Below are 288358 nucleotides of genomic sequence, written 5' to 3'. Positions count from 1 at the left end.
ATTAATACAATTAAGAGCAAGATAAAATACAATGACTTCGGTTCTAGCAAGTACAAGTATGACAAAATACGATTCAATAATGGAGCCGATAACAGTGTCAGTGATAGTTACATCAGGATATAATTAAATACAAAATACTACAGATTAAATAACACTTGTGACAGATTACAGTACAGGATTAAATGCAGTAAAATAGGGAGCAGATAAGAGCAAGTAAAGCGCTTTAAGGAAGAGTGGTAAAGTGTTCAGAGGGAAAAGAGGAGTTCTACAGGTGCTGTCTGAAGAGGTGAGTCTTGAGGAGGCACCGGAATGTGGTCAGGGACTGGGCAGTCTTGACATCTGTAGGAAGGTCATTCCACCACTGCAGGGCGAGGTGTGTCGTGTTCTGTTTTGTTTGAGCCCTTGTGCCCTTTTGTTTTGAAAGTGTTGTTTTTGTTTAAACCTTTTATTTTTGTTAATAAAACGCTGAGCGCTGTTGCATCTCAGTTTCTCCTGTCAGTACTTGTGTGTGTTTGGATTTCTGGTCTGACGTCACCACCCTGCAGCCATCCAGTTCACACGGCCCATCACTTCTAGGTCATACACCTAGTGGACCATGATGATGGATGTCTCTTGTGTTATCTGCAGAGAGTTGTATGTTGTTCGTTTTAACTGATGATGCCTGTCTGTGGTTGCTTGTGTTGCCTTGCCCCTTCCACAGCTTGTAAGGGAGAGGGAATGCATAGTTATGGTTAAAAACCCTAACATTGCATTTCCCTACCTTTGTCGTTTTAATATCAACCCTAACTAATGCTTAATTAAGTTTATTGCGAATAATTTGCAAAGTAAAACTGGCTATATTTGTAAACTTGATTGTCACAGGTGTATATATGTTAAACACTGACACAGGTTTATGTATAACACACATGATTAGTTTTTCTTCACATATTCACACAAAGTGTTTAGCAATCTCAGCCCCACCCCCCACCTAGTGCTGGCGCAACATTTTTCTGGGCCCTGGTGCAAGACAATGAAGTATTATTATTATTATTATTATTATTATTATTATTATTATTATTATTATTATTATTATTATTATTATTATTATTATTATTTATTTCTTAGCAGACACCCTTATCCAGGACAACTTACAATTACAACTGTATTTTTACATACAATTACCCATATATACAGTTGGGTTTTTTACTGGAGCAATCTAGGTAAAGTACCTTGCTCAAGGGTAAAGCAGCAGTGTCCCCCACCTGGGATTGAACCCACGACCCTCCACTCAAGAGTCCAGAGCCCTAACTACTACTGCCCAGACCCCTCACAAACAGACCTGTAAAGGATGGATGAAAAGTATAAACCGTGAGTGTTTTCTATTTGTGTCTTTTTATAATTATTATTTATTTATAATTACTGTTTATTTATAATTATTAGATAGCTAACAAACCGGGAGCTGTTGCTGTTATTGCCTTTGTTTATCATTGTTTCAGGACTGAAACCCTGTTTGTTGTTATCGGAGCACTGCATCACCACTTGTTCACTGTCATACTTTCAACATTGAAATGTTAACATCCTTATTAAATACTGTTTTAAAACCATATGGGGAACTTTAAACTTTAGCAGGTTTTAAATTCCCAGGTAATTCCCAGTGTGTGAAGATGGCAAGGTACCATAAAGCCTGTCACTGTAGGTGTCTTGTAACTAATTGAGGCTGATCTTGTGGATCAAAAGAAGAATCTTAGTATTGATCTGAAAGCACACACAGAGTCACATAGCCTTGTGTTGAGTAAATGAGGGCTGTGGAAGAATTAACGTTTTCATTCTAGTCCACATCCACATGAGTTGTGAGGCGAATCTGTTTTTTCATTTGTGTCTATTTCACCAAAACCATCCATTTGTGTTTTGTATTTCCTTTTATATGGCATGTGCAACAGTAGGCTACCTCCACTTTTCTCAACACCAGAACTGGGGACAAACTCTTTCACACTCACACTTCTGGGACTCTGTGTTGCTTATATTTTGATATTAAGTGAAGAATGTTTTGTTTCATTACCTAAACTATTTTGTCAGCTATAATTGCTGACAATATTGTTGTATTTGAGAAAGCTAAGCTGCCATGGACAGTTTTCTAATAACCTTGTCAATATTGTTTTTGCCTCAAAAACACCTGGTGTGGAGATTTGATAGTTAAGTATTGTGATATGCTTATACTGTATTTTAGCTCTTCAATTTTTTTTTACTGCTTTACTGTCTTGCTTTTGTCAGTTTAGGATTGATGGTGACATTTGAGATTTTATTTAGGTGGTGTCTAGAAATCTTAATTTGTAGACTGTTTGAGACAGTATTGCCTCAGGTTTTTAAAGTGTTGTGTTATTATGATGCTTTCACAGCTATAGCACAGAGGTGTTGTGAGAATGGACTTATTGAATGTAAACATATTTAAACATTAAATAGGTGAAGATTAATCCCCTATTTCATGTTTTTCAGAGGTTACTCCATTGAAGTGCATTAATCTTGTCACATCACCATTAGCTTTTTTTTTTTTTTTTTTTTTTTTTTTTTTAAATTTAGTCGTTGCCAGTTATTTTTATTATTTTCTCCCAATTTGGAATGGCCAATTATTTTATTATGCTCAGCTCACTGCTACCACCCCTGCGCTGACTCGGGAGGGCGAAGACGAACACACACTGTCCTCCGAAGCGTGTGCCGTCAGCCGACCGCTTTTTTTCACACTGCAGACTCGCCATGCAGCCACCCAAGAGCTACAGCGTCGGAGGACAACGCAGCTCTCGGGCAACTTACAGGCAACTTACAGGCAAGCCCGCAGATGCCTGGCCAGACTACAGAGGTCGCTGGTGCGCAGTGAGCCGAGGGCCCCCTGGCCGACCTAACCCTCCCTCCCCCCGGGTGACGTCCTCGGTCGGCAAAGGAATAGCCTGGACTCGAACTTGCGACGTCCAGACTATACGGCGCATCCGGCACTCTATGCAAGTGCTTTTACTGGATGCGCCACTCGGGAGCCCCCACATCACCATTAGCTTTGATGGATGCACCAGCACTTTGTTTCATATTCCCATTCACTGCCCGTGTTACAGAAATAGGAACCCATTTAGGATTCAGATGAGGTCCAATGACCAGTAACACAAGTTATAATATGGCAGGACGCATTGCCTTCAACTGAGTCATGGTTAAAATAAATATAGAAATAATAAAAACAGCAAAGCAAGAATAGAATTATTAATGTGTTGAATTAGAGGTTTTGAGAATTACTTGTACTTCAGTTCATGTGATTTGCATTTTTTAGTTACCATCTGTGAGTACTATAGTAGCACATAACAATATCCTTCAAGCTGTTTTTGGTCAGCCTCTATTCAATTTTTGATGTCCATCTTTGGTTATGTTGCTTTGGTTATGAACCATTTTGGTTATGTCACCTTCCTTCTTCCATTCTATAAAACATGACCATATTATACGTCCGTATAGTTCTGCCACGCAGATGTTCATTCATATTTTCTGTGGAATGTGGAGACTCGTGGGCTTTAGCTGTTTTTCCAGCAGTCTGTACGTAGCTTCCAAACAAGTCTCAGATTTAGACAGGCATGTTTTGCATTCCCCAGTTCTTTTATGTCTTTTGTTCCTCTGTATTACACATTATTATTCCATGTATTTTTTTATGTATTCCAGGCCATTGTGAGATCTACAGAGCATCATATCATGGTGTCTGAAAGATTTCTATGTCGACCTTTAATCCTGGGTTTCCAGAAAATGCTATGGGAATGGATGACAAGGGCTTTAAACATACCAAGCAGGTTAAATAACATCATTATCTTCTCTAATGAATATTAATATCTGTCCTACAGTAAGGAGATATGCAATTAATGGTTTAGAAATAGAACATTAATATTAATACATAGCTGAAAAGGTACAGTACTGTGCATAAATGAAGTGATTTGTTTGCTGTTCTAAAGGGGACTATGTTGAACACTCTGTTGCTATAGTTCTTAATATAGAAACAAATATTTGGATACATCACTGTTTTCAATATGTCAGCTATATATGTCAGGTATCAGTTGGTATGCATTCTTGTCCTAGCCATATAAAACACCACCAGCTACCAATTGTGTCTGCCAATATGTTGGACTATATTAGTCTGCTTGTGTTTTTTCCTTCCTCTCTCCTCTGGGCTTGTCCCATCCTTCCCATCTTAGACAGGCTTGACCGCTTACCATAGCTTTTCATTCACATCTTCCTCATGCATTCAGCCACGTCTGGTAAATAGGGAGTGTAGAAAGAGGAAAAAAAATAGGAAGTTAGGAAGTTAACATGAGGAAAAGTAATACAAATGAAACAGAGAAAAGATCTACAAGGGAAGGTTTGTTGAGCCTTATGTTCTAATGTTTTCAAAACGTTTTATTGGGGTTCTCATCAAAATTATCTATCTATCTATATCTATATCTATATCTATATCTATATATATATATATTGTAAGATAGCAGGGGGAGGGTCGGATTCCTCCCTGCATAAAACATGTGCATGGGCACATTTTGTTTAATTGTTTTATTGTTTAATTATCACCTGCACCGGGCAATTATTGTAAATTAGAGCCTGGTGCAGGGTATAAAAGGGAGACAGCCAGTCTGCTCAGGGCTGCTGTGTGAAGAGCCCGCTTGCGAGGGTGTGCAGGCGTACAAAGAAAGAAAGGTAGTGTGATACCTGTTAGTGTTTTTGTGTTAAAACTGTGTTTATTTTGTTTTGGTTTGTGTTACAGGGAAACAGCTTAGCTGTTCTGTTTTATAGTTAGGTTCCTGTCATGTGTGTTAGTTATTGCTCAAAAAAGAGCTAGGTGTTTGTTTAGTTTAGTTTGTTTTTGTTCATTTGGTTTATTAAAAATAGCGCGTACGCGCTTAAAAACCTCAATTTCCTGTGTCCTGGGTCTGTTTCAAAGGGGCAACGAACCTTGAGTGGTAGCAATTCTTTTACTATATATATATATATATAAATCTTTTGTAGCACAAGTTTTGCTTTTGTGGTCGAGGAAAAAAAGAAATAGATGTCTACGATTATTTATTTCACCAACTTTGATGCAAAACTCAAAAAATGCTAATTCAAAAGTATTCATACCCTGACAAGGAAAATGAAATTAATAGCTAGTTGAGACTCCTTTATTAACAATAACATATTTTAAACATTTTAGGATATTTGTCAATGAGATTTTGGCATGATTCTTTAGTTATTTTTATTACCAATATTCACTGCAAAATTTTTCCAGTTCATTCAAATTCCGAGGACTTTTCTTGTGCACAGCCTTTTTCAATATACCAAAGATTTTCAATCGGCTTTAGATCAGGACTTTGACTAGGCCATTCCAGAACCTTGATTTTTATTCTTCTGTAATCATTCTGAAGTAGATTTTGATGTGTGCTTTGGATTGTTGTTATGTTGGAATGTCCAGTTGCGCTTTAAACCAAGTTTTGTAGAGGAGGGTTTCAGATGATTTTACCATTTATTAGAAGTAAATTTCCTGTGCCATTACAGGAAAACAGCCCCATAGAAGGATATTACCACCTCCATGCTTGACAGCAGGTGTGGTGTTCTTTTCTTTTTACGCCTCACCAGACTTTCTACAAACGTAACGACTATCAGCGTGACCAAATAGCTTCGTTTTTGTTTCATCACTCCACAAAACCTTTGACCAGAATGCACATCCATCATTCAAATGCCATTTTGCAAACTTTAAGTGATTGTCCTTGTGACATTTTCCTAAGAGTGGCTTTTTCCATGGCCTGTAACAATTGAGCCCTTCACTATGCAATACTCGACCTATGGTTGAAATGGAACCCCCATTCCCACTTGTAGCCAATTCACTTTGAATATCTTTGGCAGTCAATCTTGGATTGTTATTAACCTTCCTCACAATTCTTCTACTTGTTATTGGTGAAAGAAACTCCTTTCTTCGAGACCAAGGGAGCGTTGTGACAGTATGTGGCAGGGCAGCAGGAGAGAGCCCTGCACATGATTAAAGGGGGCAGGGCAAAGCCCTGCTGATTTAAAATGTATTTGTTTTGTTTTATTATTATTATTATTATTATTTTATATGACGGCGAAAAGCCGTGTGTTTTGTTATTGTTTGGCAGCATAGATGGGAAGCCCCATCCACACAAAACCCTGTGTAGAAGGTGACCATCTCCCGATTTAATTAATTGATTAATTTGTTGCTAATCGGGAGATGGTCACCAATATAAAAGCCTGCAGTTTTCTGTGCTCTGAAAAGGGTGTTCTAGAGGACAGAACGGGAGCGAGAGGGGAAAATGAAACTAAAAGTAAAAGTAAGGATCAGTGAAGACAACTGCCCAGCCTGACCTTAGCTCTGGTTTATTTGTGCTTGAGATCTGTTTTGTTAAAATATTTGATTTATTGTTTTGTAAATAATAAAACAGTTCCTGTTTCTGGCCTGATGTCATCACTCAGCCACCCCTGTCACACAGTGCCATGAGTCTTGTACTTGATAATAGAAACAATAGTTGAAATTGAGATACAGCAATCTACCTAACACTTTTATACTCTCTAAGAATGTTCACCTACAACCCAGCATTTTCTAGACTTTTCTAGAATTAGGTTCTGCATTATCATATTGAAATTTCTAGCACAGTGTAGAGAATACTATCATAGCATCAAAGGGTATGCATACTTTTGAATTAGAGCTCTGCAAAAAAAATTGCTGAAATAAATAATTGTAGACATCTATTTCTTGTAACATTTTTTCCTCATCCACAAAAGCAAAACTTTTGCTACAAAAGATTTTTCCTAAAATAATTTATAGAAATTATAAATTTCCATTGGGGTATGTAAACTTTTGACTACAACTCTGTGTGTGTATATGTATGTATATATATATATATATATATATATATATATATATATAGTGAACCGGTAGGGCCCACGTACCTGCGGGATTGCTGTCTGGGGTAGTGCAGAATGAGGTGCCGGAGACCAGGAGTGAAAAATTAAATTTATTTTAATTTTCCAAATAAAAACAATAATAAAACATACACAAGTTATATTTATAATGCTAACAAATGCTAATACAGTCCAGAGCTTATGTTCCAGGCTTGTGTCCACAGTGGCCGTGGACCCTCTGCCATAGAGTTACCAGGTAAGTGTTGTTGAAAGCAAACCAACTCGTTCTCCTCTGAACAGTAAATAAGGTTTTCTTTTTAAATCCCAGCTGACTTTTGAGTTCTTTAGTAAACCTGAACACAGGTGTCAGTTTGAAACACAGTCCGTATTACTGGTCTGAATCTTCCCTACATTGTGCACAATAACATACACAGTCCCCTTCTTAAATACCTCTGTGAGTACAAATAAACACAGACACCACGTACTCACTGTGGTGTAGCTCTGTGTCCACGTGCGTTGCTCCAGTATTATCCTCCTTGCAGCGCGGCGTCAGACCTTTGCCTGGAGTAAAAGTCCTGATTGCGTATGACAGCACCTGTGCAGTTTCTTAAAGCAATGTTGTGTTCGCTCCGTAATCCCATTGGTCTTTAGTTACAGCCCTGCTGTACTACTACGTCACCAAGGTCTTATATTTATTCCTTGTTGCTTTCAACAGAAAATGTGACAGACTCGACTGTATGCACCTTTCCACTCTCGTCTTGGACTGTAATGATGTTTTCTTTCTCCGCCTCACTCACTGACAGCTTCTCCCTCTCACTCTCCCCCTTCTCTAACTCGGGCAGCTTTTTAAAGCTGCCGCCAGTCCCCACCAGGTAGTGATTGGCTTCGCTAGGTCTACTGGGAAGTGTAGTGTCTAACTACACTATTTAAACACCCAGACTCTTCCGGACTACACACTTGAGTCAAGTCACATTTTTCGTGAAGATTCGGGCTCCGTGACTCAGCGATATTAACGACGAGTCCTTTTTTATTTTCTATTACACAAGTAATATTACAGTTACTAGGATAAAAACCCACCTAACAAAACATTATCCAATCACTGGTTAACCCTGTTGTCTTTGCAGCCAATCATTGTAATAATAAAACATTTTGAAGCGGGTTGTAGCGTAAACACAACCCCACACAAATCCAACTGCAACCATCGTAGACCAAGTTTTATAAGGAATAAATAATGTCAGCACGGTAAACAAGTAAGTAATTATTTGGCTTTAACAAGCCTTTCTCTTTACAACTTTAAACCATGTCCAAAGTTTTTTTTAAGCACTGTAGAAATAAAAACTGCATTCTTGAAAAATACGTCATTTGATTTTGCTGAGCTCCCTGAATCTCTGGAATATAATGTATTTGTTTGCACTAAAAACATTAGAACATTGTTCACCTTAATAATTTTGAGTTTACTAAAAACAACTATGAATGAAAAAAGAATAATCATATAAGTTATAATTATACTTTTAGAGCTTCTTAATTATTATTATTATGTATTCCTTAGCAGACGCCCTTATCCAGGGCGACTTACAATTGTATACAAAAAAATACATATCAAGAATTACAGTACAATTAAGAGCAAGATACAAAATACAGTGACTTCAGTCCTAATAAGAGCAAATACAAAACACAGTACGATTTGATATCGGGGCAGTTCAAGAGCAGATAACAGTGTTTATAGTTACATCAGGGTTAGATACGAGTGCACGTGAAATACAGAATACTACAGATTGGGTTAAGTGCAGGGTTAAATACAGTAAAATAGGGAGCAGATAAGTGCAAGTTAAAGTGCATTAAAGGCAGTGTGCTATATAGTCCAGAAGGGAAGAGTTGAGTTTTACAGGTGTTGTCTGAAGAGGTGTGTCTTGAGGAGGCTCCGGAAGGTGGTCAGGGACTGGGCGGTACTAACATCCATAGGAAGGTCGTTCCACCACTGTGGGGTGAGGGTGGAGAAGGTGTAGGAGAGATGAGGGTCTGGAGGTAGCTGGGTGCAGTCTGGTCAAGGCATTGGTAGGTGAGTACAAGAGTCTTGAACTGGATGCGAGCGGTGATCAGGAGCCAGTGGAGTGAGCGGAGCAGTGGAGTAGCGTGGGAGAAGCGAGCCAGAGAGAACACTAGGCGAGCAGCGGAGTTCTGGATGAGCTGGAGCGGATGGGTGGCGGACGCAGGGAGGCTGGCCAGGAGGGAGTTGCAGTAGTCTAGGCAGGAGAGTACCAGGGTCTGGACGAGGAGTTGCGTGGAGTAGTTGGTGAGGAAGGGTCGGATTCTTCGTATATTGCTCAGGAAGAAACGGCAGGTGCGTGCTAGAGTGGAGATGTGCTGGGAGTAGGAGAGGCAGGGGTCCAGGTTTACTCCGAGGTTCTTGGCTGAGGAGGAGGGAGAGATCGTGGTAGATTCCAGAGGAATGGAGATAGAGAGATCAGAGCAGGGGGAAGATGAGGAGAGGAAGAAAAGGAGGTCCGATTTAGAGAGCTTGTTTGAGGTGATGCGAGTGCATCCAGGAGATAACAGACAGACAGCTAGAGATACGGGAGAGAATTATGGAGTCAGAGGTGGGGAAGGAGAGGAAGATCTGAGCATCATCAGCATAGAAATGGTATGAGAAACTATAGGATGTGATGAGGGGGCCCAGGGAGCGGGTGTGGACCCAAGACTGATCCTTGGGGGGGCTTCTGTTGAGAGAGGGTGAGGTGTGGCGGTTGAGCTGCGCCAGGTTACCTGTGGTAGGAGGAGAACCAGGGCAGAGATTCCCAGGTCAGCAAGAGAGGATAGGAGAATGATCAACAGTGTCAAAGGCAGCAGAGAGATCAAGAAGAATTAGGACAGAATAGAGAGAGGCAGCACAGGCAGAGTTTAGCGAGTTAGTGACAGACAGGAGAGCAGTTTCAGTGGAGTGAGCAGAGCGGAAACCAGATTGGAGAGGGTCGAGCAGAGAGTGGTTAGACAGGAAAGCAGAGGGCTGGCAGTGTACTGCCCGCTCGAGGGTTTTAGAGCGCAAGGGTAAGAGGGAGACAGGACGGTAGTTCTGGAGGGAGGTGGGGTCGAGGTTTTTTGAGGAGGGGGGTGATATAGGCTTGTTTGAAGGCAGAGGGAAAGAGGCCAGAGAGGAGATAGGTGTTGAGAAGGGAAGATATCAGGGCTTTTGAAAGAAAGTTAGAGGTGGACAGCTCAAATACTTCCCAAACCTGAAAACACATTTGCAGATATCTGCACACTTTGCAGACAGTCCAGTAATCTGCAGGAAGTTTACCACCAGTTTTCCAAAATCGTGGGGGCTTCAAGGGAAGCATTTGCAGCCAGGTTTATTCAGTTCCGCAACATGGAGGCAACACTGTCTTTCATGAGCAGGCCTGACACAGCCATGTTTGACCAGCTGAATATTTCCCAGTTGGAATGGCTGGGACTTGAAAGTTTGGAAATGGAATTGTTGGAATTTCAAGAAAGTGCAGTGTGGAAAAGAAAATTCACTGATCTGCATTAACATTACAGCAGATTGAGTGTGACAGAGTAGATGGGGAAAAAGCAGAAAGTGCAGAAAATGAGATATTGAAAGTCTGGAATTCTTTGCCAAATTCTTTCAAAGCAATGGAAACTCTTGGAATTTCACTTCTAACTTTTTTTGGCACATCATATTTTTGTGAGCAGCTTTTTTCTGGCATGAATTTGATCAAATCAGACATGCGCAACAGACTGGCAGATGACATGAGTGCTGCATGTGTTGCTCTAAAAATGACTATAAACCACGGGTTGACAAAATGTCAGCGGATATTCAGCAGCAGAAGTCCCAGTAGTCATAGGAATGTAAATGTTGTTCCCCCACACCTGCTCTCCAGACAACAGAGGGGGGAGGGGGGTTCAGGGTTTGGGGAGGTTGCGAGGGGATGAGGGCGGATGGAGGGGTTCTGTCCTAGTTCATGTAATGTTCTTGATTATTCTGTATTGTGGATTGCTGTTTTTTTTGGTTCATAAAAACTTAATTACAAATAAAAGGAAAGTAAATATTGTTTTAAAAAGTTACCTTTTAGCCGCCGTATAACCTTTTAACCCCTAATTAATCATTGGCACCCTTGGCACTTAGTGACAAAATAAATCCAACTTTGGGCACTCCAGCTAAAAAAGGTTTGCCATCTGTGGCAATGTGCCCCGTCCCTGTGTGCATTTGTGTGTTGCGTGCGTGTGTAAATGTTGGTGTATAGTCATTGGTACACGGGATATAAACGGGTCTGTGTTTCACGTGTATTTAAAAAGTGTAGATTTGTATTTAGGCACGAGGAGAGCACAAATCACTTCACGTGCTGGTTAAATGTAATATGTGAGCACGGGGTTGCACAGAATTAATTCACGTGCTGGGATTCAAGTGAATAATTAATTAGTAATTGAATCCCAGCACAACAGTATATATAGATGCACATTTCTTTCACTCGGGGTTGGGTGTTCGGTGAGTGGAGAACGGGTGTGGAGCGGAGGTAAATGTTAATGAAAAGAGTAAGAAGAAGAAGTAGTAGTTGTTTTCACTCACCGTGTTGGTTCGTCTGTCTGTTTTTAAGTGTAGTACGTTTTGTTTGTCTTTTTGTTTTGGCTTGAGTGCCATGTCCTGTTGTGTGTTAAAACCTTTTATTTTCTGTTCTGTTTATTAAATGCTGAGCAAAAGCATTCGCTCAGCTTCACCAAACCACAAGTCTCTGTCTGTTTATTTCCTGCTTCTGGTCTGACGCCACCCACTCCGGCCGTCTTTGTGACACGTGGTGTTCTTCGTGGGATCTACAGCGCCGCCAGGACTCAGGCCAGAGCAGGAACCGCATTTTTGGATTTAAAAAAAAAAAAAAAAAAGAGAAAAAAAAAAAAAATGGCAGAAGACGCCATCAAAGTGCGGGACTGGATCCTGGAGAATGCTGGGCTGGAGGCCCAGTCTATACCAGTAGCTGTCCGGTTCCTGCGGTTGATGGACAGCGAGCGATGGGAGGCCTATGCGAGGGAACAGACCGTAAGCACCTGGGAGGAAGGTGTGGAGTTGGTCCTCAGCTACCTGGAGGCGGTCATAACTACAACAGCCCAGGTAGCAGGTCCACCAGCAGAGGAAGAATGCCTGCTGTCCCCGTCTCCACCAGAAGAGGAAGAATGCCTGCTGGTTTTGCCTCCACAGCCCAAGCGGGAGGAGCCTGAGTGTCCACAGCCCGAGCGGGAGGAGCCTGAGCGTCCACAGCCCGAGCGGGAGGAGCCTGAGCGTCCACAGCCCGAGCGGGAGGAGCCTGAGTGTCCACAGCCTGAGCGGGAGGAGCCTGAGCGTCCACAGCCCAAGCGGGAGGAGCCTGAGAGTCCACAGCCCAAGCGGGAGGAGCCTGAGCATCCACAGCCCAAGCGGGAGGAGCCTGAGCATCCACAGCCCAAGCGGGAGGAGCCCGAGCGTCCTACGCCTGAGTGGGAGGAGCCCGAACGTCCTACGTCTGAGTGGGAGGAGCCCGAACGTCCTACGCCTGAGTGGGAGGAGCCCGAACGTCCTACGCCTGAGTGGGAGGAGCCCGAACGTCCTACGCCTGAGTGGGGGGAGCCCGAACGTCCACAGCCCAAGAGGGGGGAGTCGGTGCGTCCACAGCCCAAAAGGGAGGAGTCGGTGCGTCCACAGCCCAAAAGGGAGGAGTCGGTGCGTCCACAGCCCAAAAGGGAGGAGTCGGTGCGTCCACAGCTCGAAGAGAGGGAAGTCGGGGCTTCCACAGCCCTAGGACCCAAGCTGCCAGCAGAGGGAGAATACCTGCTGGTTCCACCTCCACCAGCAGAAGAACAATGCCTGCTGTCCCCATCTACACCAGCAGAGGAAGCATGCCTGTTGGTTCACCTGCTGCTGCCATCCCGAGAGCTGAAGGGGGAGGAACTATCGCTGCCGTCCCAAGAGCCAGAAGGGGAGGAATTACAGGCTCAACCCCCTGAATTTTTCTGGGGGGGAGAAGGGCAGGATGCTGGTGTCCCCCAGCAGCCTCTATTTATGCTGCTGAAGGGAGCACGGCGCACACCAACCCAGCCGCCACAGCAGAGGGAGCCAGCACCGCCACAGCCTCCCTCTGAGTGGCCAGCATCAGCCCCATGGCCTCTGCCTCCACCGCAAGGAGCATAGCAGCAGGAGCTGCCTCTGCCTCCGCCACCTCCACCGCTTCCTCCACTAGGAGCAGAGGAGCAGGAGCTGCCTCTGCCTCCGCCACCACCACCGCCAGGAGCAGAGGAGCAGGAGCTGCCTCTGCCTCCGCCACTGCCAGAAGCAGAACAGCAGGAGCTGTCTCTGCTTCCCGTACCTCTACCACAGGGAGTACGGTGGCCGGAGCCCCAGAAAGGGGAGCTGTCGGCCACGAAGAAGGGGGAGGAGGTCTGGAGACCACCAACCCCAGCAGCAGTCTCGCTGCCGGAGATCGTGGGGGAGGTCAGGAGACCTGCTCCCACTGCAGCAGTTTCGCTGCCGGAGATCGTGGGGGAGGTCCGGAGACCTGCTCCCACTGCAGCAGTTTCGCTGCCGGAGATTGTGGGGGAGGTCCGGAGACCTGCTCCCACTGCAGCTTCTTTGCTGCCGGAAGTACTGTGGCCGGAGCCCCGGAAGAGGGAGCTGCCAGCTACGAAGAGAGGGGAGGTCAGGAGACCATTCCCCAAGCAGCCTTTCCGCTGCCAGGACTGCCCCGGCTGAAGGAGTCAGTCTGGGAGCTGTCAGCACGTCTGCTGACAGCATGGCCAGCCATGGGCCCACTGAAGCCTCCCTTCCCAGCCCGAGACTTTGTCCTGGACTGCTGGATTTTTAAGGGGGGAGGTGGCCGTTGAGGCCATGTGTGCTGCGCACAAGGGGGGGTATATGTGGCAATGTGCCCCGTCCCTGTGTGCATTTGTGTGTTGCGTGCGTGTGTAAATGTTGGTGTATAGTCATTGGTACACGGGATATAAACGGGTCTGTGTTTCACGTGTATTTAAAAAGTGTAGATTTGTATTTAGGCACGAGGAGAGCACAAATCACTTCACGTGCTGGTTAAAAGTAATATGTGAGCACGGGGTTGCACAGAATTAATTCACGTGCTGGGATTCAAGTGAATAATTAATTAGTAATTGAATCCCAGCACAACAGTATATATAGATGCACATTTCTTTCACTCGGGGTTGGGTGTTCGTTCGGTGAGTGGAGAACGGGTGTGGAGCGGAGGTAAATGTTAATGAAAAGAGTAAGAAGAAGAAGTAGTAGTTGTTTTCACTCACCGTGTTGGTTCGTCTGTCTGTTTTTAAGTGTAGTACGTTTTGTTTGTCTTTTTGTTTTGGCTCGAGTGCCGTGTCCTGTTGTGTGTTAAAACCTTTTATTTTCTGTTCTGTTTATTAAATCCTGACCTATAAGTATATTATAATCAAATCAGTGTTGCTACATATGCAACTATAAATTTATGTATGAATTGCTGTTTTTTTCTCAAATGTCAGGTTTTCCGCACATAATGCAAACAATGTAAAACAATGTTGTTTCTGCTTATTACCTTAAATATTATAGAACTATCTGAATTAGGAAAATAACATTTTACGCAATTAATGATTTTTTTTTTCAAATTTACTGTTTACTCATTTGGCAAATGTCTGTACAATGTATTTAATATTTAATATTGACATTTTATTTCTTCAGTATTAACTACTTCAGTGTAGGAATAAACATTTTTATAAAAAAACGTTAATGATTAGCGTTTAGATATTATTCTTCTTATTCTTCTTCTTCTTATTATTAATTTATGTGGCTGACGTTTCAGTGTAAACTTGTCACTGTTTGTAGATTAACTTTGTGTGGTAAAGTTCAAAGCAAGGGGCTGGGCATAGCGTTGGTTGTCAGAGCAGACTTTACAGTCAAGTTTTGATTTTTCCCAGGAAATGTCTCCTTAACAGTCAAGCTGGCATTCCTAGCATTTCCATTACTGGGGCTGGTACTGTATTTCTTGCTGTAACCCTGTTCAGGAGCCTCTGCACAATCTTCTCTCTGAACTCAACAGCCGTTTGTGCTTTTCTTAAAAATGATAAACGCATTCACTAACGCTATCTCCTTTGCATGGTGAGATACACAGTGGTACCATTTGACAGAGCAGTGCTGAAAGCTGTAATAAGAGCAGAGTTGGTCAGCTCTGTCTACACCTGCTATGTATCGATTATAATCCTCAACGCTCTTTGGTTTTCAGATTACTCTAAACCCTTCTGGCCCCTTGCTGTGGATTCTCTTTGAAATCACAGATGTGTTGTGCACGGTAGAAAGCAAAGTAACTCTTCCCACATCTTTTAAACTTGTAGTTAAAAGAGGCCCTTTCTCCAAAAAACAAGTGCAAAAGTCTTAGACATGGTGCATTTCTCTACTCTGATGCATTATGAGCATCAACAATTTACTCAAAGCCTCCACTAGTGTTTTCTACTATTATAACAACCTATTATAACAAAGATCACTTTGAGGGGCGTGGGTGGTGACGTCAGCGTCCAGGAAGCAATACACGACAGACCGAGGTATGGGGCTAAACCGGCCACAGCTGTATATTTATTAAATAATAAACAAAAACACTTTTACAAAACACACATAAACACAATATAACAATTATACTACAAATGGAAATAATATTCTAGTACGTTTTCATCCTTTTGGATCTCAAAAGATGTTTTTGTTAGTTGTTGGACACCCTCACGTCCAAGTCGTGCCAGATTCAGTTGACGATCGAACCAAACTCGCCGTCAGCAGAGATGTTAAAACTTCTACTGTTAAAATATTTATTTAGTCCAGCTCAGCGTTACATAACTGGAGACTGAATACTGGTCCCCAGTTGATTTTCTTGCACTGGCATAACATTCTCTTAATGTTGTTGAGAGTTTTTGGACTCCTGTCCATAAAATTAATGTCCCTTTTTCTTTTTTCTTTAATGTCTGCGCCCGTCTGTGGCAAATGCACTGGTACAATTGAAAAGCGTGTTTTCTGCATAGCGTGTTTTTTGTACTTAGAAAGCTGTAATAGAACTCTGAACAGACAGCCTTTGAACTCTGTTTCACTCAAAGCGCTTTCACGTTGCATAAGTTATATTTTTATTTTATGCTATTTTTATAACTAGTTATTTATGTTTTATAATTTTATATGTGCATACAGCTTTCTACACCTGTTTACACGGAAGTTTATTGCGTAAAGTCTATTTATTACAGTTTTTCATGTTTATGTATATGTGAAAAAAATAAGAAAAAAAGTTTAATTTTCAATTTAAATATGGTGTTTCTGCTCTGAAAATGTTATGTATGATGTTCATAAATAAAAATATTAAGTATCCGATTGTTTGTTTTTCATTTTCATATCGAAGCCGTTTTAAAATGGAGCTGCACATTTTGCGGGTGCGGCGGTTGTATGTAATTAAATTTGGGACTATATTACACTGCGGATGTATACACAATAACATTTTCTTAATTTTAAATGTTTTTTAATTATTTTAATTATTTTTTATCTCACAAATGACAGTTAGCCGTGTTATAAGCGGTATAAACCACTTTGGGCCATGCGGTTCTGTTTATATATACCACTTATATACCATATATATCATGAGAAGCGCATGGCCCGTCATGGTGTATATCTCACATATGTTACGGTAAAAGTCAGAATCTGGCTGTGACAGGTGGCTGGGCGGTGACGTCAAAACAGACGCAGGAACTAAACAAACTGACACCAATTGTACTGCAGTTTCAAAATAATAAAGACGAGGCGGCGCGTTCATTCAAATACAAAAATAAATAAAATATTTAAACAAAAACACTGTGCTCACAGAGCAAAATAAAAGGTTTAAACAAAACAAATCTCGAACACAAAGTATAAATAAACCATACAGGTCAGGCTGGGCAGTCGCTGTCACTGTTCCTGTATATTTTAATTTAGTTTTGTTTTCTCTCTCCTCGCTCTCTCCGCTCCTCTCATACACCCACCGCGAGGGTAGAGAGCTGTAGACTTTTATGCAGGTGACCATCTCCCGATTAGCAACAAAATTAATCAATTAATTCATTCGGGAGATGGCCGCCTTCTGCACGGGTTTATTAATTATTCCTGGCAGAGGCCGAGCACCAATCTCGCCTCTGCCAGAACACGTTTTAAAATAAACAAAACCGCATGGCTACGCCGTCATTTATAAATACAATAATAAATACAAAAACAATAACAAAACATACGGCGCTTCGCCGTCATATAAATACATAAATAAATCATAATAAGCAAATAAAAAATAACACAGTGCACAGGGGCGGAGGGGGCAACCCCGTTCTAAAAATAAATAAATAAATAATACGTACAGGGCTGCTCGCCCTGTTACACTGATTTTCAGACATTTACCGGTAAATCTTATAATTTAGCGAAACTTATTGGTAAATGCAGGTATATCATTGAAAAATGTATTTATTCATACTGTAACACAGCAGGGATGGGGTTAAAATCCTCCCTGCAGTTTTGTTTTATTGTTAATTATCTCCTGCACCTGGTACTAATTGTAAATTTGGACCAGGTGCAGGGTATTTAAGAGGTGCAGTCAGTCTGCACAGGGCTGCTGTGTGAAGAGCCCGCTTGCGAGTGCGTGCAGGTGTACAAAGAGAAAGGTAGAGTGAAACCTTTGGTGGAGTGTGCTGTATAACTTGTGTTTGTTTTGTTTTCTTTGGCAACAGGTAAACAGCTTAGCTGTCCTGTGTATAGTTTAGGTTCCTGTTCGGTGTTTTAGTTTAGTGCTCAAACAAAGAGCTAGGTGTTTGTTTTGTTTATTTTGTTTCTGAGTTTGTGTTTATTAAAAAAATATATATAGAGCATCAGCGCTTTGAAACCTCCAAATCTGTGTCCTGGGTCTATTTTTGAAGGGGCAACGAACCAAAAGTGGTGAAGTTCTGTTACAATACATATAAATTGTCAAACAAAATAATCATTAATGTTGAACAATATATTTATTTCTGCATACACATTGTCCATTTACAAAACACATTGATGTGAAACAATATATTTATTTCTACATACACGTTTTTCATTTACAAAATAATCATTAATAAGCTTCATGCACAATTGAGCAATTTAAACTAGTTCAACATGGTGCTGCACAATATTGTGATCCACTTATGTAGAACAACCAACATTCTAGTAAATTTGCGTATAAAACAATTCACAGTGGTGTTGAAGGATATTCACACTTTGGTTATGACACAAAATGCCACAAAGACAGTCAGTGAATAGATATATTTACAGTACTTATTGCAGCATGGTAGTCTCTTGTGGCAATTGAGTTACACAGGACTCTTGAAGACTTACAATAGCACTGTTTGTTGGAACACTTTTATTGCACATCCATTGTTTGAACCTTGCCCACCAGAAAGAGACTGCTCAGAAACAATTTCCCTGTCATGTTGGCAACTACATAAATGCACAAAAGCAATTAGAAAGACATTCAGTCATTAGCCAAAGGCACTTGGTTATTCTTGAGATTTACTGGTAAATGTCCTACGTAAATCGTTATCATGTTTATTTTAGACATTTACTGCTTTTCCTGTGTGCATAGGTTGCAAGGCAAGCTCTCTATCAATTGACTGCAGTCTAGACATTCAGTCAGTTTTCAATGCCTTTAATAATGTTAGTGCTATACTGAATTCCAGTGCTGTATATGAGACTCAATTCCACTTAAAATCTAACTAAATGAATGGTCAATATAGTCGCACAGTATTATATTTTATCTGTGTTATTAATTCTTATCTAGACCAACATATGATTGGTTTTGTTTCACGCTACTGTAAACCATTGTTAATCGCTCGATTTGGTAGTTATTGGTTACATTTTCCTCTTAGGCCCCAGCTGGCCAGGAGAACTTATCAGTGCATAAGAATATCAGTAATCTGACCTTGCCCTGCAGAAATAAAGCTGGGTCCTTTATACTATATTCTCTTCAGTTACAATGTGCCTCTGCAGCCAACGTCTAATTATATTATATCACGGGCTTTGTCGTCTCTAAAGTACACTAGACAAACAATCGTATTGGAAATCCATTACCAAACAAAGGAAATCTCCTGGGTTCTGTCCAATAGGTTTTCCAAATGATTTTGGAAGATTTGTATATTTAAATAAATAACTAAATTATTATATTAATATCAACAACAACATGTCTATGTACTATATTTAATTAAATCATCTTTAAACACAAACTGCCCTGTATCCAAATGTAAAATAATTGCATACAAACGTATGGAGAAGGTGGTTTACAACAATCATGTATTCCTGGTTGGAATAGTTCATGTGATGGACAATCTGTAATTATCCTGTATCATATGTGGATTGTTTCACGGTTATCAGAATATCAAGGTTTCAACATGTGTTGACTGTGCATTCTTTACTATGTGTGGATACCCTACTGGAAATGTACATGTTTTAATTGCAATGTATAGTATATTAAAATACATCCTTAGACCATATCATTATCATATTATTATTATATTTCAAAATATATTATATATCAAATGTAAACAAAATGGCATCACACTTGCATTGCAATTTTATTAGCATGTCAATGCATTTTAATTTCAGTAATCACATTATTTAACACCCATTATATACATATATATATATATATATATATATATATATATATATATATATATATATATATATATATATATATACACTACCGGTCAAAAGTTTTAGAACACCTCCATTTTTCCAGTTTTTATTGAAATTTACGCAGTTTAATGTCTCAATGTACTCTGAAATTAAAGCATAGAAAATATAAACAATTGGAGACAAGAAATCATGGAATCGTTTTGTTTAACAAAATTTAATCTAAATTTTTGACTCAAAGTAGCCACCTTTTGCAGATATAACAGCCAAACACACTCATGGCATTCTTTCTACAATGGAAATCAAATATTGTTCGGAAAGTTCTTCCCAACACTGTTGCAGAAGTTCCCACAAATGTGTTGCACTTGTAGGTTCCTTTGCTTTCACCCTTCTGTCCAGTTCATCCCAAATCAGCTTGATGGGGTTTAAGTCTGGAGATTGTGCTGGCCATTCCATGATTTGAAGCCTACCGTCTTGTTCTTTTCTTTTAAGGTAGTTCTGACATAGCCTGGAGGTATGTTTTGGGTCTTGGGTCATTATCTTGCTGTAGGATGAACCCCTGACCAACTAGGCGTATACCAGAGGGTATTGCATGGCGCTTCAAAATGCTGTGGTAGCAGTTTTGGTTCAGGGTGCCACTCTATCTGTGCAAGTCGCTGACTCTGGGTCCAGCAAAAGAGCCCCAGACCATCACGCTTCCTCCTCCATGTTTGACAGTTGGTGTCACACACCAAGGAACCATCCTTTCTCCTACTCGACGGTGTACAAAAACCCTGCGTGATGAACCGAAGATTTCAAATTTTGATTCATCGGTCCATAAGACCTTCTTCCAGTCTTCAGTAGTCCACTGGCGGTGCTTCATGGCCCAGGCAAACCTCTTTTTCTTATTTTGCCATCTTAGCAATGGCTTTCTTACTGCCACTCGACCTGTCAAACCTGCAGCTCGAAGTTTTCTCTTCACAGTTGAAACTGAGACTTGCTTACTTCGACCAGTGTTAAGCTGTGCTTGAAGCTGTTGTCCTGTGAGCCTCCTATCACGCAAGCTGTTGACTCTCAGAAACTTGTCTTCTGATTCTGTTGTGGCTTTGGGTCTGCCAGACCTCTTCCTGTCAGAGTTACCTCCAGTTTCCAAGTGCCTTTTGATGGTGTAGGAAACTGTACTCACTGACACCTTGGCTTTCTTTGCAATTTCTCTAAAGGGTTATAATGGTCTGTCTGTCTTCCTTTGTTAATTGCCTTTTTCTCGCCATTATGAGAGCAATATACTACTTCCTGCAGTACAATACTGTCCAAATAATGCTTAAGAGGGTGTAGTAACACAGTCTGTTCCAACACTGCTTTTATACAGACAGAGGGTTTGTAAGTAATCAACAAAAGTTGGGACACCTGTAGGAATTGTTAGCATCAACTTTCAAGGCTTAATTTACTTCCATTGCTGCAGAACAGCTGTAAGTTGATAACCCATTACTTGTTCCCTGAAAAAGGCCTTTTTGTATAACTCTGAAATGTACATTATTTTTCAGTTTTTGGTAACCTAAACTTTTTTTTTTTAAACCTCTGGCAGTTTACCGCTTACCTTTGTACCATTTCAAGTTATTCACTGGACTTGAACTGCTTAAATTTCAATAAACACTGGAAAAATGGGGGTGTTCTAAAACTTTTGACCGGTAGCGTATATATATATATATATATATATATATATATATATATATATATATATATATATATATATATATATATATATGTATGGCATTTGTATTACAATATCAAATTGCAAATTTGTTTTCATATTATCAGGAATTTATGCTGTATGTACACACATATTTCAAATCATATGTATTTTGATCACTATTACAGGTTTATAGTATCTGGATTTGAACCCACAACTCACACTAATTCAGTCAAAAACAACTTACCATTAACCCAAGCAGGAAGTGGTGAACAACACCCAAAACATTATTATATGGATATAAAGGCACATCCCTCCCCTTTGTATGCATGGCACATCAACTTATATATCAACAAGAGTCATCATTACAGACATACTTATTTTGAATTAGCAAAAATGCTTCCAGACCGAGACAAAACTGCCAGTACAGGTGTAGTACGCCAAAACTCTAACACAAAAAAACAAACAAGCAATACAGAGTGTTTTTAGTGTACGTTCAAAACACTCTACTAGTCACTTAGGTCACGTTCATAACACTCTACTTCTACGTTCAAACTATGTAATTTCAAAACGCTCTCAAGCTCAGAACACTCTACAGTACATTAAGTTCAAAGCATTTACGTTGTTTTTTTACAGTTATGGTATTACATTTGTATTTTCCTGAAATGTTTTTCAGCTAAAACTAACTGAATTAACCAACATAACAATTTACTAATATAAACTGTAACTGTACAAACGTACTGTATATCAAAATACGGACAGTTGAAATATAAAGCAAATAAAAAATAAACATTACCCAAATTAACTATATACACATTAAAGGAAAAAAAAACAGTCTACATCCAGAAACACATGCGCACACACACACACACACACACACACACACACACACACAAATACAGCAAATTGGAATCTGTGGCTAACAGATGACCCTTTCAAGCATACTGGTTTAAAGTTATTTTGTTCTAAAAACAACAATCATTCTCGAGGAATTACACGTTATCTTTTTTTAATAAAACTTTTGTTAATGAACACAAAAATAAATGTTTAATATTATAACAAATACTACAGTACTTGTTATTAACATACTATAATGTAATTCCTTGTACATGATAGAATGTGTCTATTTTGTGGCTCACCTTTGTCATTTTTTCTGTGTACTTTGTGTTTTTACATCAGTTTGCCATTGTAATGAAAAAATGCTGCCATTGTTTCTGAAAATCAACCTTTCCTCCACTGTTCCCTTTAAGTGTATCTAGGTATTTCTCATTTGATAAATAACTATGATAGATATAAATAAAATACTAGATATTTCTTGAAATTTGGGCTCTCTTTTTCTAAGAGGTCTACCCATTGTGTTAAAACTCTCTGCATGTGGTTGGATTGTGATGTTGCACATAATATCAACAATAAACCTGAGGCAGAATTGCATTCTTTTATGTATAGTTTAGTTAGCTAAACAGTATTTGCTCTAACACTTTTAGTCAAATACAGAATGTTTTATGCATGCAAATAAAATATATATAGGCTTGTGACTGGATGAGTGGTGCGGTGCAGTAGATATATAATGTCCAGACTGTTTCTCCCAAAGAAATGTTCTTTTATTTTTACAAACAAAAATACCAAAAATAATCCAAATGAAAAACAATAATCCACCCCGCTATCAACAATGATATCGGGGTAAAACAGAAATAAACTCAGTCTCCAAAAGTAAACAATAAGACACTCCACAACCACAATCCTCCGTGCACGAAAATGTGCTCTTCTTCTCTGGGAATCGTGGTGCGTGTGCTGTGCTGTGTTGTGCTGTGCGATGAGGGGCGTGCTCTGGGGTTAGTGCTGGCTCAATGGCTACAGCCTCACGTCCTCCTGCTCCTCGGTGAAAACACAAACAAACACGTAACAAAACAAAGACATATATCAGCTCCAGCCGGTCGCTTTAGTTTCTCAGCACAAGGGGAGGTTTTGACGTAGCTGCTTCTCCTTTGTACCCAGCAAACCCCTCCCTGCAGTCAGCGCATCGCCATGGTTTCTCCAATAGAGGGCTGCCCCGAGTACTTGCAGCTACGCGCCCCTCCAAATATGGTCACCTTCCGGTTTCCACCTACCACCGAGGCGGCAGATCTAGGAGGCAGCATACCTTCCCCCTTACACAGTGCCCTTTCTAATCGGGAGGGAGATTTACAGCATCGATCCTTTCTCTCTTTATTACATATCTCACCCCTCAGAGTGATGCCGAAGGAACACTGCATTTTGATGTTCCTTACCCGCACGATGTTTCACTGTATAGTGGAAGGGTTGCAGTGCCAGATACCACCGAGTTATCCGAGCGTTATTGTCCTTCATCGTATGTAACCACCTTAAAGGAGCATGATCAGTGATAAGAGAGAAAGAACGCCCCAACAAGTAATAGCGAAGAGCGTGAGTAGCCCATTTGATGGCTAAACACTCCTTCTCAATGACGGAGTAGTTAATCTCCCTAGGAGCCATTTTTTTGCTTAGGTAAATAATAGGGTGTTCTACCCCCGTCAACTTGTTGGGACAGGACAGCACTCATTACACTCAGAGTGTTATCAAGTTATATTCAAAACACTTTACAGTGTTTTATACTGTGGAGTGTTTTGGGCGTCCTACATTAAAAGGGGTGTGATTTTCATAAAACCTACATTGAATGATTTCTCCCCCATACTGATTGGTTTATTTTTCTAAAGCTGTATAGTATGTGTCCATATAGTGTTAGTTTAGCACTCAATTTAATCTGTGTTGACTATTAGATGGGCTTTTGGCATCATATATACATTCCTATATATAGCTGTATGTTCTTTTTTCACAATGTAAAAGGGAATAGCAGGACTAGAATGATGTTTTCACTGAATTCATTGGTTTATAGAAAAATGTCCAACTGCCTACATTAATGTCTACCCTATTTATTCTGTTTACTAATTTGCACCATTTTGTGAAAAGAAAATATAAAATAATGTTAACATGCGTTCAGAATCCTTACTTAAGCTTGTGGTTTATTTCACATTGCTAGTTGTATTATCCTTTGGTAAATTGTACACAAGTAGAAAAAGGGTAAACAGGAGTCTGTGAAATGCCATACACAGACCATTATTGACAGTAGCAAGCTAAAATAAACAAGGCAACTTATTTTTCTCTGTCAGTCAATTAGCACCCCATTATCAGGCAGTGATGCTGAGAACAGCCGATCCTGCCACAAGGCCATAGTCTCTTCCAATTCCACTAACCATGGTATATTGAGGAATGCAGAATTTAATATATATATATATATATATATATATATATATATATATATATAGATATAGATATAGATAGATAGATATAGATAGATAGATAGATAGATAGATAGATAGATATATAAATTACAAAATGTGTTTCAATTAGAAAGCATGCACATCTTGTTGACATTCACAAAACATATTTTACATATAAAACAATTTTAATATAAAGGAACATGAGTATGTAATCGTTGAAGGATGTATTAATAATCTTGCTGTTTCCCTTTTTGTCGAGGATTTTACTAATGATTTGGAGGATTCACATTTGAAGTTTACCGCTCATAATGCCACAGTGTTTTTGAATGCTTTGTCTAACACAGAAGTAATTGTGTCAGATTTGGACACAAACATTGACCTTAGTGGTGAAAGTGATTTGTATTATTCTACCCTTTCAAGTGATTCTAATTCTGGCTGGTCCAGGTCCAGATATTCTACTTTTGCCACTACTGTTACAAAGGCTCAATCGGTTATGTTGATAAATACACTCATAACTAAGGACTTAACTAAGGAGGCTACAGCTGATCTTTTAAAAATAATTGAGCTCATATTCCCTTGTGTATTTCCACCTCATGTTTTCCAATTATCTAAGCATTTTACATATTATAAACAGATTTGCGATATGCACTTTTATTGCAAAGTATGTCTTGTGTACTCTGGAACAGATCCATCTTCTACCAGCTGTCCAGATTGTAATTCAGACTTGCAGCTTCATGATCATATGGAAACTGGTGATTTCTCTACCTATAGAAAGACAGCTTCAGGATTTTTTACAATTCACTGATGCAGCCAAACTCATCATAAATGAGCAACAATCTCCTCGTACTGATGCAGTAATGATGTTTACAATGGATTATGTTTTGAAAATCTGGTACAAAATTTGTAGTTTGACAAGAATGACTTCTCACTGACTCGGTTTATTCTGTTTGGCCAACTCAATTTCACCTTTTTACCTTCCTTGTGATTTGGTAGTTCTAAGCCACGCATAGATATGTTCTTAAGACCATTTGTTGATGAAACTGTCAAATTAGGCAATGAAGGGTGTATGTGGAAAAACTCTTTTACTCAGAATAATTTGGTGAGCAGAGTGTTTCCAGTGATCTGTACATGTGACTGTTGCATGGCCTGTCTTGCAGAATGCTATTCAATTTAACAGTGAATATGTATGCAGCTGGTGTGAGCAAACTGGTGAAATGATTTCCAAGGGGCACAGTTTTTGTTGTGTCTGTCCTGCTGGATTTCCTAGTGTACTTCAAACTCATGATTCTGTCATTCAAAATGCGCTGCATGCTTTGCATTTTGGTCAGCCAGTTAAGGGAATTAAATCTCTGACACATTTAATGGTTATTCCTTGTTTTGATATGGTTGATGGCTTTGTTCCAGATTACATGCATGCTGTGTTATCATGGGAAATCATGGTATATTGGTAGGTAGTAAGACAGCAGATGTGGATGATTTGCTACAAAGTTTTACACCTATCCAGTTACACAAGGACTATAAAAGTTAGGAGATACTGGAAGGCAAAAGAGTGGAGAAATTTTTTACTTTTGTATTCTCAAAAGAATGGAAGTTTTATTTTCATTGGTCGATGTTTGTTTATTCTATTTTAAATCCTCCTTCAAATGGAAATTCCATTTTCAGAATTAGATGCGGCCCAGGAAAATCTCCAGTCTTTTGTCAAATTATTTCAGATGTCGTATGGAAAGGAACACATGTCCTTTTAATGTGCACCTTTTTGTTGCACATTTGTTGAAGTGTCCGTAATTGGGAACCTCTGGGCTTGGTCTACTTTTTCTTTTAAATTTTACAATCATCACCTACTATTGTTCACCTGCTACTGTCATATACTTGTACTTGCTAGAACCAAAGTCATTGTATTTTTATCTTGCTCTTAATTGTATTATTTATTACTTGTACTGTGTATTTTTGTTTACAACTGTAAGTTGCCCTGGATAAGGGCGTCTGCTAAGAAATAAATAATAATAATAATAATAATATTGTTCTGTCATCGTGCCAAAGGAGTATCTATGCAAATATTAAAAAATGTTTACCTGTTGAAAGATGTGCAATATAATAGTCACTTTTATTTTTGAAATGCCAACCAACAGTGCCAGGTTTTAATACTTAAATTAATGAAGTATTTTATTCCTAAGCATAATTTGGCAAATTTTACACAAATTTTACACTGTTCCCATTTCTCATCGGATAGCGGCTGAATCATTCTTTAGCTGTATTTATCTAGATAGAAATACTTTAGAAGCGTATGACAGATTGATTCTATGTAATGTAGACTGTTCATCAATAAGCTATGCAAGGCAGACAAGAAAGGCAAATTATGCAGTATGTTTCCATGGAATATTTGCTTTCATTACTGGTATCTTACAAGTCCACTTTCTAGATAGAACAGATGTTGTTGTTATCCTAAAGCTTTTACAGGCTGGCAGAATTATTCCATAATATGTCCATTTTTATGTGCAGTGGAATATACTGATGAGGAGATTGCAGTTTCACCTTTGGACTTAGGTAAAACATGTCTCTTAATGAAGATGAATGAAACTATGGATATTTGTCCAATGCCAAATTCTTCAGAGAGGGGCGAGGGGGGGCGGGGGGGGGGGATTAGCTTCATTCGGTGACACATATTTTATACATAAGCACGCAGTTTATGCAAATGAGCAACTTGATCTGTGAAAAAAAATGTGAATTTCACAATGTAGCCAGCTAGTGTCACTTAAAATATACTACTCAACTTTTGCTAAGGATCAAACTTTTTGGTCAAATTAAAAACATTACTGGTTCATTAAATTCCTGTTTGACTGATATTGATGGTCAGTTATTCTTTTCACCTGTCAGCACACAATTCATGTGTTTTTGTTGAGCTTGGGGTATAAATGGCATGACACTGCATTTTTAATTTTGAAAGCAGATTGGTGTACCCACAAAATGTGGTCCATGCGAGAATGCTTGGTTAAAACTGTCATAACTTTAAGTGTAATGGCTCAGAGACATCGGTAAAGTAATGAGGACAATATGGACAGGGGCAACGTCATGCTGCTCAATTATTGAATGTGTCCCAAAGTGTATTTTGTATTTGTTTTGTATTATTATTATAATTATTATTATTATTATTATTATTATTATTATGATTTATTTATAAAGGACGGTGAATTGCCAAGTGTGTTGTGGTTTTGATTGCGTGTTGTGTTATTTAAAAATACAATGTTTTCTTTGTTACTGTTTGGATGTGGTCTGGCAGATGCGATGGTAGCAGCTTGTATCTGCCAGACATCTCGTGAGAATGTGACTGGTGCCGTTTATTGAATTATTGTTTAAGTGTTTTGTAATTATTTTTTAAAAGTCACCTGCATATAAACCTGCAGCGCTCTCGGTTCTGGGTGGGTGTTCAAGAGGAGGAACGAGAGCAAGCGAGGAGCGAGAGAGAAAAAGTAAAATTATATACAGGAACAGTGACAGCAATTGCCCAGCCTGACCTGTATTGTTTTGTTTTGTGTTTGTGATTGTTTTTGTTTAAATCTTTTATTTTCGCTCTGTGAGCAAGTGTTTTCTTTTTGAATATTTATTTTATTTTTGTTATTTAAAAATTATTATTTGTTTATTTAGCAGACACCTTTATCCAAGGCGACTTACAGAGACTACGGTGTGTAAACTACGTATCAGCTGCAGAGTCACTTAAAACTACGTTTCACCCAAAAGACGGAGCACAAGGAGGTTAAGTGACTTGCTCAGGGTCACACAATGAGTCAGAGGCTGACGTGGGATTTGAACCGGGGACCTCCTGGTTACAAGCCCTTTTCTTTAACCACTGGACCACACAGCTTCATACAGGTCATCAGCCCTCTCTCCATTTACCCGGTCCTCCTACAGGTTGGTCATTCTCCATTCTGCACCGAGAACCGAATATCCCCTACCCCATTCAATGAAAATTGGATTGTAGCATTCATTGTCCATGCTCGAGACATTCTTCATCTTTCACCAGCATCAATAAAATCCTACATCTCAGGTAACCAATTTCATTATCGCAGCTTATCCATCCCCTCACCGACAATGCTGTCTACCCCAGGAGTGCGCCTCATACTCAGAGGAATTTCCAAGAGCCTTCCCCTGTGTAAGGAATAATTGATAAACAACTGAAAAACAATATTAGTGAAGTCAAAAATATGTTTATTGCTGTAATACAAGAATATAATTATTTGAAGAAAGCAGAGACAAATGCTCTGGGTCACAGCAGATGAAATCTGCAACAGAAAATGGCTGCAATCACTTTTGAATAACATAGAACAGCCCCTATAATGACATAGTTTAAGACCCCTCCCCATTATACCTGTGTACGTGGCAAGTTTCCAAGCCTCACAAACATTCCTTTGCATCTGTTGTCTCTGAGATTCCCCCCCCCCCCCCATGCAATCAAACAGAGCAGAGCGCAAGCGCCTTTGCACCGTAACTGCAGTACTACCTGGTGTCAGTTTTTCCTTCCTGCTTCTGGCCTGAAGTCACCACACGACCACCCTGCCACAGTGCCTTTCATGAATGCTACCCACTTGAGAAATGACCTTCAAAATGTAACAGAGGTCATCATTTCTACACTGATGGTTCATAGACAGCTTCATGGGGCTTTGCTGAGGTCCAGAAGAGCCTTAATCCATTTACCTCTGACACTGACAAATCCAGGAACATTTGAGATGGGCTAGGGATCACATCAGATTCACTGACAAGTCCACATTCTGTCTTGATTATACTGACAGATAGCATGGTGAATGTTTGTTGCCACATCATGTTGCAGAATACAATAGACAATGGAGGAGGATCTGTCATGGCTTGAACAGGAAGCCCTTGAGAGACCAGTGAGATATTCTGATCTGAACCCTGTTGAGCATGCTTGGGACATGCTAAAGAGAGCGAGAGCAGCCCTTCCAGTGCAACCAATAGCTCTGCAGGAGCTCCGTGACAATCTTATCCAAGAATAGGCCCAGCACCAACAACGGTGTGTACAGTATCTGATTAATGGGATGTGCAGGCATTGTTAAAGTGGTGTATTGTCTCGTGGCAGACATACAGGGTGATGATTGTGTTAAAAAACACAGGCAGTGACTCTTTATTAACTTTATTATTATTATGCATCATTTTTCACAGCTTAAACTACATATTAACACAATCAGCCTTTTGTTAAATGTCGCAGTTATGAAATTCCTTTTTGTTAAAAATCCTTATCTCTAGCAAATGTATGAGTAGTATATAATATTTTTATGCTTACTTAACTGGTTTACACAACGTAAGTTACCAACCTTCAAAAATAACCCTATCTGGGTCTAAAACTGTTCACCTCCGCATGTAACTCAAACACTGTTTAAATTAAAGATGTGACGTGTTGTTAGGCCTTTATTATTTTGTATTGTACTGTTTAACCCAATTTACTGATAAAGTTCTGTAGATTGTTGAATTGCCCCAGTGTGTGGAGTAAAGTGGGACATGTTTCATGGGTTGTCAAAATTAAAAATGTAAAATTAAAAATGCTTACTGCAAGACAGTCTAGAAGTACACATTTTCTTTTTTTGGGGGAGGGGGGTTGGGGGAGGGGTGGCTGTGTAAATCTGTTATGCCCTTAGTGGACTTTATTTACAATTCCATTTAATGTGCCCATTTGTTCTGGTAACATCTGTATCCATTGTGTTTCCAGAAATCATAGGAAGAACAGGTCTATATAGATTTCAGTGTGTTCGCAAACATCATTCTGAGATGTCCTACTTTGCAAAGCACACTGTCCCATTATAACTGAATCACCAGATAAGGTGGGCAGGGGATCTTCATCCAACACATTACAAATTGTTACTTTTAAACAGCAAACTGTCTTTTAGTTCTTCACAAACAAAACATAACACTTGAATTAAATAAAATCAAATGTTTTTCCATAAAGGTTTGACTTTACTGTGGTAAATCTCTAGGAAACTAAGTAGACACATATTCTGGTAGAAGTCTTTATCAATGTCTTTATTGTTACAACCAGTAAAGGCATTGATAAAGCCTACTATATATGAAATATTTGTCTGCTTGACTTATTTTGTTCCTCTTTTACTTCTGATTTACTATTTAAAGCTATGGATAAACAGTTTATATTAAATGTCCCAGTTTAGCTGAGTTCACTCTATTCATGTACCAGTGCTGTATCATCTTCTAATGCTCAGTAACATCTGGGTGAATGTTAAAGTATATTATTCATGAAACAGTGTTTAAAACATCTCATAAGTATAAGTACATGAGTACATTCTACACTTTAATTGTATATTGTCCTTTTAAAGAAAGCTGCAGTTTACAAGTAAAAGGATGAGTGTTGATACGTGGTTTTATAATCAGTTAATTATTTAATTATTAAATAATTAAGTGTGATTCATTTCTAAAGATAAAAGAATGGAAAGCATTTTTTTTAAATAGCCCCCTAAGGTACTGTAATTAAGTTTTCAAATATTTTAAAAAAAGAACCAGAATCTTCTTTCCATTCAATTGGAAGCTTGTGGCAAACTCTCTTTTATCTGATCACCCACAGGCAGCCCTTACATATGTTGCATCTCACATCTTGAATGTATATCTGTGTGACCCATGTGGGTGGCTTTAAAAATAGATTCAAGAGCATATGGGGCTGTGGATATCCTTCTGAGCAAGATCTATAGGGAAGAACTGATGTCTGTAACTTTCAAGCAAGAAGACCTCACTGCTGGTAAGTAAATGATGAGAATAAAGAGAAAACCTATTCTGAAACTTGAAGTCTGCAGTTAAACTCACTTATGCAAAGTGGGAGATTGTGATTATTTCTTCATGAAGATGTTAAGATCTGTTGAAATGCTTGCAAAACGTGAATTCTGTATATCCACATACACATTTTTACACCTTGTGGGTGACTGTTTTTAATGTTATAATCAGAGGTGAATTTCTCAACAAAAAAGTGCAGGTACTCATATGCACAGCATTCGCTCTCGAGTTCCTGGGTGAAAAAGGAAGCTGGTTTGGTCGTGGGATTGGAGGATGCCCACTGAATTGGGCATTCCAAATTGGGAAAAAAAAAATCATTGAACATGATTAACCCTTAGCGGTCCATTTATTAGCGCGTCAGGTCCAGTTTAAAAGTATTTTTTTTCACAGTAACACAGGTTTAAAAGGCACTGCATATCAACAGGACACTCACTACTACATCTCCAGCCCTGTCCCACCCCTTGTTCACTGTATTTTTCACGTACCAAATCATCTCCTGATCACTCGTTTTATCACCAAACTCCTCAATAATGCGATCCAAGTCATTATTTTATTACTATAACATCTAAAAAAAGCTCTGCAAATGTCAGTGATATTCTTTGAGTGCTGGATGTGGAAGCAGCTATCTTGTTTGTTTATGTCCGTGTTATCTATGTGGTGCCGGGGCTATCTGTATTCATGAGATACGTCCCCTTTTTTTCGGCTTCTCTCGGCTGCTATCGGTCTCACTCGGCCATTGAATGGTTTTCTCAGCTTTTTCTGGAGAAAAAACGACTAGAGACCTGTTTTATACGTCTTTTTGATGACATTGGACAGGGAAGGGAAAATTGCAATGTCGGACCAGGTCCGACATAGGACCGCAAAGGGTTAAAGTTCACAGATAGAAAATGCAACTGGGAACCCATCCTTTAATTTCAGAAATCTGTGCATGCACAGCCAAGGCCATATCTACTTTTTTCATGGACTACCAATTTCCTGTGACACCGGCATCAATATAAGTCCCACTACTGAGTACTAGTGAGTACTGGCAGAATTTCACCCATGGTTATAATAATAAAATAATTTACTTTTTAAGCTAATATAGTATCTGCATGTTTTTTGGTTCTTGATACAAATGTATATTTACAGCTTCCAAGTTGTTTAATTAAACAGAGGAAGAAGAATGCCAATGTTAAAGTCAGATGTACATGCTAATTTGTATTATACATTATGCAATGCTAAGATAAAGTTGCTTGGCATGGCGTACCTAGCCAGTACAGAGTGTTGAATTCTGGTACTGGCACTGAAACGCCATTGGGAAGCCCATATGTACAGTATGTGCATATAACATAGTAATTATAACTACAGTAAGAGCTGCTATGAAGCTGCATATTTGAGGTATTGCTTTGCACTAATATATTTTTAGTAATCCCTTAAAATATGACAATAGCAATACAACTTTTTAAATAAACATTACAACCAGATATAACATGCTATAAATGTAACAGAAAATCTTTCCAATGACCCTTAGGAGCAAAGCACCAAATTCAATTATTGGCATTGTTAGCATAAACCAGCTATATAAAGGTGTGATATAGGTGTTTGAGCTGTCCAGAGAAATTATTTGAAAGGCACTGAAACAACTGGCATAGCTATGGCAATACCCAAGATTTTCCATAAAGTTCAATCTCAAAAACCACAGGAGCCGTCCGTGCTGTCACCCCAGAGCAAGCTACTCCCGCAGTCAGGACATCAGGCCAGCAGGAAGCCAATCCAATCAGCGAAACTCAGCAGGAACATTCTCGGATTTGTTATGAAATAAAAGCATTGATGCAACCATTCATGGATACCGTATCCTCAGTCAGTACCAAACTCAGCAATCTGGATAAACAGGTATCCAATATAGGGCAAGAGAAGCAAGGTTCTGCAGTTAGTATCTTCCTCCATTCCTACCAACCCCAGTCCCTACAGTAGAGCCTCCAGTCTACAACCTTGCATCTGCAACAGCATATGGTTCTGCCGCCTCAACCACTGCCCCACCGTCACTCAGTATCCCTGCAGATTCGACACAGCATAACTGAAGGTAAGGACGTTAATCTGGTTTCTCTATTGATGGCTACACAGGACCATAGAGAGCTGGATTGCGGAGATTTATCAGTCACGCTGAAATTTGTCCTTGCCTTCGCTATATACAGAGATGTGCTATGCTCAGTATACCCAAACTGCAGAAAAGAACTGGATTCTTACGAATTCTACATAGTGGAGCTATCTGTCAGATATGGCAGGACCATGTTTTTCGATTAACCCAAATCATTTTCAGCAAAAGCAGCAGCTATTTTGGCAACAGATAACCACGTCATCGACTGGGCACAACCTGATTTAGACCTATTCAACAGGATTTTCAGCCAATGCTTGCGGGGTCTGCTGTTCTACCAGCCACTCAACCTCTCTTTGCCCAAAAGCTGCCATAGCCTCAACCTCCTCTAGATCAGCAATCTGCATCACTCCTCCTCATTTTTCTAACAGAACCTCGATACCTAACTCCATCCATTCTTTGGCCCCACCTGAGCAATCCACATGAGAAGACAGATTCGGGCGAAGAATCAGATATGCAGGAGGAAAACAAATATGCAACAATTTCAACTTCAGTATCTGCTCAATGAAGCAGTGCAAAAACATCCATATGTTTCTACAAGGACGCTTATTCAAAAGACATCTGCCCAGTAGCTCCAAAGTGATTTTCTCCAACACTAATAGTCTCCACTCATATTCAAATATTCCCAATTTAAAACAAAAACTTCTGAATCATCCAGGCAAAATCTTCCTCAACTATTTCATTGACAGACTAAAAAACAGGTTTTCAACCGGACTAAGTCAAATCCCTCCTTTCAAAGTAAAAACCTCAATTCAGCTATTCAAGAGTCTAAGACAGTTCAGTCTCTTACTCAAAAAGAGGTTAAAAAAAGGATTTATGGTCGGCCCATTTGCGGCTCCCATGTTTCCAATATTCAGGATTAACCCCATCGGCATCATCACTCAGAAAATGTCAGGAAAAAAGCGTCGTATCATCGACCTGTCAGTACCACAGGGATCAAGCACCAGTAGCATCAACACACTCATTCCTCACTATCAAATACATTACCATATCGGACATAATTCATTCAATTAACTTGGCAGGTCGTGGCTCCTGGTTAGCAAAAGCAGATATATCAGGCACATTTAAAGTAATGCCAATCCACCCTTCTCTTCGCCACCTGTTCGGGATTTGCTGGGAAGAGAAATTCTATTTTTCTACTCAGTTAACTTTTGGCTGCCGCAGCAGCCTGAAAATATTTGATACTCTCTCAGGGGCTTTATGCTGGATAATTCTCAGTTCATATCATGTTCCATTTCTGCTCCCACCTACTTGATGATTTTCTTTTGATCTCTCCTCCCCCAGATCTGCCAGCAGAAGCAATCACCAATCTTAAGTTGGCGTCCCGCTTTCAGAAGAGAAAACGATCGGCCCTGTTCATTCATTGGCATTTCTAGGAATCATACTGGACACAGAAAAGTTCGAAGCCAGCCTCCCTGTATCTAAACTCGATCATATTCATTCCCTTATCTGGACATTACAGATCAGTAAAGCGATCAGGAAACGTGTACTCTTCTCGTTGCTGGGTCATTTTAATTTTGCAATTCTCATTATCTCCCATGGTCAGACATTTAAATGTAAAAAAAAAAACTGGACTCCTACATCAATATTTCACCAGAAGCTAGGAAAGATATTAAAATGTGGTCTGCTTGCTGCTCCCGAGTGGCGCATCCAGTAAAAGCACTCGCTAGAGTGCAGGATGCACTCTATAGCCTGGACGTCGCCAGTTCGAGTCCAGGCTATTCCACAGCCGACCGGGGGGCGGTGCTCAATTGGCCGAGCGTCGTCCGGGGGGAGGGAGGGTTTAGGTTGGCCAGGGTGTCCTCGGCTCACCGCGCACCAGCGACCCCTGTAGTCTAGCCGGGCGCCATCGTAAGCTGTCCAGAGCTGCGTTGTTCTCCGACGCTGTAGCTCTGAGGCGGCTGCACGGTGAGTCTGCAGAGTGTAAAGAAGCGGGCGACTGATGGCACACGCTTCGGAGGACAACGTGTGTTCATCTTCACCCCTCCCGAGTCAGCGCAGGGGTGGTAGCGGTGAGCTGAGCCTAAAAATAATTGGGCATTTCAAATTGGGGAGAAAATAATAAAAAAACTGATTGGCAACGACTAAATTTTAAAAAAGAAAAAAAAAATGTGGTCTGCTCTCATACAGCATTGGAACAGCCTATCTATGTTCTAGGATGATTTCATTTCAGCACCACATGATCTGGCTCTATTTACGGACAACTCATTTTCTGGATTTGTAGGTCTCTTAAACAATACATGATTTTCTAGTGCATGGCCACTAGAAATAGAAAATAGTCCCAATAGTCGCTGCAGCACATTTTTCTGCGATAACAAATCTACAGTTCATATTATCAATAAAGGCCATTCCAGTTCCCCTCTTATTATGCAATTACTACAGCGGTTAATATGGATTTCAGTATCAAATAATTTTGTAATCCAAGCCCGCCATCTACCGGGCATTTATAATAATGCAGCTGATGCTGTTTCTCGTTTACAACTCCAGCAGTGATTCTCCAGTTAACCCTATGCTGCCTATGGGGAATGACCATATTTCGTCATAAATATGAACACTTTCTGTTTAAACGCTTGTAGTTTTGGAACCTTAAATCAGAAATTAAAACCCAATACACCGACAGAAAGGCATTAAGTAGATCTTTCCATTGATGTAATTTATTTTGTTGTGGGGTGATTTTTTTTTTCATATGAGCTACACCTCCCAAAAAAATAATAAATAATATTTTTTAAAAATTGTCAATTTCAACCTCTTTCAAATTGTTTTATAAAAAAAAACAGAGTAAACTGTGGCTGCTCAGAATTGAAATATCTTGAACAGTTGCAGAGCTAGATAAGCTTTTACAATGCATAGTATTTTACAAAAAGTCAACTTCCGAAACGGTAAATGTAAAATATTAATAAATCATTAAAAAATTGGCAATTTCAACCTCTTTCCAAGTTTTATAGAAAAAAAAACTTAGAGTATATTGTAGCTTCACAATTTGTCAAGGATTTCAAATCCAAAATCAGAACTGAAATATCTTTTACAGTTGCAGAGCTAGATAAGGTTTTGCAATGCATAGTATTTTACAAAAATCAACCTCCGAAATGGCAAAGGCAGTCTAGGGTTAAAACATGGCAAAAAGTGAGACTGGAAAAACTATTGCCCTGCTTGAGATACAATTATATGTCAGTATAAAAATAAAGAAACAACACACAAGTTATCAAGTAAAATGTTTAATTTTTTATTTGAAAAAAAGTATATTACAAATAAAACTTTGAAATTAAGAATTTTATTTGGGAGGGAGACAAAAAAAATAAAACCTTCCATATTGTGCTGTATTTATTTATTTTCAAAACTACCCTGCAGTTGAAGTGCTGGGCTGGGGCTCCTCCAGATCACTCTCCTCCTCATCCTCCTGCAGCAGCTCTTCATCAAGGAGGTCAGCCTCCATGGTGTACATGCCCTCGATCTCCTCTTCAGTCAGGGCCGTCCTCCTCTTCAGTGACTGAACCAGATGCTAGAGCTGATTGTCTCCATCCATTTTCTGGCTTACACACACCCACATAAAACATTAAAATAAATACCAATTATTAATAATAATAATAATAATAATAATAATAATAATAATAATAATCTCCTCCATCCTTTTTTACACACATAAAAAAGTAAACTAATAATAATGACTCTTCATACACACACAAAGTAAAAGTAAACTAATAATAAAATACATGGCTAAATAATAATAGTGACTACAGCTAAATAATGTTTTCTGTTCTTTACACACAGTAAACTAGTAATAAAATACATGGCTAAATAATAATAACTACAGCTAAATGTCTTTATTCTTTACATAGGCTACATACACAACGTAAAAATAAAAACTAAACCAATAATAAAAAACAACGAGATGTATTCCTCATTCTTTTACACATCGAATAAAAAAATAATTTAAAAAATAATAGATGCATAGCTAAATAATAACAACAACTACAGATAAATAATAAATCGACTAGAAAAAGTAATAGGTAACACAGATGTACACAAACACCTAACTTTGCATCACATGCGATAGACCTATTAGTTTTGCCTTCTCTCCTGAGGAGAAACAAGTTCAAACAATGGAATAACAAGTCTAAAATAAAAACGTATGTGAAGCTAACTATAAGAAAGTTAACCCTGCCCAGCAAGCAAGCGCGCACACAAGACACAGCGAAAAAAAAAAAAAAACAACACTGCAGATGTACTCAGCACAAAAAACACAAATATAAAGTTGAAAAAAAAACAAAAATATGGCTAATTAGCCCAAGTACTTACCGTTTAGATGATCTGTAGATTAGCACTCTTGGGCTTGTAAAACTGGAGATACAGAACTTTGAATCTGCTGTGCACTCAGTCACAATGGCGCCGGCAGAGACTCGTCCTTGTAATCAAAATGTTATATGTCCCGCCCACCCTAGCCCTAAACCAATGGTATCATGACAAGCCCCGCAGTCATGGCTATGACCCACACTTTAAAAAAACAAAATTGCTGGTTGGACGGCTGAGATATGACGTGTTTTGTCATCGTAACAAAAGTTACGAAATTACAGCACGTCGGCAGCTAAGGGTTAAACCAGCTAATTTTCAACTGAATCTAACTATCAGTGGACTACTCAATACAGCGCAAGAGTACATGGATGCAGCACTTGCTCCTTCCACCAGATTCTCTTATTCCATCGGCTGGACCACCTACTTGACTTTCTGCTCCCAAAGCAGGATGAATCCAACCCCATTCAACCAAGACTGGATTATGGCTTTTATAGTACACGCAAAGGACTCAGGAATACAATACCAATTTTGCTTGATGTCTATTACCTCCCCAACTCTCCTATCAATTCCAGCTGTCCGTCTCCTCTTGCGCTGAATCTCTAAGAGCTCTCCGGCCCCTTCTCCTTCTCTTCTGCCTATCTCTATAGACATTCTTGGCAATTTGATTTCAATCCTCTGTCAAGGCTTCTTCTGTATATTTGATGACCTAACAATAGAAACTATGTGTCTAACTGCATTTTTTGTTTTTTTAAGATGCTCAGAATATACAATTCCTTCTATTGGCAGCTTTCCTATGCTGGGTATTCGCAGCAGTGATCGCACACTCATCTTAGATTCCCACTTTATCCTCTTCCTGTGCATTTCCAAAATGGATCAGCTTCGGAAAGGTCAATTTATTCAGCTATCAAAAATTGACTCTACTCTATGCCCATATGCTTCCATGCAGAAATATATCGTAGAACGCAAACCTATTTCAAATTCTGACCCCCTGTTCATCGATTCAAGTTGGACTTATAGCCAGACATTGGTTCACATCCCATCTTCCCCCGCAATTCTATACTCCTCATTCATTCAGAATCGGGGCAGCCACATCAGCAGTAAGAGCAAAGATTAACCAGAATCTAATTAAAAATATGGGGTGCTGGACCTCATCAGCAGTTGAATCATACATACATTCTTCCCCATCTGAGATATCTTCTGCACAACAGTCTATTACTAGTATGTCCGGAGTGGGGACGACCCTTTCGTCTGGGCCACCAAAGGTTTCCCCCTAAAAAGAAAGGGGTTTTTCTTTTCCAGTGAATGGAGGGTCTTCACATAGTTAGTAGGGAGCCAGTTACTAACCTTCTTTGTTTTGTACAATGTTTTCTTTCTTTCTTTCTTTGTATATGCATTGGCAGTTCTTTTGCTTGTCTGCACTCGTAGGAATCTTGAGCGGGGAGCTGGGGGTCCATTCTTTGGGGGGTTAGTGAGCTCATTTTCTCCAACCCTTGGTTAAGCTCCGCTTCCTTTACCTCCGCGAGGAGGGTTCTCCACCCTGTCCTTTCATCTCCTACCATCAATCAAATCTACTTCCTATTTAAATCATTAATCACACCCTGTGCAGTTATCTTGTGTTTTTTGTTTTCCTCCTCCTCTATAACTCAACAGCCTTTGCATCGGTCTCCTCAGGGGGGTTAGTGATCTCACTTTCTCCAACCCTTGGTTAAGCTCTGCTTCCTTTACTTCTGCGAGGAGGGTTCTGCATGAGTCAAAGGTGGCTCCTGGCCAAACCCAACCTTTTCGCATTTCATGATCTATCACTACCCTCGTAACCTGAGGAGCTTATTCTTGCTAAACTTCGCTGTAGGCGCTCTTTCTTCATAACTTCTTGTTTCAGGTTCTCTTGGGGTGCGTCTCCGTCCCAGCTTTGGAAGTCTATAATTCATCTCATCGAGGGCAGCTCCAAGCCAGAATCCCCTTTTCTTCCTTCCTTCCTTCCTTCCTTTCAGGTTCTTGAGCCTCTATTTATGGACGGGGATACCTCTTTCGAAAGTTGAGGACCCCTTGTGTATGTCGGTCCCCCATTTTCTGTATATTTTCAATCTCTACTAACTCCATGTCCCTGAGGGTGCCGTGCGCCCAGCCTTGGAAGTTGCCTCACCATGACGCAGTCTCACCTAACTGTGGCAGTGACTTCACCACGACGCAGACCTCATCCTGCTGAGGGCTTGGTTCTAACTGTGGACATCTCTCCGAAAATCCATGTGACATCACTATGAATGAATCTTGGAGTTTCTATGGAAACACTCTCCTGGCAAGTAAAAGGCATGAAATGTTTAAGTGATTGGCTGGTTTTGCTAGACTGGTTTTACATTCAGCAAATAAGTTTTGGATCTTCATTATGATTATTATTTTTTTTTAATTAAGTGGCAGTCTTTAAATAGAAAGAATGTACCCTTTATGATTCAAATAAAAAATGAAACAGAAGGCATTCTTCTCCCAATAATGCAGGCTTTTAGCTGCGGCTTGGTGGAAATTAAAAGATAAGAGCTTGGCAATTATGGGAAGTGTCTGAATCAGCAGTTTCCCTGTAGACGACTGATCATCTTATCTGAAATGTAATGTAACTCTGACTCCTACCCTAAATCGCATTTTACCAGTGCAACTGCAGACATGTCAAGTCTCACGCACTCATGTTAACTTGCATGTTATCCAACTCTCTCACACATAGCCTTGGTTATACCAAGCATTTAAAAAAACAGTAAAAAAAAACATATATTAAGTTGCAAGGAAAATGTGTGATAGAAATATCACTATAGAATATGAAGATAACATAGTGATCCTAGAGGTTACCAAAAAAGGGAAGTACCTGTATATTGGTGTTTTATACTAAATCAAATTTTGGCACCCGTGAATATTTAAAAAAAAAAGCCTCATAAGTGTTGTTCCTTCCAAAAAACCACTTGTGGAGCTTATTATTAGTTTACCAGAGCTTCCAGGAATAAATTATAGTTTAACCCAACGTGGACCCTGCTTATTAATTCTGACTGCTGGGGAGCGGTCTATGTGCAGCCATTAAGGAAAAAATATGTGATACATTGCCTGTCCCTTACAAAAAAAAGCAAAAAAAAAACCACAGTATTACCATGGGAAATGTACCATGGTACACTAATTGCAAATTGGACAGTACCATGGTACATAATCCCATGGGACTCAGAAATTACCATGGGACTACCACGGTACGAAATACAATGGGACTAGCATGGTACATATTACCATGGTAAAACATCCAATTGAAATGCAATGGGACTACCATGGTACATGGTCAGACCCTCATGTATGGGGACCCTGTTGGGGGTAAGGGTTAAAGCTACAGAGATTTTAAGTGTGCAAATGGGACTTATTAGGAACACGAAAGAGTCTTCCTAAGAACTGCACTCACATAATTTGATAATATTATTAGACGCAAAGCAGAGTCTTGGATTCAACTACAGTAATAAGTATCAGTATAAAAGGAGGGAATCGTGAAGAACAGACTAATTTAATGGAGTTGCATTCGTCTCTTTCCTCGGCCAGTGTATACATATAACTAATCAATTTATAATTTCACTAAAATTACTAACCACGCACTAAAAAAGTCATGTTTCTTTATATTTTTTAATTGATTATTTATTAAGTCAAATAAAACAATGATAACAAAAACACAGAGCAACACTGGATATTAAAAGTATTCAGGAAGATTTGTAGGTGAAAGTAGAGACAGGTTGCCAGCACGGAAACTCAATTAACTGAACACAACAGTTTTGAGGAAGGTATATGCAGCTGAAGTGATAAACCAACTGGACACCTGTTGGTAAATTTATTTTTATAATTTTACCACATGTTATAGTATTTCCCCATAGTGTGTGTGTGTTCAACTCACTTTGCAGCTGAGCATGCTAACATTTTTCAAAGAAAATACACCCTTGCATGCAAACAGTAGTCTATAATCAGAGGCTACTGTATGGCCAAAAATACTGAATTTCTAAATGACTTTACAAAACCTAGAATTATTTTCAAGTTAGGAAATGTTAAATACATGGTGTGTAAATGCTGCCTTTCAAACATGTTGTATCAGCAGAAATCTGAATTATTACTAAACTGCTAAAATCAAGAAAAAGCTGTCCAAAATAAGTAAGTATGGTAATGAATAAAATATTAAAAAGTGATCACAGCCAATGTGTACCAGTATGACTGATAATATATTAAAACATTCAATTACAGTAATTGCAGAAACATCATATTTTGATGCATAAGTTACTCTACAGTTCAAACGAGGATAGTGATTTTTCTCAAGATAATAAGAATGAAATGTACAATTCTATAATCAAAATAACGAAACAGTGGATTGGAATATGGAGATTAATCAAACGATAATAGTTAAGTCTTATATTTTAACTACTTTCCCCAGTTTCAGATCAAAACCAACTGAAGCAGGGCGGTAGAGAGCCCTGCTGTGTAAATGTATTTATTTATTTTTAGAACGGGGTTTCCCCCTCTGCCCCTGTGTTATTTTGTGTTTGTTTTGTATTATTATTATTATCATTATGATTTATTTATTATGTATAGATGACGGTGAAGCACCGTGGGTATTGGTTTTGTATTTATTGTTTTGTAAAATTGACGGCGTAGCCGTGTGTTTTGTTTGTTTTGGTTAGTAGTGTGGATGGGTAGCCCCATCCACAGTAATTTAAAAAACTCGTGCAGATTGTGGCCGAAGGGTAATAGAATAATTGCCAGCTAGTTAAACCACTCGGCCACGGTATAAAAAGCCTGCAGCTCTCCATGTTCGAGGGGGGTGTATGAGAGGAGCGGAGAGAGAGAAAGAAAACGAAACTAAATAATAATAATAATAATAATAATAATAATAATAATACAGGAACAGTGAAGGCTACTGCCCAGCCTGACCTGTGTTGTTTTGTGTTCGTGATTATTTTTGTTCAACCTTTTATTTTCTGTGCTCTGTAAGTGTGTTTTTTTGGTTAAATATTTTATTTATTTTTGTATATAAATAAATGGCGCCCAGCCGCGTCTTTATTGTTCAACTGCAGTAGCTTGGTGTCAGTATTTTTCCCTTCCTGCATCTGACCTGACGTCACCGCCCAGCCACCCTGTCACACCAGCAAACAGATCTTTTCTCAGGTCTCTCATCTGCTGGCTGCTGGGGCTAGTGCCCACCCACTAACGAGACATCTCCCATAATTTTCATTTTCACTTGAATATTACCCTCCTCTTCCAATCTCTGCTCCCTTTCCTCCATTCGATCTTCCTCGAAAACTATGGTTTAGCATTTAATATATACTTGCTATTTATACAATTTTATTCTGGCTTACTGTGTGTCTCACACATGTGCTTCTTTAGTGTACAGTTCACTCGGGTTCACTGTCAAGTCATGCCAAATAATGTCAAAACAGATTAAATTAAAAGCAGCAAATGTGGATTTGCAACATTATATAACTGAAGCTATTGTACTTGAAATATCTTTTTACATCCAATTATGTTAAAACAAAATATTCAGATGGGGCTGCATGAAATGCAGTTTCTTGTCTTGACCTTCCTATATGCATAATAATATAATAATCAAATAATAATAAGTATTATTACACTAAGAATAGGGCTAAAAGGTTGCAAACAATAATCTGGATTAATTCTGGCTGCAATTGAATTTGCAGTTGCAAAAATATTAATTACAGAGGTGTTAATGCAAATATTTTCATGTTCCTTGAATTTGTTACATTGTTAAATGTTGCTGTCTGCTTGGACTATGCAATCTGATAGGTTAAAAATAAACAAAAAAAAAAACATCAGCTTTATAAGTCTATTTCAGATTGTCCCTATAGTATAAATGTCTGATTTTATTAATTATATTTACTGATACAAAATGTTTTTATTTTTATGTTCTACTCTCATCTGTTTGATTGAACAATATTTTGTATTTAGTTTTGATTAACCTCTATTTTTTATTAAAGCTAATACAATATACAGTATGTAAAGTGACTGGTACCTGGTTTATCTCTAGTTATATATGTTTGTTTGAAATTCTTACCAATATATAAATAAATATTTTTGAAAAAAAAATATGTTGGTGTCTGATGTCCAATAACTAAGTACACAGTACAAAGTACTTTATGTCTGTGTACATATGAATGTGTGGATCACATATAACCTCAAAGTTATTGTATTTAACAAAAATGATCATACATAGCATATTTACATTATTATTATTATTATTATTATTATTATTTATTTCTTAGCAGACGCCCTTATCCAGGGCGACTTACAATCGTAAGCAAATACATTTCAAGTGTTACAATACAAGTAATACCTACTTTATGTTAAGAGGAATGCAAAAACAATTATAAATAGTAATACATTTCCCTAAATAGCACATATTGATCATTTTACTCACCATAACCTCTTAGAACACATGTGCAAACATCCCTCCAACAAATTCCTTAGAATGACGAACATGGAAGTTTTGGATATTCATTCAAGATGTAGATATTTGTTCAGATATTTGTTTTAAAAAACGTTATCAATGCCATTATATGTAACACTGTATTAAAATATCCCATAAGTAAGAAGGGCCTTACTTTACCCTTGTGAATTAACTACAAAACAAAGAAAGCAATACAGTATTTAAATCTTGTAAATATTTCAAGTAAAAACAAAGTAGACAACCCTTTTTTTAAATACTCACTGCCCTTGTTGTGTCTTCACAGTAAACAAAGTGGTCATAGACATGTTTTCATAAAGTAATAACATTGTTTTTTAACCTGAATAAACACTTCAAATAAAATAAACGTTAAAAAGAGGGTGTTGTACAATGGAAAAAAAATATTTACTCACTGTTTTATAATTGTTTTTGCATTCCTCTTAACAAAAAGTAGGATTGCATCATGAAAGAAAATTAAAACGTTGATTAATATACGAGTTTTGCAAGTATGACCTGTATCCTAACATTGCAGACAGAAACGGACCCCGATTGTAGCGGCGGTAAGAATCCAAGCGTACAACTTTTATCTTCCAAAATATAAAGTTATTTTATTTAGCAAATAGAGTGAACAGCAACACTCGGGCTGATCTTAGCCGACAGTTAGAGTGCACCAGGAGAACACCCCCCACTACTCCGTTGCCTGCCAATGGGGCTGGGCGGTGCGGGGCGGGGCGGTGCGGGGCGGGGCGGGGCAGGGCGGGGCTCCCCTCCCCTCCCCTCCCCTCCCCTCCCCTCCCCTCCTTTTTTATTGCCATACGCTATTCTACTGTAGGAATGATAATTACAATTTTTGATTGTGTGTGTGTGAAAAGTGAAACAGCCATTGCACTTCAAAAATGTTATGCTGTTATAGTTTAACTTTCATGTTATTTTTCAAGCAAGCACACAATATAATTACAATAACTAGAGGAAAGTCATAGATAAGGGAGGAGGCATTACAAGATCCATCAATAGATCATTTTCGATGACGTCATAAATCACTTAGCAACCGTTCTTAACAGGGCGGCCATATGTTGGTGGGCTCATGTGTGAATTCTACCGATACACATCATTGAACAACGTCAGAAACAGCAGCACTTTCTCACTATTTTAGGAAATTAGATGGATCATCTAAGAAAAGATACAGTGAAAAGATGTATATAATCAGTAATCCACATCCGTGTGCTATTTCTGAGCAAAGAAGGAGCCAGGACGTGCAATTATTGCCAAGCGTTTGTTTTCCGGACATAATAAATTATATGATTAGTACCCTCGAAGATTTGAGATGCTGCAAAGGACTGGAATTCCACAACCATTTTATCTGTGGATGGGTTAAAGAGGTGAAGACGTGCATCATAAACAACCTTTGTGTCATTAAAACTCGGGTGAGTAACTTTTACCGGTGTTTTTTTTTGTTTTTGTTTTTTTTTTTGATTATCTTATTTGTGATACCATGTTACATTTACACAAAAATTAAAAAAGACCCAAAAACTATAATAAAACATGAAACCAAATTTATATATATATATATATATATATATATATATATATATATATATATATATATATATATATATATATATTAAATACAGGAATTATCTATTTTCTAATTCTCTTTGCGATAACAAAAAATCAAACATAATTATTACGGAAACGGATACGAGTATGGAGAGTACTTCACAAAAGACTAGTTCAAGATCTGCAGTTAGCAAAGACATGGAACTCCAGGTTTGTGTCTGCGGCTGGAGAAAGGCGACAACGGTCAGGGGTTTGAAGATTCATCAAGGGAGAATGAAATGCTTGAGGGAGAAGGGACAAGGGCCTTGCACTGATCAGTACTTCTTACGAAGTCAGTCAAGTCAGTCGAATGAAATCCAGCGACAGGAAGCAAACCACAGTTTCCAGGATATCAGCACCCCTGTCATAGAAGTGACACTATTCTTTCGCAGCTCATGCGCTATATATCTTGCCTCAAGAAAGAAGGCTATGTCTTCCTTCCTCCTTTACCCTCCTGGGACGTGGCCCTCTTACTCTTAGTGCTCGAGTCCCATAACTAACAATTATTTGTGTTCTTTCAAGGCTTCATATGAGCCGTTCTGTTCTCTGAGGGTCAAACCCGGTCACTAACTGGGACCCAGTCGCGAGGCTGAGCCTATAACGTCTCTCCGAGAAGTCAGATGACCTTGTCTTTTCAGGGGCTCGGAGGCCATTAGGGCTAGCCTTGACTCCATAGAGAAGGCTATCTTGGTTGGAGTCCGGCCCATCCTTTTCTCTCTCCCTTGTCTAGAGGCCGAGCCTCCAATCCTCAGTTGCAAAAAATACTCCCTCTCGCAGCCCTGGCTCCCACCCTGTTAAATAATATATAATGTGATTAAAGCTGTTTCTTGTGTTGCTTAGTAATACATATTATAGTAGCACATGTGATTGTGTAGAAATGCGTTTTTGCAGAACTGCGTAACCAAATTTTGTGGACCAGCTGGTTGGGAACCACTGATCTAAACTACAGGTCTTAACCACTTCAACACCATGACGTACGCACATACGTCAAATGAAAACCCACTTACAGTACCATGCAGTACGTGTGTACATCAAGTTCCCCATTCTATTCTATGAGCGGTTTCTCAGTCTAGCGTTTCAGGTTTCATTCCCTAAGGCAGTGCTAGTGCTGTGGAATGTGTGTCATGTAGCGATTCCTATCTACCTGTGGGCATTTAGAAAACCGAGATATATTGCGGTAAGCCATTCAACTTTTACAAGTATATATATATATATATATATATATATATATTGTAACAAACGCCCAGCCGCGGGCGTAATTTTTCGTTCAATAACTGGACAGACTCAAAGTGTACACAGGTGAATTACTTTAATTTAAACCATAAGCAAACGTATATCACCCCCACCCAAAGTATCATGCCCTGTACGGGCTACTAACTATCTCACTTATAGTCCCTATCTAAACCTACCCCAGGAGTTCACTTATTCAAGTGGGTACAGTCTATAAGGCCTCTTGGCTGCAGACCCTGAGTTCTTCAGTGTACAACCGGCTGAAGTGCCAAGTACAGGTTGGTGTGTTCCGGTGTTGGCTCCCTCTGCTGTAGCACGGTGAGCTGGAACTGGCTATCCCTGCTGGAGCACGTTGACCACACGGGTAAGTAGACCAGAACTGGCTCTCTCTGCTGGAACACGTTGAACAATACGACAGTTCCTGCTATTGTGGAAAACTGTAATCCAAGTAGTGAACTGGAGTGCGTAGAAACCATGTGATAGCCCCTGCTATCTTGGTGAACAGTACCTCCAGGAAACACACTGCAACGCGTTGAAACAGAACGACAGCTCCTGCTATCGTGGTGAACTGTATTTTCCAGGAAACACACTGCAACGCATTGAAACAGAACGAAAGCTCCGTCTATCCTGGAACAGCGGATACACTGAAATGTTATTAAATAATAAAACCAAATGTCCAGAATACTTTGTCCCGATGTCTGTGAATTATTTTGTCCAGAATCACACAGTACCCAATCCCAATTAAATGTTATGATCTCTGTTCACTTTGCAGAGAGTATAATTTGCTAAACTCCAAACAGTACATTTTTTATTTTTATTATTCTATTAAAGAAATAAAAATGGTCCCGTCTCTAAACTATGTCACCGGCACTGGCCCCGCCCGGAGCCGAGACGAGCTCTGTGCACTTTTAACGTGCAGAGGTTATACTCTCTGCTCTGCTACTTCTAACCCAAAAGTCCCAAAGTTAAACAATAATACAGCTGGGCACCAAAACAGCAATAAAGTAAACTGGTGTCTAATACCAGCCAACCTACTTTGTAATCCAAACGACTTTGCAAGAAAAACTTCCACACACAAAAAAACAGTACCTTCCAACAACAAGAATCCTGTAGAACTCCGTCAGTGTATACTCCACCCCCCTTAAGTGATCTGCTGGCTTCCTTATATATCAGCAGACTCCTCCCAATTCATTAACCCCCAGGGCTTCTGGGGAATGTGGTTTTCAACCAGACAGCCATTTCTTAAAGGGCCTCCGCCCTATCCTCACAATATATATATATATATATATATATATATATATATATATATATATATATATATATATATATAGTGTTTTAAATTATTATTTGTTTTATTATTCGTTTTACTTGTTTAGTTTTAGTTTATATAGTTTTTAGCGAAAGCTAAACATGGCAACGCATGTGGACAGCGACAACGGGCGTGATGAAGATTTCGAAGTTGGTTCCAAGGATTTCGATACCAGCGACAGTGATCCTGACAAGGCTGCGGAGCCAAGAACAGCAGGGGACTGGGAGCTTATTACTGATCCCTACGATGATGCCAGTCCTCCATCATTTGTTTTTGCACCTGTTTACACAGATGTGCACCCCACAGTGGAACTTGAGAGTTTGCGTTCTCCATTGGAGTGCTTTTTGGCTTTGTTCCCGAAATGTTCCTACTTTGGAGATTTGCAATTTAGTTTTTCAACTTCAGAATTCAGCACTACATGGCAATGCCTAGAAGTTGGAATAATGGCAGGATGCACCATTTCTCCACTGGCTTTTACCATGGCAATGGAAGTAATCATTAGGGTGTCAAAATGGGTAGTGGGAGGAGAGCGTTTAGCTTCTGGAATGCGACTACAACCAATTCGAGCATACATGGATGACATGACAACCATGACTACAACAGTAGCCTGCACTAATCGGTTATTGGGTAAATTAACCAATAACATTGAATGGGCACAAATGCAATTCAAGCCCACTAAATCAAGAAACATCTCTATAATTAAAGGCAAAGTAGTAGATAAAATGTTCCACATTAATGGTGAGGCAATACCAACAGTGTCTGAGAAGACAGTGAAAAGACTTGGAAGATGGTACTATGGGGAGCTAAAGGACACGGTTCGTGTGGGAGAAGTTAGACAACAAGCAGTGGAAGGGTTGAAGAGCATAGACAGCTGCACTTTATCAGGCAAACTAAAACTCTGGTGCTTTCAGTTTGGTCTACTGCCGAGGCTGCTGTGGCCAATGACTGTGTACGACGTTTCTTTGACAACAGTAGAGAAGCTGGAAGCTTTAATCAGTTAATACATCAGGAAATGGTTGGGAGTTACACGCTGCCTCAGCAGAGTGGGACTTTATAGTAAAGGAGTACTGCAGCTACCAGTCTCCGCTCTAACCGAGGAGTTTAAGTGTGGCAAGGTCCGACTGGAAATGACATTAGTAGTCACGCGACAAATGGGTAAGGGAGGCAGCACCTGTGTTAAAAACTGGAAGAAAATGGGCGGCAAAGAAAGCTGTGGAAGATGCAAAGGCTGCCCTTCGAATCAGTGATATCATGGGGCAAGTTCAGCATGGAAGAGGTGGTCCTGGTCTCAGTTCAGCTCCTTCTACATGGCACAAGGCAGCCCCAGCTCAACGGAGATAGCTGGTAGTTAACGAGGTGCATAAAGGCCATTTCCCAGGCCAAACAGGGAGAATGGATGAGATGGGTGAGTGTGGAACAACACAAGGTCGGCTGGCAAGACCTATGGACAATGGAACAGAGCAGGATCAGTTTCCCCATCAGGTCAACATATGATGTTCTCCCATCACCACAGAACCTAAACCTCTGGGTAGGAGAGGATCCCTCATGTCCTTTGTGTTCATCACCTGCAACATTAAGGCACATTTTGACAGGATGTAAGGTGGCTCTTAGCCAAGGACGGTTTACTTGGCGCCATGACCAGGTGCTGTGATGTTTGGCCTTAGCATTGTCAGACAAGCGTAACATGACTAATAAGTTGCCACCAGTTCCATCAAAACATTACACACAAAAGACAACATTCCTCCACCCAGGAGAGCAACCGCCAAGAAAAGGTGTTAAAACAACCGGAAGCTGCTAGAGACTGGAAAATGCTGGCAGATTTTGGTCAACGGCTTATTTTTCCACCTGAGATTGCCACAAGATATTGTCTTGTGGTCTGGACCAGCAAGCCTTGTTCACCTGGTAGAGTTAACAATGTCATGGAAGGATGCGCAGATGAGGCGTATGAGAGGAAGAAACTGCTGTATGCTCAACTAGCCGCTGAAGTGGAACAGCGAGGATGGAGAATCTGGGTTTACCCTGTGGAAGTGGGTTGTCGAGGATTTGTGGCACACTCTACAACCTGGTTTCTCAGAGACGTCGGATTCACTGGCAAAGATTTGCGTCGCACAGTGAAGAACTTATCTGAAACAGCAGCGAGGAGCAGGAACTGGTTGTGGTTGAGACAGAAAAATTCTGGTTGGGGTAAGTAAGCTGGGCTGAGTTAAGTGGGGGACAGAGGGGGGTGGCACTAGGGAGGCAAAATAAGTGGATCCCTGGAGCCAGCATTACACTTCAGTCATGAATACCCGGCAGAAAGATATTTACATTATCATATGGAAGGAAACGCAAATGGATGGAGACACAGATGGATCACATTAGTTTGCTGTAAAGCTATGTCTTAGGTGCTTATCTTGGCGAGAGCTGAGTTCAATCAGCATGAAGTTTTAACATCTACTCTTATGTAATGGAAATCATTATTATTATTATTATTATTATTATTATTATTATTATTATTATTATTATTACCTTGCTTCATTTTACCAGATCCATAGATATGTTGTCATTTGCTAGTAATTGTCTATTTATGTAAGTCTCACAAGTGTATTTATATGCAGTACTGTATTAATTATATTGTAGTGTATTTAATGTAACTGTACATAACATAATTTTCAATTTGTATAAGTCATTTTGATTGAATGTGACATGTGGTTAAAGCATGTTTTCCCATGGCACCCTATCTTGTTGTGATGTGCAAGTTCCTAAAGAAAATAATAAAATTATGAATACACAATATATCACTTTGACTTCAAAACCAAAGTCAGTAATGACTTAAAAAACCATGCACACACACCAGCAAAAAAATACCAAATTGCTAATATTGACATACACATGCTAAATGCTCTTTAAACATTTAATGTATGCTACCTCTTTCTTTCCTTGACCTGTTTCCAACTTGTGTTATAGTTCCAAGTAATTGCTCAAGGTGCCAGTAGAGGAGAAATTTTAAACAGATGTCTCCATGAATTAATTATCCAAACATTAATTATTAAAAGACTTCCTCAGGAGACAAAGCCATGAGGTAATGTTCATTTAAATATTACTTTGATGTTATTTTTTTCATGATTTAAGCGTTGTGCATTTGACAGCATCTGCCAGTGGTATGTAATTCACAATTAATCTTAGAATGGATCGTACTTGCCGAGTTCATTTGTTTTTGGCAGGATGTTTCTCAGAACACTTATCTAGATTCTATGCATATGTCAGAAGCCAAAACTTCCATGAAATTACTTGAGCCCTTATAAAAGTTTCCCATAGGAATAGCACAGCAAAGTATAAAAGTACATATAAAGCATGTATGTCAGGGGTTATCGTTAACACTGGTATTTATTAATGCTTTTTTTGTTCTCCCCTACAGGTAATTTTGTACTTAAAGGTGACCATCTGGATCTTCCCCAATGTCTACAGGAAACACCACAACAGGTAAGTTTCAACAATTTTTTATTAACACACAGGTAAATATAACTAGACAAATTTCATAAATAGACAAGGAAACATTAAAAGTCCTAAAACCCTAAAAAACAAATCCTCATCTCTATCTGTCCCATGGTAGCAGACTCAGTCTCTCCTCTTCTTAACAGGTATATATGAAAACAATGGTATAACAATATCACGCTCTGCCATTTATATCGCTGGTATGGAGGTGGTAATTAACATAATGGCGATGTCCTGCTTGACCTCCTCCAGGCCCTGGTGGAAACAGTCACCAACACAACAATATCTTCTGCTGCCTTTGCACCCTCATTGACACAGTGTAGTTCCTGGAGAAAAGAGGACATGGACAGCACTTACTCCCACTCCAAGCAGCACTCTATCAGGTTTCAAGCACACCCCGCTTTTGGCCCCCCTGCTCTACGAATTGACTTCCGACACGGCTACGTAGTGTAGGGCCTCACAGTTTGGGTGTGTGTTGTGCTGCTGATATTCAATCTCCTGGGTCATGCAGCGATGTCAACGGTGCGGGTGCCTTTGAAACAGAGCCAAAACACATAGGTGGCAGTGCGTGAGTACCTGAGTCTTTTAGACCAACTGTGTACTCATCTGATACTTGGAGGTCATGGGTGGTTAGGGCTCTGGACTCTTGACCAGAGGGTCATGGGTTCAATCCCAGGTGGTGGACACTGCTGCTGTACCCTTGAGCAAGGTACTTTACCTAGATTGCTCCAGTAAAAACCCAACTGTATAAATGGGTAATTGTATGTAAAAATAATTATATATATATATATATATATATATATATATATATAGAAAGTCTACACCCCCTTTAAACTGTTAACTTTTTGTTGCCTTATAGTCTGGAATTAAAATGCTTTTTTTTTATCATTTATCTACACATCCTACCTCACAACTTCCATGTGAAAAAAATATTCTAGAAATTTGTAGAAAATTAATTTTTAAAAAAAAGCTGAAATAGCTTGGTTGGATAAGTGTCCACCCCCCTTGTAATAGCAATCCTAAATTAGCTCAGGTGTAACCAATCGCCTTCAAAATCACACACCAAGTTAAGTGGCCTCCACCTGTGTTAAATTGTAGTGATTCACATGATTTCAGGATACATTCAGCAGTTCCTGTAGGTTCCTCTGCTGAGTAGTGCATTTCAAAGCAAAGACTCAACCATGAGCACCAAGGCGCTTTCAAAAGAACTCTGGGACAAAATTATTGAAACTCACAGATCAGGGGATGAGTATAAAAAAATATCAAAGGCCTTGAATATCCCTTGGACACAGTCAAGACGATTAGTAAGAAGTGGAAGGTGTATGGCACCACCAGGACCCTGCCTCGATCAGGCCGTCCCTCCAAACTGGATGACCGAGCAGGAAGGAGACTGATCAGAGAGGCAACCAAGAGGCCAATGGCAACTTTGCAAGAGCTACAGGCTTTTCTGGCCAAGACTGGTCAAAGTATGCATGTGACAACAATATCCCAAGCACTCCATAAATCTGGCCTGTATGGCAGGGTGGCAAGAAGGAAACCATTACTCAAGAAAGCCCACCTTGAATCCTGTTTGAAGTTTGCAAAAAAAAAAACACTCAGGAGATTCTGTAGCCATGTGGCAAAAAGTTTTGTGGTCTGACGAAACTAAAACTGAACTTTTTGGCCTAAATGCAAAGCAAACCCAACACAGTGCATCACCCAAAGAACACCATCCCTACTGTGAAGTATGGTGGTGGTGGCAGCATCATGTTATGGGGATCTTTCTCATCGGCAGGGACTGGGGCACTTGTCAGGATAGACGGGAAAATGAATGGAGCAAAGTACAGAGAAGTCCTTGAGGAAAACCTGCTGCCCTCTGCAAGAAAGCTGAAATTGGGACAGAAGGTCATCTATCAGTATCACAACGACCCAAAGCACACAGCCAAAGCTATACTGGAGTGGCTGAGGAACAAAAAGGTAAATGTCCTTGAGTGGCCCAGTTAGAGCCCCGACCTAAATCCAATCGAAAATTTGTGGCATGACTTGAAGATTGCTGTCCATCAACGTTCCCCAAGGAACTTGACAGAGCTTGAACAGTTTTGTAAAGAATGGTCAAATATTGCCAAATCTAGGTGAGCAAAGTTGGTAGAGACCTATCCCAACAGACTCACAGCTGTTATTGCTGCCAAAGGTGCCTCCACCAAGTATTAACTCAGGGGGGTGGAGACTTATCCAATTATGATCTTTCAGTTTTGTATATTTAATATAGAATTTTTTTCTAAATAAAAAGTTTTTTCCCCTTAACAGTGTGGAGTATGGCGTGTAGATAAGTGGAAAAAAAATCTTCATTTAAATGCATGAAACTCTGAGGCACTGACACAACAAAATGTGAAAAAAGTTCAAGGTGGTGTAGACTTTCTATAGGCACTGTGTATATACACATTCTAAAGCCCAGAGAGATATGGTAAAGCATGAATAAAAAATAAGTATATTTAATATCAATATATAAATAATACTTGGCATTAATCCAGTATTTACAAAAAATGTCCGCTAAAACATAAAATAATACAGCAATTTCTTCCATTTTACATGTTACACTATAAAGTAAAATTGTTCTGATCTCTGAAGGCACTATTTGAAAGCTAATGTCGTAAAAATGTCTGTGAGAGAACCCTCCAATACAGACTCCACTCCGCTTTATCAGGATGCCTCAGGAGATGTAAAAATATCCTGAATAAGCAGCTGTCACAATTAAACAAGAGGCATTTAAGGAGGACCTTTGTCATGCTTATATTCACAATTTACAACATGCACAAGAGAGAAGTATTTGAATGTTTTTTTTTTCTAAATGAAAATAATGAAATCACATCACATTATGAATAAATGTATAATTTAAAATACAAGTCTATTGTTTTTTATTCCTAAATGAAATGAAAAAGAATGAAATCACATCTTATCACAAGGCAAGACAGCTGCAATGTTACATTCTTTGACACAGCAGCCTGAGCAACCTGACATGCCAATTAAATAACATAAATAGCATCACGATTAGGCGTCGCCGACTGTACTACTTGATTTAGGATTATGTATGGGTATTATGTGATACCCAATTGGGGTAGGACATTTGTATAATAATTTATATAGCCATACATTGAAATTATATACAGGTATATATATATATATATATATATATATATATATATATATATATATATATATATATATATATATATTTGTATTTCTAGAAGATAACTATATGAACCTTCAGTAGCCAATCAGAACTGCCCAGACACTGACAGCATAGACATAGAGAGGGAGGTAAACATACATAATGTAGAAATTAGATACTAGTATTTGTTTTTTGTTGCACATTTATTTTTTTTATCAGTGGAGAAAATAATGTAATTAGAAATGATTAGAAACGGGAAGAATGATTAGTTCAAGGAATGTAGATCCCCCAAAGTATAGCAAGGTGTATAAATGGGACCACCACTTCTTTGCAAAGTAGCGCTCATTGTATTCCCAGCAACTTGTGTTTCATAGCGTTTTTGGTACAGTGGTTTATTTTGTCTTGTCACTGATAAAGTGGAGTGGAGTCTGTCTTGGAGAGTTCTCTCCCAGACATTTTTACGACATTAGCTTTCAAATAGTGCCTTCAGAGATCAGAACAATATTCCATAAATATGGTATTTAATGAGAGGTTGTATTGGTAGTTCAGACTCCATTGTACATGCAGCAGTGTGGAGTAGTGGTTAGGGCTCTGGACACTTGACTGGAGGGTTGTGAGTTCAATCCCAGGTGGGGGACACTGCTGCTGTACCCTTGAGCAAGGTATTTTACCTAGATTGCTCCAGTAAAAACACAACTGTATAAATGGGTAATTGTATATAAAAATAAAGTGTAAAAAATAATGTAATTGTAAGTAAAAATAATGTGATATCTTGTAACAATTATAAGTCGCCCTGGATAAGGGCGTCTGCTAAGAAATACATATAATAATAATTTTAATGTATGTCATCTGTGAGCTACCATCACTGGTAGCGTCACGTGAGTTGAGTCTGTCTTTGTGGAGCATGGCAACTGCAACTTCCTGCCTGTCAATCAGAGAATACCCACATCCAAGCATTCGAAATGGAACCGGAACTGGAACAAAAAAATGAAACAAAATTAATTTATTATATTGTGGAACAAAAATGATATTCAAGATTTTGTTTCTCAGTTAATAACGTTTTTTTTTCATTCCCTTTCAGCCTGTTCTCTCTGTCTCTTTCCATTGTTTTCAAACAGTCATTTGAAAAAAAGCACTCTTCCCATGGTCTTGGACACCTCAGTGGTCAATGACAAAGCATTACAATACAGCCAGCTAATGAAATTCAACATTACATTTAGCTTGCAGCCAGCGAATCAAATAGCACTATATTTGCCTTCAGTTCAGGCTTCCACCTTGCGGTCGGCTACATGCTAGATCCACGTTACGTGATCAGTCTTGTATTCACTCAAAATAAACAGGTACTGCTATTAACTTATTATTAAGTTATGTACAGAGAAAACAAGCTGTAAAAGTATGTGTGGCAAGTGAAGCGCTTTGTTAACAGTCAGAGGTTTGCTAGTTATATTCCTGGATATTAAGAGTTAAGACATTTTACCGTCGACTTGAGAAAACAGCATGTTTATTGTATAACAAATTTATTTTGTTGTATTCTCAATCATTTAACGATTCATGATTTAATTGTTCAGTGTTTCCATTAACATATCGAAGCGAATAACGTCTTATGAGCATTTGAAATACGGCAAAAGTAATGCGCATAATCAACCTAAAATTGGGTTTCCATTCAAATCAATTTCTAGCGGACAAACTGGCCGACGTGATGACGTTGTGGGCGAAGCTAAAATTATTCGCATCGAATACTGAAATACACTAGAAAAATAGTGTGACAGACCATTTCCACTCTTTTCCCTGATTTTACTTTACAAATGTATGCGATTTTACTTATACGATGACGTATCACATCTAGCGAATAACCCCAGTTTACTAAATAGCAGTCTTCTGTCCATCACTTCCCACCAGTTTATTATTCACAAAAAATAATTATTCTGAAAGTATTCTCAGGTGAAAATCTAACCATAACATTGGACCGGTGTACTTGAATACTATACGTTGTGTATTGTAAAATTCAGTACGTTAGGCTACCTACAACTTGATTTGTTTTATCCCATAAGAATCTTAATTAACTGATTGTGATAGAGTCCTGGTATACTTGCCTCAGGTAGCCGAGGAGAACACAGACGAGACTGAGATAGAGATTGACGTTGATACGCCGACACAGGCGCACGGGATTTAATCAATAAACATAAACAAAAAGTAAACAATAATGTCATGTGACGCTACCAGCGATGGTAGCGCACAGAGGACGATACACGACTGTACAAACACTCAAAATAAAACACAATACAACAAACTATAAATCAAAGGTGCCGTGAAAACGGCAGGCCTTGCAGCAGCCCCGATCACAGTGATCTCTATGTTTTTATACTAACGCTCTGCCGAGACACGCCCACCTGCCTGCTGGAACAGCTCATTGCTTTCAGCTGCTGCTCCACGCAGACAGGTAATCGTCCACGGCGGAGCGCAACATCAGTTAAACAATTAATGAAATCAATTTACAACAAATAATGCAAAAATATACAATAAAACTACATATTTCCCCATGTGTAGGGCTTCCGCCCTGCCACACTGATATTTTGGATATAGCCTACTATAAGGGTAGCCTACTATTTTCTCATAAATTACAGGAGCATTTTCACCTTTTCTTGTAATTTATGAGAAATGTTAAACGTTTAATAAGCACACACTTTTCATATTATGTTTTTCTTTCTTTCCCCCCTTCTTATTTTTTCTCTACTAAAAAACAGGGAATAAACACAAAGTTAAGCATCTGACAGATTTTTATATACAGTTGTATATAGAGCAATTGTTTCAGTTTGTGTAAAATCAAGAGAGAACATTACGAAGGGGGTTTCAAACTTTGTTTTATGTAGGCTAATGTTTGATGTCACTATACTTCTAAATTGCGTGGATTGCAAAAGAAAAAGGGGGAAAGGCAGAATGCTATACATGGTAAATGTACTGAATTTTCTTTGTAATTAATTACATTTATTAATGAATTTTATTTATATATTTACAATAAAATATTCATTAAAATGTATGAGTTTATCAGAGTCATTTTTATATTAATAGAATTCATGCCATAAAAGCAAGGAATTTATTTGTACAGGAAAGACTGGTGTTCACGACGTGTGACGTATAGATATTAAAATAGGCTACATTATTCTGTTCAAACTGGAGAATTACAGCCATTGCGCACTCTCTAGAGCGGTTAACTTTTCAGCAGGAAAATGGTTTTAGGTGAAAAAACTCAATTTCAGGATGTTCTTGAACAAGGTCAAATAATACTGATGCTGTTACTCCAGCTTGCTTCAGCAGGTATCAGTATTGTTAGGAGACTGAGAAGATCTAGAAGGCAGCTCTATCACCTGGAGCGGTTACTACTCACAACCACAAAACGGAATCCACCTCGAAAGTGGGTGTACAAGCGTTGCAATATATTTTGGGAAAATATTGTGCAAGATCATTTTAATGATCAATGCTGGCGTACCCATTTCAGCCCAAGATCACCTATACTAACAGAAAAGAGAATCACTATCGCTCTGTATAAGCTGGCTAGCTGTGCAGAATATCGAGTTGTTGGGGAGATGTTTGGTGTGAGCAAGGCCAGTGTTCATCGTTGCATTTACACCGTCTGCAGAGCTATCCGAGATCACATGCTGACAGATTACATATTTCTTCCAGGTAATACTGAGACTCAAGAAATAGCATACAGGAATGCTTTGTCTTGCCACATTCCCCAAATTTATGCTGCTGTGGATGGAAGCCATATTCCTGTTTTAGCTCCATCAGCTGGCTACCGTGATTTTGTTAATCGAAAGGGATGGCCATCCATCATTCTGCAGGGACTTGTGGATGACAAAGGCATGTTTCACGACGTTTGTCTTGGGACACCGGGAAGTGCACACGACGCAGCCGTGTTCCGTTCCTCGCACCTGTACCTGCACCCTGAGTGCCACCCACAAAACACCTTGCTTGTGGCAGGAGTGGAGATGCCAATGATGATTGTCGGCGATCTAGCTTACCCTCTCCTATCATGGCTTGTGAAGGATTATCCGGGAAAAACAACCTGCCACCAGAAGATGTTTAACACACTACTTAATAGAATCAGGGTAAAAGTGGAACAAGTCCACTGCTGTAACAGCTTGTTGTGTGTTACACAATTACTGCGAGGAAAACACCAGGGCTACTGCTGACAATGGAAACTGCAGGCGCTACAAGATGTTCGCCAGTACCAGCAGCCAGATGTGCGTCCACCAGCATGGCGACCTGACCAAGAAGCTGTCAACACTCGCAACGCACTGCTTAGTTGTGTTCAAGACATGATGGCCAATACTTTAACCTCAAGGTATTTGAGTGTATTTTTTAAAAATATTATTTTCCTTTCACTAACCAAGAGGAGAACAAAGCCTAATATTTTACCAACAAAAAAGCGACACTTTTGCCAACGGTGATTTCTTTTTTTTTTTTTTTTACAATTCAATTTGAACATTTTTTGTTCAGTCTTTTTGTTTAAAATGTATCTAAACACTGTAACACAGAGGTTTGAACCTGGACATAGCATTTTACCAACAATTTCAACGTTTTTCAATAAAAAAAGAGAAAACGTTGCCAACATCTGTTTCTAAATTATTGATAATCCAATCTGAACAGCGTGTTGTACAATAATAACAATAATAAAACAAAACTGTATATTTATCTCACCTTGTGAAATAACAGAAAAGTGAACTGAGATCTATAATCTTATTTTTTTAGTCACCTTTCTTAAATAATAAAAACTTTTGCATTTTAAGTTTACCTTACAGGCCGTTTTAGTTACCATTAGTAAAAAAAAAAAAAAGCACAGCATCTTCTTACATTTTAGTAAGCTTTTTAAAGATAACTAGCCTAACTTATCTTATTTTTTTAATCACCAGCAATAACATAACATAAGCTCAGTAGCATGTAGATCTTACGTATCAGTAGCCAATTTTTAAATAACAAAGAAGTTCAGTAGGCCTACCAATAGTTTTCTGTTATTTCATAAATAAACAAAAAACTCAAGTCTTTAGTCGTTTAGTCACATTTACTCAAATAACATACAATTCACTCTGTTTTGTTAACTTTTGTAAACCTTTAATAAAGTTATTCAAAGTCTAATTTAAATTTACACAATTTGGAAAGCATCATGTTGTTTTATTATTTGTTTAAAATAACAAACTAAATTAATTTATAACAAGAGTCCCCAATCATGGTCCCGTAGGGCCGCAGTGTCTGCAGGTTTTGTGTGCTTAACTACCTAATTTGACCACTTTAACTAGTTATGAAGGTTTTGTCATTTGGGGAGATCTAGAAAATCTGATGGACTGCGGCTCATCGGGTGCAGTTTTGGGGTAAAGAAAAAAAATCTCTGAATATTTGTTTTAAAAAAAAATGTTTTCAATCATCAGCTTCCAGCATTGTCACGTATGACTCCTGATGAATGGTTGTAAAACCGTATACACCAGGAAGCTTGGGCTCCACTTGAGATGGAGCAGGCGATGGGTAAGTGGGCCGTGCAGGGATTAGGCCTAGTTGCAGTATAGGAGCAGGATGGTTGTAACCATGGTGTGCCGGTCTGTAGATGTACTCTGTAGCCTGTGGCCTTTGAAGATTGTAACAATCACCCGCATGAGCTTCAATTGCAGCCGCCTGGCGCTCGGCAGCGTTGGCACAACGCTCAAAACAACCAACTGCAAGTTCAATGGACAAGGCAATAGATTGCAGAGTTGCAGCCTCCTGTCGGTCCTGCTCTTCTTGTTTTTGCAGCATCTCTCCATGCATGGTTTGGATTTCCGACAGAGCAGAGTTAGATTGCTGTTTTTTTGCCAGAAACTCACCATAACTTGGTGGGGTTTTTCCCCCTACATTGCTTCCACTAGAGTCAGACTCTTGTGGACAAGGACCACTTGAAACCCCCACCGCATCCAAACTATCTCCAGGTGAGCTGGCACTGGCATCTAGGTCTGGCATTGACATTTCCATCTCCTCGTTCTCCATTTCCACAAACGGTGACCCTGAAGGCAGAATACAATATTTGAAGACATGCTACATTATGCCAGGTCTATTGGGCAGAAAGATTGCATCAAATCATAATAAGAACTTTACACATAGAGCTATCCAAAATCGTAATTTTATACATCAATTTAAACAAATAGTCTACCAGTAAGAACTTAAGGGTGTCGAATCACATATGGTAAAGAACAGGTCTTTCAAAATAGGCCTAAAGCTACCAATTGGGCTACCCATTTATAAAACACTTTTTGAGTTCTGTTTTATCGTGACAAATCAAAGTGTATAACAGGCCATTTGTATAATGCTTTTTAATATTACAGTTTTTATTATTATTATATAGATTCATAGAGATTTATTTATTTACCTATGGTGTTATCATCGTCAGGCAGAGGGATGTTTTGACCAGTTTCTTCATCTCCTCGATCGGGTTCATCTGGATATAAATTAAAACAATATATTTAAAATGTAGAATAAGTAACAAAAAGTACGAAATTTACAAAGAAAATAAATCTGTAATGTGTGCTTACCTCTGGAGGTGTCGATGTTGCTGTGAGTGGACACAACTATTGGACGATGACCCAATATTTTATCAATTTCCTCAAAGAACCTAAATTTAATGGCACCACTGTGACCACTTATTGAGAGATTCCTTTTTTCTTTAAGGTAGGAAACTTTAAGGGATTTCCACTTAACCCTTATTGCTGCCCATGGTTTATAAAATCCCTGTATCGCTATCTCCTTTTCTAGATTTTAAAAAATGTGGGCATTGTGCTGCCATTTCCCGTCAAGGGCACTAGTGACATGCAATTCGTGAATAAGCTCTAAAAACACACACAGTTTCTGCAGTCTCCCAGTTGCACCTGTTACTGTTAGTCGCCATTTTTTCCTCCCAGTAAGGGACTTCCTTAGGAGCTGCAGTGCACTTTGGGGGATTCGCTTATGCAAATAAAATTGTTTCCATTTAAAGTTATGTGCATTAAGGTACCTTAATTTGCATTTTCTGAAAATATTGACTTTCCTAAAACCCTAAGGTCTAGGGTTTTTAAAAGTTTGAATAAATGTACACGTTTTTGCAAATTATACCCATTTCCATTGAGCTTGTCGCATATTTTATTTTTAATCCGTAAACTTTTAGCGAATAAATCCACTACAATGGAAACATAGCCACTCTTATATCCAAAAGAATTATGTAGAAAAGTTGCACGTGTGGTGTGTACATGTTACATTTGTTCTATATCTTACTGTGAAATCTGCATACCGATGATAACAATGTTCCCCTTAGTGCTTATTAATAATAATAATAATAATAATAATAATAATAATAAAATTGATTGGAGAGGATTTTTTCTGGGTATCTTCTGTTTAAAACAGAGTAGCTATGTAATAAGAAATATGTAGGTTATGATAAATATATAAAATGTTTTTTTTGGTATTACCTTTCAAATATACGGCAAATGTGTAGAGCCCTGAAAAAAAAAAAAAATTAAAATCAGTGTTAGACTGGGGGGTGGACACAGATGGACGGAGTCCACTCACTTTTTTGGAAGGGTGGATACCATTTTTAACACTCCGTCTTCATTGTTATTTATTATCCTATTTTATTTCTCCCCAATACTTCATCCTTTAATGTTCCCTATGCAGCTTTTGTTTTTATTGCGTCTGCGTGAGCACTTTAGCGAAACAGAAACTCGAGTTGTACTGACGTGACGGCACCAGCCACTGAAATTGACGTGACAACTGTTAGAGTGTGATTTCAATTATTTTTTTTTAAAGAATGTTCTCGCATAATAATAACACGTGTTGATTCACTTCAACATTTCTAAAATAAACTAAGTGAAAATTAGTAGAACAGCTGATCTTGTTTTTTCCCTTCCAAAAATGACAAACACTGTCCAAACAGATTTGATGAAAAATAGCATTTGCTCCAAACAGGCACTGCGTCCCTGCGTTCCTAGCAAGATCTCTCGATATGCTAAAAATAACTGTGAAAGCGCTTATTACAAATCAAATGTGTTTAAAAGCATATCAGTTTTTACCAAGACACTGCACATCTGTTTTTACTAGGCTATAATATAAAGCCTTCCGTTCTTTATTTTATTGCATACAAATTGTTGTGTTGTTTTTTGTCCGATTTTTATTTTATTTTATTTTTTAAATGTTATGCATACAACTTAATACGATGGTTTTGTGATTTATTGTATATAGGTATAATTTGCAATATATTTTGGTAGGCTCCAGGTTTTTTTGTTTTGGTGCTTTGATTTATTTTTTGTGTACTTCTAGGTTTTTTTTAAAATTGTTATTATGATTTGCTAAAAGCGTTTCTTTTCATTAATTAAAAAGAAACAGCACTCAAATACAGTAGGCTACAGTAACTTTTGTTTTTTATGTAACTTAATAGTAGATGTCTTCGGCTTTAATGTAATTTAATAGTAGATGTCTTGTGCACCTTTAAGATTCAGGTCATGCAGAAGTGCAGTCCGGTCCCGTTATAGACGGAGCTCTTCAGCGCGGCAGCAGATGGTGATTGAGGAGCTGAATCAGTGTTGAATCTCGCTATCGAGAAGCAAGATGTGAGAAAGCTGGTTGCCCTTCACGCCCTTAGTGATGTGGATTTATTTCATTTGTGGTCTTTTATTCTGTTTAGAAAGGCATTCGTTATTGTTGTATTGAGTGCTGTTGAGACAGGTGATTTTGTTTGTTTTTAACCTTTGTATACATTTTGCTCTTTTTACGTTTTCAGCCAGTGTTATTTAAATTGAATGATTAAAACATTGAATTTTAAATTCATAAACCCCCTCATTTTTTTATCAGTTAAAAATCAATTAGTTTACATGAAGACATTCTGATAGTATTAACATGTTTCCAACCGTCCTGCTCTGATCCTCTTTAATCATGTTTTGTGTTTTAAATATTTTGTTATTAGATATTAAATTATTGAACATTTTGGAGAAGATTCTATCTGGCTTGGCATGCAGCAATACTATTTCTTCAATTAGATGTATGCTATTAGTGTGTAGGATACATTGTGGTCATTTTGAGGACTTGAAAGAACTGAGTGCCTTTGCTGTTGTATTGTGCTTGACTGTGCATGTCATGATAACAGTGTGCCATCCTGAGATGTCCTGCAGTGTGTTGATGCCGTACTTTCTATTTTATGGACGAAATATCTTTGTTCTCCAGTTTTAAATAATTATTGTCTAATCCTAAAAAAATGTAAACATTATACCAGACATTTAGTGTATGCAAAATACAATTTATTTTAAATGTTTAAACATTTTTTTGTGAATAGTCAGATTATTTTCCCAAATGGTTTCATGTGGTGGGTACATCCCACATTAACATTTTTTAAAATGCAGTATTGCACCAATAGCCTTGCAGCCAAATAATATTTCTCAAGAACAGGCAAGGATAGCCCTCCTAGTTTAGAGAGTGAGAGTCTCTTTTTCTTTATTCTGGGCTGGAAACATTCCATAGAAAATCTACCCAACATTGACAGCATATGCTCCACTATTAATTCTAATTATTATATTGATTTATTGATAGCCTAAAACTTCGTTCCAATCTCCACATAATATCATTATTTAAATGAAAATACAGATTTTCTCATACAACTAACAATATGATTTTTCATGGACCTGGCTCCCCAAATAATATCTATAGATCAATGTCTTCATCTTTTTAGGTTTAAAATCCACTGGCACTGTAAATGCTTTGCCCTTGGACCCCAAAGGGGCCTGGGGTCACAAAACCCCTTGCGGGTACGAAAATGTGCACCATTGCTCAACATTGGTTAAACCTATAGTCCACTCGCTATTTTCTGTAGGAGTTAAAAACACCACAAATTTGAAAGGTGGAACAGAACGGCAAAAAAAGCAAGTGGCATATTTTATGGAGCCATGATCTCGATTAGCTGCAGAGTTTATTTCAGAAGAACATTTACGTTGAATGTAAGGACGTTAACCCACCAAGATTGTTGGGAAATGGCGATGTTTTGAATTGTTTAAAAAAAAATAAAACAATTTGTAAACTCAAACTGAGGCAAAAGAAAGTTGCAATGGAGAAAAGAAAAAATATATGTTTTAAGGCAGCAACATTTGTTGTTTCTATAGACAGGAAATAAGTGCATTTATTGATACAAACAAATAACTTGTCAAACAGTTTTCCCTTTGAGTGCCCATTACAATCATAATCACATAAACACTATATGCTACATAGAGTATCAATGCATTACAGTATCCACAGTAGAAAAGGCCACAGTAGCTAGGTAACTAATTAATGCTGTTTAAGAATGTTTTGTAAAAGCAAACTTTCTTCTGCCTACCACAAATTAGAAGCGGCATTAAATCATCTCTTATCATTATGCAACCTGTTTCAATATATTTGGTGCTGTCCAATGTAAACTTGTGTCGGTAACCTCTCCTTCCAATTTATATGCTAATGCTTTAAGTTTCTACTTTAGCAGGGCTGCTTCCAGCACCAGCCTCCATGGAAGGGAGATTGTGTCAGGACAGGCAAAGCTGAATTGAAAAGGGAGATGTTTCAGAAAACTTTAAATAATGAGATCTGTGATTGAGTTCAGCACCTCCATGCTGAAGGTGTCGCATTTTGCTAAGTCAGCTGAATATAGTTTTGCAACACTTTCATCCTCCTTGAGGGACAATTACAAAACATTTCAGAAATGCTTTTTTCGACTTCAAAATCAGCAGCCTGGCCCTTTAGAAATGGATAGAGACGTGGGAGTTCTGGAAAATTATCTGTGACGATGCTCCATACAAAAACATTTACCGCCCAAGGAATTGGTTCTAACCGATACCTGTTCCTAGCAGTTTCAGCTTTTATTAGAGCCGCTTGACTTAATGGTTTAGAGAATAAAAAAGTGAGCAAAAGAAATTGTGGAGGGCTTTAAAAATCAGCTCGGACTCTCCCTTGTTAGATACTGCAGAGAATTACAATGTGTCAGTTAGGAGTTTATTCTTTTTATTCTGGCTTTACGTTTATGTTATTCATTCTCTCTGAGCAATGGAGATAGCATTAACTTAAAGCATCGGCTCAGATGAATGTGTAATATAGTACCACAAGATTCAAGGGAGATGTACTGGACACCCCTTTGCCATGTTAGTCCCAATAAAGCTAGTCAAGTGTTAAACATCTATCTGACAGCTAGCACTCAACATGTAATCAACATTGGTCTGTATATCTGTTCTTAATGTATATAACACTGACATCTCATAAATAACACTATGTAACACAATTTTTGTTCCTGGGTAGTAAGTGTTATTTCCTAATTGCTTATGCCTCAAAAGTATAGAAAATGGCTATTATTCCCCACAAACTTTGCTTTTGTGACCAGGACAGTGATATTTTGAAATTTACCTATTTCCAATGAGAAAACGGGCAAATTTGTGTCTTTTCGTTCACATAAAGTCAGAAAAAAACAACATATGAATCCAAATTAACATGCATTTATACTAAAGTAATACAAAAATGACTACAAAAGATTTAGAAGTGATTAGTTTTTCGAGATTTACGATTATACTGTAAATCACTTTCACGAATCAGCCCCCAAATGTAGTCTCCCATCATGTTCTCGTTATACTGTCCTTGGTAGCGGTGTTCAAAGTCCAGTATATCCTGGTGGAAGTCCTCGCCTTGCTCCTCCGAGTACGCTCCCATGTTCTCCTTGAATTTATCAAGATGAGCATCAAGGATATGGACTTTGAGGGACATCCTACAGTCCATTGTGCCAGAGTCTCAACCAGCTCCACATAGTTTTTGGCCTTGTGATTGCCCAGGAAGCCCCGAACCACTGCGACAAAGCTGTTTCAAGCCGCTTTCTCCTTACTAGTGAGCTTCTTGGGGAATTCATTGCACTCCAGGATCTTCTTTATCTGTGGTCTGACGAAGACACCGGCTTTGACCTTTGCCTCAGACAGCTTAGGGAAGAAGTCTTGAAGGTACTTGAAGGCTGCTGACTCCTTATCTAGAGCTCTGACAAATTGTTTCATAAGGCCCAATTTGATGTGCAGTGGTGGCATCAGCACCTTCCGGGGGTCCACCAGTGGCTCCCACTTGACGTTGTTCCTCCCCACAGAGAACTCGGTCCGCTGTGGCCAGTCCCGCCTGTGGTAGTGCGCCTTGGTGTCCCTGCTGTCCAAAAGGCAATGATAGCAGGGAAACTTGGTAAAACCACCTTAGAGACCCATCAGGAATGCCACCATTTTGAAGTATCCTATGACCTCCCAGCCGTACTCATCATACTTCAAGGCGTCCAGCAAGGTCTTGATGCTGTTGTAATCCTTTTTGAGGTGCACCAAGTGAGCCAGGGGAAGAGACGGGTACTTGTTACCATTATGGAGCAGCACGGCTTTGAGGCTCCTGGATGAGCTGTCAGTGAAGAGGCGCCACTCATTCTGGTTACAGGCGATTCCGATTGCCTCGAACAGACTGGTCACATTGATGCCATCTCAGAAAAATGCAGATATGTATCCACTTAGGCAGCTGGAACTAAACTGAACTGGTGGGCTTAAGGCCCCTGTATTTATACTACTATTTATATTACTGGAAAGTTCTAGAAAGTTCTAGAAGTTACTCCAAGTTTACTCAGCACTGAATCTATCTGGAATGTTCTGGAAAACAGGTAAATTTCAAAATATCACTGTCCTGGTCACAAAAGCAAAGTTTGTGGGGAATAATAGCCATTTTCTATACTTTTGAGGCATAAGCAATTAGGAAATAACACTTACTACCCAGGAACCAAAAAAAAAAAAAAAAATTGTTACACGGTGTAATTAGATGCTGCATTTAAAATGGCAATGCACAAAATAATGAATTTTGCTGGTAACAAACAAGGTGAGGCATTATAAAACATGGGTGCAAAGCATTCCCTTGTTGTGGCTTCCTGTGAAAAATATTAGCATGCATTTTTGAGAGATTTTAAGAGATATTTTAGTGACTGTGGAGAATAACAATGTTTCAGCTGAGAGCTTATTCTAGTGGTCCTCATGGCTTTACTTTTTTCTGTGCTTTATTCTGTCCCTTATCTGCTTTCATTTTGTATTATGAGTCTTCTGTGAAACAAAAGCCATGTATTTGACTTTATAAAAATTCCTTTCACAGCACTTCCTCCAGTAACATAAAGAAATATGCTTCATCTCTTCATCACACAGGAGGAGCAATAGATCATGTGTTTTGGACTCAAACTGCAAAGATTAATGCCAAAATAAATGCCATGTATACTCAAGCACAGTAATCATGCATGAAAGTTTGGATTAGAGAATGAAGAGGAAATCAATATTAGTGGAGCATTGAACTTAGAAGTTACCAATAAATTAACCATTTTCACTTTGAGGATGGATCTTAGTGTTTTACCTCATCTATAAAGATCACCATTATTAAAGTCAGCCTTAATTTCATCTTGTGCGTATTACCATTTGCGTGGTTGTCTTAAAAATGGCATGTCATGTTAAAAAACTTATTTCAGAATAGTTGCTATTTTCCCCTATACTTACATGTTTAAATATTATATGCTAATTTCCCCCGACATTTAAAATGAGGGGTGTTCTAAATACAAAACAGCTCTTAACACAGTATAGAAGTAGATACATTAAACTGTAGATTTTCCTTCTCAGCCCATATACTGGATTTAAACATGCTTGTATTTCATGCATTTTTCCACCATTTTTTCAAAGCTAAACTATATACAAAAACCTACTTTACCATACACAACAGAAATTAATAACCAGTAACAGTCTCCCTTTGTTGTAGTCTGCATCATGAGGGTTCCATTTCCATTTCAGAATGTTGAGTGAAAAGGATTGCCTCGTAACATAGAACACATGTTTCCTGCATGTAGTTTTAGCTAATACTAATTTGACCGCAGCGCTGTTAAGAACATCACCATCGTCAATTGCAGTCTCAACTTCAGAAGCATTCTAGGCTTTGGAGATCATCTTCCAGAATTAATACTGAGGGGTGGCTTGTCGACAGCAGGATTTTATTCTGTGCCTCTCTCTCTCTCTTCTCACTGCGAGTGACTGAGATGAGGAAATTGCAATGTATCATTACCATACTCCTGGTTGAAAATGAGTTGGTCATTCTTCCCTCGTTACACTGTATAAATGCATATGTCATTATAATATCAAAATAACTAGTGCAGACAACAACTCATGATTTTGTATCTTCTTAAAGTAGTGCTAACTTTAACATCAAATGTCTTACCTCTTATTTCCTTTATTAACATAATTGCCACTTTTATTGTGCTGATCTTTTGGTTCTCATTATTTTTATGTGTTAATTATAAATATGCAAGAATTTGATATAGATCCACAGATAAACTGTTGCATCCTGGTACCTTTGTGTAGGTCACTGCAGCTGGATCATTGATGAGTTAAGTACCAGGAAGCCGATGCAATTTTTCCTCTATAACATTGTCTTAATATTGCAAATTGAAGTATAAAGACCTACAACAGCAGAAAAGGTGGATTAGTAAGAATATTTCCAGTACTAAAGAGGTTAAAGGGTTTTTTTAAAAACTTGGTTAATGCTCCTTAAAGCCATACAATGCGTTGTCATAATGCCATAAGTTGATTGGCATTTTAAAAGCTAATGCCTCACAAAGCTTAACCCTTTGCGGTCCTATGTTGGACCTAGTCCGACATTGCAATTATTCCTATCCGGTCCAATGTCGGACCCTGTCCGACATCATCAAAAAGACGCAAAAAACAGGTTTCTAGTCGTTTTTTCTCAGGAAAAAGCAGAGAAAACCATTCAATGGCCAAGTGGGAGCGACAGGAGCTGAGACAAGCCGAATTTTATTATTTTTTTTAAAAAGGGCGTATCTCATGAATAATCATACTTGCCCCTGGCATCGGATAACGGCGGCCATAAGGAAACAAGCTGGCTGCTAATGCATCAGCGCTCAGAGAATATCACTGACATTTGCAGAGCTTTTTTCAGATGTTATAGTAATAAAATAATGACCTGGATTGCATTATTGAGGCGTTTGGTGATAAGACGAGTGATCAGGAGATGATTGATCGGTATGTACGACTATTATTATTATTATTTATTTCTTGGCATATGTGAAAGCTATAGCGAACGAAAGGGTGGGGCGGGGCTGGAGATGCCTAGTGAGTGCTTTGTTGATATGCAGGGCCTTTTAAACCTGTTTGACTGTGGAAAAAAATACTTTTAAACAGCGTGTCTAAAATTAACTGCGCGTGTAAAAATAAATTGGACCTGAAGCGCCTGACACGCACTTAATAAATGGACTGCAAAGGGTTAAGAACGTTTTATTATCATAACTCTGGTTCCCTGTATTAAGTAATGTAACCATTACTTAATAGGTATTTAACCTAAAGACCGTGATAACCTGAATACAATATATCAAAGCTGCATGTAGTGCCTGTGACGCAGTCGTGCCCGCCCCCAAGGGCATAATAGGACTGCCGACACAAACATCGTCATTTTTCCTTCAAGACTGCTGCAATCATGGATGCAGTGACTTTGAAGATTAATGGTTACATTTCTATTTCAGGGAACCAGGGTTATGATAATAACCTACCATTCCCTTTCAAGTACAAAATGTAACCATTACTTAACAGGTATGGATACCAAAGCTGTGGGGCGGGGCTGGAGATGCAGTACTGAGTGTCCTGTTGATATGCAGTGTCTTTTAAACCTGTTTTACTGTGAAAATACATGAGCTCCCTTTAAAAATTGCCCCACCAGGAAATTAGCTCCTGGGGACACTGAATCAATTTTAATATGACAAGCTGCCAAATAGATCTTTAATGTAAAGGGGAATTTCCCCTCATCAAATAGGTCCTGTAAAAAAGGCAGTATAACTGCCAAGGGATAGGTCATGGGGTCAAATCCCTTATATAAGCCACCAAAGTAGTGTTGTCCGAACTGACAAGCACGTGTCTCCCTTGAACCGCCTGTAAAAACATTCTGCAAGGCTAGAAAGACTGCCTACAGCTCCAAAATATTTATATGGAGACCCTGCCACAGGGGGTTCCATACCCCTTGTGCTCCCCTGCCGTACCACACAGCATGCCAGCCAAGACTGGACGCATCCATGGTGATAATGTCCCTTCTGGTGACGCTGCCCAGTGTTAAGCCTAAGCGCAGGTGAGCAGGCTGTGTCCACCAGGATAGCGCCTTCAGACAGTGCCGAGACACTGTCAACAGGCGATCTGGGCTCAATGTGGGCTGAAAAACCCTGTGTTGAGCCAGGCTTGGAGAGAGCACATGTGCAGAAGACTTAAAGGAAGGGTCTGGGAAGCTGCTACCATCAAGCCCATAAGCCTCTGAACAGTCACTACTGTGAGCTTTTTGTTGAGCTGAAAAAGCTTCAGACATGCGGCTAGTCTCTGCACTCTGTCGTCAGACAGAGTGGACAGCATGGACCTGGAATCCAGGCGCACTCCCAAATAGGAGGCTATCTGCGTGGGTGTGAGCTGCCTCTGCATGATTCACCGACAGGCCCAACCGATGAAGGTGGTCGGTGACAAGTTCTGTGTGAGCCTCTGCCTGCACTGGAGGCTGAGCACAAATGAGCCAGTCGTCCAGGTAATTGAGTACGCTGATGGCTCTGAGTCTCAATGGGGCCAGAATAGCCTCTATGCACTTCGAAAAGGCACGGGTAGCTAGAAAGGCCGAATGGTAGTACTCTTGGAAAGTGAACTGCAGATACCTCCTCGTCTTTCAAGTTGCCCGGCCTTATTGACTGAAACAGCTGTTGCATGGTCAACATCATGAACCTCCATCGAGGATTGGTTTGAGATCACCATCCTGCTTGGGCACGAGGAAGTACATGGAGTAGAAACCTTCTTCCAAATGAAGAGGATGTACCGTGCAAATAGCCCGCTTTTGTAGCAGGGCTGTCAACTCCTGAGACAACACCAGAGCATCTCAAGGGTCCGTGACTAACGGGGACCATGTTTGAATAGATGGTAAGGCTGGGGCGATGCCTAATTTTTCACTATCGTTCTCCAAAAAAGCAATGCATCGATTCATCGACGTTATGAAAGGTTAAAAAACGCAGTAATACATGTGGAGCTTAGGATTACTGTGTAATATTGCTCATAACGCTTTAAAAACTATTATGCATATTAAAGTGATTACATCAGTTTATGCATATACAGTAGTAATTAAATATATTAAATTATTTCATTTTTACTTTATTCATGTTGATTTGTACCATTTGGGGGTCAAAGCAAAATCTAAAAACGTGTTAAATCCATAACAAGTCAGAGTAACAACCAATGAAGAGGTTGCATTTATGCATAATTCTGCATTATATACACAGGACATTTTTAATAAAACGATAAACAATAACAGCAGTGCGTTTCTGAAATGCAGATGTAAAAGACATTTCCCCTTTTCATCCCTATCCAATAATTTTGTTTATATTACAAAGTAGTTTTATAATGCAACGTGTAAAAATGGTTCCGCTGCTCCCTGCATCCTCTTTAAAAAAAAAAAAAAGCCGTAGAGGTCTCAGTATCCCATATAGCACTGTGCACGTCCCTGGTATTATAGCGACTCATTAATATGTATCAGAGCATCTTACCTGTTGACTCTCAGCCAAGAATTTGGACCAGTAAAACACATGCTCAAAAATCATGGTTTTAAGATCATGGATTAGGCCTGCAGGTTTTTTATTTAGAACTATTTCGACAACTTTCCTGCTTTCGCAAAACTTGCAGCAATTGCAATTACGATACCTGTATCTTGTGTATCAGCAGAACAGGGTTTTAGCTGTCAGAACAGAGTGCAGAACAGCAAACGCTCTCATTTATGTGAGGATCATCTAAAGACATTTATGACAATTTCAATGGAAGCTCCTGAGAATTATTAAGACTTTGATTTGGAAAGAGCACCAGTCATTTTGGACTTGGGCGCTAAAAGGAACATTGAAAGAACTTTTAAACAGCAAAACTGTAAATAGTTCTGATGTTGACAGCTACCCGCAGAGACATTGGTACATGTTCTACAACACTGAATTTTACGTTGTGAAAGGGGGATTTTCAAAATAAAATATTTCATGGTAGGCTTGTCTTTGTCTATTTCTACTACCATGATTTATACTGTGTAATGTTTTGCCTGTTAACTTCATTAATCTGAAATAGTAATGTAACTATGTGAATGCAATATGTAAAAACATAGATGTTCTAGTAATGGCTTTCTGCATAAGGTATTAATCATGTAATAGATTACTGATTAATAAGTTTTTCATTATGTTCAGATTGTGTTTCAATTTGCTTTTGTAGTTAAGTTGTTTAATGTGTTTAATAATTCAGTTGCTTTAATATGCTTTTATATTAAGTTTCTATACAGTATTGTGTAAGTTTCAAGTTCTTTCATTTCCCATCGGCAAAACCAGCTACGTGCAGTTTTTAATAGTCTAACACGACTCAAAGTCACAGTTGGGTGTCTGAGCTAAACACCAAAAGGCAGGAAACTAGCAGAGGTAGGGGAGGGGAACTGAAAGATAAGATGGATGCGCCCTGCTATGAACAACGTAGTGGTGGCGTGCAATGATAGAGTGGAAACCCCTATCATTGGACACAAGTAAGACAAATGGGAGTGGAATCACCAGTTGCTTACGAAGGTATAAATATCAAATCTTGTAAAAGTTTGTTAGTCTTCATCTCTTTCGAATTGACTCCATGGATATCCATGCTTTCTGATACAAACATATCATCACTGAACTGTACTGAGGCCTGGAACGAAGTCAGTTTGTAACTCGTGCTTATATGATTGTATTGGAGGTATAACTTTCTTGTATATAAAGTGTTTTTGAATCAAAAACATTTGTCAGCTTATTTTTCAACGACAATGATCTGGTTGAAAATGCAGATTTTGAGAGGGTATAGTTTTTACAAATGCACATTTTTAAAGGCTAGCACTACCTCTGCATCTCATTAAATGGTCACACAAATGAGTTGTGTTACCAGCGTACCCCAAACATTACTTTCTTTACTTTTCTTTCGGTCTTACTTTAGAAAATAATTGACAAATATCGGAAGGCATTGTAACTCGGTCGATACAGTATTTGTAATTCTAGGACTACGCTCTTAACTTGCTATGTTACTTTGAAGACTCCTGCACAGATCCAATCCCATCAGTAAACACTCACAGGGGGCAGGGCAGGAGGGAGAAGGTCAGCTCATTCGCATGATTCAGTGAGTCAGACCTGAGGGGAGCAGAGAAGCTCTGCACTTAATGCAAAAAATAATTGATAATTCCTAATTTAATAAAAAATAAAAGCTTTCCTTTGCTTAAACCTTTTACACAAAAACAATGCATAGGCTTGACTATCGATAGTTGTCAAATTATACCTCAGCCTTAATAGATGGTCTGTACAGTATTGAGCACCCAGGTTTCTGTGGTGCATTGACGACAGTACTCCAGGTGACTCCCTGAAAAAGGGTCCTGAGCTTGTGGCAGCAAATTGCTAGGGCTGCTGCAGCGCTTGTGGCTTAGCCTGAGGCTTTTGCCTTTCTTTGCACTTGGCGGCGAACTTAAAGTTTCCTCTTTGCGCAGCCAAGTGTCAGTTGTGAAAACTCCCTCTGGCCTGCGTACTGGAGGAGACTGCTTAAGAAGCAGGCGCACCAGCTCTTTTGTAGACTCGCGCACGGTGAGAGATCTGCAGCATGTCCTCCACTGCAGGACCAAAAGTGTGTCCCAGAGTAAAGGGAGCATCCAGCAATGGATGAGGCAGCAAGGTTCCTGCCCACCGCCTGCCCGTTCAACTTAGAGCAGGTTCTTATTAACCAACCGCTGCTCCTCAAGCTGTTGTGGTGTGGGTCTGTGGCACCAGCTGAGCAAGCCCTCTTGAGAATGGTCTCCAAAATCCTGCACTGTTTATTTGGGCAAGTACCATCTTTATTCAAAAGCCCTTGTTTTGGTGCTTGCACCAATGAGGCAATAGTGGCATCTACTGGAGGAAAGTTAGCCAAGCCAAGCTTCCCCACCTCATGCAAACTGTATAGCGTCCCCATGGAATGTGAAACAGCAGGCGCTGTAGCCAGATGACCCCAGGATGAATGGACCTCATAAAGAAAGTCTGGATGCACTGGGGGAAACACCTGCGAGGGAGCGGGATCATCCTCAAAGATTGACTGTTTTGACGTCTCATCTAAAGGCCATGGAACCTGTAAGGCGTCAGTGGCCCTCTTGATCAGCAGCATAAGCCCTGCTGACAAGAAAAGATGTGTTACTAGTATTGCGCTATCTGAGACTCCCTTCTCAGAGGCGGTGATAGACAGCAGATTTTCTTGCTGCCATTCTGCGTCTGTTACTCCCTGCTGCTCTAAAGGCACAGAGGAAATAGGTGGAGCAGTCCACTCACACAGTAGCTCGGCTAACACAGTACCCTTCTGGGAGACCGCCGCCCAGAGCTTATCCAGCTGCTCAGAGCTCGCCAATCTATGAGACTGGTGACTCTTTCTCCTCCTCTTCTTAGGAGGGGAAGCAGGAGGACGAGAACAACTAGAAGATGAGGAAGACCATAAAGGTGGTCTCTGTGTGAAGCTCTCCTGCTCTCCCTTGGCACAGAGCTATCAGGGGAGGATACAGCCCTCTCTTTCTGAGCTGAGGATGTAGGTGAGCCGTGTCCAGGTGGAATGGACGACGATCACTCCACAGAGCTGTGAGACACTCGCTTCTCCAGCTTGCGCTTCGAAAAACTCACAGGAGTTTCAGTTGAGCGCCTCTTTAGCATGCTCTGGAACCAAACAGGCAGTGCATCTGCCATACCTGTCCTCCATGGGGAGACCTGTCTTGCACACATCGCAAGAATGAAACCCTGGCATAGTTAAACAGCAGTGGTGAACAATTCAAACAACCGCTCAGCTATAGCTACTATAATAGTACAGTATATGTAGTACTCATAACCAAAAATCTGCTGTTTGGATAGCACATGCAACAATGCCGCTTCTATAACAGGCAATAGCACTGTAATAAGTTAAACAAGGCAAGTCACCCTGACCAAATCCGCTGGTACTGGACCAGAAATGGTACTGTTTAATGTTGGTACAATGCAATGCAATGCACCTAGTACTGTAGACACGGTGCACACGGTACAGTATGGTACCCACGGTACAGTGCATATGGCATGGTAACCACAGTACGGTACTGTCACAAAGACTGCCGGAGTGGGTGGCGTCAGACCAGAGCCAGGAAGTAAATAAACAAAACGAGAGGTAGAGTTTGGTGGAGCTGAGCGAATGCTTTCGCTCAGCATTTAATAAATAAACAGAACAGAAAATAAAAGTTTTTAAACACAAAAACAGGACACGGCACTATACGCCAAAATAAAAAAGACAAACAAAACGTACTAACACACAAACGGTGCACGGAGACAAACAAACACGGTGAGTACAAAACATCTACTACTTCTTATTCTTTTCGTTAACATTTACCTCCGCTCCACACCCGTTCTCCACTCACTGAACACCCAACCCCGAGTGAATGAAAATGTGTCTATATATACTGTTGTGCTGGGATTCAATTACTAATTAATTATTCACTTGAATCCCAGCACGTGAATGAATTACGTGCAACCCCGTGCTCACATATTACATTTAACCAGCATGTGAAGTGATTTGTGCCCTCCTCGTGCCTAAATACAAATCTACATTTTTAAATACACGTGAAACACAGACCCGTTTATATCCCGTGTACCAATGACTATACACCAACATTAACACACGCAACATACAACACACAAAATACACACAGGGGCGGGCACTTCGTCACAGGTACCCACAGCACGGTGCACACGGTAGTCGACTTAAGGTTGTTCGATCCCAGGAATGGGCACAAGGCCACTGTGGGACTAACGAAAACCACGGCTGAGTGCACAATACATGTAAGTAGTAATTACTATAAGCATGTAAAGTAATTTCATTAATTACTGTAATTACACAAGCGAATAAGCAGATATAAGTAATGATACTTATGTGTTCATAGATATCTCCCGCTTTCAGGTCGGTGAAGGGAAAAATTATGATGATGTTTGTGTCGGCAGTCCTTTTATGCCCTTGGCAGTGGGCACGACTGCGTCACAGACACGATGTGCAACTTTGATATATCTTTTTCAGGTTATCATGGTCTTTATGTTAAATACCCATTAGATAATGGTTACATTTCGTACTTGATAGGGAACAGGGCTAACATAAAATAATTGCAAACCTTTTTATTAATGAAGAGGGACTAAGAAATATTCAGGCTTTACAAGAGTTTTGCACTTAGTGGTTTATGAGGAGACCAAAATAGAAAACAGAGACATCAATTGTGTGTGTCAGCGTGATAGTAGGGATGTGCTTGTGTACTACTAGACCTGTGGATGATTTCAATTATACAAGAATGGTAAAAATATAAAATCTGTGTTTTTCAGAGTTGCTCAGTTATGAAGTTAGTAAATAGTAAAGATTTTTGTTTGAAAGTTCAACCATATCTGGATGGTAAAAAAGAAACCTGACACCATATCTGTAGCTATCACTGTAGGTAGCATGACTTTTTGTACATGCGGGACCTTTACTACCAGGAGACCCACTTCTTTTACTGACTCACATTGTGCCTCAGTGTATCCCTGAGCGTTTGATGCTGATGTTTTCTGACAGCACTCATGGTAGAACCAGGATGTCTCCCTGTGAATGTTTCATTCTGACTTGATTACTTCAGTAACCACTTTGCAAAATATCAAAGAGAAAGGTGGTATTGGATGCCCTGTTAAGACAGCACACAATATCCTTTTTTTTCACTGCTGACAGCTTCTCCCATTTTACCTGTTTTGCACACCATTTGAAATGCAGTGACACTGAAGATAGACAGATTTTTCCAGTCTGACAGAATGATCAGTGGGCTACTGTATCGAACAGGAGACTGTATCATTTACTAATCGAGATCTCTAAATACCTAAAGGGACTGTCCCCATATCACATCAATCTTCAGTGCTGTCACCCCAGTCAACAAAAAACTTCACATTATCAGCAGGTTCTTAAAGTTCCCCTGTAAATCAAATCTGACCAGTCAGTGCTGCGTTTCTTGTGATTCACAGGACAGTTGAAATGGTTGATGTGGGTAAAATAAACCAGCATGTCAGTAACAGTCTTCCCTGCCAGGGTGGCAAATACGAAATTAGAGCTATCAGTGACATGTAAATGTGGATCACCTTGGCCTTCTGTATACCTCCTGTATGCTCATGTAAAAAATAAGTAACATACAGACAGATGCCTGTAGAGTCTAGTACTCAATAACTTTTGCTGCAGACTATCCAAGATCTGCTGCAAATATAAGTAAAAAAGTAAGTGATATATGGACAGGTGGAGGGGAAGACAGATGGACAGATTATGATATACTCACTGAATGAGTGGTTGTCTAAATGTAAAATATAAGTGGAACATTCAGACAGGGAGAATCAATTTATCCACAGATTATGATACAATAAACACACAAAACTACTAAAGAAGATCCTTAGCAAGCTTCATCACAATTAGTTCTTTAGATATATGTGTAACAGGGAGCCGGCGTGAGCGGAACACGCTTTGCTAACAAAAGAAAAAAAAACACATTGTATTAATTGACTTAAATTTCATCATTACTATTAAAGTTAATGGCAGATAATAATTGTAGTCACGACTACGCCACTCTCTTTAGTTTTTATATAGAGATTCCCTGGAATGTCTAATTAATTACCCCAAACTATAAAGGCAAACCAGAATAAAGTAGTTCCATACACAAAGGTTCTTTTATTTGGAAGAACAGATGGACACTCACAACACATGCAGAAAGGAGTTTAACACACTGTGACAGGCTGGCTCGGTGTGGTGAGGTGTGATGACGTCACGGACCAGGAAGTACAGAAACCAAACAATGGATGGGCGGGTGAAGCTGAATGCAACTGCACTCAGCGTGTTTAATAAATCAAAACAAAAATAAAAGATTTAAACAAAACAACAAAACAAAGGGCACGAGGGCCAAACGAATCAGACTGACAAACAAGTAAGTGTCGTGCTGGCTAATTCAGCACGTTTTAGCAATTGTTTCTAAATATCGTTGTTTCTCCTCGCTCTCTCTCGCTCTTTCTGCTCCCCGTACTCTCCTCTGTACACTCCACCACCAACACGGACAGCTGCCGGTTCTTATACTCTGGCCGAGGGGTTAACTAGTTGTTAATTATCTTATTACAGCCACAGTCTGCATGCGTTTGGTAAGGATGCATGACTGTCAGCTAGTTAAATAATCAGTAGCTGATCAGTCATGCATCCTCACAGGGTTTTTAAAAATAAATAATAAAAGGCTCGGCGCTTTTAACTGCGCCGCAAACAAAAATACAAATAATAATAAATAGGGGCGGGACACTCCGCCACACATGCACCCCCTTGTGCGCAGCACACATGGCCTTTTCGGCCACCTCCCCCCTTATTCCCTAAAGTTCCGGCTAGCAGTCCCAGCGCAGGAACAGGGGCAGCAACGGGCCAAAGGTGGCGGCCACAGTGGGATGTCCTCCTCCCACCCAAACAGCCGTAGCGTTCCAATGGCCCACGCACAGGCCGGTTCCTCTGGCCAAAAAAATTTTGGGGGTGGACCAGACCTGCCCCTCCTTCTTCATGGCGTTTCAGTGGAGTGAGCAGAGTTTTGCTATTATATCTTTTTCTACAAAACTATCAGTGTGCTCTACAAGTTAATATCTGAGTAATGTATTAGGTTGTGTTAGCACCATTCATAAATAAAATAAACAGTTCTATGGATTATTTATTTAATGATTCTGATTATGTGTATACCATGTGTTAAAATGGCAATAGCTGATCTATTTTTTAAATCTGGCGTTTTGTATATTTAACATGTGTTGACTAGATGACAATAAAGAAAATAATTTGTTGTTATGATCTGCAATAAATTCACCTGATGTTTCATTTTTAAACTATTATTGTATTATTATATACTGTTATTTTAACAGCGTCAGAGTTGCTAGGACGTCAGTGAATTGAGAGAGGAAAAAAAAAACATCACAGTTTTTCACTGTGGAAATCTGGACAGTATGAGAAACTGAAAGTCTGACAGAAAATTGGTCAGACACCGAAAACCAAGCCGGACTGGACAAAACTCACAAAAAATAATAAAATATTCTTTGTTTAATGCCGACAGTAGGACTGTGTAGAATTGGGTAAACTACATTATTCTTCTACTGTAGGCATTCAATATATGTATTAAGTAAATTGACAAAGTGCTTCCCCAGTGCTTTCTTCCACCAATATGTAAGAATCTAAAACATGCTATATTTAAAACCAGAGCAATACATCAATGGCTGACATCTTTCAATATGCCTTGCAGGATGTTGTAAACATCCGGTTCACACAACATATACTGTACATGAACTGAGTTCACTTGAAAACCGCATTGTGAACACAAACAGACCTGGAAACGGACCAATAAAACAAAGTTTAGTTTGCATCCAAACAATCTCAGCCCCTTTGTTCGCAGATAAGTGTGAACAGCAAGCACATCGATACAGACTGAACCAGACCGAGTCCGTTTGAAACGGACCCAGTGTGAATGCAGCCTAAGACTGGTCATAAGTTGTCAATTTGGACTTCAGTCTTATTCACAAACAAGTCTAAATGGAATTTTGGTCTTACGTATGGTTAAGACTACCCTAGAGGAGGCTTAAGTCCTAATTTGCTATTGACCACAGCTATTTTTTTTAACTAACATGGCTTGACAGATGATACTGTATGATTTATTTGAAGATCACCCAGATGTGGAACATTGCCCTACACGTGTTTTTGTAGACAGGAAAAACCCTTTGGAAGTTTTTACCGAGACTGAACTGAACTGACGTTTTGGGAGACAGTCAATTGAAATGCTAATACATATTTTAAATACAGACCTTTCTCTCTCAACCAACAGAAGCAATGCACCACCTTTGTTGCCGGTAAAAAAAAAAAAAACAGTGCATTACTATTTTTACAATCACTCAAACTTATTTCAATAAAAGAAATGGTCAATTTTACAGCACAAAACCATTTTTTTTAATCTGCAGGGATAAACATAAATAAGTACTGCAAAGGGAATCAGTTTGATGTAAAAAATACTAAAATATACGTGTTCACGATCATTAATATCAATCCATTGATTTATCATTTTTGTTTTTGTTAAAACTGCTTAGATTAATTTTTAAAATATATTTTTTCACACTATACAGGTATTTTTTTTTCTATAATTTGTAAAATAGCCTAATCACTGTGAAATAATTCAACATATCACTTTGTTAATATTGAAATATAATTATAACAATGTGTTATTAACAAAAAATATTAAATCCTGTTTTACAATATATTATTGTATTTACAGTACATTTTCTGATATGATTATATTTTCTTACCTTATAATACCAGTGAAGGAGCAAAACTGACCATTTTTCCTCAGGCATCGAGCAACTTTCTCATGAGCGGGAGATAGTGAAGATACATCACTTGAGGACAGAAAGACGGTCTAACTTAAGACCCCCAGAAAATCTCTTTGTGAATCGGACTTAAGACTTGGTCATAACATAGTCTGCAAAATGGACGTACGCCCTTTTTTTGGTTAAGTCAGTTTTGTGAATTCGGCCCCGGGAGTTTGAAGCCATTTTGCCGTATCAAGCAACTTGATTTTTAATGATGTCACCAGAAGACCTCCTAAGTTTAGCTGAAATTAATCAAAAAGGCTGACATTAATCACATGACTATCGTTCTGTCCCTCAACTGAGAAAAAAAAAATTATATGGTGTCTGGAAAACCATTGTGGGATACCATTAGAGAAAATATACTTTTTTTACAGTCCATATATTATCCATAAATGGATTGTATCAGGGGTTTTCCCCAAATATTAGGGTTACCATGTGGCTCCAGATTAACCGGACGCTGTGAGACAGAACGGGATTTCAAACTTGTCCCTAAATTGAAATAAATGAAGGTGTAAATGAACCATCCTTAGCTACAATTAATAATGGTGCTTAAATGCCCGCATGCGGTTCAAATAATTGTATTATACTAAGAATGAATTGCAGCCAGTCGCTATTTTTTTCTGTTAGTTAAAATTCAATTGCCCATATTATTCTGCAAATACAATCGCATCATCATCTCGTTGCTCTATCGATAAATTAGCTATTCGTTCATTAAGATCTGATCAGAAGCAGCTGATCAGTGTGACTTGTTTGCTGCGCCCAAGCAATTCCACCACAGCTGGATTAATCTCAGCAAAGGTGGAGCTCATTTATACGTGAATTACTTTCAATTTAGGGGGAATTTTGAAATCCCGGTCTGTCTCAAAGCGTCCGGTTAATCTGGAGCCATATGGTAACCCTACAAATATAAACCAATCACATCTGTGTGACTGCCAAAAGTTTGCTGATTGGTCTGACAATCACACAAGCAAATCCTTACTGAATGTGTCACCATTGGCAAAGATATTAATTAAAAATAAATTACTCAGTAAACATCACCCAACTGCAATTATTTTGTATCATTTTGGATGTATGCAATATTATTTTGTTATCATGTTTGTTATTTTGTTATTACTGTGTACATCCGAAATGATGCAATAGTGAGTTTTTTTTTTTTTTTTTTACCAAGTGCACGCAGTCAGGTGATGTTTGGCAAATCCTTATTGAATGCGACACCTTTTGCGAAGGATATTAATTTAAAATAAATTATTCAGTAAACATCACCCGACTGCAATTGGTAAATGAAAGAACTGTCAGTATTATTTTTTATCATTTCGGAAGTTTGCAATAATAAAAACTGAGAAATAATGTCAGAATTTGTAAATCTTTTTATTCTTTATTCAGTAATCATGGAGGTTAAAAGAAAACGCGATCATGTTTCAATCTTAAGCAGCCATGATCAGCACACAGCTGATTTTCTTAAGGGCATTTTATTTCCTTAAATTTCTCCCCTGCTGTTCTATGGTCCTCTATATTGGTGTACATATCGAAGTAAAAAGTGGAAAAATAAATAATAACCAATTTAAACACTACAGTAAAGGTTATATGACATTAAGATTGAAGGAGGAACCGCTTAAAAACTAATTAGTCAAACATTTTGGCTAGTACCTCTAATGTGTGTTTCAGAAAACTGCTCATACAAATGTTTTTGAAACTTGATTTGGGAATTCATATCAAAAGTAAAAAATAAATAAATAAATAAACATGTTCATAAAAATAAATAATATAGCTTTAAGAGAAAAAAAAAGATTTTAAGCTAAAAATACTATGTTTTTTTTTTAACCAAAGAAACAGATATAAAGATAAAGTGGAAGAGCATTCAAACAATATTCAGAAGAGAGAATGTAAAGGTGAAGGAGGGGAAAAGGTCCGGTGATCTGGAGGTGGCTGGAGGTGATCTGTACAAACCTAAATGGTCATATTATGAACGCATGAAGATATTGGCCGATGTCTACAAACCTAGATTGAGCCAGGACTCGTGTATGGAACCACAATTGCCTGTGTCTCCTAGTTCTGCGCAGACACCAAGCAGACCCAAAAATTAAATTACAAAAGCCTGAAAACCTCATTGGTGCAGCAGTACCTGCACTAGACTGAGTAACATCAAACCGGTTATCATCATTGGCTACAAGTTCTCAGAGTGAGGCTTTTGGTAGATTTGTTTCATGTTCTCTGGCTGAAAAGCCAACACGAAAAAGAAAAATGAGACTGATAACAGAATTGTGCATAGCTTCATGGAGCGATGAAGAGTAGACCAATTAAATGGCAGTACTGTGTAAACATTACTCCTATTGTTCTGTTAACCTTTTGCCATATTTTCAAACAATTGCCTCCATTCTTTAACTAACTCCTATTTTTTAGAGACAAACATCTATTAACTTTAGAAAACCAATATAAAATTACAGTAAAGTAATGTGATCCATCTGTGTCTCCATCCATTTGCGTTTCCTTCCATATGATGATGTAGATATCCTTCTTTCTGGTGTTGATGGCTGAAATGTAATGCTGGCTCCAGGGATCAGCTTATTGCCTCCCTAGCGCATCAGCACACACAACGGCTGCGATGCTGGCTGCGGGGATCAACCACAGTGCGGTCTCCCCAGCGCATCAGCATGACAACCGTCTGGACTGAGCTAAGTAGGGTACATCTCTGTGGTCTTCAAGTGAGCACCTTCCATCCTCTGTGTTTTGTCGACTAGCCCACGACACCTCGAGGGCTCGACAGTGATTCTGGCATCCCAGCATCACCCCCCTCCATCCCCCACTCAACTCAGCCCAGCTTACTTACCTGTACATCAGTGTTTTTTTCTTTCTATTCTGCTTGAGATCCCCAGCCAGAATCTTTCCGTTTCAACCACAGCCAGTTGCTGCTCCTCTCTGTTGCATCAGATAAGTTCTTCACTGTGCGACGCAACTCTTGGCCACTGAATCCGACGTCTCTGAGAAACCGGGTTGTAGAGTGTGCCACAAATCCTCGACAACCCACCTCCACTGGGTAAACCCAGACTCTCCATCCTCGCTGTTCCGCTTCAGTGGCTAGTTGAGCATACCGCAGTTTCTTCCTCTCGTACACCTCATCTACAGCATCCTCCCATGGCACTGTTAACTACCAGGTGAACAAGGCGTGCTAATCCAGACCACAAGACAATATCTGGTCGAAAATCCCAGGTGGAAAAATAAGCCGTTGACCAACATCTGCCAGCATTTTCCAGTCTCTAGCAGCTTCTAGTTGTCCTGGGCGAGCATTGGTTTTAACACCTTTTCTTGGTGTTTGCTCTCCTGGGCAGAGGAGTGTTATCTTTTGTGTGTAATGTTTTGATAGAACTGGTGGCAACTTTGTAGCAATTCCCATGCTACATAATGTGGGTGTAAGTCTCACCCACCTGTCCCTTTAATTAGGGTCAGTAGCCTGGCCAGGTTAAAACTTCATTTCCCATAGTTCCTTGCAACCACCCTCTGTTCATCCTCTCTCCCCATTGGCTCATTCAGATTTCCACCCCTCCAATCTCAGAGCTCCTTAGTAGCCAGCACTTGTATTAAAGTTGGCTAATCAGGCCTTAGGGAGACTCCCTTTCTCAGAGGAATCCATTTAACTACAGCATTTTCTCTACTTTGTCTAAACTGCTTTGTCTAAACTGCTCTTTTTGTTTTCACTGTTACTTGTTTAAGTTTAGCTGTTTTTCTAGGTCTGTTTAGTGTTTGTTGTTTTATGTGTGACAGCCTCCATTTTTTCCTGATCCTCCTGATTTTTTCCAAACAACTGTTCACCATTCAACTCAACACTACAGGACAGTCTGAACAATTTCAACGTACTCAATGTTTTCAACCTTCTACAATCACCATCATTTCGGGACACTTTGCTGGACTGCCTTATTTGTGGGTGAGATCATTTCTTTTTTGTTTGGATTTTTTCTACTTTAATTTGATACTTTGTTTCCTGTATTTTTGTTATTTTGTTACTTTGGATTTCAATTACCCTGCTATTACTGGACTTGTTGGGCCTACCTGTCATTCTCCCACCATTGCCATAGAGACTGTTAAATGTAATTGTTTCCACAAGTCACTGTTTGTCATCTGTATCTATTTATTTATCTTTGGTCTTTATCTGTGTTGTGTTTGTGAGTGTGGGTTTATTGGAGACCCTCTGGACACCATTCATTTCTACTTTGTGAATCTGTTTAGCCTTCTGTTTGTCCCTACATACTTATCTGTACCAGCTTTATTCTTACCTGTTACCTGCAATTATTTGAATTCCTTTCTTATCATTATTCATTTCATTCATTTGTTCATTTTTTCATTTGTTGACATTATTGTTCACAATAATAAACCAATTGTTCTTGAAATTGACACCTCTGACGTCCCTGCTTTTGCTGTCTGTCACTCTTGCTGACTTATTTAGCTATAGGAATAGGGCCAGTAGTATCTCCTTAGGGAGGACAGTGCAACTGCTTCTCAGTTGTGCAGAGTGATCGTTACAACTTATTGGTCATGTGACGTTTGTCTTCCAATGCTAAGGCCAAACATCGCAGCACCAGGTCATGGCGCCAAGTAAACTGTCCTTGGCTAAGAGCCACCTTACATCCTGTCAAAATGTGCCTTAATGTTGCAGGTGATGAACACAAAGGACATGAGGGATCCTCTCCTATCCAGAGGTTTAGGTTCTGTGGTGATGGGAGAACATCATATGTTGACCTGATGAGGAAACTGATTCTGCTCTGTTCCATTGACCATAGATCTTGCCAGCCAATCTTGCGTTGTTTCACATTCTCCCATCTCATCCATTCTCCCTGCTTGGCCTGGGAAATGGCCTTTATACACCTCATCCTCTCCTCCTGCTTTTGCACCTCGTTGACTTCCAGCTTCCTCCTTTGAGCTGGGGCTGCCTTGTGCCATGTAGGAGGAGCTGAACTGAGACCAAGACCCCCTCTTCCATGCTGAACTTGCCCCATGATATCATCAATTCGATGGGCAGCCTTTGCATCTTCCACAGCTTTCTTTGCCACCCACTTTCTTCCAGTTTTCAACACAGGTGCTGCCTCCCTTACGCATTTGTCGCGTGACTCTACTAATGTCATTTCCAGTCTGACCTTGGCGCACTTAACCTCCTCAGTTAGAGCGGAGACTGGTAGCTGCAGTATTCCTTTACCATAAAGTCCCACTCTGTTGAGGCAGCGTGGAACTCCCAACCATTTCCTGATGTATGAACTGACTAAAGTTTCCAGCTTCTCTACTGTTGTCAAAGAAACCTCGTACACAGTCAGTGGCCACAGCAGCCTCGGCAGTAGACCAAACTGAAAGCACCAGAGTTTTTGTTTGCCTGGTGGAGCGCTGCTGTCTATGCTCTTCAACCCTTCCACTGCTTGTTGTCTAACTTCTCCCACACGAATTGTGTCCTTTAGATCCCCGTCATACCATCTCCCAAGACTCTTCACTGGCTTCTCAGACACTGTTGGTATTGCCTCACCATTAATATATAAAATGAATATATAAAATGAAGGTCTGCATCAACAACAGACATTAAAACCCAGAATGGCTGCCCTTGTAATTATAAAAAAAATGACCCAGAGTTGCACTGTGGAAAATGCCACAATTCAGCCAATTTTATGCAAATAGCCTTCCAGTCTTCTACATTATCAGCCACACTCAGGTATCTGACACAAAGAGAATTATATAGTGCCTGGCAAGTTTCTACCACAATTTGTGAAATTGTTTTGAGGAATGTAAATTCCAGAGACTGGAAAGTCTCCCAGTTGCCAGAAGCCTCAATGTAATGGCAAGTCGTTCACCAGGTGAGATGGCTTCATGCATTACAGTCTTTTTATAAGGCCTCCCACCATCTTTAACAAAGCTCTAAATGTACTTTGGTCCATTCAAAGCGAGTTTGTAGATGCACTATCATCTGCAATTGAAAGCTCCCTTAACAGATTCAAGTGAAAGCCCTTTTGTTTTCTGAGCAGCAACCACCCTCTTGCCCATTTTTTCTGTTTATATTTTTTCTTCTTACCCTGGAGCAGTGCACCAGCCATCAAAGCAATGAAAGAACTCACTATTGCTGTTTCAGGATACATCTTGACAATTGGCAGTTACAGCCTTCCAATTAAATAATCAAAATTATTTTCTCTCTTTTAAAAGTGGGCTTTGATTGGCCGATTTGGCACCACTACTCAAGTCTCCCCTGGTGTGCCATTCAGTGGCCTGAAACCAAGTTTCAAGTGGCTTCGTTCCATCAGATTTAGAGTTACATACAATATCTCTTTGTTCACGTAACAAGGGTCCAATAGCAGAATACTGAATGTGCTTTCTCTTTCTCACCGTCGACAGCACATGAAGTCTGCAACCTGTTAGATTTACAAAAACAAAACTAATTAAAAAAAGACAAAAGAGATCGAGATCTCACACAAAACTCACCACTACAACAGCAACAGACAGACAGACAACAAGCAACATGCACAAAGCACAGACGTGCTTTATTTTCTACCCTTAATTTTTTTTCTCTTTCTTTTGTTTCCAGCCTGGTTTGTTATTTTAAATAAGCCGCAAGCAGAAATTGTTTCAATCAATGCTTTCGGTGCCGTCTTGCTCCCGCTCTGAGAACCAATGACGTGCGGTGGATGAAATGTCTGGGTAGGCATTACTGTCAGGCCACATTATTGAAAACACATTATATGTTAACCTTTAGGTGAGGTTCCTTTCTCAGTTCGTGCCAATTCAATTGGCAATCATATATAAACCCTGAGCACTCACCATTCTATGTCTGTGTTTGTGTTTTTGTACCTGTACACTAACTCAGTAAGACTCCTATTACTGTTTGAATTTTGGTTCTTAATTAAAATCATGATGTTAAACGTACCGCATTATTTCTTCTCATCAGAGTCAGAAGGCTTGGAAGAAGAGTTTATTCCACAGGCTAGTACGTCTGTCACTTCTGTCCATATTTCTCTACTTCCAAAACGGATCAGTTCTGTCAAGGCCAATTCTCCTTCATGCCCCTATTTAGCAATATCTTGCTACCTGTCTAGTCGTCACCCAGATAATCCTTCAGATCCTTTATTAATTAACAGCAATCATTGTGTAGTTACAAGAAGCTGGTTTTTGTCCCACCTGTCCTATCTCATATCTAAAGCAAGTCTGCCCCCGCAGTTCTACACTCCCCTTCTTTTCGTATAGACACAGCTACCTCCACAGCCAAAGTTAACATCAATCAACATATCAATAAAAGAATGGGGTGCTGGACATCCTCTGCAGTAGAAACCTACATTCACTCCTCTCTCTGAGACATTTCCACAGCTCAACAGAATATTGCTAGTATGCCCGGAATGGGGGCTATCTCTCCGTCTGGGCCACCACCTGAGCGGTAGATCACACATCGTCTAAAAAAGAAAAAAAAAGTGTGTATATATATTATTCTGTTTATCAATTGTTTTTTTTCTTCGATTTTGCATTGGTGGCTGCGGGGAGCCAGCGGTCCTTCTTTTTGGGGGCAAGTGAAGCTTCACTTCCCAACTTTGGGTCGGCCGGGCCACCCCGTCCTCCGAGAAGGAAGGTTCTCTACACGAGTCAGAGGGAACCCCCGGCCAAAAACCCTTTCCTTTCTAACACCACCTCCTTTTGTATGCTTCTCTCCCTCAGATCACGTTCATTCGTTCGTTTGTTCGTTTGTTTATAGGTTACCCCGAGAAGGAGCCGAGCTATCCAGCTCGGAGACCGAATCGCTCGGTCCTGCACCCCCGGGACGGCGCCTCCTTCTTTGAGCAATGGAATCCTGATGTTTACTATACCACTTAGCCATAGCTCCTGTCCAGTGAAATGATTTAAAATGCATATAAACCAGTATTGTTCTATGGCACTTGTTATATTGTACAGTGTGTTTGTATTTTAATCACAGAGCTTGTTTATTCAGTTGCTTCAGCGTAAGTACTTAAGATGGTGTCTCTGTCATACATACACACACTTGCTTACCACATCACGTATCTTAGCAACACTCTACAACATCAGGCAACATGTAACCTAGCAACCACAACAACATTGATTGCATTGCAAACTTAACAATCAGAACGGTAAGCACAATACCAAACAAACAAACATAACAGTAGTATTCTTTCCCTCCCTATATTACTGTAGTTTAAATAATTAAGACATTCAATTGGTAATACAAACACAACATAGAATATAATAGACTAAAAGAAAAAGTAATAGTAAAACTTAGTAGCCACACAAAACTGCATACTGTATAAAGACAGTTATGCTTTCACGCTAACCACAGGTAGCCAAAACACAGTTTTATCATTAACACAAATCAATGAGGCACAGAAAGGGTAGTCTGGGTTGCAGCATTTGTATTTCAAAATCAGCTATTTACAGAAACTGTATTATAGTTAACAGTGATACATGCCCTTACAAAAACAAAACTGCAGTAGTCTGCAGTACAAATGCAATCTTTTGGACACAGCAGTACTGCAGTTCCTTAAGATTGCATTTGTACTACTGCAGTTTTTTTGTTTTTTTTTACTTCAAAACTGCAGTATTTTTTATATTGCAGTTAAGTTACTGAAGTACCTTACGACTGATTTAACTTCCTGCAGTACGAATGCAGTACCATTAAAATAATCAGGCATTCTAAATGAAAAAAAAAAAAGCAAAAACTGTTTTTAAATACTATATTTTAAAAATGTACATTTTTGAAGTTAATAAAATGTGGTGAATAAAACAAAGCAGCAACTTAAAACTTGAATGATCAAAATGCAAAACAATTACAAACCTGTTACATTTGGTGTCAGAAAGTGTGGGCGCCCCTAAGACCCAGAGAAGATGGATTTGTTACAAATGATCGAACAGATCACGAGGAATGCTGTTGCTCAGAGAGAGCAACTTGGGAGATGGGAGAGAGAGATGGGGTTGGAGAATTGGAGCTGCTACTCCAAGAATGGGAGCAGGCTAGCGGAGCTCCGCAGCCTCCCGAGCCAGTGGGGGAGGAGCCGCCGCTGCCAGAGCCCAGAGGGGAGGAGCCGCCGCTGCCAGAGCCCAGAGGGGAGGAGCCGCCGCTGCCAGAGCCCAGAGGGGAGGAGCCGCCGCTGCCAGAGCCCAGAGGGGAGGAGCCGCCGCTGCCAGAGCCCAGAGGGGAGGAGCCGCCGCTTCCAGAGCCCAGAGGAGAAGAGCCGCCGCTGCCAGAGCCCAGAGGGGAGGAGCCGCCGCTGCCAGAGCCCAGAGGGGAGGAGCCGCCGCTGCCAGAGCCCAGAGGGGAGGAGCCGCCGCTGCCAGAGCCCAGAGGGGAGGAGCCGCCGCTGCCAGAGCCCAGAGGGGAGGAGCCGCCGCTGCCAGAGCCCAGAGGGGAGGAGCCGCCGCTGCCAGAGCCCAGAGGGGAGGAGCCGCCGCTGCCAGAGCCCAGAGGGGAGGAGCCGCCGCTGCCAGAGCCCAGAGGGGAGGAGCCGCCGCTGCCAGAGCCCAGAGGGGAGGAGCTGCCAGAGCCCAGAGGGGAGGAGCTGCCCCTGCCAGAACCCAGAGGGGAGGAGCTGCCGCTTCCGGAGCCTAGGGAGGAGGTGACAAGCGTACCTCCACCACAGCCCCGACCACCACCCCTACGGTCCAGACCGGCATCGCTGCGTCCAGTCCCTCACCCCTTGCTCCTGGAAACCCTGTCGGTTAGCCTGGACCTCCCTCCACTTGACCTGGAGCCCAGGAGTCAGCAGGATCGGGCACAGTTCTCCACCTGGTCCCCTGCTCCGCTCCTCCCGGACACTAAGACGTCGCTACGCTGCTCCCAGACGTCGCGTACGCTCCCCCTGGTCACTACTTCGCTCCCCCTTGCTGACCGGACGTCGCTGCACTGGGTCCCAGCTGCAGACCTCTGCCCGCTACTGCAGCCTCCAGTGCCCCGGTTGTCGTGCCGGTCGCCCCTGACAATCCGGTGGGGTCCCTCGTCGCCGGTGCGCAGTCCCTACCTGGCTGACCCAGGACGTGGACCGATCCACCCTCGAGTTCGCCCGAGGAAGAGGGCGAAAATTGACATTTATGGACTCGAGGGTGGGTGGTTGTGTTTTAGGGGAGGAGGTGGCCATCTCGTGGCCTGTGTCTTGGAAAGACAAGGGGGGGGAAATGTAATATAGCGGGTTGTGAGAGACGGCAGGGAGGGGGTTAAAACCTCCCTGCAAGAGAAAACATGTGAAAATGCACCTTTTTGTTTGATTTGTGTTGCTTTATTGTTTCATTTATTTTGCTAATTGATTTATTAATTATCATCCTCACCTGGACTTATTGGGGGAATTAGATCCAGGTGGGGGGGTTTAAAAGGTGAGCAGGCAGTCTGCTCGAGGCTGCTGAGTGGAAGGAGGCAGAGAGGTGCGCTGTCTCCAAGTAGCCAGAGGAAGAGCGTTAAAGTAAGTGCGGTACCAAACTGGTGTTTTGTGAGGACGGGAAAACAGCTTAGCTGTCCCGTGTTAGGAAGGGTTTCCTGAAAGTTGAGTTAGTGCTCCAAGAGGAGCTAGGTGTTCATTTTGTGTGTTTTGTTTTACTTTTGTGTTTATTAAAAAAATAGCGCAAACGCGCTTGAAAAATCCACTTCTGTGTTCTGGGTCGTGTTTTTAAAGGGGCAACGAACCAGAGCGAGGGTCAACCTGTTACAATATATATATATATATATATATATATATATATATATATATATATATATATATATATATATATAAATGTGTGTGTGTACTGTTTATTGTTACATTGATGTACATTGTATATAAACATATATACACATATGTGTGGGGTCTGTGTACCTTTCTTAATCTGTTTGTATAGTATACCTTTGTCAATAATTCTGTTCCTTTTTTTCCCCAAAGTTTATCCTCATTATTTAAATTTGTTCTTATAGTTTATAGTGGCTCTAATTAGGCTGCTTTCCACATTAAATTTCAATCACATACCTTGATCCTTTCCTTCAGGACCACATTTTGAAAATGGGGAAAAATACTTTCCTTTTAATCTGATTTAAAACTTTCACTTTTTAAAAACCTTTGTCTTTGCAGGTACCATTGCATTCCTTTATCCTTTGTGGTAACGCTTTAAGAATCATAAATAGCAGTTTAATAGATATTCATAACTCATAAACCGATGTTCAGTAACATTTAAATCAAAATTCTATAGATAAGCAATAGGGGCACCCCTCAAAATGTAAATAATAAAATTGAATACCATCAGATTCATTTCACTAGACTTGGGATATTTATTGGGTATTACATACAGTATCTAATGACTTTAAATGTTCATATTATAGAACTTCTATTGCAATTTACAATGTTTCGTAGATATGTATTTAATGTATTATGTATTGTACTATGTAAAGCATTTTGTGATGGTTTTCCACTATGAAAGGCACTATATAAAATAAAGATTGATATTAATAACTAAAAACCTTTTAATCTTTATTTATAATATTAAAAATAAATCCTTACTGCCTTTGTAGTTATCATACAAAGTACAGTTCCCTACTACTATAGAACTGCATTTATTCAAGTAACAGATTCATAGGAATGGATTTTTCATATAGTGCTTACCAAAGATATAGCTCTCAATACCTTATGTACTGAGAGTACTGCTAAAAAAAAAAAAAAAAGGAACGTTAGTATGACCAAGTATATTTAAATAAGTAAATTAAAAAAATATTCTAAGTCCAGTTTAAAAGAATAAATAATTGCACACTAACCACATAGTGTTAATGACAAAGCTTACGTAATTATTGGAGTTGCAGAAATTGTATACATAGGGAAAAAAATGGAAATATGACTTTTGTATGTAGGACAAAGCACCGTTGGGCTCATTCAAGAGACCAGGTGGAAACTGCTGTACAAAAAATATGGACTTGTGTGATTTGCTTGTACTGTTATTAATGTAATGGAATAGACCACATCAGCTGCAGTATAGCATTGTATAAATAGCAGTGTAATTCAGAATACTGTGTGGTTCCACACAGTAACTGGAGTGAACTGTGAAATTTATAGTACAATACAGAATATTCTAGAATGACTACACATTTAAAACCAAAGCCAAATATTTATTTAACACCAAGCATGTTTGATTTGAGCTGCAAAGTTTTACCTGAAAGTGATGCTGGTTAGCCCAGGTGATTCATTTTCTTTTGTCTTCTGAATTGATGTTAGTAGCCTCTTAAGCTCTCCCGTTGTTTCCCTCATTTCATCTGAAAGGCTGTTCATTTTGTTACACAGCACATAACCAGTGTCTGGTTTGCAGCACACAATATTTGTTGGTGATGGTTAAAAATTACATATATAAGACCTGTGCAGGAGTATTCAATATGCCTAGTTTTGCACATAGGAATCAAGCCAATACTACTAATCTATATTTGAAAACATATATAGATTGTCAAGTGAACAATTACCTTTCCACTCCTTGAGGTCTCTTTCTGCTTGCAGTCTCAATCGGCGCTCATATTTGAGCTCTGACTGCAATTTTCTATGGCTGTTAACCTTTTTTCATTAAAGTGAAGTTTGCTGCTCTCTGTCTCATCCTCACTGTTTGTGGAATCGCTTTGCGAGTCAGACAGAGTTGTTATTATCTATAAAAAAAGAAAAAAAAAACATCACAGCAGTGACTGCATCCATGTAAGGAGGTGATTATAGCAAACATGTCAATACACTGCATGATATTAATCAAGTTATATTTTATAATAAGAAAACAATTGCCATATTATTATGCAATCTTAATTTATTTTAAGATTTGTTTTTGTTTGTTTTAATTCCACATTAACTAAACTAAGTGCAGTGAAATCCACAAGCTGATTGTCTTAACATTAGTGCTAATATAACATCACATATAATATATGTCATAGAGAACAAAACAAAATAATAATAATAATAAATTTGAACAAAGTAATTCACGGAGTATCGGTGTGGTTTATAGCAGCCTCGATGAGCACTATTTACTTGAAGGGGAAAAAGTGAATAGGAAAGCAAGTCTCAGTCTCGTGATCGGGAAGCTTGGTGACTGAAGGCTGGTTGGATGACCCCCGAGACCTGGAAAACGTAAAGTGTTAGTCCCCTACTCACAGGAGAGCCGCAACGAAGGCTTGAATGCGGATGCAAACCCACAGAGGGGAGGAGAATGGCCCTGACTCGACAGGGCCGAACGTACTTCTGATCAAGTCCTTGAAGAAAGAAAATAAGATAAAGAGAGGCCCATATGATTACGCAGCAACAGCACTTAGAGGGGGCTTTATAGAAACAGATGTTAGTATAATTACAAAGTTTGAGAGTAGAGGAACTAAAGGTCCAGTATAGATGGAAACGTAGCCGAATATTGCACATCATGCGAAAGGTAAGAATGATTGTGGCCAGGGGTGCCGCTGGCTAGTGCTTGAATGGCGGATGCTTGAGAGGCTAGGAGAAGTGATCAGTATCCCCTCCCCAGAGAATGGACCCCTGGCTCCCCGCTAGAAAGTCCCACACCTGTGAAGGGAAAGAAGACTGTGCCCTGCACAACACTATAGAATAGAAGACAAACAGGATATTGCAAGATTAGTAAGACAACCTAGAAGAAAGCCATCCACGTACTGGAGAGGAAAACCTCTGGTAGTCCCGGCAGAGAGGGCTCCCCTACTCCGGGCAAGCTAGCTAGGGATTGCTGGGCTGAGACAATATCTGATGCTGATGTTCAAATGTACGTCTCAACTGCTGATGAAGTCCATCGTCCTAGAGTTTTAATAATATGTCAATTTAGTCCTGCTCTGGCAGCTAAAGTTGCAGCTCTGATTCTAAAGGAGTGAGGAGTGAACAATTGCTGTGTCAGATCTGCTTTAGTTATGAGAGAGGACAGATGAGATGAAAGCCAGTTCCTTGAGCAGTCGGTAAATAGCAGATCTGAGTGACTGGGATTCTTGAGAGCGATGAGTTTTGCCAGACAATTGCAAGGGCAAAGGGGAGAGTTAATCTTTGATAACTGAATACAATGTCCACAACAAAGTTGATCGGTTTTTGATGTCCTCAAAAAACAGCAGGAAGTGCTGGTCTTTATTGCAGGAGAGGTCACTCGCTCTAATTCCTGAAGCAGGGAAGCTGGAAAAGGATGCGACCGTGAACTTTGCACATCTTAGAAACCCAAAGAAGGCAGTTACACAGATTGCTTCCATTACGATGTTGTCTGCTGGATTGAAGCAGACAACGGAGGTTGGAAATTATCTTAAGGAGGATGTCCATCGTGATCGACATCCTGATAAGAGAAGTAGGTTGGAGAGACTTCTTCATTCCGCGGGGTCATGCTGACTGCAGGCAGTGAAAGGAGGGTGGGTGCTGGGATGCACTAGAGTCTGTAATGGTGTTGAATCCCAGACAGCTATGATCTACTGGAGGATGTCCCGGAGGTGCACGATGAATGCCAGCATCCTGTGGTTGAACTGTGCGTGGTTGATTCGGTGCTGGGCGCAGAATCGGGAGTATGAATTTCCATGCTGTTCTGTATAATGAGTTGGTTGCTGGAGCCAGAGCTGCTGGGAGGAGGTTGCAGAGGGTGAGGCGATGCTGCTGGCATGATCTGGTGGAATTTGAAAATCTGCAAATGGGAGAGCATCGGCAACATTATTAGAGGAACCAGGCACATACCTGGCTTGAATTAAAGAAATTGTTTAACACAGATAACCATGTGAGCCTTCGAGTAATTTCATGATGAATGGTACTGAAGATCAGCATTTATTGATTATTTGGACTGTGGCTGAATTGTCGCTATAACAGAATTGATTTTTTCTAGACCATGATCTGCCCCAGATAAAAGCAGAAGCAACTACTAGGTACAATTCCAATAATGCCGTGGATTTCTGTTCTGGTGATAGAATTGCTATTTCTGGAGGCCATTGGCCTAAAAACCATTGATTGGCCACGATTGCCCCATAGCATACATGGGAAGCGTCTGTGGACACACCGAGATCTGCAGCTGCTATGCCATCCTCGTGGAAAATAGATAACCCATTCCAGTGCTGCAGTAGAGTTGTCCACATTTTTATGTCTGGTGACTGGAGATGTTGTGATGGAGGTTGGTGAGGTGACGTGAATGCTGGTGACGTGAATGCTGTTAAGTTACTGAAGTACCTTACGACTGACGTGCTTGAAGATTTTGGAAGCTACGGTCTGCATAGCTGCGCTGGTGGGGGCTGCTTTGAAGGCTGAGACAGAGCGCTTAGGTGAACATCGGCTGGATGCTGCTTGATGTGGCATGATTGTGCCAGCTGGGCTATGACTGGCCATGTGAGTTGATGGCAGAAGCTTGAAGCAGGTGCTGGCCGGGAGCAGCGGACAGGAAAGCAGGCGTGGCCATGCTGGAAGAGGTTGCAAGAGTGGAAGCTCTGAGAGTAGAGGCAGGTGTAAGATCCAGACAGTGTTCTGGTAGAGCCGGGCCTCCACTGCAGGTTCAGAGCCTCAAGATATTGTGCATGTTCATAGCTCCTTAATGGCAAACAGAAGAAATGTCATGCATTAGCTGCAGCAATAGTTTTTTTTTGTTTTTTTTTAGATCTCTGATGGTTTGTTTCGATGTTAGATTGGTCTTGCATGAAATGTTGCTCCGGATTTTCGTCCGCAGCATTTTTTAAATAGCGAAGAATGCAATTGAAATAATTTAGATAGCAGAGTAAATGACAGGTATTGCATGATTCAATTAAAGGATTACAGGATTTGTCATTGATATTGAGAGGGTAAGTGTGATTGCTGCTAATAAAATTCCAATGATATTTATCATGGATTAAACAGCGAAATATAGCAACAGATTGAAAGCACTTAGCTGGTCTGGCAGCGAGATGTAATATAATGACAAGGTACTGTATAGCAGTGAATTGAAAACACTTAGTTTTGATCAGCAGCTGGTTGACATGGAGCCGGCGCTGGAGCGCATGACATCACCGAGAGACAAGCAGGAGCGTAGGCTCTGATGAAGGTGCTTTTTTTTTTTTTTTTGAGCGTCAAGCCTGATATTGATGGTTGAGACGGCCTCGACCGGTGGCTGCAGTTAGCCCTTGATGTCAGCGAATATCTCTGCGTGTAGGCTGGCAGGCTGGGCAGAGGCGTCCACAGAGATGGGCATGTCTTCATACAGCGCTTAGAGGTGAAGGGCTGGGCTGGGGCCTGCGAGACAGACTCTGCAGCACTAGGGCGCTGAGACAAGCGGTCCTGGCAGCTGGAGTAACTCGGCCCGGCTGAGAGAGCTTCGCATAGAATGGCACTTCGCATAGCAACAGGAACATTGCGCTCCTGTCAGACACGGCTGGGGTTGCCATGTCCTTGTCGAACAGCTTGCTTAGAGCTTGCTTGTAGGCCAATCCTTGTAATACTTTTTGTGCACAAGCTTTTACTTAACTGCAATGATATTTCACGGGAATGCAAAGGGCTGTCTTCCAAGTCAGGTGGCAGGAAAGCCTCGATCGGCGACTCCATATCCAAGCAAACAAGCAAGAGGGGTAATCCAAAAGAATGGTCCGAAGTCCGAAAGCAAGGGAGAGCCGAAGAACGAGAGTCATCAGCCAGAACCAATAAAACGAAACGGTCAAACCAGGTACGTAGTAATAATAGTAAGGAATCGGCAGCTCAAAAGAGAGAGATTGTTAGAAATGTGAGTGTTTTATAAAGGCAGGATAGATTGGTTAACCAATCAGGAGACAACACATCACGAAATTGATTGATGCGCTGGTAGAGATCAAGTTACAGATAGAGAAAAGAAGGAGGAGATAAGTCTCACCTCTCCTTGAAATTCACCCTAAAGATTAACGCTTAAAAATTGAACTAAAATCAACTTTCCATAATTTATTTATTTATTTATTTTTTTTGGGGGGGGGGGGGGGGGGGGGGCGTGGACACAGTTAAAATAGCCTATTATTAATATTTTTTTCATCATTATCATTTATTTCTTAGCAGACGCCCTTATCCAGGGCGATTTACAATTGTTACAAGAATATCACATTATACATTATTTCACATTATACAGATATCACATTATTTTTACATACAATTACCCATTTATACAGTTGGGTTTTTACTGGAGCAATCTAGGTAAAGTACCTTGCTCAAGGGTAAAACAGCAGCGTCCCCCACTGGGGATTGAACCCACAACCCTCCGGTCAAGAGTCCAAAGCCCTAACCACTACTCCACACTGCTGGCCCTAGACTAAAGGCATTAAACATCAATATAGCAGCACTTGTATTACTTACCTCATTGTGCTTTCTTTTGTGACATGCTGGCTTAACAGAATTCATGGCCTCACGGTGTATTGCAGCTGCAATTTTTTTTTTTAAATCTTTTTTTGGAGCGTGTTGTCCTAGATAAAACAAAAATTACCACTTTATTTCAATATTAATTTCCAAATAAATGCATGTTATACAGGATTTCTCATTCTTGCTTAGTGCAATATTTTAGGAACCACATTTACACATTATATTTTATGCAGAGTCAACCAACATACTGTATATAATAACATAAGTTTATAAATAAGAGGTGTTTTGGCCCATCTAACTCATCCAAAGGATCCCAGTGAATCCACTTCTTCAACATGGTTTGGTAGTTTGTTTCAAACACCCATAACTCTGTAAAGAAGTGCCTCACATTTTTTGTCCTTACACTAATCTCTGTTGTATACTTAATTTTACTACAACCTATTGGTGTGGCTTAAAAGAAGGAGCACACGTGTCATATACTGATTACTGAAATAGTTGCTTCAAAAATCAATTCTTCTGATAAGTTTAGTAATTTGACAGATGCTAAAATACTCTTGCAGTTACATCCACACCAAAATACACATCCTTGCGGGTGACCGCATTGAGCAGGTGGTACTTCTTCTCGCTCAAGACGATTGGGGCAACCCGTGGGCTTTCCGAGTGCTCAGTTACCCTGTTGGCAGCCATCTCCCTGATGAGGGCCTCAGTTTCGTCTCGCTTGGCGAGGGGCAGACGTAGGGCTCTCTCACAGCTGGGCCTGGCGTCCCCTGTGTCTATGTGGTGTACAATCCTTTCCTTTGCTTTGTGGTATTCATGAACCAGCTCCTCCAATTGCTCTTGTTGTTCTGAGCTGAGTCCTTCTCTGTTGCACTCGCAGGGCCTCCTCCCGGAGTTGAACTTTCCCCCGTTCCACACCGGCGCCCTCCTGGGCCCGTGTTAGTTCCCCAACCTGGTGAGCTGTTGTCTGGCCCACTGCTGAACATGTTGCAGGGCTGGGTGGCAAGCTGGTTTGTGGGTGAGCCGGGCATCTGGCAGATGAATGTGGTGGCCACCAGGCAGCAGAGAGGCCCTGAAGAGGAACAGGTAGTCGGATACTACAGTCAGGCCCTCAGCAGGACAGAGCACAACTACTGCGTCACCCGCCGGGAATTACTGGCCGTCGTCATGGCCGTCCACCACTTCCGACTGTACCTATTTGGATGGCAGTTCAACATCCGGACGGACCATGCATCGCTGCAGTAGCTATTGCAGTTAAAGGAGCCGGAGGGATGGACCGCACTGTGGCGCCACCCCGGCATCAACTGTGGACTGTTGGCAGGTGGTGGTTCCTGCCGTCCTGAGGGAGCGGGTGTTGCAGGCCGTGCACAGGGCACCGGCAGCGGGCCACTTCGGGGCTGAGGGCTTTCTGCTATTGGGGCCACTGCCGGAGGGACGTAGAGACGTACGTCTGGAGGTGCGATGCCTGCACTGCCCGGAAGGGCCCACGCCTCCCTCCAATGCTATCAAGTGGGTGTGCCACTGGAGCGGGTGGCTAGGAACGCATAGGGCCTCTTTCCCAAGTCTACCGCGGGAAACAAGTTTGTCCCGGTCGCCATGGACTAGTTTTCCAAGTGGCCTGAGGCCTACACCTTGCCTGACCAGTGTGCAATCACTGTCGCTACTGCCTTGCTGGAGGGCATGTTCTGCCGATTCAGGATGCCTGAAGAGCTGCATAGCAACTTTGAGTCGTAGGTGTTCGGGGAGCTATGCAAGAGGCTGGGGATCTACAAGACCCGCACCACCCCTCTTCACCCACAGAGCGATGGCATGGTTGAGCGGTTCAACCGAATGCTAGCAGTCCAGCTCGTGCTGTGGACCAGTCGGGATCAGCGGGTCTGGGACCAGTACCTACCCTTGGCCCTCCTGGCCTACCGGTCGGCCGCACAGGAGTCCATGGGGTGCACCATGGCTTTGGTCATGCTGGGGAAGGGAGCTGCGGACCCCGGTGGACCTCGTATTTAGACGACCCCCAGGAGAGGAACTGTGCTCACCAGCAGGGCCGGAGTACAACTAGCAGCTCCAGGACTGGCTCAACGGGGTTCACCGGTTCGTAAGGGACCATCTTGAGGAGGCTGGCATGTGGTAGAAGTGGGGGAACGACATCCGGAGTCAGGGATGGGATTTTGAACCAGGGGAGCTCGTGTGGGTGCACTGCCTTAAGAAGAAGAAAGGGAAGAGCCCCATGTAAGGTGTTGGCACAGATCTCTGACGTGGTGTATCAGGTCCAGATGCGACACAGAGGGCGGCGGGTCGCACTTCACCCGGGACCGTCTTGCGACCTACCGACCAGACGTAAGCACCGGCCCAGAAGAGGAAGGAATGGGGCCAGGGGAGCCCCACGAAGGAGAGTCTGGTGGACGTATTGAGCCACCTAGGCAGATACAGACACAGGGTCCCACCCCATCAGCTCGGCCTCGCTGTAGGAGGACCCCGTGAAGGAAGGAGTACCAGAGGGATAAGAGGGCACGCCCACCCCCTCGGAGGTTCCGGGAGTAAGTGTGAGAGTGACCGGGACGGTTCACTGTTTAGAGGGGGCAGTGTAACGACCTCAAGAGGTGGCGGGAATCTTGTAGGACCCCGGTGATGGACAGGTAGCGAGGACGCTGATTGGGCGGTGGGGAAAGGCTGCCAAGAGGTCTCCTCCAACTGGATCTGAGAAGCAAGAGGGGGCGTGCCAGCATATAAGAGTGGTGAGAAAGACGCAAGGAGGGGGAGAGAGAGATGACAGCCGAACTGATAGAAGCGAGGAGATAATAAGAGAGCCAGAGAACCACCACCATTACTACTGTCAGCCGTGAGACGGGTCCCGACTACAGCTGTGCCATTATACATTATTGAGCAATACAGTATAACTTTAATAACGTTAATTAATGTTCTATGTGTCTGATACATTTTCTATTCATAAAAACCTAAATTATCTCAAATACTGTGTACATTGTACAGATAAATATAAATATTTAATTCTATATTAAAATATATAACCCTGTGTGACAGAAATATAGTGAATCTTGGTTGTAAATCTCCATCCCGACCAGTAAGGGAGCTAAGCAGCAAGGACCGAGTTCTTTGGACGGACTGGCCTGACAGTTCTTTCCCCGGGTCGGGAAAACAGTCAGTCTGGAAGAAGGCGAGACTCCATTGCAAGAAATTATTGACCCGGAAGGAAAACAATTTAGCAGCCGCAGATTTAAAGGCAACTGCATTCGTTTACCAAGGGGTCATGCGTGACAGCATATAAGGGGGACGGAAAATCGTAATCAGTTCCTTCTCTTGGTTTTGTGAGTAGAACCGAGAAGGATGGTAAAATAGTATGGGGACTGTAAACGTGAGTGTTGTGTTTTGTTTGTTTGTAATCGTCTTGTCTTGTCTTGTACATTGTTAGACAGCTAAAACACGTTCCCAGAGCTGTCGCCAAGGGCCAGCACTGAACCGAAACATCACTTCACCACTGTCACTAAATAAACTTGTATCACCCACCACGAGCACTACCGCACGCACCCAGGACTGGTGACCATGTTAGTATATTGTGGGATGGATATTTGTGTTTATTATTTAGGACTGTAACTGTAACCGGTCTGTGTGTGTGTCTCTTTGCTTGGCTAGTAAGAGCTGAAACCTGCATCTCTCTTTCCCTGCCTGCGCTCACGCTCCAGCTATCCTATATCTGCGTTGTGTTGATGTTACTGGATGGTTTGTTAAAAAGAATACCACTGGAGATCAAATGTTATTATTATTATTATTATTTATTTCTTAGCAGACGCCCTTATCCAGGGCGACTTACAATCGTAAGCAAAAACATTTCAAGCGTTACAATACAAGTAATACAATAAGAGCAAGAAATACAATAACTTTTGTTCAAGTAAAGTACAAGTTTGACAAACCACAATTCAATAATACAGCAGGTAATAGTGATAGTTACATCAGGATATGATTAAATAGTGATAGTTACATCAGGATGTGATTAAATACAAAGTACTACAGGTTAAAAACTTGGCAGATTACAGTAATCTGAAGTACAGGATTAAATGCAGTAAAATAGGGGCTGATAAGAGCAAAATAAAGCACATTTACATGAAGGGTGATAGTGTCCCAGGATACAAACAGAGGAGTTCTACAGGTGCTCTTTGAAGAGGTGAGTCTTAAGGAGGCGCCGGAATGTGGTCAGGGACTGGGCAGTCCTGACATCTGTAGGAAGGTGTGACAAAGAGAGAGTGAATTCTTGTTTTAGATCTCCCTTCCGACCGGTGACGGTGCTGGGGAGGAGGAGCAGACATCCCCAGGAGAGGTGGAAGCCGGCCATCTTGGAAGGGGGGCGGGTCCACGGTGCGCAACGTCACCAACCCAGACGGGGAGCGCTGTGGCAATCGCGCATTGGTCAACGGCGGTTGCCCGCGCTGCCCAATGGGAGCGGGACGGAGCGTACAAAAGGGGGCGTGGCCCGGAGTTCTGTTCCTTCTGGCAAGGTACTGCGTGAGAGACGACGAGAGAGAGAGAGAAAGGAAGTAAACGGACGGAGTACAAATAACGAGGGGAAGGGAAATAAGAAGGAAGGTTGTGTGGCACAGAGGTTCCCTGTTAACCCCTTGTTTTATTGCACCCATTAGAGCACTAACGGGACGCTCCGGAGCGAGACGGGAGGAGCGCAAACCCGGAAGTGCTGCACTGGTTCCCCCCTGTGTACCTGGGGGAAAGGAGGAAGGACGGACTGTTGTTTTGTTTTGATTTATTTACATTCTTCGTTGTTTTTGGTTTTTCCAATTTCCCCCTGTTTGTTTTGCTTTGTGGTTGCCGGGTTACACATCGTTGTGTATCCCGGTTCCATTATTTTTCTGTTGTGGCACAATAAAGCCGCGGATTATTATAACTAAAAGCCGGGACTGGTCTCTTTTATTCTTCCCACCACTCACTCAGCCATTCCTGTCACAGAAGGTCATTCCACCACTGCGGAGCAAGGGTGGAGAAGGAGCGGGCTTTGGAGGCAGGGGAGCGTAGCGGTGGTAGAGCTAGTCTTCTAGTGCAGGCGGAGCGGAGAGGTCGAGTGGGGGTGTAGGGAGAGATGAGGGTCTGGAGGTAGCTGGGTGCAGACTGGTCAAGGCATCTGTAGGCTAGTACAAGAGTCTTGAACTGGATGCGAGCGGTGATCGGGAGCTAGTGGAGCGAGCGGAGTAGTGGAGTAGCGTGGGCGAAGCGAGGCAGAGAGAACACCAGGCGGACAGCAGAGTTCTGGATGAGCTGGAGCGGACGGGTGGCGGACGCAGGGAGGCCAGCCAGGAGGGAGTTGCAGTAGTCTAGGCGGGAGAGTACCAGGGCCTGGACCAGGAGCTGGGTAGCATAGTTGGTGAGGAAGGGTCGGATTCTTCGGATGTTGCTCAGGAAGAATCGGCAAGTGCGTGCCAGAGTGGAGATGTGCTGGGAATAAGAGAGGCAGGGGTCCAGGGTGACTCCAAGGTTCTTAGCTGAGGAAGAGGGAGAGAGTGTGGTAGATTCCAGAGGAACAGAGATGGAGAGATCAGAGGAGGGGGAGGAGGAGGGAAAGAAAAGGAGGTCAGATTTAGAGAGGTTGAGTTTGAGGTGATGCGAGTGCATCCAGGAGGAAATAGCAGACAGACAGGTAGAGATACGGGAGGAGATGGTGGAGTCAGAGGTGGGGAAGGAGAGGAAAATCTGAGCATCATCAGCATAGAAATGGTATGAGAAACCATAGGATGCGATGAGGGGGCCCAGGGAGCGGGTGTAGAGAGAGAACAGGAGAGGACCCAAGACTGACCCTTGGGGGACTCCAGTTAAGAGAGGGTGAGGTGTGGAGGTTGCTCCACGCCAGGTTACCTGGTAAGTGCGGTTGGAGAGGTAGGAGGAGAACCAGGCCAGAGCAGTGCCAGAGATCCCCAGGTCAGCAAGAGATGATAGTAGAATAGAGTGATCAACAGTGTCAAAGGCAGCAGAGAGGTCGAGGAGAATTAGGACAGAGGAGAGAGAGGCAGCTCGGGCACATTTAAGTGAGTTGGTGACAGACAGGAGGGCGGTTTCAGTAGAGTGAGCAGAGCGGAAGCCAGATTGGAGAGGGTCAAGCAGAGAGTGGTTGGACAGGAAAGCAAATGTTGGAAGACAGCGACATTTATTTTTCTCTGTATAACAGAAAATGAAAAAAAAATAAGCAAAAAATGGCTCAGTTCACCATTCATCTCCTATGATGTAAAAAAAACTTCAGAAACATTTAGGAATTGCCATCTTTTTTTAAAAAATGAATATAATGAAAATACTTCATTTCACAAACTCAGTCGCAGTATTGTACCAATACACATTGAATTATATTCATGAGTATTATTTAACTACATTCCAGCAAAATAGTTCATATAAAATAATAAATAACAGACAAAGAAAATAATGCAGCCTACCCCTCTAGAGTCCAGTAATGCAATAACTCAGGGTTGGCGCGCATTCTAATATAAGACTACATATTAGTACACTCTAAACAGTAGTGGCTGCAGTGAAAACGTGGCACTGGATCAGGATCTTTGGTGTAGGATTAGTAGTGCACTATATACCGGTTACACAACCCTGCTGTTATGTGCAATACACATTGTTGTCTATTGCCAGGGATTATTATTTGGTCACCAGACCTGGATATAAATAAAAAACTATTTCCGAACCGGATTATAACTCTCTGTTTTCCATTACTGCACTGCATCTCCCCTGCACCTGCACGCACCACTTACCACTTTGCCACACCCTGGTAAAAAAAAAAAAAATCCTATAGGAAATTGTATAAGAATCTTTCAGAGATTCAAATAATTCATATAGGAACTTTAACATTATTCCTTTAAGACATTTTTATCTTATTAAATCCTATAAGAAACTTTAGACTCTAATAGGAAGTCCTATAATTATCAAGAGGATGTATGCGGTCTCGTAAGATTCGCTGCTGCTGCTGCCTTCCCCCGTGCACGCTAACACTCTCCCCTGCCAGCCTCAAGTCTGCCCCGGATTTGCTCACCAGGCTACAGTCCGACGAGTGCGTGCTGGGGTACCTGCGTCCACTTCTGATACCAATGTAGCCTGGTGAGCAAGTCCGGGGTGGACTTGAGGCTGGCAAGGGAGAGTGTTGTGTTCACGGGGGAAGGCAGCAGCAGGGCTGGTAGGTGACGTAATCACACACAAAGACAAAAGCCCGATATACGCTCCTTGCAAAGGAGCCGGCTCTTTTGTACAGCGGTAACGGCGCTATGCTTTAGTGCGAGAGTTCCCGGGTTCACGCCCGCCCTCCGCCTGTGTATGGATTTCCTCACTCTGTGTGATGCACCTGCCTGCGTTAACCGAGATCGCTACACTATTAACAAAATCATCTTCAAAGAGAAGCTCACGCAGCAAAAGTTACTGTATCGTTGTATTTTGATTCTACGAACTGCTTACACCTCCATAAAGGTATGCATACATTTTAAGCAACAACTAAGTCTTATGTTAGAACTAGCATAGCTGGTGCAAACCGTGAAAAGCTAGTAATGTGCAAAATCAAAGTTAGTAAGACTTACGCTTTAACTAAGCTAAGTAAGAACTTATGCACAGCTGGTGCAACCCAGCCCTGTACATTCCCGCCTTTGGGACAGATTCTGAGGTAAAATACAGGTAAGAGTACAAGCAGCATCATCATTATTATTATTATTATATACTAGTAAGTATTAATAGTATTGTTGATTTTACTATAAATTCTAATTTAGCCTACTAAAAAATAACTTTTTACAGGTTCAGATATGCCATTTCCAAGACGAAATAAATATAACATTTTTTAGAACATAAGAAAGAAACTACTTCAAGGAACAGTGCTACCCGAAGAGCTTTACTACAAAGAGACCATGCTCATGAAGTCCAATATGTCTTGGATGAGGTAAATATAAAAAAAATGCATTAATCATCAATATATCTTCACACACACTACCTGGACATACATCTAAAGCACCCCCTATGTATTACATTGGACATAAGTCTGAAGCAACCCCTTAATTTCTAAATACCAGGCAAATATTTTGTGTCGAAAAGCTAAACAGTATACACAATTGACACATTTTATATTTGTGTGTCCCAGTTAATTTTTAAAATATTTGTTTTTACTATGAATTGGTGCATATATGGAGAATTAATTAATTGAATGTCGGTGAACCAGATCAAAGTTTTCACTCCAGCATTAAAGCAATTAATGTAAACTGGACTAATACAACCTGTGGCAAACCGAAAATCTTTAATATGTAAAACTTCTTCACACCCCAGCAACAATTTGATACCCGGTGTTTATTACGTGAAAATGTCCCTGATGATACATCTCAAGAAATGCTTGCAAATAGAGATGACACTGCATTGCCATCATCAAGAGGAGTAAGTATATATATATATATATATATATATATATATATATATATATATATACAGACGTGCTCAAATTTGTTGGTACCCTTACAGCTCATTGAAATAATGCTTCATTCCTCCTGAAAAGTGATGAAATTAAAAGCTATTTTATCATGTATACTTGCCTGCCGTTGGTATGTCATAGAATAAAGCAAAGAAGCTGTGAAAAGAGATGAATTATTGCTTATTCTACAAAGATATTCTAAAATGGCCTGGACACATTTGTTGGTACCCCTTAGAAAAGATAATAAATAATTGGATTATAGTGATATTTCAAACTAATTAGTTTCTTTAATCAGTATCACACATGTCTCCAATCTTGTAATCAGTCATTCAGCCTATTTAAATGGAGAAAAGTAGTCACTGTGCTCTTTGGTATCATTGTGTGCACCACACTGAACATGGACCAGAGAAAGCAAAGGAGAGAGTTGTCTGAGGAGATCAGAAAGAAAATAATAGACAAGCATGGTAAAGGTAAAGGCTACAAGACCATCTCCAAGCAGCTTGATGTTCCTGTGACAACAGTTGCAAATATTATTAAGAAGTTTAAGGTCCATGGAACTGTAGCCAACCTCCCTGGGCACGGCCGCAAGGGGAAAATCGACCCCAGATTGAACAGAAGGATAGTGCAAATGGTAGAAAAAGAACCAAAGATAACTGCCAAAGAGATACAAGCTGAACTCCAAGGTGAAGGTACGTCAGTTTCTGATCGCACCATCCGTTGCTTTTTGAGCGAAAGTGGGCTCCATGGAAGAAGACCCAGGAGGACACCACTTTTGAAAGAAAAACATAAAAAAGCCAGACTGGAATTTGCTAAAATGCATACTGACAAGCCACAATCCTTCTGGGAGAATGTCCTTTGGACAGATGAGTCAAAACTGGAGCTTTTTGGCAAGTCACATCAGCTCTATGTTCACAGACGGAAAAATGAAGCTTTCAAAGAAAACAACACCATACCTACAGTGAAACATGGAGGAGGCTCGGTTATGTTTTGGGGCTGCTTTGCTGCGCCTGGCACAGGGTGCCTTGAATCTGTGCAGGGCACAATGAAATCTCAAGACTATCAAGGCATTCTGGAGCCAAACGTACTGCCCAGTGTCAGAAAGCTCTGTCTCAGTCGCAGGTCATGGGTCCTCCAACAGGATAATGACCCAAAACACACAGCTAAAAGCACCCAAGAATGGATAAGAACAAAACACTGGACTATTCTGAAGTGGCCTTCTATGAGTCCTGATCTGAATCCTATCGAACATCTATGGAAAGAGCTGAAACTTGCAGTCTGGAGAAGGCACCCATCAAACCTGAGACAGCTGGAGCAGTTTGCTCAGGAAGAGTGGGCCAAACTACCTGTTAACAGGTGCAGAAGTCTCATTGAGAGCTACAGAAAACGTTTGCTTGCAGTGATTGCCTCTAAAGGTTGTGCAACAAAATATTAGGGTAGCGGTCCCATCATTTTTGTCCATTGCATTTTCATTTGTTTTATTATTTACAATATTATGTTGAATAAAAAATCAAAAGCAAAGTCTGATTTCTATTAAATATGGAATAAACAATGGTGGATGCCAATTACTTTTGTCAGTTTCAAGTTATTTCAGAGAAAATTGTGCATTCTTCGTTTTTTGTGGACGGGTACCAACAAATTTGAGCACGTCTGTATATATATATATATATATATATATATATATATATATATATATATATATATATATATATATATATATTGTGATGGGAGTGAGGTTTTTAAGGGATTAAATACCTCCATAGAAGGACCAGAAACTACATTTCCCAACTACCACCAGGAAACCAAGCAGTGCATGACGGGGAACAGCGGTGATTTTAAAAGGCTTCTAGGTAGGAGAGAGGGGGAGGAGAGAACAGGTGCTAGTAATATTATGGAAGAAATTAAAATAGCAGACGAGAAGGGGACGCTGCACTTGGCTCAAGTCTGCTATATAACAGAGTGGTGAGCATTAAGGATTACAAACAGAATATCAAGCGAGAACGAGACGCTGCACTCGGTTCGAGTTTTCAACCTGACAAAGTGGTGAGCACCAAGGATTACAAACAAAATATCAAACAAAACCGGGATGTTCCACTCGGTTTGAAATTACAACTTGTCGAAGAGGTGAGCGTAAGGAGTGCACGTTTAATACCAGACAAGAGTAAGACGCTGCACTCGACTCACGTCTGCTACATAGAACAGAGGATCACTGAGGATTACAAATACCTCCCGACAGAGGACCAACACGGTAGAACAACGCGTACAACACGGACCCGTCACAGTGAGTACGGCGTGTTGTGTTTGTTCCTGGATGTGTTGTGGTACGGGACTGGTGCTTATTTTTAAGGAACCCTGGCTGAAGCCAACGGGGTAACGGGACGGTAACTCAAAACTCACAACATACAGGGTATTTTAAGTGGGGCTATCCACAACGGGATTGATTTCCATAAAGAGAGGAACCCTGTAAGGAAAGATATAATATAGAATTATGAACAGTACTCTGACTGTAGTTACAGTACAGTTAATAAATTATTCAACTTGAAAAGTAGTTTGTTTTTACCTTCACAAAATGTTGGCTGGGCTGTGCAGTTCTGCAAAGGACCACCGGGCAATAGTAAGTACAAACCTGGGTGTAGTGAAGCCAGATGGACCTGACTCCACAGCGCCATCTGCTGGAACTCCACAGCACTTGGAAAGAGAGGAAAGGGGACACAGCAACAAACCAACAACAGGAAAAGGGAATTGTAAGAGAACCACCAAGTACTTACCTGAGTTCTGGTGCAAAGGGTCGCCTCCAGAGACAGTCCATCCATGAAGAAAATACTGTACTGTGTTCACTGTAGTAGTTTTTCATTGTGAAGAACTTCTGTGTGTTTTTTTATTTAATTTTGGAACTATTAAAGGAACTTAATACTTGCAATTACGGTCTGGATCACATTTGTCTGCACTATAATACACACACCTTAGCCAGGTCCCAAACTACGTGAACACATTTGTGTCACAATATATATATTTATAAATCTATTGGGAAAATTGTTTACAAAAATTATCTATTTTTTTTTATTTTCTTTATACATTTAGGAATTGCAACCTCATTTAAATCAATAAAATGGCTGTAATTACATTCCGTTTGTTTTCTGCAATTTCCATTTCAAATTATATAACAATGACAATTATTTTTACATCTCTTAAATCTAAAACAGTTTCTATATTTGTTCACAGGAAATATAAATTCCAGATGGTGAAGGCACTCTGTACCCAGGAGCAAAAATAAAGGAGAGAGCCTGATCGCACTGATGGCATTTATGCTTCTCCATCATGTTACAAAAGTTGTGTTTCAAGATTTATTGTCTTTGCTTCAGATGCATCTTCCACAAAATAGTTTGCCTTGCACAAATTATTTGTTCAACACATTTTTTTCTTCAAATGAAGACTGGGAGAAGCATTACCATTGCTGAAACACAGCTTGTGGTGCCTACCTAGGTGTAGTCTATGATGATAAAGTTTGCTGTTCCATTTGTGGAAAATATTACCAGTAGTAATACAAAATCAGGTAATTTTTTTATGTATACGCACCTGCAAAAACAATTGAAAAATGTGTTTGAAAATCATGATATCAGTGAAAAACTGTGTGTTAAGAGCAATCTGATGGCTATATCAAAGATGTAACTGATGGGACATTGTACAAGGCAATGTTACAGAATCAACATAATATATCCCTTACCTGGTGCCATTCCAGTGTTTGAATCATCAAATTATTCAATATAGCCAATACAGTGCATGATCAATGAGATTTTGCCATCCGAAAGGCGTGATTTTATAATCGTTCCTGCACTGTGGTTTGGTACAGCAAAACCCAAAATTGAGGTTTTCTTGAAACCATTTTCAGGTGAATGTCTAACTCTAGAGACTAATGGTTACCTCTGGTACCACAACCAAAAAAAAATGGTAAACACGCACATTCTCAGGTCATCAACCTGATATGTTCTGTGGATTCTGTGGCAAGGGCATCTGTGCAGAATATGAAAAAATATAATGGAGGGTATGGGTGAAGTTTTTGCTTTCACTCTGGAGAAAGATTTGAGTAAGGGGGTGGGTACACTAGGGTTTACCCTCTACACTTCATCTTCCTCAAGAGAACACATAATAATATTCTACAAGATGCTGAATTAGCTTCCAAAGGTACAAAGGTGAATGGTGTCAAAGGGCCTTGCATGTTAATGACACTTTTGCACTTTGACATGGTAGAAAGCTTTGTTCCCTACTACTTACACTACTACTTACTTACATGTCTGGATTGACTAATCTGGGCCATTAGTTTACATAACAAATTCTAATGTGTCACAAAGACGGCCGGAGTGGGTGGCGTCAGACCAGAAACAGGAACACAAACGACAGAGACGGTGGTGATGATGAGCTGAGTGCAATGGCTGCACTCAGCGTTTAATAACAAAATAAAAGGTTTAAACAACGGAATACAAAACAGGACACGGCACTACACGCCAAAATAAACAGACGAACAAAACGGACTAGACAGTGCACAGACAGACGAACAAAACACGGTGAGCAGATAACACTAATATTTACGTTCTTTTATATTTACTTTACTCCTTCTCTCTCTCCCGTTCTCCACTCACCGAACACCTAACCCCGAGTGACAGAAACGTGCATCTATATATACTGTTGTGCTGGGATTCAATTACTAATTAATTACTCACTTGAATCCCAGCACGTGAATTCATTACGTGAAACCCTGTGTTCACATATTATATTTTAAATGCACGTGAAGTGATTTGTGCCCTCCTCGTGCCTACATACAAACCTACACTTTTTAAATACACGTGAAACACAGACCCGTTTATATCCCGTGTACCAATCTATACACCAACATTTACACACGCACGCAACATACAACACAACACACAACACACAAATGCACACAGGGGCGGGGCGCATTGCCACAAATGCTACACAAGAGATTGACCGTCGTTTGAAATCTGTTAAACCACCATGTGAAATAACTTGGTTACCTTGGTCAATCCATCAAAGGAAAATCTCTCCTTTCATTTTTAAAGACTTGCTTCCTACTGTTTATTTTAACCACTGGATAGTGCTTGTTCATGCAATATATTAATTGACAAAGAGCAGCATTAGCAATTTTTTTGTGAATTTGTGCTTCTGGCAGAGTCATTGTACAGTAAAGGGGACATTGCCTTTAATGTTCATCTTTTGACACATCGAGACAAGGTCCCTTGTTTCTCACTTTGACATTTCCATTTGAAAGTAATGCTGGCAGGCTGCTAAAACTTTCCTATTCAAATCACCCAGAACTTAACACAGCTAAAAATTCTCAGAAATGTGTCCAAAAATTACATAAAAGATGGAAGCATTGAATTAGTTCCTGGGAAAAGTTCTGAGAGGATACTCTTTATGAAAAAAAGCTTAGAGAGCCTCAAGGATGCAGTTTTTTTTGGTCATGGAGAAACATCAGAACTACCTGTATCACACCGAATAGTGGTTTAGCAGCATACTGGTGCAGAAGTCTTGTGCCCAAAAGGTATATATTACAAGCAATTTGTTTTTCCAGGAGCTTTGTATTACACAGATGAATACAGTTCAAAGCATTCAAGATGAAACTCATTAGTTACAATTTTGTCAAATCGTGTTCCAAACATCAGACACATTGCTGTCATAAAATCTCAGTGCAACTGTGAAATTGCAACTAGCTGCACCTGAACTGAAAATGTTGTGGTCCTTGCAAATGTTGCTAGAACACTACCTTTGTTTAAAAGAAAGACAGATTACGTGAATATTAGTTAAAGGCTGGCTTTTCCTCTGGTCTTGTTGCACTGTGAACTTAGAGACAAGTGCATTCAGGTGGGCAAACAGGAAGATGTTCCATTACCAAACATATATGAACATGATTAATATTAATATACAGGCAGTTTCAAAAGTAACTGTGAAGTGAATGTCACTGACTGTTTCATTGTTTTAGGTTGACGTACTGTAAAATGGTCCTGATGCCACCTGAGTTTTGGGTTGTTGCAGTTGGTTGCAATTCAGTAGCATCATCCTAACAGCTCAGTACAACTATACTTTGGCATACTGGAAATGCCATTATGTATGAAGAATCCTTATCAACAGATCTACAATAAAACAGAACAAATAAATATTTAAAGTACAAAATGACAAATTGTGTATATTCTGTAAAGATTGTATCTCTTTGTGACAGGATGCGAGTGATGCGGTGCAACAAATACAATGTCCAAACAAGATTCTCCCAGAAATATCCGTGTTTTATTGGCAAACAGTCCCAAATGATATTAATAATAATAATCTCAAAAACACAGCAGTTTGCCCTGTTTCTCAAGACACACAGTTTCATTAATTAATCCAGTTACATTTCCAATACACGTTCATGTATTTATGTCCCACAACCCGCAGCAGTACCAAGGACAGCGACTCCAGCTGCATCTCCAGCATGAACAGGCATTCAGGAGACTGGGAAGGATGGCACTACTTGGGAAATTATAAATCCCGGTGTTGACACTGTGGGAAGATGGGCTGCACAAAATGTTTCGACTGAAACCTCATGTCCCACGCCTTAAGCAAAACTCAACATTGATAACACTTTCAGTGATTTTTATTTATTGATCAATATGCAAAAGCTACACCACATTCAATGCTGTACTGTAGCAGAGGCACATAGGATACAAAATGATCTTTCCTGGACAATGTCGTTGGAGGAATTAGCAGTAGACTAGTCAGGCTTTCAGAAAAGACAACTTTAGGAGGCATTTCTTGATAAAAGTTGATTAGAATGTTTGTTCTTTACCCTTTGTACTCAATTCACAGCAAGTTTCTTCATAAAATCCAAATGCGTTGACTTAACAACAATAAACTATATCAACCTCACATCGGATGTCCGCACTCATCAAAGAAGCAAGTGCAAATAATTATTAGTTCATATTATTTTATTTTTGAGGTTAAAAACACATCAAACTAACATGTTTCGAACAAACAATGGCCAAACAATTTACCAATATACACAAATCAATCACACAATTAGTTCAATTTATTTATTTATTTATAATATCAAAATTAATCCAAAAAGACATAATACCAAATCACAATAGATGATAAAATACATCTGGATACATGTACAGCATATACACGAATAAGAACAAACACATCTACAAGCACACTCAGACATATATATATATATATATATATATACTGTATATACCTACATACATATATACATCCATCCATATACAATATATACACACATACACATTCACATTTACATGTATGTATATGAAGAAAAAACAATAGTAACCGGGAACCAATTATCTTTCAAGTAAGTATCCTAGAACTCTTGAAAGGTTATCTTACTACATCAAGAAAGGGATTAAGACCAATTCCTCATTCATACCGAATGGTGTAATTGTATTGAGAGTATAAGTCCAAAAGGCCTCACATCTCAATATTTTCTGATTAATATCACCACCCCTTCTTCCTATATAGACCTTCTCAATACCAATGCATTTCAATGCTTGTACATTGTGGTTAAATTCTTTGAAGTGTCTAGCTACCGGTGACATGAAATCATTTCTAATAGCACTTTTAGGTTCCCCCAATCAGATTTTTAACTGTCTTGTGGTCTTACCAACATAACCAATTCCACACGGGCATAATAAAAGATAAATAACATTAGTACTATTACATATCAACCTTGTATGGATCTTAAACCTTTTTCCCTGTACTTGAATGGACAAATGAATCAGTTTTCATCAAGTTGTTGCAGGAGGCACATTGATTGCAAGGATAGCAGCCTGGTGTAATTGGGAAGAAGGGACAGAAGTTTAAAAAAGTCAGCATGGACTAAATGGTCCTTAAAATTACATGCCCTGCGATAAGTAAAAAGAGGAGGATCCCGAAAGATAGGCAACAACCTTGAATCAGTAGAAAGTATATGCCAATGTTCACGTATAGCACTAATTTGTAAACCAAAGCCTGTGCATCCATCACAAGACAGCGAATGCCTGCAGGGGTCACTGATGGTGGACAGTGAACATCAGCAGTCAATGTATCTGCCAGTACTGCTTTCATACCTGTCTGTGCTAACGCCAAAGGCATGGGCATTAACTCGTGCTCCATGATATGTTGCAAATTAACAGTCCTGCCAGCTTCATATGCTGTAATAAGTCGTTGGAGAATGTTTCTGTCTGCCTTGATGATTGTGGACTTTCCTTTGACTTCATTCCCAACTTCATAAAGGTTGGAGAAAAAGCTTTAATTTTTGGCAGTGGATCATGAAAGTGCATGTGGCCAGGCTCCCCCTCTATTGTCACAAGCCGTTTCTCAACAAAGCTTTCCAGCTGCTTTTGGCCTAAGGTTTTTGCATTCAGCAGAGCATCTTGGATGGCTTCAGATCTTTAGTTGCAATACTTTGCAAAGAAAGAGGAGACTCCTCCCCAGAGAAAACCTTAAACCTTTGAAAGGTTCTTGTGAGTGAATTCTCACCATCATTATCATGTTGTCTCCTTGTCTTTCCTGACTCAGCGTGGACAAGTTGATCTTCCAAGCCAATATGAAACATTGCCCGGGTGTCTGCTGCAATATGGGCTCTTAGGTTGTAAGACAAAGCCCATCTGCTAAGAGCTGAGCAAGTCCTTGTGATGCCTACAAATTGGTTAAACTTTTGATTAGATCTCTTTACAACATTTATTTGCTGAAACTCTTCAAGCACTGCAGCTGGTAGTTGATGCATTTCAGGTATGTATATTGCAGCCCACCTTGCGTAGTTAGTGTGATCATATCTCATGAAGAATGGCAACATGCATTTGAAGCTGACAAGATGCAGCTCCCAATTTCCCTTCTCGCTGGGATCGTGTGAACATGAGCAGTAAGGCCACCATTTCCATATATTGCCACCAAAATTGAAAGTTCGCACTGCAGCTTTGCATGTCACAAATGCAGTGATCTGTGTTTGAAATCTCTGAAAAATAAAAAGAGCCACAATATCATCATAAGAATTTGACTGATCAGCTTGGACAATATTATCTTTCACATGTTTATCTATGTGCTCCATGAGATGTGGAAGAAGGATGTACCACAATGCTTGAAAAGACAACATGTGGGCTCGCATAGCTCTAACATATGACTTGCCATTCATAACTTCCTAATACTCCACTCTCAAATCCAGGCATCTGCCAGACCTAAAGCCTATGTGTTCTGACCAATTACTTTTTGAAAGTTCATTGAGATATGGAGGCCTCCTAGTCGTGGAATAAGCCATTGTCTGTACTCTTGAGTGGCCCATTTAAGGTCCATCAGCTTACAACAGAGAGCTTCATCAACAGTTAAAACAACATACGGTTGACCAAGAACTGATGACACATGTTTACATCTCTTTACAACAGTATTGAGGGTGTCTAGCTCATGAGCAGGGGTATGAATGATTGGCATGCATCCTATTGTTGTAATTTCTGGTTCTGTGGTCTTGTGTATTTGGTTGAAATGTGTCCATCCACCTTTTGGGTTGTCATTTACACGACTAACAATAAAGGCCATATCAACAGCTTTTGCATGCACTACAGTGTTGCATTTTACCTCATAGTTGGTGTACCATTCTTTGCAAACAGGATCTATAAATACTGGTTTGGTTTTAATGTCTCCTACATTGGCTGTTATAATGCTGTCCATTGCATCAGGAACATTTAGTGTTCTGTTTTTTGATGGCCGTAGATCATTCAAGGTAAGATCAAGTGCTGGTCCACGTTGCCAAGCAGCAACTTGGGTTGCATGGAATGTGTTTTTGCCATCCAGAGAAGCATCATTGATGTCAATATTGTCTGCTGTACAGTGAACAAACTTACCAGGGACCAGGTTTGGGGAGGGTTATCTCTGCTAAAGGTGTGGCCACAATGAGAATTCCCTCATAACTAATGCAGTGGCCAGCTTTATGGAACAGTTGAATAAGTTGTTTGGATCTTGTTGCTTGATGGTGTGTGCACCCAAGCCTAATATTATTTATTTCTTAGCAGACGCCCTTATCCAGAGCAATTGTTACAAGTTATCACATTATACAGATATCACATTATTTTTTTACATACAATTACCCATTTATACAGCTGGGTTTTTACTGGAGCAATCTAGGTAAAGTACCTTGCTCAAGGGTACAGCAACAGTGACCCCCACCTGGGATTGAACCCACGACCCTCCAGTCAAGAGTCCAGAGCCCTAACCACTGCTCCACACTGCTGTCCAATGCGTTGGTGTCTATTTCTTTCCGCCATTTACACCATATACAAGGTCTGCACCTTGCTCTTTAGTGATTCTTGCTTTTCAGGGTTTTCATCATCAGCATCAACCTCAAGAACTGATTAGCCTTTATACAGTAAGTGGAGGAACATGTACAGGCTGTCAGCAATGCAAGCAGCTGCACTATCTTCACTCACATTGAAACCTTTGTGACCAGGGGGTGCTAAAATATCTCTGCCCATTTTTTGTGCAACATGTACCAGTGAAAGAAAGATGTCCTCCTAAGGATGGTAAATAAGGATTGACATCTCATCATCCTGCAATGAATCTGTCAAATGCGAGATAGGTACATAGTTATTAGGGATGCACCGAATCCAGGATTTGGTTTCAGATTCGGCCCAAATACCTACTTTTTGAGCAGGGTTCAGATTCAGCCGAATACTTAGGATTCAGTGAACCGAATCTCAATCCTCTATTCGCCCAGATGCAAATCCATTTTAATACATCCCTCCAATGTGTGCAGTTTTCTTTAATAAAAGACATGAATCCGGTATTGAACATAACTGTTGTATTTAATAACAAGAACATGTTTGATGAACTCTGTCATAGCTCTCAACTCTCTAAATTACTGGTGGCACACGCACTAAACATGTCAAGCAGCTGCTGTATGCAAACATACCCCATGCAACAGCACATTCATATCACACTTTTCATGGAGTAAAGTTGTGCAGTAAACCTGTAATATATAGTAACGGCAAACTGTTGGAGACTTTTCTGCTTTGTTGCTTTGTCTGTCAAACATGTTCTAGATATACTGAGATAAAAAAAAATCGGTGCACAGAAATATATATTTTTTTGTAAGTTTACAACTGTCAGATGTGCAAGACGTTGTTGAACAATATGCTTTAGTAAATTAAATTACGTTATTGTAATGTGCAAATACAAGTCGAACCATTTGGGAACTGCTGTGTTTTATTAAAATAATTTGTAAACTATTTAGTAGCCTATTTGATATGTGTTACACACATGGTACATTTAAATCACCGTGGGTTTTATTTCGCAGGGAGATTCAGGTCACTCATCATGGTAATTTTTTCCTCATAGCTCTCAGACAGGGTTGTCAACAGGCTACAGAACCTCGGGACACTTTAAGGCAGGTCAGGTTTCTCAACTCACCTCTCTAAACTGCAATGTATTCGACATGTAAAGTGAGTGTGAATTGCTTGAGCAGTTTAGTAAATGTATTTAATTGTTTAATTGTGGTGGCGATTCTATCCGGAGAGCCTCGTAACAACGATTCATTGTATTGCTTGAATTTTTTTTATACATTAAACAATATCTATCAAAATAGCTCATCATCATTATTATAGATAACTTTGCACACACCTGCACTCTTTCATTTAACCTTGTGGCAGCAGGTAAAGTTTCTATTTGCGCTCATTATTTGTTCACTCATTTTGAGTGTACTCCCTGTTTGTGATGAACTTCTTGACAAAACATACAGCAGACCCAATCTATAGATTTAATTGAACTGGAATATCTTGTTTTGCAAGCGCTGCTATCCTTTCTGGGATCACTGCCCATGGCCAGATCTGACAAATCATTTGCAGATGCTCTTGTTGTCTGAAGCTTCTGGATTTTGCCTTTGTCAGTGTATTGTGCATAGCAATTTCTGTGCCACACAACTGAAATAGTATGCTCTGAACCAAAGATGGACTGCAGTCTGCCAATTCCCTCTCTGTATTTGACATCTTGCAATTTTTTCTCATCGCTGTTGCCTCCTCATTGTCTTTAGTTCTTGTTCACCTGCTTCATGCATATCTTGTTTACTTGATTCTTGGCAAATAATGCAGAGACTGTGAGAAACTGGTATAGGCATTTTGACACTAATTACAGGCTCCAGGGTTTACCTATAACTGCAAGCAATGTAAATAAATGTTAGATACCACCACCTCATCTAACTACTGTGACTAAATCTATTGGAGAAAAACACATTACACTCCTATGTTAATTCTACACAAACTACAAGTGCAAAATGCACTCAAATTACTTACAACTGGTACCTCTTAACAAAAAGCATTTGCTTAACTTTCCATTGTCACGGTTATGGAGGATAAACAGTGAATAAATAAATATATTAATAAAAGTTATTTACAAAATAAATAATTATTAAAATAAATACAAATAATAAATATTGAAATTAACAGTTCCATAAATAAATATTGAAATAAATTAATAAATACATATAATTTTATTTCCATATTTATTAATTTATTATTTTTAGATTTGATTGTTTATTTGTATTTAAATATCTGTTTGTTTTTTTTAGTCATTTATTTCAATATTTATTTATTCATTCATGTATTTTGATAATTGTTTATTTTTATTTTTATTTATTCATGTAATTCTCTATTTACTCATTTATTGTTTTGGCAGAAAATTGACCATATTAGACCAGTGGATAACACAAAAAAGTTCAATATATGATAAAAGCACCAAATGTGGTACAGATGTAGTATTATTTCATATGAGGATGGGTGCCATAAATATCATATAAAACCCTTACATCGTATCTGATGGCATAGCCATCATGTCGCAAAAGCATGAATAGAAACTTTCTCCCTCAGGATTAAACATTTTAGGCTGCCAAAATTGGGACCTTATCTGCTAGATAGACATAAATAATTTGTTTCTGTTATAATATTGTATATTTAAGTGTGTTATGCATATAATTACCATGTCTAGGTCTCAGCAGCTCCAAATTATGTTAAAAACAGTTGTTACCAAATTGCTATTGTAATACATTATTATTTGTTTATTTAGCAGATGCCTTTATCCGAGGCGACTTACAGAGACTAGGGTGTGTGAACTATGCATCAGCTGCAGAGTCACTTACAACTACGTCTCACCTGAAAGACGGAGCACAAGGAGGTTAAGTGACTTGCTCAGGGTCACACAATGAGTCAGTGGCTGAGGTGGGATTTGAACCGGGGACCTCCTGCTTACAAGCCCCTTTCTTTCTTCTTTGACAGTTCGGTGGTACTCTACCAGCAATAGTATTGTACCCCATTCTTCATAAACCACATGCGCAGGTATGTAAGCCAAAAGAATAAACAAAAGGTGAAAGGAAAAATGAAAACAAAACACTTTTAAGGAAAACTACAAAATAAAGTGTGCTTTTTTTTTAAATCACGGCTCGTTACTCCCTCTAGGGGTGGAAGCCCTCCTGGTTACAAGTCCGTTTCTTTAACCACTGGACCACACAGCCTCCTAATACATAATAATATGTGACATGGAAATGATGTTGGTCATTTTGATTTGCAATTTTGAGGGTCAAAGAGTTTGGTACAGCTTGGTAACAAGCAAATTTGGATTCAGAAGGTCCAAATGCTTATAGAGAATTGATTCCACTATGTAACATCATTTTTGTTCCTGGGTAGTAAGTGTTATTTCCTAATTGCTTATGCCTCAAAAGTATAGAAAATGGCTATTATCCCCCACAAACTTTGCTTTTGTGACCAGGACAGTGATATTTTGAAATTTACCTATTTCCAATGAAAAAACTGGCGAATTTGTGTCTTTTCGTTCACATAAAGTCAGAAAAAAACAACATATGAATCCAAATTAACATGTATTTATACTAAAGTAATACAAAAATGACTACAAAAGATTTAAAAGTGAGTAGTTTTTCGAAATTTACGATTATACTGTAAATCACTTTCACGAATCAGCCCCCAAGTGTAGTCTCCCATCATGTTCTCGTTATACTGTACTTGGTAGCGGCGAGCATCAAGGATATGGACTTTGAGGGACATCCTACAGCCCATTGTGCCGTAGTTCTTCACCAGAGTCTCAACCAGCTCCACATAGTTTTCGGCCTTGTGATTGCCCAGGAAGCCCCGAACCACTGCGACAAAGCTGTTCCAAGTCGCTTTCTCCTTACTAGTGAGCTTCTTGGGGAATTCATTGCACTCCAGGATCTTCTTTATCTGTGGTCTGACGAAGACACCGGCTTTGACCTTTGCCTCAGACAGCTTAGGGAAGAAGTCTTGAAGGTACTTGAAGGCTGCCGACTCCTTATCTAGAGCTCTGACAAATTGTTTCATAAGGCCCAATTTGATGTGCAGTGGTGGCATCAGCACCTTCCGGGGGTCCACCAGTGGCTCCCACTTGACGTTGTTCGCCCCACAGAGAACTCGGTCCGCTGTGGCCAGTCCCGCCTGTGGTAGTGCGCCTTGGTGTCCCTGCTGTCCCAAAGGCAAAGATAGCATGGAAACTTGGTAAAACCGCCTTGGAGACCCATCAGGAATGCCACCATTTTGAAGTCTCCTATGACCTCCCAGCCGTACTCATCATACTTCAAGGCGTCCAGCAAGGTCTTGATGCTGTTGTAATCCTCTTTGCTGTGCACCGAGTGAGCCAGGGGAAGAGACGGGTACTTGTTACCATTATGGAGCAGCACGGCTTTGAGGCTCCTGGATGAGCTGTCAATGAAGAGGCGCCACTCATTCTGGTTACAGGCGATTCCGATTGCCTTGAACAGACTGGTCACATTGTGGCAGAAGCAGAGCCCATCTTGACGGGTGAAGAAGCTGGAAAAAGGTTGGTGACGCTTCCTCTGATCTGCGACTTGCACACTTTCATCCAACAAGTTCCACTGCTTGAGCCTAGACGTCAAAAGCTCGGCATTGGACTTGGTGAGACCAAGATCTCTAATCAAGTCGTTGAGGTCTTTTTGGTTGGGGTAGTATGGGTTTCTCTCCTCAGCTCCACCTCTGAAATTGTCATCTGGATCTACAATGTCTTCCTCGCTCTCTGACTTGCTGCTCTCTTCTAAAGACGGCTGCTCTCTCTCCGGAGGAGTGGGTACGGAGAGCTCATGGCAGTGTGGCACCGGGGCGATGGATGAAGGAAGGTCCGGATACGTGATAGCAGGTGCATTCTTGCCAGTCCGACGTTTGGAAGGGTCCACCATGCAGAAGTAGCAGTTGCTTGAGTGGTCAGTGGGTTCCCGCCAAATTCTTGGGATAGCGAACTTCATGGCTCTCTTTTCCCCTCTGTACCATCCTACAAAAATACATTTATTTCACCCATGACTAATGTGTAAGAGATTCTCGCAACATTTTTCATATATGATATATTTTTTCAATAACATTGAAAATTGTAAAACATTTTAAAATTAAAAACTTTTACAATTTTAAAAATGTTAACAAATTTTATAACATAAAATTCCGATCAACAATTGTTCATCTTACCTTCCAGAGTTTTTTTGCAGTGCTCGCAGGTGCCCAAACCAATGCCGAAATATGCCTTGTAGGCCTCACACATCTTAGCAGATGCTTCCACGAGTACTTTTTCGCTCTTGTCTTGATAAATTGGCCGCAGACATAGCAAAATGCGTCTGCCGGATGCTTGCAGCCTCTTGATGCCATCTCAGAAAAATGCAGATATGTATCCACTTAGGCAGCTGGAACTAAACTGAACTGGTTGGCTTAAGGCCCCTGTATTTATACTACTATTTATATTACTAGAAAGTTCTAGAAGTTACTCCAAGTTTACTCAGCACTGAATCTATCTGGAATGTTCTGGAAAATAGGTAAATTTCAATCACTGTCCTAGTCACAAAAGCAAAGTTTGTGGGAAATAATAGCCATTTTACTTTTGAGGCATAAGCAATTAGGAAATAACACTTACTACCCAGGAACAAAAAATAAAATAAAATAAAATTGTTACACGGTGTTCTCAGTTTTCCATCTAGTCTAAAGCATTTATTGCAATCCTGTATGTTCGTAGAGCGTATAGTGGCAAAAGCTTTTAGCTGGAGAGCTTTTGCACAATGGGGAATTGCTTTTCTTTATAGAGAATGTCAGAGAATTGTTTGAGAAATCTTGAGATTTCTGTGTTTTGATTTGAGAGCAACGAGAAGTGCCCACATTCAGACAAATAAATTTGCCCAGGCATCAGGAATTTGGAACGGCTTCATTGAAAACAGCATTGCCTCTTACAAGTCGGGAGAGAACCTTACAGTGGGTGAGCAGCTGTTTCCGACAAAAGCATGGTGTTGCTTGACACAATATATGTCAAACAAACAAAAGTTTTGGCTGGCAGCAGACGTCGAAATACGTGGTGAATGGATACCCCTACCTGGGCAAAGATAAAACTCGCCCAGCTGGTCAGAGACTGGGTGACAATGTGGTACTTAGGCTGATGGAACCATACTTACACTGCAATTACAATCACTACAATTGGAAAAAAAACAGCCTGGTTGGAACAGTGAACAAAGGAAGAGAGCTTCTATCATCTGCGCAAAAACTTGCAGCCACAGCTGCAGTCCAGTACAATTTTGAAACACAATGACTGTGCTACGCTAACTGTTTACAAGTGCAAGCCGAGAAATAATGTAATTATTCTCAGCTCCCTTCATATGTCAGTTGCCATCGGGACTGTTAACAAGAAAAACTGAAACTGGATTTCTACAATGACACACAGTATGCAGTGGACGTTTTAGGCACATCAGTACTAGTGGCCAGTTGCTGTATTTTACAATGTCCTGGACCTGGCAGCCATCAGTTCCTTCGTTTTGTACAAGGAATGCACCAGGGAAAAAATACAGTGTTTCGGCTTTGATATGATATGCTTGAATAAAACTTTTGAGTTGTATCCGATGTATGTCTTTCATTTTAATATTGATAATTTAATAGTTCCCTGGCATTTAATACATATAGTTCCCTGGAATTATATGGAGTTAATTCTCTGGCACATCGATTGTATATAGGTCCCCACCCACAATTTAAAGATAATAAAAAAAACACCCATTACATGAAAACAAAGCATGCAAAAGCAATGAGTGGACAAAATATACATGTCTCCTCATATTGTCCCCATTTGAAAATGTTGGCCACCATAGAAGTTCACTTGGCCACCAGGTTTTGAAAGCTAGTGGCCCAATGTCCACCAGCATACAAAGTGATTTGTCCCATCCTGGTTGAGCATAGAAATTGGTTTGGGTTACCAAATATTCAAAAATGTCATCAGTGATGAAAAACTGGAAAAAGTGTTTCCCAATTAATTGGGTTAAGTCCAGTTGTGTTCACATAAAAAGGACAGGTGTGCCAGAAAAAGGGGGTCCAGTGGTAGAATGGCTGAAATCTACCATCCCTCGGTCCAGGCCCACCTACTGTACTGGGTTCAGGCAGTAGCTCAGGCTCAGTTTCCATAGGCTCACTTGACTGATATTCACTGCCAGTCATCTGGAACAAAATCACTCTCTGAGCCAGACTCCATTAGGAGGTTAGCAGCAGCCTCTGCACTGAGTCAGCTGAACTGCAACTCAACACCAACTCAACCAGACACAACAAAGTCTAAGATTCAAGGTTTCAAGTAACTAATAAAAAAAACTAGAGATGAGCGTCAAGACACCAGTCAACCGGAGCTACCCTGCAGCCCTCCGTCATTAATTGAGAAGAGGTGGGCAAGGGGACCAGCGGCCGGTTGAAAAGCCTTCCCCGACTGCAGCAGAGAATCAAACTGGAGCTCCCCCAGCCGTGGCCTGCAGAAAGGAGGCCTCCTATTAACGGCTACAGCCGAAGAAGCTCAGCCACCGCCTAAGAGAGTGGACTGCAACATAGAGCAGAAGACTTGCCTCCTTCCCCAGGCCAGCTCTGAAGCTGCCGCGGTTCAACGGCACCTCTTCGCTGGAAGCCTTCATTCCAATTCAAGATATTCGGCGTTGAATATGAGAGGGCGTCTGTGCCACCCTGATTACAGCCCTACAGTGATGCTTCGGTGATAGTGAGCCACATCTCCGTCTGCAAGCTCAGCTCCAGAGCCGGACATTGCTCGCATGTCGCAGAGAGCCTACAGTGATCTCCCTAGATTTCCACAGTGGGTACTGGCAGCTGGAGCTGGCCCCCGAAGCCCACCCAAAGACTGCCTTTCCACCGGAAAGAGACTATGCCAGTTCAAGGTCCTCACCTCTGGACTGTGCAAAGGACTACAACATTTGAGAGATTAATGGAGAAGGTGCTGACCAACCCGAGCAGTCTTGTTTACCTGGATGATTTGATTTGCAACCCCAGGCGAAGCAGGACCCTCAGCAACCCCAGGCGATGCGGAGCAGCAGGCAACCCCAGGCGATGCGGAGCAGCAGGCAACTCCAGGCGATGCGGAGCAGCAGGCAACCCCAGGCGATGCAGAGCAGCAGGCAACCCCAGGCGATGCGGAGCAGCAGACAACCCCAGGCGATGCGGAGCAGCAGACAACCTCAGGCGATGCAGAGCAGCAGGCAACCCCAGGCGATCCAGACATGGTATCCCTGAGCGGAGCGGCCGTGGCATCCTTGGGCGGTGCAAGGCAGACATCCTTGGGCAGAGCGAGGCAGACATCCTTGGGCGGTGGGGCTGGTGTTGCTGCCGGTTCCTCCGGCAGCAGTGAAAAGGCTGCCAACTTCAAGGCTGGCTCCTCCAGCCCCAGCAACTCCGCAGAGGTCAACAACAAATGACCCCCAGGTGATCCAATACAGGGATCCTCGGGCAGTGTGGGTGTGGCACCCCCGGGCGGTGCAGGTGGTGCTGCCGACTCCTCTGACCAGGGGAAAGGCTGCCGGTTCCTCCAAGAGCAGGGGAAAGGCTGCCGGTTCCTCCGACAGCAGGGGAAAGGCTGCCAGCTCCTCCGACAGCAGGGGAAAGGCTGCTGGCTCCTCCGACAGCAGGGGAAAGGCTGTCGGTTCCTCTGACAGCAATGGAGGGCTGTCCTTCCATTCCTCCCCCCAGAAAAAAAACAGGGGGTTGAGCCTGTAACTCCTCCTCTTCCAGCTGTGGAGACGGCGGCTCCTCCTCTTCCCGCTCTGGAGACTGCAGCATTGGATCCTCCCCTTCTGGATCTGTAGACGGCAGCTCCACCCCCTCTGGCTCGCAGGTTGTCAGCTCCACCCTCTCCGGTACCTGGAATGCTGGTATCTCTGCCATATCTTCAGCCAGGTAACGGAGCACCTTGGCTGTAGTCTCATAAAGGGACGCTGGGTGGTGCTGTCTCTCCCAGGCCTCCCATTGCTCCCCATCTCAACACCACAACGAGTTGATAGCCAGTGGAAGGTCGCTACAGAGGTCCACCTCCACATCCATCAGCCATTCCCAGATTTCCTGGGATGAGGGTGAACCCGGTGGCACTGGAGCTACCGGTGTTGCTGCTGATGCCTGGGCCGGCGCATAGGATCATCCGGCCCAGTTGTGCCCGTCCTCCTCGCAGCGACCACACCATTCAGCCGGTGGCTCCTCTGGACATGCCCGCCAGCGATGGTCCTCCTTCCCATACCAGGAGCACCACGGGAACAAGCTGGCTGGGTCTTCCAGCTGTTGCTGTTGCAGCTTCTGCTGCTGTTTCAGCTTCTGCCACTGCCTGCTCTTCGTGACCATTTTTTTTCTCCCAAAAACAAAACAAAAAAAACTGCACTTCCGTTCTGAGTCTCCAGGGGGCGCTATTCCACTTCTGACACCACCTTTTGCAGGATAGCCGCAGAGGGAAGACTCAGAGACAGAAAATGCAGTGAAACAAAAATACTTTAATTGACAAAAAATAAATAAACAAAAGGTATAAACACTAAACAAAAGGTTACAAACACTGGAACAAAATAAATCAAATTAAACAAGCATTTTATATATATATATATATATATATATATATATATATATATATATATATAAAATACACTTTTTTGCAGGCAACACTCACATTGTGTCTCTCCAAAACCAAACCACTCTAAACCACCTTCCACAAACAAAGGATTTCACCTGCCTTTTATAGGCTGTGGCTGGAGCCCAATTAACCAATAATTAACATTTAACCACTTAAGGCTCAAGCCACATTCTCACATGTATTTTGCAGGGAGGAATTTAACCCCCTCCCTGCCGATCCAAAACAAACAAGAATTATAATAAAACATAATGAAAACAATAAAATAATAACAATAATAACAACACGAATTATAGGGGCGAGCTGGCACCCCATCACACGCACAAATATACATAGGGGCGGGGCTCCCCGTCACACATACCTATAAACTGCAGCCTCTGTCTCTGGGTCTGCTTCCTGACATTTACCAGGCTTATTATCCATAAGAACTTCTTGATGAGCGAACTTGAGTGAAATAACGGCAATCCAGCGTTCATTAAAATTTTAATAAACTTACCTGGCAGCACTGAGCTAGCATTTTTTAAGCTGTGCCAGGTATGTCTTATATCAGTTAAGGGGCTAATCCTCAAATTAGGAGGAATATTTAAATCTTTTTATGTAGAAGAATGTCTGCACATAATAATGAAAAAAAAACCATCAGTTATGCATGCAGAGCTTAGCAGGAATAACCCCAGCGTTAACTATTCTGTGTTTTGGAAATCTGCCACGTTTTGAGGATTAAAATATCTAGTGTGTATAGGAATAACGCCATAAGTACTGAGGGAAAGGGCGAGAGCTTGAGTGAATAGTAAGCAAAGAAGAAAAACACACGCTGATAAATGATAGAAGGATAAGGGATCAGGGAGGGGCAAGTACTGGGATGAGACAGACACAAACAATGTTGTAGAACAGATATAGAAACAGAACAACAGTAGAGACAGCCAGTGGCGGCGTTTGTCCAACCGTGGCCCCATGCAAAGCTTGATTCCGGGTCCCCTATTCTTACCAGTAACACTACACTATGATACCGTGACTTTCAATGACATTATTAAATATATTACATTTTACTACACCAATCACACAAATAAAAACACCCACAGAGACAGTTAGAAATGCACCATTTTTGTTTTCACAGTGACAAAGTCTGTAGTTATAGCTGGATAATCTCGTTTTCGGCAAATCTGGTGCACGATCAATATCTGCCCTAGTCCAGTGAAATGTTCCTGCGACATTGTATAATGCAAATAGTTTTTTTTATTAATTTCATGTTCAGGCAAGACTAGCTTCTCTCCCCTGACGCTACTGTGACAGGCACAGTCAAAAGCAGATGCAAGTCAATAATACTGAGGTTAGGATTCAGGTTCAGCACATTTCTCTTGTAGATGTGTCAATCAATCAATCAATCTTTATTTTATAAAGCGCCTTTCATAGTGGACCACCATCACAAAGCGCTTTACAAGATGCAGTAACACCAAAATCCATAATACTTTAAATACAAAGAAGTACATAATACATGAAATAGTAGCAACAACCCAGCAGCTAATAGTAGATATCAAAAAAGAGCATGCAAAGCAAGAGAGAACAAGTGGGTCTTGAGAGTTGATTTAAAGTGAGCGACCGTGGGAGCATCACACACCAAAGCTGGGAGAGAGTTCAAAAGCGTCAAAGCCATGAAGCTAAACAAGTGTTCTCCAAGTGTGGTACACTTTTGCTTGGGGATAACAAGCAGGCCAGTCGAAGGACCTCAGCTTGCGGGCAGGGACATAGTGGGTCAGCAGGTTGAGGAGGTACTCAGGACCTGTGTGATGAAGGGTATTGTAGGATGAGCAATAGAGTTTTGAAAGTAATCCTGAACTTTACCGGCAGCCAGTACAGCTGGGCAAGATGGGGGGTGATGTGTTCATGTTTTTTTTACATCTTGTAATGATCCTGGCAGCGGCATTCTGAACTTGAACTTAGTCAAACATTGCAAGAGGGGAGGACGATACATTGGCTGGAAATGCATTTATTTAAATTTATTTCCAGGTTCATTCAAACACGCAACCCTACGAGTGTGAGACACCTATACATGTATTCCCAGTACATGCAATGCAAATTTTGTTTGGAGTGTGTTGAAATTAGTTCATTTTTTAATTTGTTCATATTTTGCTTAGCTCGAGGGTTACATGGGGTTAATTTACATGCGTTCGCTTTATCTCTAGACATTTCTGTGTCGTGAAATAAACGTGGACATGGTACCTTTTTGCGTTTACATGTAAAGCCTCTCATTTTCCTGGGAATGCCTACTTTTCCCCCAAACGCTTTGCAAATGAGGAAAGGAGGAGGCGAGTCATATTTAAATTAGCCATGCGTAAGGCCCAGTTTGATTCTCTTGCTGTTTACCGTGAAAGTCCCCAAAATACTGTTTACATGTGCAGAGAACAGTTTCACAAGAGATAATCCACGTGTCATTGTGTTTGACGTAAATGCTTATAAAAGATCTGATTTGCTGATGGATAGTGCCTTTTTCATACTTTGTTTTAGTGTTGTCGCCCACACTGCTTTTCACACATCATCTGTGGGGGGAGGGGGGTATATCTTTATTAATAATAAACTGGGCCAAATCTGAGTGGTGGTTGAACAGGCGTTTGCGCTATTACAAGGGAGGGGGCGGATACTACTGAAGTGTACTCAAGTGAACCATGAGTATCCTGCACAATCTGTGCCAGGACCGTAAAGAGGTGTTCAGGCATCAGTGGCTGCTGACGGTCAGTGGAGCGGAGGAACAGCTACTTCAGCCGCCAACAAGAATTGCACGACAGCGATATGAAGAGGGTGCTGCTATTAGAGATGCAACGCTATCTTTATTTTTGTAACCCGACGGCGTACTTTTATTTTGTATCACATTTTTGTTTCATTAGCTTATTTTGTATCTCTTTATACCAAATATAGCATCCTCATTTCTGAGGTACTTGTATGACTGCTTCTGCTAAATAAAAAATTGGAATATTAAGTAGTATTGTTGATACCCGAGAAATAAGTCACGAAAATTCCACACCACATTTTATTTTGAGAGTGGGTTCAACAATTTGTGTGTTGTGCATTGTATCAAGCTTCCTCATCATATCATCTTCCCTTATTATTATTATTTGTTTATTTAGCAGATGCCTTTATCCAAGGCAACTTACAAAGACTAGGGTGTGTGAACTATGCATCAGCTGCAGAGTCACTTACAACATCTCACCCAAAAGACGGAGCACAAGGAGGTTAAGTGACGGGCTGAGGGATTTGAACCGGGGACCTTTTCTTTAACCATTGAACCACACAGCCTCCTATTATGGATATTAACACCCGACATCTTCATCGCTCCAATGGACATAAGTGGAGAGTGGACACGGGATTTGCTCAGACATAACAGAGAAATTGCATAGGTGTATAGTAGTTAATAGTACCTTACAATAAAGTCATTTTGACAGTTGTTTGGAAAGCTATTTGCAAGTGTATTCTAAAGTACAGTAGCTGTAACCACCTGAATTCACAAGCCCACGATGCAGTTTATCAAACATTTTTAGTAATAGTTGTAAACAGAAATGTAGTAAATACAATCTGTATGATACTTTACAAACGCATTTAGATCCATGCAGGGCCGGCCTTAAGGCAAGGCGAGTGAGGCAGCTGTCTAGGGCTCCCAGCCTTTAGGGGGCCCCGCACTCAACCAGACTGCCTTGAGATTTAATGTGCCGCGAGATTTAATATGTTTGTTACGTGCGCGCAAAAACGCTCAGAGGTGCAAATTTGGGGTACCTCATATAGCACCAGCAACATTAAATCCTGGCACCAGTAAACATGTTTAATTGTTTTTTTTTGTTTTTGTTTTATTCCTTAGCAACCATAGATGATAGTTTCTCATTGGCCCTGGACTACTCACATGACCCATCCACACTCATCCACATACACAGGAGAGAAGGTTTATTGAACCCAACAACATAACGTAACATGGTGTCAGAAGCAGAGAAATGAAAGGAACAGATTGAAGTGAAGAATCGCAGTGTGTAAAAAAAAGAGAAAGATAGAAAGTGAGTCAGTGCTCCCAATACGAATGTATATCAAATAAATAAATAAATAAATAAATAAATATATAAAGTAAACAAAAGAGTGAAAGTAAGAAAATGGAAAAGCTACAGCCACCTCGAAGTCTGCAATTAACAGCAATTTCAAGTGTATTACAATGTAATTGTCGACAAGAAGAATGGAAAGCTACGAATATGCTTGGATCCCAGGGACCTGAATTGTGCAATAAAGAGAGAAAATTTTAAACTTCCAACACGAGAAGAAATCATGGCACAATTTGCTAATTCAAAATGCTTCAGAAAATGGGATGCTTATTCAGGATTTTGGCAGCTGAGACTGGATGAAGCCAGCTCCAAATTGTGCATGTTCAACACTCCATATGGAAGACACAAATTCCTAAGACTACTATTTGGAATTGCTTCAGCGCCCTAAGTGTATCAAAAAACCATTCACATGATCTATGAACATATTGAAGGTGTTGACACGTCAATGGATGACATCATTGTGTGGGGATCATCTAAAGCGGAACATGACCCCAGACTAAAGGAAGTGCTTGATGCGACAAAAAAGAGCAAACTTGAAACATAATAAAGATAAGTGCTTACTTGGAGTTACAGAGCTAACTTTTGTAGGGGACATTATCAGCAGTGAAGGCATCCGGCCTGACAAGGTAAAAGTATCAGCCATTGAGAACATTCCACATCCACAGTGGAAAAAGGATATTCAGAGATTCATGAGCATGGTCAATTACATGAGAAAATTCACACCCAATCTTTTGGAAAGACAACTCAGACAACTTACAGAGAAAACACTGAATGCAGTTGGAACCATGAACAGGAGACAGTCTGGCAGGAATTGAAAAAACTCCTGACAGAGGATCCAGTGTTGAAATTTTATGACCCAGTGTGACAGAGATCGAATGGTGCTTGGTGTTAGATCTCTCTCTCAACCTGTGAGGGCACTGTGCAATGGGAACAGAGTACCCTTAACTAAATGGCACGACAATTTATTCCGTAGGGTAGGTGGAAGTTGGTCTTTAGGAAAGGGGCGCAGCTATGGTATCCAAACTCAATGACCCAGACGGTAAACGGTGTGGCATGCGAGGATTGGAGGAGCGGATGCGCTCGTTAACCTAAGGGTCATGAGCGAGGATATAAATAGGGGACTTAGCATATGTGATCTGTTCCTTGGTAAATGGTTAGTGTTGAAAACCTACAAGGAGTCTGTGTGCTGTATCGTGAACCGTGAGTTTTGTCTTGTGTGTGTTAGTGTTTTTCTTAATTGTCGTCTGTTTTTTAATAGACTACCAGTTGCACGATCCGGAGCTGTAGCGAAAGCCAGCATAAACCCGGATATCACTTTCACCCCTGCATTTCACGGAGAACTGCATTACACCACTTGCATGTATTCCCTATCACTAAGAACTGTGTTTGTGTTTTGTGTTTAGTGTTGGTGTGTAAAACTGGACTATTGGTTATGGGTCAAACCCGGGGAATTACAAATGCCGAGTGATACACGCCGCTGTATCACTCCAACATTATTATTTACAGGTGTTTGCCATAAGGCTCTGGACATTGTTAATTAAATCAATAAACATCCTTGCACCTGAAAATCATTGTCTGTCTGTTTTGTATCCGCTCTGCACTGCACTCACCTGTATTCACTTACCACTTTGCCACATCCAGCCAAACCAATCAAAATCTCATCAGACGCATCTCAGTATGGCTTAGGAGCTGTGCTTTTGTAGAAATATGAAGATCACTGGCAACCAGTAGCATATGCTTCCCGTTCTCTGACTGGGGCGGAGACAAGATATGCGCAAATTGAAAAAGAGCTTTTGAGCATTACATTTGCATGTGAGAGATTCCATCAGTATGTGTCTGGACAAACAGTTAGTGCGGAAACTGATCATAAACCTCTAATTGCTCTGTTTCGGAGGCCTTTGAATGACTGTCCACTTAGAATCCAGAGAATGATGATCAGACTACAGAGATATGCACTGGATGTAGCATACACTCCAGGTAAATGAATGTATACTGCAGATACCTTGTCAAGAGCAGTGGATCAGAACGCTCAAGAAAAGGGGAAGACTGCAGAAGAGATACAAGCATACATGGACATGATCATTACAAGCTTGCCAGTGGCTGACAAAAAGATGCAGGTGATTCGAGCTGAGATGAAAGATGAAATACTAAAAAACCTGAAGACTACAATAATGCAAGGCTGGCCACACATCACACAGGACTGTATTCGAGATGTATGTGAATACTAGAACTGCCAAGCAGAACTATCGGTAGTAGAAGGGGTTGTGTACAAAGGCAGCAAAATTGTGATACCAAGTTGCTTGAGAAAAGAAATGCTGAAGAAGATTCACGAAGGACATCTGGGCATGGAAAAGTACAAGAAAAGAGCATGTGATGTCATGTACTGGCCCAGAATGAATCAAGAAATAGAATAAGAGATTACTAGGTGTGCATCATGCCTGAAATACAGATCAAGCAACCCAGCTGAACCTTTGAATCCTCACACTGTACCACACTGACCATACCAGAAGGTAGGCACAGACCTATTCATGTGTCAAGGAAAGGATTTTCAAGAAGTGCTGAAGAATCAAAATAACATTGTTTTTGTTAAATGTAAACGTCATCTGTACAATGCATTCAATTCCATATTCATTTTACCTATTTTAATACTGCTTGTGTGTATATATATATTAGATTCTATAGTGGGGCCCCAACCTTCACCCCCAAAAAGCTTTTCATAATCATACATGTTTGTCTGACATAAGGAGGTGTCGGGTTTAAAAACAATACAATAAATTGCACATACATACGTTTACAGTTCTCGATGTATTTTAAATATAAATCATTGCGCTGAAATAACACTAATGTGTTTTGGGTAGGCTACACATTACATTATGTTAAAATATAAATCTGTACAGTAGGCCTATACAGTAACACAAAATAAATCATGCTGCTGCATTGTACCCATTGGTGTCCAATGCAAATAAAAGATTATTTTAAATTGAAACTAAATAATTTGGGGGTGGGGGGGGGGGGGGTATTTTATTTTAATTATTATTATTTTTAACTTGGTCTACTTAGTAGCCTAGACAATTAACTCACAATAGTTCATGGTCCTATAGAGATGGCACATGTGTGCAGTCTGTTGCTCCCAACACTGGGAAAACCAAAAATGTCATTGAAATTTGTTTTCAAGGCTTGTAAGTACACCCTGACTTTAGTGAAAATTAGGTACCAGGCTGTTTGTCTCAAATACATGAGAAAAAGCGGAGTGGGAAATGTCAGCAACAATTACGACTGTTTAAAACACGCTTTCAAAAGTTCTTAACAAATTAGTGCAATTGTAAGAATCACAATTGCCCACAGCTTTAGTACATCTCATTACAATATTTTTGATCCCTCATTTCTATCTCCACCCTGTTTTAGCGAATAATAATAATAATAATAATAATAATAATAATAATAATAATAATAATAATAATAATAATAATAATAATAACAGACAATTAAATTACCCTCTTTTTTAACAACTTTCTTTGCACAAATTAACAAAAATTACAAAAACACATAAAACAGTAAAGAAAACATAACATAAAATAACAATAAAATATAAATTAAAAAAAAAATAAAAAATGTTAATGCTATTATTATTTCTGATGATGGGGCCCAATTATATATGTAACCTGCCAATAATTTGTGAAACTACACCCGCCTATATACTTATCGTGGCGGAGCTGGCTAAATGTAATTTAGCTGTGGATCTCTCTATCATCGCTATATCATGGAAAAAATGTCTTCACCCAAACCCTCAGGATAACTTTCTTTGCCGCAGTCAACTCTGCAAGAAAAATCCATTTAGAGTGAATCGTAAGATTGAGTGATGAGTCATCTGCCAAGAGAAGCACCCCAGGGTACAGGGGAAATTGAGTGCCAACCAATGCTGACATAATTGGAACAACATATTTCCATGAATCTCTAAATTTGGGACATTCCCATAACACATGCATATAGGTGCCCACTGCTCCCTGGGTGACAAAGGGGGGCATCTACAATTCTCATTTGGAACCTTCTGTATGGAGATGCATAGGCTCTGTGTACAAATTTAAAATGTATACATTGGTGAGCCAGGTTCTTGGAGGACATAAAAATATTCTCCAAGATATGTTCCCAAGAAGGAGCAAAATTCTAAGTGTGCAATTCTCTTGTCCATATACTATTACTCGGTAAGGGATCTATGTTAAGAGAAACAAAATGATTATACAGTAAGCATACTAACCCTTTGTTAGGGTTAATCTGGGAAAAGATCTTAGTGACAGGGTGAGAGGGTAAAGCAGTGTCTCAAGGAACGTCAGACGCCTAAAGGGCTGAGCGAAGCCTGAGGTACAGGAAAAATGAAAAGCCGGGGAGCTGGTTGGTTTCCTGAAGGTCTTGGAATGTACACAGGCCATGACAGCCAAACACAGAATATGGATATTTTTGTTAGACCAGGGAGGGTATACAAAGGTTTGAGAGCCAGTTAACAGAAAAAAGTTATTCCAGATAGGGGATAGCTAATGTAACTTTATATTTATACCAAGAAAGTTATTAGCCTTTCTCCAGACATCCAATGTATTGGCAATGATATCACCCATATGCAGAGAAACAAAGCATTGCTGAAGGCCAGAGAAGAGGAGATCTTGTAATCTGTGAGGCTTTGCTATGTTGACCTCAATAGGACACCAAGAGTCCAGCGAATTTGGAAAGACTTAAATTTTCATAACTGGAAAGCCCAATAATAAAACTTAAAATTTGGTAAAGCTAGACCGCAATCCCTCTTTAACCCTTTGCAGTCCATTTATTAAGTGTGTGTCAGGCGCATCAGGTCCAGTTTATTTTCACATGCACAGTTAATTTTAGACGCACTGTTTAAAAGTATTTGTTTCCACAGTCAAACGGGTTTAAAAGGCCATGCATATCAACAAAGCACTCACTAGGCATCTCCAGCCCCACCCCACCCTTTTCGTTCGCTATAGCTTTCACATATGCTAATAAATAAATAATAATAATAATGATAGTCGTACATACTGATCAATAATCTCCTGTTCACTCGTTTTATCACCAAACGCCTCAATAATGTGATCCAAGTCATTATTTTATTACTATAACATCTGAAAAAAGCTCTGCAAATGTCCGTAATATTCTCTGAGCGCTGATGCAGTAACAGCGAGCTTGTTTCCTTATGGCCGCTGTTATCGGATGCCAGGGGCAAGTATGACTATTCATGAGATACGCCCTTTTTTCTCGGCTTGTCTCGGCTCCTGTCGCTCCCACTCGGCCATTGAATGGTTTTCTCAGGTTTTTCCGGAGAAAAAACGACTAGAAACCTGTTTTTTTGCGTCTTTTTGATGATGTCGGAAGGGGTCCGACATTGTAAGTTCAGCTTACCGCTACCACCACTGCGCTGACTCAGGAGGGCGAAGACGAACACACACTGTCCTCCGAAGCGTATGCCGTCAGCCGACCGCTTTTTTTCACACTGCGGACTCACCATGCAGCCACCCAAGAGCTACAGCGTCGGAGGACAACGCAGCTCTCGGGCAGCTTACAGGCAAGCCCGCAGGCGCCCGGCCAGACTACAGGGGTCGCTGGTGCGTAGTGAGCTGAGGACACCCTGGCCGACCTAACCCTCCCGACACTCGGCCAATTGAGCGCCGCCCCCTGGGAGCTCCCGTCCTCGGTCGGCAAAGAAATAGCCTGGACTCGAACTTGCAGCGTCCAGACTATAGGGCGCATCCTGCACTCTAGGCAAGTGCTTTTACTGGATGTGCTACTCGGGAGCCCTAAAGTAGTACATTTTATTCTTTGGCGTTTGTTAATCCAAATTAATTTAGAGCACATTGAATTAATCTCATCTATATGTTTTGGAGGAAGAGCCAATGGAATCATAGAGAACAGAAAATGTATACGAGGGAGAATATTCATCTTTATGGCCGATATTCTACCCTGCAAAGTAAAATGTAGTGGGGCCCATCTAGTTAAGCTTTTATTTTAGTCAAACCATTAGTTAAATTGTCTATACAAACCTCTTGGAAATTAGTATGAATTTTGACACCTGAAGTCTAAAGCTGTAGGGGGATTGGAAGCTGTTCCAGAGGCTTCATAGCAGCAGAATTCAACGCCATAAGTACGGATTTAGACCAGTTTATTTTATAACCAGAGATAGCACCAGACTGTTCAAACAGTTCTAGAGCATGGCTGATCGAATTTGATATATCAGAGGAAAATAGCAATATGTCATCAGCATATAAAGAGATGTGATGTTTGGAGTTTTGTACCTCTATGGGGGTGTGTGACAGAGACAGAATGATTCTTGGTGATAAATCTCCCTCCCGACCTGTGAGGGCGCTGTGTAAAGGGAACAGATTGCCCTGGACTGGATGGCCAGACAATTCATTCCCAGGATTAGGCGGATGTCGGCCATCTAGAAAGGGGGCAGAGCTACGGTACACTCGACCCAGAAGGGAAACGGTGTGGCAGCCGTGGATTGGAGGCGCGGTTGCAATCGTTAACCAAGGGATCATGATTGACGGTATATATATGGGGACATAGCAAAGTGATCTGTTCCTTTGCTATGGTTAAGGCTAACCGGAAGGAGAACCGTATTGTGAATTGTAACAGGGCGAGCAGCCCTGTATATTGTTTGTTTATTTATTTTTAGATCGGGGTCTCCCCCTCCGCCCCTGTGCAAATTGTTTTGTATTGTTTATTTATTTTTAGTGTATTGTATTTATGTCGGCGAGCGCCGTATGTTTTATTGTTTTGATTAAATGACGGCGTAGCGCCGTGTTATTGTTTTGTTTATTTTTAAAATGTGTCCTGGCAGAGGCGAGATCGGTGCTCGTCCTCTGCCAGGTGTAATGAAAAAAAACTTGTGCAGAAGGTGGCCATCTCCCGAATTAATTAAGTGATTAATTTAGTTGCTAATCGGGAGATGGTCACCTGAATATAAAAAGCCTGCAGCTCTCCAGTTTAGGGGGGTGTTGGAAGGAGAGAGCGAGAGCGAGAAACTGAAACTAAATTTATAACATACAGGAACAGTGACAGCGACTGCCCAGCCTGACCTGTATGGTCTATTTATTATTTATTGTTGATTTAGTGTTCGTGATTTGTTTTTGTTTAACCTTTTATTTTGCTCTGTGAGCGAGTGTTTATTTTTGTTTAAATATTTTATTTTTGGATTCTTTAAATAAAACGGCGCACGCGCCACTGCACCTTACCTTTTGTTTTGTTGTGCCTTCTTCTGCCGTGACGTCAGACCCTCAGCCCGAACGTCCTGCGCCAAAAAGGGAGGAGCCCGAACGTCCTGCGCCAAAAAGGGAGGAGCCCGAATGTTCTGCGCCAAAAAGGGAGGAGCCCGAACGTCCTGCGCCCAAGAGGGGGGAGTCGGTGCGTCCACAGCCCAAGAGGGGGGAGTCAGTGCGTCCATGGCCCAAGAGGTGGGAGTCGGTGCGTCCACGGCCCAAGAGGGGGGAGTCGGTGCGTCCACGGCCCAAGAAGGGGAAGGCCGAAGGTCCACAGCCCAGGTACCTGCCAGCAGAGGGGGAATACCTGCTGGTGCCGCCTCCATCTCCATGGGAGGACTGTGAGTCGCTCCCACCTCCGCCAGCAGAGGGAGCATTCCTGCTGGTTCCACCTCCACCGCCCTGGGAGGACTGTGAGTCGCTCCCACCTCCGCCAGCAGAGGGAGCATTCCTGCTGGTTCCACCTCCACCGCCCTGGGAGGACTGTGAGTCGCTCCCACCTCCGCCAGCAGAGGGAGCATTCCTGCTGGTTCCACCTCCACCGTCGTGGGAGGACGACGTGTCGCTCCCACCACCAGCAGAGGGAGAATACCTGCTGGTGCCACCTCCGTCTCCGTGGGAGGACGACATGTCACTCCCACCACCACCACCGCCAGCAGAGGGAACATGCCTGCTGGTTTCCCAGTTGCAGCCAGAAGGGGAGGAGCCGCCTTCGCTGCCAGAAGGGGAGGAAGCCCTGCCGCCTTCGCAGCCTGAAGGGGAGGAAGCCCTGCCGCCTTCGCAGCCTGAAGGGGAGGAAGCCCTGCCGCCTTCGCAGCCTGAAGGGGAGGAAGCCCTGCCGCCTTCGCAGCATGAAGGGGAGGAGCCCATGCCGCCTTGGCCGCCAGAAGAGGAGGAGCCCCGGCTGTCTTTACCGTCAGGAGGAGAGGAGCAGGAGCTACCTCTACCTCCACCACCACCACCATTGGGAGAAGTGGAGCTCCTGCTGCTGCCTTCATGGCCAGGGGCTCCCCTCCCGCCGTCGGCATCGCCTGGGGTCGCCTGTGTTTCCCTTGCACCTCCCGAGGGTCCGCTGCCGTCGCCTCCCGAGGGTCCGCTGCCGTCGCCTCCCGAGGGTCCGCTGCCGTCGCCTCCCGAGGGTCCGCTGCCGCTGCCGTCACCTCCCGCGGGTCCGCTGCCGTCGCCTCCCGAGGGTCCGCTGCCGTCGCCTCCCGAGGGTCCGCTGCCGTCGCCTCCCGAGGGTCCGCTGCCGCTGCCGTCACCTCCCGCGGGTCCGCTGCCGTCGCCTCCCGAGGGTCCGCTGCCGCTGCCGTCGCCTCCCGAGGGTCAGCTGCCGTCGCCTGGGGTCGCCAGGGATCCTGCTTCACCTGGGGTCCCTACACTGTGGTCGGAGCCCCACGGAGGGGAGCTGCCGGCCATCAAGAAAGGGGGGGAGGTCAGGAGACCAGCTCCCCCAGCCGCACTTTCGCGGCCAGAGGTCATGTGGTCGGAGCCCCACGGAGGGGAGCTGCCGGCCATCAAGAAAGGGGGGGAGGTCAGGAGACCAGCTCCCCCAGCCGCACTTTCACGGCAGGAGTTTGGGTGGTCAGAGCCCCACGGAGGGGAACTGCTGGCCATGAAGAGGAGGGGGAAGGTCAGGAGACCAGCTCCCCCAGCCGCACTTTCGCGGCAGGAGAGAGTGTGGAGGGAGCCCCGGAAGAGGGAGCTACCGGCCACGAAGAATTGGGGGGTGCCGGAGATTCCACCATGGCCACGCCCCGGAAATAACTTGCTTCCCCCTCTTCCGGGACATTGAGACTGAGAGGGGAGGTGGCCGTTGGGGCCATGTGTGCTTCGCACAAGGGGGGGGGGGGATATGTAACAGGGCGAGCAGCCCTGTATATTGTTTGTTTATTTATTTTTAGATCGGGGTCTCCCCCTCCGCCCCTGTGCAGATTGTTTTGTATTGTTTATTTATTTTTAGTGTATTGTATTTATATCGGCGAGCGCCGTATGTTTTATTGTTTTGATTAAATGACGGCGTAGTGCCGTGTTATTGTTTTGTTTATTTTTAAAACGTGTCCTGGCAGAGGCGAGATCGGTGCTCGTCCTCTGCCAGGTGTAATGAAAAAAAACTCGTGCAACTAAATTAATCACTTAATTAATTCGGGAGATGGCCATCTGAATATAAAAAGCCTGCAGCTCTCCAGTTTAGGGGGGTGTTGGAAGGAGAGAGCGAGAGCGAGAAACTGAAACTAAATTCATAACATACAGGAACAGTGACAGCGACTGCCCAGCCTGACCTGTATGGTCTATTTATTATTTATTGTTGATTTAGTGTTCGTGATTTGTTTTTGTTTAACCTTTTATTTTGCTCTGTGAGCGAGTGTTTATTTTTGTTTAAATATTTTATTTTTGGATTCTTTAAATAAAACGGCGCACGCGCCACTGCACCTTACCTTTTGTTTTGTTGTGCCTTCTTCTGCCGTGACGTCAGACCCTCAGCCATTCCTGTCACATGAATCATGAGTGTTTTGTTTGTTTTTGTCGTGTCTAATTATACTTCTGTTATTTTGTTTGTTATTTAGATGGCTAACACAATCCGGAGCTGTCGCTACAGGCCAGCACAAAACCCAGACAACACTGAACTTGTTTCACGATAAATTGTATTTGCACCACAAGCACTATAGCACTCACTTTGGACTGGTGACCATGTTTGTTTATTATGGGTGTATTAAAGACTGTGTTTATTGTTTCAGGACTGAACCCCTGGGTTAAACTGTAGTACATAGCCTTGTGCACTACCATTCATTATTATTTACCGTTTGTCATCAGACTTTGGATTCTAAATAAAAGACCATTGCACCTGGATTATCGTTGTCTGTCTGTTATTGATCACTGCATCACTCCTGCATCTGCACACTGTTAACCACTTTGCCACAGGGTAATATTATTACTCTGTCTAACTGCCTGTGCAAGAGGTTCCAAAGAAAGGGCAAATAGCAGCAGGGAGAGAGGGCATCCCTGCCTCGTACCTTTGCCCAGGATGAACTGAGAAGACAAACTCACCAAATCCAAAGTGCTCAAGAACAGCCCATAGATAATTCCACTCAACTCGATTAAAGGCTTTCTCTGCATCCAGGGAGAAAATCGCAGCAGCAGCTACGGACATTTATTTAGTCATGCATCCCTTTATTACTGTAAGATTATTTTTGTTATTGTTTAGGATTATTAAGTATTTTAAAATTAGGTTAACATTTATATTTACAAAATTAATAATTCATGTAAAACAGCATTAATACGATATTATTAATAATAAAGGAAAATACTTACTGTTAAAAGGCTAGTAAGTAAGTTGGTTAAACTCTCCTGGCAGCATTAAGCTAGTTGTGCAGTATTGCTTTAATAGTGTGTGAGTGTTTGCCTTCTAATTGTTTGTATAAAGTTATTTAAAGGTTTTGTATTGATAAGCTTTATTGACAACACCAGGAAGAGTGGGTAAGGGGTGGCAGTTGTTGTTGACATCGTGTGAGCTGTTTTAAATAAAACTGTTGGATTGTAATCTGTCTGCATCTAATTGAGTTGCTGATATTAGAGTCATTTCTTCACTACATCCGAACCCAAATATTACACTGGTGGCAGCGGTGCGGCTATTTTTGGTGAAGATTGGGAAAAATCGACTTTTATTCACACAAAGGAGAATAAATAACCAAGTCAGGATCTGGATGAATGTGGGACTCTTTGAAGCAGCTGGTAAGAAAATAATTAATTTCTACCTGTTCTCAGACAAAGGATTACTACAGTTTTTGCAGTTTACCGATTTAAAGAGACATTGCATAATTTTCAGTACAAGATGTCAGTGAATAGAAATTCAGCAAGTTCTTCTGATGAGGACACATCAGTGCAGCATTACACTAGGCCTTTTAGGATTGACCTCCCTCCAGCTTTTAAAGGGGATGGCACAGAATCTTTTGCCAGTTGGTCTAGACGTTTTGAAGTTTCTGTGGAAGCTATTGCTAGTCAGTCAAATCAAGATTCACAAGTAATATTAGCTTCCGTTCTGCCCACACGTTTGGCAGATGCTGCTTTCTTGTACTGGGACAGCCTCACACCTGTATTAAAGAAAGATTACTCTGCAGTGAAGGACAAAATGAACGAGGTTTTTGCTCAGAAGCAATACATACCATTTTTTCAAACTTATGTCAATGCCCGTCCAAGAAAGCCTAATGAAAGCCTTGAAGTTTATGGTGCAGACATTACCAGGCTTGTTTTTGAGGCATTTCCTAATTATGACAATAATGCACAGAAAGGTGAAACATTTAGTCGCTTTGTAGCAGGACTTGACCCCACCTTGCAATCAAAAATTCATGAAATGGGTGCTGGAAATCTTGAGGAAGCTCTGACCATTGCTAGCCGTTGCGAGAGAGCCCGGGAAGCACTGACTCTGAATATAACTCGCTCCACCCCACAGGCCAGCACACCACAGTCAGCAGGGGACAGTCAGGTAGCCATGGTGGGTGCTAGAGATAACTCTGATCCACAACTACTTAATGCAATTGAGACACTTACCCTCAAAGTAGACAATCTTCAAAGTGATGTGCGCCAACTGAAGGAGAAAAACCGTTCTCTAACACAGCGCCTAGAGACATGGACTGATCTACACTCCACTCCCACCCATGGAGCCAGCTACAATCGCCGCAGTGCTTCTCCAACTGACCGTCAGTTTCAGTATCAACAGCGCTATTACAGTTCACCTGAGAGATACCACAGCCGTGGTTTTCACAGTCAACAGCGCTATCGACCAGCCTCTCCAGAGCGCCATGCAGATCAGGATGGGGAAACAACAGACATGGGGCGCCCTCGCAATCGATCTCCTGATTATGCAGCATGGTCCAGAGAGTATGAGCGCAACACTAGACAGAACAGTGGTGCTGACAGACCTCGAAGTCCAAGTCCAGCACGCTGGGAAAGCAGGAATATGAGCTCATCTGAGTCTCGGAAGCGAAGTGTTCATTTTCTATCTCCAAATAGGCATCCGTCATGGGACTCTACCAGGCATACTCAGTCGGGAAACTACCAGTAGCTGATGTTATGGAGCAAACGTCAGCACTTGCTAATAGAGCTCCCAAAGACACACTGCAAGACAAACTTAGCAGCACTTGTACTGACCAGGCGATTTCAACTGATACCTTCACAGCTATTGTCTTAACTATTATAGAAGGTCTTGAAGTATGTGCCTTAGTAGACACTGGTTCAACTATCTCTATTTTGAGTGAAGATTTGCGAATGTCGCATCCTGCTTTAAAGAAACGACCTATCCAGAAATCTTTCATTCTGGCTCGCTCCGTTACCGGACATTGTCTAGACACCCTTGGGACAATGACAGTGAGCATTCGCTTAGGCAAAGAACTGTTACATCACAATTTCCAAGTTGTCCGAGGAGCACACCAGCCTGTAATATTAGGATGGGACTTTCTGCAACAACATCACGCGCTATTGGATATAAGCAAGGGCAAGCTGTCTCTGTGGAACACGGATTTACAGTTTCTTCCAAAGCAATATGAAGCCTCTGCATGCTGCAATGTGACAGTACTGACACCAACAGTTGTTCCTGCAATGAGTGAAGCACTGATTACAGCCAGTGTTGAACGTGCTACTGTCTTCTGCCTTCTACCAGATAACTACATTGGACTTTTGGAACCTCAAACCACAAGTGACCTTGTAGTTGCACGTACCTTGAGTGAAGTTCAAAATGGACTGACAGTTGTGCGGGTCCTGAACACCTCTGATCAAGAAATACAGCTGCAATCAGGTCAACATCTGGGTGAGTTCCATACAGTATCACAACCTGAAGCACCAAAGATGCAAGATGCATGCTGTGCAACCTTTCCAGTGCAAGGTGTTGCTTTACCTCCAGTTGATATAAATTCTGACAACTTGACTACATCTGAGCAGCAGTCATTGGAAAAGCTGTTACAGAAATACGCCAGTGTTTTCAGCAGTGGATCGGAAGACCGGGGACGTACAGGAATAATTAAGCACCATATCCGTACAGGTGATGCTGCACCAATCAAACAGCGAGCTTACCGGGTGACACCTGATAAACGGCTGGAAATTCATCATCAGGTGGAAAAACTACTAAAGGCTGATGTCATCGAAGAGAGTTTTAGTCCATGGGCTGCACCTGTGGTACTGGTGAGGAAAAAAGATGGGTCCTGGCGTTTCTGCTTAGACTACCGCAAGCTGAATGCTGTAACCATCAAGGACTCTCATCCTTTACCCAGAGTAGACGATGCCTTAGATGCACTGTCAGGTTCAGCATGGTACTCAACAATGGATCTTCAGCAAGGCTACTGGCAAGTTGAATTGGAACAGCGAGACAGAGAAAAGACAGCATTCACAACAGGCAGTGGACTGTACCACTTCAAGGTTATGCCAATGGGTCTCGCCAATGCTCCTGCAACCTTTCAAAGGTTAATGGAGTTGGTGCTCAGGGGACTTCCATGGAAAACCTGTTTAGTGTACCTTGATGATGTGCTCATCTTCAGCCGCTCTTTTGAGGAACATCTGCAGCACCTGGAGGAAATCCTCTCTCGCTTCCAATCTACTGGCCTGAAGCTAAATCCATCCAAATGCTGTCTTGCTCGGGACCATGTTGTTTTCCTTGGGCATGTTGTCTCCAGACAGGGAATAAGACCTGATCCCCGTAATGTGGAAAGTGTTGCAGAGTGGCCAGTCCCACGCACACCAACGGAAGTGCGAGCTTTCCTAGGACTTTGTTCCTACTATAGGAAGTTTATCAAGAACTTTGCACATCATGCAGTCCCATTACACAAGCTGACTGAAAAGAATACTGTTTTTCAGTGGACCGCTGCATGCCATGATGCATTCTGTTACCTGAAGGATGCCTTGTCACAGCCACCTGTAGTTGTTTTTCCAGACTTCACAAAGCCTTTCCGACTCCACACAGATGCATCTTGCTCTGCCATTGGAGCTGTACTTGCTCAAGTCCAAAACCACCATGAGTCAGTTGTTGCATATGCCAGCCATGTTCTAACAAAGGCAGAGAGGAAGTGGTCAACATACGATAGGGAACTTTGGGCTATCGTTTGGGCTATTCGTCATTTTCGACATTATCTTTACAAACAGCCTTTTGTCATTGTCACCGACCACAAGCCACTGTTGGGTTTAAGAAAGATCCCTATAGATAGTGACCGGACAGGACGTCGCGCAAGATGGGCTCTTGAACTTGACCCGTACGACTGGGTGGTCGTCCACCGTGAGGGACACAACCATGCAAATGCAGACGCGCTCTCCCGCCGTCCACCTGCAGTCGCTCCAGCAGTCACGTCACAGAGCCCTGTTCCACCTACCTCCTGTGGAAGCACATCAGCTGTCCAAACACCACCTCTTAGCTACGGCTGCACTAGCGACCGACCTCCAGACCACCACAACAGTGATGAAGTGCTTACTCCAACTCTCAACACAGAGCCATTAAGAGAGGACCCTTCATCCAAACTCATCTTTGCACTCTCAAATGATGGTCAAGACATCTGTCTTCAGCAACAGCAGGACCCCATCTTAGCTGAAGTCATACATTGGAAGACAGAGGGAGGCCGCAGACCCCCTCATTGGCAAATGAAAAACAAAGATCCAGCTTTAAAGAAACTGTGGCAAGAATTTCACAGACTCACCTTTTATAATGGTTTACTGTGCCGGAAGGCGTACTGCACTGCATCCAGAGGTACTGTCTACCAGGTCATAGTACCTCAGTGCTTAATAGAGGAAGTGCTTTGGTTCCTACATGGTAACCCGGTTGCTGGACACTTAGGTGCTGAAAAGACCTTGCAACGTGCATATCAGCTATGCTACTGGCCATTCATGTCACGCAGAATACAAGCATGGTGTGAGAAGTGTACGTCTTGTCAAGCTAGGAGAGCTCCCGTGCCAAGACAACGAGCACCTATGAAGAGTGTGGTCACCAATGAGCCATTTCAAAAAGTGGCTGCTGACATTCTAGAGCTTCCCATCACCAATCGTGGAAACCAATATGTCCTGGTAGTACAAGATTATTTCACAAAGTATGTGAACCTCTTTGCTCTCCCAGACCAACGAGCTACGACTGTAGCAAAGTGCTTGTTTGAGAACTACATTAGGGAACATGGTATTCCTGAAAGTCTGCACACAGACCAGGGTCGTCAGTTTGAGTCAGACCTCGTTCACCATCTATGTCAGTTGCTTGGTGTCAAGAAGACCAGAACAAGCCCATATCATCCACAAGGGGATGGTATGGTTGAACGTTTTAACAGAACTCTTATTGATCAGCTAGCAAAGATGCTGTTAGAACATTCTGGTGAATGGGATGACTATTTGAACCCAGTTGCTCTAGCTTATAACACCAGCACTCACTCAAGCACTGGATTTACCCCTTTTTTCTGACACATGGGAGAGAAGCAAGGTTGCCGGCCTATGTGATGTTCCGCTCTGAGCCACAGGTAGCCAAGTCCACCCCTGGAACACCGTCAGAATATGCTGCCTTACTTATCAAGAAGTTTCAAGTTGCTTTTAATTCTGCTGCCAAAAATAACCACCATGCTAGGTTGCAGCAAAAGCATGCATATGACCAACATGTCAGGCATAACCCCTATCAGCAAGGTGATCTGGTGTGGTTACATGACCCTACTATGGCCCGCATGAAGCTTTCCCCTCACTGGAAGGGGCCTTATGAGATTCTGGACTGTCTTGGATCCACTGAAGATGACCCAGGTGTGGATTCGATATTTGCTGGAACCTACAGGAAAATCTCAGGTGGTACATTATAACCGCCTTCGGAAATATACCTCCCCTGTACCCCAGCATCTGAGGACGAGATTGGCAGAACACCCGTCTATCCCTAAAGAGACGCCACAGTTAACAGCTTTGTCGGAAGCCTTGCCTTTTAAATGTCCAGAACAGCTGTCTGGGAGCAGTGTCCCTGAACAACCTAGGAGTCAGTCAAACCCATCAGTGAGGGACCCCTGCCCATCTGTTTCAGCAGAGCAGACCACTCACTCGCCACCAGGGACTAACTCGCATCGTTTCCCAGTAACAGGCAGAGGGCCTACAGCTCCAACTGAAATTTCTCCAAGTCCTGTAGTCCATCATGAGTGACGTCAAATCAAACCCCCAAAACGCTTTCAAGACTTTGTAATGTCTTCAACTTAAAGTAAATAAATAAATAAATAAGTAATAATAATAATAATAATAATATTGTGTGGACTAACCCTCCAGTTCTTGATTACAATGTATTGTTAATTCATCCAGTTTGTTTACAGTTAAGGATATTAGGTTGTAACAGTTTTTGATAGAAACGAGGACGTTTCTAAAGGAGGAGGGGGAAGAAATGTAAGATTATTTTTGTTATTGTTTAGGATTATTAAGTATTTTAAAATTAGGTTAACATTTATATTTACAAAATTAATAATTCATGTAAAACAGCATTAATACGATATTATTAATAATAAAGGAAAATACTTACTGTTAAAAGGCTAGTAAGTAAGTTGGTTAAACTCTCCTGGCAGCATTAAGCTAGTTGTGCAGTATTGCTTTAATAGTGTGTGAGTGTTTGCCTTCTAATTGTTTGTATAAAGTTATTTAAAGGTTTTGTATTGATAAGCTTTATTGACAACACCAGGAAGAGTGGGTAAGGGGTGGCAGTTGTTGTTGACATCGTGTGAGCTGTTTTAAATAAAACTGTTGGATTGTAATCTGTCTGCATCTAATTGAGTTGTTGATATTAGAGTCATTTCTTCACTACATCCGAACCCAAATATTACATTACTAATACATTTTATTCAATATTATTTCTTAGAATGTGTAAATAAATAATTTAAATGTTTCAATTTACTAGTAGGAACACATAATTTGTCAACAAAATATAAAAAAAAACAGCACTGATTCCCGGAACAATTTATATAAAATACTGAAATCATAACATCAATGCTGTAACATATATATTACAAATATAACATAATAATAATAATAATAATAATAATAATAATAATAATAATAATAATGATGCAAGGTTGTTCGCAAGCAGCACACTGTGTCACTTACAGTTTCATGGAAAAAAATGTCCCATACATTAAATTTTGCTATTAAACTTAAGCGTCGTCAGTTGGTTAACCCTGCCATAGATTGACGTTGTTCTGTAAAAACTTGGACATAAAAAGAAACACTTCTTTCAGCATCTACAGAATTGGTAACAACTGACAAATATATTTTAGCCTTTTGTGTTAAATTGGAAAATAATTCTTCAGCTTTAATCCAAAATTCATTCAAAGTCATTCTACTGCTGTTTTCTTTTGCATATGGTAGGTATTTGTCCATTTCTGATTTACAGTCAACATCAAATCCTGGAATAGAATATAATGGGAGGGCTTCCAGATCCAAACTACACACTTATTGTGGGTCAAATATCCTTACTGCCATCAGAAAGTTATGAGCTACTTGCATTGATCCGGGTTGTAGTAATTAGTCAGTTTTTCAGAAACGTCATGGAAGGTTTTTATACATAGTTTGTTTATTGTGGGGTCTGTGCTGTGTACCTCCTGTGCCATTGCTCGGTATGTATTTATTAATTCTGCAACTTTATTATATGTTTGATGGACTCTCACGTCACGGCTTTCAAACCACTGAATCAGATCCACCAGTCTCTTGACATGCGTTGCAATTAGGGAGAGTTGAGATTTTAAACTTTGCACATCTTTAAGCAATTTCTGGAGGTCCTTTAACACTACAGTGTTTGGTGAAATGTGCATTTCCTTTTCCACAAAGCCTGCATAAAAAGGGATGTATTGGAATGCTATTCAGCAGCAGAATACCAAGTGTCCCATCGTGTGGCAACTTTATGGGTAAAGTACAGCCTTCTTGTTTGATTGCTTCTGTCAGGTGGTCTTTAAAACATAGTTTTCTGCTTGGGCAATGTTTAAACATTTTTTCAAAGGTTGCAACCGTTTTCCGGAAAATTATTTGCTCAGATATTGCTGGCAAGGGCTATTATGTGGGCATTGTCAAGTCAAATGTATTGAATTTGGCAGTAAACCTTGAAGAATGTCATTGTATGCCTTGATCATCTAACTGGCAATATCGGAGACAAATCCAGTTACATTATTAAAATCAACTTCAACGTTTAAACATTTCACAACGCCCTGTGCCACCGATGAGTAATTCACAGAGTGCAGATTAATTGTATCGGCTAATATTACTTTCAGTTCGAAGGTATTCGATAGTCCTTGGAGAACAAACAAAATGTGCAAAACATACTGATAACTACAGATACACTGTCAGACATTTTTACCAGTTGTACAATTTTCATCTTGTGCAACTCAGCAATTTGTGGTAGATATTCCCTTCTCAGTTGACCTGCTGTAGGAATTGCTCCCACATTTATTACATGTTTATTCAGAAATGCACGTAGTTCGGATTATCAATTTTTTCCAGGGAAATATTAGGACAAACAAATGCCTCTGTCAAATCGAAAATAACATCTCCTCTGTGTTTGTAATTTTCGTTCCCCTTATGTTTTTTACTGGAGGACGTTGTCTCATAGCTGTCAATCTCAGCCTTTTGTTTTCTGATGATAAATGTCGGTCTATTGTTGACTTTCGAGTGTGCAAAATAAATTGTACCCATCGGTGTACAGAACACCAGGTGGATATTGTTGCGTGCGTTCGCTCAATGAAATGCTTTTTGATTGCGATGTCGTTGACTCCATGTTTAGGTCTCTCGGTTTTTCGTTTAACACTTCAATTTATTCAATTACCATTTATTCTCATCATGATCAGCTTTTATTTTTCTAATTAGTCAAAGCATAATGTGTTGATTTCTTAATTGTGGATTTGATTACTATATCTGGAGTGGCTGCAGTGACATCTAGGGGATAGCAGTTGAATTACAATTGAATAAAATAGGTCGCGTAAAACGCAAGGCCCTAGTCATGGTGTATCAAATCCCCGATACAAGATTCTAAGTGTTTAGATAACACTTTAGCATAGAATGCTAAAAATAAGCTGCAAGCGGGAAATATCAAAATCAGTTCAAATAGCAAACATGTACCAGTCGACCAAAGTCAAGGAACTGGAGTTCGGAGTCTGGTGTTGAAAATGCGGTTTTCTCTCTAGAACTGCGGGTCAAGGGGATCTGCCAATATCCCTTTGTCAGGTCCAGAGTCGAGATAAACTTCGCCTTTCCCAGTCCATCTAGACCTGAGGCATAGGGTACGCATCGAACTTGGTGCTGTCTTTCTTGGCCACTATGACAATTGGACTGCACCACTCGCTCCTGGAAGGCTAAATCACCCCAAGTTCGAGCATGTCCCATACCTCTTTGCGAACGCCACTTTGTCAACTTTCCGGGATCCGGTAAGGTCTCTCTCGTACTGTGACACCTGAGGGAGAGATAATATCATATTCAACTAAGGGCACATCAGAAAAAACATAGATGAACTCCTCAATAAGCTTACACAGTTCCCGTTGCTGATCTGGAACCAATTGTTCCCCCATCGAAATTATTTTTGTGCTAGGAGTCTCTGGACAGGGGCCTAAATCATCATCTACATTGCCTGGGGCTATAAATAAGACCTCTCTTTCCTGCCAGGGCTTTAATAAATTTACATGGTAAAATTCATGTTCATTACGGCGATCAGGCTGTCTAATTTCATAATTGACCTTCCCTATAGCCTGAATCACTTCATATGGCCCCTGCCATTTAGCATATATTTTCGATCCTGATGAGAGAAGTAGCAGCATTACCTTGTTTCCTGGTCGAAAGGTTCGAATAAATGCATTTTTATTGTAATGCTGCTGTTGCCGGTGCTCAGCCGATTTGAGGTTGTCCTGGGCCAAACGACCGACCAAATCCAGGCAATCTCTGAGTAGCAGCACATGCTTCACTACATTTTTGGATGAGCCTTTGTGCTCTTCCCACCCCTCTCTCAACAGATAGAGGATGCCGCAAGGCTGGCGGCCGTACAAGATCTTGAAGAGGGAGAACCCTGTCGAACTCTGTGGCACCTCTCTCACTGCAAAAACGAGGTAGGGAAGAAGCGATGCCCAATGTTTCTGCTCTTGCGTTACAAAACGTCTCAGCATCGACTTCAAGGTCTGATTAAAGCATTCCACCAAACCGTCCATCTGTGGATGATAAACAGACATCCTGATAGGACGTATTTGTAATATTTTATATACCTGCTTGTGGCAGGATAGCAGCAGAGGGAAGACTCATGGACAGAAAATGCAGTGAAACCAAAATATTTTAATAGACTTTAATAGATTTTAAAACACAAATAAAAAGGCACAAGGGCCAAACAAAAGGTATAAACACTAAACAAAAGGTTTCCAACAAAATAAATCCTTCTACAGACAACTTACTGTGTGTCTCTTCACAAAACACTCCAAACCACCCCCCACACAAAGGGTTTCACCTGCCCTTTATACTCTGTGGCTGGAGTCCAATTAACTAATAATTAACAATTAAGCACTTAAGGCTCCAGCCACATTCTCACATGTATTTTCGCAGGGAGGAATTTAACCCCCTCCCTGCTGATCCAAACCAAAACAAGAATCACAATAAACATAATGAAAATAGTAAAAATAACAATAACAAACAACACAAATTATAGGGGCGAGCTAGCATCCCATCACACTGCTTTAGCATGTTAGACAGAAAGTTGGTTCCATGATCAGTCAAGATCTCCTTGGGGATCACTACTCTAGCCATAATCTGCACCAATTCTGTTGCTATTGCAGCGGCACTAATGGACCTCAATGGAACTGCATCCGGGTATCGTGTTGCATAATCTACCACTACTAATATATGCGTATACCCGGAGTCAGAAGGTAGCAAATTGCCCACTATGTCCATTGCCATGCGTTGAAAAAGAGTGGAAATAATCAGCAGTGGAACCAAAGGGGTGGGGCACACTCGACCCGGCGCTACTCGCTGGCAGTCTGGACATGTGGCTACATATCTCGACACATCAATATGAAGACCTACCCAATATTATTGAGCAAATATCCACTCCCTTGTCTTGTCAGCTCCGAGGTGCCCCGATATCATGCGCCAGCCTCATGACCTCGGTCCGACAAGATGGGGGTCGGACCAATAATTGTGTTACAGGCTGTACTGTGCCTGCGGCTAGGTTTACCCTATATAGTAATTGCCCCTTGATACTGAAGTGTGGATATACTAGCGCCCCAGCGCCATCAACATCCTTACCTTCAAAAGACTGGACCTGCCCCCAAGCGTGCACTAGTGACGGGTCATTATGTTGGACCCACACTATGTCCGCACTTGAGTACCACATATCCGGTGTCGTAGGATATAAGTTGACCAGGAAAAAAGTTGATCACGCAAGTGTAGTAAGGCAAAAATAGACAAAAGTAAGGCGGGGCTACAGCATGGCTTTTTATTTTATTTTTATTTGGCCGTTTTATTTACTAGACTGTATATTGGTGTTTGTTTGTGCCACTGTCTTTTCGTATGAACTTTAAAATGTGTGATCGACGGCTCTTTATACGGTAAAATGTTTTAAATCCCTGTCTTTTTATGTTTCTATAACATCGTTGTCAATCTGATGTAGTTTATGTGTGATCGCGGAGATTTATTTCTATATTAAATTATTTTACACGTCAAAATGTTGTCAATCTTTAATCAAAATTAAAATGTTTCAGTAATATAATCTGATGACACGCTGCATCCATCATATTAGTATGACAAGGTCGTATTTTTACATTTTTATATTAGTATAGCTGTAACTTTACTAAAGTTTAAACGTGGCAAAACGTAGGCATACCACTGCCAGTTTAAAAAAAAAAAAAAGGTTTTAAGGGTTGTGGTTTTTAAATTAGGATAGGGTGAAGAAAATTAACCACAAATAGCCAGACGAAAGTTTTTTTTTGAAAGGAATTTTGTCCTGTTCTCAGGTTGGGAATAAAAAATAAATAAATAAATAAAAAACTCATGTTGTTTGCACACAATACATTAACATATTCTTAGGAAACGTGATAATTGTATTCCTTGCAGTAATATATCATATTACTAAGAGATAAGATTTGTGAGGAAGAGAGGTCATACAGTATATATGTGTATATCTACATGATTTTAAATAGTGATAAATCACTTTATTTAAATATACTATATCTCTTTCTCTTTATATGTCTTACATGGTTGTGCACTACAGGAATTTACCATTTTTAAAATCATGCTGATATACAGTAGCCTATATAATACTGTATGATATCTGTTTCTTACAATAGCTATCTTGGTTGGTATTGAACTACAGGTATTTACCACGGTTTAGCAAAGATGTTAACTCTTTAGTTTTTATCTAATTCATGTATTGTTTCTTCCCAGACTTGCAATTGAAATGCATGCACTATGATAACCAGTATCCTGTTCGTTTTCTGTCCTAATTATACAAAGTACTGTATGTAAAAATAAATGAAAGAACAAATATAAAATAATAATACTGTATAAGCAACGTTTTTCAAGTACATCGTGTGATTGATGTGCACCATGGCCTAGTTAGTAATGTCGCAGCATGGAGCTTAATTTTTTCCATGATTGAAGCTTTAACTTTTGGACAATCGCTCGCATACCTGCTGTCCATACTGTAGTGCTTCCCAAAACAAAAACACCTCCAGAAATGCAAAATAACGTCAATACATAACACATTTTGCTAGTTAACGTTTGTTAAACAAACAGAAATACACAATCAGAAATGTACAATCATACAATTCATTTTAAATTATTTATTTGCTGCTAATATATATTACAGCAATATTCACATTCCCTTATCTAGCGTAATACTGTCGAATATATCCTATCTACATGTTCACGTAAATTATACGTACAAAAGTAATTTTAAATTATACATTTTTGTTAGGCTAATATATCGGATCTAAAGCGATATTCACATCATCTTGTCTAGCAACATACTGCCGAATAAATCAGATCTACTAATTGATATAAATTATACTTACAACATTAATTTTAAATTATTTATTGTTCATTAATATATCCGCTCTACTCATTTCCTAGCCTAGGCTCGTTTACATTAGAAACAATGGAACCTCCTCTTTAAATTCTAGAGCTTGATCAACTTTTTTCCTGATCAACTTTTTTCATGGGACACCGGTATATTGAGAGGGGTGGGAGTAGTATCTGCCCTAGATGGCCCAGTAACCTCGCCCTCTCGGTCCCGACTCCTTTTGACTGGCGTTTGTTACCACCCAAGCGCTCTCCCACCAGACCCCAGCCTTGTCTTAGTGATGCTCCCTCCCATTTTGCAGTCCTTTTCTCTTTATTCGTTTTTCTAGGATGGAAATGGGGGAAAACATTTCAGGTTGAAAAGGAAACACTTCACCAATTCGTTCCTTTTTCTTTTTGTCTGCCACTTTTACGTGTGCGGTCGAGACTGCCATTAATTTAACCAATTCTCTATAATTTGGCCAGTCTCGATCCAGTATTGGGTGTGGTAGCCTTTCCGCCACCCCAACTACTAGGTGGCGTTTTATCAGTCCTACCGATAAATATACTTTTAGGGTGGGGTATGTCGCCGTATCTCCATGGACGCAGGAGATCGCCACCTGGCCTCATGGCTGCCATGACACACCACCCAAGAGAGCTGCGTTAATTAAGGTCTGCTCATACCCGGTGTCCACTAATACGTGGGTTGTCACCTTGCCAAAAATTGCATTAACAATACAAGGCCCCTCCTGACGATTTTCCCTGCGCTTACCCACTCCAAATGCCCAATTGCACGCTGCCACGTCACACTCCATTGCCGATGGGCATGACCTAGCCTGGTGCCCTTGTTGGTTGCATCTAAAACAGCTAGGGGAGAAGGAGGGAACCTTGGTTAAACACATGCCTCGCTGCTGGTATGGCAATGAGGCCCGGGTAGCAGCTTTACTCCTGCTGGGGGTCAACCTTGATCTCCATGAAGAGGAGGCAAGCTTTCCCATAGGGGCCGGAGATCTAGGAGGTCTGGATCCCAGTGTTGAGGGAAGAGGTGGTGGCACCAACAGTATCCCTGTCCGGGCGGAGACAAGGGAGTCCTCGTAATCCTCGGCTAGTTTCACGGCATGTTCCAGGGTGTGGGGGTTGTGGCACCGTATCCAGGCTTGGGTATCGGTGCCGACCACATGGCAGAATTGCTCCACAACCACTGCTTCCCCCAAACTTGCCTTGCAGGTTAGTTTTCTTCTTGAGGGTCAGCCAATGTACCATGTGGTCACACAACCACCCTGGGGCGTGTCTCCGGGGATCTTTGGTACTCCCTGAACCGTACCCAGTGAGTCTCTGCCGTGATGTTGAGGCGATGGAGAATGGCCAGCTTGACCAGGTCGTAACTGGCGGGGTTGAGGTTGCTCAGCCTGGTATGCTGCCTGAGCCTCCCTGATCAGGCAGGGTCCCAGCTGGCTTGCCCAGAACTCCCGCGGCCATGACATGGTGGTGGCCATCCACTCAAACATGACCAGGTACACCTCTGGATCATCCTCCGCCGACATCTTCATCGCCCGAGCCTTCGGTGCCGACATTGCTGGTGTTCCTGTATGAGCTGGTGCTGTGGAAAATGCCAGCCCTACCCGTTCAATGAGCACAGTGTAGCGCTCCTCCCTCTTTCTCTCCTTTGTCTCCCGTCTGCTATCCAGCGCCTCCAGCCAGTGGGTTGCGGTCCATGAGGGAGGGAGATTTACAACCAAGATTAATTATATTTCTGTCACAGTACTGTACAGCATTGCGCAGCTATTCCACTGGAACTAGTTCTGCCATTTGGTGCTATTTGTGTTTGTACTTAATAAATGCTCAGTTAGTAAATATTCTACATTTTATGTTGAAACACCTGCCCAATTTTGTGAGTTTATGTGACAGAGAGCGAATGAATCCTAGTCAACAATCTCCCTCCCGATCTGTGAGGGCACTGTATAATCAGAGCAGAGCCCCCCGTAATGGATGGTTTGGCAGTTCATTCCAGGGTCAGTTCCGGCCATCCAGGAAGGGGGCAGGGCCATGATAGCAGAAGTCATTGCCTTAATGCGGTAGGTGATGTGTCAGTCATGGATTGGAGGAGACGTGATTGGCCACACCACCGAAAGAGGGCGTGACAGAGGGTATTTAGGGGAAGTGGCCCCTGCAATCTATTCCTTTTGATGTGGTTACCACTAGGACCGAAAAAGGAGGTAATCAATTTGCAAATCATGAGTGAAATGTTTTGTTTGTTTTTGTAACTGTGTATATTTGTCTTTGCCAGATAGCTAATATGAATCCGGGAGCTGCCGCTTCAAGCCAGCGCTAAACCTGGATTGCACCTGTGTTCTAACAAACACCACTGTTAAATCACCGGACCTCCACCTAGAGCATTCACTGTCCGGAGACATGTCTGTATCTGTGTTGTGTGTCTGTGTTTTTGTATTATTATTTTGGGACTGCAACCCCTTGGTTTATATGCTAGGCAATACCCATAGTTGGGTAGAGCCAGCATTATTATTTCAACGGTCAAGCCGACCACTAATGAAAATAAAAAGAAAATACTTGAACTGTGAACTTTGTGTTTGTCGTTGTCTGGAGCACCTGCACACCCCTACACCTAAGCACTGCAACCCACACGTTCACAGTTTACTTTTACAAAGTAACTTGAAAAAGATTAAACAGTATCCCAGAGCTTGTTAACAAAAAAAATAAAAAATAAAAAAATAAAATTCTTTACATCCTTCCCCCCACTTTTAAAGAAAGTTAAGCACTCATGAAACAGTATATCTATGCATCTAAGTTACAAAGCTACTGTAGTTACTTGTTTTGAAAAAAACATCAGGTTGGAACATAGATCTTTCTGTATGTCAATGATGTTTTCTTTTTTCATGAAATTTAACGCATTGTTATAAATAACAAAATATTGTTGCTGCTAAATTTCCTTCAGTAAATCCTCCAACCATTGTTTAGTACTATATATATATATATCTTTAATAATGTGTTGGGACTCAGTTGATGATGATGTCATGTCAAGGAGTGAAAACATAACCATGTATTTTGGTCTGCAATACTGAAATCTGACACCCTACAAAAGCTAATAAGCTAACCTTAAATATCTAAAAAGAATATCACACAAGACAGCCAAGCTATAGTTTATAGTATTCTTTTTATTAGAAATAGGACACATTAATTTTGTGCTCTGAAAACTATACAGAAACAAACAGGAAAATAGAACATAGAACAATAACACGTAGAGGGTTCAGACGAATACAACGGATCAATCGGGAGGGAAGGGGGGACTAACTGGGAGGGAGGGGGGAGTAGTACATTGACAATTATATTAAAACACACAGCATTACATTAGTTACAGAACACAGTTATAGTCCAGTAACTGAACAGGACAATTCAGAAAAACCTGAAGCACATAAGAAAGATATTTATAGGCTAAAATTCATTCTGTGTAACTCTATAATTACAATACTTTACAACAGGGCCACCATGAGCCTTGTGCTTTCAGTTCATGTGCAATCAAAACTATGACAATTGTATCACAGTTTTATTTTAAGTATTTCTTTTTTTCTGTCAACTACTTAGAACTTTTTAAAACATTATTTTTAATATAATACACAACTTGACAAAAAATCTGCCATTATTATTAAAATTATGAATATAATATGCTTGTATATCAAGCAACCAACAGATCAAACCCTTTTCACTTGATTCCTGTAAAAGTCTTCCAAGAATTTTAAATGTCTAAAATACTATTCTGGATAATGTTTATGTAAAGGTCCTGTTAGTTATAGGTAATTTCCTCTCTGGAGGTTATCAAGACTTAGCCTAACCACAGGACACATAGGGAATGGTAGTGTCAGCTGAGACGTGAACGTGGACTACATAAGCAGTGCTTTCACATTCGCACTAACCACCCTTGTCATGAACACCCTCATGCTAATACTGCACGGCAAGGACTGGTCTGGACGATTGGGGAATTATGACGTTATAACAGTCATCTTATCCTTTTCATTCTTTATCACACTCTCAAATACCCAATCAACTGGTGCATAAATATCTGTAGCCAAGGTAATTTTAAACCCCCTCACTGGCAATGACACTGAGCTGGCAGCAACCCATGAAGTACTGGAAATCAATACTTTTAATCTACATACAAGTATGCCTACTATTGGGTGTACATGCACGAGGAAATGTTTATTTTGACTCTTCTTGTCTTTATGAAGCTGTTACCATCAGCATCATTCTGGGTGAAATTCTGGACTGTCCCATGTTTGTGAACAGTTTGCAAACAGGCCTGTTCATTTTCAGGAAAATCTATACATCTCTCCTTTTCGTGATCTAATTCTTAAGCCACTCCGTCATAATACCGGTCCAGTCCGTCCGTCAATCTGTTCTTCTTGCAAGGTGTTTGTCCCATTAATTTTTCTGAGGCAGCAATAAACATTATTATTCCAATCAGCGAGGGGGGAGAGGTGGGCACAGGGGTCTACTATATACTGTAGTTGATAACCAGTGATAAGGGGCTTAGGTTGCATTACAGACATTTATAATTCTTTGTTTGACAGTTCCACTCTGTCATGAAACAGTACATATCTCAGACTTTGCTTCCAGTGTAAAGTTTAAAGGCATGTTAGAAATTAGACATTGGTGGCTGAGAGAAAGACAGCAGATTCAGCTTGCCACAGAAGTACGCCCGGCTACTTAAAACGCAGTTAGAGAAACTCCATGGGGTGCACTGAGTCATCAATGTTCTTGATATGGAGGTTTCACTATACTTATTGTAGATGTTTTGTAGATGGTGGACAGGTTTAAACATATTTTAAAAGCTTTGCTCTTTTACATCACCAACTCAATCCGAAGTAAAACAGAGCTTAGATATATTTATAATACCCTCAGCAGGTCAACCATCTTCAACTTTTGATCACACAAGTTTTGTCCCGTTATCTAGTCCATGAAAAACATCCAGAAGTAGAGATGTACTTTTCTCTTTTTGTATGGAACATCTCTTCAGATATAAAATCTTCTTACTTGCACCACGGTTTCAAATAAAACCCAGCTTGTTTCTTTTTTTGTTAAACAAAAGGAAAATCATAAGAACAGAAAATCCCTGCGTATTGCTGTTGGTCAGACTTCTGTCTGAAGGTCTATGATTTCCTGGCCCACAAGGGGTATGGTGGCTCCAGCTTTCTCCCACTCTACAGACTTCAGCTCCAGGGGGGATGCCTGTAAGGTCTCCAGGTCCTTGCGCACCCATGAGGGAGGAGAGTGTGTCTTGCGGATCCCCTCCCAGGCTCGCTTGTTTGGCGTCTGCTGTCTATCCTGCTGTAACAAAACCAAAACATTTATTTGGTGATCCTTTACTTCTACTGTCAGTCACACACACAAAAAAAATCTGTACAGGAGGTTTATTTAAAGTTTTAATAATGTCACTAGAATAGCACTAACTAAACTGAAAGAGTTTACAGTTTACAATTATCCCTAGATTAAAAAGCCTCTATTTGATGTTTTATTTTTTCCTCAAATTGAGGGTGGGAAATTTGGGCTGCGTCATAAATTCGAGGGTGTCTTAAATTCGAAGGAATACGGTATGTGTGCCGTTTAAAATGTTTACAACATCAACATCTCAAGACAAAACTATAATAACTAACAATGATAAACCTTTATTTAAGCCAACGTAAAATGTATCCAAATAATTTTCTGTCGCTTCGCACTTTTAGACTGTTTTCTTCCTTTGTTTTTCTTTTGCAAGTAAGAAATGTATCTATTTTTATCTAGAGAAACTATACACAGGATAATTTAGATTTACTCTATCAAACACTGAAAACAATTCAACCAGCTGTTACTAAAATGCAGCCGCGTCTAATAATAACCAGAGTGGAAACATGCTCAGTCGAAATCAAGCATTCGTACAGGTGGGTAATAATCTTGAAACTACAGTCAGACTAAACTTTGAGCTGCTAAACAAAAATGAAATATTTATGCATAGTGGTTAGGGATATATAAAATACAGTTAAACATCAATTCAAGATTCTTTTACTTTCATTTTTTGCATTTCTGAATCATCCTGCATACCCCCTGACCCTTAGAAGTACCTCAGGTTTGAGAAAAAAAACAAAAAAAACGTAATTTCTGGTTTGGTAACTTTATTGAGTATGTTTATCTATTCTCTAAAATAAAATAAAAAATAGTAAAAATATTTGACTGTAGCCCTTTGTGTATTTAGCTTTTACAATTCTGATATTTCAATTTTCATTTTATTGGCATGGGTAAACTGAACCAGATAGAGGAACTGTACTTAAATTAAAAAAAGAACATGAAGGCAATATTATTATTATTATTATTATTATTATTATTATTATTATTATTATTATTAAGCCAGAGTAAAACAGTCGGAATGGAATAGAGTCCCTGAATGGAATAGAGTCAGAGTTATGTTTTCGGAACATGTACGAGATACTCACCGTGAGGTTTGTTTTATCACTTCCCCCAGATGAGACACTCCAGCGCTTCACAGACTTGGGAGAAACAAGAGGAATAGGTCAGTTAGAAAACAGCACATATGATTCAACTGAAAATAAATGTACAACAGAATAACATTACCAATGTACACATACATTAGCGCCCAGAAGGGCTATCGGTGTTTGTTTGTCAGTAGTAGAATACAATACTATTTTTTCTAATTGTCTCTTTATAAATTCTATATATGTATTAACAGAAGTCTGTATCAGATGAGGTTTTGACATCTCAGCTCAGACCCTGAAGTACCCACATGGGCTTGGAAACTTTGAGATAAACTTTCTAGTTTAACAAGTCAGCCAAAAGGTACTCAAATGAGATACAAGAGGCTAAGGGAGGTTTGTGTGATCCTGATCAAAAAAATACACAAAGGGCAATACAGCAGTGGTAGCACAAGAGCAGTTAAAATGGTATGAGCCAATGGGGACCCACTGTGGTTATCACCTTGCTTGACGAGTAAAAACAAACATTTAAAAAGATAGGGTGTCCATCACTTGGGGAGGTCATGAACTTGATCAAGGTAACTCATCCTCGACCTCAACCAACATGTGGTAGATGAATGGCCCCTGATACCTCGAGAGACATTCAAGAGGTCACCCCACCCTGCTACCAGTGACTACCTTGTTATTTGACTCTTGAGTCAAAGATAGGTGTGATATTGTTGCACTGACATTTATGCTCCACGAGTACACAGACTTTCTGTTTGGAATTTGCATGATCTGGCCAGTTTCCAATTGGGAACATTATAGCTGGCAAGGTCAGTCTATACCACATGTCATCACTGGGGATCTTACTGCCAGCAGATTCAATATAAAAGGTGTCTATTACATATAACTTAGTAAAGCAATATTAAACTTGGCAAACTCAATCCTCAGCATTCTAGAACACGGATATCAGAGCCAGGAATTTTAACAACACAAAACACCTGGTACTGGAAGATAAGACTGAATAATATTATTCAAAGTGCCAAGAATTTACACCGTGACATCAGTGACAAAGAAGTGTATTCAAGAAAATATATAGAGCTGTGTTATAATATCAATTAGGTCGCTGTTCTATGGCACCAGTCACACGTCTCTGCATTCATCTGTAACTATAAAACACTCAATGGTTGAATATGTATTTATACTGAAAGATATAAGTTTCGACTATAAGTCTTTCTCAATGTCATCGGACTTCTAGTCAAAATGTTTTTTTAATATATCTCTGCATTTGCGAAACATGAAATACAACCTCAATGGATTCCCTGCTGGAAAATCTGAAGAGATGAGTAAATAGAATGTGGTATAGAATAGCTTTGTATTGTTAGATTTAATTTCATGATTATGAGTAAGCTGCATTGCCCCTGTGCTACAGCTTTCACTCCCTCCCTCACCTTGCTATCCCCTGGTGGAGACTCCCTCTCTGCGTGCTGCAGCTTCCTGTTCAAGTCCTGAAACATGTCTTGATGCCGTTTCCGTGTGTGCATGATTTTCTAAGGAAATAGAAAACAATATAAAAAATGGTATCACACTGATGGCTTTGACCATTATTCATCCACCTACAGGCTACTGAACTATAATACCATTACACTGTTCTATACATTCAATTCACCACCTGGAAACTGAAAAGTATATGAAACACCATTACTTGCTGAACATTAAACACATTACAAAGTACCTGATCTAAATCTTGGAGATGCACAGTAAAACTGAGGTCCAAATGAGTAAATTGCTAATCAAATCAAATATGACTAGTTTAGCACATCTCTAATGCATGGTGTGTTACGTACGTTTGTCAAAATAAACACAAGGCGCAGCAAAACTGCAAAAACTGTTGCAATGGAAGCTTATTCTGATCATTCACAATAAATATTTTATATATTCAGGTATTCTAGTAGTGTACTTTAAACCCCTCCCTCATTTAGATAGAGCAGAAACACAATTATGACTTTTAACCTGCAGCTGTACATGCTGTTGACTATGTGTTTTATACACGTTTATCAAAATTCCAGTAAGAATGGAAACAGAATATAAAAATATATATTTACCTCAAAATCTAATTCTGCGTACCGAGATTTCCGCCTCTGGAAAAGAGAAAGAAAGTAATATTTGGTTAGAGTCGGTGCTCAACTGTGCTGTTTGAGTGCTAGTGTTATTTATATTTTAATATGATTTATTCAAATTGATTCACAAGAACATGGGCATGGGAGAGGCAGCATCTGTGCATTGAGGGGTCCCCAAGGGAATCCACACTACGTGGGCATCCCACAGAAAAAACATAATCTATCTTTTTATCAGCACTTCAAATACCTTAACAACTGACAATGCTGGCCCAATGTTTAGTGTCCAGATCAGAGATATGCAGGTGGGCAGGGCAGGCAGATACCACACTATTGGATCTGCCAGCCAAGACTAAAAAAGGCAAATCTGCCAGCTATCAGCTAATTAGTTTGGATTGCACATCCCTCACTGCAAGCAGGGTTAGACATTAACCATGGCCCTCGGCCCGGGGCCAGTAGGGATTGCAGTTTGGCTGGTAGTTATGAAGCACCACAGGCCCAACTGGGCCGGTAAATTTTTTTAACTGTATAATGTATATAGTATAGTGCACACGGCTTCCGTTTCATGGACGCAGGAAAATGGGTCAGTGTGCCAAAATGCTGAAAACTGAATTTACAAACCCATTTTTGAAAACATACCCACCCCCCGATAACGGTGTAATTGAACTTGTCCGAACTTTTCCGGCGCACGTCGTATTTGTTGTACAGTCAGCATCTGAGACTACGTACTCTGAAGTGAGTGCTGTTGGTAATTCTCGTTACCTTGACATGGCAATTTTTAACAATTCTTTTTTTTTTTTTAAACTAAGCAACCAACTGCACCAATAAGCCAAAAGTAAAGCGTTTAAATCAATAATGATAAAGAAAGAAATTATGAAAAAAAAATTAGGACGAAAATTTAGAGTGGCGTGGAAGAAAGACTTTATCTGGCTTCATGATTACAGTGAAAATGTCAATAAAGATTGAATAGATTTTACTATTTTGTGATTTTTTTGTTGAGTTCGGCAAAATTTTGGTGTCTGACCAAAATCTCTACCAGAGTTTCAGTTTCTCGGACTGTCCATGTCGTTTAGGATTACCAGATTTCCACAGTGAAAAACAGGGAGTTTTTTTTTTCTTCTTTAATTTACTGATGCCATAGTAACTCTGAAGTCAAAAACAACAGTATATAAAATAACACAATAATAGTTTAAAAATTAAACATCGGGTGAATTTATTCCAGATGATAACTCATTTTATTAAATGAGGCTGTGTGGTCCAGTGGTTAAAGAAAAGGGCTTGCAACCAGGAGGATGCAAAAAAACGGATTTCTAGTCGTTTTTTCTCCGGAAAAAGCAGAGAAAGCCATTCAATGGCCGAGTGGGAGCGACAGGAGCCGAGACAAGCCGAAAAAAAAAAGGGCGTATCTCATAGTCATACTTGCCCCTGGCATCTGATAATGGAGGTCATAAGGAAACAAGCTGGCTTTGACTGCATCAGCGCTCAGAGAATATCACGGACATTTGCAGAGCTTTTTTCAGATTTAACATTCCCACTCGAGGCTCTTTTTAATCAGCAGTTATTAAACAATAGCCTGGCTAAACGGCAGTCGGGAGTTCAGTTCAAGGCAACAGACAAGCAAACTAACAAAATGTGAGAAGGAGAGCGGGTCGGGAGACGGGAAGAGGGAATGGGCTCGCTCCAGGTTCGGCTGCCGGAGCGGGGCTGAAGCGTCTTGTCTCCTGGAGAAAGCTGCAGCTCCTCTCGCAGCAAAAAAAGTTCATAGATTAGGAAAGATAACCACGTTACAGACCTAATATTTATTTAGTTATAAAATGAATGCTGAATAAGATGTCTGTGTTAAAGTGCCAGCGCAGCTTTTCTCCAGTTCAGATACTGTATCAATAGGGAGAGACAGAAACGGAAGTTAGACTGAGAAGTTGTTTACAGTTTGAACACCGGTACTGTATTTACTGTAGAAATATTACACTTGTATAGGGAATTGGGGGACATGCTGTAGGAGCGTTATATCCGAGGTGCGTTATTATGTATACCTTTAATATGGTCCCCCGTCTTTGCTTCCTTTGTTTAGGTATGTATTACAACCCCCCACCCCCCCGCGCATTTTCAGTACTTCTCCGCAATAATGATAATAATATTTTTAAAAATCCATGCTAAAAAAAGATTTTATTAAATTAATGCTTTGTTCTATTTTTGCTGTCTGTGACATTTAATGTAATCGACTCAGCACGTTAATTATGCGTGACGTCTCTCAGCTCGGCTCGCCTTTCTCTAGTGTAAATGCAACTCAAGCTACCCGAGCCGTACCAGGCTGGCTCGATTCGGCACCAGCTCGGCTCGGGTGTGCAGGTGTAAACATAGCTGAAGAGTTTTCTTCATGTACTGGACCTTGCCTTTCCTTTTGACACAATGCAAGTTGAAATCATTTGATTGTTAATTTAAAGCACATCTAACCTTAGCATAAACCAGAATCAAAATAAGAGTATGGTTTCACAATTCAGACTGAAAATGCTTTCTTAGAATAACATTAGTTGAACTAGTTCAAGCATCTCAATTGTTTTTTTAGCCTCTCTTGAATCAATCTCTGCCTGTGAATGCCAGCCTAGACATTCAAACTGAGTTTGCATTTGCACTTAGATAATTCATCAACCGGCATGTCCCTATGCAGTAAACAGCTTAAACGTGTTGAGATGATGAAAAGCTCTGCCCCAGAAGCTCATTATTTCATTGATGTTGCATATTTGTAACTGACAAGCAGTAGAAGTTGTCAGCTGCTTTGACTGAGTGCTCTTGCTTCTGCCAGTAAATCAGTTCATTTCTGAAACTGAAGTGCAGATTTCCATTAGAGAGAGACTCTGTGTGTAAACTAAACTCCGCAGGCAGTCCTACACATACTAATTATTCCTACTTATAATCCTGTAAGAAAGTTCCACCACCTCCCCAGGCTATTATCACCTTTAACATTGAACTCATAGGTCAATAATGGGTTCCTGATTGTTTTTGTTAATTGAGATGTTTAATCTAACTCAAAAGATACTTGGGGCAGAGTTTTGAAAAGTTTGTAAATGAAGACTCTGGTGTTAATCAACAAATCATTATGTAGCACTGATTTTGGCTTTTTTAAGAGGTTGTTATGCCTATCTCGTTATTAAGTAATCATGCTAATGTGATGCTATACTAGTGGTAATGAATGAGATTTCTTCACTTGTTTTATCAATTTGTAACTTTAAGCCCAGAACACACTGCCCGATAACATCGCAGGAAGGGATGCATGGATACATAAAATACAGTGGCAATGGGGCGAATCAATAGGTGAAAAGATAAGGCTATGGCAGTAATAAACATCTACAATTTTGACTAGAACTTCAGGTGACGTGATTGTAAAAATCACATATGACTGGAGACATGCATGTATTCTCTCTTTCTATTAAACACACACACACACACGCACACGCACACACACATACATACACAGACGGTATTCGTTTGTTTTGTATATAATGTCTGTGCCAATATTTTTTGAAAACAAGACCTGACAGCCACACACAGTACTTTTTATCTATTAGACACAATATTTACAGAATACTTAAAAACTGCTATAATCATGATTAATTTATTATAGCGTCATCATTAAATTATACCAAATCACATTTTTTATTTACAATGAAGGTAACCTACACTGTGTAGGGATGTCACGGTATCAAATTTTGATGTATGGTAACCGTCAAAAAATATACCACAGTTATCGTCATATCGCAGTATGTCATTTTTTGTAATCCGTTTTTAAATGGCTATTTAAAGAAATACACTCAAATCAAGAAAAATAAAGTTGTAAAACAAATACAACACACTAGTGTACTACAGTTCGATTAGGCACTAACTGGAAGTAGTGTTCACTCCAGCTCACACAGGCTCAGCAAAATAATGCTGCTTTTTTATTTCAAATTACTGTGGAAAAACACCAAAACATTAACATTTTCTGGGCTCAGTCTGGAACGATAGGGGTAAGGATGTGACCACTGCAACTGAATACCCTCTTCATCTTTATCAGTTTGGACATCATCCTGTTAGTTAAGAGAAGCAAAGTGTTACCTAGCAATAGCCAATCGAGTGCATTTTAAGACATGCAGTGCCCGCCCACTGATCTCTCAGCAGAGTGCAAAACTTAATGATGAGAAGATGGCGACTACACATTTTAACAGCAACAAACACAAAGGAAAGAAGAAAAGTTAAGGTGGGTGTGCAACTGTTGCAAAGTTAAGTGGGATTTATTTTTTTTTAAATGGGAATAAAATTGTATTCATTTTTTAACATAAAACCAAAATCCCTACAACACTATCAACTCAAAGAGACTGCAACATCTTCACAATACCGTTTAAAATAAAAATAATGCAAGTGCCGGTAGCATCATAGACTTAGACCAAATCAAAGTTAGCACTTAGCGAATGAGGACGCAAAAGCATTCGCGGTAACAAAACACAAGAAAAATTCCAAGCAAAATCTCACGGAACCAAAACAAGCACTTTTCGCCCTTCAAAAAGCAGCTTCTTGACTACAAGTGGGTTCAGAAGGGGAAGTGGTTTTCTATCGCCCGACCAAATCTACTCAATTCCAGATATAAATCACATCGCAAGGACCGGATTTTATAGTCAACTTCAAAGTTATCGAAAGCTATCGCGTATTAAGCAAATAGTAAAAAAAATAACACTAAACATCCTGATATTTGCAAAAAAAAAACAAAATAGTACATGCCTCAAGACGCTCCACTAACCTCATATATCAAACACTTGCACACAACACTGAATAATTTCAAATTAATAATTTACAGTATCAAATATTATTATATGTATTATTCCTATTATTATCATAATGTATGTTACGCTTGTTGTTCCCATAAATGAAACACACACAAGACTGTTTTCTTTTTTAGCCTACTATTTTTTTTTTGCCACAGTTCGAGTTAAATGTTTAATAAAGCAATCTGTATTATTTATTTAATACGTACAAACAATAAACTCTTTTCTACTCACTAAGAGCTTTGCGTGGAGCAGTGTCTCTTTCAGTGATGGTAAAGCTTTTTAGATATATATTTTTTAAATTTCTTATCTTTGTAGTAAGCTAACTACGGACGGTATACTTTTTTTAAGTCCATGGACATATTCACACGTCATCTGTGACGTCACCTACCTCTGTTCAAATTATTCATTTCTTAAAGGCACAGGGCTCCATTACGTTGAACTTCGATCAAACGCAAGGCTAACAAATATAAACAAACTAGAAGAACGTATACATGTTTTAACTGCTTTAAAGATATTAATTTTTGGTTTTAAACATTTGGTTACTCTCGTAAAGTACTTCAACATGTTGGCTTACACATAAACATTATGAAGCCCAAATTCTCGGCATGTAAGAACAAGCCCACCGTTCCAGTACAAGGGAGCACATTTTGGTTAAACCGAGTCAGCATGCCAAGCGGTCCCCTCGAAACTTATAAATCCGTGTAGATAACAAACATGATGTTTTTAAATTTGCTTTGGGTTTTCAACAGAAGATATAATAATAATAATAATAATAATAATAATAATAATAATAATAATAATAATAATAATAATATACAACTACCCGACTCTGCCCGTTTAAAAAAATAAAAAAATACTTGCAATCAACTGTTTTTTTTTTTTCACGGCACTGGATAGCATTTCATTCGACTTCTTACTGTATATAATATGTACCGGTACCGATCCTGGCAACAGCGTTACTTTGGTTTTTGGATGTTCTATACACCCCAAGTTTTTTATTATTTTTATTTTTTTATTTTTTTATCAGCATTTTATTTTTATAATACTCGCACTGAGTTTCTTTGTTAACCATTTTTTTTAAATTGTTCGTTCTTGTGCAGTTACTATACAACCTTGTGCACAACAGGGCTCTGGGCAGCACCGTGCCAGTCGGGTATGAGGATGCTGGCATTGCATGGTGCTGACACAAGCCAGGGCATGGTATGGATTTTTACAAAAATCATGAAAACAATGTGGCACGCTTTCATAACAGTGACAGAACAATGCAGCACGATGCTGCAGACGTCGTGGAAACGAGGTAATTGTCAAGTGTGTGAGCGTGTGTGTGTTTTCTTTGAAACTCACGTCCGTATTTTTCAATATTTTACACAATAAACATAAAAGCAGATAAGTGTTATTATTATGAAACCTATTTTTATTATTATTACTGCTAGTAGTTGTTGTATGTAATAGGATTCATTCACTGATATTTATTTTATTTTTTTTCTGCCCTGGCTGTCTTCGCCTGCCTTTTCGCATGTTACCGCCTTGTTTCCACCCCTTCAAAATGTCACAAATACCGGCTGGGCATTGGTCAACAGCTGTTTTCATGTTGCTTTTGGCGATCCCTCCTACTCCTGCGAAACTTCTCTCTTCGCGGATTAGAAATGGCTAGTTTTGGTTTTTGTGATAAAGAAAATGCGATATTCTGTATCTTTCGCAAGAGTGATCAGTGTTTGATGTGGACCGGCCCTTAGTTATATAGTAGTAAATAGACTTTTTGATTCTCTGCATTAGTGTGTGCTTACTGCGTTTCTCTTGACTGATACGACAGATAATAGCTACTGTTACTACTTTGGTTTGGTAAATTAATAGGAAGGCAGTGATGAAAAGTTACAGTGCCTTGTTCTTGCTGATATTTTGGAGTATTTGTGTTTCATTTACTGACAATCATGTTTGCTAGCGATCATTGTTTAGTCGGGCGGTTTATATTAAATATGACATCATTTATTTAATAGCCTACTCCGATAATCTCATGCATGGCAGTTTTCAGAACTTGAGATGTCTGTGTTCATTAGTTCTAATGAACACAGTGGCTCACCGATGGACAAACGGTGAATACAAAAACGCGCCCATATCACCGTAAACTGCGTGAAATCGGTAATCATGGTATAGAAAAATGGTTACAGTTTCAAAACCATGGCAGTTTATACCGCAGTTTACCATAAAACCGGTTTAGCGTGACACCCCTAATACTGTGTCACCCAAATACATAGTCAGCAAAAACATGTTTTCCCTTCATTGTAAATAAAAACATGATTTGGTATAGTTTAATTATAACGCTATTAATAATAAACAAATCATGCAGCTTGGTCCTGATAGCAGTTAAGTATTCTGTAAACATTTCGTCTAATAGTTAAAAAGTGCAACATGGGGGTTGCTTTCAAACGATATCGCCACAGACATGAATGGAATACCTAATGTGATCGAGATCATTGACATGGATTTTGCCTAACGTATTTTATTATTATTATTTATTTCTTATCAGACACCCTTATCCAGGGCGACTTACAATTGTTACAAGATATCACATTATTTTTACATACAATTACCCATTTATACAGTTGGGTTTTTACTGGAGCAATCTACACTCTCACCTTCAGACATCTCTGTGCACATATTATAACATCTTATAATAGTGTAAGTGTTCAATGGCTACTTCTATTCATGTTGAGTTTATTTATCACGGAGGCGAGCAAACAGTACCAGAGAAAATGCATGATTAGAGGAATTCAAACAATTAACTATAAACAAATTGTGTATTGGGTTGGGGAGTTCTATCATAATTTTAAAAGCTTAATGAATGTATAATGAAGTGTTACATACATGGTATACATGTATAATAACTAACAACAACAAACACCAATGGCACTTCAAACATATTTATTTATAGCCTGCAATCATACATACTAAAATACATACAAAAGTAGATGTCAACATAAGAAAATAAATTCCAACCAATATAGATAGATGGCTTACCCCCCGCCCCATCTAAAAAATAAATAAAGTTTTTTTTTATTTTTTTCCAACCCTTTGTGGTCCTATATCGGACCAGGTCCGTCATTACAATTTTCCCTTTCCGGTCTGATGTCGGACCCTGTCCGACATCTTCAAAAAGACGTAAAACACAGGTCTTGTTTTTTCTCCGGAAAAAGACGAGAAAACTATTCAATAGCCGAGTGAGACCGACAGGAGCCGAGAGAAGCCAAAAAAGAAAGGGGCGTATCTGAGCAATACACATCGCCCCGGCACCACAGAGATAACACGGACATAAACAAACAAGATAGCTGCTTCCGCATCCAGCGCTCAAAGAATATCACGGACATTTGCAGCCTTTTGAGATGTTACAGTAATAAAATAATGACTTGGATCGCATTATTGCGGAGTTTGGTGATAAAACGAGTGATCACGACTATGAAGAGGTACAAATACAAAGAGAAGCCCAGAAACTGTAACCCCCAATCTGACCTTTATAGTTAAATAAAAATGCAACACAACAAACTCAGCCCACCGTGTGTGATGGAAGTTGACACCCCCCTTGGTGAAAGGAGCCACAGCAATTTCAGTATATTAAAATGACTATACTTAAGAATCTCTGGCTGCATACTTTAATGAGCTCTGATTGAATGCCTCATATTAATGGGAGCAGCACTTTGAAATACAATAAATAATGCATTGGGTGCATGTTCCTCATACATTGCAGGTCTAGTCTCAGCTGCCATCGACTCCCCAGCCTCCAGACTTCACTTCATGTGAATTACACAGCTGATATTTTATTCACAACAATCCACTTCATTTAAAAGTGTAATTGAATTAAATGTATATCAATAGACTACAATGCTGTGCCTTATGTTTAGTGTTTCAGTGTGCCGTCTGGTTACTTTTCTCCAGTACACCTTCACTATGGTAGCAACTCAGAGCCAGTGTGGCTCTACTGTATCTTACTGTATCCACAAGTCTCGGAGTTGTGTGGTTTTCTCAATTCACTAACTAATGTAGGGCACCACAGCTGCCAAGTAATCAAATACCATAGAAGTTAAATATCTGTTTGTAAACATTGAACTCCTGCAAAAGCGTATTAAAAAAATGTTTTTATTTTTGAGCTTGTTGCAAAGTCTAGTAGGCTAAATAAAAAAAATGACACCAAGCTAGAAGAATGCTACTTTCTCTATAAAACAAAACTACAAAACTAAACTATAGTACTGACTTCTGTGAACACTCTTGGACTTCTTTATGTAAAATGTGACATTTCTCCTAGACAACCTCGACCAGTAAAATTGTTAAACAAATAAATAAGTACTATATGGAAAAGAGTCTTACCTCTAAGGAGCTCATGGAGAGGGTGGAGACAGTCTCGCTCTTTGACATCATTCCTGAGTTTCCAGAATCACCGGCATCACACATGCTGTTGGTCACCTGCGAATCACTGGAGATGTTCTGCACCTTCTGGACAGGTGAGTCACGTTCTGAGCAGGAGACACTGACACGGTCCGCAGGCAGAGTCTTAAGCCCGAAGCCTGTGCCAGGCTCCCCCTCAGCCGTGTTCAGATGGATCAGCCTGGTCTGGGTAAGCTGGTCGATACTGATGTTGTACTCAGCTGGGTCCTTCTTGGGCTTGGCCCGCAACGTTGAGGTGTTGCTGGGCAAAAGCACGTAGCTGCTGCCGTCTGGGACAGATTTCTCTGTCTGAGTCCGGGCCAGGTCTGCGTCCAGCTGTTTGAAGAGTTCTCCGTCGCAGATGTAGATGGACTTGGCAGAGGGCAGTTCACCACCGCTCTTGTCCTTTTTCAGCGTCAAGGTGTGGGTGGCATAGTCAGCCATGTTCTGCAGGTGCAGCTTGGTCATGTTGGTAGGGAGACTGTTGAAGTTGACCCCCTTCTGGTGGCTGAGCTGCTGAGTTGCCAACTTTTCGTCTCCCTGAAGCGAGGACCGCTTGAGAGTGCCTAGGATGGAGTTCGACCGGCATGAGAGGATGTCCTTGTTCAGAACTGGCAAGAGCGAAACACCAAGGGGCGAGGGGTCAGGAGTGCTCCCCCTGCTCAACCCTACCCTGATACACTAGAGCTGTGCAAATGATCCCCTTCCTAGGCCTGATTTTCAAAACCTTTCTGAAGGAAATTTGGGGCAAAGCTGAAATCTACTTTCAACATAAATCTTAAAATGTATGTTCTTAGTTAGGTTATATTATTTTAATAAACTATTACAATGTATTGTAATAACTGTAACTAAAACTTTATTATTATTGTGCCAAATAGAACAATGATTACAGTTTTATGTTAAAAGAGATTTAATGTTTCTCTTAAAGGGAAATCAATATTTTCTGCACGACTCTAGTGCCCAGATTTTCCCGCTCAAGTTCTGACATTACCCTTATCCATCTTAGTACGAAACAGAATTCAAACTTAACATCAGGGGAAAACAGTTTTTATAATTTTGACATTTGAGACAGCATATTGTAACTGGAATGCAAATGGGTTATACTGTAAATGTATGTCAATAAATGTACCACAATAGAAATAATCAATGCAGATATTTAATGCCCTGGCTTGTAGGGAATCTTAAGTTATATATGTCTTTTTTTTCCTTTTGAAAAAAAAAAAAAAAAGTGTTCATTATGATTGATTTTGGAGTAAGTAGCTTTGAGAATCTGGCGCAGTGTCTTTTTTGGTTTAGTTTTGGGTTTTCAGTAATACATCAGTTTAAGTATATCCAGTGAAATCTTGTCACAAAAAATGCGAGACAACAGCCCAGTGGACTGCTGTTTCCAAATACATGCATTAGTTCATATAATACAGAGGATTCAGCTACAGATTATTTTTATTCATGTTTTATTTACATTGCTGTTACTATGTTTTTAAAATCAATTTCTTAGTAAATAAAGATTACTGCAATGTGTGAAGTTATTATACTAGCTCTATTAGGCCCTATTCACAAAGCTTTAACTTGTGCGGTATTTAGTTTTTATGAATTAAATAAAATGTGATATTCAGGAAGCTGTTTTAGACTTTCACATCAGTTTCTTCAATATCAAACTATTTTATTCATATAAACAGATTTAAATAACTTAATAATAAATTAATACATGTGTTTTTATTTAAATATGAAATAATATATGAATAGGTTTCCTATCATTAATATACATTTTTTTTTTGGTTTATTTGCCTATGAAAAGTTCAAAAGTAGATTATTTTTTTATTATTATTTTGTTCAGCAATATTGTACCCTCTATACTTATACAACAGTTAACATAAAAGTTACCAAAAAACATGCACACTGTTTGGCTAAAGATTCTCAAGCTATCAAAATGAAAGTAATTAAATTAAGCAAAATAGCTAAAAGCATACTTCAAAGACTGTATTTAGCCACACCAAAGTTGTTTCTAAATAGTTTTAGATTTTATAGAAGATCCTAAAATATCTTGCCACCTGGTAAGCTGTCTTAGTGTATATGCATCCTGCTATATAGTCAATAATTAAATGCTGTACAGTGAATTGTGCCTGAAACTCTCAGTGCTGCTTATACATGTACCATATGAAGTCATACTACAGATTAACAATATAAATATAAATGTATGAGAGAGAATGGAGCCCAAAATGGCCTCATTAAAATATAATGATGATGTGTTCTTTTGTTTTCTTTTTAACACAAGAGATAAGAGTAAAATTAAAAGAAGCTTACCTGATCTGCACGCAATGTCTACATCTTTTTCGAAATCCGTCTGGGAAGACAAATTGAAGAGCCCCGTTGTCATCATATAACTCATCATTTAAAAACTACGCTGCCTCCTAGTCCCTCAGCTCTAACCACTAGGCCGCAATGTTTCCCACTCAGCTCTAACCATTGGACCAAGCTGCCTCCCTCCCATTCCCTCCTAGTTTTTACCAATACAACACACTGCTTCCCAGTCCCTTAGCACTTATCAGTAGATCACACTCACTCACAGCCCCTCATCTGTAACTAAAGTACAAAAAGGTAGTCATGCTGATGCTGCTCACTGATGCAGCAGATGGTCCTACCATTAGCTGGGCATGTCCATTTTGAAAGGATCCCCCGGAGTCTCCATTGACTTCCTCCTGACGGTCCACCACACGGCACTTCACAGCGTCCTGCACCTGCGGACAGAGCACTGCTGAATTAGCGGTTATTTATTAAATCAGTGGTGACACAGAGTGCCTGTATCTATGTGCAAGTAAAGCACAGTATCAGCTATTTATATGTTATATCACGTTATTTTCATTCTACCCTTTTGGCAAACCTTATAATTAAAATATAAATCCAGTTGTAATATGCCTGTACTGTGATAATCAAGTTATTAAACTAGTGCCTATATATATATATATATATATATATATACAGTGACTTGCAAAAGTAGTCAGACCCCTGACCAATTCTCTCATATTACTGAATTACAAATGGTACATTGAAATTTCGTTCTGTTTGATATTTTATTTTAAAACACTGAAACTCAAAATCAATTATTGTAAGGTGACATTGGTTTTATGCTGGGAAATACTTTTAAGAAAAATAAAAAAAACTGAAATATCTTGCATAAGTATTCAACCCCTACACATTAATATTTGGTAGAGCCACCTTTCGCTGCAATAACAGCTTTAAGTCTTTTGGGGTAAGTATGTACCAGCTATGCACACAGTGTCGGAGTGATTTTGACCCATTCTTCTTGGCAGATTTGCTCCAGGTTGTTCAGGTTGGTTGGACGACGCTTGTGGACCGCAATTTTCAAATAGTGCCACAGATTCTCAATGGGATTGAGATCAGGACTTTGACTGGGCCACTGTAGGACATTCACCTTTTTGTTCTTGAGCCACTCCAATGTTGCTTTGGCCTTGTGCTTGGGATCATTGTCCTGCTGAAAGGTGAATTTCCTCCCAAGCTTCAGTTTTTTAGCGGACTGAAGCAGGTTCTCTTGCAGTATCTCCCATCCATTCTTCCTTCAATTTTAACAAGATGCCCAGTCCCTGCTGATGAGAAGCATCCCCACAGCATGATGTTGCCACCACCATACTTCACTGTAGGGATGGTGTGTCTTGAGGCATGGGCAGTGTTAGGTTTGCACCACACATAGCGCTTTGAGTTTAGGCCAAAAAGCTCTATTTTGGTCTCATCTGACCACAAAACCTTTTCCAACATCGCTGCTGGGTCACTCTCATGCTTTCTGGCAAACTCCAGACGTGCTTTCAGATGGTACTTTTTGAGTAACGGCTTCTTTCTTGCCACCCTCCCATACAGGCCAGTGTTATGCAGAGCTCTTGATATGGTTGACTGGTGCACCATTACTCCACTCCCAGCCACTGAACTCTGTAGCTCCTTCAAAGTGATTGTTGGCCTCTCTGTGGCTTCTCTCACAAGTCTCCTTCTTGTTTGAGCGCTGAGTTTTGAGGGACGGCCTTTTCTTGGCAGTGCCTGGGTGGTGTGATGCAGCTTCCACTTCCTGATTATTGATCCAACTGTGCTCACTGGGATATCCAAACACTTGGATATTATTTTGTACCCTTTCCCTAATCTATGCATTTGTATTACTTTAACTCCTGTAGAATGCTCTTTCGTCTTCATTTTCCTTCAGATTCACAGCCTGACCAATGATCCTTCAACAGTGGGGTTTTTATCCAGAAAATGTGACTTTAATGGTTCACAGGTGGAGGCCAATGGTAAGGTAATTGTGTCCTCGTTAGGGCAATTCTTTCATCGGTGTAAAATGGGAGCTTCCACAGCACAGGGGTTGAATACTTATGCAAGTAAGATATTTCAGTTTTTTATTTTTCTTAAAAATATTTCCCAACATAAAACCAATGTCACCTTACAATAATTGATTTTGAGTTTCAGTGTTTTTAAATAAAATATCAAACAGAACAAAATTTCAATGTACCATTTGTAATTCAGTAATATGAGAGAATTGGTCAGGGGTCTGAATACTTTTTCAAGTCACTGTATATATATATATATATATATATATATATATATATATATATATATATATATATATAGGCATGTCTATTTATATAGCCAGTATAGCCATGCAGTTTAGCATTAGTATGAACATCTCTGCTAGTGTAGTTCCTGATATAGCTTACAATCTGTCAGTTACAGTGAATGACGGCTTTCCTCCCTGTTTGTGCCATATGGGTGGTTGAATAAATGACAGTTAATAAGAAGCAGTGCGCTCCAGTGTGATAACATTACAGAATGAAGGTTGAAAGTGGCCATGTGCTACAGATGAATCATCAAAGCGACCAGCCCTGTTAGATCAAATAAAGATCTGCCCTGCATTTTAAACATGTGGTGTGCACCAAGAACAAGCACACTAACCAGCTTGGCAAACCCCAGGTTAAGTGCCCTACTAATTGTGGCTGTAGGAATCATGGATATCACTTACTGAAGAGGATTAGTTTGTGTAGTCATAAAAAGGATAACCACACTGTAATTGCTGATAGCACCAACTGCAATCAAAATGTAATTTCTGTACAGAGATCTTAAATCATGCTTTCAATGAATAGTGACATTAATCTGGAGAACCAATGCATTTGCAAGTTATCAGCCCCAATTTACTGCATTTTCCCTATATAACGTTGTCTGAAAATCTAGCTACACATGGCAAAGTTTGTAATTTTTGCCTCTCAGTCCCACATTTCTAACCAGCAGCAACTGTTCAAAATATTTTGCTAAATCTATTTATAACTCCCTTCCATTATGTTGCCCCCTCACCTCTCTGCGCAGGATACAGTGCACCATGACAATGACGAAGCCCTCCAGTGAGTCGAACACAGCAAAAAGGATCTGAAAGAGGGCAGAGCGCCGGTCTGTGATAGCCAACACCGCAGACATCCATGTGAGAGCCAGCAGGGGCAGGACCACGCAGGAGCTCCACAGTGACGCCCTGCAGGACAAAAGGGGTACAGCAGCCTTGTTATCCATAGCAGGATAGAGCCAGGAGTGCCTCCACAGAAAGGGCAAACCTACACACTACTGATTGTAAAATACCCCAAGCTAGTAATCCAGCATCAAGGATCTTGATTACCTAATGGGTTTGTGTAACAATCTGTTGTATATGGACCAGCATGTGCACTTTAAGTCATGCAGGTTATGTCACATGGGATGGAGTACTCCATCTTTGGTCATTACAAGACTGGTGGGTCTGTGGGTTCAAATTGCTAAAAAAAAAAAAAAAGTATGCATTAAAGAAAATACTATTTTGTATATGCATACAGTATATTTTAAATATTATTTAGTGCATTTGTTAATATATACTTTCAAAAGATCATGCTGCCTTTTAAGTTGATGTCTTTCATACATCATCAAAATCAAGTGACATGAACACTTATTGTTCAAAAACTAGTTTTTATCTTCTGAAAATATCCCTTGTGTAGGATCCTCCTTTCTGTTTAACACCTCAGAAATATTACAATAATGAAGTACAAGTGTTGGAAAACAAAAATGCAAACAAAAAGGTAAAGAAAGACAGCAGCTGTTCCGGAAGATTTATGAATGTATTGTTTCAGACATTTATACTGGTAAGACCTCTGAGATGCAGCTTCTTGTTTTCAGGTAATCCACAGCTTAATTTGTTCTGCAGTAATTCAGCGACACTGTATTTAAACCGTAAGGTCCTGGTGGCAGAAAACAGTACAATTACTAAGAACCAAAATACTGTCTCCCTACTGATAATCAATGAGTGATGTTCCACTCATTAAAATAGTACATTTCTATCCTTTACGCCAACGAACTGTAACCATAATCACCTGGACAACTTTGCATTCACTAAGATTGAACAGTCACAATAATACGGCTTCATTATAGCACTCCTTTGCAATTTATAAGCATTACTATGCAGTCGAAGCAGGCTAAGAAATGAAAACCAATAATTCATTATTATTTAGCACTGGGATAATTTTCTAATTTACATTTATTTGACAGTCTTGCCATAATGAGATGTACGCAAAAGAGATTAGAATACTTTTTCAAAACCAACTGATTCCTGGGGACCCCTTGTGCATACACAGTGCCAAGTACATGATGAACTGCAGCATTTTATACTATTTGGGATGGTATACCAGTCAAAGTGCTGCTTTTTTGTAGACTATGACTAGAACAAGCCAGCTTTTACGGTTTGTTTTATAGGTTTTAGTTGAAGCAAAGGTAATTGGTTAACTGGACTCTTGACCGGAGGGTCGTGGGTTCAATCCCCGGTGGGGGACACTGCTGCTGTACCCTTGAGCAAGGTACTTTACCTAGATTGCTCCAGTAAAAACCCAACTGTATAAATGGGTAATTGTATGTAAAAAATAACGTAATTGTATGTAAAAATGTGTAAAAAAAAATAAATAATGTAACTGTATGTAAAAATAATGTGATGTCTTGTAACAATTGTAAGTTGCCCTGGATAAGGGCATCTGCTAAGAAATAAATAATAATAATAGCAAAACAATAAGCTGATGCAATCTGAATGAACATGCTTGGAAGCAGCAGGGGTGGGCCATGGGGAGAGTGTAGTGGTGTGAATGATAGGAAGGTAAGAGAAGCTGTAGTCCCGAGTGGCCATTCTAACAAATCAACCAAGTGAAAGTTTAAAAGGAAACAGTTGGTGCGCTTCTTAGAAAAAACAGACGACCTTCATGCAAATACTAAACCATTTAGGGGTAGATGTACTAAGATTGGCCAGTCGCAGTGCAAATGTACCGCAGTTTGCATTTTCGTTACAGCAATTTGCAATTTGTAAACTCGGTTGCTTTTCTGCAGGAGAATCAGGTAGCCTTTGCGCACCCATGGATGAGGCCTCCAGCCAAATTTATTCTTCACTCGGGCCCTGAGCACCCATCACAGTAATCGGGCCCTGAGCGCCCATCACAGTTCACTAAACCATCTGCAATTGCAATCAATAAATCTCATCCACGGCAGATTCTCTGTGATGAAGTGCACATTTTGTCGTATGTACTAAGAAAAAAATATGTTAATGTAGAGAGTCGCATTATACTAATTTAAATATTATTTGTGTCATCTTAGCGAGATCTCCAGCGAGAGTTGTGTGACATCCTTTCAAATAAAATAGCGGCAGCTGAGTTGTGGTTTGCTGCAGCAGAGGGTGCCCAAAGGATAACGTCTATACATGCAACGGTGTAAGAATCAAAATAACATTGTTTTGTAAATGTCATCTGTACAATGCATTCTGTTCCGTCTTCATTTTACCTATTTTAATAATATATCGCGGGTGTCGGGGGTCCAATTTAAATCCGCTATATATCGAGGCCGCGCTATAGCGAGAGACCCATAGAAAAACAAATAGGCAAACAAATACTGTACAACCACTCCCTCGTTTTATCGGGGGCGTCAGGGTCCAATATAAGTCCTCTATGCAACCCGCTTTTTTGTATAAAAAAAGGGTAATTGTTTCTCATCAACTTCAGTCTCCAATTAATTTCCTAAAAGTCTTCTTCTCCTTTCTCAAATGCACAAACCCGCTGCATTGAAATAATCCATTCCCAACATTGGAGGCTTGTTGCTAGGGAGCTGACGTCACTGCCCTTTGACTTTTCCTACAGCACTGCTGAAACTAAATAATTGGAGCGTTTTGTTTTGTTTTTTTGTTTATTATTATTATTTTTAACTTGGCCTACTTAGTAGCCTAGACAATTAACACACAATAGATCATGGTCCTATACAGATGCTCAGAATGAGCTGGAGGGGTTAGTGGCACATAGTGGCACAGTGTTCCCAACACGTTGGGGCAACCAGAAATGTCATTTTTTCTAAAACAATTTAAGTTCTAAAATCATACCTGTTATAAGAGGTGTCTTTATTTTATGACCCGTGGTCCAGACCACAGTATTGAATAAAGGATAAATATCAGCTAAATAATTTTTTATTAAAAAATTAAAACAATTATAAATATCTGAGGGGACAGAAGTCCTTAACTGCCAGTAATGACAGTGAGAAGTTTGTTTTTGAAGCTGCTGACCCAGACATGCTGTAATCTTCAGAGCCCTTTTGTCACAGCCATGCAGCGAGACAAACATCTGTAAATTATATTTCTAATTTGCTTTGTGTACTTGTATTTCACTGTTTAGAGTTGTGGACAAGTTAGAAAGTGTCAATAGAGTCAGTCCCTTTTATTAGGTTATCTTCGTACAAGAGTTGGCTGCCACCATCAAGACTTGTAATTAGCTACAAGTAGTTACAGCAGGTTTATGCATTAGCAATGAATTAATCCACACTTCACCAATTTCATCTCTTTCTTGCCTGATATTAGGGATGCTGACTAGGCTAATGTATAAGGCTTCCCCAGCCCATCACTGAGAAAGGGCCTGTTTGTAAAGAAGCAAGCAAGCTCAAGTGGCTTTCCAGTAGAAACATCTTCAATCAAGAAATCAGTCAAATATCACTGAGAAGTGTCCCAGAGGAACAACAAATGCAGTTCAACTGCAAAGAAAGTGCAGAGTAGTACAACACAGCAGAGTAGTACAACAGACTGCAGTTAACTTGCCTTAGAACGTAGCAGTACAAAAGGCACAATTTAATTATAATGTATAGTAGACCCTAAAATGGATGTGTAACAGAAGACTTACGGTAAATCAGATGGAAATTACACCATATTAAATTTAGCTGACCTCTCGTGGCGTGGATATCAACTTGTATCATATAGCACCATATCTTTTCCCATTTAAATTGGCTATTTCCCTAAATTCTTTACACTGAACACAGAACGCTGCACTGCCATATTCTGCAGGGGTAATCTGTAGTCTAACCCTGCTACTCTGCTGTTTGTACTCAATGCACATCTTTGTTCACTGCAGTACAACTGAGTTTGCATGTAGGGACAGTGTGCAGACTATCGTTAAGCAGATTAAGTCGTAGTTCAAAATAATTTGCATACATAGCTCTGCCTTGCAGAAAAGCACGTTTGTGAAACAAAGTAAAAGGGAAACAAACAAAAAAAGTGGAAAAAAGGTAGGAAAGACAGGAACTTAATAATGAAATAATAATAATAATAATAATTTGAAATAATTAGCAGAACTAACATGGCGTTACTGGTGGCTGTGGAGGAAACGTCAGCCGACGAGACTACTCCGCACTTGGCACATTTGAGCGTCATACTGTACAGGGGAACTGTCATCTGACTGCAATTCAAATCAACACACTGAAACACAAAGAGCCGGCCTGCCCAAACATAACTGTTGCAGTATCCCCTTCCACCACAAGGGCCCCTTCTCAGGTTCGCCATCTCGCATCTCAAGGGAGGGGGCAGGGACGGTTTGGAAGGGAGGTTAGCTAGCTGGATTGGAGAGACAGGCATTGCATTTGGGTAGTGGCGAGTCTACTGTGGGGTTCCAATAATAAACTGTCACATTGCTTAATTCATGTCCCTGGATGTTTGTAGATGCACCACTATTTGGGATTGGAGGGAGAGAGGAGTGGGTCTGACAAGGATAGGTTGCAGGAAGACAAACATTTTATGTGATTTTTCAAAGTTGGTAACGAGGGCAGTTTAGAGCAACTTTTAACTTTATTATTTGCTTTTCAAATATTATGGTTGTGCTAAACCTTGTCCATCTGGGATTTTAGGTAAAAATTCAAAATGGATGGGTTTGGCATTACCATAATGAGTACTGTATAAAACAAAGGCCATGCAAAATTGAGAACAGGAAAAAAATACCATCCTAATGGCATTTTCATTTTACTACCAATATGACAGCTACTGTTAATTTGCAAATGTACAAGATTGAACTGAGATACCGAATGCAAGTTACCAAGCTTTGAAAAGCAGTCATCCTAGAGTCCCTGGCCCAAAAGAGAGTCTCTCCTTACGAATATAAACAAGGTGACTAATGACTGTGTACCCATTTGACAGCAATACCGTTTTTCATTTGTGTCAAACTCATGTGGTACGTTACGGTTCTGCAATAACAAATGGGTACATAATAATGCCCCACGCTATCAAGATATTTTATAACAGACTATAATTATTTATGGATGATGTAAGCTGTATATTGCAGTACTTTTCTTTTCAGATCAAAGCACTATTGCTTTGGGTGTTGCACCATTACTCACACTGTCCCAAAAAAGCACTGGAGTTCTAGGCCAATTAGTGCAAAACTAAAGCAATAAACAAACTGTTGGACACAGAGTGTTTTAAAAAGAGCATGCTAAAAGTCAGCTGAGAATCGAATCATTATGAATCACAATCATTTGCTTGATAAAATCAATAAACAATTTCTAATAAGACTCTAAATGTATAGCAGTTTGTCTGAAATGGCTTTAAGGACCCAAAGTGAGGACCAGTGGTTTAAGTGATTCCAGCATGCAATTTGTTTACTGTAGTCAAAGTGAGATCTCAAACCCCACCACTCTATCACCACCCCATCCTGCCCCCCTCGCCAGCATTAAAATACTTTATCAACCTTTTATACCTGCTTAATACATTATGTCAAATCTACAACTAAGGGCATTACAGAGCCAGTTGTGTAAACTGTTACAGCATTTACACATGCTTTAGAACTACTTTAAAGATAATATTATATCTTTAAAGTATATATCTTACCAACATTTCACAACCCCACATTAAAACACTCATGGCTTTGCTAATAACACCTAATGAATCTGTTGGTTATTTAATTTTACTTACTGAGGTGACAGATGTGTATGTTGTTTAGTATGTATCTCTATCTAATTATATATCTATCTAATTTATATATTATGTATTATATATTTATATATATGCAAGCCTGCTCCAAGTTTGTTTTATTATTATTATTATTATTTAGTTTAGTTTTGTTTTTTTGTTTTTTTTTGTTTTTTTGGGGTGGGGGCAGTAGCAGTTTATATTTTTTTAAAAAGAGAAAAAAAGAAATTAATGACCAAAAATTACTGAATTGTGTATATCAATAGGCTGAGGATGGGGGTCCTTATTTTGGTAAGGGGATGCTGCAGAATTTCAACAAAAAGTTTTATACAACAAATGATATTTATCAGAATGATAGTTAAACTGCATCACACTGCAAAGTAAGTTAAACAGCAACTGGAATCAACAGATGTAGAAACCAGTCTAGTTGCTAAGGGATACAGGGTGCTATGGTGGGAAACATTACCAGTATACTTCTCGGTCAAGGGTCAACAAGTGGAAACATTTTGCCCTCCATCTTGACACAGAACAATCCACATGGTACCTGTACATTGCTTCAATCGACAATAAATTGATTTTTTATCATAGCAGGAGATGTTTCCCATCATGGCAGTCTTGGTTATCCTCAATAAAAAGTAAGTAAATAAATAAAAATGTAAAACAATAAATAAATAAATACATGTATTTATATAACAAGCTACATCTGTCAAAGCACATATGAAAGCAATACAAAATAATACAGATACATACAATGGGTGAACACAGACTTGGCTTATTTGGATCAATAACCAGCAGTCACTTACACACTCCCAGGCCTTAACACTGCTTCCAATTTCACTGGAAATGTTATTTTGGGTTGCAGTGAAGGGGCCAACTTTGTTTTTTTATTTTTCAAGATGCTTTTGTTAGACAGTGATTTGGATACATTTAAAAAGGATGCTTATAGAAACAACCAAGATTATTACCACTGGACTCATGTTGCATTGTTTCAATAGGACGGCACCTCACAAAGCTTCTATACTCCAGATGACTCCTAATGATTGGTTATCCTGGCCCCATGGGCACTTTAAGAGCTTGTTCCTGTAGCATTTGTAAATCTGTATCTTTAACTACCGCCTCCCCTACGCTCTAACCAGTGATACACACCACGTCCCTACCTCCCAGTCCTCAGCTGTAACCACTACTATCTAGAGCATGCCTCCCAGTCCCCCCGTGACCACTGGGACACACTGTTTCCCTCCCTCCCTCCATTCCTCAGCTCGATTCATCAGTGTCTAGAGCAACACTGCGTTCAGTCTAACCCTTGCTCTATGAGTCGTGACTATTGACCCTCCCTGACAGTGATACTGAAGCCGCAAGACTGCAGTTTGCACACTGCTGACTGGCTGGTTATGGGTCCACTAATGGATGGTATGTATTGATAAGGCATACCCTGCCCGCTCCTTCAGTTTCTTATCTGTTATCCCATCTTTGGAAACAAGTTTGTTAAAAACCAGAATCCCAATAACCATGTTCACCTGTTAAAAGACAGAAATAAGACACAGTGAAACATCACAATTCACAGTTTAAACAGTGCACAATCACCTTTCCACATTTGTAGTACAGTATTTTGCCAATTATACTCCATTTCCTTTGAGGTCTGTGGAGTCATGAGCATCTACAAATTATGTCAGGCTACTATTTGTATTTGTTATTACAATTAAAAATATTGGGCTTGTGTTGCTAGTGATTGTATGACTTCTGATATTATAATGTGTCTGTTTTGTTCATGCTACCTGTGTTTTGAAAGAACCTTTGCTTAGCCATGATTGTCCTAACTGGGAGTGTTGTGTCTTGAAATATTAATGATTTTGAATTGAAATAAAATACCAGAACAACCGCGGCTGCCGGTCCTACAAAGGCATAGAGGAGACCTCCTTCCAGAGACAGCCAGCAACTACACGGCAAGGGAGGAGAGAAAGCATGAGTTAGTGTAGTCTGTGAGAGAGGAGAGAGGGAGAGGAAAGGAGAGATAAAGAAATATACAGCAGAGAGCAGCTGCAAGGCGAGGAGAGAAACAGTCTGTTACTGTAACTAGAGATGAGAGAGGGAGGGAGAAGGAGAGACAGCAGCTACACAGCAAGGTATTGGAGGGAGAGAGTGGGAATGAGATAGATACAGTAAGGGAAGAGAGCTGTGAAGTCCACCAACCTTTCAATTATTTAAAAGAGAAAAATATTTAAACCAGGTTAAGAAGTAACTCCACCCAATTACGGGAGCTCAGTGCTGTTTATCTTTAACAAGCACACTTAACCGCTTCATCAATATTTTAATGTGGACATCACCCTTAGTAGAAATGGACTTCAATCAACTGGGGAAAATGTGCTATTTATCGGTGACACAACACCACTGACATTTTGAATGTTTAAAAGATGCCCTAAGAACATGGGGGTTCGAATAGACTGGATACAGAGGGAATACTTCAATGGTGAATACTCACTAGTTTATGGTGCCATATCCTTTGGCTTTGGTGAACCCCACTGACACAGCTACTACTAGAGCAGGTAGACCTGAAAAAAAACATGGTATACTTCTGTTAAAAATGGAACCTGTAACTTTAAGAACCACAAATGGCTAAAACCCCGGTACTCTCCGATGAGATTGTGGCTCAAGGCCACTAGGTTCTTCCATGTCTGTTTTATTAGTGTTGAAGTGTGTCCAGGACACAAGACATATAAATTAAGAGTCCCGGAGAGCATATTTGTGGTAAGAATATTGGGAGGAAGGTAGGCTAGGGGTGGGGGGCTGCTGGGAATTGTTAGTTAAATGACACCCTGTTCTCCTGTGTTCCTTCTCCCTTGCGGCTGTCAGGAATGTGCTGCTGGACTGTGAGTTGGTGAATCTTTCCTTATTGCCCCCTGTCTAGGCTGGCATTTGAAGGATTTACCTATCAGAATAATCTTCCCCACCCAAGCAGACTACAGTGTTGGTATGCTGACTGAAAATGCTGTTGTTTCCATCTCTCTGCAAAGAAAATAATTGGCAATTACCAAACTCGGCTCAACTGTGTTTTCCAAAAGTCAGAACACAGTTTGGTACACAAGGTGCCGTTCAGCAGCCAACTCCTGTTATGTGTTTATCACAGTGGCTTATCTGGTTGTTGATATGACAGTACAGGTTAACTGGCTTAGGTGCATAACCTATTTCACAGTCTCTAGATACATCTACATGTAATTTCTGCCAACTTGAACATAAACCATTAGCTAGGGTTACCATGTGGCTCCAGATTAACCGGACGCTGTGAGACAGAACGGGATTTCAAATTTGCCCCTAAATTGAAATAAATGAAGGTGTAAATGAACCATCCTTAGCTACAATTAAGAATGGTGCTTAAATAATGTATCCTGACTGACTTGGATGGAAATATTAAGATGAGCCGCTATCCATCGATACAGAATACACACCTTTGCTGAATCTCAAAGCCAATCAAAGACTTTGCAGTAGTTCCTGAAATAACGTAATACATTCTGCCTGCAATGCATGTTTAATTGAGGACAGACTCACCCCAGCCCAGGCACAGGAAGCGCTTGCGGATGATGCGGTTGCGCAGCCGGCCTGTGACGGCCATGTAGGACTGCCAGGCCTCCGTCAACACCCAGCAGAACGAAGACAAGAAGAAGAAGTGCAGGAACGCTGCCACCAGGGTGCAGACCACCTGAGAGATCATATATAGGACATCAGCATGTGTAAGCCAGCTGCACATGCATGAAAACAGACACTGGGATAATCCAGTTACACTGCAGTATTCATCAAACCAAGGTACTGTCTACATTATTTAAAAGAACATCGGCGGTTTTAATATGTGTTATTGATAAAACCCAAAGCTGGCCACATATCCTATACCCTGGGAATTTTAATTCAGAATCTCTGAATTATTTTACCACTATAGGAGACCAGTTCTAGTGGAAATGAGATGTTGCATCTCAGCAGACCTATCATTTACAAATGTGACAAAAATATTTCTGAACATGAAAGCACTCTATAACTTCCTGTACCTTGTTCCTGGTCTGTGTTTGTCCAATCAGAATGAGGACATTAGAGGAGATGATCGACAGGCAGAAGTTGATTAAGATAACGGATCGCTCTGATCGAATGTACCTGAATAAAAACAAGAAAGAAAAAAATATAATTACGAGATGGTTGAAGAAAACTTGATGAAAGTGCCAGCCAACTAAGCTGTTCCAGGGAGCAAGGAGCTGACAAGTATGGGATCACTAAAGCTGACAGCTGAAGTGAAATACTCTTGACAGCACTGTAACAGTACAATGTTTACATGGCTTGAGAAAGAGGGATGTAAGAGGACATGGACATGAGCTGTACCTCCTAGACTGTGGGTCATAAGACTGGCCAAGTGAGATGTATACATGAAACAACATTACAGCAGAACAAAAGGAATAGAACTAGAAACTTGGAGAAAATGGAGGCACAATTATTTATACTTAAATTTTGAATTTTTTTATGTCAATCCTAGTTAGAAATTAAAAAGTGTTTGCTACAGTATGCATTTGAAGAATGATCTAAAGCAATGTGTAACATTAAAGTTCACCAGCTTGTTCTCATTACAAGGAATAATATCAAAAGGCTGTGTTTCCAGCTTGTTAACTGCCCTCAAGATACTAAAAATAATCTCTTGATAGTTGATTCACCTTCAGGGCAGATCTCCACTGAGTGTTTGTATGGTGTATGACGTCACTGTTATATTATTCATTTAGCCCTGAGTATGCATATGTGAAGTGTCTCTAAAGACATCTTTAAAATAATTATTTAGACTACCTCTCAAAGATTTGTTTCTACTTATTCTGAGAAAACAAACATAGTTACTGCATTTCTTTATTTCAAACTCTCTCAGGGCCAGGCACACAAGAAGCATTTGAGATTTGTATTATTTTTTTCACTGTAGTTCACCGCACTTGCAAGTGCATCCCAGGGAATAAAGCAGGTGATACACACTCTTGCTTTACGATGCAGTCGAGCAATCATTTTAACTCAATAATAATACAATGCAGAATAAAATCCAGAACAAACACATGCAAAATAACTGGTTAACACATGATGCTAACATATATTTATTTACATTGACAAACTCAGGTGGTCTAAATGATGGATCGAAACATAGGGCCATTATTTTTTACAGTAGTTACAAAAATCAACACTAGGGAGTTTTGGCTGTATTTAGACTGTACCCTGTTTCCAAACATTGAAATATCTGTACCACTTTGTTTTCTTAACCCTTTGTGGTCCATTGTCGGACTGGGTCCGACATTGCAATTATTCCTCACAGGTCCTTTGTCGGACTGGGTCCGACATCATTATAGCAACGCAATAAACGGGTGTTTAGTCGTTTTTTCTCCGGAAAAAGCCGAGAAAACCATTCTATTGCCGAGTGGGAGCGACAGGAGCCGAGATAAGTCGGAAAAAAAAAAAAAAAAAAGGCGTATCTCATGAATAGTCATACATGGTATCAGGTATCAGATAACGGGGCATTCATAGTAAACAAGCTGGCTGAGTGCGTCAGCGCACAGAGACTATCATGGACATTTGCAGAGCTTTTTTCAGATGTTATAGTAATAAAATAATGACTTGGATCGCATTATTGAGGAGTTTGGTGATAAAACGAGTGATCCAGAAATGATCGGTATGTACGACTATTATTATTATTATTATTTATTTCTTACATAGCTGAACGCTATAGCAAACGAAAGGGTGGGGCGGGGCTGGAGATGTCTAGTGAGTGCTTTGTTGATATGCAGGGCCATTTAAACCCATTTGACTGTGAAAAAAAATACTTTTAAACAGCGCGTATAAAATTAACTGCGCGTGTGAAAATTAATTAGACCTGGCGTGCCTGACGCGCACTTAATAAATGGACTGCAAAGGGTTAATGTAATAAATAAACATCTGTTTTAAAACCAATACACTAAGCAGTAGCAGATGGTTTTAATCTGAGAAACAACTACATTCCTAGTCCTGACCACCTGGTTACACCTGGGACATACAATAACAAGGCTGAGTTAAACCAACTGCAGCTGCAGGGGCAAGGTATCCAGGATGAAAGGGGTTTAGCCCCCTTACTGTAAGAGTGGTACCATACAATGTTCTCTAGTGCATTTTAGGGAACAAAAATAGAGAAAATCTTTGGAGTCACAATACAATATGTATAATAATAAGCAGGTTGCCATACAATAATACATGTGATGGTTCTGATGGGCTATTTGTATGAAATATAGAAAGATCAAATGATCACTTAATGATGTTCTTTTTTGTTAAAATTCATACCAACTATAACATAAACGTATTATTTATTCAAGAACCATCTGTGAACTGCAACAAGCTATGTTGGGCTTTTGGTCTTGTACCACAATACAAATGACACATAACTCTATTAAGATAAAAGAAATCATGTAAAGAAAGTATATTGATACACAATGAATTGTTACTCCCCTATTGCTTTTTTAAATGATTACCCTAATTTGGGCCTTTTTGAATAACAGTGCCAGTTGCACAGATGTGCAAGAGATTCATAGTGCTACATAATCGTCACCTGAACAAAATAACAGGCTTCCATTATCTCTCAATTATAGAAGGCAAACACTGTTGTGCATGTCACTTCCCAGCCTGGATGAAAGTCTGTCCACTGTCCTATTTGGAAGACAAATGCCAATTTTAATCTTCCAGATTGGCGTTTGATTTTTATATGACAAGAGGTCATTTCTGAATACAAACACTTATTTTTCTGGACACAGACAATCACATAATTAAAAGAAAAGTCCCACACTTGTAAGACCAAGATAAAGTCAGGAAGGCAAAAGAGTGTGGCAGAAAATTATACTGACACACACATATACTGTGCAAACACAGAAACACAAGGAGAATCTGAGAGCTCAGAAATCATTTCACAAACAGCATATCTGACACTATCCTACATCGTGTCAGCTGCAGAAATCGGAGGAAAACAGAAGACAGAAGGTCGTGGTCCACTGTTTCTAGAGTTCTCCTACTATAAGTTCCAAAGTGACTATGGTTCATTACCTGCAGCAACCCTCTGCAGCTTCCTTCAGAGGGTCGTCAAATGAAACTAGAGAGGTACGATTTGGTACCTTAGTCACCAGACCTGGAAACCATTTATTATTTGCTACTGAATCCCTCATGGATGGGACTCATTGAGTCTGTAAGAAGCTGCAGTGTACAGTAGCTGTTTAACGGAGACCAGCTAAAGCTTGTTTTTATAATCAGAGTATGCTAAAGTGGACCAAACTAATTCAACCGAAGGTGTGCTTGTTAGAAAGCTATTTAGCCCTACTGTCTGCTCTGGCATGACATTTTTTAACCCCTCCTTGTATATGACCATTAAATGCTCAATATTGCTTAGAACTACACTACAGTCAGCACTCGGATATCCGTTACTCAGATACACATCAGTCGTGTTTTACTGCCCTTATATTAAGAATAAAATCAATCCTCATTATATGTATGTAACAAATTAATGCACTTACCCGTCACACAATTTCCGACTCGGTCACCAGTTTTGTGATAAAAAGCCCACCTCTTCAATGTTACAATTTATTTGAATATCCGTCACAGCCCGCATTTTTTTTTTCTCTGCATGCCAAATCAGTCTGAAGCAGTTGCTATTAATTAAGATACAGACAATAAGGGCCCTTTCATACCTAGTTCGTTTATGAAGATCCGATTTAGAATTCACTAGCAAACGAACTAAAATGTTGCAATTTTGCTTCAATTGGTTTCACACCAGAAGATCTCAAACAAACTGCATTTTTCCTCCAAGCGAGTTCAAGTTCGCCTTCTCAACAGTAATCGCACCAGAAAGCGTTTGTTCTCACACGTGCAAAGCTTGCAATATTAGTTCTATGTACATTACGTACATTTTGTTTATTCAACATCTGCTGGTAGAATGTCAGCTTTTTTTTGACATCGGTGAGTTGTAAGCAAGTCCCTATCAATCCCAGTTTATCAGCCTTTCTCGTCTCAATATGATTGTATTGTAATGACACATAAACGCAGAAAAAGCGTGTCAAGGCAGAAGGCCAATTATACAAGAGACCAAGCTATTTATATATGGAACGTAAAAATAATAATGTAAAAATAATAATTATAATATATACAGTGCCCTGGCAGAATAAAATGAGCAAAATGAGCATTTGAAACAATGTTATTCCCTGATATATATAGTTTAATAAATATTGTGAATTAAACTATACTTACTTAGCAATGATATGCTTTTGAAGTTTCTTTACAGTACTGTAAAGATTACAGGTAAATTATTTGAGTTAAGACAGGTGGTGCCAATACTTCAAACTTCAAACTTCAAACACATTAGGTTTGGTTTCTATTGCATTGTGAATTCCAGCGCGATTGCTTTCACACTGGCTGACTTTGAGGGGGAAACACATTACAGTTCCCCCTCAATCGAGCCGAACACCCATTGAGGTGAATCCTAGTCCTCCTCTTTGGTGCGCACTTTGATGCAAATCTAATATTTTTGATGTTTCACACCTGCACAAACTAACCGAACTTGTTAACTGAACAAGGTGTTAACTGAACTGTAGTGCGAATTATCCTCTCCAAACAAATTAGGTGTGAAAGGCCCCTAAATCTACCCGCTACCAAACCACGCCCCAGTCTTGACTGCTCATGAATATGCATGACAGTGGCAATTTCTTTATATTTTATCTTTATCTTTAATTATATCTTTGTTGTATTTTATTCTATTTTGCTTTATAGTTTACTGTTTGCGTGTTTTTGTGGGTTTTTTTTGTGTTTTTCTGTGGTAAATAGTGAGACCATGTGCAGTTACAAAGCGATTCCTCTATTTTCTCCTGATGAAGATGCAGCCAAAACAAAGCGAAAAGACGCGCTACGGTAATGTAACAGTTAATCATTAATCACTTTTAGATACTGTGATGTATTTTGTTTTAATCTGTGATCTTTAATGTTTTTTGTGCATTTTCATTTGCAAGTGAACTGTAACATTAGGGCCTTATCACATACTATATTCTGCAACTTTGGATACTGTTTTAATTTTGGGAACTGCATTGTCGTTGTGTTTTTTTTTTGCTAAATTGCATTACCTTTTACGTTGTATACAGTTCTGTGCATGGGTAACATTTTGATTTAATTTTGCTGTTGGGTCGTTAACAGGGAATTTTACATACTGTTACAATAAGTGAAAAACAGACTAAACCGGACAAGGGTTGGAACGGCCAAAATGAAATAATCAGATATGCGTCGCACGTGTTTAACCATCACTGAAGTCAACATTTTATAGGGTCGGATATGTCAGTGCTGACTGTAAAAGAAACTTACTAGATTCAATGACAACCATTTTGACTGGGTGAATGTTTTTTTTTATTTATTTGAAGACATTGAAAAAGACTTCTAGTTGAAAAGTGTGTTATTGAATCTATTAAGTTTCTTTAGCATGTGATTTGTTGGGTGCAGGTGGTACAGTCGTGTTCTGTTCTGCGACATTGATAGAACAGGTCAGCAAGAAGCAGAAGGGCAGGAGGCTTACCTCCAGACAGAGACATAGATGATGATGAGCAGGAGCAGAGTGAGAGAGGAGACCCCACAGCCAACGATCAGGGTAACAGAGGGCATGAGGACCTTGTCCATGTTCTGGTAGAGAGAAGGAATACACAAAGTGAGGGATGACGGCAGGCTGCCTCATTGTTAAATGTCAAAGATTGTGGAAACTTTTTGTTACTCTGGGATGAACATGGGTTTCTCAAGTTCTTTCAATATTTAAACAAATATTTGTTGATGTTGAATTAGCTGAAAAGGAAAAGTATAATACAGACTGTATTACACTAAAAAAAGAATATAAATATTAGTTTTGTAATTCTGGTGCACATATAATTTAAACTTGCTCTCATATCTAAGACTAATACAGTAATAAATCATTCAAAGACTTTAAAAAAATAATCTTTAGGCACCTGTTTACAATACATAACAATTATTGCATCCCTTTTGAAAGCATGCACTAATCACAGACTAACTGTGTTAAGATCCCAATTAATTAATTTGCTCATGGCATTGACAATGTTCAGCCATGTACATTCAACACATTCTGTCCAGCAAGACTGTTGAACTGAACCAGTATGGAGAAAGCTACACATAATTACAACAGACCAATCTAAAGACCTGGAAGCACAAAAAAACACCAGGTTTAAGATGTTTAAACAGTGCCCCAACCTTCTCAGATATGTTATCATATTTTCTGTTTTGTTTTGATTAACCAGTTTCCAACCTCTTTGTTTCTCCTTTCTGGTCTCCATGGTGACCCTTAAGTATAGCATATCAAACTCAATTGCTACCAGATAATTGCATAGCCTTGCATTTTAACTGCAAAATGAAGTACACATCTTATGAAAATGCATTATGAATAACTTCCTGGTGAGTACTTGTTTTGGTTAATTGCATAAATCTGTTAGGAAATGTGCTATGCAATTCTTGATAAAAAAAAAAATAGTACCAGTATTACACACATAATAATTATAAGAACACTAGTCCAGTAACCAAAAACAAAAAACTCAGGTTGTGCTTTGTTACAATGCAGTGGCGCGGTCATGTTTGATTACAAACAATGCAGTGTTTCCTGCATCATTGCACTATCCACGCTGCGTACGTGTCTAATCACGTGAGATGTGATCAAATTAAAATTCAAAAACAGCTTTTATTGGCTGTACACGTCATTGCACCTGATCAAGTACCGTATTACATGTAGTCAGTTTGCCCCGAAATGATTCTTCTAAGCGGATTGCTTGATTCTTACAAGCAGATTATTTTACATTGGTTGGTATTCAAATGATTTGGTCCCAGTGGTTTTGATCAGTATATGCGGTTGATTCTTATATCCATGATTCTCATAAATGGACTGTACTGTACAAAGAAAATATGGCTGTGTTTTGGGAAGACATCAACAGAGGAGGAGGAAGAGATTCATACTGTACATACGTTTGAACATGCATTTCCATTTGACTTGGACTTCTTAAAAATGGAATTTAGATTGTCTTCTAAAAATAACAAACTTAAGTACCGTGCCTATTTAAACACAGTATGTGCTTATGTGTATTTGTACGTGGGTGTTTGTGTCTGTGCGTTTTGTGTGTGTTGGTGTACTTTTTATCTGCATTTTGTCTCTAAACTGCCAATAATATTAGTTGACCGCAGTTTTACGCAACTGATTATACAGAAAGAGATCTGACCGGTACATCTTGTTGCTCATATAGTGATATTTTTCGTTTAATAAAGACTGAATCAGCAAAACAAAGCACTTAAAAATAAAATAATCAGTCATATTCATTCACTGAACAATGTGAATATCGTTTCCTGAATTAACTGTATATACCTGGTTTCAGATCGATCTTCTAAGTCAATGCATAAGACATTTTACAATGCAATAACATATACTCACTGTATTTCATACACTTTGAGTAAAAAAGACAATCTTACATAGAAAACATTTTTTTAATGTTATACAATGTCACAACTCTGCTTTACGTGTTACTGACTGAGGTATATGATTGTACAGTCTGGCCTTCATCACAAACATCGCTTGTAAGCTCGAAACTGATTGGTCCATTCATGGTGTCCATGGAAACATAAGCCCAGAAACGAAGCCCTCAGAAAAGAAAAATGTTTTACTCGACTTACATACGTAATGAATTGTGGATATTACCGCTATTTAACTGTAACAATGCGTTTCACTGGAACATACGAGCACCATAACAGCTTTTTTTTTTCTTTTTAAAAAAACTACTTTAAGCGGCTCATCTGGCAAAGTAGACAGCAATTTAGCCAGCTGCTGGCTGGAAATGAGAAGGCTCTTGCATTCTTGCATTTACCACAGATTACATAGTTTGCCATGTATTTTAATATTGTAGCGTGCACAGAGGAGGGCAGCAGCAGGGCTGGTAAGTGACGTAATCACACACAAAGACATGAGCCCGATATATGCTCCTTGCAAAGGGGCTGGCTCTTTTCTATAGCAGTATCGGTGCTATGCTTTAGTGCGAGAGGTCCCGGGTTTGCGCCCGCCCTCCGCCTGTGTGTGGATTGTCTCGCCCTGTGTGATGCACCTACCCGTGTTAACCGAGATCGCTACATGTTTTTTCATACTTCTCTGGGCTTTACAATGCTTACATGTGCTTTATCATGCTTTCATTATGTTTTATTACACTTTGCTATATTTTTACGACAGGAAACTTTTATAAGGGTATTGCTCACTGGGTAATTCAATATGGTGACAAGATTAACCATTGAACACCACAGACATCCTTGTGACTATGCTAAAACATTTCTCAAGATTGCTATATCCTGATGTAACTATCACTGACACTGTTATCTGCTGTATTACTGAATCGTATTGTGTCACACTTGTACTTGCTTGAACCAAAGTCATTGTATTTACCTTGCTCTTAATTGTACTTGCTCTTAATTGTACTTTGTTTACGACTGTAAGTCGCCCAGGATAAGGGCGTCTGCTAAGAAATAAATAAATAATAATAATAATAATCTTACATAACAAAATGGAAACTGAAAGAACACCAAATAAAATATCTACACGTTTTAGCACAGTAAACAGGGACCAGGGAGTACACAGTTTGGATTTGTTAATCTGGCCATTATTTTGAACTGTTCCAAAGCACCAAATAATCAATTGCATGAATAATAAAATAAAATGTTGTCACAGTGGTAAACTCTCCTGTTTGTTTTAAATGGTGGATTTTTCTGCAATGACTCAGTGGATTTAGTTCACTAGTGGTGTGTAAAAAAATGATGGTACTCTTTAGTTAAAAACAGTATGATGAAATCAATCAATGAAACAAATAAGAAAATTAATATTTCTGGTTCGTTAGATAGCACAAGCTAAGCAATCATGAACATGTACAAAACAGATCTGCTCCGGTAATTTAAAAGGATAGTGCCACTGCAGAGAAGGGGTTCTGAAAGAAGACCGTCTGCCAGCTGTAATGTAGCTAAGCAACATGAACATCTCAAGTTGTAATAATGGTTTCTGAAGGAAGGTGTATGCAGCAAGCAATCTGTCTGTATAACATTTACATCAGAGTGAAAGCGGTATATCTCTCCTTTCTTTAGCCTTGAACAAAGAAGAATTAGCGGGGACTTGATTGAAGTCTTTACAATCTTAAAAAGGAATTGACTAAATGAACCCTGACCAATACTTTAAATGCACCACAGAAACCAGAGGACCAGGGGTCACAGTTGGAAATTATGTGGAAATAGACTTTGCACATAAGGTTGGATTAATTCAATTACACAGAAAGTGGTGATGGTATGCAATGTGCTACCTAGTCATGTTGTTCAGGAAGAATTACAAGGATCCTTTAAAACTCAACTTGACAAAATTCTGAGATCAATCAGCTACTAAGAACAATTAGAGTCTGACTCATCAGCTCAATTTTCACAGCGCCGCCCACATTCAACAACTCTTTCCCAATGAAGCCCACTTTGTGAGAGTTGAGGCACGGGCTCGAGCCTCAAAGATGGGAGATGGGGAAGAGCATCGCTGAGGAGGCGGCCGAGCAAACCAAGCAGACAAGAAAGATAGCACACCCTGGGGTTTAAATAGGGACTGTTTAGTGGATGACAGAGTTATTGCTACACTTCTTGAACTTCAATCTGGTCCACCGAATCAGAACAGGATGGCAGTAGCACCCGCTGACGACGAGAGCTCCACTTTACGAGCCATCCTCCCAGCACTGATCAGACCCTTGTTTTACTGCGAGTGCTCCGAGGGGCTCGCTAATCTAACACTTCGAGGTCTAGCTTCAAGCAACTATGTCAGGCCCTGCTCGGTGGATAATTGGTTTAGTTTATAGTCTGTCTGCCTCCACTTTTGATTCATATGCAAGACCAACTTAATTACATTCACTTAATTAACCTGTGCTACTTTAATCAAATAGAAAGGAGTGAGGCTGATTGAAAAGTGCACTGAATTGGGACACAGGAGATTTAGACCATCTTTTACAATCTTTTTTGGATTATGTAAAAAAGAATTAAACATGGGTAATACAACATGATTTGTGTGCATTAGATAAGCTTAAAATGTATAAAAATGAAACACTGCACATGGTAGCAAAAACAACAGACATTAGAAAAAAGCTTGGTTGTAGATTTTGAGTAAGGATTGCTAACATTTTAATGTCAGCGAAATGTGGTACTCTTTTCTGGCTATGAAACATAATGCACAAAGGTTTTTAAATAGTTGTTTTAAACACCTTTACGGTGCAGTGCAAAGGTTGAAAGTGCAAAGTGTACCAATTTGTTGCTATCGGATATTAGCTGGTATGCAGGGTTAGAAACTCCCACTCGCCTGAGGGAAATTAAATCTGATGAGGACTAGTTGATGTCTGTCAGTAGTCCTCTGAGCGAGTACTTAAAAGAAATGTACACATATACTCTCACGTTCATGGTCTTGCGTTAAAACAATGCAGGAAAGTCTTTTTTTTAACAGGGTATAGCAGTGGTGAATAGGCATTCATAATGCTTACAAAACAGTAACTCGGAACTGAAACCTTCCTTCATCTCTCCTGCAATGCCAACCCCACTTAATGATGTTTTACATCCCCTCTGCGCGGGATGCAAAGTTTATTGGGCGTTTGAATTTACTGAAACACGCTGCATCTTTGTAGTAAGTATAAAGTCATTTTACAAAAATTTGGAGATTTATACTGGGTTGCGACCCCCCACCACAAAAGAAAAACAAATGTCCGGTTTTGAAAAAATTGAAAGTTGGCAACCCTAGGTTTGAGTGTTGTTTGACTGGTTAGTCAAGGGGATTCATTGGTCATTCCAAAAAAATATATACATTATGAAAGACCATGGAACTTGTGAGATGCTTGATAAATAAAGCATCTGAGTGTATTTGAAGAGCATAAGAATTCGGGGATTCTGTACAGGTGGAATGTTAAGGTTAGCTCAGAAACTAAAAACACAGCAGGATAGAAGGTCTTTGCTGTGATAGAGGCCCTTCACTGACTGAACAAAAACATTAAGAATAAGTGTTCCTTATTCTATTTTTGGTAAACAGTAATTAGATCCAGTATTAATTGTTAACAAAAAGAGGCCAAACCACGCAGACCATAGTGAGTGTCCAAAGGGAAAGGGGTTTCATATAACTAAACGGTGACCCCACAAAATATAGAAATGTCAGACACCTGTCCTGTTTGACTATAACTCTAAAAATCATTATTATGCCTTCAAAGGGATTTTGTGTTCAAATCTGGGAAAACGTCAATATTATAAAAGTCCGTTTTTTGCGCCTTTATTATTAGGATTGATGCAGCAAGCAAAAGAATGTTATTCGACTATACACTATACTGGGATCCAAATGATGTAATGATCCTTATTGCCTCACTTGCTGGTCAGGTGGTGGTGTTGGGGGGAGGTGGAGTTGTTTTTTGTTTCTTTTCTTTCAACTAACTCGACCAGCCTGCACAAAAAGCCTGTTAGTAAATAGGGTATTCTGTAGCTTTAAGAGCTTCCAGTGCAGATGTTGTTTCCAAGGCAACCCATGAACAAAATGTATTAGGGGCAGTTTCCAGTCTAATAATAACCACTCTTCCTCAATGAAAATTCTGCACAAAGGCGCTGCCATGAATACAGAAATAAAGACCAATAGACTTTTTTTTCTTCCAAATGCTTGAAAATGTGTGCAATCCATTGACAGCGATTCATTGCATTTAATTTCAATTATATATGATTAATATATCAGAGTAATTAATTGTAACCAGTGTACTTATGTTATACAAATATAACTATCCACAAAAACAAGAATTATCCTAATAAACAGACAAACATCTACTAACGCGTTGAAGGTGCATTTTTTGCACAAACAAATAATTGTAAACGGGGTACATGAAAGAACCTGCAATTATTTAATACACATGGGATGACAAAAATAACGTTGCCACTATCAATGCAATAAAACGTATCAAAGCTGCAATACGTTACTTGACACGTATTTGTACTACGACTATATCAATAGTTCTGATATATGCAAATTAACCATATTTTCATTAACAACACCACAATAACCAAGATTTTTTATTATTATTATTTTTAAAGATACAGTTTCAGCTATTGCAGTAGCAAAAAGAAAAGTAATACATAAATACTGCAAATTAAACCGTTAACTGTGTTACAAGGTTGTTTTTTTTTTTTTAAATCAAAAGACGGTATATTCATAGGCAGTAAATACGTGATGGGTAAAAAAAAGAAAAAAAAACGCCGCAAAAGAATGGATGAGAGATCTCAGAGATTGAGTACGAAATGATCTCTTGATATAGATTCCTCGTGATGGTTATGTACTCCTTTTTTAATACACTAAATATACCTTTGTGTTTATGAAAATGTAGGTGTTAAACTTACCATATCAGGATTTAGCCGTGCTAAAATGGCGAAGGTGGAGAGTCTGTCACAGACACATTTGGTTCTGAACGAATTAACTGGGATCGCTCTGCAGCCTCTGGTAGACCAGGCTCCAAGCGGCGAGGTGCTAGACAGAGAGAAGAGAAAACAGCTCAGCATTACTAGACAAGGGCATTGGGCAGAAACCCCCTAAATTAGATCACGCCAAAAAATTGCAACGTACACTATTAACCAAACCACTACGTGTATTAAAATATACAGATTGTTTATTTATTTATTTATTTATTTTTTGGAAAGACAACTTTCCAAAAAATAAAATACAGTAAGCTTACACTAAAGGTACCAGCGCCGACTGGAATACAAACAGAAAAACATATTGGTAAAACGTAGATATACACAGAATACATGCATGATGTACATACTAATGTTTACTTTAGTTGAATTAACAGAACATGTGAGAATGCAGTAACAAAACAAGTTTAAAAAAAAATCTCTCTCTCTTTGTTCTGCACTTAAAAGTAAAATGGGCGGGCATCAGACCTTACAGAAATGTGATAGCAACCGTAAGTAGGGACATAACTTTAAAAAGTTTATAATTAAAGTGTTTTAGAATGTTCCCCAGTTTCCAAAGGAAAACAAGGCATGGGACATTTTTAACCTAAAATAATTGTATTGAAACACATAGGAAAAAGTGACTGCATTTTAGAGACAAATCCCAGCTTTTTAATTAGGTACTGTATGCAGAACAGAATATGAACACAACATGAAAAACACCTCTGTCATACTCTCAGCGCTGTCCCACAGCCCCAAGCAACATTCAGTTCTGCTCAATACCGTGATTTTGAGGACGTTTTGCTTTTCTGGTTTAAAAATGTCCGTGATCAGAATGACCACTATAATTAGCACAGCAGCTCAGACATACATTTTCACTGTATACTTTTTAAAGGTTCACTTAAAACTGAATTTTCAATAAAATACACAGTGCTTTTAAATGTATAATACTTTTCATTGTACTGTAATTGAAATTGGATTTTAGTGTCATTGTAACAGAATGCATTTGGCTGAGATTCCTGATAATAATAATTACTGATAAGACAGGGGTGCAAATTTGACAAATTGCGCCAGATTCTAGCACCAGGGTACCTCATATAGTGCCAGCAAAATTCAAATTTGGCGCCAGTAGACATGTTTTAATTCTTTAGCAACCATAGATGATGATAGCTTATCATTGGTGTGGACTACTCGCATGACCCACCCACACTCATCCACATAAACACTAAAGAAGGTTCCTGTTGTGTGGGATGTTGTGAGGGAGGTTTGATAATTTAGCACCAGTAGGCTCTCTGGTGTCATCTTAAATCAGTCATGAAATATTAAATGTCACATATGACGGCACTCTCCCATCTAAATGCAGTATTTCATTTTACTAATACATTGAAATTCATCTGAGGGTTAAAGGCAACTGACTTTATTTTACAAGATAAAGCTTTTAATAAATGGTGAGTGGCTGCATACGTCAGGACCTTATTAAGGCAATATTTTTTTCACTTTTATCACAGATTTCACGCTTTCCGTGAAATGTACCCATTGCTGAATAATATGTAATTCCCTGTGAAAATTCCCATTTCTGAAAGAATAGGGTAAATATGCATATTCTATATCACATAAAAATAAATACAGCAACCATTTGCCTTATTGATACACAACCTGTTACACTGCATGTAGAAACGTGGCAGATTGAGAACAGCAGAACTCAGTTCACATATGGCATCTGCACCAGGAAAGCAGTCTGTGAAATGTTGATCTAATATCAAACTGGGGCAACTGGAACTGGACATTACACAAAGGTCAAAGATCACTTACAGTACATGTGCCACCCTTTTGTATAATTACTTATATAAATACATTCACCGGTGCATATGATGTAGATCTGTGTAGGGTAACTGGTTCCTCTATATCAACCCTCAATTCTTCCATCACTTTGTGCATACCAGTATTTGAATATATCTGATCGGTGTGACAGGATAGCTTGTGTGATGACGTCAGGCTAGGAAATGAATGGACACAAGGCAGTACGGGCAAATGAAACGATGGCAGCTCTCAGGTATTTATTTTCATATCATAAATACTTTTAAATATCAAAACAAAATAAACGGCACAATGGCCAAAATAACAAACAAACAAACAATGAGTACCTTTCAGGGAAGTAGGTAGCAATCGTTTAGCTTTCTGTCTAGTCGTGCATCGTTTAGCTCTCTGTCTAGTCGTATATCGTTTAGCTCTCTGTCTAGTCGTGTATCGTTTAGCTCTCTGTCTAGTCATGTATCGTTTAGCTCTCTGTCTAGTCCTGTATCGTTTAGCTCTCTGTCTACTCGCGCATCGTTTAGCTCTCTGTCTAGTCGTGTATCGTTTAGCTCTCTGTCTAGTCGTGTATCGTTTAGCTCTCTGTCTAGTCGTGAATCGTTTAGCTCTCTGTCTAGTCGTGCATCGTTTAGCTCTCTGTCTAGTCGTGCATCGTTTAGCTCTCTGTCTAGTCGTGTATCGTTTAGCTCTCTGTCTAGTCGTGTATCGTTTAGCTCTCTGTCTAGTCGTGTATCGTTTAGCTCTCTGTCTAGTCGTGTATCGTTTAGCTCTCTGTCTAGTCGTGTATCGTTTAGCTCTCTGTCTAGTCGTGCATCGTTTAGCTCTCTGTCTAGTCGTGTATCGTTTAGCTCTCTGTCTAGTCCTGTATCGTTTAGCTCTCTGTCTAGTCCTGTATCGTTTAGCTCTCTGTCTACTCGCGCATCGTTTAGCTCTCTGTCTAGTCGTGTATCGTTTAGCTCTCTGTCTAGTCGTGTATCGTTTAGCTCTCTGTCTAGTCGTGAATCGTTTAGCTCTCTGTCTAGTCGTGCATCGTTTAGCTCTCTGTCTAGTCGTGTATCGTTTGGCTCTCTGTCTAGTCGTGTATCGTTTGGCTCTCTGTCTAGTCGTGTATCGTTTAGCTCTCTGTCTAGTCCTGTATTGTTTAGATCTCTGTCTAGTCGTGCATCGTTGGGCTCTCTGTCTAGTCGTGCATCGTTTGGCTCTCTGTCTAGTCGTGTATCATTTAGCTCTCTGTCTAGTCGTGTATCGTTTAGCTCTCTGTCTAGTCCTGTATCGTTTAGCTCTCTGTCTAGTCGTGTATCATTTAGCTCTCTGTCTAGTCGTGTATCGTTTAGCTCTCTGTCTAGTCCTGTATCGTTTAGCTCTCTGTCTAGTCGTGCATCGTTTGGCTCTCTGTCTAGTCGTGTATCATTTAGCTCTCTGTCTAGTCGTGCATCGTTTAGCTCTCTGTCTAGTCGTGTATCGTTTAGCTCTCTGTCTAGTCGTCTATCATTTAGCTCTCTGTCTAGTCGTGTATCGTTTAGCTCTCTGTCTAGTCGTGCATCGTTTGGCTCTCTGTCTAGTCGTGTATCGTTTAGCTCTCTGTCTAGTCGTGCATCGTTTAGCTCTCTGTCTAGTCGTGTATCGTTTAGCTCTCTGTCTAGTCGTGCATCGTTTAGCTCTCTGTCTAGTCGTGTATCGTTTAGCTCTCTGTCTAGTCGTGTATCGTTTAGCTCTCTGTCTAGTCGTCTATGACTCAGCTCCACTCTAACAATCGCTCAGCTCCACTCTAACAGCGAAAGCTGATGTGCCCTTTATATATGCAGCCATCTCCAAATCAACAAATCATTCAATTAATCTGGAGATGGCTACATGCACACACGTTTATTAAATCAGTGTAGCTGTCAGCTAATTCAATAATCATGTAGCTTACCAGAGGTACTAAAACACACAAAACAATAACACATAATGGCAGATGGCATTTCCGCCCATCCTACATTTAAACAATAATAAGTGCTTTTCGTTGTCATATATAATACATAATAAATCATAATACTAATACAACACACACACACACACACACACACATATATATAGGGGTGGGGCACCCCGCCACAATCTGTTATTGAAGTAAAAAGCATGGTAATATTATCATGGTGTCCCATACATATTACAATGTATTTATTATGACAAGCCACAGTAAAAATTTTATAAATAAACAGGATACCTCCCTCCCTCTCCAGCACAGTGATAGTCAGTTGATGTTTAAAGGTAAGTCAGTTACCTTTAAACCTCAGATGAATTTGAATTTATTAGTAAAATGAAATATTGCATTTAGATAGTGCCGTCATATGTGACATTTAATATTACATGACTGATTTAAGATGAGAACGGTTTGAAACGGGGTCGTTCATACACTGGGGTATCCTAAAGTTCAGTGGGAATTCAATTCGGAGGATTGCTTTATTGTGCAGCCCTCTGATTAAATGTAACTCCTCTGTTGCTGTGGCTGGGCACTGCAGGAAACAAGACATTTCCCAATAAAACCTTTTTTAATATATACAATAAATAGATCTAATGCATTACCAGTGTTCTATTATTTATAATACACAGGAGCATATGTCACTTGATCCTAAAGCATGACATTTCAAACTGCAATTGCAGCCTGGCTGGAGAACATGCAGTAAAGGCATCTGACAGCGTGAGTACCCCATGGGTAATAAGCCCCAGCATCATTCACTGATCTTGGGCTCTCTGTTAGCTAGGATTTAAACGGGCCATTTAGCAGAACATATCCCCCACCCCCACCTCTCCACATGCCTCTCGTTTGTTGCACTCTTCATCTCTGACTGAGAAAATACTCAAAAGAGCTCAGTTGAGAAAATTATGTCTCTGCCATTCTCATCCTTTCCCACTTATTGAACTTGTATGAACTGGCCAGACATTAGGGTGTGTTTTAATGGCGTACTTGAAAGAATCCTTAAATTGGCTTGGAGATGATTTCACTTCTTCCGTGATCATTGTGGGGTTTAAGTTTCCGTTTTGCTTATGCATTTTGTCAATCTTGAGAGGGCATTAGACGTGCACACATTTTGAAACACAGTAATACCCGGTAAATAACAAAAACGACTTCAGACTACTTGCAAGCCCCTAAATTAAATATATTGAGTTGTTTATTTCTGGTATGGCAACTTTATTGGGATAGCTTCTTCTTGCTGAAAAAAAATTGTGCTTATGCAAATTGTGTTAAAGAGCTTGAACGTCTTCTGCTGGTTCTGTGACACCGCCTGATTTCAGTAAGTTGTACTTTTAACACACGCTGAGGCACCTAGTAAAGTTAGAGCCCTTAAGTGAATATGGTTTGCATCCCTTGAGGTATTTTGTCATGTCATTTGCATACATTTCCACACATTAACATTATTCATTATATTTAAATGACTCGAACACAGTACTTTTTCCCACACGCTAGGTTGCCTGCCGCTGGTTAGTGAATACAGCAGGTGTACAAAGCATGCAGTCAAGGGGCTTACTGCTTGCAAAATACGTTACCGCTGTTTAGTGAATGAGGCCCCTTGTGAAAATACTGTAGACCAGTATTCTGCCAGGGGACACATTGGATGCATAGGTTATTAAGGGTTTAATGATGCACGGCCAGTTCCCAGAAGCACATCATTAAATGTTTCCTCTACCCACCCAAAACCTACCTTAGCATGTGCTGCTTGCTCAATTGAAAGTTAGTCTATCTGCCCCATTGTACACACCCCAATCACACATGCTGAAACATACACACATGGATTTCATTTTTTATACCTTTCACACATAAATATATAATTTTACCTAGCATACACTTGTCATGTAGTCTTATCCAAATGTTTCCTAAGCGTTTTACTGTTACCAACCAACCACATGGCTTTTAAAATCACAAGTGAGATCCAGAAATAGGGTCTCACATTGCAGGTGTTTTCATAACATTCCTATGGAAGGGCAACTGAAAGATCTGGAAATAATACTTTTGGATGAGAATGTCAGCATGATCCCACCACATGCCTGGAATTAAGCTAGTTTGAATTTAGACTCACCATTTGTTAAATAAACAAAGTGATGTAAATTAAATAACACTTATCCAGAGTGGAGCAAATGACAAAATCCTGTTTTTCAACAATAAAAAACAAAAGCACACTGTTTTGTCAGCCTAATAAAACCCAAACCGTTTCTTCAAAATTGTATCAGTCTAAGAAAAATGCCCACTAAATGATATTAAATGACAACAAAATAGAAAATGTGCAACAAGGTTAAGAAAACAACCAGTTGGTGATACAAGAGGCAGTATACTGCTCCCTTTTACACATATTCCCTTAGGAAAAATTACTGTAGTAAAAGCATAACAAAGTGTAATAAAGGATAGTGTAAACATGATAAAGCATAGGGCAAGCATAGGTAAGCATTGTTGAGAACAGCAAGGTATTGTAAAGCATATTAATAAACATTGCAAACCTGGGTAAACTATGGTAAATACATAGTATAACAATGGGAAAGGTATGGTAAAACTGCAAAAATAACAATTTAAAAAAATACCATGATGGTTTCCATCAATTATCATAACTTTATAACACATTGTTTGCAATCAACACAACTAAGTCTTAATTGTCTGATCTACAGTCAATTTTCTTTTTTTCATTCGATAACCTTTGCAATGTATTGTTTGCATCCTGAAATAGGAGACAATAGTCTGATAGTTTATTAGATCTGTTGTTACAGTAATCTGTGGGGTTTATTTAAATCTTAGATCAGTGGTTCTCAAAGATGTGCCCTTGGGCTAAACAGTGCCCCTGAGACCAGAGTGACACTAAATGACATAATCTAGAACACTGATGTACAATAATGATGTAGAACAGGAACAAAAGCCATTGCAAAGTCCTGCTCTGTGCTGACTGATCTCGGCTTTTGTGCCAATCTGATAAATATGTAATGTAATGTAATTTTAAGTCACATTTTGGAATAAATAGTTGGTTAAGTGTTAAGAAATGAATAGTATAATGCCCTCAACCTTGTGTGAAATGCACGAAATGCATGTGCCTCCAGTGACCAAAAAGACTGAGAACCACTGCTGTATAGACTCTGCTCCTTGGCTGGTATTCTTCCTAGGATCTACATCATAGCATTCCTCTTAATACCTTGTCAATTACCTCCCGCCATGCTATTACATGTTGTTGCAGGGTTTTAATATAGTATATAGTTTAAGGACACCTCACAAATTCACTGTCCTTAATATTTCATGATTTTTTGATGTTTACAGTAAGTTAAATACTGATACTGAGGGATTACTGTAGGAGGAAAAAAATAATCAGCACACACAATGATACACCATTGTATCTGTGCAGGATCTGTATGGTCTTAGTGCTGTATACAATGTATATATATATATATATATATATATATATATATATATATATATATATATATATATATATATATATACACACACACATTGCTGTGCAAAAGTCTTAGACTACACATGTTGCATTTTTCTACTCTGATGCATTATCAGCATCAACAATTGACTCAAAGCCTCCACTAGTGTTTTCTACTATTATAACAACCTTGACTTGCATAAAGAAGGAAAAACATTGAGTGAAATAGCTCGCATCACTTGATTTTCAAGGTGTCGTATCTGAAGCATGATCAACAAGTACAAAGAAACATCATCTGTAATTGACAAACCCAGGGCTGGAAAACCCAAAAAGCTGTCTAACAAGGATGAGCAATACTTGAAGATAGGAGGCTGTGTGGTCCAGTGGTTAAAGAAAAGGGCTTGTAACCAGGAGGTCCCCGGTTCAAATCCCACCTCAGCCACTGACTCGTTGTGTGACCCTGAGCAAGTCACTTAACCTACTTGTGCTCCGTCTTTCGGGTGAGACATAGTTGTAAGTGACTCTGCAGCTGATACATAATGACAATGGACAATGACACCTGTGCCTTCTACCACTTCTGTTGTCAATTCAACACTTGTCTTTGTTCTATTCCTTAAGGATATTATCTTCAAGTATTGCTCATCCTTGTTAGACAGTCTTCCAGGCCTGGGTTTGTCAATTACAGATGATGTTTCTCTGTACTTGTTGATTATGCTTTGGATACCACACCTTGAAAATCAAGTGATGAGAGCTATTTCACTCAATGTTTTTCTTTCTTGTGCAAGTCAAAGTTGTTATAATAGTAGAAAACACTAGTGGAGGCTTTGAGTAAATTGTTGATGCTCACAATGTATCAGAGTAGAAAAATGCAACATGTCTAAAACTTTTGCACAGCAGTGTGTATGTATATATATATATATATATATCAAATTCTCCTACTGGAGGATGCAAGCTTGCCCATGTTTACTGGATGCCAAGGAGCAATGTGAAAGTAATGCTCAGTTTTTTTTTTTTAATTGCAGAAGGTGAAACATATCACCCAACAAGCGTAGACACCCCCACACTAATTGACTCAGGTACAAGCTCACAGGGCAGAGCTGAAATTTAAATCTCCAGTGTTTCTGAGGGCGTAGATGGGCACCACAGCACATACTGGCTACAGTTCAACAAGTTTCACAGAGGAGCTGCTGTGCGGCTGGTTAATTACTCATGATGAACACCCTTGACAAGCAATGCACATCAGTAAAGCCAAATAAGTGCAGATTTTTAGTTTTCAATTTATCCATGAAATATTAACTTATTAGTCATAATGCCTGCCATAATAAATGTTGATTTCAATTGGCTCGTTTTTTTCTAAATACGTTATTAGAGCAGATTTACTTTTTTTTTTGCACACACTTTAATCCAAGAGGCTGAACCAAATTACTGTCTGGGTCCAGCCTAATAACACAAGTGTACATATCTATCTATATGCAAATGTCCCATCTGCATTTTGTTTAAAGAGCACAGGAAAACTGCAGATTTTTTTTTTTTTTTTTTGCCCTCAAAGGAATAATAATTAACATTTCAATAAAATGTTATTCTAAAATCATGACTCAATCATGAAATATGTTTTGTAGTTTCTATTAAAATGTATATTAAAGCAAGGCAATGAACCCTGTATTTGCCAATAGCACACTTTTTTTAGCTTTTTAGCTTATTTCTTTGAACAATTCTTATTGACAACAGCAATGTAATCATAAAAAAAACATACCAATAAGAAATAGGAAATAACTATGAGTCCTGTTGACGAAAAGGTCAACGTGGACAGTCCCAATGAAGCTCATCAATAAACGCATTGCTTACGTCCTTTAACTTTCTGCAGAAGCTCCTTGTAATGGAGACAGCACATTGAGTTCCTGAGCTGCAGAACATTCCAAATAGATTAAACCATGTCCTACTCACATGTCTGTCTCGTCCCAGGAAATGCAGGTCTGATTCGTGGTGCCCTATTCAGAGATAGAATAAAAGCAAAGGGTTGAATGAATTACAAACGTCTGGGAAATAACTGATGCACTTTTGTTATAAGACAAGCCATTCTCTTATCAAACAAACAATTTTTTTTTTATTTACTGTGCTTACAATTATAAATCTTAGACACACTTACATATGCTTTAACAAATCAGTTATTGATTAAAAACAAAATGATGTTTTTTTTTTTTTTGTTTTTTTTTTAACTCTTGTCTATGTGTTGTGAATCTGGGGACTGTATTCTGTTTTCCAAGTTCCCCAATTTCAGACATTTTGTAATACATTGTCTGTTCTTTATCTTCAAACTTGACTGTTTATCTATTGTTATGACCCTGCAAATACAACATGGAAAGCACATATCCAGTTATAATAAAATATATAGGACACTGAAGAAATTGAAGAAATTAAGAGATGACTAGAAGTTCTTGAATTGAAATAACACTGCAAAATCACCCAGACCCATTGTAAACATCCTTTATGAATCTTCAACTTGAGTGTCTGGCAGTGTGTGTGTGTGTGTGTGTGTTTATATGTGTGGGCTCATTTATAGTGCTTTCTGGGTCAAAAAGTCCCCACAAGGTAAAAAAGCTGACAAAACCTACACTATAAAGACATAGGCCATGTCCCTTTAATGTTTAAACATGAACTTTCATTATTGTGTCCCTTCTGGAGTTTAGAATAGTTAATCTGCACAATAAGGGAATCAATGCAAAGTCCACACAAACTCTATAAACAAACGCATGTGTGCTGCTGCTTTGTTAAAAGGCGGTACTTACGTTATAGAGATGGGAAAACTCAATCTCCAGCGGAGTGGCCAGAGGATTAGGAGTCGGCTTTATTATGACTGAAATCACCCTGGAGTTCAGCACGGTATTGTTCCTGAGAGGTTAGAATACAGATGAAAAATGGAAACAATTTAAATAAAGCACAGGGTGAGCTTTCATCTTTCATTTCTTTCAAAGCTTTTTTCCCATAATAGCCCTTTTTGGACTTTTGATACAGCTCAGTTCTCAGTGGACTTGGATCTACGCCACGAAACCCACCATCACAGCTATATAATGACACTCCCTATAAAGAGATCTAAAATTTGAAAGGTCTGCTAAAGAACCCTTTGAAATACTCAAACATTTTTAAAGAATCGTGGGGGTTATTGCAGATGACCATTGCCAAGGGCTCTTAATGGTACACTTTAAGGGTTCCACATAAAAGATCAATCACGGAACCTTGAAAGTTTTTATTAAAATAATTTTGTATAACTTCATGGAACAAGGAGTGAACAAGCTGTGCTTTATATGTGCTGTAGATAGCTTGATAGTTTTATTTTTTCATGTGATGTCACTGAGAAGGGCAGTTAGTGTCTAAAGGGCAGAGAAAGTTCTGGGAGCGCAGAGAGAAAACACAGCCTGCTTCAGAGAAACTTGAAAGAAAGGTAAGAAAGACATGGGAAAATGCTGTAAATCCGATAGTATATATATAATGTTTTTATAACATTCATAAATATCAAGAAACAAGTGGATATAAGCAGATACTATTTCATGAACTAAATGTATCAGGTATTTTTTTTCCTTATTACGGATGAAAATGGAATGAAAACTAATATTTTATTTATAAATATTTATTTTGAGAAAATAATCGAGAGTAGTGTTCATTATTGCTTATAAAGACCCTGAGATAAACGTGTATTATGTCATTGCAATCACTCAGGTGAAACAATGTCTTGTAATTTGCCCAAACATCAATATGTTTCAACAAAACTTAGAGGAAGTATTGTAAGGTCCTTCGGGTCATAAAATAACACATTTTTACACATGTATCTCTAAGCAAAATATATAATAAAAAAATACTTAACTTAAAAAAGTATATATATATATATATATATATATATATATATAGTAACATAGCTGTATTGTTTAATTTAATTTGTTAATTGTTTTATTGTTTAATTATCCCCTGCACCTGGGCGGTAATTGTAAATTAGGACCAGGTGCAGGGTATAAAAGAGAGACAGTTAGTTTGCTCAGGGCTGCTTCCAAGCAGTCAATAAAAGGACAAAGAAGTAAGTTTATAGAACGGTGTGTGTTGGTGTTTAGCAGGTAAACGGCTTAGCCGTCCTGCCCATTAGTTAAGGTTCCTGTATGTTTAGTTAGTGCTCATTTAAGAGCTAGGTGTTTATTTTGTGTTTTATTTGATTTTGTGTTTATTAAAAATAGAGCGTCAGCGTGTAAAAAATCCATTCTTGTGTCCTGGGTCTATTCTTAAAGGGGCAAAGAACTGTGAGTGGTGCGATTCTTGTTACAATATATATATATATATATATATATATATATATATATATATATATATATATTGTGTTGAAAAAAAAGCAAAATGTTTCTATGGTTTCTGAAGTACTTTATGATGTTCCCCAGAGTGTTCTGAAAAAAAGGACATAATTTCCAAGATGCTACTGTAAAAAATAGATTTTTTTGATTTTTTATAGCAGGAGAGTCAAATACAACCAAAAAAAGCCTGGTCCTGGGGGAGCATCCCACTGAAAAATGCTTGGTCCTGAAAGGGTTAACACCTTAACACCACTGAGGAGATAAATAGCATCGAATGGAACAAGTGGAATAGAAAATGAATAGCCTTACCTTTGCAGATAAAGAACACTGCCCAGGTTTCTGTACAGAACAGTTCCAATCACGAAAACAGAGGAGTCATCCGCATCTGGAATAATACAAATAATAATAATAATAATAAATGAGTTAGATGTGAAGGCAGCCAGTTAACTAGAACTAATTACTGTGAATCGGTAAAGTTGAAAGAATAAAAAAAGCTGTGCTGTGAAAAACAAAATAATACTGTAAGCAGGCACGCAGAACATTGCAGCGTGGTGCTAATTGTGTCTTGTTTGCTGTTATTGAAATCCAGCTAAAGTGGTACTGTAAAATCAAGCTGGTAAAGGGCAACAGAAAACACTTAGAACCATGCTCTGCCACAGCCCCCAATAAACAGCGAGAGGCTGATGAAGGCGATCAATGCCATTGCAAGACTGCAGGAGCTCATTCCAGCACAATAATTATTTAAAATTGCACTAAATCGGTTTTTGTTGACCTTGAAATTATCTAAGCTGTTTCCTTAACAAACTTGATGAGAAAGAAGCTCGTCTATCTCTCTTTTTGCCACTCTGTGTCAAAGTGTGAGTTGTTTATGTTAGATAACCTTCTTTAACTCTCATAAGGACACATCGGAAAACTGACTACTCCTGGTAACCTGGGGTCCAAAAGGACCCCAGCATAAAACAACATATAACTAACAACTGGAGTAAATGAATGAATGAAAATGTGTACATGAACACTTTATTTTGCTTTTCCTTTATTTCTAGCCATCGTTTGGTATAATGTGTTATTTATGCTATGCAAAATGGATAAGACGCCCAATGCGCACAGCTGTCTCCTAGCAAGTGAAGGCACCACTGTATTCTGGATGCTGTAGTTTATTCTAGGAACATGTCATGGGCACGTGAGATATCAGTGGAAAGCCCCGAGCCTTTGTGTTAGCAGCACAGCTCTTCTGGCTCCCTGGGTCAGAGTGATTAAAAACCAGCTGGCTTGAAAATAATGAAATAACTCCACACCAAAGCACAGGTGTTGATGAGGCATCCTCTTGCGTTGCTGTCACACAGTAAACGAGTGAATTGCAGGGGTGTGATCTCGGGAGGTCACTCATTTCCCTGCAAAGTCTGTCTGACAAAATAAGCGCAGCGGGATAAGGCTGGCTGAGAGAAGAAAGAATGCCTTGTCTTCTGTATAACAAGCTGCCAGCACTCCAAAGGGCATTCATCAAAATAATATTGTGTTGTAGCAGTAAATAACTACTATCACTGTGGATATTTACTAAAGTCAATGTACAGTAATGTACAGTAAATATGCGATGATGTAAATTTAAATGATGTGATTGTACTCCATGTATGTTTGTAACCTGTTTTGGCTGCTAATCAGGAAAATCAGTTCCACATCCATAATGAGCCATTTTAAAAAGGCGTGGACAGTAATCACAGCAGATCTGTGATGAGGGTTGTATAACTACTACATCCCCAACATATTCTTGTGTGCGATTGCTTACTTGTAATAAACTCTTTTTGGTTGCTGACTGATTTGAGTTTTGTTAAGGAAAATCTTTGTCTGCAAATGGAGCTGTCTCTTTTGGCACAGCAGACCGACAAGCAGCAAGTTGCTCTCTGAACCTGTAGTCCCAAGTTTAGACCTCAATCACTTCTTTATGGCAAATACACTGTAGTTCTGTACTTTCCATTAGATTTTTTGGATGTCAAAATTCTGTTATTTTTCTTTTTTATTGTACCTGCATACAGTTTTTACCTATATCAGAATCATACTTATGTAGCACAATATTACATTTACATTATCTTGTAATGGTCACCAAATGTTTCTGTACACCCTCTATAAACACCAGTGGATGGATGGATGTGTGTGCGCGTGTGTGTGTGTGTGTGTGTGTGCGTGCGTGTGTGTGTGTGCGTGTGTCTGTGTGTTTGACATACCTGGCACTCCCGTGGAGAGGATGCTCTTGGAGATGGTGACCTTGTCCTCTGAATTCCGTGCCCAGTCCACCATCCCCCTCCAGACCTTCTTTGGGAAGCTGATGTCTGTGGCACCATTTGCCGGGCTCTTGTGGATACTCAGAACTGAGGGAGAGAAAGAAGGAGAGAGGGAAAGGGGGTAAGAGAGAAAGGGGGAATATAGATAAAGGGAGGAGAGCAAGAGGGGAGAGTGGTTAAGGAGAAGGGAGTAGGAACAGAGAAAGGGTGGAGAGAGAGAGAGAGAGAGAGAGAGAGAGAGAGAGAGAGAGAGAGAGAGAGAGAGAGAGGCAGAGGAGAGGGGAGAAAGTGAGGGAGAAATTAACAGTTATTTTCTGTTACCATAGGAACCAGAAACAACCACCTTGTATCCTAACATCAGGACAATCAGCCAGCACCTCCATTGTGAGAGTCAATAAATAATGTCTGTATTCTCTGGGATTTGGTCCAGGGCTGGGATACTTGTTTGCCTTTATTTTTTACCTCGGAAGCAGACCCTACTATTTAAGACAATGTTTGAAACTACAGGAGTAGCCTTATGCAAAATAAAAAAATGGACCTTACAATACTTCCTGGCAATGTCAATTGGCCAATTACTGCAATCTAATATTTGTTGGATGGTATTCGGTTAATTTCTATAGCAGTGTAATATCCAAATAATAACTTTGTAATGTCTACAGCAGAATGTGTTACTTATCATTAACTTATCAGCAACAGATCAGAATGAAGGGAGTTGCTAGAATGGTCATGAGATCCTGCAAGTGCAAACATCCAAACAAAGCTTTAAAATCCACTCTTAAATGAATCACTGAAATTGTAAGTGCCACCTTGGAAGAAAAACATCTCTGAAAATGCAGGATGTGTTTTATTTTATTGTTTGAATCAGCGCTTCATCTCACACAATTACTTATCAGCTTGCCTGAGAGGGTCTGCTTTTGTCCCAGGACCCAGGGTTAATTATTTCATGCAAAATGCTTCCAGACATATTGTTGCCAAGCAACCCAACCAATCAGGAGACCTTTGTAGGTTAGATAGCATAATTTCTTTCTATCTAAAAGGTACAATGTTTGGGCTTCAAATGTAATTATTTTTATTTTTAATTGTTATAGTCCAAGAAGAAACACATTGAAGTTGTACACTTTGTTAGCAAGTGTGTACTATTTTTTTTCTTGTAAACTGTCTGCTTGTACTCTACTTCTCTCTCTCTCTCTCTCTCTCTCTCTCTCTCTCTCTCTCTCTCTCTCTCTCTCTCTCTCTCTCTTCAGGGAAAATCCACTTAGATGCAACATCACAGATATAGCCATGTCCAATCCTAAAGGACAATGCCCTCCATCCTGTGGCTCTTGTTCCAAAGGTCCTGGCAGAGATAAGGTCCTGTCACAGAGACCACTTCTGAAGTTTGGGAAAAAGCCATGGGTTTAGACAGATCAGAATCTTGTATGTGGAACATATGGCCAGAACCCTGGGGTGAACACCTCTATAAATATACATTAAGTAGACAATATCGCTGTTTGAAAGACGGCATCCCTTACAATGTAGACCACCCAAACCCAAAGCAGCACCTTCCATTCATCAGAGGTTTCCAAGTGAAGGGTACGTCTGTATTTTTATTTTAAAACACACATCTGGTACACAATAGATTAAAGACAGTACTGGGTTTGCTTGTTATTACTAGTCCAATACTGCTTTACTTCCTTGTTCAGTGTCTTCTGAGGCCAAGCATGTTACTGACTGAATGCATTTCCATAAATAGGTGAAGCAGCTGATTGGTTGTTGACAGGAAAGATACCAGTGAAGGGATGAGGCCAATTTGAAATGACACAGGAAGTGCAAGACTGTCTAAAAGGATGGCTACAAACAGAGATTTATTTAATTTATTGTAGTACCAGATACCAGATAGTTTTGAAATGAAAATAGTCTTTATTTCTAAACTGCAATTTTCAGACCTACCTGTATATAGTGAATGGATGTGCATGGCAGAGAAAATGTATTGTGGTAGCTGGTGTTTACCAATCAGGAAAGATTTCTAAATACAGTGGAAAGAGTTCTCAATAGAGTAAGTCTAGAAGGTTGTCATTATAAGGATCCACTGCTGTTTAGATAATTAAAATAAACCCCAGTATGTAACAGTGGTCTTACCAAGGTTTTCAGTGACCTGGTAGGAGTCTCTGAAGTCCTTCATACGGAACCCGATGACGTCAATGAAGTCCTCAACTAGACGGAACAGCTCCTTGGCATTGGGACCCATCTGGAAAAGAACACACTGAAAATCAAACTAAATACTACATTGTTATTTCTGGTTCAGTACAATTTAATCAACTATAAAATCCTTACACCGCTTTAAAAGTAGTACTTTGTCTACTAGTTTTCATGTAACTAGAATCAATTTCAGTGTGATCTACAACAGGATACTCTTGTTTGAAATATGTATGGATTGTCATTCCCAGTTGTGATGGGTACATACTCTAGGACAAGGCACTGCAGCACCTTCAGCAGTATCTACTGTCCTGCATTGAGAGTCATCCAGGCTGTCCCCACTGTTAGAGGTTGCTGCTTCCATGCCTGTAAAGTTTACTGAAGTGTAATGCATGGTTATTCCTAGTTCCTTACAGACAGAAACTGTAGGTAATAATCTGGTGAAGCCACTTACCAGCTGTGCCTCATCCCATCGCTCCCGGTTCTCTTCCGATAACAAGTTTGAGACAACCTGAACAAAGTTCTGTGATGGAGTGAAAAGAAGCAGGGTTATTAGTGGATTTCACACTGTTTCAAACAAGATGTTAAAACACAGACCTCTGATAAATAGGTTGACATGTGGGTGCAGTTAATAAATCAGCCAGTCACTGTTTAAAGAAAACCCTTTAAGTGTTATGTGTCTCCTGTGCATTTCTCCACATAACTTTGCCCAGGTGTATTTGAGGTCAGACTGAAGTGCTTGTGGGTAGCTGTCAGTGGCCAGGCCGTGGCATTTCAAAAGGTTAACAGAAAGCTTTGCTAAATAAGTACAGGAGTACAAGGAAGATTATGATCTGGTTGTATAATGTACTGGTGAGACTGCACACCAGAATACTGCGTTCAGTTTTGGTCCCTGCATTACAGAAAAAGGATTGAAGTTACTATTTTAAGAACTGCATTCATCAGAATCAGAATGTATATCTGGAGTTGTGAAGAGTATGACATAGAGAAGTAAATCATTTTTGCTAAGATGGAATGCATTACCATTCCACATTGTAGCTGGTGAGTCGATTAAACAAATATGTGAGGTCAATCAGCAACTTGGAACCGGACAGTCATTGGCAGGCCAAATTGCCTCAATAGTTAATAACTCTTCTTTTGTTCTTATGTTCCTGATGTCTACTTTTTGTGTCACATACAGACAGAAACACACACACAGACTCATAGAAACACTCAGACCTGCAGGTCCACAGCTTTGGGGCTGTAGTATGCCCTCCGGAAGATCTCAGTCATGTTCTTGAGCACGTCCATGATGGCCAGAAGGTCTCCACTGTAGCTTGTGCCATCCTGAGAGATCTCCATCAGGTTTCTGATGATGTCCGACACCCCGTCCCCAATCAGCCCTCTCTGTGCTTTCAACAGGTGGTCCCTCGTCTGGGGATGGAGAGGAAGAGAGAGCGCCAATACAATTAGGGACAAAGGCCCCACAGAGAGAGGCACCAAGCTCTCAGATTCATGTATAAGGCCTAGTACTGTGGCCGAGAAGAATGAAAATACCTGGGCATACCGGATACTTCTGTATATATAAAGTACTTTCCTTGCTACAAATACATAACCTTTTGTAATCATAGGTCAATTTTATGAATAAAATGTCAATCTAAGGCCAAAACACTAAATGATCACTTCAGACTGTCTCACCATAATCTGTATGTTCCTGTAGTCATTAGAGACACACTTCATGTAGGTAGGTGGCTCCCAGTAAGCAATCCCCTCCTCATCCAGAGTGCACTTCCGCAGGATCAGCCCTGGATCAAAGCAATGCAAAGCAGACCATTACACCATTACTCTCCCACCACTTTCATTGTCATCTGTATTCTAGGACTGTTTTTCTGATTACGTCTTTAAGTCCAATTAACTAATTTAGGACCTGCTTAGAAAAGCAGTATGGATCTTGAGGGCCATAGTTGGGAACTGATGCACTTTATCATGAAGGCTATCACAAAGGGCTGTACTATAATTTCAAAAAAAGAAGCAAATAACTAAGCCTGTATCCAAATGCCAGGGTATCAGCTATGATTTGATATCCATTAAGAAAGTGCCAAGCTGGATATGTGGGTTTATTTATATAGCAGACAGCTGAGGTTATTTTTATTTTGTACAATAACATTTTTCAGATTTGTTTCATGGAGATTTATACTGATCAAATTGGGTTGCTTAAAGATATTTTGGCGAGGCCATGACCACTCAATTTTCAGAGGGTAGGAGACATTTCTTTGCACACAACATGGTGAGGGTATGGAATAAGTGTTTTTGTTTAACAGATTAAACATCAACATTGCTAATGGGGAGCTCAGAAGTGAAAGATTGGCAAAGCTGCTACTATTACAACCTGGCCATTGAAATATGAAAAATAAAAGCACTTTGGAAAACCCACATACGTAGTACAAAAATAAAGGCTGTGATCAACAGCAAGAGTTTCCTTACCCGAGGCATTTGGGGGGCAGCGTACTGCGGCAGCCTCTCCAGACGGAGTCTTCTTCCACACCACTTTGGCGTAATTCTCCTCCTCACAGATCTCATGAGGCTCTGGAACACACACATAGCAAAACATATGGCAATACCTGTCAGAGCCCTTACTCCCACAAACCTACAAGACTACAATCCCACAAGGCTTTGTTTGATGGGATTTAGAATTCTACATCAGACATTTTTCCAGGTAATGTGCAGTTATGGATTTAGAACAAGAACCTGGATGAACTGTTGACAGGACCTTGGTTAAAGAGTGGTGCAAGTGCTTTAGACTACACTTCTGTTTTTTTCTTGATGTCTATGTCCATTCCTGCATAGCTTGTGAGGAGCTCTGAATGTGGTTGTGAGCTGCTTGTTTATCCCCATGCCCTGTACCCTATCCCATCACTAACCTGGGCACCGCTTTTCATTGCAGAGACGGGATTCTTCCCGGGGTCCCGGGCATTGCTCCCCCCCGAAGAAAGGTCCGTAGCAGATCCTCTCTCGTTCCTGCGTGCCGCCATCACATGTCTTTGTACAGCTGCCCCACAAACCCCACTGCTGCCACTTCCCGTCCACTAAAAACAAACACAAGCACTCTGTATAAACTTTTCAAGATTACACTTATGCAAGACCTCAACCTGCACCATATATACCCTTTCAGAGAGCAATAAATCTTGTCTAGGGATGATAAAATACTGGACTTCTACTGGCAATAAGTCTATGCTTATACTTACCTATCATGATATTATTACACTATGCTGTGCTTTTCATAAAGAGGAAGCCAAAGTCTGCCACTTTTCCTACCTGGGCACTGTTTAAGGAAGCAGTCCCTGGTCTCCACCCAGTGGCCGTGGCACTCGGACCCACCGTACGAGGGCCCATTGCACTCTCGGATTCGCTGCTGGGTCCCGTTAGAGCAGGAGGCTGAACACGAGCTCCAGCTCGACCACTCATTCCAGTTCCCATCCACTGCAGAGACAAAACAATAGCCACAACATCAGCTACTGGTGACAATTACTTCAAAAGCACCATCCAGCACCATTGCAAATGGAACACCAGGCACAGCATCACTGGTAATGACAATACAAAATATATATATATATATTTTAAACAAAAGCCTTATAGAGAAGCATCGCTTTACTAATTCTGAAGACAGCAGCAACTTATTTACCACACCATGCCGAGCATATTTTTTTCCTTTTACCGAAAACTGCACTCACCACTGCACAACTGCTTTCATTAATGACTGATGGAATGAGTAGCACTTCATTATCAGCCTTTGCTACTACCCATAATGTGTTTTCTTTCAGGCACTTTGTCCATCCATTTTGTGAAGCTGCTCGATTTCTCTTCTAGTTTCCATAGGATGTCTTAACCTTATATTGTGGGCAGCACTGCATAATGAAATGAAGCCTTCTACATTTTGGCATTGACACATTTCATTTAGAGGTGTCTTGCAGTATAATAATCTGTTTTCACTACACTGTTTTTTATAGTTCTGGTAGTGAATGTGTTTTTTAGAATGTTTGTTATTGTTTTTATATCATTTAATTCCAAACAGAAAAAAATACTCTTAGTTTTCTCTTTTTTAAAATGTAAAAATAAAATATAATATATATATATACATATATATCCATGACTGAAATACCAACTATAGCTGGCTGAGCTCAAAAAAACTGTAACAACAAAATTCCTAAAAATTAAGAAGCATCTGATGGTTCATTTATGTTTTGATTATTGAAAATATGATTGTGCTTTTCTAGAAACTATATTTTTTGTTATTTAATTTGTTCTTAGTCTCAGCCAGCGATGTGACCTAATTGTACAACCTGTACAAATAATCACAAACCATCACTCTTACAGTTATTAAACAGACTCGCAGACAGAGGGACAGAGAGATTGTGTACGCACCGGGGCAGAGGGCGATGTTGCAGAACTTGGTTTGCTTCTCTGGCCCCTCGCAGGGGTTACCCCCAAACTGTGGGGGCTTGCAGGTGCGGGTGCGGTCTCTGTAGCCCCTCCCACAGGTGGATGAACACAGGCTCCATGGTGACCATTCGTCCCAGGCCCCGTGCACTGCAATTAGAGATGCTAAGGTGTGATTTATAGAGGAGAAAAACAACCAGCACACACCTACTGTTGAGTTATCAACTGCACTGGCTGAAGAGGGACCTCCAGCAACCAAAGATACAAAGACACAGTGGTGCTAATTTTGCTCCATAAAGTCAAATGAAACCTGCTGACTAATGTTACGTTAACATATTCAATTGCATACTGCTTTGTAGTTTTCCATATACTCAACTAAAAACTGACACAAATAGAAAAAAATGACATTTTGAAATCTAACATCTGATATAGCTCCCGGTAGACTTTTGCAATATCATTTTGTACTTTCTTTGATTACATGATGTTACATAAAATCTAAATTTATCCTAAAATTCTAGGTGATGCAAAACTTTTGTCCATAGCTGTAGACTCCCTGGTAATGTAACAATATGAAAAAGTAACAAGGCAATAGAGTTATCTTAACTAATGTCTTTTTTTCCTTTATGTTCACTTTGCATATCATTTTCTGTTTCAGTCATCTAGTGCTGGTAACATTTAAAAACTCAGAAGTTTAAAGCAGCTCTTGTGACATCAGAGTGTAACCTTTAACCTGTCCCACATGAACTAAGAGTTTAGACATGATTCTGAGAGCACTGTGAAACATCTAAATACATATTTGTGCATTTCATTAGTTTACAGGTCTACTGGTTTGAGTTTTCTTTCCAATATATTACTGGAAAAGTCTGCAGCTGTGAAAGATTTAAGAGCATCTAAGTAAAGTACAGACTATAATGTGGTTTCTTATCTGAAACTGAGAGGCTCAATGTACAGTAAGTATTGCTATTGATTATTATTTATCATGACAAGAAATAACCATCAACACCACTGGAGAGCACAGGTCTGGACAAATCTGGCAGCAGTAACATATTTGAATCCAGGGTTCAATTTAAGCATTGCACACAAGACATAACCTCTATATATATTACCAGTGAAACTATGTTTAACTCCAGTTAAACAATGTAAATACATAGTAACTACTTAGTAGATACACTTGAATTAATATGAAGTGGATATTAATTAACAATACACCTCTGATATAATGTAGGAGGCATGCATAGACATAGGGTTGCTTTATATACGTGTTATATACATATTGAATGTATCATTGAGGTGTACTTCATATTAATTCAATATTCAAAAACTAGCAAATTATGTGTTAGTTTATATGAAATTAATAGATAGTATAAAGTGTCAACATTTTATCAAATATGTATATACAGTCCTACAGTATATAATAAGTACTATATAAGTAAGTTAGTTCGATAAAACATTAAAAACAAAAACAAAATAATAGTATATATATTAAAAACATTAAAAACAAAAACAAAATAATATATATATATATATATAAACACTAATACATGCTTGGTGCCCACATACTGTTGTTTTTCAAAGCACATTCAAGTCATTCATTCAAGTCATTAATGTGTTCAATGCACTGGTACACTTTGGGAAAGTTTGTGTTTCTTTTAACTCACATCCCAATTCATTTAGTTAACTATTATCTTTCTCTTTTGTTATGTTAAAAAGAAAAACTTCCCAAACTGTCCCAGTGAACCTGAAGCCATAATGCCACCTTATCAATGCATCTCAACTAGCATCACAAAGCCCCTGCTCTTTGTGGTGTGACTGACCTTAGACTGAATTGCCTGTTCAATGGAGGCAGACAGCTGTAATATTGTCTCTTGCCCGATTACCTCTCTGTTACACAGCAATGTTCCATATTCTCAGTATCAATATGTGCAATCAAAAAGATTAGAAACTAAAAAGAATGTCAACCCTTCAGGGTAATTTATCTAAGATTTAAGATTAATCCACTTACCAATGGACAAATACCCCAGAATCCAGAAGCCATAAAGGAACAAATATGTACTGGATTTACCTGTGCCCTGTGTCAGACAGGTCCCAGTGCTTTGTGGTTGCTGACCACTGATAATTTAGGTAACCACTATTGCTTCTGGCCATTACCAAGGTTTGAATAACTACTGTGGAAAGTAGGGTGTTCAAAAAATATATATTATTTTCCCATCTTTGCAAAAATGCAACTGCATTACATTGTTTGGCCAGCGAGTGCCATTGTCCGCTATGTTAAAATCCCATTTGAGCTTGTGTAAATATATATTTTAAAGGGGAAGAGAATTATAAAGGACAGATTTCATTAATGTTAATTTTGCACTAGAGCAATTCAACTTAGTCTGTCTTGATATTGACTCATTGTTTTTTCAGTGGGCTAAGCTGCCCTGTGGTACATGTGTCTGTCACGAGACAGCGGTGAGGGAGAGGTGAGGGAGTGGAGTGGATGGTGACCTACCTGGACAGACGGCGGAGTTGTTGCACTGCCTCTGCTCACGCAGGGGGCCGCTACACTGGGTGCTGTAGGAGGACGACACACAGAAGCGTGTTCGACTCTGCCAGCCCTCGCCACACGTGGTGGAGCAAACGCTCCAGGGGGACCACTCCTCCGCCGCCGGGTCCACTGTGGGGGGGGTGGGGGGGGTGGGCGGAGGGGAGGGGGGTTGGAGGGATTGGGGAGAGGCGTTCAGACACAATAGTCATGCTGGGTAAAACTCTTCACTTTCGAACATAGGAAAAATCTAATTCTGCCATTTTTGATTTTCCTTACGCAGTGTGCACGACCTGCAAGATTTATTACCATGATGAGAGCTGAACACCATGACGTAAATAACTTTTTCTATACAAGATTCTAAACGTGATTGGCTGAGACAGTATGTTCTGTTTTTACTAAGTTACACTTGCTTTCGACTTGATTTGAGGCAGCACTACATAGTATATGGCAATATTTGCCACACGGGCTGACTATACTGAGTTGAAAAACGTATCAAAACTCCCACTAACACACACACACACATAAGCACACACACACCCAAGTAAGGGTCACAAGATTCTGGGACTACCAAAAAGGGGTAGTTCTGGAGTGAATTTACAAGGACAAATGCCTGACCCAAGGACACAATTATGCCTATCCTGCATCCACCAGCCAGATATTGAGCTTTGTAAAATGTTATGAACAGTTAAAATCTCATGCTTGACTAGTCCAACAAAGTGCAGCTCAAGCCATCTGGAATTTTCTGGAGCCCTTAAGGGTGTATTCAGAAAATCAAGAATGTACATCATATACTGTACAGTATAAGGGTCTCCATAACAACACCCTAACACAAAAACCAGTATTCCATAATATTATATAATTACGTATTTCCCCTTCTCAAGACTTAAAGAGATTGGTAGATATGCCACAGACATACATACCTACATACATACTCATCTCTTTTTTGGTTGGTTTGGATTTGTGTGGATGCACTCTGTTGATTCTGTGGCTTTATGTGGACAAGCATGGAGTAGTGTACTTACTGTTGTGTAAACTTGAGTTTGCAGGTGAAGAATCCCAACTTATATTTGTACATAGGTGAAAGCATGCTCTGTCCCTGGGAGTACCCCTTAACTCACTGAGCCGGTGACGTGCAGTTGTCTGTAAGAATTCTTTGATACTGATGGCAACCGGAAACTTGAATTGCCTAATTTTTTTTTTAAATAGTACAGTACATTTCTGCTGAGTGGACAGCTACTGATAAGGGAAGAGGCGGGTAACCTTTTGCCTACCTGTCTGCGAAGAAGGGTATCCGTAGCGCAGAGCCTCCTCAGTTTCCTCACGCTTGCGATAGTCGACGGAGCGCAGGGCCTGGCTTCGGGAGCTGTAGCGCCCCTTGGCTATGGCAAATCAAGGGCTGTGGTTAGCAATCTGACTTCCTTTTTAATATGCCCAGTCAACAAACCCAGGAGAAGGTTGCGGTGAGGGTGACTTTGTGTTTAATATCCAATGGAAGAATAAATAAATAATCAAGGTGGATTTGCATGTTAATTAAGGAGGCAAAATAGATCCTTATTTTCCCAAATTTAGAAGGACACACAGGGATCACAAAGGGTGCATACCCCTGCAGACACTGTTACACTGTGCTCAGGGGCCCCACAGATTCCAGCCACCTGAATAGGACAACATGACACAGTAGGGTCAGGACTGGGAGCAGGGAGCCAAAACAAAGCAGGTAGTACAGTGACTGCTGCTAAGTGCAGGGTCTGAATTGTGATGGCTTCTTCAACTAAGACAATACAGACTATGTGTTTAGATAGACAACTTGATCGATGTGAATGGAGCAGGGTACTTGAGTATGACTAGACACAGCAAAGCAAGAAAGCGTGGTCAGCTTGACAGTCAAAACAAGGTGCCTGGAATCAATAAAAGGGACTCCAGCTGAAGTGGGCAGACATTGCAGATCAAAATTTCGAATGTCTAGTATGCAATGTCCTTCAGAGTTGTACTGCACTACAAGTAAATTGAAAATATGTGGGGTACCACAGTACTTGTGAGAGAAGACAGACACATATGTATTTCTTCTATTAAATTAAAAAAAAACATTTGTATTGTTCAAGCTGTGCACAAATATTTCTAAACTCATCCCCATGTCAATTTAAGTATTTAAACTATTCTGCTTTCCAGTGCACATCACCCAAAGCCTTTGGAGATTTTGAATAACCAAGCAGTATTATTAGTTTGCATTACATACTGCAGGACACATTTCAGCATTAGGACTAGGCTCAGAAAAAAAGACCAGGAATGACACTAGCCTCTGCACCAGTACGTATTCTGCAGTGGCTCACTTACTGCAGGGCTGCTTGTTGCAGGGTCGTCCCTCCTCCAACACCCCCTCGCACAGGAAGGCTTCCTCGAGTGGTGCTTGACAGGTACGGCTGCGCATCTGCACCCCTCCCCCACAGACACTGTTACATTCTGCCCAGGGGCTCCACATGCTCCAGCCCCCTGAATGAGAAAACATGACACAGCAGGGTCAGGACTGGGAGCAGAGACAAAAAGAAGCAAGCATTCATGTATTCATGCTAAAATACTCCAGATAAAGGATTTTACAATTACTTAATGTAGTGCTGAGACCAGTTTATAATTGCAATTAAAATCCTGAATAGAAGACATTACCTTGGCTGTCCACTACAAGGTAATACCCTTTAATCTGTGTTTGTTTGCTAAGTAAACATGTATTAAATATTGTGAGAACAGAAAATAAAACACCCAAACATCACAGAAAGCTACCGTTATGTTGTTGTTATTTTCATAATACAGTACTGCACATAATTGTTTACCTTATAATTAATTCTCAAATGAGACAGAAAATCCAGACATAGACAAAAGTGTCTTTTGTTTAATTGAGAATACTTACCTATGAACGGTAAAGAGCAATGGCATTTTGACAATTTTTGTGCTTACCACTGCATTCCATTGTGTTAAGAATTGTGCCTCTCAGGCTTCCTATCAAAAAAGCTGTTAAAGCAACACTGGGTTTATATTGTTCATCCCAGGGGAATCGTTGTGCGAGTAGTTATTGTACATTTGAAATACTGTGTATCTAACAAATGGTGAGTAACACATATTTTAACCAACTAAAATGCCTTTAGAAACATTCAGACAAAAACATTGTGCTACAATTATAGAATAAATTATGAAACTTGTTGTAGTAACAGAAGAATTATTCACAAAACAAATTATTTCAGACCCCTATTTTACTGGATGCAAAAACAGCTTCTTTAATTTATGAATGCTTTATACAAGATTAAAGGGCAATCCTTTTCTAAAAAGGAAAATTGAAATACAGTGCGTATTAATGTACTTGAATAGAGCCTAGGAGGCTCTGGCCCAGAAAATGAGATATTAATTACTAGAAAGCAATTACTTAATCACACCTCAATTATATTTTTTTCAATTCACTAGTGTTCTGCAGACCATATTGCTCAAGTCTTTTAAGAAGGCTGTGCACAGGTCCACTGAACCTCATCAAGGATGCATTGTCATTGAAACCTCTGAATACAAACTTTTATGCAGGTTTCTGAGAGTTAAAAAAGTGAGGTTTATTGCTTTTCCTTGACTTGACCTTCTAAATAAAAAAGGTACAACAAAACCAGCAGATTATTAAATATAAAAGTGTCCAAGGACTATTTTGGTAACATTTCTTTCAGATGAAAATTCAGTTTTCTCATATATGTTCAATGAAATTTGTTTTTGAAAACACACTGCTGTGTTAAATCAATATCCATGTTCTAATATAAAACAATACAGCCATACCGAACAGCACATTTACTGATTTACCATAAAACTGTTTACCTCACGTTTTCTGAAGAAATGTGGATCAATGTCCAGTTCATCTAAACAAAGATGGAGCTTTACTTCACTTTACTTGTACTATCCAGAGCCCAACTCAAGCTGCAAGGGCATTACCACTGTGTGACGGGGTACCCCTGCCCCTGTGTTTATTTATATTATTTTGTATTATTATTATTATAATTTACTTTGTGTTTGTTTAAAACAAGGTTTGTTATTATTGTTTGACAGCATAGGTGGGGTTAAAATTTCCCATCCAGCTAAGCTTGTGAGAATGCGTGGTCGGCAGCTAATGATTTATTGACAAATTGGCTGTCGACCATGCGTATGAGAAAGCCCGTGCAGAATGTGGTCGAGGGATAAACTAGGTAATTGAGAGACAGTTAATTCCTTGACCAAGATATAAAAAAGAGCAACTTTTGCTGACCTGGGTTTGAATTGTTCAGAGGAGGAACGTAAGTGACAGTAAGATCTAGAAACTATATAAACAATTGCTACTCATGCTGGATTAGGACCAGCATAAAACTTGTTTGCTTGTTTGTCTGTGGTCATTATTTGTTTTGGCCAACGTGCCTTTTTGTTTGGTGTAAAGTGTTTTGTTTTGTCTAAACATTTTATTTAGTATTCAATAAATACATGCTCAGCGCTTCGACCAGTAGTATTTGTCTGTCTTTTCCTGGTCTGTGACGTCACCACAAAGCCATCCTGTCCACACACTTATGCCTTGACCTTCCTCCAACCAAGGTCACAATGGAGTAATGTTTACTTGTGCAGTGAGGCAGTCAGGATTCTGCTCAGCTGAGCAAGGTTAATGCCATCCCTCCCTTTACCCCAAGCCGCAGTAACTCATCGCATGCATCTTGATTCATTCTTCCAGAACAGCACAGGAGCAAAACTCTCCTTATCATGTACATGCTCATGTTCTCTTCAGCAGGTTCTCAAAACAAGGAGCAGCAATTTCTCTATGCCCTCAACAGCAAACTGGTTCAGAGTTGGCAAGGTTGTAAAGGCCAAGACCACACATGTTCCTGCACTTCTACTAATAAATAGTTATTATCTTCTAAAAAATATAAGGATCTTCAGTTTTCTGTTTGTCAAGTATTTCTTAAGATCCTCACATGTTCAGCTATCTAACGACAACAGTCACTAACACATTCTCAAATTAATCTGTTTAATCTGCAAAGATGCAAACATGCCAGTGGCTTCAGAGTCAGGGCTGTCCTTTTGAGTGCATGTCCATTTATCTGCAAATCTGTAGGGTCCCAAGTCACTTAAAGTGGTAACTTTAATATACAATGGGTTTTGTTACAAACTGAACATACTGTACATCTGAAGCATATGATTTCCTCATCTCCACTCTCCCTGTATTCCTGTATATCTGCTTTCTTGAGAAAGATCTCTAGTTCTTTATTTTTATCTGGTGACTTTGCTACAATTTGCATGAAGTGAAATTGAAGACTGCCTTAAGGCATTCGCCCTTAACTTGTGGGCCTTCACTCAGCAACCCAGTTAAGTTTTTGGGTCATTGAGTAATTTACTCTCCACTTTAAACACTATCTGCATTAAATGTATTTTTGGTGAGTAAAATACTATAATACTTTAATGCTAACTTATGAGGTATTCATTAACTACAGCCTTACATTTTAACTGTAATGTTAATTTGAACTACTGTACACAAACTTTGTCTTATTTAGTCCTCCTTTTGTCCTGCCTTAATAATAGTGATAATATTATTGTCAGAGACGTTGCTACTCTCGATGTAGTTAGCTACTGTCACAGTTTTTTTTCTGTAAATCTTCCTTTCTCAGTTTCTTGTGCTCTCACTTTCCAAGTTGACAGACACGCTCCCAAAAAATGTAAAAACAAAACAAATAAAAAAATCCCAAAATATATTTTTAAAACTGTACCGACACTGCACTAATGCAAATAAACAAAAAAAAGAATATATATATATATATATATATATATATATATATATATATATATATATATATATATATATATATGTATATATATATATATATATATATATGTATATATATATATATATATATATATATATATATATATATTGTATTCCTTATTGATCACCTTGCTATAACAATATAAAGTATCCCGATCTAACACAGAATGTTGTATTTATTATATAGATTTACCTTACAAAAATGTGGTTGACAGAGAAATCATGAAAATCATGAATCCAGTTGCTTATTCACCATTCATAAACACGCATTGCAAGTGAGTGATTCAACCATACCGAAATTACAGGTCACAGCTTCTGGCAATTCCCAGGCAGGCTACAAGCTGCCCCATCATTTCTCTAGCTTACTGCTTGAGATATATTAACAATTCACCATTGAGACACTGGAAACCAAACCAAGTACAAGAAGGTTGATAAGATGAGAACTCGAGCTGTGCTGCAAAATTGCTATGCGTATTCTTTATGCGTTAAATTTAAATATCATGTGTAATTCATGTTTTTTCAATGCATAAAACACCCAATACGCAGCTTATCTGGAGCGCTGTCTGTAACTCATTTTGGTCTTACAATCATATACAAAAATTCACTGAGTCCTTTGAGAAGAAGAAGAAAAATAGTGTGATCTATTCTAAAATAAGTTGCACAGAGTATATATACAGAGTTTAGTATGTAACTAACAGTATGAATGCAACATAGATAGATAGATAGGTATATAGATAAATATATAATAGAAATAGTGATAAATGATTTTATAATTACTCATTGGTGAGTATTAGAAGTCCACATTTGAGTTTGAATCTAAGAGAATCTTCTCGACTTTGCTGAAGTTTTGTTAAGAAAGTCACCTTCCTCTCCACAAAAGCATGCAGCAATGGCTTTTCCTGTCTCTTGTGATGTATTGTATTTCAGGCAGATCTGAAACTATTGACAGCGCACACAGTGCCCTCCCATTATCTCACCACAATCGATAGCATATCCGTAACTGGACCCTCGCTAGCTGACAAGCCTTTCATCATGCTCGTCTCACTTTACCTCTCTTTTAAAGCAAATTAAAAATAATAAATACATTTTAAATAAAGGAGATTGAAGACTCCTAGGCATCTTGTAACCTGAAAGACCGCACGGTTTAATTAAGAGAGCAGGTGTTGGGGGATGGCACGGTAGTTTAAATCCTTGTTTGTCGTCCATCCATCCATCCATTATCATCAACTGCTTACTCCTTTACAGGGTCACGGTGAGCCGGAGCCTAACCTGGCATACACAGGGTGCAAGGTGAGACTACACCCTGGACGGGATGCCAGTCCATTGCAGGGCACCACACACACACACTCACTAACTCACACACAGGGCAATTTAGAGTGACCAATCAACCTAGACAGCATGTCTTTGGACTGTGGGAGGAAACCGGAGTACCCAGAGAAAACCTACGCGAACATGGGGAGAACATGCAAACTCCACGCAGACAGTACCCTAGGCCGGATTCAAACCTAGGACCCTGGCGCTGTGAGGCAGCAGCACTAACCGCTACACCACCGTGCCGCCCCCTTGTTTGTCATCTGCCTTAGAATAGGAGGCTATGTGGTCCAGTGGTTAAAAAAAGGGTTTGTAACTAGGAGGTTCCAGGTTCAAGTAATACATTACATTTCAGCATTAAAACACAACCTCTGGCAATGGCTGATGCTACAGCTGTTTGATTAATTAGTTTATTTAAAGATAGTCTTACAAGGTCTCACTAAAAGAAGTCATCTCCAGCTACTGGAGTTTAGAAGTGAAATTTAGAGAGACAATTTTGGCCAGAACAATACTGTCAGGATTGCTACTGCAGTTTTTCACAGTAGTTTTACCAGTCTTTGTTTTACATATACTAGAAAGACCTCAGGATAAAATTAAACCTTAACAATACTTAGCTCTAACTACAAGGGTTTTAATGCTATCAAATTATAAACCTTGTCACAGAAAATCAGGCTCCCAGTACGGATGTCAAAATCTCTTGAAACTCTTACTGTAGCGGAATGTGATGCAGTACAATAAACAAATAAATACAAATAAAACATATGTTACTTTTCATAGTTCCCTCCACAACAAGCATTTCCTGCAGGATAATTGAACTTGTTTTCAATTAAGTGTCATCTCCTTTAGATTGGGACATTGTTGCTATGGCCAGTTGTTTAGTATGCCTGCTGAGTAGGACATTAATGCTTTTATTCTTAGTCCCCTGGAACAATTCAGGTCTCATTTCTGTTGCTCTTTGAAGAAGAAGCTTAATCAAAAATGGAAATTCACTAACTAGTAATGTATTCAGCTCTGGTTTGCTTATACTTTGTCACAAGGTTTTTATTGGAGATGAGTGGCACTCAAAGCACAGTAGTGATTAGCATGGTGGAGTCAGGCTGCAAATGTATTTATTCAGAGAAGAGAAGAGAAGAGAAGAGAAGAGAAGAGAAGAGAAGAGAAGAGAAGAGAAGAGAATAAATGCATGTTTATTCCTGTCTGATACCGTTACACCCTATAAACACTTGTGGTAACTCCTAGCACTTGTTTCCCATGAAAGCTTAACACCTCCCTGAAAACAATAATAATCACCCATGATTATTGTTAACACTAATCGACAAAAGCTTCACTCATAATGAGAGAACAAGCAGCACAGAGCACAGTTCAGAACAACTACAAACGGCTCCAGAGATGAGCGAAAACATCATATTGACTGATTCTTCATAGCACTAACCCCGGAGAAGTGAGACAGTCTCAAGGTTTTTATGTGTTGGTGTAAATGTCTAATGTCTTTTAATATTATATTCTACTAATACCATTTTAGAGATCATACTGATTTAGGAATTGTTTTATTTAGTCAGTTTGGAATCGGATCCCCTCCTGGCTCTGTGCTGAATCAGGTTGCAAAAATTATTATTTCACGTCTTGACGAAGCATTGTCTGATGTGACTTAAAACTCTCTTGATTGATTCTGATGGCTCTAAGAACCAAGATAAAAAAAAAAAAATGAAATTTTCCAAAAATCTAACCAATGTGGACATATTAAAAACTGTATTTCACTTCTTCAGTTTATCGTTGCATTAATCCAAACCACTGGTACAGTAAATTAATGGGCATTGCTACGGTTTAAAATGACACTTAATGCACAGAGCGACTACTTCTAGGCAGTTTTTTCTATTCATGTGAGCCGGGATATTTCCCCTCAGGCATTATTTTTGCATGGTTATTAAAAACCAGAAAATAAAGTTTTTACTTTCAGCTAAAAGTTGTGTGTGTGTGTGTGTGTGTGTGTGTGGTGGGGGGTGTCATTCAAGCAGCCAAAGGAAGCAGACAACACAAGCAAACGCAGACTGCCATCATTAGGTAAGACACCAAATGGAAAATCTCTTCAATTTGAAGTAGTAGCACTGGTGGGTTGACTGCTTCTGAGAGGCCTAAATGGCATGCAGATAATATTCTTTTTCCCCTTTACTTCTGTCCGGAAGGTCTTTAAGCTGGCTCCTCCTAACCCACCCGGGTGGTATCCTCCTTGGCACAGGCCTGTGACGTCAAATCTTACACCCTGGATGCAAGAATCGGTGTGCCATATGCCAGGGGAGGTTGTGGGTTGTTTGAGGTGCATCATATAACACTCCTAGAACTATGGTTACATGTGAGTAGGCCTCATTTCTAGGGACGTGGCTAATGTACACTATCCACACTTATGGCAGACTCCTAGCAGTTCTGTGGGAGGAGGGGTAAAGGCACACACCCCCTATTTAGGAAAAAGAGACTGCAGAACCAAGGCTGCAAGTCAAGCATCCCAGCGTAACTCAAGGTTGATATGATAATGGAAGGTACAAGTGTGTGCTGACTTCCAGGTAGCAGCCCTGCAGATTTCTGATCAGGAATGTCTCTGGAAGCAGCCATTGAGGCAACCGTATATCTAGTGGAATGAGCCTTAAGCCCTGTTGCAGGGTCCCTGCCAGCCAACCTATATGGTTATTTCAATGCTTTGAAATACTAGAAAACGTAATAGTGCATTGAGACATGTCAATTACTTTCATACTTGCATTGAGATCAAAAGCGCATGCAAATGTACTTCTATTTTTGTGAAGTTGATACGGTTCTGCAGCCTGAAGTGGGTGTGTATGTGTTGAAGTGTACATGTAGATCCATGACTACAGGTTCTGTTTTTTAATTAATCATGCGCAAATAATGCCTCAGGGGAAATATTGCAGCTCACATGAATAGAAAATACTGCCTAGAAGTGGAGTGTGGCGGTTTCAGAACAGATGATATAGACTCCACAGGCTGAGTGATTACGCTTTCCTGTTACGCTAAATCCATATTTTGGATTTTTATGTTTCTTTAGACATTGCAAAAGCTTGTAACTCATTTTGTTGTATCGAACATTTGTATGCTATAGTGCTACTTTGGATGCTAAGTTAACAAGAGATCAGTATATAGCAGTGTGTAAATATTATTTATTATTATTATTTATTTGCATGTATATTTTTATTTTAATATCTGGTGTTCATTACCTTAATTATCTTTGGTTATATAACTAGCAGTTCAGATAAAAGAAAAACAATGGGACATTTCGCCTAAGTATCATCTGAAAATGTCTGCATTGTGATAATTGTACTATCCTAACTAAATATACAATAAACTGTAATAGATTATATTAATCAATTGAAAAAGGAAAGAAAGAAACAGGAATGAAATGTAAGGTTTAAAACTAAGCAAAAATACTATAATTTGTAGATACAATATGGTTATAAAAAAAGAAAATTACAACAATGATCATATGATTCATGATTAACAAGTATGGTTGTACATATAATTAATTGTAGTGTATTTTAATTTTAACTATAGATTACATTAAAAAATAATATATGCACTCTTCAACTTTTCCGAACGGATACCAGACAATGTACCGGTAGGTGTGTTGCTGGAGGTACATAGGCAGTGTCCTATTAGGAAAGATTGAGGGAAAAATTGTTGGGGATAGGGAGGGAAGGAGGGGGGCTGAAAGTTCATTCTCTTATAGAATGTATATGGCAGTTATGCAGTACTATTTCAGCTATCAAGATTTTAGAAACCTGTAAAGGATTTTGATTTTCAGATGTTTGATGTTACAAGTCACTTTTGTTAGATATCTTATTTCATAACATAAACAACATGTCTAAATTATTAAATATTACTTTTTGGAATGTTAAAGGCATTGAGACACATATCAAACTTTTGAAAGTCTTTCAACATTTAAAAAAACTGAAATCTGACAATCTTTTTACAAGAAACTCATCTTAAAGGGGATTCAGGTGAGCTAACTTGGATTTAACAAATGTATTATACTTAAAATAGTAGGTGCATGAAAAGGTAATTACATGCAACCTCGCTTGCTCGTTTGTCATTGCCTGTGTTGAGATGAATCTCCTTTCTATGTATGTCACACAGCCCGCAGCAGGAGATCAACAGAGATCGTGCCTAACTAACCTGCTTGACTTTTTTGAGGATGCAACATTGACAATGGATAATTGCAAAGCATACGACATGGTTTACTTAGATTTCCAGAAAGCTTTTGACAAAGTCCCACATAAAAGATTCATTCTCAAACTGAATGCAGTAGGGATTCAAGGAAATGCATGCACATGGATTAGGGAGTGGTTAACATGTAGAAAACAGAAAGTACTGATTAGAGAAGAAACCTCAAAATGGAGCGAGGTAACCAGTGGTGTACCACAGGGATCAGTATTAGGTCCATTGCTATTCCTAATCTACATTAATGATTTAGATTCTGGTATAGTAAGCAAACTTGTTAAATTTGCAGACGACACAAGAATAGGAGGAGTGGCAAACAGTGTTGCAGCAGCAAAGGTCATTCAAAATGATCTAGACAGCATTCAGAACTGGGCAGACACATGGCAAATGACATTTAATAGAGAAATGTGTAAAGTATTGCATGCAGGCAATAAAAATGAGCATTATAAATATCATATGGGAGACACTGAAATTGAAGAAGGGAACTATGAAAAAGACTCTTCATCTAGTCAATGTGGGGAAGCTATACAAAAGGCAAACAAGATGCTCGGATATATTGTGAGAAGTGTTGAATTTAAATCAAGGGAAGTAATGTTAAAACTTTACAATGCATTAGTAAGACCTGACCTAGAATATTGTGTTAAGTTCTGGTCACCTTATTACAAAAAGGATATTGCTGCTCTTGAAAGAGTGCAAAGAAGAGCAACCAGAATTATCCCGGGTTTAAAAGTCATGTCGTATGCAGACAGGATAAAATAATTTAATCTATTCAGTCTTGAACAAAGAAGACTATGCAGCGATCTGATTCAAACATTCAAAATCCTAAAAGGTATAGACAATGTCAACCCAGGGGACTACTTTGACCTGAAAAAAGAAACAAGGACCAGGGGTCACAAATGGAGATTAGATAAAGGGGCATTCAGAACAGAAAATAGGAGGCACTTTTTTACACAGAGAATTGTGAGGGTCTGGAACCAACTCCCCAGTAATAAGTTAATACAGTTTCTTAAACTAAGTTAAACATTTCTAAATTCACCTACCACATCCTCTGAGTGTGAAAAATATAAGTTACAAACTGAAAGCATTACACGTGTATTTTGGGGTTAAAATGAATGCAATATGGCAACAAATGAACATTTCTGATATTTACAAAGTAAGGCGCATAGTGATAGCTAGCCTCTGCATGTAACATTTTGTGGGATACCATTTAATTGAAATGATGTTAATATTGTCTTAAGCTATTGTTCTTTGATAATCAAAAAAATAATAATAATAATCCTTACATACTGAAAATAGGAGAAATGTCCAACTTTCACAGAATGGAAATATCTAATGCTATATGTATTACAGTTAGAGAGGCTCTGCCAGAAAGATAAAGGAAAATGAAATTGCTTCCTTGAAATGTTGGGCCCATTTATAAATGAATTACAAAAATCAATATATGATATACACAGTATTACTGTCAGCTTATTATAGTGACTTTAAAAAAAAGTTGTAACGTGTTATACTATTCCTATTATATAATAATTTTCACTGAAGGTCTGGGTACAAGTTGTGGGATTTACATATGTATGCATGTTAAAGTTATATATTTGAGAATATGTTTGTATTATAAGATTGCATGTATGCTATTTGAAAGTTGAATACAAATATTTATAAAAAGATTTAGAACAAAGCATACCGTCTTTAAACTTTGTGTATTGCAAAACAGAATACATTCTGTTCCATTAGCAAGTGATTTTATTTTTTTATATTGGTTAGACTATTGTGTCACCTCTTTTAAGGAAAATGTTCCTAGTTCCTTCTTTCCAGAAGATTCTTTTATTCCAGTGAATACCTCACTGTCATGGAATCTCTCCCAGAGCCTCCTGCTGAGTGACAGTATGTGTTCACTGTGTCTTTTTTTGTCTCAGCGAAGCCTAAGAACTGTGTCTTCCTTCAGCACTTGCAATGCAGGGATTAGGCCAGAGCTCTGGTGTTATTCAATTGCATCGACTTCCTGTGTTCCTAATTAACGAGTACTGTTTGGACAATAGTGTAGTTATAGGGTTATTTATGGGGTTAATTATTATATAATTACAGAGTAATTACTGTCATTTATATTGTTTTAATTGTAAGTCCCACATATGTCTGTTTATATCCTCTGATTATATTTTTAAACTCAATGTGGTGTAATGTAATCATTATTCAACCACCTCCTTGTAATGTAGGGGTATGTGCCGAGTAACTGAATGATAATCTTGTTCACCCCTTACTCACACGATAACATAACTTACTAAAATGATCCCAAGTAATGCTAAATAATGACCTAATATGACCTAATAATAAGTGCCTTGTAACTGAAATAATTTTATGTGAACCTTTTTTTTTATTTCAATTTCCATTCCCTATCTTTATATTTTCCTATTTACAACATACACATTCCCAACACAACAGGAGCCTTGCTCCCAGATTAAAGTGGCAAATACATACTGGAAGTGTGCCACAACTCATACTTTCCAATTCATTCCGAATAATTACCTTTAAATACATTAAAAAAAAAAAACGTTTTATTATCGTGTTGATTTTGAAACAAGAAAAGCTGCCCTTCCCCCACCTTTACAACTGAGTACCAATCAATGGCATTTAACTTCTGCATTTTCTTCTCATCCAGGGCGTGTGACCTTTCTTAAACCTCACTCTTGAGATGCATTTCGTTGTTGACTTTAATCAGATATAACACCTTGACAGGTAAGTCACATAATCAATTATAAAATATAAATTAATTTTAGTTACTTTGATCACAACAGTGTCTATATCAAATAACACTGTTAGATTGTTATTGGTTGATATTAAATAAGTGTGTAACACATTTTATTCCATTTAATTAATACCCAACAACTTCTAATTTCTTAAAGGTAATTACTCTAAAAATAAGTTTAACAACATGTTAAACACCTCTGCAAAACAGCTGCACACATTACACTGAAAGTAGGCATTTCCTGGCCAAAACATACTGTATATCTATCTACTTGACTTAGGGACATATTTTCAAAGTATTTCCTCCAGTCTTTATTTAACTCACTTGTTATTTAAAACAAACTAAAGCCAAACAACTAAGTAATATGATTCAAAGTCTCTTTAGTAGTAATTGCATCAAAAAGACTGACTGGCATTAACACTTTGAAATGTTACCCGCTAGCTCCTTGTAGTTTTGCCCTATAATGAATATACCGTTTCTGAAGAGGTTGTCTTTATCCTCATTTTTGCTCATTCAGAGGGACAGTTCAATGTCATGCCAGGAAGATTAGATTTTCAGCTTTTTTTCTTCCTTACCTTTACAAGGAACATGCCCTTAACTTGTTATTTTAAATGTGGGATTGGTTTTAATTGATTGCATGATCCTTAGGTTAATACGGTAGATGTCGGTTTATGTTTATTGGGTTTGTCAATTAAAACTTCAGTAGTTCGGGACAAACACCAATCACAAAATGTTTTAGTACAAATATTTATTGTGGAGAATGCGGAGTATGCGATTTTACAGAAAAGTATGTTGTATATACACATTCATTTGGCATCAAACCTAACTTGGTTTGCGGGCTCGCTGCCTGGCCGACTGGACGAGGCTGAGACCCCCATTGATAAAACATAGAAATTGTTTTTAAGAAAGGTGGAGATGGGAAGGTGGTGGGTCACGATGAAATTGAAACGCAATTGAGAGGTAAGTGAAGAGGGTATTTATAGTGCTAACAATCATAATTAGCTAACATGTAAATTGAATGATTCAATTTGGTGACGCAGAGATTGGTGTCTGACCCTCCTCCCGAACTTTAATTATAAATTTCATTAAATTGAATGCTGACATTTTTAACAGAGATTGTTTTACCTTATAGCTGCAAATATAGTAATTTAATTTAAGATTATTTAGGACAACTGGTATAGTTTTTAGATAATTTATTTTTTCATCAGTCACTCTGACTTGAGGTGATACTACAAATCTGATAAACTGTAAAATTTCTGCACCAGAGGGATTTTTGGATTTTGTTGCTAATTTTGTATGCATAATATTTTCCATTTTAGAAAAAAATGTCGGTAAAGTTTGAGCTGTTGCAAAAACATTCCAAATTTGGCCCAGCCTACTATGATGCCATAATCCAATGTCATAATTGACAGAACAAAGAATACACTATGGCATGGATACACTAAGGCTATTTATTCTTCAAGCCGTACTTCCCATATATACAGAAAAATGTATCTGGGAGCACAGAAAATAATCAGAATTTTTTTTATTTCAATGTAATCCTAAATTTAATCTATAGGTTAAGGATACAGCACCTTAATTAACTGCCGAAAAACCTTTTGTTAGCTTCATATATCTCAGAGTGTAAGCATTTTGCACAATGAACATATCATTTCAGCAGTGACATACAACCTTGACATGTCATGCCTCTGTAGGTGAACTGTGGATGAAAGTACTGGAAATTGATGAATTTAAAAATAACTAATACAGTAGTTGCAAGGTTATCTGGGACAATGATGGATAAAAAGATTTGGGGATCAAAGGGCCAATTCTGGGATTAAACTAAACCTTTTATTCATGGACATTACTAACAATCAGCAGAAATCACATTCCCATTACTCTCTGGCTGCTATAAAAAACACCTTTGACCTTTCTTCAAATAAAGCTGGCTTTATGTTCTCCATTTGTCATTGCCCCTATTTCTCAGTTAGGACTGTACCAATTCTCCTTAGTCAAGTCCAGATCTCAAACAGCACACAGTATCAAAAGTGAAATATGAACCAGTACCAGAAAAAAGAGTAGAAGTTGAAATCCCACAACTCTTTATCGCTAAAATGAATGTCTCTCCACTCAAAGCAATCTTTTATTATTGCACATAAAGTAGGTGTAATAAAACGGCTTAATTAAAACATGAATATTTAATCAGCCTGCCAGCAACTTGGCTGATAAACGGATTGGGTGCGCATTTCCATGGTGCCCACCAGCCCATAGCTACTTCCATTTCCTGGAATAGAAAAAAAGCTACATTATTTAATTGGTCCAAAGTTCTACTGTGGCAAAGAGAGCGAGGGAAAGAGAGAGAGAGAGAGAGAGCTACGAGAGCAGCCTTCTTTAGAATTACAATGTGCAGGAGAGATTAGAAGGAGATGGACTTCAGCTAACTTGTTTTTACAGTGGAAGAATTAAATATTTATTGGAAAATCTTCTCAATGGTCATTCAGTCACTGGCACCAGTAAACCATGGTGCCCACATTTGAGATCAATATTATACCTATGAGAGGCACACAATTAATAAACTACACAAAAAATGGCTATGACATTTTTCTCTTCAAATCTCCTTCCTCAAATTGGCTTGTTACAGTTAACCAGTTGGTAAACACATGGGTAGGTTATATAACAGTGTCATGTCTTAGACACCGAGATGTATAGATTATAAACAATACCGGTTGATATGCTGCTTGTAATTTCCAGATTGATTTTAAAATGTTTTACAACCATTTCAGACAGTACATTTCATTTAAGTTTCCACTTTGGAAGAAAGACTCCGTGTGTGACTTTAAATATACAGTAGACTCCCTTTTAGCATACCATGAAAACAAATATAATAATACAATTTTTGTGTGAGATAGAATAATTTGTGTGCAATGCGAGACCGGGCTAGCCAAAACCTTAGATCAGTGATTTGCACTGCAGGTAAGTATGCAGACATAATTAAAAATAATTAAAATAATGCATAATACATTCAAGTGTCGTGCTGTTTATTTTTGTTGAATTGTCACATCTAAGTTGAAAAAGTCTGTTGAAAATCTTAAAGTTGTATTTTTTTCAGCTAGTCAGATAAATCAGTCACAATTCTTCAAGCCAATCATAAACCTAAATTCAACCGACTCCGGGGTCTATAATGTTTGATGTGCTGATAGATGTAGCAAGTCCAGGTTATCCTGTACAGACACCACTGCCAGTAGATAGAGCAGGTTATATCAAACTGGATTAGCACTAATGTTTTCCAGTTTTGGAGGGGATAGGGCTAAACTTCCCAGGTCTACCAAACGTACTGCAGCGCAGTACAAAACTATGGACGAAGCTGTCAAAATACTATATTTGAAAAATATGAAACAGTCAAATGCAATTGATGCATGATTTTTTTCTTTATATTTTCTTTTTTGACAGCATCATTCTTAGTAGCTTTCTCCAGCACTCAGTCAGCATCCCTCACAGACCGTAGCAATATCAGTGCCCAGTCCCCTCTCTCTCCCTTGTTTTATCCAGTCAAACAAACTGGCCACTGTGGCAAAGTGGGGATTTCTTTTCCACGTTCAGGACCTTTAACACTATCTTGTGTAAATGAAGTGAAATGAAACAGGATGGTGCCTGTATATTTATTTGCACCAAAATAAATCAAACAAAACAAAAGCCTAACTCCTCCATGGAGTGCTTAGCTAAACACTGCAAGTCGTTAAACTATATATATTTGGACGGCTAAGCCATTTACCAGTAACCAAAACCAACACTTTTCCAAGCATGACCAATCCTTTTCATAAGGTCTACACACAGGTCTCTTCCCCAGGCCTTAGCCTTAACACAGACAAAAAACAAACATTTCGACCTGCTTTATATACACCTGCTTATCAATTACAGGCAGGTGTACCTAATTAAATGAGTGAAACAATTCCCAATTAAACAATTAAACACATTCCCCAGTGTGCAGGGCCTCTGCCCTGTCACACCACATTTCAGTACTAAAAATAGGACCTGATGTCACATAAGCACCGCAATGTTTTAATTTTAGACTCCCCCGAAATGCAACCTTAATGCTATCTCCCTGAACACTATGCTAGTGCTATTAATCAAACAATTTTACATTTCAATTTACTGTCATACTGTTCACAGCTCTTCTGATTGTGATGGGAGTTGGATGCAATTCTAGAGTTAGAGAAATTTGTGGATGTTTGAACCTGAAGATACACACACACACACACAAAACACAATTCAGTTATAGGGCCCCAAAACACTGCTTTTAAAACAAGATTAAAAATGCTTTTATAATGTAGAATTTTTATGCTAAAATGATGTTCCTTTTATTTCTCTGCCTTGTTTTACTGTTTTATGTGCTTTTTCCTTTTGTTTTTATTGCTTTTCTTGCATTCTGTTATTAATATTTGTAAATGTTTTTATTCATGTGAAGTGTTTTGTGGCAATTGTTATTGTGAAAAGTGCTATATTAAAAATAAAGATGATTATTATTCAGTAAAATAGTTTCAGAGGAGCCAGGGTGTAGGATTTCCCAAAATTAATTTGCTACCCAATGCCTATCCAATGCCTTAAGTAACTGCTTGTTCACAGTTAAGCTCTTCTCTTCAGGCTTTGTATAATGTGTGTACAATAAAATACAAATAATCCATTCCACCTGAATGGAATTTGGTGTTGATAGCAGCAGAATGGGAAAATTAATTCAGAAGCAACAAAATGAAGGAGAAATGAAGACAATAAGCGAGGGAGAAAACAATGGAAAAAGAAGCAGGGACTGAAATGAAGAGGAGAAGAATGAAGAGGTGTTAGGCAGGGCGGAAGCAAGGAGTCATAGAAGGAGAGGCAGCTAGTATGCTGTCTGATATTGATAGAGTGCAATGGTGCTGCACTGGTTACTAGGGTGTATTAGTTTATTACATTGTGATACCGTTGGTTTGTCAACATGTTATAAAGCTGTGATATATTCTAGTAATGACTCAGCCCTTTTGCTACTGTTGCCCCTTGGCACAGAACCATTCTATTACCATTGCAGTGCCACACCTTTTGCATTGAAGATGATCTGTTAAGGGACAGTATTTACAGTACATTTTTCAGAGCCTAAAAAAAAACTCAAAACAATCACAGCACCGAATATTATCCTGATGCTACAGACATAGGTGGCAGGGTTGAAGAGCAGCAGTTTAGCTGTGATTAGCACATAAAGATAATGAGTCATGACCAGTGGTGCGAAAATGTAGCAGCAATGCAGTGAAAATAATGTTGCAAGGTGCCCTGTGATTAGCTTTACTTTTGGAAATGCTGAAAAGCAAAAGGTTCAACATTTGCAGTATATTACCCCTGAAGAGAACCCAGGCCCTAGGGATGTAAGATCAAGTGCTGAAATGAAAATGACAGAGAAGAGAAGTGCAGCCACACTGGGATCAAATATCCCTTATTGAGACTGTTGCTCTACAATGGAAACATTTAGAATTATATTTACTAACCCTCAAGGTCACATCTCTTAGTCCCAGTCCCCCAACTCTATTACGTAACCCACACTGCCTCGCAACTTGACTAGATCATACTGCCTTCCAGTCTTCATCCCAGACCCAGCTCTAACCATTCCATACTTCTAATCATTACCTCCTTAGAGTCCTGGTAGTCTTTTTGTTCTGAAATAACTTGCAGAACAGACTGTATTTTGTGGCTGCTTAATGGGTTAACAGGTATACTTGTTGTGTTATTTTCATTATGTTTCTGGGCTGCCGGGTATTGTCGGATTCCTGGGTGCTTATCACACTCTACTCCTGTATGTTTGTTCTTTCCACAACTGAAACATTTAAAAACAAAGAAATAGAAAATAATTTTTTCCAACTTTTAGATAAAAAGGTTTTCTCGAGCTTTTGATTTATTTTTCTGCGGATGACTTCACCGGTTCAAATAGCTAGAACTAGACTGAGACAGATCAGAGAATTGTATGACAGCAATAACAGCTAACAGAATAATTCCTAAATCTTACTTAAATAGCCTAATTCCTAACCCAGTACCTTTGTAGATTTTACTGACTAAAATGCTATTGACTGTTAATGACTGGCTCCTTGTTTTAAGCTAGACACATAGGAAAATAAGCTCTGTTTCTGCACATTTTAATTGGACTGCCTTTGCTTCCAGCAGCTTCAAATTAAAGTTACATGGGGATTCTATGTATTAGTCACAGTGATGTTAGAGGCATTTTAGGGCGGGGATAAAGGAGAATTATAGTAGCAAGGAAAAACAAATGTGTCTATACCCAAAGAATACTGTTCTTTTAACATATTAATAACAACCTCATTTGTATTTTTAAGTTAACATAGCATCACAGCCACATTTCCCACATTAAGTCATTAAGTCACCCAGCGCTCTAGATAAGGTTTTGGGTCTGGGAGAAACTTACCATCTAATTTTAACACTGAGATAGTAAAATGTATTTTCAGGGGGTAAAATGCAACATTACCTTGAAGTCATGAGTAATCTTGATAAATACACTACAATCTTTAATAGTAATGGGGTAGGCTTAAAAAGGAGCCTCTCATTTTAACTGCAATGTTATTTTGAACTACTGTACAGCCACACGTGTTCTACAAGGTTCTTTATCGGCTCAGCACATTTTTTTTGAGGTATCACACTGACTGCAAATTAATTACGTTACTTATATTTTAAACTCAGTGAACATTAAAACATCAGTATAAAGCCATACAGATAAATAAAATAAGGAAATGCATGAATACATTATAAAACAGTTTGTTCAGTATTATAGGCACCTTTTTTAGCTGTGGTCTCTAATGATGGTTCCAGTTTGTTTTGTAGCTGGACTGGGGTGTTTACGATTCAACCTGTTTAGCTTCAAATTTCTGTCAATTTCAGACAGCAAAGACAACAGGGCTAGTCAGATATTGGATCATTTTTGTTGGGTTGTTTTTTTCTTGTGTACAGTTTCCTAGTAACTGCAGACATTGTATTCTGGGAAATGTAGTTGTTAGTGTAAATTTTAGGGGAGGTGGGAGGGAAGGCAGACAAGCTGAGCAGCAAAATTGCTATGCGCATTTTTACGCATTAAGTTTCAATTTTGTGTGTATTTCAGTTTTTTTATGTGTCAAATGGCAGGTACACAGCTTATCTGGACTGCTGCCCCACCCCTAAAGTATTCCAAAAGTGTATTGTAGAAAGGCACTGTCACCTTGTCTAATTGCAGAAGATCTACACCATGAGCACAGGAGGAACACAAGGGTACAAGATATCAGTATTTCTAGCCTCACTCACCTGCTATCTCAGCATCCCTGTTGCTCTCCGTCACACTAGGGATGCAGTTCTCCAGATATATCCCTCCACGGTAGCAGCTGTCCTGTTTCCTGGGTGGCACATCCCAGCACTGGCAGGGGGTCTGCATGATGCCGCAGGGGCGAGCCGCTGTACTGGAGACCAGGCAGCTCTCCAACCACTTACAGAGCACCTGGCAGGCAGGCACACTAGGGTTCCTGTTACCCACAACCAGATACTCTGCCATGAACTCCCCATTCCCAGCCAAGGCTGATGAGGGTTCATCCCTGGACACTAGCTTCTTCATCTGCAGGAACTGCTTGCCAGACTGTAGAAAGGCGTGCCGGGTAGAGGTGTCACAGAGCTTGAGGACCTCGTCGAAGCTCTCCGTGCCCAGGTAGGTGCGAGTGGTCTCCAGGAAAGAATCATACTGAAATGTCCTTACTAGGCGTGGGTTGCAGCAGGAAGTGGGCTTGGACACCTTCATGTAGAGGGTGTAGCGTCGTGGGTCTGGGTTCTGAATGATCCAGGAGCAAGGGGAAGCCGACGCTCCACCATTGCTGTAAGGGAAGACAGAAGATGAAGAGAAGTATCCAAAGAATTTTCCCTGGACCAGGGTGGTGCATGTGTCAGAGGCAGGGCCAGACGGGGAGGAGGATGCAGCAGAGGTCAATGCCAGCAGCAGTGTCGGCCAGGAGACCGCCAGCCAGAGGGGAGCGAAAGCAACTCTTCCCATCCTAGGCCCTTTTTCAGGTGAAACGTTGAGGATGTATGACATAACAGAGCAGCCAGGAATGGAGAGAGGGACAAGCAGCACCTTCCAGAATGTTCTTTATATTTCTATCTGCGTGCACAAACCTCCTCTTGTTTTATTGCATTAAAAAAATAAGAAAATATACAGTCCTTTCTTTTATTGAACGAGAATATGACTCTCCATAGCTCCCCAGGCTGGTCAAAGAAATCTGTGGATTAAAAGATGGGAAATAATTAGAAATCCCCAGAAGAAACAAACAGAGAACTGGCATATTTACTGGGATTAAGGAGATTGTAAATAGTGACATGTAGTATGCTGGTCCTTTTTAGACTAGGAGAAAATGTTTCCTCATCATTCTAAATTATCAGCAAACTGAAAACTAATCATTCATAACAAAGCTGTTCCAAATTACTCAGGGCAAAATTACTAGGCTGCAAACAAACTGGTATTAAATTAGAGGTACAATTTGAATAAATCAAAACAAAAATGATTCACAATCAGAGCCACTCAGAGTGATTGTAAACATCATACAAAGGGTAATGGTAAGGTGATAAAATAAATATTGTATTACTATTAAAAAAGAAACACCAATAATAAGCAGAGTTGGGGTAACTTGTTACTTAAGTAATGCGTTACTGTAATAACATAACTTGTGTCAATAACAAAGTAATAAATAACGCATTCAATTTTTGATGGGGGTAATAATATTACAGTTACTTTTAGCAAAAATAAACAAGCTTGTCTCTTTACATTTTCTCTGTTGTGCACTTACATTGGTGGTATTTTTTTTAAGCCAAAGTACATTTCAGTTCAGTTGTAACCGTAAATGTGAACTGCTCTTTATTGTATTTTCAGTCAGCATGACACGCCGTCAAACCAAAAACAATAACAACTTGTCTTACAGCAGTTCTTAAAGACATAACTGCTATTTTCATTGAACACATAGAAACACTGAACATAACAGCTTTCATTGTGTGCATGCGCACAATCAGGATTAACTGGTTTTAGTACAGAGCTTAATAAAGTCATAACAGAGATCCCGACAGGTACATAAACAGATTCTTCTTCAGTAACCTACTTTTGGTGCGACAAAACAAGGACTATTATAAACAAAACCTTTAAAATAGTTTGACTGAATGTACACTTCAAATTGCATGCATATGAAAAATACTACAGTTTAATTAATGTATAGATACAGTATATATGTATTTACAAAATACATGTGTCTATTACATTATGTTAAGTCATTTATGTAACACAATGTTTTATATACATTGTCATTTTTTTCCAACTAACGCTCGCTATTCTCTTATAAAAAGTCTTCACGTAACTACAGTTGCCTTTTTTTCTTCACTCCTTAAGACTTCTGCAAAGTCGCATGTATTGTAATGATTACAATTTACTATTTGCTATATCCAGTACATTATTAAGAGTTGTTTGTTTGTTATACCACATTTGAGAACATTTCAAAAGCCTGTTTGACACATTAATGAATGAATTACCAGACATATAGTTAAATAGTAAACAATAGTATCAACAACTGTTTCACCAGACAAGACAAGAGAAAGAAATATCACGAGTAATATAACACACTACATTTTTATTAAGCAATAAGTAACAAGAAACGAGTAACAAATTAATAAGTATTGTAAAGGTTTAAAAAATACACACAGACAGGTATATTTTAATCCTGGCCAATCATCTGAACCCACCCACTGCTACAAAACTTGCTTTAAAGCGCAACTGGACATTCCAACACAACAACAATCCAAAGCACGCATCAAAATCTACTTCAGAATGGATAAAGAAGAATAAAATCAAGGTTCTGGAATGGCCTAGTCAAAGTCCTGATCTAAATCCGATTGAGAATCTTTGGTATGAGTTGAAGAAGGCTGTGCACAAGAGAAGTCCTCGGAATTTGAATGAACTGGAACATTTTTGTGTTGAAGAATGGTCAAAAATCACTAAAGAATCATGCCAAAAGCTCATTGACAAATATCCTAATTGTAAAAAGAGGTTATTATTGCTAAAGGTGCCCCAGCTAGCTATTAATTTAATTTTCCTTGTCAGGGTATGAATACTTTTTAATTAGCATTTTTGGAGTTTTGCAAAATAATTGCTGAAATAAATAATTGTAGACATCTATTTCTTGTAACTTTTTTTCCTCATCCACAAAAGCAAAACTTGTGTTACAAAAGATACAAAAGAAAAATTATATATGTGTGTGTGTGTGTGTGCGCACAGTGGTTTAGAGATAATATATAATACTGTTACAAAAATAATTTCAAGAATATTTTTTTTACTTTCATTTGTGTTTCACTTTTAAGCCATTAAAAGGCTGCCACACACCAGACTCAAAGTGAATTTTCATAGATTGATTTTTCAATAAAACTATAAAAAAATTTACTATTGACAAAACTATGATGAAAACTGGTACATATTCGTCAACATGGTGTAGTAATTATGAGTGCCTTCACTGACAGCATTTCAAAGGTGCTGACTTTTCTACCCCAGACCCTGTCCTGGAATAAAGCCTCTGAGCAGCCAGAATTGATGTTACTATAGGAATGTTGAATCTAATGTTTAGGTTAGAAATATGGTTTAAAAAAAAAAAAAGTTAACCATGGTAATGGTGTTAAACTCGTGGTAGAAGCATAGCTATTAGTGGTCCCTTCAGAATACACTAGTCCCGTGTGTTTGTCTAAGCTGGTAGCCTGTCCCCTGCAGTCTGATGTGGAGTGTGTAGTGACACAGAAGGGCGCTCTACAGCCTGCAGCTCCCGAGTATCTCCTGCCTGACTAGACAGCTCCTTGCAATCTGCACTCTCTTCCTCATTGCATTTCAAACAATACATATGCTAGGAGGCAGTGTGATCCAGTGGATAAAGTCCACGGTTTGTAACCGGAAGGTCACCGGTTTAAATCCCACCTCTGCCACTGACTGACTCACTGTGTGACCCTGAGCAAGTCACTTAACATCCTTGTGCTCCATCCTGCGGATGAGATGTTAAATCAATGTCCTATTGGAAGTGACTCTACATATAATGCACAGTTCACAGCCTGCCTCTGTAAAGTACTTTGTGATGGTGGTGCTATACAAAAATAAAGATATTATTATTATTACTGAACTATATATTTTATTCCCTGTGTAAAAAGGAATAATCCCACGCATATTTTTATACCACAGGCAGAATTGGGACTTGGTTTCATTATTTACGTTCTATGTGTGACACCACTCAACACGAGTACAGGTGGGCGTTAAGCATATATAGAAGTAAAAAAACTAAGCCAACTGTAGATACTGCTACACAGAGGTCAACTACTGTATAATGAATAAAGCACCACAGTACTGTAAATTATGTAAAACATATTTTTTTTGTATCAGTTGAACAGTAAAAGATGGCTCCTTGATGTTAGTTCATAGCGTTATTATATAGTTTAGTCATTTTAGCAAACTAGTTCATAAGACAGAAAGCAGACCCAGTTGACTGTACATTCCATAAAGGAACCGTTATCTGCAGTGGCACAAGCTTACTCCCTCTCTTATTGTAACAGTTATTGTAACAGTGAAAATTATTGTAACAGTGAAATTATTGTAACAGTGAAAATATACTTACATTGTTCACAGGATGCCTGCACTTCCAGAAACTAGATTTGAATCCCTGTGCTAGTGAAATCATAATAACATTAACGTGTGAGAGAGAATTTTCAGTATTCACCAACCCATTCCATACACCCACCATAAAAAATAACCTTCTACCCTCTCCTCTAAATCTAAGTCTCTACTCAGTTTCCAGGTTCTGTCCTGTGTTCCTGGTTTCAGTTGCGTTCTGGTGATCTGGGCTCTAATACTATCATAGATCCTGCTTCTAATTGCTTCCATAAGGTTCACCTTTGTCCATCTGATTGAGTAGTTGAGAGGCGTGAGGTCTACCTGTAGTTCTTTGCAGACTACAGGTACTGAATACTGGAAAGATAGTCGAAGTACTGCTTGCTAGCATTTCAATATGCAGGCACAATACTGTATGGTCATTTCTTTTTGGATGTGGATCGCATGAGTTGAGGAGTGCTGTTCTATGGTACAGCAGGTTGATGAACTCCGAGCTACAGCGGCACTAGAAATCCAGCTTTGCTCGGGAAGCGGTGCTAAGCCAGGTGTGCAGTGTGATCTTTTATCTGATTAGTGGTTTGGCGCTGGAGTGTTAGCAACTTGTTTGGCGCAGTGCTGCTCCTCAGCACAGTGAGGCAGGGCAGACAGCTGCTCCAGCAATGTGCTCAGCTCTGTTCCTGTTCAGTAATCAGTAATGACAACACCAAGCTGCTCGACTACAAGAAAAGGCTCTGTTGTCTTTTCATCAACACAGTTGAGACTGCTAAACTGTGGTCTACTCAAGTTCATGTGTGTTCTAATGCACTACATTTTTAACATTCAGATTTCGTAATGTGCAACAAATTGATATGTATTTCCCCTTCCTGTTTTAATTTCTTACCCCCACTGAGAGTATATTAAAGACAGGGGGCCAGATTTACAGAAATGTAAATGTTACTTTGGCTTGAGAACCTGAAGGACGAACTCCAAATCATGAAAAATGCATGGGCATCTGGAGGTTTGAAGCCATGCAAGATCTTTTTAAATCTGCTGAAAACACCACTGTGATAGGTGCACAGGTCACCCATAATGGCAGATCAGAGCACAGGATGAAATGTTTCACACCAATAGACATCCACCTGGAGAGGTCAGAGCTGAGACTGGAGAAAGGTTGCCCCAATATTGCTTGCACTTTAACAACCTTCACAAATGAACTGCTATATTACGTAGACGGTGTGGTTATGTTTTTTGTTTCTTTGTCTGATTTTTTTGTCATTATAAGTACCATTCTATTAATTTGGGTTCAAAAACAGTTTCTGAGAGTATTAACCATTGTGCAGAATATTTTAGCATTGCACAGTAGTAGTGTAGTAGCAGTAGCTAATGTATTTTGTAATTATTTTGTATCTTGTTTATATATTTGTTTAATCATTACTACACATTATTAATTCATGAATATAAACTAGTCCTAAATAGACATTTTTTCATTTTTAATATTCTTGGAGGTAAAAGTGCCCCTCACAGCAATAAGCATCACACAAAAACATCACTTATTGAACCCAAATTAATAGAATGGTACTTATAATGACAAAAAAATCAGACAAAGAAAGAAAAAACATGACCACACCGTGTACGTAATATAGCAGTTCAGTTGTGAAGGTTGTTGTTGGAAAACATGGATTGAGAATTGATTAGCAGTTTGCTACGCATGTGGACTGGCAGAGCTATACTGGTGTTCTTTTCTGAAAAGAAACTAATATTGCAGATAGCAGACTGTTTGGTTCAAATTGCATGTACTGCTAACAATTGATAAGAGACTTTGTTTCTACAAGCTTCTTGTCCAACATTGACTGCAAGCTAACAAGTGTTATGGACCAGGAGGGGCTAGGCTCTAAGACTTTTAGGAATACAAAGCATAAAGGGGCTAGAAGGCTCCCAGGGACTCCCGTTGGACCCAGAGGTTCACAGGGAGAGTAAGAGATAATACCACTAGGACTTAAAGGGTCTAAGGCAGAACGGAGAGAAGATGACAAAAACCAGATGTATGGACCTTTTTGGGGCACCAGGGGTTTGAGGAATGCACTGAGTTCAGAGGTCGTCACACTAGACTCACACACACACACACACACACACACATACACACACTCACACAAAATTAAATGTATGGTAACAGGATAATGAGTTGTACCTTTTCTATTGGTTAAGTGTCAGAGAAAGAGGAGGAGAGAGACACCTATGCAGAAGGGTATTTAATGTCATGCAACAATTGTAAGAATGAGTATTCTGTGTCCTGTACCTGGGACCAGACTCCCTGCATATTTCAATAAACATAACAACTGACTGAAGAAAAGGACTCTGTGCAGTTTCTTGAATCTACTTACTCACCATCCTCTTTTTAAAGTTACATCAGTTGTTAAAGTGCAAGCAATATTGGGGCAAACTTTCTCCAGTCTCAGCTCTGACCTCTCCAGGGGGATGTCTGGATTTCTATTGGTATGAAACATTTCATCCTGTGCTCTGATCTGCCATTATGGGTGACCTGTGCACCTATCACAGTGGTGTTTTCAGCAGATTTAAAAAGATCTTGCATGGCTTCAAATCTCCAGATGCCCATGCATTTTTCATGATTTGGAGTGGAAATGAATGCAAAACACAAAGTCATTCAGAAGACTAACAATCTCCTTCAGTTCGTCCTTCAGGTTCTCACACCAAAGCACCATTTACATTTCTGTAAATCTGGCCCCTTCTCTTTAATATGCTCTCAGTGGGGGTAAGAAATTAAAAAAGGAAGGGGAAATACATATCAATTTGTTGCACAGTACAAAATCTGAATATTAAAAATGTAGTGCATTAGAACACACATGAACTTATGTAGACTCCAGTTTAGCAGTCTCAACTGTGTTGATGAAAAGACAACAGAGCCTTTTCTTGTAGTCGAGCAGCTTGGTGTTGTCATTACTGATTACTGAACAGGAACAGAGCTGAGCACATTGCTGGAGCAGCTGTCTGCCCTGCCTCACTGTGCTGAGGAGCAGCACTGCACCAAACAAGTTGCTAACACTCCAGCGCCACACCACTAATCAGGTAAAAGATCACACTGCACACCTGGCTTAGCACCGCTTTCCGAGCAAAGCTGAAAATCTAGTGCCGCTGTAGCTCGGGGTTCATCTCCCTGCTGTACCATAGAACAGCACTCTTCAACTCATGCGATCCACATCCAAAAAGAAATGACCATACAGTATTGTGCCTGCATATTGAAATGCTAGCAAGCAGTACTTCGACTATCTTTCCAGTATTCAGTACCTGTAGTCTGCAAAGAACTACAGGTAGACCTCACGCCTCTCAACTAGACCTTATGGAAGCAATTATAAGCAGGATCTATGATAGTATTAGAGCCCAGATCACCAGAACGCAACTGAAACCAGGACCACAGGACAAAACCTGGAAATTGAGTAGAGACTTAGATTTAGAGAGGAGGGTAGAAGGTTTTTTATGGTGGGTGTATGGAATGGGTTGGTGGATACTGAAAATTCTCACTCACACGTTAATGTTATTATGATTTCACTAGCACAGGGATTCAAATCTAGTTTGTAGAAGTGCAGGCATCCTGTGAACAATGTAAGTATATTTTCACTGTTACAATAATAGTTACTAACAGACTACAAGGCTGTTTGAAAGAGAGGGAGTAATCTTGTGCCACTGCAGATAACGCTTCCTTTATGGAATGTACAGTCAACTGGGTCTGCTTTCTGTCTTATGAACTAGTTTGCTAAAATGACTAAACTATATAATAACGTTATGAACTAACATCAAGGAGCCATCTTTTACTGTTCAACTGATACAAAAAAAATATGTTTTACATAATTTACAGTACTGTGGTGCTTTATTCATTATACAGTAGTTGACCTCTGTATAGCAGTATCTACAGTTGGCTTAGTTTTTTTACTTCTATATATGCTTAACGCCCACCTCTACTCGTGTTGAGTGGTGTCACACATAGAACGTAAATAATGAAACCAAGTCCCAATTCTGCTTGTGGTATAAAAACATGCATGGAATTGTTCTTTTTTTACACAGGGAATAAAAAATATAGTTCAGTACGTATGGTTTGAAATGCAATGAGAATGAGGAAGAGGGTGCAGATTGCAAGGAGCTGTCTAGTCAGGCAGGAGATTCTCGGGAGCTGCAGGCTGTAAAGCGCCCTTCGGTGTCACTACACACTCCACATCAGACTGCAAGGGACAGGCTACCTGCTTAGACAAACACACGGGACTAGTGTGTTCTGAAGGGACCACTAATAACTATGTTTCTAGCATGGGTTTAACGCCATTACCATGGTTAACCTTTTTTTTAAATCATGTTTTTACCATACTTCTCCATGGATTAGTATGTTTGCCTGTGCTTAACATGATTTCCCTATGTTTTCACTCAATGTTTCTATGTTTTTATTATGATGTTGATACATTATATTAAGCTGTTGTCTTTAGTTCCCTACAGGAGGCTGGATATTATTACTGTTTATGTCAGGTAGGTTTTTTTTGTGTGGTTTAGAATGAGAGCTCTTTTATGCTCCTCAGTAATTGGCAACCAATGCATAAGACTTTATATTCAGTTGACATATTTAATTTTAATGAAACTAGTGCTGCATGATACAAGCTTTATTGTTTTTGTAGACATGCAAAATAATGTTACAGTATATGAATATTATGTACTATAGGTACTGTGAGTAAGGATATTGAGCAGTGGAGACTCCTAGAGGAGGCAAGAGAGGCAGTGTCTCAAAATTTCACAGTGAAAAAAAGAGAAAAAAAGTGTTTTTATTTTATTGAACATTATTATATTATAATGCTACACCACAATAAAAGACAAAAATATTGTCTGAAATGCAAGAAAAAAATGACATTTTAACTAAACCCTAGATTCAACATTTCTATAATAACAGTAGTTCTGGCTCCTCAGAGGAGGCAAGACTCCATTATAAACTCATATCTGCTATTAACCACTAAACTAGCAGTAGCAGATCACGTGATCTAAGCATGGGTTTTAATTGGAAGGGTCCAGAAAGTTGTTTTCATCAGAGGAGACAAACCTCCATTACAAACTCCTATCTGCAAAAAACACACTCAGTATAATACTAGCAATGGCATATGACATAGTCTGATCCCTGATTTTACTTATAGGAGCAACTCAAACCCTACTGCCCCCTGCTGAAGCCCTGCTTCACTGATGTGACTATGAGTGAAGTAGAACAAGATTTTGATCAGAAAAAAAAAAAAAAAAAAACGATAGGAAAATACCATGGAAGATTCCTTGACTGTTTAGTCCCATTAAAGCAAAGTTAAATGCAAAGGCAGCATTGTTGACATGTGTGGATTATGGGAGTTGTAGTTTTCCTTTGCATTTCTGCTGATTGGAAGCACCTTTCAGTGTGTACCAAATAAACTACTATTCTCAGAAGACACTGCATGCCCATATGCCCCATTGCATTGTGACACCAATAGCATCAATAAAGTGATATATATTTTCAAAGTTTCATATTATGATACCACTTCCTTTCTCTGGGAACAAATCTAGTTTTTTTATTTTTTCTCTGTTAGTGTTTGTTGGAAGTCATATTTATATTATTTTAGCCCCTACCCAGCAGTATTTGTGTTTAGTTTTCCCCAGCGCAGGCAAACTCATTCACTTTCTTTTTGCCTCTATGGTATATCATCGTTTTGTTGGTCATAAATTAGTTTAACACATTAAGTCTATATATGATGTGCTTGGCAGTGTATAACAGTTAGTCAGCCTTTTTTCATTGACGTTCCGGCTATATATTATCTACACTTCTTTGAACTCGTTAGTCAGGTTGGAGAGTTGATGCTGCCTGGAGCACGGATGTGTTGCCTACCATGGTGCTGATCTCTGATCCTTTTATTGGATGAACAGAAAAGAGCTGCTTCAGAAAATGTAGTCCATAGTGCTGAAGGTGTATTTTTCTTAAGACAGCAACTTAAAAAAAAATTGTAAGTAGCAGGGTTCTGAAAAATATAGCGTTATACATCCTCAGGTGTTGCTAAAACTGTTTAAATAACATACTTGTTATCTGGCAATAGTACTGGTTTTATTGTTGCACACAACTGTATGTGTCTTTTTTATTTATGTCTGTATGTAAGCAAATAACATGTTGAATCAGTTTATACAGTTTAGTGTTTTGAGCACATTTTATAGAAATGCAAGGGAAGTGTTGATATTTCTATAGGATGAATACTGTACATTTGGATGCAATTGAATTATTTACAAAACTTCCCAGTTGAATTTTATTATTATCTGTATCTGTTGTTATTATTATTATTATTATTATTATTATTATTATTATTATTATTATTATTATTATTATTATTATTATTATTATTATTATTAATTTCAAATAGCTAGAAACTACATCTGAATGTTTGAAATTGAAAATTAAACTAAGTATTTTTTTTTGTTGTGGCATTTTAATCCTCTAGTCATTTAATGATATTTACCTCCCTGATATATTTCTTGGAATCAAAATGTCAGTGATGAATCCTCTGCACTGACTCATCAAACAAAGCTAATTTAGTACGAGGCTTAAGAAAGCCATATTTTCAATAAATAAAATCCCAGTTTATTACAATCTTGGGCTAGTTGAAGCCTTATAAAAGTCTCCCATAGTAAAGGCATAGCAAAGTGTTATAATGTATAATAAAATCATGGAAAACCATAGATAAGCATTGTCAAGCTCAGATAGGTATGGTAAAACAAATAATAAAATATGGCAAACCAATATAAACTATGGTAAACACATAGTAAAACCATGGTAAAACCATGCAAAATTACCATGCAAATTTCCTTATGTCACTTTCACCAATGTGGTCATGCCACATATGTTCATTGCATACTGGGGGAAAAAAATCAGGACTGAAAGGGCTTCTTACATAAATAAATATATTAATAGATAAAGTGAAGCCAGAGAGTTGACTGGGCACAGGAAGGCATTATCTGCTTTCTCTGAATGTTTAAGAAATAAAATCAATTATCTTTCATGTTCATGAAATGCAAAGTATCTGCAGCCCTAAGATAACATTGAACAGCCCTGACACTCTGCTGTCCACAGGCAGTCCAAGCATGGAATAGCTATGAAGGGAAGGTATGACTGCACAGGTCATGCTTCTTCACTCAAGCAGACGGCAGGATATTGCATACTTGTTATTGGGGTGAATGCTAGCCTTAGAAGTAATTATTGAACACATTTTATATACCACCCCACCACTGCAGAACCCCAAAACACAATGTGTGAGTAAGACACTTACTGAAGTGGTGATGTTGTAGCTGTTAACATGCAGTTAAACTGCAGATACTGTGCAAGCGACATTACACTGCAGTCTAACGGTATTGCACAGTGCTAGTTAAAGAATGAAAGCTTATTAGGTAATTATAAGGTTTATTGTAATACTTTAGTTACTAATGTATATAGCAACCTCGCTGTGCTGGTATTATCATCGTTATTATTATGGTTTTTAAGATATTGTAGATGTAGTATGAAATATATTGAACAGACTTGAAAAAGTGTTACCAAAACACTGATGAATCAGGAGCAATCATCCTATCACTGTTGAAACTAGAAAATGGTGTTTGAGTAAGTCAGTGTGGGGTTGGTAGATAGTTTACCATAAATGAAGGAAAAAGTGAATGCTTCTTAGCACTAGCAACCCCAGACCAATGCCGACAGCAGTGATGTATGTTACAATGCTCCTATCAGGCAGTAAGCAACAGGAATACCCCTGTATCAACTGGACTGCTACAGCATCGCTAACCTATAACCATTCCCTCTATCATTTCTACTCTGTATTTGCCTTTTATTTATATGTAATGTCCTGCAGATATTACAGATATTGTGTATTTATTTAATATGTAATTTTCCACAAAGTTTGATGTCTTTAAAACTTATTTAAAATATTTATCTGGTCAACACTTAATAATATAATAATAACTTTAATTTAAATATAGGGCCATTCACACCGAAGCGTCCCAAGGCGCTGCACAGTCAAAATGTCCAAGATACTAATTAATTGATAAATATTGTAAACTTAAATACAAACCACATGAAAGCAGATTTATTAAAATACATTGATAAACAATGTAAGCATAAAAACAAGATAAAGAAATCGAGTTCATATTTCAAAACCTATGAAGCCTAAGAAGAGAAGACAGCCAAAAGAAGGTATGTTTTGAAAGAAGTTTTAAACTGAGAAACTGAAGTAGAATTTTGAATGCAACTAGGCAGAGAGTTCCATAAGGAGTGTGGCAATGCAACTAATGCTATACCACCAAAAGTAATATGCTTAGGTGAAATGCATTTAAGAAGTCCAGAATTGGAAGACCTAGGCTCTCCCAGGGATGTATGGGCTCAGAAGGTCCATGATGTAAGAAGGACCCTGACCATGTAGGGCCTTGTATGTCAGAAGCAGAATCTTGAAAGTGACGCAGGAACAGACAGGTAGCCAATGGAAACGCGCAAGAACAGGAGTAATGTGTTCAGTCTGGCAGCATATACATATTAAAAAGGAAAGGGCCAAGAACAGAACTCTGCGGGACTCCATGAACTGCATGAGTGGTAGAAGAATTAGAACCAGCATAGGACACGTACTGATGTGGATCTGATAGGTATGAGCGGATCCACTCAAGAGCAGTCCACCTCACACAAGTAGTGACCTAAAGTAGCTGACAAAATTTAAAAATCTGCACAGTGTAAAAATTATACAAAACATGCTTTAAACGATGTCCTCAGAATACAGCAAGTTGTATTTTATAGTGTCCTTGTGTGTAGATGTATAATAATATGCATTCCTCCTTGCATTGTTTTTGTTTACCTCAGTTTTGGTGTGCAGCTAAGAAGCAGGCAGCAAGGGTCTTCTTATTTAGTCAAGATACTGGTTTCCTACAGCAAGGACTTGTGCTATAATAGTAGTCTGCATTCTGTACCTAAACTATGTAGTCTTGGAACACAGCAGGTGTTTTATATGAAAATTAAATTACTGACTGCCACGTTTTTCAAGATAGCTGATCTTATAAACAGGTGTTGCTATACAGCAGGTGCTCCATCACACAGCTTTACTGCCTGATATTGTGAAAAACAATTCCTGTACATAAAGCCTGTTGAATTAAAGGGACAAGCATAGAATACTGCATATGCCTTTATATCCACATATTTCCAAGAAACTTTCCAGGCCATCAATTGGCATTACTAAATTAGCAAAAACCATTTAATGTTAATTCATATAACTGAGTCAGCAAATTCTAAGCTATTTTATTGTTAAATTAGCACATCGTGGTCCCAGAGTGGCTCGTCCAGTTAAAGCGCTGCTGCGGGGAGCGCAGGATAAGTCATACAGTTTGGACGGCACTAGTTCACGTCCAGGCTGTGCAAATAGGCCGAACTTTGCTGGGAACCCCGAGGAGGGCATCACATTGGCTCTGACACTCCCAGGGAGGGGGATGGAAATCGGCAGGGACTTAGTCTCCTCATCGCGCAACAGCGAACCCTACTGGCCAGACACCAAGCATATTCAGTGTGGATAAGAAGCAGGTCTGATCTCTGTCTTCCAGGATCGGTAACCCGCCCACTTCTGCTCTAGACTGCTCAGCGTAAAAGTGATTCTGGCTTTAGGCTTGTGAGATCGGAGGATGCTCATACACCCTCAGAACGTCCGTGCTGTGTGGGGACTCGCTGCGGTTTGGAGAAAACACATAATTGGACATTTCAAATTGGGGGAAAATAAATAAAAAATAAGAATTGGTCAAAAAAAAAAAAAAAATAACACATCAAATTTTGTTTGAGGATCTGTTATAAATGGCTAGCAATGCATCTTTAAATGCGTTATAAATTATGTTAAAATCGTCATAATACATTTATAAATGTTTTATAAATGGACCCTTGATTGTAAGTGTGACTGATAAAACAAGCACCACATTTACACCATTATTTTCATGAATTTCTCATGTATTTGAAACTGAGCCCCCATGCTTTAATGTGTGGGACTGCTAAAAACTCCAGCGGGGTAATTAACAAAGCAGATTCAATTCTGTAACATAAAGCCAGCCAACCAATGGAGGTTACAAAGGAGTGAGCCGTTATGTGCTTTTAAGTTATAAACTGATTAGCCTGGCTGTGTTGTAGTTCTATCAATCACCCGTCTGTTGGTTCACGTAGGAGAATCACTTATATCACTGGATGACAAGTAGAAATGCAATGCTGAAGGTTTTCTACACTTTCCCCTTCCCCTTGACTGTTTTTTCTATCTTTTTTGCATGCCAGCTACTGCCTACCTGCTGTACATATTTTACACGCTCAGATTAGGATCAAATTATTTGCACACTGCTCATTTATAACAGCAATGCATTTACGCCTTTCAAAGGGTAGTATGAAGATCTCTTTCAGCATAGAATTAATTATTTATTTCTTAGCAGACGCCCTTATCCGGGGCGACTTACAGTTGTTACAAGATATTACATTATTTTTACATACAATTACATTATTTTTTACATACAATTACCCATTTATACAGTTGGGTTTTTACTGGAACAATCTAGGTAAAGCACCTTGCTCAAGGGTACAGCAGCAGTGTCCCCCACCTGGGATTGAACCCACGACCCTCCGGTCAAGAGTCCAGAGCCTTAACCACTACTCCACATAAATAAGATAAATAAGATTAAAGCACTCTCCTGTTACACAAGCCAAAACACATGTGCATACATATAGTGGAGACAGTCCTATTGTCCTCTGCACTGCTACCTTGGCTTTCTAATCTATTCTACATAGTTGGTGTGGCATGCTGTGCTTTTTAAACTGTTGTTTTGTGTCTACTGCAGTTATTGCTCCTTGTTATTCCATGTATTTGCTTGCAAAGTGTTTTTTGTAATTCTGTAGTTGGAACTCAATAATTTAGCCATATATACTGTATATATTTAGTCCATGGGCTGCATCTATTTTTTTCACAAAAGGAAAAGTAGGCCTCCCACTGAGTTGAGATCTTCTTTCTGTCCATGAATATCTATTTATTTTGTCTCTAAAATATACGGATGCATAAAAAAATAAAAATAAAATAATCCAATATTTTTGGCCTCATTGTATTTATGTTTTAAGAACATTTATTTTATGATATTCTTTTAGATGCAGGATGTAGTTTGCAGAATAAGATCATATGATAATGACATAGCATTAAAATAGAGCAATGGTGCACAGTATGTTGTGACAGCCGGGGCTGGCCTTAGGCCTATGCAGTCTATACGACTGCATAGAGCCCCACGCCTCAAAGGGTCCCTCGTATTGCTTCCCTTGGTCTTGAATTTGGATGCTCGCTCGCACCACACCACTGTCAAAGTTTTGTATACACTAGGCTGCTATCGTTTTAAAGAATTATCCCCCCGCGCTCCGGCACACACAAACATGGGTCTAGTACACATTTCTTACTGGGCATATGCATTGCTGTGTATGCAAATTTAGAGTGATTCAGAATCAGAACTACTTAATCTACTTGTAATTTCTTATTGAGGGCCCGTTAATAAACAACCCATACTTTACATTTTAGGAGACTGCACGTCTGTGCCCTTTGATTGTATTTCTTAAATATATTTATGTCTGTGTATTATATTTTCAAATAGGTAAGCGGAATATAACTCTGTTTAATTGTCTTGTTGTTCTTGATTATTTGAGCCCGTGCAGGGAAGTTGTTAAGAGCAGTTGTGAAGAGCAACTTAAGAGCAACTGTGATCAGCACTATTTAATTTTTACTTGTACTGATTTTTTTCTCCATTTACTTTTTTAGCATGACTACATCAACCAAGCACTTTTGTACAGAACCCTCAAAAACATCAGGAAGACAGGGACAAAAACTGTAAGCAAGACAAATGAAGAGCTCACTAATTTCAAGAGCAAATGAAGATAATTAAAAATAAAAAATGAACAGGAGACAAGGACAAAATCCACATAAATTAACAGGATATTAGTGCAAAGTATCAGCAAAAATGGGTCATCTTAATCACAAAAAAATCTGTACAATAATTGTGAGTTCAGCTGTGGCAGAGTGAAAGAGAGACAACGGGTTTAAATAGCTCTCTGGATCTCAAAGGAGAAAAAGGCGAGCAGAAGTTAACAAAATGATCAAAAGCCAGGAAAACTTAGTAAATCACTGTGTGGCAGAAAAGCAAGAAAACAGAATTTATAGCAACATTTTTAAGGTGTGACAAAAACTTATGTTGTGTACATAGTTTAGGCAGTGTGATTTTTAGACTGCTTTGCTACTGATTACTAACCAGAACAGACTGTAATAAACACTGCAAAGCTGTCCTACCAACTCCTTAAGACATTGTTTAAGAACATAAGAAGAACATAAGAAAATTTACAGATGAGAGGAGGCCATTCAGCCACACTTGCTCGTTTGGTTGTTAGTAGCTTATTGATACCAGAATCTCATCACGTAGCTTCTTGAAGGATCCCAGGGTGTCAGCTTCAACAACATTACTGGGGAGTTGGTTCCAGACCCTCACAATTCTGTATAAAAAAGTGCTTCCTATTTTCTGTTCTGAATGCCCCTTGATCTAATCTCCATTATGACCCCTGGTCCTTGTTTCTTTTTTCAGGTCGAAAAAGTCCCTTGGGTCGACATGGTCAATACCTTTTGAATGCTTGAATCAGATCGCCACGTCTTATTAGCTCAAGACTGAATAGATTCAATTCTTTAAGCCTGTCTGCATATGACATGCCTTTTAAACCCAGAATAATTCTGGTCACTCTTCTTTGCACCCTTTCTAGAGCAGTAATATCCTTTTTGTAGTGAGGTGACCAGAACTGAACACAATATTCTAGATGTGGTCTTACTAATGCATTATAAAGTTTTTACATTACTTCCCTTGATTTAAATTCAACACTTTTCACTATATATCCAAGCATCTTGTTGGCCTTTTTTTAGCTTCCCCACATTGTCTAGATGAAGACATTTCTGAGCCAACAGAGATTCTTTCTTCAATTTTAGTATCTCCCATATGGTATTTATAATGGACATTTTTATTGCCTGCATGCAGTACCTTACACTTTTCTCTATTAAATGTCATTTGCCATGTGTCTGCCCAGTTCTGAATGCTGTCTAGATCATTTTGATGACCTTTGCTGCTGCAACAGTGTTTGCCACTCCTCCTATTTTTGTGTCGTCTGCAAATCTAACAAGTTAGGTATTCATACCGTGGCTGAAGATGCAAGGCCGGCCCTGGTGACAGTCACTGTGCAAGAAACCTGAGTATCTTTGCATTTTCTGCTCTTCTGTTCTTTGAGTCTCATCAACAGACCATTCAGTAAATAGCAAAGGGGTTGCCAGCTCTATCTGTCTCCTACACTTAGATAATGAAGTGCAGCTCACTGCATCTGGGGTCTCTGTCTTGGAATGTGTGTGTGTGTGTGTGTGTGTGTGTGTGTGTGTGTGTGTGTGTGTGTGTGTGTGTGTGTGTGTGTGTGTGTGTGTGTGTGTGTGTGTGTGTGTGTGTGCGCGTGTGGAGGGATATGTGAGTTAACATGAACTATCAATCCAAGATATTTCAAAATATATATTTTTTATAACTTGTATAATTTAATCAGAACAGTAACAAATGTGTGCCAAAGTAGGGGGGGAAGTGTGCCCTGTCCTTGTTAAAATGGCCTTGTTAATTGTTACTAAAATTATTATGTGCCAGCAACCAGTCTCATAATAAAGCCTGTGTTTTTTCATGCATTAAGTAATCAATTGAAGACCTATAGATTCAGGTAAAACTTATTCCAGATCGGTGGCACCTGATCAATCTTGTACATTGTCTCAACAAATCTACTACTGATAACCATTCCCTCAACTTTTACTAGGGTTCTCAGATAACATATATTAAAAGTTCTATTTAATAAGGAGTCTTTGTTTGCAATAAATAAAAGCACTGGATATGTAATAACATCTGTATTCCTTGTATTTACATATTTAAGAAACAATTACCTGCAGCCCTACCAATGTGGGCTCTGCTCTGTGACCTTCAAGGAAAGCCAGGTGTCAGCGATATCAGAACTGTCCTAAATTATTCCCTGTGCTCTAAATATTTCTCAAACCAGTCTTCATTTCAGTCAGAGTTTCCTGAAAACTAGATCTTGCATCCCAAGATAACAGCTTTTACTTGTATTTATTTACTGAGTTACTGACTGTAGAGATACAGGATGCCGTGTATAATGTATTCAATCTAATGGAACAAGGAGTCAGATGTGCAATGCAAAACAGTGGGTTTTATTTTCATTTTTAAAAAACTAAAAATGGCAGGTTTGAAACAAGGGTGTTATGGAATTAGTTTACTTTTATTGTCATGAAAGTGATATAGTTAGTTTCCTGATGTTTTGTTATGCAAGTGCTTTGGGATGATGCAAATATATAGGTATATATATCTAACAAGAGACAAACTAGAAATGTGGCCAAAAGTTTTGCATCACCTACAATTTTAGGATTGAGAGATATTAAACAAATATATATATATATATATATATATATATATATATATATATATATATATATATATATATATATATATAAAAAATTAGATATTTTATTTAACATCATGTAATCAAGGAAACAACAAAATGATTTCGCAAAAGTCTACCGGAAGCCATAATATTAGTACAATATTTCATGGTAGATTTCGAAATGTCAATTTTTGTCAGTTTTACATTAAGTATATGGAAAACTACAAAGCGGTATGTAATTCAATATGTTAACATAACATTGTTCAGCAGTTTTTCATTCTACCTTATGAAGCAACATTTGTTAATTCTATAGGGTGATGCAAAACTTTTGGCCAAAACTGTAGCTGCTGTTAAAAATCCTTATAATTTTAATTTTTTTTTTTTTTTTATTTAGTCCAGAGCAAATCTGGTCAATAGAAGACCAGATCTAGATCATAAACATTAATAAACAGTCCAACAATTTTTTTTTTTTTTTTATTTCTGGAGGGAATGATTTTGGAAGTTATTCCAATAAACGAAATTAATGTAAAGTATCATTGTTTAATTCACGTAACACATTAATGATCATGCATGTACTGGACCCTTGGACTTTGAATAACTATTAATCCTAAAAAATAAAAAATCAAAGCAAAAACCAGTGTTACGGTCTAGACAGTGAATTTCTTAACTAGGCTACTGAAATAAATAAAGCTCGTCCCTTGAAGGCAGCAGACAGTACCTGAAATATGTCTGCTAGAAAGTGTAAGATTTTTTGGGCAAGATAAGTCAAAAGCTATTAGCTTGATTACTGTTACCTGCCTTTTTTGTTTGGTTCCGACTCCCTTGAAAGCCAATTGGGTAAGAGCTAGACTGACGTGCGCAGGTTCGGAAAATCAAAGGTAATGCGAACATTGCTTTGGGGCAGCCAATTACGAGAGAGCATTTGTGACTGAGCAGTGACTGTCACAACTGAGAATTTGAGAAATAGGACAGTGCTTCTGCCGGAGGGGAAAAACCTGGGCAAACCAACTTCCAGAGCTTCCATAAGCATCATTCAAAACGAAACAAGATTGTGCATTAAACAGGCACTGTGATCTGACACTTTACAGTATTTGGGCATTATCTCATTTCAGAAGCTAAGCTGGGTCAGACCAGCTGGCCAGTATTTGTATCAAAGTGTGGATCGACTGGAGGCAGACCCGTTTTAAAGATTTACACAAACTCAAAAATGACCCAAACATTAAAACTTGCACTAGACTTACACCCAGTCCTCGTTTTCTCCCCTAAAACACATTTACGGGTCCTCTAAACCAGCATGCGTCCCCTTGAAGGGTCAACCTGTGGCTTTTATATATAAGTTCACTAGACAGGGATGCTTAAATAAGTAATGCAAGAAAACAAAGGTGGTTTAATTCTTCAGAATAACACCCTAAATAGGATTATACCATTAAAAATCATGAATTCCTTTTTTTGCTTAACCAATAGGCTCTCAGACAGCACATGCTGAGACTTTAATTGTGAAAACCTTGAATGATGTGGCCATTTAAAAGTTGCAGAAAGGACAATTAATAGAGAAAGGGAAATAGTAAATCTCACAGCTTGCAGATTTTCTACAGCACACATTTAATAATCAAGAAAGCTAAGCTAACTGATCTAATACATTCAAAAGAATACTTAGTTCAGGAACCCACTGAAACACATATATTATGCAATTCCCAGTGAAAGCTATGGGGAGCATTTAACAGCGTTGGAGCCAGACCCTGATCACTTATGGGAACCCATTCCATTGCACACATACCCAGAAAAATTACAGCACTGGTATACGAGCTGGTCTTAATTTACCACCAGGCTTTTAATTTACCACCAGGACTGATATCTCTGAATCACCATTTTAAAAGTTTATCAAAGTATATTTGTAAGATCATTTTGCAGGTTTCCCCATGCTCCCCCTGCTTGCATCTATCATACTTTACTGTGTTTTTTTTTTTTCTTTTTTTTTATATATTGTACTATACCACTGGGCTCTACAATTCCTACCTATGCTTTACCATACTTTCACTATGCTTAGTAACACTTTTCTGTGCCTTTACTATGCTAAACTTTTATAAGGGCAGGGTCAGTACTGGGGTTGCCATAGAGAGCAGACTGACTGGAAAGGAAGACAGGCATGCAGGAGCAGGGACTGGTCAGAATGCTGAGAGCCTGTTGATTAACGGAGATCCTCACAGTCTCTTCCGCTGCCTGACAGCAGTATTCTCTTCTGGTGGTATCCCTAAAAAATGCAGTCTTTTAAACTGGCACTGTTCTAGGATTTATTTTTATTTTTAACAATGTATTATTTCTTAATAGATTCCACTAATATCCAATGGGTGAATTTAAGTGCTGTTTACATTGTCTTGCAGTGTTTTTTTTTTTTTTGGAGCGATAGAAATTATAAATAAATAAGTACATAAAATGCTGCATAGTTCACCGAAGCAACTTGATTTACAGCAGTTGGAGAATTTCCTAGATTAGAGTAGTCTTACTGATCCATTATTTATCAGAGATAAACGTTGAACAATTTGATGCTCCAGCGGGGACTGAGCGGAGCAAGATGTAATGGCTGTAGTTCTGTTCCTGCACAGAGAGCACGCTCCCAGCATTAACACTGCCAAGCCCTGCTCAGTATGCTGTTATCGCAAAGCCACTGAATTCCTGGGAGTCATGCAGCTAAACCCAGAGGGCTGTATATTCAGCTTCTCTACCTGCAGAGCAAATGAGCTCCCCTGTGAATGCACATGACCTGCTGTCTGCACTGTGCACACTCTTCACAACATGACATTTTTAAACAGCCTGGCTGAGACCAACATTACAACAACAACAATGATATACATTTAAACAGCGCATGTTAAGGTACTGTATTAAGTTAACATTTTGTCAAAAGTGAGTAAGTAAAAACATATTTCCATTTCAGGGGTGACTATATTCCTATTGTAATGTGTTCTAGTTTGGAGGTACTTCCTGGGTCAAGTCCATGGGAAATTAAAAGTGGTGTTCAGAAGGGAATTAGGGTACCCCGCTCCCCCAGATACAGTATATAAAACCAGACAGTGAGGGAAGGCAATCAAAGAGGCAAATAGAATGCATGGGTATATAGCTGACAGTGTAGAGTACAAACCCAAGGAGGTTATGATGAGGTTCTATAATGTACTGGTAGAGTACTTAGACTACTGTCTAGTTCTGGTCACCACAGTGCTAAAGGGAGCAACCAAGCTAAACCTAGGATTTAAAGGAATGAGCTATGAAGATAGGCTGAAAGACCCAACTTGACAAAGTTTTGAGATTAATTAGCTAGGATCAGTTGCATTTCTCCCATTTCTTCACGCAAGGTCTCTGATATACAGGATTACATGTTGGGATAGTCCTGGGGATGGGATTAAACTAACAAAAAACATCCCACTAGAAAATAAATAAATAGAAATAGGATAACATGAACCGTTGAAATTTGTAATATAATGAAGTAATATTGTGCAGTGTACGGTCAAAGCACATTGTGAGATCGACAATTAGATGCTGTTTAAAGCAACTGCAATTTAACATTTACCAAAGGTACACAAGCACACAGACAAAGAGAGTGACAGAGAGAGAGAGAGAGAGAGAGAGAGAGAGAGAAAGAGAGAGAGAGAGAGAGAACAAACTGTAGTTATGAAACAAGAAGGACAACAAACTTGCTGTGGTTACACAGAGGAGAATACAGTACTAGCCTGTTTTAGAGAACTTGGGACAGTGCATTTTGAGTAAATGTACTCCTTTTTATGATTTTAAAAATTTTTCAGTTTACATGTATTTTTTTGTAAATAAGCCAAATAAGTGATTTATTAATCTCACAATAATATCCACCAGAATTACCTTCAGTCCTCTGGTTAATTATCTGGCAGGTAGTCATCCTGCTTTGGTATTCAGTGAGCATTAAAAAACATACCTTGCATTAGCTTTAATGCCAGTTTTGTATTGCCTATCTTAGTGTGATTGAAGCTACCATTTGATACATGTTTTTGGTTTATCTAAGTCTTATGAAAGATACTCCTGGATCAGGGAGATGGGGTTAGTGGGAGGCTGTTAAGTGAGTATAAGAGTTTCTCTTTCAGCTACACAAGGTATAACAGGTGGTACTGTGGGATGCATTGTCATTACTGGTACTGCTGAATGTGAGACAATGTGATGGGTTTTAAGCTTGAAAACTAAATCCTATTTGTACTGTGGTTAGATGCATGCTTAGAAATCACAGGTCTGCTGGTTTGCACCCAGTCTCCAACCAGCCCACTCCCCTCTTTTATTTTTTAAACTTAGAACTAATACTCTGCTCTTATCTTAAGACCTTGAAGCATTAATCACACTACCAATAAATAAGATCGTTTTAAGGACAAAGTGGAGAGCCAGGCAATTTTCCAGAAATGCTTTTAAAGGCAACCTGATACTTGTGCCATTACCTCTTACCAAGCTTCAAATAAAGGACAAGGGAATGAGCAAGGGACATGATGAAGGATAAACCTGCATAGCTTGGACCACAAGATTGAACTCCAAGCTATATAGGTTATTAGAGGGGGGTCAAGGGAAAGGGGGTTCCAATTCTATTTAACAGATTTCATATTGGAAACCTGTGAGTTGTCATGCAATGCAGATGGTTGTATTCTAACTATAGCGATAAAGCAGTTGTGGGAAGCAGGACACAGCAGGCAGAGTTATCTTTTTTTTCACAGACAAATGCCTAAGTAGATACAGTGGGGAAGGGCAACATAAATAATCCTAAAACTGAAAGATGTTCAAATTGCTGTGGGCTGTTGTATTGTTATCATGGGTTAGTTCCATAAGGCAAATAAATATCAGAACATCAGTGTCTTGAATCAAATGTGCTACGAAAAATGTGGTCATCTGACAGGAGTTACAAGATAACAACATGGTACTTATTATAGAAACAGAAGACAAGGTGATTCCTGGTGTGCCAATTACAGACATTTAATCAGTTCCAGCAAGCAACAATGTGCTGCATGCCCAGGCTTCTATCAGTTTACAAAACAAACACTGGCACCATAATAAATAAGAAAATCACAAGCTTGATACAGGCCCAGTGGTTAATTAAAAGCAAGATGGTTGCAGTAGTGGTAATGTTCCATGTACTGTACCAGAGCTAACCCTGCTCTATAGGAATGTGTCTCTATCTCAATGGTTGTGCTGCGAGGTTTGGACAGGGATTGCTTTATTTAAGCTATGTGTCCATTACTGAATTATCAGAGACCACATTGATTCCTTAAAAAATAAAAACACAGTCCAGTAGGGGCTACGCTTTACAGTGGGCTCTTTGTTTCTGGAAGACATATGTATGTGTATGGACCATATTTTACTAAAGCAGTAATAAATGAATGAGTGAATGGTAATTAAGTAATAATAATAATAATAATAATAATAATAATAATAATAATAATAATAATACATTTGTATCGATGTGAATTTTAATTTGATTAGTCAGTGATGTCTTTAAAATTGCAGACCTTACTATATATAATTACAAAATAATATTGTTTTTATTTTAGAATTTTTTCTTCTTTCTTTTTTTAACTGTAGCCAATCGCGATTAAAAAAAAAAAAAAAAAAAGTTTATGTGCGCATACGCCAATGATTATGCTTTATAGTTCAGTCAAGGTACAATTATACTGTATAATTACCCAGGTCATATTTAGGATGGGTTGCTGTTGCCTTGTGTGATTAGCTCATTCTCAGCGATATCGATGCAAGTTCAAGGCTGTTCTAATGTACAGTAACGAGGAAAGCGTTCATGTCTGGCTATGCTTATGTGAACTTTTAAACATTCACTGTGATGTGTGGGAAAGGTGTGTGAGTGCCATGCCATGCCAAATTAAAATAGTAATTTCTGGTCATGTATAAGATAATTACAACGTATCACCTATCACGTTTTGATCAATTTAACACAGCTATCCAGCTAATCATATTATTATTATATGTCGTGTGTGCGTCTACTTAATCAGTAATAGTTTTGCAGGTGTTTCTGTCGTTTTAATTGGTTAATTGTTAAATTGGCACCAGGAGACCTGAAACTATTATATTTCATTATTGCTAAAAACAACATAACACGAATACATAAAGAAATAATAATTAAAAAAAGTTCTGAAACTTGTAAAATATTTTTACAATATGAATTTCACAAATGTGAAAATAACTAGTTAATTATTTTGTATTATTGATGAATATACGTTTCTTAGAGGGTGCCTGCGGTGAACTGACAGTGAATATAGACTTATTGCAATAGAAAATATGTTTCCAAACACTTTGTCACATTGTACAGCCCCTCCTATTGTAGTGATGTAAACATGTCAAGGTAATGAGACATGACAGCGTTGATTTCCGCAATTGTCGCAGATATACACATATCATGGACGAAGAGAATAATTCCAGCACAATAAAATAGTACGTGTATGAGCCGTTATTGTTAGACTACAGTAGTCCAACCTCTTCACACAGCGAGAGTGATGATTCAGACAAGGATAGCCGCCAGTTCGTTTTAGCAGCAGTCAGTAGATAAACCCACCCGTAATTATCTGTGATTAGTTGCAAATATGAGCGTTGACTGTTCAGTAATTCTCCAGATTTGCACGGCGCTGTATAGACGCTTTTTAATGCTACTGGTCATTCAACCTTAGTCACATTAAGTGTCATTGTACTGTAATAAGTTAGATATGCTAGAAACACGGCAGCCTGCATGACAATACAATATTTTATAATGTATGTTACCAGCACGACGATGCTCTGGAAAAAAAAAAAAAAAAAAAAAAACAGGACGAAATGAGCGTCCCAATAAAGGTTCTCGGGACACTGGTGTTCCAAAAGTGCGACTGTCCCGTCCAAAACGGCACCTTATCAATTGTTATTGTATAAGTTTGGCTCAACAACATTATGCACATGTGCAAGACTTTTAATTAGTGCAGTCTCAGTTGGCAGTGGTTCGAACCTGTTAGTAGCCCCTATAGTCACCTCAAAAACTGCTTTTGCTCTTTCTTCAAACATACCCATTTGAGCTTCTGAATGAAGTACTAGAGCCGAAAGGAATTGCTTATTTAGAAAGAAGCGCACGTTTGTTCTATGACACGGCCGTTTGATTGCCCAGGTATATCACAGTTATTTCGTGATTTTCTGCAGTGCATTCCTCAGCTAAGGACTGTTGCACGTTTATCGACTTCCCCCTACAGAGTAAATTGGGAATTTCTCCTGCAATGCACCTTGCTGCCAGTCTGCCAGAGACTGGCAGAGCTGTCTGAAAACCTACTGAAGATATGTCTGTCTTTCTTTCTTTCTTTCTTTCTTTCTTTCTTTCTTTCTTTCTTTCTTTCTTTGTTAATAGCATGATAAAGTAACTTTACCAGGTCTTCTTGATAACCGTTGATCCTTTCGTCTGCTCTACTGTAACAGACCGACTTCAATTTCCACCTTCTCTTCGACAAACACTATAGCGCTGGTGAGTGTGTTGCACAATCCCTACACGTTGAAGGCGGCATTCCTTTTCAACAAACCGGTGCCAACGCACAGAGCTATGGCGAGGCGTTTTCCATCACCGTATAGAATTAAATAATTGTGATTTATAAAGTCGACAAAAACTGACAAAAAATAAAAACTGGCATTTCAAAATCAAAAATGAAATACTGTTCTACTATGATGGCTTCTGGTAGACATTTGCGACATAATTTTGTAGTTTCTTTGATTACATGGTATTAAATAAAACATGTAAATGAATCTCATATATACTAATGTACACAGGAAGTATCTTACTTAAACAGTGAGGCGGAGTTCCAGGCTGCGTTAAAATACGGTAGCGTCTTATACAAATGCAGGGCACTATGTCGACAGATTAAACATTAATCTTATGCATTTTACTATTCACATACTTTATATAGATATATTTACACGTGTGTGTTTATGTGCGTCCAAAGTATAGTCTAAAACAACTAAAATAAACAGTAATATGTATTTGTGAAAATGCATGTTTAATCATTATTATACATCATATATAACCACATAGCCTATACACTAGACACATTTTCAGTGTTACGTATTACTCGTTTTGTTCTGATGGATACATTGTAGCATACTAAGTAGCTATTCAATCTTTGTCTGGTGTATTGTGGCATTCATATTAATGCCACAATTTCATACCTTAAATAGTAACGTGTAAGTGGGCCGCTCCATGCTTTACAGTGCTCTTCAGGCTCCGATACCTTGTCTCCAGTTTGAATAAGGGGCATATATTGGGTCTAACAAAAAGCTGGAACCAGCCAGCGCTCCCAAAATAAACCTGGAAAGCCTGTATAAAGCGTGGTCTGGAGAGATCTCAAAAAATTAACCTGGTTCTGTTGAAATGAAGTTTAAGTTTCTCAATGTGCACATTTCTTTTTAGTCTCTCCATATATAGTCACCTCTATCGTACAAAGCACATAGGTGTTGTGTAAAATATCTATATCAACATGTTCTACATGGAGCAGTTATACAGATACTCAAGATGATATATACTTTTAAGTTTCTCATCAATTGTTTTATAATTAATTTCATTCCGGTACAATATTCGCCCAAATGTTGTATGTGTACCTACTCACAACTATAGTCAAGCCCGTCTATTAAAAAACAAATACAAATAAACACCGGTTTTTTTCGCTGCTTTGTTTTAATTCCCAAACTTTAACGACACCGTAGCACTTTCTGTTTTAGTGACATTTTTGTATAAATTCATTTAATCGGTTATATTAATATCCACTTATGGCAGTTTGACTTGTCACTCCTTATTGTTCTTAGTTCACTTTTAGCATGACAAGCTCCGCGACCAATCTTTGTACACCTATCAGATCAAAATTAGGCTAATTATATATATATATATATATATATATATATATATATATATATATATATATATATATATATATACGCTAAACCATGCTAAATGTATGTGTGTGGTTGTGTTTTATTTTTATATATTTGTGATATAATGACAGTGATTTGGTTTTGATATTTAACATGTATTACTATTATTATTAGTAGTCGTAGTAGTCGTATCATCATACCAGCCATTCATTTGAAATCTACTCTAACTGCATTAAAAACTAATTACATTACATGTGGATGTAAATAAAAGGACAGGTCAAATAAACCTCCTACCTTTGTAAAGTTAGAAGGTCCCTTAACATTTCGTTCTTTGACTCCATCAAAATGATTTTCCAAAGAAATCCATTAACAAATCCACTGGCGTAATGCAAAAAAAGTCCAACGTTTCTATTTCCCTGCCAAGAAAAAGAAATGTTTGGATAGGGCGAGACAAATTAGTCTCAATAATTCCAAGTTAAATTGAAGACTAATATACAGCAGCAGAAGAAGAAAACATCCACGAAAAGAAATTAAAATAAGATTAATAAAATCCAAGTTTTTAAATATTCTCCATATTCAGAGACGAATGTGTGTGTTTTTTGTTTTTTTTTGTTTTATAGTTGGTCAGTAGAATCGACTTATAGAGTTGTGATGGTTTCGAAACAAGAGTCGAGTTATCTCCAGCTTGGTCAGGTCTTGTTCTCCTTGTTCTGACTTCTTGTTCTAATGTACTTCTTTACTCTTCGTTCTCATCATCGCATGTTTGCCTCTGCGCTGAAACTCGACCCAGTCTTTGTAGACAACGGCTTCATCACAAAATAATATATCCAGCAGCCCCCTCTCTTTCTGCCTCAGTTGTGTGAGTATCACTCAGTGGAGTCGATAAGAGAGCGAGGAAGAGAGAGAGATTGAGGGAGGAGGGAAGGGAGTGAGAGAGTGAAAGCGGAGGACGTGAAGAGAGAGAGAGAGAGAGAGAGAGAGAGAGAGAGAGAGAGAGAGAGAGGCAAGTGGCAAGAGTAAGCGCACATACACAGATGCTGACACAAGAGGGGAGCAGAAGAGCTGAACTTAGATAGATAGATAGATAGATAGATAGATAGATAGATAGATAGATAGATAGATAGATAGATAGATAGATAGATGAAGCAATGTAAAAATGAATGTTTCTGTATAATAGGAACACCTATTTGATTTATATTTGTTGAAAATTGTATAATGTGTGCATATGCATTTATTTGTTTTCTGAGTTGATTTCATTTCGGTATTTTAACCGTTGTGGGGGCTATAGTCTCATGATATTAGGCTACAGAGGACATTATAAGAAGTGGTCGTTTTCAGAGACGAAGACAACTGAGAAATCTTGTCATGTAAGAAAATTAATATGATTGGAGCAAAAAAAAAAAGCAGAAAAGATCACGCGACAAAAGACAAGCACATAATGAATTAAAACGAAAGAGATGTGGAGGTGGGTGACTATAAATTCATTACAGGCAAGATGAGTGAAACTGTTTGAATTGTAAAATACATGTAATCACTTTCGTTTAAATTGTCTTGTACAGCTACAAACGCATTGTTGGTAGAATCCCGGTAATTCCACCTCAATGCACAATTACATAATTTCCCTCCTTGAACATTATCCAGCCATTACATCAAACTATGTATATAAGTCAAATTCCACAGCGCATTTCTATACACATTTGACACCTAAAATTAAAAAAAAAAAAAAAAACTTTTTGAATCTCTCTCTCTCTCTCTGTGTAAATTATATCACATCCAATATAACATCCATTATTCTCAAATGGCAACAGCTGTTCTGCTTCCGTTATGTGGGTGGTCTTTTCAATTCTATGACTAAGCCCGGTTTGTGAGAAATGCCCAAGTACGTGTCGGTGCGTGGGAGCCTCTCGGAGGCGGTGTGGGGGACGCAATCTTCGCGTAATTGCTTCTAAAGAACCACCGCCGCAATATATCTGCTGACGGAAAAAGTACATGAATGAACTAAAACAATATATGCTTATATGTATGAATTCAATATGTATACAACTTACTCTCAACCCTTGTAAAGTTTACCACGGCACGTTTGCACTTTCACCATGCTTTCCCCATGGTTATAGTATGTATGTACCATAGTTTACGCTGGTTTACCATTTTTATATGCTTTACAACATCTCTTTGTGCATTATGCTTTGCCCTGCTTTCACTGTGCTTTATTAGACTTTGCTAGGCTTTTACTATGGGAAACATTTATAAAGAGTGTATTTTACCAGTTTGTCTTATATTCAGTCTTTCTTCAGATTCCCTGTCCCAAGCCAATCTATTGCAATGATAAAAAGGTGGAGACTGAAATTAACAGTTTAAAGTAATGTATTTAATTGATACTTACACCATTCTGGAGGTGTTGAAAACAGAAATCTGCAACACTGAAAGGCTACAGTACTTCAAACCAGGCAAACAGTAATGCTTTATCATCAACTTCATGTTTTTATAGAACATGAAGATCCAGTCTCATACATGTCAATGTCCTGATTGTGAGTCGTTATGGAAATAACTATTGAAAAAGACCACTAAAAATATCTTCTCTGCTATTTTCAGCTTTCCTAATCCAAGGTAATACTATATGTGGGGACAGACAGTGGTGATGGCCATGTATATTACAGAACCTTTTATGTTCAAGTAACTCTTTACATATTTCAGTTTCAACTAAAAATTGACATGCTACATCACCATGTTACAACAGGTCCAAATAGGAAGAGAGTCTTAGAGCGTGCCCTAATAAAAGTTTACAATAGTAAAAGCACAACAAAGTGTAATAAAACATAGTAAAAGCATGGTAAAGGACAATTTAAAAGCATATAAAAACATTATAAACAACAGTAAAAACATAGTATAACCATTGCAAAAGCATGAGAACATTTCAGTGCAAATTTACTGTGGCAAACCTTTATAAGTAATACAGAAAAATAAAATAAAAACTTTCACAACTGTAAACTGTTCCCAGTGAATGATGTCCAAGAGGCTGTGGATAATGCTTGAAATCACAAAAAATAAAAATAAATAATAATAATATTTATTACGGTGTAAAATGCATTACTGTAGAATAGAGAACAAAGTTCATTTGAAAGGAACCATTGGTTAAAGAAAAGGTTATGATGACAGGTTCAACAGGCAGGGTTCAACAGGCAGGGTTCTCCAGACCATAGCAGCCCAGCCATCCCTGCCAATGCAGTGCTGCTGCCTTGCTCTGCACTGTTGCATGCTTGGAAACATCGGCACACTTTTAACGTAGTCTGGTGCAGGAAAAAATAATTGGGTGGTCAAACTTTAGATTAGGTGGAGGCTAGGTACGAACCAGGGACTACGCACGCCACAAGCAATCATCTTAACCACTATAAAAAAGAGCTAGGCTATTCTGCATGTTAGGTTATAGAGCTGTTAACTTCATGTCATCCCGCTGCACTGCTCATCAAGTAAATACAAAACAACATTTTAAATGAAAGCTCAGCCGAGCCTCTGTGACGCAGTCATTCCCATCCCCGATGGGTATAAAGGACTGCTCTCACAGAACTCTGCGCCATTTTTACTTTCAAGAACTGACTTGACAGAAGAGCATATTTAGATAAGTACTTGTTACTTTTTCTGTTATAAATTTTCACATTTATTGTGTTTTACACAAATTATGTAAGAACAAAATTATATAAGACTCAGGGAAATAGCAGTGTCGGTAATGGTGTTTAAATCATCTGAATTGACCACAGTTATCTGGTTTCTTATCTCAGTGATTTTATCTTTAAAGTGATTCATAAAGTCATCACAATTTGCTATTGATAGAGTCTCAACTGAAGGCTATTTCTGCTGATTAGTAAGTTGAGCTATAGTGTTAAAAATAACTCGGATTACTTGTATTAGTTTCTATTAAATCTGAGTAGTAGGCAGACCTGGCAGAGGACAGTGCAGCCTTGTAAGTCACGACACTGTCTTTCCAGGCAAGATAAGAAACCTGTAATTTTGTGTCTTTCCATCTGTGTTCTAATTTTTGGCATTTCTGTTTGAGTATGCGAGTTGTATCAATGAACCAGGGAGAGGAGTTTAAAAAAAGCTTAGTGGAGTTACAATCTCTAAAATGTTCATTAAGGTAGTGTTGTAGTTGTCTACTGAAGCATCGACTGATCCTGAATCAATAAGTGCTGATGAGGACAAAGCACCTAAGAACTCACCAGCAGCGGAGGAGTTTTGGGACCGGGTTTTAATAAAATGTTCCTGGGGGTTTATTGGACTGGATAGTGAAAGTTAAAAAATGATAGGGGAGTGGTCCGAGATTACAGGATTACAGGGTAGAAAGATTAAATTCTGAATGTCAAGGCTGCAAGTGATAATTAATCAAGCATGTGATTGTGAGTGTGGGTGGGACCAGATACGTGCTGAGCAAAGCCCACAGAATCAAGTAAATTCAGAAAGTAATTTCCAAGGGGATCTCCCTCCACATCAACATGTTGTGACAGGCTGACCGGGGTAAGGAGACTCAGAGTCAGGATGTGCAGGGAAAAGCGCTACAGCACATATTTATTAAATAAAACAAACAAAATAAACAGTTTAAACAACAGTTTAAACAAAAACAGATCTCGCACACACAGGATCAGAAATCTACCCTCTCCAGAATCCTAACACCAACTAAACCTGTGCTCTCAGTGCTCCCTTATATACACACACCTGTGCAGCAATTTACACCCACTTAATCAATTAAACCCTCCACCAATTTCTCACATGTTTTTAAAGTGCTGGTGAATTAACCCTTTAATTACCCACCACCACTACAAAACACACATATACACAGGCCAGTACCCTCATTCTGCCACATTCCTCCCCCTCAACGGGCCACCCCCCCCCCCCCCCCATTCCACCAGATTTGGGAGGGAGGGTGGGAGGAAATGTTGGGGACCAGCCGACCCCTGTCAAACACCAGACGGGCAGGGCCAGTCCTCCCCCCTTGTGCACCCTGCCGTCTGGAGTCCCCTGGCCCCAACACTCCCAAGCACTCCTTCACCTCCATGGGGCTTCTGTAAAGGGGCGCCCGTTTAACCCCCGTGGTGACCCCTGGGCTTATGTAAGGGGGTGCCCGTTTAACCCCCAGCCTACCCCATAAACCCAATGTCTTTATTGCCCCTTCTCAGGTCTCCCCTGGATACCCGTCAGCTGGCCCAGGCAGGTTGGCCGCCCCTAGCGGCATAGGCACTGGATTGGGTCCCTCCACTGGCACTGGAATTACTGGCGCTGACGCTGGATCCTCCTGAACCACTCCCTCTGGTGGCGGAGGCGGGAACAGCAGCTCGTCTCCCTCTGGTGGCGGAGGCGGGAACAGCTTCTGCTGCTCTGTTCCTAGCGGTGGTGGAGACAGAGACAGCTCCTGCTGCTCTGCTCCTAGCGATGGTGGAGACAGAGGCAGCTCCTGCTGCTCTGCTCCTAGCGATGGTGGAGACAGAGGCAGCTCCTGCTGCTCTGCTCCTGGCGATGGTGGAGACAGAGGCAGCTCCTGCTGCTCTGCTCCTGGCGGTGGTGGAGACAGAGGCAGCTCCTGCTGCTCTGCCCCTGGCGGTGGTGGAGACAGAGGCAGCTCCTGCTGCTCTGCTCCTAGCGGTGGTGGTGTCGGAGACAGAGGCAGCTCCTGCTGCTCTGCTCCTGGCGGTGGTGGAGACAGAGGCAGCTCCTGCTGCTCTGCCCCTGGCGGTGGTGGAGACAGAGGCAGCTCCTGCTGCTCTGCTCCTAGCGGTGGTGGTGTCGGAGACAGAGGCAGCTCCTGCTGCTCTGCTCCTGGCAGTGGAGGTGGCGGAAAGGCTGCCAACTCCTTCGGCAGTGGTGATGGGGCTGATGCTGGCCACTCAGAGGGAGGCTGTGGTGGTGCTGGCTCCCTCTGTCGTGGCGGCTGGGCTGGTGTGCGCCGTGCTCCCTTCAGCAGCATAAATAGAGGCTGCTGGGGGACACCAGCATCCTGCCCTTCTCCCCCCCCAGAAAAATTCAGGGGGTTGAGCCTGTAACTCCTCCCCTTCTGGCCCTGGAGACGGCAGCGATGGCTCCTCCCCCTCTAGCTCTCGGGACGGCAGCAGCAGGTGAACCAGCAGGCATGCTCCCTCTGCTGGTGGCGGCGATGGAGGAAGAGACAGCAGGTAATCTTTCCCTGCTGGTGGAGGTGGCACCGACTCCTCCCTCTCGGGCCGTGGACGCACCGACTCCTCCCTCTCGGGCCGTGGACGCACTGACTCCTCCCTCTCGGGCCGTGGACGCACCGACTCCTCCCTCTCGGGCCGTGGACGCACCGACTCCTCGCTCTCGGGCTGTGGACGTTCGGGCTCCTCCCACTCGGGCTGTGGACGTTCGGGCTTCTCCCACTCGGGCTGTGGACGTTCGGGCTCCTCCCACTCAGGCTGTGGACGTTTGGGCTCCTCCCACTCAGGCTGTGGACGTTCGGGCTCCTCATAGTACCATAAAGGAACATGCGGCAAACTGATGTTGCTGGTTACAGAGGGGGGACAACAATGGTGACCTACAGCTCAATGGGTACCTGGCCCTGATGTACTCCTCCTCCTACCTGTCCCTCGCTTCCCGGTCCTTCTTCCACCTCATCTTCTCTTCCTTTTTTTCCTTTTTTTTTTTTTTTTAAACAAAACAAAAAAAAAATGATGCACTCCTGCTCCAAGTCTCCAGAGGCGCTATCCCACTCTGACACCAAATGTGACAGGCTGACCGGGGTAAGGAGACTCAAAGTCAGGATGTGCAGGGAAAAGCGCTACAGCACATATTTATTAAATAAAACAAACAAAATAAACAGTTTAAACAAAAACAGATCTTGCACACACAGGATCAGAGATCTACCCTCTCCAGAATCCTAACACCAACTAAACCTGTGCTCTCAGTGCTCCCTTATATACACACACCTGTGCAGCAATTTACACCCACTTAATCAATTAAACCCTCCACCAATTTCTCACATGTTTTTAAAGTGCTGGTGAATTAACCCTTTAATTACCCACCACCACTACAAAACTCACATATACACAGGCCAGTGCCCTCATTCTGCCACACATGTATATTAAAATCTCCCAAAATCACAATTCTATCATGCTTGATAGTAAGAGTTGATAAGTTCACTAAATTCTGTTAAAAACAAGGAATAGGGACCAGGAGGCCAATAAATGACTACAAGCTGAACTGGAGTTTGAACATTAACTTTAAAAGATAGACTTTCAAAGTTTAGATGGATACTGCATTGTGGCTATACCACCACCTCAACCCAAGGGGCGTGCCTTCTGATGAAAAGAGAAACGACAAGGAGAAGCCTCCACTAATGGTACTGCATCACCTTGTTTTAACCAAGTCTCAATTAAGGTCAGAATATCTAGTTTTAAGTTTGAAATAAGGTTGTTACTTAACAGGGATTTGCTGACTAAGGATCTTGTGTTTAATAGTGCTCTCCCAGGGCTCTTAAAGTTTTAATTTTAATTAAATTCCCAGTACATGAACCCCTGATATAGTGGGGGACAGATACTAGCTTAGTAGGATGCACAGTATGTTCAGTTCGAATAACTGGGACCTGCAGGGCAGCATTTCAAGTCAGAGAATATTAAAATAATTCCCTGTATTTTCAGTTAGTATGAATAAGACCCTCCTATTTGGGTGTAGACTCTTTTAAATAAGCCAGGTCCCTCACAGAAACTATCCCAATTGTCTGAAAACCCAATTTCTCAGATGCACACCAATTAGATAGCCAGGAATTAAGAGAGGAAAATCTACTATAAGCTTCACATCTTCTCCTAACAACAGGTAGAGGCCCAGAGATGATCACATTCTGGCATTGTGGTTTTGCCTTATGGCACAGTGTTTTAAACTTTTTTTTTGAGAATCAAAAATTCTCTGAATCTGATATCATTTGTCCCAGTATGAATAATCAGAGTAGATAATTGGTCATGGTTTGCAGCCAGATCATCTAGTTTGGCCTCAATATCAGAGACTCTAGCACCTGGATAGCATTTAACAGATACTTTCTGCATGCTTTTAAGTGTTAGAGTGACATTTCTAATAAGAGATTCTCCCACTATGAGCACCTTACTAGCTATAGGTTTACGTTTTTCAGGCTGGCTGAAATACTGAAATGTTTTTTGTCTCTAGCCACTGAGGCAACAGTGCAAAGGCCCTACTCCTTACTCCCCTTTTAGCAGACACCCGCTACAGCCTGTTGTTTGTTACATCCCGTTGCAGCCTTGTGACCTGCGTGAAGTCAGCGGCTTGAGTCACCCCTTCCCAGGGATCAAGCAACGTAAGTCGACTGACTTTGTGCTCTCTCCCCAGAATGCAGTAGCTCCGGCTAGAGTTATTTTATTATATAGTTATTTTAAGGTACCGAGGTCACCGACATACTCCATTTCCAACCTGGTACCATACTGTACTGAATCAGAACTGAGTTTACTGCACCAATATGGCGCTGCTATAAACCACACTGGTACCATACTGTACTGGTACTGTACTATACAGACCCGGTGTTATAGGCACCGAACTGGTACCGAACCGACCCATACCGTCCCAGTTCTGTGCTGTACCATACCGTTCCGTAATTTCCTGTCGGTCCCGTACTGTACCAACCCGGTGCTACAGTCACTGAACTGGTACCTAAACCGACCCATGCCGCTAATGTAGCGTCATGGTTCCGTACTGCACCGCACTGTATCATCAGTACTGTACCCGTACTGACCCGGTGCTACAGTCACCGAACCGGTACCGAACTGACCCCATACCATAACGGTACTATCCCAGTTCCGACCGGCTACTAACCGCTTAAATCCCCAGTATAGTACCAAGCAGGTCTTGTTGGGTCTTGAACAGCCCAGTTGCTGAGGGAGCATCTGTACATTCTTACTGTACACTGCTTGCTATTTGCATAATGCTTGGGTTTTATCCCTGTGACACATGCAGGGCCTGTGGAGGACAAGCATGCCAGATGCTCTTCCTGCCTGGGGCCGGAGCACGTAAAGGAGGCACTGGCGAACTGTAGTTTCTGCAAGTTATGTGTGCATTTCTCCAAGCATAGGCTGGAGAAACGTCTCTGCCACAGCTCTACAGAGCGCTCTGTGCCCCCACACCTGCACAGTGCTCGTCCCCATCACCCTTTGTTTAAGAGTTGGCTGCGTCCTCCCCCCATGGCTCTGTGTCAAGGGAGTGTAAACGACACACTCGAGAAAGTAGCCCATGCCGGAAGCCGTCCTCACAGTCTTCCTCATCCTCCTCTGCTTCTCCTTCTCCTCCTCCGAGGAAGAAGAGTCACTGGTCCGAGTGATCAGCGAAGCTCTGGGCAGCAGTTTTCCACCAAGGAAGGCATGAAAGCTCGGCACCTTTGGGATCCCAGGGTCCCTGAGGAGGTGGGCGAACAGGAGCTGGCATTCACCCGGATTTCCTCTTTGAGATCCTGTCATCCTGGTGTCACCCGGCTATAGCTCCTGCTGTTTACCAGGCTATGGACACACTATATATGGTGCATGATACAGAGAAGCTGGGCCTGGCCCAGTTTCCACCAGTAGGGGCTACTACTGCTGCGTTGGTACAGGTGCCTAATTTAGCACTCCTGTCCAAGGACGCTATCTGTACCAAAAAGCAGTGTCGGGTCTCGGAGGTGATCCTTAAGCATGCCTATTCAGTCAGCGTGTTCGCTGCATGGCTGGGCAACTTTAACAGCATTCTGGTAGCCTACCAGTCACATTTACTATGGTCCCTCTGACTACCACAGGCCATCACCACAACAACTGGATGTTGCACCTGATCAATAAGAACCTACTCTGTCTGTAGAAACCTGGCTATGATGGTAGCCGCGCACAGGCAGTTTTGGCTTTCCCAGGTACATGTGCCTGATGGGGACAAAGCGGCGCTGTTGGACGGCCCTATTACAACGGGTCATACCTTTGGTCCCGTGGTGGACAAGATACTGCAGCGCTGTCACTGTGCGCAGGAATCCACGAAGGGTCTGTTGCACTTGCTTCCAAAAACATGACCCCCAGTGCGCAAACCAGCGGCAAACTGGCACCCCTGAACCCAGCAGCCTCAGGGACTGGCACAGCCGACTGCACCAGCTGCGCCTGCTGCCAGCGGTGATATTCAGAACCCTCCCGCGGCTATTCACCTATTCCACCACCCGATGCAGAGGCAAAAGCCTCAGACCAAGCCACAAGGTGAGCAGCAGCCCAAGGGGTTTGCTGCCACAGGTCGAGGGCTTCTCAGGGAACCATCTGGAGTATTAGTGTCAGTGTGCCACAGACATTTGGGTGCCTACTACCATTCAAACCGGCTACTCTCTGCAGTTCAAGGACAGTCCCTCTCCCTTTTGGGGCATGATACAATGATACATTTTTGCAGAAACCGGGACAAAGGTTTTGCTCTGTACCAATCCTGCTTTTTTGCTGTCCTGTGCGGGCACTAGTGTATTATGTTGACAGGACAAACAATGTTTTGTCCGCACTGGGACGAAGTCCCATGGTCAAGCCCTGTCAAAGCAGAGGTTGTCCAAATGAATAGCAAACACAGGCAGGGCTACCTATAAGCTGGCCAACTTGTCTCCTCCAGAAAGCTCACTGCCAATTCCTTCAGGGGCATGATAACTTTGTGGGCTTTGCTCCAGGGTGCATCTGTCAAGGACATGCAGCGGTGTGGGCTACTCCCCATACCTTTACTAGGTTCTACAGACTAAATGTCATGGATCCTCAAAACCCTGCCTTTGGAATTAGCGTGTTAAGGGCGGCTTCCGAGTCAACCCTTACAACAGAGGCATGGAGGTGAGTTTCTTCCTCAATTTTGTAGCCCTAGCTATCTGTTACTTGGGTCCCTCAGCTTAGCCTTGTACCATTCCGGTCGTGCAGCAATCTTGCCCTTGCGATAGCTTGGGTATACTGACTCAAGAGTTGAGGGATTGGGATGCAGTGTGGCCTCCTCATGGTTGGAGCTCAGGGACTGGGAGGCAGGATGGTCAGGCGGTTAGAGCAGAGGGACTGTGAGGGAGGCAGTGTGGTCTAGTGGTCAAAACAGAGGGACTGGGAGGCAGTGTAGTCTTGAGGTTGGAACTGAGAGATGGGGCAGTATGGTCTAGTGGTTAGAGCTGCCCATTTGTTTCTCCCCAATGTGGAATGTTAAATAATTTTTCCCCTCACTTCAGCAATTCCCCACATGGCTCAGAAGAACTGAGGGTTCAGTGGGCGTCCTCCAATCCCACGACCGAGCCAGCTTCCTCTTTTACACCCAGGAACTTGAGAACGGGTGTCAATGAGCTACTGATCTCTGGAGGACAAAGGCCATCTCTGCAGGTGTCCGCTTTGAAGCTCATTGGGTGCCCAGCCAGCAGGGTTTGTTGTTTCACGATGAGGAGAAACAGTCTGTGCCTGAGCCAGAGCCAATGCGAAGACCGGCGACTTTGCACATCCCGGACGTGAACCTGCACTATATGACTCACCCTGCACACCACACAGCTGTGCTTTTACCAGGTGAGCCTCACAGGGACAGAAAATGTACTTGTATTCGAGGGACTGGGCAACAGCTATACTGCATGTAGTGCTTGTATTCCTTGGATGCCATGTGACTAAAATACCAATCGATATTTTATGAGAGGTTTTAATTGTGACTGGAGTCCCAATCCTGTTACAAAATTATTTTTATTTTCAAAGTTTAAATAAGCTTGAGCTGGCTCTCTTTCAACAGAAACAATTCAATACCCCACCAGTTTGTGCTGTCAGATTCAAGAAAGCAAGAAAAAAACATGAAAATTACTTTTTTCACCTTTCTGCAACCTTTGAACAGGGTTCTTAAAAGCTGGGCTATTGTTACTAAGATACTGTAAACTAGATCATTTTCAATTGAATCCATTTTAAAAGGCAATTCCCCCAGGGCTTTAGAATTCGAAGCCAGTTAACATGACATAATATCAGATGGGAGTTTATAAGCCATTAGAACCCTCTGTAGTCAGGGCTTCAGGTTTTTTTTTTTTTTTAAGCGGTTTCAGAAAGCAAGCAAGATAAATATATATATTTTTAAAGGTGTGATTGAATCAGAATCCTAAGTGTTCGTTCCCTTTCTAATCTCCCAACATATTTTATTTCATAGCATTATCGATTTAAAACTCTTTATAGTGTGTTTGTTAAAATTATTTAATGGTCAGTGTACATGTGTGTTTAAACTCTGATCCCAGAGCGATAACTGGCTTTAAAGACATAAATTAATCTACATTTGATCCCCTTCCCTTTTAGCTCTATTGCTTAACTTGGCTCCATGCCAGAACCATCTTCGCTGATTTGATACTTCCTCTTGGAAATCTGCTGTAAATCTAAATTAGTGTCTTCTACAGGTAGCAGTAAATCACATCCTTAAAGATCTTTTCTGTCAACAAAGGTGTTGTACTATTTAACCAACAGAGGCTTGTCCTAGTACAGTAACATGTGAGTGGTGGCTTTTAATGCAATGCAACCAATGAACAACAACTATATATAGAACTTTTAGCATTTTAAGACTATTCTGCTAACAAACACTTCATTTGCCAGGTGCTAACACAAAAATCCCTGGTACAGTTAAGTCCAATTCATGTTTTTATTTATTTATTTTTATTTGTGGTGCTTTCATCTGTCTTTTTTCTTTAAGGGATGCAGGACTACAAAAAAAACTATGGTAACTGTATAGTAAAGCCATCGGAAAACTGCAAACTTACTTTTGTAAGGTGGTGACACACTGGGAATATAATAGAGCACTAGGATTCACTCACAGTTCCTTTTACCACTGGCTGTTGCTGAAAATTCTTTATTTGTTAAATCTTTTTATGTTGTTATGAAGGTTAAGCGTTTACTAATTTTTATAATGATACAGACTCAAAGTCTGGACTTTCTCTGATGTTCTTGAACTGATTCTGGTCCTCCAAACAGAACAGCGCCTGCAGCGCCTGCAACAGTGTTTGCTCTGCCTTTCACAAATAGTTTGAGGATCAATTCCTGTGTTTGTTCCTTTGGGTAGAATTACACCATGCTTTGCTTTTATCTTGGTGACTGTATGTGTGTCAGCTGTGTTACAGAGTGGTTTAGAGTGTACAAGTTGAGGGAGAGTGGGGACTCAGTTAAACAAGAACATAAGAAAAGTTCCTTTGGTGTATTAATCCTTTCAGTAATTTCTTCAAAGAACTCTATGGGACTGATTTTCCACAGTTGCCAAATTGCACTTAATATTGAACGGGCAATTTGCCTGAAATTTGCCCATAGTTGAAAATGTAGGCCTAAGCGATTAGTTAGAGAGGATTTTCTTTTTCTGAATCTGTGTTGTTTTTCTCCTACTGCATAACATTATGGAGGTTCGGCTGTAATTTCCCATTTTACATTTCTTAAATATTGGTACCACATTTGCAGTGAGGTATATAGTGGGGTACAGGTTGAGGGAGATATGGAACTGAGTTATTGATAAGAACATAAGAACATAAGAACATAAGAAAGTTTACTAATGAGAGGAGGCCATTCAGCCCATCTTGCTCGTTTGGTTGTTAGTAGCGTATTGATCCCAGAATCTCATTAAGCAGCTTCTTGAAGGATCCCAGGGTGTCAGCTTCAACAACATTACTGGGGAGTTGGTTCCAGACCCTCACAATTCTCTGTGTAAAAAAGTGCCTCCTATTTTCTGTTCTGAATGCCCCTTTATATAATCTCCATTTGTGACCCCTGGTCCTTGTTTCTTTTTTCAGGTCAAAGAAGTCCCCTGGGTTGACATTGTCTATACCTTTTAGGATTTTGAATGTTTGAATCAGATCGCCGCGTAGTCTTCTTTGTTCAAGACTGAATAGATTCAATTCTTTTAGCCTGTCTGCATATGACATGCCTTTTAAACCCGGGATAATTCTGGTTGCTCTTCTTTGCACTCTTTCTAGAGCAGCAATATCCTTTTTGTAACGAGGTGACCAGAACTGAACACGTTATTCTAGGTGAGGTCTTACTAATGCATTGTAAAATTTTAACATTACTTCCCTTGATTTAAATTCAACACTCCTCACAATATATCCGAGCATCTTGTTTGCCTTTTTTATAGCTTCCCCACACTGTCTAGAGGAAGACATTTCTGAGTCAACATAAACTCCTAGGTCTTTTTCATAGTTCCCTTCTTCAATTTCACTATCTCCCATATGATATTTATAATGCACATTTTTATTGCCTGCATGCAATACTTTACACTTTTCTCTATTAAATTTCATTTGCCATGTGTCTGCCCAGTTCTGAATGCTGTCTAGATCATTTTGAATGACCTTTGCTGCTGCAACAGTGTTTGCCACTCCTCCTATTTTTGTGTCGTCTGCAAATTTAACAAGTTTGCTTACTATACCAGAATCTAAATCATTAATGTAGATTAGGAATAGCAGAGGACCTAATACTGATCTCTGTGGTACACCACTGGTTACCTCGCTCCATTTTGAGGTTTCTCCTCTAATCAGTACTTTCTGTTTTCTACATGTTAACCACTCCCTAATCCATGTGCATGCATTTCCTTGAATCCCTACTGCGTTCAGTTTGAGAATTAATCTTTTATGCGGGACTTTATCAAAAGCTTTCTGGAAATATAAATAAACCATGTTGTATGCTTTGCAATTATCTATTTTCAATGTTGCATCCTCAAAAAAGTCAAGTAGGTTAGTTAGACACAATCTCCCTTTCTTAAAACCATGCTGACTGTCTCCCAGGATATTGTTACCATATAGGTAATTTACTATTTTGGATCTTATTATAACTTTTGTGGATCGGTATTACGTTTGCTATTTTCCAGTCTGTCGGTACAACCACTGTGTCAAGAGACTGTTGCATGATCTTTGGTTAGCGGTTTGTAAATAACTTCTTTCATTTCTTTGAGTACTATTGGGAGGATCTCAATCCGGCCCAGGGGATTTGTTTATTTTAAGAACTCCTAGTCCCTTCAACACTTCTGCCTCTGTTATGCTAAAGTTATTTAAAATTGGATAGGAACAGGTCGACATGTGGGGCATGTTGTTCGTGTCCTCCTTTGTAAAAACCTGTGAAAAGTAATCATTTAATATATTTGCAATTTTTTTTCTTCATCTATGATTTTGCCATTTGTGTCTCTTAGCATTTTGGAGTAGCTCACATAAAGCCTACCATTAACATGCTTGACTGCAGGTTGCAGTAATGTATTAGTGTGTCAGCTTTCACAAGGAGTAAATTCACAAAAACTAATTTCAAACAAAGGGTAGTTTTTTTAAGATGGGAAAAGTAATCCTAATGTTTGTTTTTGTAAATAAAGAGAGGTCCTTCAATTATTTCTAAAAAAAAAAAAAAAAAAACTATACAAAACAAAATAAAGGCCTCTAGGAAGTTCCCGTGGTGATCTCTCCAGTAACCCAGCAACCAGAAGCAGTAGCCCAAAGTAAGTTGAGTGATACATCATCCACAAACAAGTGGGGCATTACAAGTTTCCAGAAAACAAAGGGAACCACTGAGCAACGGGACCATAGAGACTGCATCTGATTGTAACATGGCAAGTGAGGAGTATTAGTATTAATATGTTCAGTACTCTCATCAGAACACAGTGCATCTTTTTATTGTGAGCAATAGAAAGCAAAGTAAAAGCTAATAAAAATGACTCCTGGAGGTCAACAACAGTTCAAAATAAAGCTTGTCTGCCAATGAAACAGAGACCAAAATTGACGCTGCCACAGTCACGGGACAGCCCACTCAACTTCGCCGCACTCAGCTCAAGGGCATCTATACCTGTGAATGAGTGAACCGGTTACAATGTGGGTGCCCAATAGAGCTGTAGAATTATTTTTTAGCTAATGTGAGGCTTGCCAGCAGCTGCAGGAGAGAAAGCAATTGAACACAATTTTTAAGTCATCAAACAAATGTAGCCCTTATTTTGTTTCTCTTTGATCTGTTTTCAATCTCACTTCTGTTGAGATGACAATGTAAAATTTAGATTGATTTGATGTGTGTAAAACAAAGTAAAAAAAGACTGCCAATTCAATCCACAGATCAGAGTGTAGGAGACTTTTTTTTTTTTACTAGACCAGATTTGTTACCAACCTGCTACTAAGAACAAGACAAGCATTGTTAGGTTGAACGGCCTCTTCTCATTTGTAACTGTATGTTCTTAAAACCGTAAATGATCTAGCTGGTAACCAATCCACTGTGAAGAGCAAGGAGCTGACTTTCTTTATGGGGGAGTGTAACAGGGGTGTTCTGTTATGAGTGTGGGTAGCCACTGATAGACAACACAGGTTGACGTTGGAATATTGGCAGTGGTGGTGGCTCTGGACATGGCAGTAGCTCCTCCTCCTGGGACAGCAGTTCTTCAGGCTCATCCTTGACCTCAGGCTCCTCCCACTCGAAGTATGTATCCCTGTATAGATTTGGGAAGTCTGCCTCCTCATGGGACAGCAGCTCTTCTGGCTCGCTCTGGATCTCTGGCTCCTCCCAC

The 288358-nt window shown here is 39.8% G+C and overlaps 1 protein-coding gene across 12 annotated transcripts; it reads right to left on the bottom strand.

Annotated features, from left to right (window-relative positions):
* Positions 1–157465: 157465 nt before the first annotated feature.
* On the bottom strand, positions 157466–272800 carry LOC117394686 (adhesion G protein-coupled receptor B1-like). Of its 12 annotated transcripts, none has more exons than XM_033993128.3 (33): positions 272183–272800; positions 244140–245098; positions 225115–225270; positions 224055–224162; positions 222748–222912; positions 220242–220421; positions 219135–219299; positions 218741–218905; positions 218304–218405; positions 217518–217624; positions 217059–217253; positions 216295–216363; positions 215784–215892; positions 213609–213752; positions 211699–211774; positions 209845–209947; positions 209003–209046; positions 199806–199932; positions 192925–193028; positions 187388–187490; positions 186897–187047; positions 185833–185902; positions 185223–185289; positions 184785–184870; positions 181753–181851; positions 177446–177617; positions 174742–174837; positions 174404–174443; positions 172046–172713; positions 162876–162911; positions 162222–162320; positions 160792–160845; positions 157466–159652 (listed from the first exon to the last, which is right to left on the bottom strand). In XM_033993128.3, exons 2-33 carry the CDS (start codon positions 244912–244914, stop codon positions 159455–159457), a joined length of 4833 nt encoding a protein of 1610 aa, XP_033849019.2. In that variant the 5' UTR covers positions 244915–245098; positions 272183–272800; the 3' UTR covers positions 157466–159454. The 12 variants fall into 12 exon arrangements, with proteins under 12 accessions (XP_033849019.2, XP_033849020.2, XP_033849022.2 ...); XM_033993129.3 differs by having other exon boundaries at positions 157466–159649; XM_033993131.3 differs by having other exon boundaries at positions 172046–172668.
* Positions 272801–288358: the final 15558 nt, after the last annotated feature.

The sequence above is a fragment of the Acipenser ruthenus genome, chromosome 3, assembly GCF_902713425.1.
Source record: "Acipenser ruthenus chromosome 3, fAciRut3.2 maternal haplotype, whole genome shotgun sequence".
Taxonomy (NCBI): domain Eukaryota; kingdom Metazoa; phylum Chordata; class Actinopteri; order Acipenseriformes; family Acipenseridae; genus Acipenser; species Acipenser ruthenus.
This window is presented reverse-complemented; position numbering and strand designations above follow the sequence as displayed.

Coding starts and splice junctions, on each gene's coding strand:
- LOC117394686 (XM_033993128.3), bottom strand. CDS start 244,914: ATGTCATACATCCTCAACGTTTCACCTGAAAAAGGGCCTAGGATGGGA. Junction 222,913..224,054: donor ATACCCTTCTTCGCAGACAG/GTAGGCAAAAGG, acceptor CCCCCCCCACAG/TGGACCCGGCGGCGGAGGAG. Junction 162,912..172,045: donor TCTCCATGAGCTCCTTAGAG/GTAAGACTCTTT, acceptor TCTCTTTTCCAG/AGGCGGAAATCTCGGTACGC.